The sequence below is a fragment of the Tachypleus tridentatus genome, chromosome 1 (genome assembly GCF_004210375.1).
Source record: "Tachypleus tridentatus isolate NWPU-2018 chromosome 1, ASM421037v1, whole genome shotgun sequence".
NCBI classification, from domain to species: domain Eukaryota; kingdom Metazoa; phylum Arthropoda; class Merostomata; order Xiphosura; family Limulidae; genus Tachypleus; species Tachypleus tridentatus.
Genome location: NC_134825.1, coordinates 140,014,460 through 140,302,817, shown reverse-complemented (window position 1 = coordinate 140,302,817; position 288,358 = coordinate 140,014,460). Strand labels below are relative to the sequence as shown.

The 288,358-nt window shown below is 32.5% G+C and overlaps 5 protein-coding genes and 1 pseudogene across 16 annotated transcripts; 3 read left to right on the top strand and 3 right to left on the bottom strand.

Annotated features, from left to right (window-relative positions):
* Positions 1-30,654: 30,654 nt before the first annotated feature.
* On the bottom strand, positions 30,655-52,687 carry LOC143225658 (AKT-interacting protein-like). Of its 6 annotated transcripts, XM_076455481.1 has the most exons (5): positions 52,605-52,687; positions 48,804-48,908; positions 43,413-43,501; positions 34,185-34,350; positions 31,569-32,467 (listed from the first exon to the last, which is right to left on the bottom strand). In XM_076455481.1, the coding sequence occupies exons 2-5, from the start codon at positions 48,819-48,821 to the stop codon at positions 32,375-32,377; spliced, it is 366 nt and encodes a 121-aa protein (XP_076311596.1). In that variant the 5' UTR covers positions 48,822-48,908; positions 52,605-52,687; the 3' UTR covers positions 31,569-32,374. The 6 variants fall into 6 exon arrangements, with proteins under 6 accessions (XP_076311605.1, XP_076311596.1, XP_076311587.1 ...); XM_076455490.1 differs by lacking the exons at positions 31,569-32,467; positions 48,804-48,908; positions 52,605-52,687 and adding exons at positions 30,655-30,966; positions 43,844-43,973; XM_076455472.1 differs by lacking the exons at positions 48,804-48,908; positions 52,605-52,687 and adding an exon at positions 43,953-44,275.
* A 10,677-nt stretch (positions 52,688-63,364) lies between these two features.
* Positions 63,365-198,354, top strand: LOC143225641 (mdm2-binding protein-like). Of its 2 annotated transcripts, none has more exons than XM_076455432.1 (20): positions 63,365-63,639; positions 77,637-77,788; positions 83,688-83,830; positions 90,130-90,188; positions 105,674-105,731; positions 108,539-108,743; positions 113,734-113,871; positions 115,336-115,436; positions 124,014-124,086; positions 125,732-125,849; positions 126,170-126,466; positions 129,997-130,146; positions 138,603-138,722; positions 147,649-147,707; positions 149,123-149,220; positions 157,405-157,956; positions 172,851-172,953; positions 174,672-174,785; positions 189,982-190,047; positions 196,996-198,354. In XM_076455432.1, exons 1-20 carry the CDS (start codon positions 63,609-63,611, stop codon positions 197,032-197,034), a joined length of 2,676 nt encoding a protein of 891 aa, XP_076311547.1. In that variant the 5' UTR covers positions 63,365-63,608; the 3' UTR covers positions 197,035-198,354. The 2 variants fall into 2 exon arrangements, with proteins under 2 accessions (XP_076311547.1, XP_076311554.1); XM_076455439.1 differs by having other exon boundaries at positions 124,017-124,086; positions 196,996-197,169.
* Positions 143,510-144,476, top strand: LOC143225651 (uncharacterized; annotated as a pseudogene).
* Positions 198,355-204,414: 6,060 nt separating the features above from the next.
* Positions 204,415-235,651, bottom strand: LOC143225617 (uncharacterized protein F13E9.13, mitochondrial). 6 transcript variants are annotated; one of them, XM_076455398.1, is made up of 6 exons: positions 235,388-235,650; positions 223,358-223,440; positions 220,373-220,559; positions 211,062-211,212; positions 206,351-206,478; positions 204,415-205,213 (listed from the first exon to the last, which is right to left on the bottom strand). In XM_076455398.1, the coding sequence occupies exons 1-6, from the start codon at positions 235,572-235,574 to the stop codon at positions 204,990-204,992; spliced, it is 960 nt and encodes a 319-aa protein (XP_076311513.1). In that variant the 5' UTR covers positions 235,575-235,650; the 3' UTR covers positions 204,415-204,989. The 6 variants fall into 6 exon arrangements, with proteins under 6 accessions (XP_076311513.1, XP_076311494.1, XP_076311524.1 ...); XM_076455379.1 differs by having other exon boundaries at positions 211,062-211,164; positions 235,388-235,645; XM_076455409.1 differs by lacking the exon at positions 235,388-235,650 and adding an exon at positions 235,123-235,270.
* A 1,281-nt stretch (positions 235,652-236,932) lies between these two features.
* Positions 236,933-260,202, top strand: Pop4 (ribonuclease P/MRP subunit POP4). The gene is made up of 6 exons (XM_076455367.1): positions 236,933-237,211; positions 241,626-241,681; positions 249,418-249,623; positions 251,733-251,798; positions 256,725-256,891; positions 259,962-260,202. The coding sequence occupies exons 1-6, from the start codon at positions 237,166-237,168 to the stop codon at positions 260,096-260,098; spliced, it is 678 nt and encodes a 225-aa protein (XP_076311482.1). The 5' UTR covers positions 236,933-237,165; the 3' UTR covers positions 260,099-260,202.
* A 2,646-nt stretch (positions 260,203-262,848) lies between these two features.
* LOC143225606 (uncharacterized) lies at positions 262,849-284,115 on the bottom strand. Its single transcript, XM_076455355.1, has 12 exons — positions 283,411-284,115; positions 281,400-281,463; positions 277,900-278,025; positions 275,331-275,479; positions 273,766-273,954; positions 272,595-272,676; positions 271,737-271,799; positions 270,734-270,805; positions 268,193-268,279; positions 267,671-267,794; positions 266,975-267,022; positions 262,849-263,185 (listed from the first exon to the last, which is right to left on the bottom strand). The coding sequence occupies exons 1-12, from the start codon at positions 283,923-283,925 to the stop codon at positions 263,034-263,036; spliced, it is 1,671 nt and encodes a 556-aa protein (XP_076311470.1). The 5' UTR covers positions 283,926-284,115; the 3' UTR covers positions 262,849-263,033.
* Between the last annotated feature and the right edge of the window lie 4,243 nt (positions 284,116-288,358).

The following is a 288,358-nucleotide window of genomic DNA, read 5'->3' as shown; positions in this document are numbered from 1 at the left end:
CTTCTTCGGTCATCGTCAGGTTCACAAAGAAAGAGGTAACTGACCGGAAGCTGACCACATGTTTGAAAGGGGGTTGTGTAACTGTGTGTCGAAATGTAGAGGGCGGTATTAGATGTTTGAATATATAATTTTATTTATTATATTAATATAGGTATAAATATAGGTATATACAAACAAACGGCCTAAGCATGGGCAACCCAGTATCACCAGTTCTAGCCAATATTTTTATGACACAAGTTGAAACACAAGCAATTAACACAGCATTACATCCACCACTATACTGGTATAGATATGTAGATGACACGGTTGCGGGATTCAAATCTACAGAACACATACTTAATTTTTTCAATCACATTAACTCTATACATCCCAACATCAACTTCACATGTGAACAGGAAGAAAGCAATCAAATATCATTTCTTAACCTCAAAATTACAAGAACTGATACACAATTTCAAACAGAAATCCACCGAAAAATCACCCATACTGGACTATACATTCCTTGGGACTCAGCACATGAAACAAAACAAAAACTCAACATACTAAGAAACCAAATAAACACAGCCATAAAACTATGCTCACCAGATAAAATTAACGATGAATTAGACAAAATAAAACAATACTTCACCAACATCAATAAGTTTCTTCCACAAACCGTAGAAAACATTATACGCACACACCTAGACAGAAAGCAAAATCAACCAACTAAAGTAAATACAGCTCACGAATCAAAAACCACGAAACCATATACTGCTGTATACCATATATTCCCGACATCAGCAAACAAATAACCAACATTTGGCAAAATTAGTAACAAAATATGACATTCCAATTAATACCAAATTTATTCAAAAACCCGGCACAAAACTGAGGTCTATACTATGTAAAAACTACACTGACAAACACCACACCAACAATATTTATAAAATACAATGTGATAACTGCCACGACTTCTATATTGAGAAACAAGTAGAAAATGGAAACCAGATTCAAAGAACATAAAAGTTACCTTCACACGTTTTCGAACACTGCAAGTCAAATAAACACAACATAACCATAGAAAACACTCAAATACTAAATAAAGAAACAAACATAAACAAACGTAAAATTAAAGAAGCCTTACTTATACAACAACTTAAACCCAAAATAAACCAATATAAAGGAACGCCTTTATACCTATATTAATATAATAAATAAAATTATATATTCAAACATCTAATACCGCCCTCTACATTTCGACACACAGTTACACAACCCCCTTTCAAACATGTGGTCAGCTTCCGGTCAGTTACCTCTTTCTTTGTGAACCTGACGATGACCGAAGAAGGTCGAAACGTTGTTCGCTCTTCTATGTAAAGTGTTTTCTCAGCCCAAACGAGCCGTTTTTGCATATAAATTTCTCAACAAGTGGGTTTCTCGTCATCACTGATTATTGTTTCATCGCGGCGACTGTACGAGAAGTGTAAGTTTTTGTGTTTTTCTCAGTGTATTTGTACTTACCTGTTACCTGTTACCATTATGTCTGAACTAGCATACCGTACACCACTATTAACAGTACACGTTCACACGATCGTTAAGAAACTAAGGAATTTAAACCAACGAATTATTAATAGAAGAAATGACATTTATTTTATTCAACAATGTAGAAAAGGACAACTAACCCCTAATTTTGTAAAGGTAAAACTTTCAAAAAATTTTAATACATACACAAACATTATCCAAAATTTACAGAAAAAACTACTGAAAGCCATGTTGAACACAAAATACAAAGAACTACATGACTTACAAAAACAAAAAATGAATCTAGACCATCAACTGGCATGCTGCATTAAACCAGAGATTTACGGACTTATACAACGAAACATAAACCAAATCAATACTAAAAACGACAGAGACAAAAAGATCTGCCACAACAAAAAACTAGAAAAACTAAGATGCAAACAACAGAAAAGACACCAAAACGACAAACCGTTGACTAACCTCATAATTAACAGATCCGACCGTCAATTAAACACAGACGAGATACATCTACTTAACAAAGGACTCAACTTCGCTATAGCACCTAGGTACATTCCAACCATAGAAATTCTAAAACGTATAAATAAGAATCATTACTGATTGGTATTCAAACTATTAACAAGAATTCTACAACGTATAAATAAGAATCATTAGTGATTGGTATTCTAACTGTTAACAAGAATTTTACAACGTATAAATACGAATCATTAGTGATTGGTATTCTAACTGTTAACAAGAATTCTACAACGTATAAATAAGAATCATTAGTGATTGGTATTCTATCTATTAACAAGAATTCTACAACGTAAAAATAAGAATCATTAGTGATTGTTATTCTAACTATTAACAAGAATTCTACAACGTATAAAAAAGAATCATTAGTGATTGGTATTCTAACTATTAACAAGAATTCTACAACGTATAAATAAGAATCATTAGTGATTTTTATTCTAACTATTAACAAGAATTCTACAACGTAAAAAAAAGAATCGTTAGTGATTGGTATTCTAACTATTAACAAGAATTCTACAACGTATAAATAAGAATCATTAGTGATTGGTATTCTAACTATTAACAAGAATTCTACAACATATAAATAAGAATCATTAGTGATTGGTATTCTAACTGTTAAAATAATTCTACAACGTATAAATACGAATAATTAGTGATTGGTATTCAATCTATTAACAAGAATTATTCAACGTATAAATAAGAATCATTAGTGATTGGTATTCTAACTATTAGCCAAGTATTCTACAACGTATAAATAAGAATCACTAGTGATTGGTATTCTAACTATTAACAAGAATTCTACAACGTATAAATAAGAATCCTTAGTGATTGGTATTCTAACTATTAACAAGAATTCTACGACGTATAAATAAGAATCATTAGTGATTGGTACTTTAACTATTAACAAGAATTCTACGACGTATAAATGTGAATCATTAGTGATTGGTATTCTAACTCTTAACAAGAATTCTACAACGTATAAATAAGAATCATTAGTGATTGGTATTCTAACTATTAACAAGAATTCTTTCTACAACCTATAAATAAAAATCATTAGTGATTGGTATTCTAATTATTAACAAGAATTCTACAACGTATAAATAAGAATCATTAGTGATTGTTATTCTATCTATTAACAAGAATTCTACAACGTATAAATAAGAATCATTAGTTATTGGTATTCTAACTATTAATTAGAATTCTACAACGTATAAATAAGAATCATTAGCGATTGGTATAGTACTCTAAGTATTAACAAGAATTCTACAACGTATAAATAAGAATCATTAGTGATTGGTATTCTAACTATTAACAAGAATTCTACAACGTATAAATAAGAATCATTAGCTATTGGTACAGTATTTTAACTATTAACAAGAATTCTTCAACGTATAAATAAGAATCATTAGTTATTGGTATAGTATTCTAACTATTAACAAGAATTCTACAACGTATAAATAAGAATCATTAGTGATTGGTATTCTAACTATTAACAAGAATTCTACAACGTATAATTAAGAATCATTAGTGATTGGTATTCTAACTATTAACAAGAATTCTACAACGTATAATTAAGAATCATTAGTGATTGGTATTCTAACTATCATCAAGGATTCCACAACGTATAAATAAGAATCATTAGTTATTGTTATTCTATCTATTAACAAGAATTCTACAACGTATAAATAAGAATCATTAGTTATTGTTATTCTATCTATTAACAAGAATTCTACAACGTATATATAAGAATCATTAGTGATTGGTATACTAACTATTAACAAAAATTCTACAACGTATAAATAAGAATCATTAGTGATTGGTATTCTAACTATTAACAAGAATTCTACAACGTATAAATAAGAATCATTAGTGATTGGTATTCTAACGATTAACAAGAATTCTACAACGTATAAATAAGAATCATTAGTGATTGGTATTCTAACTATTAACAAGAATTCTACAATGTATAAATAAGAATCATTAGTGATTGGTATTCTAACTATTAATAAGAATTCTACAACGTATAAATAAGCATCATTAGTGATTGGTATTCTAACGTTTAACAAGAATTCTACAACGTATAAATAAGAATCATTGGTGATTGGTTTTCTAACTATTACCAAGAATTCTCCAACGTATAAATAAGAATCATTAGTGATTGGTATTCTAACTATTAACAAGAATTCTAAAACATATAAATAAGAATCATTAGTGATTGGTATTCTAACTATTAACAAGTATTCTACAACGTATAAATAAGAATCATTAGTGATTGTTATTCTAACTATTAACAAGAATTCTACAACGTATAAATAAGAATCATTAGTGATTGGTATTCTAACTATAAACAAGAATACTACAACGTATAAATAAGAATCATTAGTGATTGGTATTCTAACTATTAACAAGAATTCTACAACGTATAAATAAGAATCATTAGTTATTGGTATTCTAATTATTAATTAGAATTCTACAACGTATAAATAAGAATCATTAGTGATTGGTATTCTAACTGTTAACAAGAATTCTACAACGTATAAATAAGAATCATTAGTTATTGGTATTCTAACTATTAACAAGAATTCTGCAACCTGTAAATAAGAATCATTAGTGATTGGTATAGTATTCTAACTATTATCAAGAATTCTACAACGTATAAATAAGAATCATTAGTGATTGGTATTCTAACTATTAACAAGATTTCTACAACTTATAAATAAGAATCATAAGTGATTGGTATTCTAACTATTAACAAGAATTCTACAACGTATAAATAAGAATCATTAGTGATTGGTATTCTAACTATTAACAAGAATTCTACCAAACCTTTCTTTTATTTGGACTTAGATGGGTGTGTAGTTTACTAATTATAACAATAATCCATACACCTCTTTTTTTCTTTGAACATGGACATATCAGTGCAGGCTGATTTATACTCAGTCTGAAAGTGAAACTGAAAGACTACAGTCGCTTAGGAAATTACAGTTAAAAACCAGGGTTCATATTTCAATTTTCTTTTCATGAGTTACCTTAATTTTTCTTGCTGTTAACAATTTGTAGATGTGAGCGATACGCTGAATCATTAAATAAAAACAAGCTAAAGTATTAGTAATACGGTCCGGAATAACCGGGTGGTTAGGGCATTTGGCTCGTAGTCAGAAGGTCGAATTGGCCTCCTACTAAACATGCTCGCCCGGAATAACCGGGCGGTTAGGGCACTTGATTCGTAGTCGGAAGGTCGAATTGGCCTCCTACTAAACATGCTTGCCCATTCAGCCATGGAGACATTGTAACGTACGGTCAAGTCCACTATTCATTGGTTAAAGAGTAGCTCAAGAATTAGCGTATGTAGTGATGACTAGCTCTCTTCCCTTCAACCTTTCACTTTCAAAATTAGGTAAGGCTAGCACAGAGAAGCCTCATGTAGCTTTACAAAAAATTCAACATAAACTAATAATAACACTAACAGGAGAGGGAAGAAATCAAAGTGTTTTTGTAAATGGTATTCAGTCTGACTGGAGTACTGTTACTGAATGGGTTACAACAAGTATCAGTTTTAGGATCTTAGTTTCCTCGATTTACAAGAATGGCATAGATTAAGGAATGGCCAGTGCATTATTTAAATTTGACAATAAAATTTTGGTTATTGCTAATCGCATGAAAAGGATGCAACTGCCTCATAAAAGGTGTTGAATTATTTAGTAAGTTTAGTGAATAAATGACAAATGGCTTCCAGTTATAATAAATGAAAAATATTGCATATGGAATATTATATTCACAGTATAATTTTAATTGGAATAACCTTGCAGTGCTATGGATGGAAAAATCTTCTTGTTGTGATTGATTTGTTCCAAGCCATCCAAACAATGTACTATGGTAGTGCTAATATGATTTTTTGTTTTCTCTAATTGAATATGAGTTTAAAGAGGTTGTAGTGTTTTTGTATAAGTCAGTGGTTAGGCCATATTTGAAGCATTATGTTAATTATGCCTTTGACTTCATACATCAGAAAGGGCATTTGATTTGTTTTTAAGATTCAGAAAAAAGCCAGTAGGATGATACCTAGGATGGAAAGGTTACCATATGAAGATGGTTCAAGATCTCTGAAACTGTTTCCTCTTGAATAAAATAAGAGTGAGAATAAATCTGAGATGTTTAAGATTTTGAAAGGAATGCATAGTATTGGATGCATAATAATTTTTTCATATTTAATGATGAGAATAGTGAGGCAAATATAAAATTTTAGCAGGTAAGGAATCATCTTCAGCTGAGTTAGCTTTATTTTTATAATAAGATAGTTAGCTGTTAGATTAGATTAGATAACATCTCAATAGTTCAAATAGAATAGTTCTATAAAACTCCTACAGTTGAAAAGTTTATCTTGAAGAGTTCTAAAAGTACATATTCATGGTTTAAATAGAGCATATTTAGGAAAGCACTACACCTCAACACTCGAAAAAGAACAGTTCTTTGAAAGTACAACAGTTTCAATAGAACAGTTTTATCAAAATATTACATCTCAAAATTTCAAATAGCAGATTTCTATAAAATATTACACCTTAACAGTTTAAACAAAACAATTTTAGGAAAGTAACACAACTCAATTATTTTAAAACAGTTTCACCATTTGAATAGAAATGTTCTATTCAAACAATACAGTCGGATAAAATAGTTACGCAGAGTTAAAATTTGGTTTTCACGTGGTGTTAAACTTATACAGTTTTTAACTTTTTCTTCGGCAATTGCACGGAATTATTTATTTATAGGATTAACTCAATGCAGAGATAAAATATAAATATAATTATTTATCGCCGATTTAAACATACAGCTTAACATGGATCAGCTGTAAGATATCAAATACTAATTCTGGTAAAAAAAACATAAAATCCGTTAAGGATAAATTTTAGTTTTATAAATGACGTGAATGTCACAATATTATTTGTTCTCAATTAAATATAAGTTATGTCTATTGAAGAAAAATCCAATTTAAAAAAAAAATTACCAAATAATAGTCTAAGTCGTAAAAGAAGGTCGTGAGAAATGTATGATATGAAACATGATTTTATTATTTTAAATGACTTTAACTGGGGACAAAATGTAACTTTTTACTCTGATATCGATATACTAAAACAATAGGGCTGATAACTATATATTTTAATATATTAAAGACAGACTTTTTTCTTTAAGCATTAAGAATTGACACTTTCACTGGTCAAGATTATTCGGTTTCTTCCATTTGTAACAATTATCAAAAATTGTTACTTGCTATACACTTCCATTTGATTGTTTGTTTGTTTGTTTTTGAATTTCACACAAAACTGATCGAGGGATATCTGTGCTAGCCGTCCCTAATTTAGCAGTGTAAGACTACAGGGAAGGCAGCTTCACCCGCCGCCAACTCTTGGGCTACTCTTTTACCAACGAATAGTGGGATTGACCGTCACATTATAACGCTCCCACGGCTGAAAGGGCGAGCATGTTTGACGCGATGGAGATGCGAACCCGCGATCCTCAGATTACGAGTCGCACGCCTTAACACGCTTGGCCATGCCGGGCTTCTATCATTTGAAGTTAGAGGTTCAGCTAACGGCTTAGTTCCACGTTTTTTAGGTTCTGTACACACTACTTGTTGTTGCATGGGAATTATATAATATTTTTTCTCATTACTTCCATTTTCTCATTTAATTGAAACATGCATCATTAGGTACAAAACTAAAGTGCTCTATTCTTTTCATAAAAATTATGTTTATTATTATTTAGGTATTTCCTTAAAACCCCGGTATGGCCAGATGGTTAAGGCACTCGACTCGTAATTCACGGGTTCGAATCTCAGTCAAACCAAACATGCTAATTCTTTCAGCCGTGAATACGTTATTACGTGACGATCAATCCCACTATTCGTTGGTAAAAGAGTAACTGAAGAGTCAGCTGTGGTGGTAATGACTAGTTGTTTTCCGTCTAGTCTTACACAGCTAAATCACGGATGGCTAGAATAAATTGCCTTTGAGAAGTTTTTGCGAAATTCAAACCAAACAAAATCTCTTTAAAGGAACAGTGTTATCTTCACTCTCTTTTTCTACTATTATGAGTGCCTTGTTGTATCTTAAAATTATAATATTCAATTCATGAACAGATCCTGAAGGAATTTGTTTTGGCAGAATATTGTACTCTTTCTTTACTGTTGCATCTTATAGTAATAAAGATTGATTACAAGTTTAGCTTCATGTTTTGATGGCATACATTTTATTACTTTTAATAAAAATTACTTAGGTACAGTTCTTTTTTTCATTTTAAGTTGTCATATTAAATCAAATAATAATTCAGGTATTAAATAATTTATAGTAAATTAAAGATTTTAAAATTTCATATCCGTTTTCATCAAGGGTAGCAAAGCTTTCCGAAGCTAATGTTCTTTTTCAGTACTTGTTGAATATGTAGTCATCAATTAATCAACATTTTAGTGTATAGATTTTTTCTTGAATGATTGTTTTTTTAACTTCTTTATCAAACAATATGAATTCTAATACGAGTAGAAACAACATACAGTTCGAAAAAGTAAATACACATTAGATTTGTGTATTGCATGCTAATATAATAAACTACTTCATGTAAATTTAAATTTGTTATTAGAACATCATATCACCACCTACTTTACGGAGAAAAATCCCAAATAATTACAAGGTTCTGAATTTGTCAATATGCATTTATTTTTATATTTTGTTTTTATAATTCACACTGTGAAATATCGTACGTGAAGATGTTATGATTGATAATGTTTGCTAAATGAATGTAAAAACCAGTGGATACTGACCAAGTATTGTGTATGGAAAAAATACCAGTATCTGTCATTATTTTTGTTTCAAAATTAAAACTAAATCTCTACTTTAAAGAATTTTATAGGTTTTACAATCTCTATTTAAGTTGAATAGTTTCCTCGAATGTACCCATGATTTATACTTATTTACTTGTTTTACTCTGGTACATTACATTGAATTATGTTGTATGTTAAGTGGTGGCAAAAGATATTATATTATTCTGGTAAGTAAAATAAATAATAAAATATATGTACATATAGTTAATTCATTGGTGATTTGACCTATACCACAGATCATTTTATTTTTCTTCTTCTTTTTAACCTATATAAATGTTTACGTTACTGGTAGACAATTCAAGTAGTAACTGCCATCTGTTGTCATGTTCATAATTTAAATATAATGACATATATATGTTTATTAGGATGTTTATTTGAACATTTATAGTTTATTTGTAAATACAGTATTACCCAAGAAAGCTAACACATTATTGCACATCTTCATTTTGTCAGTATTTCATAGGAATTCGGTGTTTTGAACGAAATATTATTAGAAGTTTTATTTCATTCTTAGAAGAAAAAATAACTTTTTCACTTTGAGATTAATATATGTGCAACCAAGCCTAACATTATTACTTGTTGTTGTGAAGAAATAACAAATATGAAAACACACATAACAGGTAAAGCTAAGTATTAACGGAATTCTGTTTAATAAATGTTTAAGATAGTACTTTCAGTGCTATATATCTAGGATGATATGTTTCACAAAATATCCAAAACTTTATCAGATGATATTAGTGCTGCTTTATTAGCTGATGAGACAAAGTGAAGCAAAAAAAAAAAAAGAATAAAGTAATTCATATAAGTTTACAAGCATAATTATACTGTAGCCAATGGACCCTTAAACCCTGTTCCATCCGTTATAAGAATCACCCTGATCATGTGGAATTCAAACGTTGATTCTTTTGTTTTTAATGAAGGATCTGCAATAATTCAGCTCAGCTGATTTCGAAACTATTCGTTTTTCCTAAGGAATTTTACAAATCTGATAAATATATCGGTATTATTTTGAACAAATTATTATTTCATTTACCATAATTATCATCTTTTATTAAAATTGAAGAGAAGAACATCGATACCAATGTGCATTCTGATTCATTCGGATTTTTGTTTATAAGTAATCTACGTTCTCATTATCTCAGATCTACTTGTTATAGACTTTTACGACGTGTTGCACGTGGAACATCTCATTTCTATAACTTCCAAGAATCAGTCATCATACTGATGTTCGAAATTACCTACTAACTGCTCGTATTTTGAGTCTTTCTTCTTTTCTAAAACAATTAAATAACATCATTAAAGGCAATCCAAGCTTTTTTTCAACTTTCCGCATTCTCCTATTATATATTTCATACGCTTTCAGTTTCCTTATATGAAACCAACTAAAATACATTCTTGAAGTTTTGCTTATGAAGTTGCCCATCTTTTTCTTAGACTTTTATAAACTGTTCCATCGACCCAGTTTTATATGGAGTGCAGGTTATAGGGTTTTCTTTGTGTCAACAAAAACATCATGTTCAAACTTTTTCGATCCTGACTGACTCTGTATCACCATTCTTTCTTTATCCAGTGCTGATTTCGTGCTCTACTGTCCTATTCAAATTAGAAAAAGGTGAAAATCTGTATAACCGCATTGTTCACCCAACAGCATGCAAAGGACTTTTAATTCTCTATAAAGTAACCGACCAAGGTACTTGTATTTGAATTTGTTATGAAGAAATTCATGATTTTCGTACATTTTCTTCAAATAACGAAATAAACAATAGGAACAAATGTATGTATGCTATCATTGTGATGGAAAGCACATGTAAAATTTCTTTTGCCGGAATCATTGAATAATCATTTGGTTCATAGACTGTAGATCCTGTCATTGGTATTAATTCGACAATACTTTGATGGTAAACCAGTTAATCTTCTTCCAATAATTTTGATATAAAATCCTTCTCACAGTTTCTGCACCAGCAAAATGATGTTCGAGAAGAAAGTAAGTTCTTAGTCGAAATTATGGAATCCAATTTTTTTAATAATACATTGAAATGGTCAGAATCTCTTATTAAGTTATTAGTATACCTTGGGTGGAATTTAGTACTTTACCAAACTCTTCAGGTTGAAACCAATCCCTGTAATCTGTAACGAATTTACCTTTATACGTTTATTCTAATGCCTTCTCTTGTTTCTGTATTTTGTTTTTGCATGTGACGAGTATTGTTGGTTATGTATTGTTATCAAAATTTGTAGAAGATACTTGAAAGTAAGAATGAACAATATTTTTGTTCAGAAGATTCTTAGCTCATTTTCGAAAATTGTTGTAACTTAGAGAAAAGCGCGTGAATCGTATAAAAACAGCTAGCGGAGAGATATTAGAAGAAGAGTATTATTAGACAGCTACATTCAGTATGCTGCAGTTCTCAGAAGCGTTTAACAGTATTTAATAGAAAACTGCAGAATTTAACCAGGAACGTCTATAACACTACAAGCATTAAATTTCAGTGAATTACTTCGGACACTACTATTTCTACAAGGATATTACGTATTGCCCCAAATGAAACTTGTGGATACTTGCTTCATGGATTATTGAAGCAATAATTACCATCAAAAAAGTGCACAGGTGTGTCAACAAATAATAAATGTGCTCTACATGAACATTGAATAAAGATTCAGTTCCAGACAAGATATTATACAGTATTTTTACTAAGTTTGTAAAACTCTAGTATATAATACATCATTTGTAATAACTATTAGCAGTCATCGTTATTATAAAGTGTATAGTTTTTGTATATTAAAATATATTTTGTTGAGAAATAAAATTGGGTGTATCAGACTTTTGACTAAATTTATAATTTTACTAGATATTAATACTTAAATAACTTCTATACTAAAATTTCCTTTCATATGAAATAGTAATACGTTACCTATATAAGATATAAGACACTATTTTTAACAGTAAGGTAAAAACCTGATCATGTATCTGATTCCGACTTCTGTGGCCCGGCATGGCCATGTGGGTTAAGGCGTACGACTAGTAATCTGAGTGTAGCGAGTTCGAACCCCGGGTGATACAAACATATTCGCCCTAGCAGCCGTGTAGGCGTTATAATGTGCGGTAAATCCCACTATTTGTTGATAAAAGAGTAGCCCAAGAGTTGGCGATGGGTGGTGGTGACTAGCTGCCTTCATTCTAGTCTTACACTGCTAAATTAGCAAAGGCTAGAACAGATAGCCCTAGAGTAGATTTGTGCGAAATTCAAAAACAAACAAACAAACTGGCTTCTGTATAATAGGATAATGAAATGTTATGTTTCGTGACCAAACATTACTCGTTTTTCATGTTAATACATTTCATCAAAACAAATAAAATCATTTGTCTATTTTTAGAAATAATTTGTTTTGATTTTGAAATCGAATCTTTAAAATAATAGAATTAAAAAGAGCGAAGAACGACATGTCTCGAAAAAATGGGATAACAATTTTCTATAATATTTCATAGCCTCATTAATGTTATATGAGTATAAATATAAACGTATTCTTTATTTAACATGAAGTTGAAGAGAAACTTATATCGTCAGTATGATAAACCATACACTTATATTTTCTTCTCTTACCGATGTAGCACAAATTCCGAAAGAAAGAGGGAAATTAATTTTATAAAAGATAATTATTTTCTAGAACTTTTGTTTCGTTTCCTTTAAAGAACATTTTTGTAATTATGAAAATACTATTAGCTAACGCACAACAGTAAATGAACAAAGACAGTAAAATATGTTCTATCACGTGTTTCAAAAAGGTATGACTATAAAATGTGAACGTGTGAACAGTTTAACGGGAACCTCATAGACTTATGTGACGTGTGGCATTCATTGTTACATAATAAAGTTGGACACTTTAATACATGATGAATTACCAGGAGCAAACAAGTGTATACCAAACTGCAATTGTTCACCTGCTATTCGTTATTAATAAAATGTCACTGTTTTCCAAGATAGTATAAAGCAAAGATACAATTCTACATATTTATGTGCCGTGGTATTAGATTACATGAGACAATTTTAAAGGACTTTGAATTAATTCAGAAGGTATATCAATTTAAATATATTACTTCACCGTTTAATATATACATATGTCTGAAAGCAATTTTTCGAGATAAGAAATCAGCTGGTCATAACGAAGAGGTAATTTAATTTTTAATTAACTAGTATCTCATTTTACCCTAGTTTCAAGGAATTTTAAATAGTAGTTTAAACTAAAGGAAAGGCTCTTTTGTAGCAAAGCGGTACGTGTGCAATCCTGTATGCTAGGAACCGGGTTTTGATATTCGTGGTATGAGCATCACAAATAGCCCATTGTAGAGCTATGGGCTTAGATAAAATCAAATTAATGGGAAGAGAAAACAGTGATGTTCGATATATCAAATTGATGTTCCGTAAATTAATATCCCAAATAAGTAATGGGTGAACTACCTATCTTATACAAGGCTATATATAATACTCTGGTGTTACATTACACCTTTCATCAAAATATTAGTGACACCAAATCACAAATGTCATTCTACCTGACCTGTTCATTATTGTAGCACCTGCTCGCTTCCTGCCAAACTCTTTTGAATGTTCCATCTGTGCGAACTTAGATTTGTGGATTATTTTTACTTTTTAGTCCTGATCTGTTTACGAGTAGCAGTTGATAAATATATACTGAGAACTTAAAAATTAGGGACTATTCTATGGAACAACATTTTTCAAAAGTTAGGTGCAAATGATCTGTTGTGAACACAATAAGATATAAAGTTAATAGTGCAATAATTAAAAGTCAAAGGATTTAATATGTTTCTATTAATGAAAACAAGTTATTGTAACAACACATATAGTGTCTTAATGTGTCATTCGAAAACCATATGGTACGTAATAAACCGATAAGTCAAAGTTACTTTTATCATTGAAAATGCTTAATTTATAAGTCTCGAAAATATAAGGTGACTTTCAACTACACTGTACTCTAATGAGTTGGGTGAGAATATAAAGTACTATATTTGGAAGAATTGTTTTAAATAGCACCTGGTGGCAAATAAATCGCTGCCAAGATGAAGCACAAAAATCAGTTTGAAATTAACGATAGAGGATCAGGTAAGTCTTTTATAGCCGACTGTACGAAAGAACTTGTATCACATTTCAGTGCAGTAAATATGAAGTTTTATAATATTATCGTAACAGTTTTGTAAATAAAATGTAAATGTGAGAAGGAGGCTTTCATAATTACATGCCCCCAGTGGCTCAGCGGTATGTCTGTGAATAATCAATGCAAAGACCAGGTTTCGATACTCGTGGTGGGTAGAGCACAGATAGTCCATTGTGTAGCTTTGTGCTTAATTCAAAACAACAACACAAATACATATTGTAGGAAAAACATTATAATACCTGTTACCAGATGTCTTGTTTATAATACTGGATTAAATAAAACAATACCGAAGAAATTTAAAATAGAAAAAGATCCTGCAGAACGTCGAAATACGATGTTTAATTTTAAGTAACAGGACTCAACTACGTAGAATGTTAAAACCTATGAAAGAATAAGGTTCTCTCTAATGTTAGTATTTATCTAATGAGTTTTACGGGTAATTTATCTAACTAAAATAATAAGTTTTGAAATCTGATACTGTAGTTTATTGTTGCTCGTTTACAAATGGCTATTCAATTTTCTATTTATAACTTGGCTTTATGACAACTGTACTTATAGAAAAGAAGATCATTGCTGCTCTGATTAACAGTGAAGTTAAAACATCACCATGTAAATGATTCTGACAATTCTCAATTTTGAATTTATTATACACGATAATAGTACAAAGTACAAAACACTAAGTACATACAAAAAATTGAATGAAGTAGAGAAGCAAGTAAATGTACAATATATAAAACTAAATAAATGAACATGAGAACTACAAAAGTAGAATTTGACAAAAATAAATTCGTACATAAAAGAATAATATATACAGGTATATACAAGTAATTAAATCAACAAACAATTAAACAAACAAACAGCAAAAAAGAAATTAGAAAATTACAAATGATTAAACAGAATTTCAAAACGAACTGAAATACAAAGGTTAAAGAAAAATTATAAAACAAATATGATCTGGAATTTAATTACCTCAAAACAACCGTACAAATGAACATTAGACGTTTTATAGAATATGTACGATAAAGGGATTAAATGGAACACCTTTATGAAAGTACAACATCTTAAAACATGTGTTTAAATAGCATAGCTATATCAAAAACTAAATTGAAAGAAATTCAATAAAACAGTTCAATGAAAGAACATATAACGACTTATAAAGGAGAGTTCTATCAAAAATTTACATCTCAAGAGTTTAAATAGAACAGTTCTGTGAGATCCTACAGTTCAAATTTTACCAACAACAGTTCTGTGAAAGTACGACACCTTAACGGTTTGAATAGAACATGAACAGTTCTATAAAAGTACCATATCTTAGCGGTTTAAATAGAACTGGCCAACCAAAAAATTACATCTCAACAGTCTAAACAGAACAGTTCTATAAAAGTAATAAACCAAAATTGTCTAAATTGAAAATTTCTATGAAACTAATGCATCTCGTCTATTTGTTTGAAACACTTTTAAAATTGTACTACACATGAATAGTTTAAAAAGAAAATTCTACAAAAGAACTACATCCTAAGTCTAAAGAAAACAGTTTTTAAAAAGTAATATACATAAAATGTTTAAGTAGAAAACTTCCATGAAAGCATAACACATCAGCTCTTTATTGGAAAGAATTCTAAAAATGTACTGCTTCTGGAAAGTTTAAAAAGAATAGTTCCAGAAAACTACTAACTATTAATAAATTAAATAGAACAGTTCTATAAAAGTAATGCACCTAAAATGTTTAAGTAGAAAATTTTCAGCTGTTTATTTGAAACACTTCTAAAAAAAGTACTACACATGAATAGTTTAAAAAATGACATCTACAAAAGTACTACATCTTAAAAATTAAATATAACAGTTCTATAAAAAACTTTTAAATAGTTTCAACAGTTTAAATAGAACAGTTCTATGAATCTTCTAAAGTTCAAAAGATTGTCGGAAACGGTTCTCGAGAAGTATAACATCTTAATCGTTTAAATAGAACATTTTTATGAAAGTACTACACCTCAATAGTCTAACAGGAACAGTTCTATGAATCTTCTAAAGTTCAAAAGATTGTCGGAAACGGTTCTCGAGAAGTATAACATCTTAATGGTTTAAATAGAACATTTTTATGAAAGTACTACACCTCAACAGTTTAACACGAACAGTTCTATGAATGTACCATACTTTACGGTTTAAATAGAACAGGTCTATGAAAAAATTGCATCACAAGAGTCTAAATAGAATAATTCTATAAAAGGAATACATCTATACGGTTTAAATAGGAAACTTCTATTTAGATACAAAACCTCACCTGCTTATTTGAAGTAGTTCTATGAAATTACTACACCTGAATAGTTTTAAAATATTGGTTTTATTAAACTACTACAAAAAAAGGTTTAAATACAAAGTTATTTATACATGGAATGAACTGAAAAAGTCATTATGTCAGAATCAAATGTGGCTGCAACCTACCACACTAAAACTGTCACGTATTACTTACAACTACAATTTAAACAAAGATGATTTGTTCAGGTCACTTCAAGTTTAAAATATGCCATGCAAGACAATATTACTATAACTGTACATTTATGTGTGTCAAGTTATTGCTATAACATAGTTGTAAATATCTGCTAAGGTTTTACACACAATTTATTTGTGCAGAGGTAAATGAAAATAAATAGATAACCATAATACAGTTGATTTTAAACTTTGACTACATACATGTCTGTCTTGGAATTTTAAAGTTATGTAGTCTGAACTATGTAATCACGTGCAAAATACTGTTTGCAGTAGTGTACGTAGTCATTACAAGTTATGAAAAGGTATATACATGGTTGTCATGTATACAGTAAATTTAGAATACCTACACATTGTGTATACAGTCAAATTAAAACAATTCACTTTGCACTCATCCATATATATTTTAACTGTGGAATATTACATACTGTTGGCTGCAACTAGGTAAGCTACATACTAATCAAATCTAACCGAATGTACACTATAAACTATGCATATCATAAAAATGATAACATCTGAGCTAACTCACTGTTATCAAATTTAATTTTCTTCACGACAAGGAAAATGAATAGAAAATATTGTACAGCTATCTTGCTGTTCCTGATTCAAATTTAGAAAAAGGTAAATTACTAATATACGACTTTTAATACTAGTACCACATTACTTAAGACACATGTGCCGGTACAAATTTATAATGATTTTTGGATGTTTTCCATTGTTCTTTAAATTTGACATTATTTCTCTTAGACACAAATTTATTCTAGCTCAACGTTGGCAAAATAGCTTAACTTTCATCAAAATTTAATTTATAAAAATACAACCAAACCGTACTCCAAGCATGTACAAGTTACATATGCCCTGCTGCTAGCTCTACCTAGCGGTTATTACAAACAGATCTTTTACCCCAAACAACATTTGCACTTCTAAATATTAATGCTATTTGACTTTTCTTATTTTCTTAAACTTAATACTGATTCACAGGAGTTTTGATAAGTTTAAATTAAAATCGGTTATTTTATCAAATGAATATTCAAATTTAGCATTATAAATTACAACTACACTTTTGATACCAACACTAGCCTATTGAAATACATTGTTACTTCAAGTAGGTTTCTCGTGATCACGAAGTATATTCTGTTGAAGACTCCTAAGGAAAAACCTTAACTTTTTTATATAACAGTCTGATGGCAGTAGTAGTAGCTTAGCTAAATTGTTGCTCTATGAAGTTTGTAGCGATTAGAGGAGCTGGATATCCAACAACCAAACTAACATTCGAAATGATGCTTCTTTCTTCAAACAGATAATTAAAGTAAAACAATACATAAGTTATGAGGACGTCACTCTACGAACCATGAACACATTTCAAAGACGAAGAGAAGTATCTATGATGATATTTATTAAATTAAACATTTATAGAAATATAAAAGAACGTTTCAAAAACTGAAATGTCACAGTAACAAAAAATACATTAACGAAAGCTTACATTACTTGTATTACTAGTTTGTTAAGTGATTTATGTTTAAGTTTTGGATGCTATTCTTCTCGGTTTATTGGTAGTTCAACGGAGAAATGGATATGTTAAGATGCTGGGCGCAAAAGTACCTTAACAGCAAAAAAAGAGATAGACAAGCGTAAAGTCGGAACACGCAGTTGGTTTGGGTTTGAATCTCCGTCACACCAAACATGCTAGCCCTTTCAGAGATGGTGGAGTTATAAAGTGGCGTGCAATACTACTATTCGTTAGCAAGTTGGCACTGGGAGGTGATGACTAACTACCCTCCCTCCACTCTTATATTGTTGAAGAAGGGACGGCTATCGCAGGTAGCCCTTGTGTAACTTTATGAAAAACTGAAAACAAAACAAACATATCACAATATACTTATCCAATGTAACAGTACTTTTTTATATAATTGTTTAATTATGCTGATGGTATGAGTAGCCTAGCCCTCAAAGAATGAGATGCTAAAGTCTTAGATATTTTTTTTATGTTCTGTATTGATGTTGAGATCCACAGACATGTAATAACTAGAGAGTAAATGCTAGAAATGTAACAATATAACGCATGACCGGACAAAAAGAATTAAGAAACTAAAATAACTACACGTTATTTTAAAAACAGATTTGGATTTTTTGTAATAAGTATTTAAAAATTTGAATAACTCTGGTAATTAATTAATTTTTTACAATTATTTTTATTTTGTAGTGTAGATTTCTGAATTAAGTACAATTCTATACAGTGGGCTATCTGCACTTTGACCTCGGCGAGAATTCAATTGAGAACAGCTCTTTTGGTAATGAAATCCAGCTATAATTACATAGTCTAAAGAGAACGTCTAAAACGTATTAACAATAAGTAGTATATGTAAAATTAAAACACTAGTGTGATTAACAGCAATAAGAACTTTTTTTATGTTAACGAAGTACATCAACTGTTATATACCAATAATAATGAGAGACAAAATATTTACCAAAACGCCATTTGTATGTCCAGCCTGATACTATATGTAGTTAATGTGATTTTTATTAAAGCAACAAAGTAAGCTGCTTTAGACTGATTGAGACAACAATATTTTTTCAGGTCCGGCATGGTCAGATAGTTAATACGTTCGATTTGTAATCGGAGGGTCACGGGATCGAATCCCCTTCCTTCAAACCATGCTCACCTTTTCGCCCTTGGGAGCGTTATAATGAGATGGTCAATCCCACTATTCTTTAGTAATAGTATAGCCCAACAGTTGGCGGCGGGTGGTGATGACTAGCTGCCTCCCCTCCACTCTTACACTGCTAAATTAGGGTCGACTAGCATAGATACCTCTCGTATAGCTTTGCATTAAATTAATAAAATCAATAAACAATACCTTTGCGACTATTGTTAATCAAGCTTTTCACTTAACAATGTTGCATCAGTTCATGACGTCATTCAAACAAGAATATTTTATGCGCATTGTAACAGCGAAACTTCACTTAGAAACGGAAAAGAAAGTTAAATATAAGGCGTACAGTGAAAACAAGAATAATTATCCATGGCTATTTCAAGTGAATTAATGTATATTTACGTTAGTTTACTGCTTGCTTCATGTTCTACAGTAGACCACGAAATTATACATGGTTCTACTGTTACAATAATCTGTTCGAAAGATATTCATAATAAAGAAAGAAAACTAATAAATTGGTACACACCTCTGAATGAAGTAGTGACAAGAAGGGAGAGAATGCAAAGGAAAGATGGCGGCGAATTATTGTTGACTGGTGTGCAATTTGAAGTCGCGGGAGTTTACACATGTGGAAATGGTGAAAGCGATTACAAGCATAATGTCATAGGTAAATTAAAAGTTTTTTGTTATTTTAGGTCTTATTTTCGTTATTAAATCATATTAATTTAACAGCCATAACATTTAAATCGAAATCACCCTTCTCGATTTTGAATGTACTTCAGCCGTTACCTTTGAATTTGATATTTCACCTACCATGTGTATTGATTAAAAATGAATTCCCTCCATATTTACTGTTCGGAAAGCATTTGACTTATAGTTTAACTGACAATATTGATTATTAATGTAACCACATGTTTGCGATATTTTTGTTTTAGCTCATTTGAATGCGTTGGTTAGAGTTATGCAAAATGTGATTATTCTGTTTTAGCAGCCAACAATGTTAAAAGTAAAGGTGATGCTTTTTGTCAAATCAATATCACGAATACAATGTTTTCTTTAAACTTTCTAAACCTAAAAATGTAAGGTATCAGGGTGGTGATGACTAGCTGCCTTACCTCTTGTCTTACACTGCAAAATTAGGGACGGCTAGCGCAGACAGCCCTCGAGTAGCTTTGCGAAAAATTCAAAAACAAAACAAAAACAAATAACAGTACGCAAAGCTACGTCAGAGAAATAGGGAGTAAAGCACTCACATAAACGAGCACAATCATCAACCTTGCGTTATTAAATATAAATGCGACTCTGGTCACAACATCCCCTTTCATTAATTTTACATTACATTTACATGAAGTAAATGGCACGCTTAAACTTTTATATATCAAATGCAGTTCTCAAACCCTCACTCGTACATTATAAATAATAATTTGTGGTTTTCTCTATTTTCTTTTCGTACAAATCCTTCAAAACATTCTTAAAAGTGAAATTTGCTTTGGCTCAGACTGGAGAATATTGCGTACATTTAACTACCACAAACACCAGAAGAATTAAATAATAATCTGCTTAACATTTCGTTTCTAACATTTTTTCAGGAGCGATTTGGTAACGTAAATATCACTTAATAGAATATTCAATAACAAGTGAAAGATACATTTATGTTAAAGCAATTCATTAATGACTGTTGTTTATGGTAAATCCTATTATTTTTGCTTGTATTATTAAGACAAGACTGATTTGGTAAGGATTACCATAATTCGTTATAATCCAAAGAAAGACTTCGAATCCCCATCACACAAACATGTTCGCCCATTCAGTCGTTGAGGCGTTGTAAAGTGACAGATAACCCCAGTATTCGTTGGTAAAAGAATAGCTAAAGAGTTGGCGGTGGGTGTTGATAACCAGCTGCCTTTCTTCTAGTCTTACACTGCTAAATTAATGAGAGCTAGCGCAGATAGCCTTCGTGAAATTTTGCGCGAAATTCAACAGAGAAATGTATGTAATATAAGTTCAATGTTTTTCAATAAGTGCAAAGTATATGAATTAATTTCAAAATATAAAAATTTCAAGATTCCAATTTTGGATCAAAAGTGTTGAAGTAATATACTTTATTAGGAATTTACAGATAGTAGAAAGTATTTCAGTAATAGTTTCTATCATCTCACAGAAATTAAAAACGTCATTCTAAAGAAAAGAAAATAGTTTTTATGGCTTGAACAGTAATGTCGATACCTATCAGGAAACGATACGTTTTGTTTTACATCATGTAATTTTAATAAGATATGAACTATCACATTTTGATATGTTAGGGTTTAACAACTTTAATAAAATTTCTTATTACAACTATCTGTCTATCTCTTAGTACTTTAATTCTCTGATTCGTTAAGGTTATTATTCCATCACTTTTATCTGGTTTTAGAATTTTCACTGGTCTATTTTATTAAATGATTATTCGAATGTTATTAATTCACCTAAAAATAGAATTTACAATATGAAATATTCAAGATATGGAATATTCTCGACAACTGTATTTGTCACATGAGTAAATAAATTTTCGTCTACAATAAACACCAGTTCTGCCTCATTGTCTTCATGTCCTAGCAAAATTATTATATTCTGTTTTAACGGATTCTCTCTGTCGGTATTTGAGTAAGAAAAGTTCATACCCTGGAGGATCAGGTTCTCTGTGACCTCTTCCTCCTCCCCGTACTTATGTTCTTGCCGGATTGGTATTGTAACTGTAAAACTGAATATTATTTTGATCCTTTTCAGGGCAATGTCCATGTATTGTGGCTCATATATAGTGATTATTTTATTCTATCAGCAGAATGTCAAGTTTGTTGGTGGCATTTTTATTATTGTTTAATACATGTATATATGTGTGTGTGTGTGTATATATTTTTTTATCATTATTATTTTTATATATTTTTATTTAGTTTTATATTTAAAATATAAATTAACTGGGGAGAGATATTTAGGACTAGCTTCATCATGTATGAGATACCCATCTAGTTCGCACAGTAACTCGTTTTTCATCCAATTCTGATTAAAGTACATTATTGTACTATGTAGGAGTCTATCTGGTAACGGATTCTGGTACACATATTTGTTTGTTTTTGAATTTCGCGCAAAGCTACACGATGGCTAGCTGTCCTTACTAATTTAGCAGTGTAAGAATAGAGAGAAGGCAGCTAGTCATCACCATCGACCTCAACTCTTGTTTGCAAGACACCTTCAAATCATATACTGACACATTTTACCAGCGTAATATTCCCAAAAGAGCCTGTATTTTCATAATATTTTAAAATAAATAGTAAAACCAGTTTTACACTAAACTTTGTCAAATACAAATTTTGCAAGGGAAATACCAAAGTAAATAAAACGTACCTCAAGATATAACATAATTGATAAAGAAACAAATTCTGTGTGCTTTCATAAAATTCCAAATTTCTGTGATTAGTTTAATGAGTTGACTCAGTCACTAATTATATCAAGAAATAAAAGATTGCTGTTAAGAAACCGTTTTGAAGAACGAGTTTATTTTTCTCACGAATCTCGCACTGTGTAAAACTTTCTATTCCTATCGGTGACAGTAAATGAGCTAAAAAAAGATTTAACTTTCTGTTATTTTCTCCAGTGTATGTTCCAGCAGAAAACCTCACTTGCACTCGAGGATACCGAAGAGATGCTGACAGGTGTTGTAAGTATATATTACACACAATAACGTTAATAGTTTCCATTAAACATAAAAACTTTTAATATAATGTAGTTTTGATACAATAAATTTGTTTTTTGACAATAAACTCATTGAAAGGACTATAAACATTAACACTGAGTAAATAAATGCTTAACTATGTACTTTTAACGGTTTTAGATCCATGTCCTCCTGGTCATTATGACAACGGATTACAAACTTACTGCCTACCGTGCCCAGGAGGGACTTACATGACATCTTATGCTGCTGACGCCTGTATGCCTTGTCCTGGAGATAAAATTACTGATGAAGAAGGAGCCGATACTAAAGATCTTTGTAGAAGTAATGGAGTAAAACGGTTTACGGTTTTCTTTTATCGTTTCTTTAAAAGTTAAAAAATGTTTATTTTTGTCAAAACACGTTGTTATAATAAGTCACTTCTTCATAACTTCTATGGTTTTTAGTGTATTAAACTAAACAGCTTTGCTTTTTTCGGAAAAGCTTTTCCAGGAAGTGGCAACAATTGTTGTAACGATTTAGTATGTTAATATTTCTTTGTCAAAATATTATATTTACATAAAAACATATATATGACAGAGTGGTATTGTTTTGGTAAAATAGTTAACAATTACATATATATAGATTTACTATTACGTATTTCTCCCTCTTCTTTGAATGATAACATCACGTAGACATTCTATGTACCTAATATTATAACTAAAGTAAAAGTTCTTATTGAAACATATAAACAGAGCTTGTTTGTTTTTGAATTTTGCGTAAAGCTACACGAGGGATATCTGCCCTAGCCATACATAATTCATCAGTGTAAGATTAGAGGTAGGACACCTACCGCCAACTCTTGGGCTACTCTTTTACCAACGAATAGTTGGATTGACCGTCACGTTATAACGCCCCCACAGCTGAAAGGGCGAGCGTGTTTGGCGTGATAGGGATGCGAACCCGCGACCCTCAGATTACGAGTCGCACGCTTTAACACGCTTGGCCATGCCGGACCACATCATTCATAGCAAACGTATGCGCGTTATGACCATAATGATAGGATTTGGCTATGCCGTAGCGTTTTGAAACGTTATTCTGTACTTATCAATAAAAGTGTTAATACCCATACCAGCCATTCTGAGATACATTTTTATTTCAAGTGAATTTCTCGTCGTGAAGAAATATCGTATTTATTGAATTAAAATTTTAAATATGTTAAATTAAGATTATTGTTGGGCTTAAATAATTATACACATTACTATTATTGTTAACTTATATTTGAAGTTTTTTTTTTTCTGTTTTACGAAATCGGTAGAGTAAGTAAACTGATTTTAAATACGACTCTGTCTTAAGATCCAACTGAAGTGGTTCCGAAAGCTACGCTCCCCTCGGTTTCAAAATCTACAATTACAAGATACGTTTGGTAGACAGCACTCATTTCGATATGTCTTATTGCTTTGTGGTAAGTTACATGTCATCTTCAATTTCTTTATAATTAAAGTATGTGGAACACAGGGAGTAATCATTTGAAGATATTGGTTTCTGTGCTCACACTGCTGTTAGAAACATATGCTTTCACGTGAGGTACTATATTCATGTATCTGCCTTCTTACGAGATACTATATTGATAGATCTGATTTCAAGCAAGGTATTAATTTGAGATCTCCACCTTCATATGACGTATCATGTTGGTACATGTGGCTTCATGTGAAGTACTACGTTCCATGGGTCGAAACATTATAACTGAATGCACTTGTCTAAAGAATCCATACAATTATTTGTTGGTTAAGCATGAAACACATTTATAGTTATAATTGTAACGCATTATCCATAGCTTATTTAATAATAATATGTATTTTAATGATCTTGAAACACGTGATTCTTATTTATTAACTTTCTGTAATGATCGTGCAGCGTTCTTTGTTGTTTCTACAACTGGAAAGAAAAAACTCGAAAAAAACGGAATGTTTTGAAAAAACCGTATCGAACACAAACAGCCTGGTGATGAAAAGATATCCACTTATGAATTGGATATATTGGAGGCTATGCCACTGATCACTGAATGTGGGAAGAAGGTCCCTACAAAGAATGTTAAGAAGACAAAAACTAATATATTAAGAAAGCAAAAAGTGACCAAACGAACAACCCTGGAGACGATATACGAAAACGACCTGGAAGAAATGAATACTTTGGTTCGAAATTCAATTAAGTTCTTATTCATCTAACGTTATAATTAATATTTGGAACAAGTAAATTTACATTTTTACAGTTAAAAACATTCCATTTTAATATAATGCACACTACGTCAAACTACGTGTACAATATCAAACAAATGTTGCATGTTTAAAATCAGTGTTGTTAATACCTTGGGTTATCCACAACTACTGAGAAAGATGCGTTCAGAGTAATCTTTAATGTTCAGAGTCGTTTGAATACATGAGATTTTTTTTCCAAAGTAGACCTACACGTGTTCGATACCATTGAGGTCTGATAAATCTGATTATCTTTACTAATGTTCATAGCATTAATAACATCCGGAAAACATAAAGATCAGAATGTCCTTTCGTAATTTTTCATTCACATACATACTACTACTACTGATAATGAATTATTGAATAATTTAAAGCACCATTAGGTGCGTGATTTACTCCAAAGTTGCAAAAAAATAAGACAGTTTGAAAACTATTTCTCTTTGTAACATAAAGTAAATAACCAGTTATTTGGAGTTCATATCACATAACTTTTCATGCTTAATTTATATAACAATAAATTGAGTGGAACACTTGACATTTAATTATAACTGTACTTTAATCTTGTCGAGGCAATAATATAAACAATCTAATTATCCTTTGTGAACGTGTAAAATATAAATGGAAAACAGTATTTAAGCTATTGTTTGCTGTATATTATTCTTTATTCACTACATGAAACAATGTTCGAGATAGTTTTCCTAGTTTCAAGAAAACATTTATGAGATAACTGAAACCAATTTCATAATTTATAGTTTTCATAGAAACATTTATTTGTTTTTATGCATGTTATAGTAAAATTATTACTCAAATTTTGAGTGTTGCGCCACTAAACATAACTATATTCTCCATCTTCAGAGAGGAACACCAGCGTCGAAACAAACAAAAGCTATTGAAGAATATATCCAGCGACCTCTGTCTGATAGACATGTGAAAAATTATGATGAACTTATTATCGTTAAACCTAACAGTAAACAAGGACATCTCAAGGAAAACGTTGTTATTTTTATTGAAAATTCTGACAGCCAAGATACGTTTATCATTGGAAAAGCTCGGAAACCAACCTGATTTTTCTTCAAAACTGCGAAATAGAATTAATCGAATTTAAAAAACCGCCATTGTTAATATGTTCTCTCTAGAGTAAAGAAAAATAAAGATGGCTTTTATCTCCACACTATACAGTTACACGGGTGTGATTGATACTTACAAAATTACACAAAATATTTAAATTCAGTATCATTGATATTATTGGGTTATCAGAAACTTACACAGTAATTTAACTATTTATGTTTATGTACAAGCAAATTAAATATAAACTTTGAAAACTTAAAGTTTAACATTTTATGGGAACATTCATAACTATTATTGAAATTTAAGAGACTGTGGCTTTAGTTCAATAATTCACAAGCGTTTTTTTCATGTTTTTTATTATTTCTTTTTATGCAGTATTTACTTATTACGACATATAATGTTAAACCTTGTGTGAAATATTAAACCAAAAGTAATGAAATGTTTGTTTACATATATTTCGCCCATTTAAATGTAACAGCTATTATACATTAAATGTTTATTTCAGTAATAATTCTGTTTGTTTATATTGTTTGTAATATAGCACTAAGTATATTAACTGTCACAATATACGTCCAGCGATTCACAGTTGTTACACTAAGATTTACATGCGACATTTTTTACTGAAACGCTGGATCAACATGAGCTTCTTCTATTACTACGTTTAATGTGTTTCACATCGTGTATTACTACGCTTAAGTCACGTATTTGTTCTTCAATTATTACATTGTTATCAGCTTGTGGCATTTATAGTTTTCTTGTGCTTTGTCTACATGTTGGATTACGTATTAATTACATAACATTATCAGTAGAATTGTTGTGATATGCCTACAGTTTATTTTTATCGTTTTCAAATGGTACTCAGTGATTAACGTGTAGCACTGTTAGGATATAATTTACATGCACCATTTTCGGTTATTAAAGTATCATTGGCATGTGTCATATTTCAGAGTGACGTGTAGCTATTAGAGGTTGTGTCACACTGACTGTTACAATTTATGCCCGAGTTCAATAAACTGAAAGTTGAAATACATTTATTACTTTGTATCCATCAGATGTGCTAGAACTCTGAATAATGATAGCTTAACTGACTATCAACCACGGTTAAATAGTTCACATGCACGTGCAGTGTGTCCTCTGCAAAAAGAATAAGACTCTTTCTATCATCTAATAACATGGAGACATGTTTTGTTTTCTAGAATAGGATGCCAGTGTTATATTATTATTGGGAGTTCGTATTTTCAGAATCAAGGTTTCCGTTAGATTATTGTAGATTGGGCGCATCTAGAAAGTCGATCAAAGTGCAAACAGGCAACTATGCTTTAAATCTGTTATAGTAGGACTACATACAACTTGATGCAACATTTTACGACTGGGCAAAATTCTTGGAGTGTAAGTTAATAATCAACTAGACCTTTCTTATCAACAGTTTTACCATAATCATATTCAATACACATGCTCTCTCTGTAACTTGGTTGTTGTTCTAGTGGCTGGAGTCGAAGATATTCTCTTTTTCGTGGTTGTTTGTTTTTAATTAATTTGTCCTGACCGAAAATGTAGGACAAAAACTTAATACAATTCATCATACGATAAAACGAATATTTTATTAGTTTAAGAAATAAATGTTAAAACTAAACCGTCCTTTCACTTTTAAATCCAATGCAAAATATCCACAATCACGAAAACTTCAGACTTTTACTCTCTCATGAACTACATTTTACAGGAAAACAATTTTCAACTCACAGCAGTACTGATGCATAGTGCAGAATAATTCTTATATTTTAACTACCAAAGATTGTCATCGTGCTATTAAAACAGAGAAGGATAGATTCAGAAAATCAAATGCATCATTATAAAGTGGTTATTTCTAATAATTTTTATATTTGATTAAATATTAAGTTCACTATTTTTAAAAAAATTGTTCGGAATATTGGACAAATCTAATAACTGTAAAAGAGGGAGCTTCTATTTTATTGATCAACTGCCTGATCAGAAAATGTCAGTTGATAAATAATTTTTGGTTGAATTTCGCGCTAAGCTTTACGAGGGCTATTTCCGCTAGCCTTCCTTAATGTAGCAGTTAAAGGTCGACCAACGATTGTAGGGCTACTATTTTAAGAATAAATAGTGGGATTTACCATGACTTTATAACACCCGTACCGACGAAAGGGCGAGTATGTGTGACGTTGATTCGACCATGCGATCCTCAGATTATGAAACGAGCGTCATAACCACATGGCCAATTAACGAATTACGAAAATTTTGAAAAATATCGTCCAATTTGATAATACAAAAATATATTATTGTATTTACAACAAAAAAATCATGTAATCCACTTTCTTAGAAACGTTTATCATTTAAACTTAAATCATTAGGTTGCTCCCTTACCTTCAGTCAAAACATAATCATATTCAAATAATGACGTATTCCACTTACTTTGAACAAAATTATCTTCCTATTATGCTTCAAAATTGAATTGTATTGTATTTTGTATTTTTGAGTTATACCGTTAACAAAATTAAATCCCATAAAGCTTCTTTATTTTGTGTTTCATACGATTATTTTGCTTTTAGATTTTATTTTGCACGTCCAGTTATATCAAAGACTATTAAATATCTGAAACTTATTAATATTATTCTTTGTTAAAGTACTAATTTATTTTAATACTCGAGTCATCATTCAAAAGTATCATCTATACTATTCAGTACATGCTATGCATATATCTAGGTATTTATGTAAATTATACAATATATTGTAAAAAAAAAATCATTTTTCAGAGTGAAAAAGCTAATCAAACAACAAGAACTTAGAAATGAAGTTTTCCATTTTATTTTTTTACCTTAGATACTTTTTATCATTTCTCCACAAATGTATAATTCACAGTAGACAAAAAATCAAGGCTAACAGAATGTTCTCGCGCTTTCGTGAAGTGCATTTTTTTAGTTCACTAATACAAAACCAGTGTTCGATTATTTAACTTATCGTTTCTTTAACATAAAGAAAAAATATACATTTTGCGTTAGACTCAACCACTTATTTGAGTAGAGCTTCGAAAGATGGAAATAAGAAAAGGGAAAAAAAAACATGTTTAGCATTTAATAGGGAAAATGTGAACACTATGATATTAACCTAAATACTAGCTGGTCACATGTTTAAGACCATACCAAAAAGAAGTCTTAAAAGAGGTCTCAGTAGTGAGTTGCACGGCTGTCATTGCAAATAACTTCACACATTCGGTTTGGCATGATCGATATAAGCGTTTGGCTGACTGGAATGTTATTCCAAGTGGTGAAGATGGCTTCATGAAGAACATGCACTGTTTGGAATTGACGTCCATTTCTATTGACTTCCCTTGCCATGGATGGTGCAAAAGAATCGCGTTATTCGCCATAAAAAGTCCTTTGTCTTGCAGGCATTGTGGATTTCAACGTTGTCCTGCTGAAAGATCCAGTCATTTCTACACAACCGAGGGCATTCAGTCAATAAGGATGCTCTCTCCAACATGCCAATGTGGCCAGCTGCTGTTTGACGCCCCTGTATAACCTGAAGATCCATTGTTCCATGGAAGGAGAAAGCACCCCAGATCATGATGGAACTTCCTTCATTGTGTCGTGTAAAAAATGTCCACAGTGGGATATCCTTATGGTACCAGTAACACTGGAAGCCATCTGGACCATCCACGTTAAATTTTTTCTCATCAGAGAACGAAACCTTTGTCCACTTTTCTGTCCCATGTTTGATACTTCTCAGCAAAGTTTCACCGAGCTGTTTTGTGGTGTGGAAGGAGGGGTGGCCTTTGAAGACGTTTACGGTTTTTAAAGCCTTTCTCTCGTCATTGCTGTCTTATTGTTTTTGAGCTGCATTAAGCGTCCGTAAGGGCGTTAATCTGGTTCAAGGATTGGGTGGTGTCTTGCCAGATAACCCGTCGAATCCTCCTGCTCAACGTTGGCAAAATTTTCTTTAGCCGACCACTTGAAATTCTCGTTCCGTATCCCTCAAGGTCATTTAGGAAATTTTCAACAGCAGTTTTACTACACTCAATCTCACTAGCAATGGCACGTTGAGAGAGACTTTACTTTTACAGCTTGACAATTTTGCTACTTTCAAACTATGTTAACTTTTTAGCCTTTGCCATGTTTTTTTCCCCAATGTAACACAGGAGATGTCTGTTTGTTTTGAATTTTGCGCAAAGCTACTCGAGGGCTATCTGCGCTAGCCGTCCTTAATTTAGCAACTTAAGACTAGAGAGAAGGCAGAGGTGTGCAAATTTGCCCATTTTTGCATAGATAATAGGTTAATTTTCTAAATTTCATTATCCATGTCACAAAAGCAAAGTTTGAAGGAAATAACAGCTATTTTCTGTACTTTTACAACATAAGCAATTAAGAAGTCACACAAACTCTCTGGGAACAAAGATTGTGTTACACAGTGTTATCGAAGTAAAAAATGTATACTCGTTTTATTTTGCTCTGATATACAACTAAAATCATGAAAATTATGAGTAAGTTGAAGTAATAGAAATTAAAGAAAGGACAATATTAATTTTCCCTAAAATAGGTCTGTTTCAGTAACATATATCTGAACATATTTATATTGCATATAACATCTGTACAAATAGGAATATTAATTCACTTCTTATTCTTATGATTACAAGACTTTATATGAAGGCTAAATTATAAAACACGTGTGAACCAGAAAACATTTGTCAAACTTCTTTGAGGCTTTTGTTGTTCTCTATTTCACTTCCATCTGCTAGCCAAAAAAAAGCATAATATTAACTTTTTAGTAACCATTTCACTCTTTAAAACAAGAGAGCTTTTAAAATATCACATAAACACAAGTTACACATCGGTGATTATACCAAGGTACAGAAAACATTAAACTAAAACAATAACTGCCTTAATTTAAATAAATACTTTTCACATTCAGACGAAGAATTTCCTTTCCATTTCTAGACAAGTTTATAACACGGAGTTTCATGGTCCCTTTGTGGTTTATCTTAATTTTTTATTTTTTTTTAAAATCAACACAGGTCTTGGTGAGTGTATCTTAAACTATATCTCATACAGTTTACATAGTCACTGACTAGTGAGAAGCTACCAGTAGTTACTCATGTATCCTTTTGAATCAATTATTCATGCTGAAACCAGTAGTATTTTGAGTACAGTTTTGTGTCTTTATTTCAATCTTATCTTGACTATAGTTGTAGTTGAGACTTGGTTTATATCTTTTGTTATATGAAGTTTTGTTGTTTTTTGTATGCGAGAACCTTGTAAGCAACATTAGGAAAACTAAGCACAAAAGCTCATAAAATTGTTACATTTCTTAAAATGATTTTACAATAATTTCGTGGTGTAAACAAAAAATATTTATTATCTTACAAATATTTATATGCATTACAATTTCAGTATTACTGAGCGTTAAGTTTTGATTACATTGAAAAATCAGCATCTTAAAATTACACAATTTTATTTCACTGTTATAGAATACAAATCACAAAACTGTTAGCACAAATCAGTTACACAGCAAGTAAATGTTTGAGTACAGTAGACTATAACAAAATTTACTCAAATTTCACAAAATACACTACCAACACTGCAAATATGTCTTATGTTTTGTTTTTTTCAAAATGTAGGAATTATATTTTCTAGGCTAAAATAACTGATAATTTGCAACAGTACATAAGTTTAAGTTTGGTGATGTTGATCATAGATTTTAGATAACAAAAGTAATTAATGTTCAGGCAATATACACAGGGGCTAACATAACTAGCAGAAGGCTGACTTGCCCCTATGCTTTATTTCATACACTGTTATTGACAACTACATGAGAATGAAAAACAAACATGGAATTCAAGTTTATTTTTATAAATTAGAGGCTTTATTGTTTAAAAAATTAAGCTGAACAGTATAACCAATTTAATTTTTATTTGTTATTCATTACTATGAAATACATACATACATTTCAAACTGAACTTTATAATCACTACCTTCAGAATCTGAATGTGTTGTGAAGGGTAAACATAGCACTGGAGAAAAACTATGTCTTAAAAATTAAATAAAATCATGTCAATGTTTATTTATGTGGTAAAAGGATATTTCAATCAAATATCATAAAATGCAATTATTCAAAAGGAACGTTAATCCCATTTGGGTATTTAAGATGCTGTTTTTGAGAATATCTTTAAAGTTCCTTTTTGTATCCAGGATAAGCCTGAAGGTGTGGAGACTTTAGTATCGTTATCTTCTTTCTAAAACAGAAAAGGTCGTATCTTAATATTTCTGTATAACTCTTAGATAAGATAGGTAACTTGTGTATAGATATACGTGCCAAAGTATGCATGTCACAATAATTTATACAGATTGTGTTCAAAATTGTTAATTAAACTACTTTAATATCAATGCATGTTACCACACTATATGTGCTTGGTCACTTTGACTGACCTTGTAACCAATAAAGTATACATAACTTTTAACTTAGTAATTGTATCTTCATGATATTTTGTAAGCTTTTATATATAAAGTACTTTGAATAGAAAAGAAATCAGATTTTTTAATGAGGTGTATTTCCTACACACACACACACACACACACTAAATATATCATAGGTGAACAAGGCTAAATTACAAAAACACATTATAGATACTGACAAGTCAGAATGTAAACCTCCAGTCTTTCTGCCTTTCTTACATAGAAAATGTCCAACCTACATGACACATCCCCTCTCACATTATTATTTAAAAAAAAAAGTCAATAATTTTTTTTGAAATTGTTGTTGGATTATTTCTAACCAACAGAAAAAGAAGAATTCCTTTGACAAGGAACTTTATGTTGGTTATTTCACAATTAGATAATTCAGATAAATGTCTAACTTATTTACAGTTTCATTAGAAAGATAAAATTACAGTAATTATAAGACCTCCTACTATAGTGAATGATAACTATTTGTATTGTAAAAAAACATGTATATTTGAAATAAGTACAAATTTTTGTGGATAAACATTGTCTCACTCAAAACAAAAATGGTTTAGAGTGCTTCACCTGTTGGCAGCAAAATGCCCAACTAAAGATACAAGTACTAACTTTCTTGTTTTCATATATATATATATATATATATATATATAATATTGTCTTATTCTTTAAGGCTGGTTGGAGTGTTGCATTCAGATTGACCCAGAAATATTTGGAAATTCATAAATAACTCTTCAGTGAAAATATCTCATTATAAAATAAGATTTTTGGTGTGCAAAATACTTGTAACTTTTAATTAATGCTTTCAAAATTGTGAAGGTATACCTAGTTTATTCAGAGTTATATATTTTGATGGTTACATGGTGACCACAATGTGTCAAAATGACCAAAACTGAATTTAGATCTAGCCCAAATCTTTTAGTCCATTTATTTTGCAAACCAGACTTGTAAAATCTGATAATTTATTCATTTAGAAAAATAACTTATTGTACTTCCTAAGATGTAGAGTACGAATTAGTGTTTATAAACTGTGATAAAACATGAGTTATTTGTAAAGTAATTAAGCTAGTAAACACCACTCAAACTACATTTCAAAACTCTTTCTAAACTATTTTCTAACTGTTTCTATTTTCACATAATAATGCACTTATGGCTGAAAAGGCAAAAATGTTTGGTGGGACAGGGAGTCAAACCTGTGACCCTCAGATTTTAAGTCACATGCCCCAATCACCTGGCCATGCTGGGCCCCATTTGTGGGAGAATATTAGAAGAAAAATAATTATTTAGTTGACTTATACATTTTAAAATTTATAAATGTATAAATATGAACTTTGAGGTACATAAGAATTTTTTGTTGGTGTTGTTTTTCTACATATTTTTGCATTTTCATTTATAACAACAATAATTAAATCATACATTAAAACTCTTATCCTGGCATGAGTAAGTTGAGCAATAACTGGGAGGAATAAGTTCAGTAAAATACAAAAAGTAACATACATTTCCAGATAATAATTTCTTCCTAACATTCTCATGTGTAGTCGGTTCCCACGGACTGAAGCGGAGAGCATGTGGATCTTGAGTTGAGGTTTCATACAGCTTTTCATGACAAAAGTTAATACTCTCAGCCACTTTGGCCTTGAACAATTCTAGGTCTCTCTCATATCTACAGTTAAAAATATTTTCTTATGATTATTGATAAGTCTTAAACTAATTTTGTTACATAAAATTCAAAGAAGTACCCAACAGTACTGCAAAATAACAAGTTCAAAAATAATGGAAAAAATCAATACTACTTACAAAAGGTATTAAAATAATTACTATTTGTATTAATCAAAATCTGGAAGAAGTTTACAATTTGAGGAATGCATAACCCATCTTCCATTTAGCAATCGTTAGTTGCTGCTTATCTTCAACTCCAGTTATCACAAAGTTATTAAAATATTACATTTTGTCAAACTAGTTTTATTTTATATGAATAGACAACTACCTAGTAGTGAAACTCACATATTCTTAACTATTAATTTATAAATTAAATACACATTTAACTTACACCTGTGTAAAATCATTACTATTAAGATAAAAGCTAACTTTAAACTTAAAACTTTAGAAATTCATAGTGAAGTAATTATTCATAAAAAAACAATTAAATTCATTCGGTTTCAAATAGTTTTTGATAAAAATTACTTTTTTTTTGTAAGAAGAAGTATAATAAACAAACTGTACTATTATGCTTATTCAATTTTGAAACCTATTCGTTAACAAACCTTCCTTTACTTACAGGTTAATTCTAATTAATGCAAAGATTTCAATGCTGAAAAATGAAACTGATTTAAACATGTTTGAAGTCATATCATAGTAAATAAATATAACCTATAGAAAATGTATATTCATTAATAAACAACAATTGTGGTGTGGAATATAGATATCAGATCTTTAAAATTTCAAGTTCCAAAACACATCAAGTAAAAAATAAGCTGCAGGAGCAGCACATTGACAGGGGTACAGTTTGAATGTATGATTTAACACTCCTTACTATAAATGATTGTTTAGTATGAGAAAATGTGATTTAGGCTCCAAATACAAATTACATAAAGCTGTTAGAACATATCAGTTATACAGAAAGTAAATGTTTGAGTATAGTAGACCATAACAAGTGTAACTCACAAAATTCATGAAATACACTACCAACACTGTAAATATGTCTCAAATATTTTTTTTCGAGACATAGAAATTATATTTTCTAGGCTAAAATAACCAATAATTTGCAACAGTATACAAGTTTAAGTTTCCTGATGTTGACCATAGATCTTAGACAACCAAAACAATTAATGTCCAAATGATAAACACAGGAGCTAACACAACTGACAAAAAGCTGACTTATTCCTATGCTTTATTTCATGTTGTTTATCCTTAGCAAGTACTAAAGTTGGACAATATACAAGAGGGTAAAATTGAAAGGCTTGTCTAATAAACAAAATATTTTCTTTTTTTAAGGTATCATTAGATAAAAGTGACAACATGATTTCCTTTATTATTTGTTTTGGTCCAACTGTTGTTATAATAAGTTGTTAATGGACAAATTATTGTAACAACTCGCTTGTTTGTCTCCAAAATATGTGCATCACTCAAGGAGTATGAAAACACTTTTATATAAAAGACAACATTTTATATTACTTTTGGGGGGATGATATTTAACTCTATGAGACATTATGAGGTCAGTTTATTTGACCAACCTTGTAACCATTATAAAATTAGAAAATAATTCTAAATTTCTCCAATTTTCTCTCTGAAATGACTGCAAATTAGAAGACAAAATAAGAAATGTTTATCCTAACTAAGCAGCTTAAATATATATACACACATGCTGGTATAGTTTGTTTACTGTGTTGTCAATTAGTGCCTTTATATCATACTGGGAGCTGGAATGCTAACTTCAAGAGGCAAGTTTTCAACTTATCCCAAATGGTAGTACCTTATTTTCCTTTTCTTGCATTACTTCAATTCATTTTCTTCTTTACTTGGGAGAGCAGTCACCTTTCCACATTTTGTTTGCAGGTAGTGAATGGTGATAAAGATGTGGGGCGTTGTGGGCTTGAGCACCCACATCTCGTTCTCATAATTTCTATATCTATTGCTACTCTTATTTCTTATGCAAGACTGGAGAATGAAGGTTAAGACTAATATACAGTGTATCCCCACCACAATGTGGGTCCTACTTCTACAGTCACCTCTAAAAACTAGGGTACATTTTATAATCCCACATTATAGCTTGTGCTCTGGGATCTTTTCAATTAGTGCAGCATTTTTGTTTATTTTTGTTTCAGCTTGTTTTCTAAGTTATAACAAACTAATATACACACAAAATTAAATTATTCTATTGCCCTTCAAACCTGTCTGACTAATACTTATGGCATATAAATTGCAATTCACATGGGGAATGTATATCCCACTTCACAGTACTGAATTACATAACACAGAACTATTGAAGAGCATACCTCATAAACAATTATTATTATTATTACTATGTATTTTAATTTATCAATACTTATATTTTAGTTACTTTTATAATAATAATTAAAAATTATACAGGAAAAAAACAAAAACAAGGTCTGATAGAGGAAAAGCTAGAACAAATTAGAATGCCAGTCTTAGAACAAAGCTTACTAGAAGTATTAGAAACGTGTTGTTGAAATAGAGAATGTTCATACCATAGAAACAATTGTGATGTGGCTAGATTTAAGTGGTTTTAATCACATAACATTATTCAAAATACATGGCTCAAGGTTTAACTCTCTGTATACAGACTGTCCCTTTTGATTGAACTTATAAACACCATGTAACTATGAAACTGTAAGTCTTATAAGTGAATGTACCAGGTTACCTTCATGAAATTTCATAAATTTCTTAGTGAACATTACTAGTCTTTTATATACACACAGAGTCAAAATTTACAAAACTTTTACCGAGATATTCCATGTAATAGGTGATTTTCATGGTAAAAATAAAATTACTATTAATATTAATAATATTTCTTTCACATAATATCTAGAACTTCCCAAACAAACAAACAAACGGGTTTCATTCAAACTCTCTCTCTCTCTCTCTTATTTTCTTTACTTTACTATTAACTGTATAATAATAAACCATATCAAAAGTTAAAATTTAAGTAATATAATCAAAAATACTATATTTATTTTAAAAGAGAATTACTTAGTTGATTCTGGTCTATAACAATTATTAATCTTAAAAGCTGTAGGCTTGTTAACTTTTTATAACTTCTCTCATTTTATTTTGTGTTATTTCTCTTTAAACCATGAAACTTTCAGAGTTTTACATTCAGAAATTAATACAATGCAAACCAGTAACGATGAGCATACAATTGGTAAACAAAAAGCAACTGTATGTTACAATAAATTTACCAGTTTATAATTAAACTTGTCATAAAACATTAGAGTTAGGTCTATTACATTTTTAAACACTGCATTCTTTAACTAATCCCCCAGGAATTTAAGAAGTAAGACTAAATAACTAATCATTTGCATTTCATATTAGATTACGTTCTTTAGAATTTTGTATAACAGGAATTTTACCTTATAATAACTAAACTATTACGAATTTCAGTCCTTTTTCAGATATTTATTTGGGTACATATGAAAAGTTCACACACTTATCATAAGTTATGGCATAAGTTAGAAAAGGTCACTTGGGTATAACAAAGTTGAATTAGTTATAATGACTAATAACCACTTGAAGTCAAAATAAGCAAAAATTAACTGATAAATGTTTATCACAACATGTACAATACAGTTATTAGCTTGTAACTTTTTGGTGAAAGTGCACAATTGTTTAAACAAGAGTTTCTATTTCTATTAAAAGGACATACATGTATTTACAAAACTGTCGCTTCTGGATTCAGTGGATTTTGATTTTCTATTTTACAGAAATTCAGCAAGTGTACAAAATTACTTGCCAAATATGACTGACATTTCTTCTATAAAATAGATGAAAGATTAAAGTATTAGTTTTTTAGAACAACTAATTACGTTTATAAATACACCAGTAATGTGTATCAGTTATCATAAATGTTCCACAAATCTATCTACCTTTTAACAGTTAAAAATTACACTTTTACTCAAAACAGTATTAATTAATAAGCTTAATATAACAAATCTGAATTTCTTGTTTTGAAATTAGAGGAGCCTATGAAAAACAAAATTCCTTACAAGGAATAAAACCTATAAAACATACAATGAACAACTTCTAATGTTTTAATTATTTCATAAATTCTTCATGAAAAATCTAAACTCAGAATTCAGTAATTTTGTTTTCAACAGTTCAACAAAAATGTCATCTTTTAGAAAACTTCATTATTCGAATGTTTTCTTTCTTGATATATGTGTGTGAAATTCACACACACACGTTAAATATATATACAAACATACATACATATACAACTTTAACTAAGCTGCAAAATCTTTGAAAAATATTACATCAAAAGGGAAGAAAACATGATTTTTAAAAAATCATATGTCCATACCTTAGGTGAAATATACTTTTATTTTAATGTGGGCACTGGTGGTGTGAGGTTGCCTGGGCAGAAAAGAAACACTTCTGCTATTGTGGATTGTTCTACAATTTGGAAAATAAATGTATCCTTTGAGGGTACACCAGCCACCTGGCAGGTTCATGTATGAAGAAAGGAGAAACAAATTTACACATTTCTACTGGTGGATTGACTGAAGTACAGCAACTAGTAGAAGTCAATTTCTCATGGAAAACAAAATAACTAGATAGTCAGGAGAAGAAGAGATGTCTGTATAGAAAGTCATCTACATGTCCATCTGAAGAATCCTATGCTATGGTCAACAACACTGTGAAAGAAAATGAGAAAAATGATGAATAAAAAAAAAAAAATAACCTGTGAGCACTCTCCATCAAGAGGAAAATATACTAGCCAGAACAGTTGAATGACTCATTCATTAAGAGTAGGAGAGAGGTCCCTGGAAAATGAGAGGTATCAAGATAGGAACAGAAGATGGCAAGGACCCAAAAAGGCAGAAATGTGTGATAAGTAACACCTCACATCCTGAACAGGACAAAGGAGGTGACATGAATCTGAATAATCATATAGGTGAGAGAAACAAAGGAAGAGAAGTAGGAGAAAAGGAAAGGTTATTATTTATTACAAGTGGCAGAAGATTGAAGAAGGAAATATTAGTCCAAGTACAGGAGTGAATAAATATCTTGAAAAAGGATGCAAGAGCCATCAATAGCACAAGTATCTAAACAATAGTGACCACAATTAAGAAGGACGAACTAAGATACAAAAGTGATACAGAAAGTGAAAATCCAATGGAATGAATGAGGCATGCAAAACCACATTATGGATACAGTCCAGTATAGAAGTTTGTTTGTTCGTTTTCTGAATTTTGCACAAAACTACACTAGGGCTATCTGTACTAGCTGTCCCTAATTTAGCAGTGTAAGACTAGAGGGAAGGCAGCTAGTCATCACCACCCACAGCCAACTCTTGGGCTATTCTTTTACTAACGAATAGTGGGATTGACCGTTGCATTATAATGCCCCAACAGCTGAAAGGGCAAGCATGTTTGGTGCGACTGGGATTCGAATTCAGGACCCTCAGATTATGAGTCGAACGCCTTAACTCACCTGGCCATACTGAGCCCGTATGGAAGTTAAGCAAGGAAAATGGTGAAGAGGGAAAGAGCAGAACCAAGTGAAAAGGAGAAGAAAAAGTAAAATGCACCAGAAAGTGCTGCCCAATAATCAGCAATGGTGGAAACTGACAAACCATGGTTAAACATTCAATTAATAAAAGACAGAAAGTTGGGGCATAATAAAACAGTCAGGAGGAGAGGAATGGTGGATGGCTCAACAACAAAATATCACCACAGTCAAACTAAGATGGACAAAATTGGAAGGAAATAGGAACTTGACAAGAAAAGATTACATGATATGAAAATCTGTCTCGATGAAAAATACAAATTTCACACATAATGGAGAGATACTCTTTTATGAAAAAGGGATGCATGATACTGAAACAAAGGTGAATGGATATTTGGTATACAAAAGGGGTGTTGATACCAAATGATGAAGCAGAGAAAACCAAGATTAAGTTGGTCACAGTAGGATTTTAGAAGGACTTTCAGGTATCAAGTTAAAGACCCAAGGGTTTAGTGGAAGAGAATTGTAGGCAAAAGGTATATTTTCCAATAGGAGACACTAATCCTGGCTGAGAACTTTAACAGACAGAGCCACAGGATGAAGAACAGAAGAATAAAAGAGATGAAGACTGGAGTAGAGAGGACTGGCAAAAGTGTCATGAGGGGCATACCCAAGCATGAACAAACTCGAAAAGACCATGGGAGAGAAGAGATCACACCATGGGTAGAAACATAACCTGACTGAGACAGGCTGTCTCTCACAAGATACACAGTTCCAGGCACATAATAAGGAACAAAAGTTAACCCTACAAGAATAAGCCCAGAAGAATACAGTCCAATGCCCAAAAGCAAAGGGACTGCAATATATACTCCCTTAATAGTAGGTGTAAAAATAACTGTTGATGCATCTGTATGATCAGCCAGAAAAGGAAAGATATGGAAATGTTCCAAAGAAGAGTGAGTTAAGGTGATCAGTCATGCTGCATCCTAATGCCAGAGATCATGTCATACAGAGATGCACCTCAATCCAAGAAGAAAGCATTGGTGAAGAGACAGATGTGGTTTAGAAGTTGGTAAGGAAGGGCCATAAGTATGGAAATGGTCCATTCAAAATGACAATTCCTTGTGAATGTAAGAGAGGAAGTTCACAAAAAAGAACAATGGAACCTCAGAAAAATATTCCCTAGATTTGTACGATCCATTGGATGAGATTAACATGTGCAAATCTCTATGAAATTAGGGGTTTCAAGGAAGTCAAAATCCCAAAAAGCAAAAGAACCCCTCATGCAAAATGGCAATGAGAAGTGTAAGTCCTAGTGTCCAGACACCCCAAAACCCACAAGCAAAAAGAATGAAATGAAAAACACACCAACAATACCATATATTTAGTGGGCATGAAAAAGGACTTGGATATCCTGACTAGTCACCCAAACTAAGTGGTTTCCTGGAAAGAAACTGAAGTGTGAGAAGAGGATATTACCCAAAAGTGGGCCAACAAAAGTCAATCATCTAGAAAATAAAATAACAGTCCTAGGCCAAATTAATACAAAAATAGCTAATGCTGTGCCATGGAGAACAGCAAGGAATTGAGAGATGCAAATCTGATAGACAGAAAATAGAAAATACAGGGAGGATGAATTAACAGCAATGTGTGAAATGGTATCTGACATGATAACCAAAGAAACTACAGACCAGGTAAAAAGACCATACAGAGAGTCATAGAAAAAAGTGGGAAAAGGAGCAAAGAAAGATAGGGAAAGAGAGGCTATTGAAAATGAGTTCAGCTAGAGGTAAGGTGGAAGAATTGGGTGCCTAGAGTACCATACATGACAATAAAATCACACTGTCAAGATAAGCAATGCACCAGCTGTTAGGTAATGGAAGGAGAAAAAAAAAGCCCTAGAACTTGAAATGAGAAGGTTTTTGATAAATTGATCATACATGGAATAGGAATCAAAGAACAAAATTAAGAGAAAAAAAAAACATGGGAATGTAATAAGGATATAAATAATATAACTTCAAATCAGGTCTCCAGTGAGAAATGAACACCATCAACAATGGCTACCTAAAGAAAGTAATCCAGACAAAGAGAAAGGTACAGTAAAATGGAATGCAAGTTAACTCAACAAGTCCTAACAAAGGGAAACAAAGTAAGGATGGATAGAACAGAAATAGAATAGGTTAAAATGGCAAAGAGAAAAAGAATAAATTTCTGCACAAAACTTCTCTAAAGCATGGTGAAATGCCTAAGACAATATATGGAGGAAAGACAGGGGTGATGAGAAAAGGATGAAAATGCAAAAATGGGGAACCAGAAAATCAAATATAAAGCAAGTGGCTTGATCCCAAAGCAGCCCAAATAGATAAAAAAAAACAGAGAATCTAGAAAGGATAAACTTCTGGAAGTCAAGACAAAGTATCGCAAATAAAAGCAGGATGAAACATCTGGGTGCGATAGGAAAAAAAAAATTTATAAGGAAGGAAGGAGGAAAAACAAACTAAACTTCAAAAACTGGGTTCACAAAGTGAAAAATAATATTACAGGATACAGGTGAAAAATTAGGAAATGAACACACATGAGAATGAAATCCAAAGAGAACTGGACATTCTACAAATGGTAAGACACTACTCAAAGCAAATCAGGTTGCATTTGAAGTACAATAAGCCATACCTGACTGGGAGAAAGAACATCAGGTGAAGGGACTGGGGTAAAGAAACCAGTAAACCTGTGGTAATCCATAGCATGTTGAAAAAAGGCTGCAACATTCTCAAAAGTAAACAAGCCTCCAGAAGCCAGAGTATAAAATAAGGGCTGAGTGTAACATCATCAATAAGTATCAGTTACATTCAGTTGAGAATTCAAGACAATAATCAACACTTTTGTTACAAAACTACAGAAAACAAAAACCAAAGTTTCATTAACCAATGTAAATCTCATCAAACTGAACACAAATTTGAAACTTCAATGCCAAGGAAAAGAATGAAGTTATCACAAATGCAAGTGCACAGAGGGAGTTTGTACAAATGGAGATCACGTTACCCTGCTACTGGTAGAGGGCTACTATTGCATGATTATGTCATCATGCACCAGCACAGTTCATGTTAAATATGAGAATTTAAGTGGGAATTAGCACAAGGCTAATTCATGCAAATCTCACAAGTGGACATGTAAAGGAAATGGCATTCTTGTGAAAGTAGGTGAATTATTATTTTGGAATTATATAAATATGTTCTATACTTATTATACAACAATTTAAAATATTCAATTACTGTTTTATTATTAAAAACCACTGAATATCAATTTTTGTACAAACTCGTTCGTACTAAATGTTAAGGATGGAATATTACTGATATTAAAATATCAAAGAAGTTACGAGTGTATAGCATTATTTGGTGAAGGAAGCCTATATATTTGAAATCATTCTTTTTATCAAATATATTAATTCCCTTAACAACCAGATCTAAATAATGTAGTTCAGTGTCTGATATGGAAATACTTTCAATTTGTAAAACAATAATAATGGCTGTATCTTAAACTTACCTCCATTTCTGGAATCCTCTCTTTACAACTAGTTCTCCAGTTTCAGTATTTATTAAAGGATGAAAAACTGATGGTTCAAAAACTATTAGCTGTAAGAAAATAACATCAAATTTTAATACAAAATATATTTCAATTTCAATTTATAAGTACGGATTAGGTTGGAAAGAAAATAACGTTTTTTTGTGTTGTTCTTTTTTCCAGAAAGTTGTGATTGAGTTTTGAGGAAAACAACTTGCAAATGTTTGCCTTTTTCTCAAAGAAAATGTATTAATAAGACATACTTCTTACTTTAAGTTAATTGCTAAACATTTAGAACAAAATTTTAACCTATAAAAACCTAATAAATAGTTTCAAAAGAAATGCTGTATGTTACATGAACTAAAAAAGGTTTGAAAGCTTCAGAGACTACAAGAAACACATGCACAGTTTACAGATTGTTCAGGCAGAATATTCATGATGAAACTTTGTAGAATGGATGGCAACTGCCTGTTGTGAAGACAAGTGTACATTCTTGGAATGTAGGTTAATTATCAACTAGACCTTTCTTATCATCAGTTTTACTCTCATCACATTCATTACACGTGCTCTGCCTGTAACTTAGCTGTTGTTCTAGTGGCTGGAGTCGAAGATATTCTCTTTGTCGTGGTTGTTTGTTTTTAATTAATTCGTCCTGATAGAAAATGTAGGACAAAAACTTAATACAATTCTTCATACGATAAAACGAATATTTTATTAGTTTAAGAAATAAATGTTAAAACTAAACCGTCCTTTCACTTTTAAATCCAATGCAAAATATCCACAATCACGAAAACTTCAGATTTTTACTATCTCATGAACTACATTTTTCAGGAAAACAATTTTCAACTCACAGCAGTACTGATGCATAGTGCAGAATAATTCTTATATTTTAACTACCAAAGATTGTCATCGTGCTATTAAAACAGAGAAGGATAGATTCAGAAAATCAAATGCATCATTATAAAGTGGTTATTTCTAATAATTTTTATATTTGATTAAATATTAAGTTCACTATTTTTAAAAAAATTGTTCGGAATATTGGACAAATCTAATAACTGTAAAAGAGGGAGCTTCTATTTTATTGATCAACTGCCTGATCAGAAAATGTCAGTTGATAAATAATTTTTGGTTGAATTTCGCGCTAAGCTTTACGAGGGCTATTTCCGCTAGCCTTCCTTAATGTAGCAGTTAAAGGTCGACCAACGATTGTAGGGCTACTATTTTAAGAATAAATAGTGGGATTTACCATGACTTTATAACACCCGTACCGACGAAAGGGCGAGTATGTGTGACGTTGATTCGACCATGCGATCCTCAGATTATGAAACGAGCGTCATAACCACCTGGCCAATTAAAGAATTATGAAAATTTTGAAAAATATTGTCCAATTTGATAATACAAAAATATATTACTGTATTTAAAACAAAAAATCATGTGTTGCATTATCAATGTTTATGATTGGAGAAGAGACTTGCTGTAGATTCAACCAATGGCAGCCACAGGTTACTCACCTCTAACCTGAAATCTCTGTTTAGTAAAGGTTTAATACTGTTAAAATAAAATGATTATTTGATTTTTCTTGTCTTACAGAATTTGTCTGTGTTGATGATTCTAGTTTTCTCCCAGGTTGTTCTGTGTCCATTTGATGTGGTGTGCTCTGCAATGGCTGAAATTTGTTTTCATGAGTGTTGTACTATCTTTATGTTCTTTTATACTTCTCCCGAGTTTCTCCAATTTATGTATCATTGTAGGAACATGAAATTTCATAGATAACATTTTTGAGATTCTCTTTGGTAGGTTGCTGTTTGTTTTTTTTTATCAGAATGGACCTAAAGGTACTGTAGGATTTCCACTGGACTTCTATACTGAATATCTTGGACATGCATTTAAGTTTTTCACTAAAATGTTGTTGGTATGGTAGGTAAATGGTGGTAGTGGTTCTGACTTTCTGATCTTTTCTTTCTGTCGTGGTCTTCTTCAAAGAGTTTTTGATGAATGAGGAAGTGCAACCATTCTGTTTAAAACTCTATATGATCTTTTGGCATTCTACTCTCTTATTTAGGCATTGAATTATACCACGTTTTATCAAGGTTGGATGATAGGACTGGAAGTGTAAATATCTGTCTGTGTGGGTGGGTTTTCTGTACACAGTTGTCGTTACTTGTCTTGTTTGTTTGCTGATGAGTATGTCAAGAAATGATAAACTCTTTTATATTAATATTATTAAACCTTCACTTAACAGAGATTCTGGATTAGAGGTGAGTAACCTGTGGCTGTCATTGGTTGAATCTACAGGAAATCTCTCCTCCAGTCAAAAACAGTGATTATCCAACCAATCATAACACACTCTCCACAATCCACCAGAAAACTATAAAAGACCAACAACACCTACACACACACACTGCTTTCGGCGCCTGTCGTGTGAAAGTGGGTTTTCTCGGGGCAATCCCCGTTTCCCCCCCCCACATCAAAATCTTCAGGCATTGGATTTCTAGATCCCAGCCCAGGCAACTTTTTTGCCAGACCCTGAATCGGGCCGTTTGATTTGATCTGGATTTGAATGAATTGCATTCATGTTCACATCTGCCCAACTTTTTCCTTTCGGGACAGGTCCCGGCCTTTCTTTCCACTGCTGCCTTTGCCTCCACCCAAAACAACATTTAGAGAGACATTCTCCACCCAAAAAGTCAAGAATAATAACAATAATTAATTTATTAAAATAATAATAATAAAAAAAAAACCACCACTTAATCTTAATAACAATCCACGAAAGGGGACAAAGAGGAATTACAAAGTTCCTGAACACCCCAGTTGGAGAGAGAACTCTTCTGATTTCTCTCTCTCTAAACTGAACCCCTGCCACGTTAGTTTAGTTTAGTTCACACACACACTGACGTGAAGACGAAAGTCTGAAGACTTTCAAAGCATCGTCCTCTACACTTGTGTCTCCACAACAGGCAGTTGTTGTCCATTCTACAAAGTTTCATCAAGAAACAGATGTACAATTTATGGAGAAAATGTGTTGAATATCAGGAATTATCAAACAATGGTTCACAATGCTTCAATCAAGAGAATTTGATCTCGCTAATTCCATACATTCTAGACGGCCAAGATGAATCAATAAAGATACCCTGTAAGTCATACTTGAAGCAAATTCAAAACTGACCATGCAAGAAATGGCTCAACAGCTCCATTCAATAATCATTACCCACATACACAAGCTTGGAAAAGTTTTGAAACTTGGACAATGGGTTCCATATTATTTGATAAATAATCAAAGTGTTCAGAGGGTCACCATTTGTTCATCTCTGAAAACAAGAGATGATAGTGAACCATTAATAGAAAGAATTATTAGTGGTAAGGAAAGCGGATTTTTTATGAGCACAATCAACATAAGAGACAATGGTTGAACTTCTGTCAGACACCTGTTCTAACACTGAAAAGTGATTTACACCCAAAAAAGGTTTTGCTTTGTATTTGGTGTAACTGGGAGGTGTAATCTATTATGAAGTTTTGGATCCAAATCAAACAATCATGGCTGAAAGATAGTGTCGTCAGTCGGAGAGCTTACACCAAGTACCGATAAGAAAAAAAAGAGCTGCATTATTCAATCAAAAAGGTGTAATGACTTTTCATGAAAATGCAACATCATACACTGAAAAAATGATACAAAAAAACTTCAGGCCTTGAAATGGGAAGTTGTGCCTCATCCATCCTATTTGCCAAATCTTGCTCCATCTGATTACCATCTTTTCAGATCCTTACAATATTACCTAGGTGGAAAAAAGTATGCAAATAAGGAGGAACTCAAACTGGACTTAAGATTGTTTTTTTTAATCAAAACCAAAATAATTTTATTCACAAGGAATCCATAATTTACTCAAAAGATGGAGTTATGTCATAGATAGTGAGGGCAAACATTATCGTGATTAAATTTGTAATTGAAAACTAATTTGTGTTCAGTTTATTAAAGTATTAAAAAAAACTACAATACTTCCTTTCCAGTCTGATATTTACAGGATAACTAATGTTCATTATTTATGTTTTTCTCTAAAATCACAAAGAAAACGTAATTTTAAGAGCTGTGAGAGTTATGTCTGACACACAACTTTTTGTTACAAATGTTCAGTGATTTCAAATTAGGCTTAACAGTTAAATTTTTTCTATGATCATTAATGCAGTGTTGTAATTTTGTAGCTAATGCCTACAGAAGTCTTTAATTAACTTGTAAGAGGTTTTAAAGAAAATACTGTAGCTCAAAATGTAAAGTTGAAATTGAAGTATTAGTGAGATGGAGCTACAGACTTTGATAACACTGAGATCAAAAGACTTAATAATATATGTATTTCTAAAGATGTGATGTAACAGTTTGCATAATATTCAAAAATATATCATATATACAAGGCAGTTAAGAGAGTAGATAGTTTCTCAAAAAAGAATGTGAACCGGCCAGTGATTTAGCTTTATCAGTAATTTTTTACAAGTTGATTAATGTTAATTAACATCACTTGCAACATTAGCTTATACAAAACTTTTGGCAACACAAGTGCTTCAGTTTGTTGTAGTTTTAAACGAGGAAATAATGTAAGGAAGGTATAAAAGAATTATGTAATAACAAGATATTTTCACTGAAACCAAAGATGTTAACCTCTAAATACATTCTAATTTATTTATCATTCATCATTCTCATCATTACACTTCAACTCTCTTCTTTGCAAGTTATGAAAATGCTCCTTTTAGAGAATAAATTATGTAATTAATATAAAAGGAAACAATGCTAATAGGTAAAATAGCACAAGGATTAAATGCAGTAGAAAAAGCTAGAATAAACCATTTTCCTTAGAATTTTTAAAATTCATAAAAGTATAAATTTTGTGCTAATTTTAATGATTAAAGTTGATGCTAAAATTCAGTTAAGTTGTATAAGCTGTATAATTACTTTACACATTAAGACCAAGTATTTAAAAACATTATCTTTTAATAATTAATAAATTTATACTTTAAAAAAGTACTTTTTGGTAGGGATCTAAAACCCAATGCAATTATCAAAGTTCTCATATGTAGGGTATTGGACATTTTTCTTTTTTAAATGTACTTAGTTCATTTTTCTTAATAATGTCAAATCATGAACAATAACTTTGAAAACTTTTAGTAAGGATATATCAGCCTTGGAATGAATGTACAAACTATTACTCTAACTTCTGATTGATAAGGTTCTAGTATACAATGAGCAATAACACAAAAAAAATGATGCACAAAATTATGATCTTTCTGAAATCATAGTGATAAATTTCACAAGAATGTCTTAAAAACATTTTTGTATACCTTTATAATGCTAATAATTTCAAAAAATAAACAATTAAGGTTGATCACCTTCTGGGCAATCCCCATCAGGATAATTGTTTGGCATGTACAAAGTGAAACGAAATACTCCTCCTTGGTAAAGCCCTTGCCAGATGAACAGCACTCCAAACCATTCTATTAACACGTAAATATGGCTTAAAATATATACACAGACAATGAAAATAAACTGAGAACAAAACAATCTGGAAAATACATTTTCATTTAACAAAAGAGAGTATCAATCTAATACATAACTCACTATATACATTTAGAAGTTTTGAGGTCAAATTTTTTACAGCGCCTTAATTTTGTTTCACTGATCTGTTATCTTTATCTTTTTTGTAAACATTACTTGTTATTTGGACTTGTTTACTACAGTTTTGGAAAAAACCTTTTGATAATGTGCTATGAAATAAGATTAACTTAGAAAATCTCATCAGTATGGATTGGGAAGAATAATTAATCAAATGGAAGAAAGCATATGGTTAGTACTAAAGTTCCATCAAACTGGATTCTTGTTACTAGTGGAAAGCCTCAGTGCCCAGCATTTGGGCCTCTGTTTTTAAATATTTGTATTAAAGGTTATTAACAGTGTTACTACTGGTATATTAATAAAGTTTGCTGCTTACATTAAATTCTTTGGTATTTCTAGCCATATTAAGAATGTTGAGGTAGGTACAGTACCACAGAATGACAAAGTTCTGTACTTGCTTTCTCTTGGAGAATAAAAGAGAGGGAGAGAGATAAAGGGAATCTGGATAGAGTTTAACCTTTTCATAATGACACTTTTTAAACTCCTATCTGCATATCACAAGGTTACATTCAAAATTTAAGCAACTTCGCAATCATATTGTAAAGAAATTATTATCAAGTGTGTTAGTGTTTGATGTTTTACATAATTTTAGTTTTGTTTCTTTATTTCAAAAGAAATATTTAAAGCAATAATGAAATCTCTTACTTTTGTATTATGTGACAAACTATAAGCAATGCTAAATTTGGCAAAGTAGAGTTTGAAGCATAAATAGGTGGTCATGTGTCTACAAGTCTAGACAGTAATTTAGTTTATGTACTCTTTTGAAAAGTATGTTTCAAAGATAAAATACAGACTAAATTTTGTCAACCTCTCACAGGTGCAAGCCCCATCTTCCACAGTTAACCTGTTTAGTTGATGTGCTCTTTTGAAAAGTATGTTTCAAAGATGAAACACAGACTAAATTTTGTCAACCCCTGACAGGTGCAACTCCCACCTTACACAGTTAATCTTTAGAAATTAAACATACTTTTAACATGTACATGTTTACAACTGTTAGAAACAATTAATCTCAAACTATAATTCAACAACAGCTATTTGAAATTAGCACCAAACTATTGTCCTCAAGTAAATGTAACTGTTTATACTAGTATTGGCTACTTTGTTCACAGTAGCACTTCATTTGTTTCGTGCATAAATGTTATAGAGAGACACTTAAGTTGTATGTACATTTTTATATTTTAGTTAATTATGTATTCTGTTTTAAAATTCACATTTGAAAGTTTAATAACTGCTACAAAATAACCAAACTTTGCCCTTGCTCTATACGTCTTACAGTACAAAATAGTGTATTAAATTATTTTTGTCAAAAATAAAGGTATCTCTGCTGTTCATACCATTCTACTGCCTGCTGGTTCCTGTTGACATGTGATGTATATAATCAACAGTAAGGAACAGAAAAGGAAAATGAAACATTTAAATTGAATTATAATTGAAAACAGATGTGAAATTACGTATATGATCCAAGGAAGATATTTTAAGATGAATTATTCAACAGAGTTAAAATGAGAAAACACATTTCTATTTCTTAATTTTAAGCATTTCATTGAACTATAAATGAATTATAATTTAAAACTTAAAATATTCTTAAATCAAAAAAGTATTTCCAATAGTACTTACCCTCTACTTACATTTACAACTATTACTCAACTGCCAGGATTTCTTCCTTTGTCCATCTAAGAATTGGTCTGATTTTTCTCACTTGCTCCAGTCTTTTATACACCACTCAATTACTCTTGCCAATATTTGTATCATGATACTCTCCACCTGTGTCTCTATCCTGGTGCTGTTAGAAACACCTTATTCTGAAAATGTTATCACATTTTTATGGCTGATACCATCCCAGTCTCTAACACTGGCTCTGAATGGAGAGGGAGGAGTGTATGAGAGGGGTAAGTATTAGTGGAAATACATTCCTAACTTAACAAAATGTTAATTTCAAAAAATACTCACCCCCTCTTACACTTATAGTTAAAATCCCACATTGATAAGGTGAAGGGACTGATGAAAGCATTATCTGTATATATCATAACTGAGTCAATGGATAATTCACACCCCAGTGCACTACATCCAAAACAGGTATGTTCTTCATATATGCGTGGAAATGTTACCTAATTTATCAACACTACAAGCCAGACCCAAAGAAAGTAGCCAAGATTTCACTACTCTAAATTGGAATTAAAAAGCCATGTTCCTTATACCTCACACTGTTGGTTAGGACAAGCAGACTGTAAACTACATATATAGATATGCTCCCTCCCTTTACCATCTCATAGAGATATGCTATGATATCATCAACATTGGACTACAGAAGGAATTTCATCATCTTTGTTGACATATCAAAATCTATGATGAAGCCACTAGAAACAAAACAGTGTACACAAGGCACATGGAAGATTTAAATATGTTGTTAAATGGAGATTTGAAGAATCTTTCCCTAACTTTCTCATCATATTGAGGACATTCCTTTTCACTAAATGTGTGAGCAATACAACATATAAGAACTTTTCCAAACTGAAATTAAAACCAACTTGAGATCCACAATAAGCCAATTAATGCTCAATAACCTAGCAATCCTCTCCATCAAGCATGAACTAACTGATTCAATTAACTCCAAAGCTATGATAAAGAAGTCTGGCTCATTAAAGGCTAGGAAGATGTGATCCATCTCATCAGAACAACAACTGGATGCTTGGCTGAACAAGTGTGACTGTTTAACTGCAAATATCTTATACCAGATTTGTAATAAAGTTATTTCATTAGGCTTTGTGTTTAAATTTAGCACACAAGTCCTCAGGAACAGTACTCTGAAATCTTGCTCAGACTGATATTTTCCCTCACTTCCACTCGGTAGGAATATCTTTAGCAAAAGCAGTTTTATTTTTCTGATACAGCAACTGGCCTTTGGAATGGATTGTTTGCAGATGTAATACATGTAGTAAATTTAATGGAGTTTAAGAAAAGACTTGGCAAGTATTTTAAAAACTTGTAGTTTCACCTAAAATTACTTTAATGGATGGGATAAGCCTGAAAGAGCTGACAGGTCCCTTGCTGTCCTTAAATTTTATGTTAATGTAACAAATTAAATGTTCTTTGTTTTGAATACAATAATGCAGAATTCTATTCATTTTCATGGTAATAAATACATGTACAATTTTATAATTAAAATGTAAGATAAGCCCTAAAGATACTTTCATTATTAGTTTTCTTTTTGTGAACAACTAAGTATGCAAACTAACATTGTACAACTGTAGCTCTGCTACAAATACTCACCGATTCTCACAAAACTAACCATGGGTAAAGCAATGACATATTTTATAAAGCTTTTCTATTTCTGTAACAGCTTTGAACTAGTATTTCATTTTTGTAGTAACTTCTGAAATAAATAGTGATAATTTTATCACAATAAACTCAAACAAATCTGCTCCAGCACCACAGTTTCCTATGTTAAAAATGATAAAATGATACACTACAATTGTATTAAAGTAAAAGTGATGTTTAAAATACAGAGGTTAACTTACTCAGTGGCGAACCAGCTGATGCAACAACATATACCCCAGGTAACCTTCGTCTCTGAAGCATCACACTGTAAGAAAAGGGAAAAGTTACATTAATATTATTGCATTACCACTTGAATAATATTATTAATATAATTTGGTTGAATTATTGTGAAATGCACATAATCTCTTGAAATTCAGCCACTTTATGTCTTTCAAGTGTGCATACGTATATAGCCACTGTACCTGTTCATTAAATGAATGAAACAAAAACTCGTATCTACCAAAAGATTGAAAATTGTGCCTTATTTTTCTTTTTTAAACATAATATTAAAAATGCAATAAAAATATACAAAGGTACCAATACTGAAAAGAAAGACACCATTTATAAAAATTATATCAGCAGTGACAGTCATTCTAATGGGGAAGGATACTCAACATTGATAGTTTTTCCAAATTTAGAAAAGGGGACTAACCCTCTCCCATGACCTTCCTCAAGTCATCCTTTACCACTGTGCTAAGTTTGGTGCTGATTGATCAAGAAATGTGGAAATCTAAAAGGAATAGATACACATGAATATTGACATTTACTGATATATGTTATATAGAACATTCTTTATAGGACATACAGAAGTTCTTTACTTAGTAAATAAAATTAATGAGTAAGTAGTTTGAAAGATGACATTTTCCTAAGCTGAAAATGTATTTCTAACAATAACTCCTCTGATAATATCCATATTTCTCAGTCTCCAGCATTTCCACTGTTTGCCCATCTTAGCTTAATATTAAAAAAATTTGCTCTAGCCTTTTATAGCCCACTCAAATGCTTTAGGTGAATTCCAATTTTCAAACTTCTTCTACTTAGGTACAATATATGAACACCTTATTCAAGACATAAAATGGCTTTTAGTGGGGAGGTAGGATGGGACAGTGTCAGCAGAGGAAAGTGTTATTAAAAATATATTTTCAGTGTAGGAAAATGTTAGCTTCCAAAATATACTAAGCACCCACTGAAAGTATGGCTAAAATTCTACATTGAGGCTGGTGTAGGCATTATCCATACAGAAAACATCTGTACAGAACAAGAGTGTACCTCAATAAAAATTGGTATAAGAGTGGGAGAACTGCACTACATCCAGAACAGATATGTTCTTCACCTGTAACTTTGCTCTGACATCAAAGGTGGAATAGAACACGAGTAAGTGTCAGTGGAGATCAGACCTGACCAGACTGCTGAAATTCCACAACTTGGGGTTGGAACTAAAAGAGTTGTGGCACCTATGTACCATGTTAGTGGCATATATATAGATATATATATACACACACATACACACACACACACTTAGTTTTGATTGTATCCCAACCTGTAGCCAGAGTATGATACACTTCACCACACTGGAATCACTATGATGAAAATGTAAACAGTACCTAAATAGACAAACTTTCTCCTCCACTTGAAAAAGTCCAAAAGGCAACACACTAGGCATAGAATGATGGGATTGTGTACACCATACTCAACCAAAGGAACAGAACTCATCCAGTCTGGAATTATGAACACTCATCCTTACTCCTCAACCATATGGAGAAGGAGTATTTCACTTGACCCAGAATTATGGAGAAGACGTAGAACCTGCACTCAACTAATGACCTAGGATGAAACCATTTTGCATTTGGAATTTTGAGGAGATAGCTGACCTCCTTTCGTGAACATTGTACAAAACCAACACTGATCAAAAAGAAGAGCCACACAATCCTCAACTGGATAACATCATGTCAAACTTCAGCTGAAATTACAAGTAGGCTCAAAAGCAAAAAGGTGTCACTCCTACTAACATCTGGGAAAAACATCCAGGGACCCAAAAAGGAGGGCCCCAACTTCACCCTCTTCTCCAAGACTGGAGGAACACATTCAAACACCCTGGATGAAAAAAAAAACCTATGTCCATCACCCCAGTGACTGGAAACTAGGGGTTGTGAGGGTTCTCAAGCTCCTTTAGTAGTCTGGTGAGTAATACATGTCGGGAAGTCCTGAGAAACAGTGTTCTGGAAACAGTGCAATAGGCAAACCAATTATAAACCATGGAGCTGAGCCTTGAATACAGGACCATAGTCCATGTATAGAAAAGGCACAGGAGTGATAGTGCCAGAGCAAACAGATTTAGCTGCAGTGTCTGCAAGCTCATTCCCACAAATAGCAACGTGGCCTGGTATCTAGATAAACTGGATCAAATCAGTTTTGAATATCGGCGAGAACAGGGCATAAACTAATGTGAAATGGTTCCAGGGCCAGTAGAGAACTAAGCAAGTGAGTATAAACAGTGCAATTTGAGTACTGCTTATCTTCTATGTGATCCAGGGCAAGAGAAATGGCATACATTTCAGCAGTGAACATAGAAGCTGTAGAGGGGATTCTGTGCACAACCACTGAACCACAGCAAACTATGGCAGAGCCCACAGAGTCACCTAATTTTGAACCATGTGTATAAATAGGAAGGGAAGGATGGTTTGAAAGAAGTTCAGCAAATAACAGACAGTATTTCGAATAGGGAGTATCTGCATTTCTCAGATGACTTACAGATAGGTCACATTTGTGGACTGTAATAAGACATGGTGTGATGGGCTGACTGGTGGATACAGTAATGCTATCCAAGGACAAACCCAATTCACTCAACTGCTCTTGGATAAGAAGGCCAAAAGGAGTAATGACAGATTGCCTGTTTTGAAAAAGCATGGCCCTTCAACGAAAAAAAAACAACAACCTCAGGTGGGATGCATTGGTAAGGAATGAAGTTTCAAAGCACACAGTAGACAGTTGCAAATGGCAGAGGTGCAAAGGACGTTCATGAGACTTTGTGTATAAGTTCTGAACTGGGAAGTGCAGAAAGCCCCAATACAAAGCCAAAGTCCCTGATGATGAACGGGGTCCAGCATTTTTAAGGCCAAGGTCCTGGCACAGCCACAGATCAGTGATCCATAGTCTAGTTTCATTCGAATAAGAGAACAATATATCTTTAGCATAAAACATCAATCCCCTCCCAAAATGGTGGAAAAAATGACAAGGAGGATGTTCAGTGCTCTTGTACATTCGACCCATGGTTGCTTGATGTGTGGTATAAACGTCAGCTTACAGACAAAGATAAATTCCAAGAGCTTTGTTTCAGGGACCACAGGTAGCACAACTTCACCGATACGGAGTTTAGGATCAGGGTGAATATCTCGTTGTTGATAAAAGTGCAAGTAAACTATTGTAGAGACAGAAAAGGTAAAACTGTTTGCTGTGATCTACTTCAATATATGATTGAAGGCAGTCTGTAGCTGCTGCTCAATATATCACATGTTCAATGACTGACATGGGATGTGAAAGTTGTTGACATAGGGCCAGTTTACAACAGTAAGAGGGAGTTATTCTGTGATGGCATTAACCTTTATAATGAAAAGTGTGACACTCAAAACACAGCCTTGAGAGACTCCAAGTTCCTGTAGAAAAGAACAGGAAAGTGCTGAACCCACACAAACTTGGAATCGCCTGCTCATCAAACATATTTAACTAAATGTGGGCAAATGGTCACGTAACCCATATAAATGGAGGTCTTGCAAAATACCATTCCTCCATGTTGTATCATAAGTCTTCTCAAGGTCAAAGAATATTGATACAAGATGTCGTTTGAGAAAGGCTTCTCTGGTTGAGGGTTGAAGCGAATCAGATGATCCACGGTGGAGCATTGTCATCAAAACCCATGCTGGGTGGGCGAGAAGAGGCTGTTTACTTTGAGGAAACAAACAAGATGAGAATTAACAATCCTCTCTAAGATTTTGTATAGACAGCTTGTTAAAGCAACTGGATGGTAATTTGAAGGATTCTTAAGATCCTTCTAAGGTTTAGAGTAAGGTAGGAAAATAGCCTGGTGCCAGGCATCAGGAAAAACATTCTTCTGCCAGATCTAGTTAAAAACAATCAGAAGAATAGCAAGAGATGCAGGAAATGGATGGCACAGCATTTAACAGTGTATATCATTAGGTCCGACCAACAAAGGGCCAGTTTGAGTTCCACAAGTGTAAAGGAACGATTACAGTCATAGAGACAATCAGCTTGAGAGAAAAGAGATAATCACTCTGCCCGAGTCTATTACCTCAACGAGTTAGTACAAGCCACATAACACTTGAAGGTTCTTACAGAACATACCAACAGATCAGGATTGGGGATGTCATAAAGGTGAGAAATGGCTGGCAAATGGATTGGTAAGAAGGCTTCTTCTTTCCTGATTGCATGAGTCTTGGGAAGAAACGACCTGTCAGGGTAAAGCAGGACAAATGAGCAATGATAAATTGTCCAATGCACATGAATTGCAAACAATACTAACCAACAACAAAAACAGTATTCAAGAGAACGGTGAAGCAAAGAACAAGGAACTAAGGCCTCAAAAGGAGGATGAGACATGAAAAACAACTGTAAAATCCCAATTTGGTAACTTGAAAAGTTTGCTTTAGCCAAAGAATACAAAAGGATTCTAGCAGACCTTATAGAACTGGGGATTCAAAATCCTTCCAATATTTGGAATGCCTAAAAGTAGTGGATAAAGATGCCTTATATAAAGCCATTGTAGACAAACCAAGACCCTTCTCAAATACCCATGTCATAAAACATGATATGGTAAATACTTTGGAATGAAGAGGGTTTAAATACCTCTCAATATACAACTGACAATAAATATTTCACTTTTGTTGATAAATGATCATGGCTGGCCTACAGAGAGATTTAATTAAATACAAAGGAACAGGAACACAATTTCCAAGTTTGAAGTGGAGTTTTCATATATCTGGGTGGAGAATGTCTGATCAAGGTTGTCTCAGCAGAGACTGAGAATATGAAAGAAATAAAGGTGGACACTCCTGCAGGTAGTGAAGAAGCAGAAACTATGCTTGAGTTGGCCAATATGGTGTAACCAAGAGAACTCAACAGGGAATAGAACAAACCATAGTTAGGAACCTGGGTAAACAGCCAAACTGGGAGAAAAGGCATACAGATATGAATCTGTCCAGTGCTAAATGAACACATCTACTGCAATGCTTGAGAATAAGATATTGAAGATCAAAACAACTGCAGTGTAGGATTCCAATAAGTCACAAAGGCATTGATCATTGGAGATCTGAAATGTGAGCAAATCCACTTATAAACCTCATGATGTGGCATCAGTTATGCTGGAAAATTCAGTTGGGTTAAGACAAGTGATCTGAAATTAAATTTAACCCCTTTGGAACATGACATACTCAAAGACTCGTAGGATAAGAATATGCACAGTACAGAAGGTCCAAGGTAATAAAACAAAGGTCTTGAGAATGTGTACTTGCTCGAAGAGAAATCTGAGATACCATTATGGAATTGTCAGAATGTATCATATCAATTTTTCCCTTCAAGGAAAACATGCTTTGAACCATTGCCCAGTGTACTGCATGAAGTTTAAGAACACTGATGTGAAGGATAGACTTGTCTTCCATCCAAGTACCCTGGAGCTCCTAACCTTGAAGATAAGCACACCATACCTGAAAAGATGTCTGAACAGATGGATCTTGGGATGGGGTGGTGGAATAAAAGTGTTGTTCCGATCCAATCACTATTTCACAAATGACAATGTTGCTCCTATGTAAGGAGACAGCTCATCCAAAGGATCAGGATGCATGATCTATTGATTCCACAGTGATCAGTTAAGGGACATCACATGTATTCATCCCAAAGGAAAGATAGGCTCAATGGATGCCCACATCCAAAAAAAAAAAAAAGATAACCAAGATAAGTAAAATCCTGACAGCTCTTTCCATGGCTTAAAGCCTTATGTATGGTGGTTGAACACATCTTAAGAGAGTATTGAAAAATACACACAGATGAATGAGATATTGTACTGGTGACAAAATATATTTCTTCAGTGTGATAACGAAGCCCAATTTTGTGGCTTTTGAAAGGAGAATCTGAGAGTGTTGTTCTACTAATTGATAAGAAGGAGCAAGTTTTCCATATAATGATGTATACACAGATCCATGTAATTTAGGTGATGAGAAAAACTTCAAACATTCTGCAGAAGACATAAAATGCTGATACAAAACAAAGTTAAAGCTCTGAGCTGCAACGCTCCCCAAAACCTCACAAAAATACAAGAAACCAACTGAAGAAAAGAGGCTGGAGGTGGCTCATCAAAATGTTTCTCTGTTTAGGTAAATTTAGTGAAAGGAACAGCCAGAAAAGCAAGTCTAAATTCTCCTCAATGATTTGCAAAAGCCACCTCAGAATCCTCCGAAGAGATACCCTTAGTTCGCATAACAACAGATGGTATCATGGACATGTTTGAATGAGACCGACCCATCCCATCAGGTGACAAACACTAGATATGAGAGGCAGAAGAGGAGAGGTTTGCTTGAGCTCTGCAATAGAAACAGTAACTTGAGAATTTAAACTTATCAGTAAGATTTTTTCATTTTTATGTAATTTATAAATATAAACAAAAAGATTGAGATTTTGCCTAAGGTACTTGAATGGAGTACAAAAGACTGAAGCAAGCATTCTAAATGCTTAGATAGACAAAGAATCAAAGTCTTAGAGAAATTTATATGCAAAAACGGCTCGTTTGGGCTGAGAAAACACTTTTACATAGAAGAGCGAACAACGAAGAACATAAAGAGTCACCTTTACACGTTTTCGAACACTGCAAGTCAAATAAACACAGCATAACCATAGAAAACACTCAAATACTAAATAAAGAAACAAACATAAACAAACGCAAAATTAAAGAAGCCTTACTTATACAACAACTTAAACCCAAAATAAATCAATATAAAGGAACGTCTTTATACCTATATTAATATAATAAAATGAATAAAATTATATATTCAAACATCTAATACCGCCCTCTTCATTCCGACACTCAGTTACACAACCTCTTTCAAACATGTGGTCAGCTTCCGGTCAGTTACCTCTTTCTTTGTGAACCTGACGATGACCGAAGAAGGTCGAAACGTTGTTCGCTCTTCTATGTAAAATAATTTCTCAACCCAAACGAGCCGTTTTTTGCATATAAATTTCGTCAGATTTTGTTTCTCAGATTTGTACAGAAATAAATTTAATGTGTCCTTCTCAGTTCCTTTTTCTTTTAAAGTTGCTTGCCGCTAAGACTTTCCTCATAAACGTGTTTCACCAGTGTCCGGGTTGTTTGCTTTGTCATAACCCACAAGTGCCACGTAACTCGATATCCCAGAAAAGGGTAAATCATTGATTGTGACAGTGTAACTATTGTGTTATGTTTTGAAGAGAGAAGAGAACTTCGAAGATAATCAACGATTCTTTTGTTGTTGTTGCTTGTTTGACAGAAACATTATAAATATTCAAATAGCGCCTACTTTCGACTTACGTGTGGTAATAAAAATAACAGCTCATCATATAAAGTGTATTTTCTGTCTTTCTTTACGGGTGTTCCTGAAATGTTTTCCTTTAGAGATTTCACTGACCTCCTGAAAGTGTTTGTAGCCCATTCACTTCTTCTTAAGTATTCTTCCCAACGTAGAAAAGTAGAAGAACATATTTATTGCAATAATGTTTTCTGTAAAAATACACTAGACCACCGAATGTACTTCAGCACGTTTTTGTTTTCCTAATATCGTGCAATTGGTAATGTATTTGAGTTTTTTGTATTTTGATTTTCACACTGAAGAAGAAACAATTAATATTATCATGATGGACACTTTTTCTGTGAAAACGTGTGAAAGACAGTGATAAGGTGGAACTTACCACAGAAATTGGTTACAAATACCAAACGATTTTTTATAAGTATATCAATTTTCTGTACTGCACAGAAACTGCCGCCGGAAAGAATATAAAAATAAAAATACTTGCTCGTAATGGATCTCTATTTTGGAATTACAAGAATTTTTTTCTCGATTTTTCTTCATTATTCTCATGTCTTTATGCGTGAGTTTAACATGTAACCAAGGCTCATTGTTCATTCTGTGCGCAAGCAAGTTACACTTTTCATGTGTTGCTCACAATCTGCGTCCAGTTACGTAAAAAATTAGCTGCGAGAAAACACACAGCCTCATCTAATTTAATATAACTATTAAACTGAAATGTAGTTGGACGAATTCTTTTCGATTGAAAATCACCAAGAAAAATTTGTTCATTATTCTCATTGCCTGTAACTTTCACTTTTTTTGTACCTGGGTAGAAAGCGTTATTTCCCAATCGCTTATGCCTAAAGTAGATGGAAAAGACCTATTTTTCTCTTCAAACTTTGCTTTTGTGGCTTGGGTAATGAAATTTTCCAATTTACCCATTTTCCAGAACAATCCAAGTAGATTCAGTGCTGAGTAGCTGATAGATAATTTTCACGAACTTACAAGAATTTTCAAGTACTTTCTAGAATGTTGTAGAAGCCTCAAAGCTGTGCTGCTCCATAACGGGAATAATAATCTTTCTCTTTCCCTGGCTTATTCGGTGCACCTCAAAGAGGAATACAACAGCGTCAAGACCTTGCTAGAAGCTTTGAAGTATGATGAGTATGGATGGGAGGTTATCGGAGACTTCAAAATGGTGGCATTCCTGATTGGTCTCCAAGGAGGCTTTACCAAGTATTCCTGTTATCTTTGCCTCTGGGACAGCAAGGACATTGCAGCACACTACAACAGGAAGCACTGGCCACAACAGACCGAATTCTCTGTGGGGAGGTGCAATATCAAGTGTGAGCCACTAGTGAACCTCCAGAAGGTTTTGTTTCCACCATTGCACATAAAATTGGATCTTATGAAACAATTTGTCACAGCTCTTGATAATGAGTCTGTAGCCTTCAAGTACCTTCGAGACTTCTTCCCTAAGCTGTCTCAGGCAAAGGTCAAAGCTGGTGTTTTCGTTGGACCACAAATAAAGATCCTGGAGTGCGCAGAATTCCTCAAGAAGCCCAGTAGGAAGGAAATAAAGCTTGGAGCAGATCTGTCGCAGTGATTCAAGGTTTCTTGGGCAATCACAAGGTTCAAAATCATGTAGAACTGGTTGAGACTCTGGTGAAGAATTACGGCAAAATGAGCTGCAGGATGTCCCTGAAAGTCCATATCCTTAACGCTCACCGTGATAAATTCAAGGAAAACATGGGAGCATACTTAGAGGAGAAAGGCGAGCGCTTCCACCAAGATATACTGGACTTTGAACGCCGCTACCAAGAAGCGTATAACGAAAACATGATGGAAGACTATATTTGGAGGCTGATACGTGAAAGTGATTTACATTACAGTTGCAAATCTCGAAAAACTATTCACTTCTAAACATTTTTGTATAACTTTAGTATAAATACATGGAAATATTGATTCATATGTTATTTTATTCAGACCTTGTGTAAATGAACACGTGCAAATTTGCCTGTTTTTGCATAGGAAATAGGTTAATTTCTAAATTTCATTATCCAGGTCACAAAAGCAAAGTTTGAAGGGAATAATGGCCATTTTCTATACTTTTACAACATAAGCAATTAAAAAATAACACTCATTATCCAGGAACAAAATTTATGTTACACAGTGTAATTGTTTTGAAAAACCATCAGGACATATGGACTTTAAACCTATAAAAATATTAAACAATAAAGTGTAAGTGATTTTTGTTTGATTGTAATTAAACACAAAGCTACACAACGGGCTACTTATACTCTACCCACCACAGGTATTGAAATCCGGATTGTAACGTTATAAGTCCTCTGTGCCACGGGGGGAGGCTTGTAAGTAAGTGAGAATTTCTTATACAGAATACCTGGAAAACATTTTGTAAAGAAAATCAATGATAATTAAGAAATTTTAACATAAAACTTACCCAAAGTCATTTTTAATCTAGGAATTTTCCATTTGACAGAATTGTTTTTCATAAAATGATGGATATATTAATATATGAAAACAGTCTTTTGAATGTGAAGTGAAATGCATTCTAATTTAATATCAACATTAGGAGATTACACAGCGAGCATTTAAAACCTTTACACTGTGTTATATTCGTTATAACTTTTTGAAACATTATCTGGATTTGTTGACCTCGAACGTGATTTTTTGAATCAAGGTTTTCTAAAACGTAAATAGACTATTCATGTTTAGCCATAAATAAAAAATCAAGGGTAAATGCGAAAGCTTAAGAAATTCAAATTGGCAGATAAACCGGGAGTTTTGCAAAGCTATAGAAAAGCGGAATATTTAGTTAAAATAAAATTAGAAAACCCACAAGGGGTTATGGGTGACATATGGCTGATAATGTTAAAACTCAGGCTTTCCAACGTTAATAATCTTGCAACAGCACCAAAATTTCACTTTACTTACTTCTCTGTTGCATTTTCTGACTCACAGATTTCACTTAAAGCAAACAGTATGGGTCCACTTTCTGGGGTAAGACAGATACGAAGTTGTGAAGTATGTGTCTGTTTATCTCTCTGCTCTCTTGCTGATTCGTCTGAAATAAAAGTCGAATTATGGAAGGAACACGAGAGCTATTTTCACCCACAAGCTAAGCGGTGGGTGTCTTAGTGCTTTTACTGTTAAAAATCAGGTTTTGATACCCAAGGTGGGCAGATAATGCATTATGTATCTTTGTATTTAACAAAAAAACAAACAAGATTATTTTTACTTTAAAATGTCAGCAAAAATACAGTCCCAAACAAAACAATCAAGAGAGTGTTTTAGCTGAAGCATTGTTTTGTCATTTTTTTTTCTTTTCGAGTGTGTCGGTTTTTAAAGGACAGATGGCGAAGTATACAAATAGCGCGAATTACAGTGTTACTATTAGAAGCTGATATTAGGATGTTAATATACCTTAGTTTGATTAAGTAGGACTTGATTTATTATTAATCTTTTAATAATTTACATTTCAAAAACAAAAGTATGCTGTGTTGCTAATAACGATACTTTTGCTTCTGTTTGTTATGAAGCTCTAAGATATATCTACTAGTAGCAGAACTGATTAAATCTAATATAAATTTACTGGAAGCAAACCTAACGTTCTGTACAACTACAAATGCTACAATGGATACACATATTTTGATGCTGTGTAAAGGTAAGAAAGTAAAAGTTATTTATCTTATTATTTAATTATATGAGATGAATTAAATAGATTCGAAGACGTAAGAGGAAAAAGCTGAAACTTAAAAGTACAGAACTGTATTTTAATTAAAGTTTTACTACCCATACCAGCCGTCTTGAGAATACATTTTCACTTCAGGTGGATTTCTCGTCATCATGAAAAGCTGAGAAAGATAATTCCTATAAGAAAATAAGTTCATTAAACTCGAAGTACAAGTTAAACAGCGATTAAGCCTAACGTAATGTTTTCAATATACCAAGGTTATGTTTCTAGTGTTTAGTATTAGTACTGTCATTGACAGTGTCAGCAGCAAGCATACTAATTATAAGGTGTATTTAATTATAATAGCGCATTATAGCCGACATGGTTCTGCAAATAGAAAACACGGCCTTAATACCCCTTCTGACAGCACTGCTGTTTGTACTAGTAATAGCATTACTAATGTTATTCATTTATTGTTGCTGTAGAAATTAAATTTGGTAGTGAAATATTCTAGAAATATGTAACTACCTGTAAAGGTTAAATGGTTCATATTGCTTACTGTATTATTACTATTGTCTGCATGTTTTCTATTTAAGTTGATACATAGTGTTCTTTTAGTTAGTTTAAAATTTCATACAAAGCCACACAAGGCCACTTGTAATAATCGTCCATAATTTTTAAGTAATAGACTAGAGAGAATGTAGTTTGTCGACACTACCAACTCTTTAGCTACTGTTTACAAATGAGTAGTGGGATTAAGTGTTGCATATAATGTTCCATGGTTGTAAGAGTGAGCATGTTGAAGGATGAGAAATGGCACCTCAACTCTCAGTTGCAAACTGAGTGACCTAATTACTGGACCAATTATTGTAGAAATGACCATACTGTAATACAGGTATAGCAGTAGCTCCCATTGTTTGCTAAGATGAAGTTCATACTATGGAGCATTTATTAGTTCATAATTGGAAAAAACAAAACAAAGTCTTTAAAATTACACTATAGTAAATATATAATCAATTTGCAAGTTTCTATTATATGTGTGTTATTTGATTTATGTATTTTAATGAAGAAATAGTATTGTTTTGGGTAAATATTTTTATAGCACATAATTTGATTTAGATTTTTCCTCCTCTAAATTTTAGCATTGTCGATGAGCACTACTTTTAACAAATAGTAATAGACTATAAAAATAATAGCACCATCAATAACCTTCAGACATTTTCAGATCAACTGATACCGATATTTTGACAAGATATTTAAGTTACCAAACACTAAGTGTAAGTAATAAAATCATGGTGTACCATCAGATGGTGCATTCTTTATAAACATTCTTCATAGCCATCTTTACACTGACTATTGATTGATAAAATGTGCTAATCTTTGACCAATGACTTAACGTCACTGGGTAGTAAATCAACCAATTACAAATTATCCTCATAATTGTGAATACTTTATAAGGTGATAATAGACATAACATTCTAAACAAATAATCAAATCAAAACAAATACTGTTGAGAATGTTTCTTTGAGAAATAACCAGAGAAATAAATTAATTTGTTATTGAAATAAAAATTTTATTTTCTACAGTACAGTTGGTATCAACAGAAAATAGTGTTGATTCACACAACAGTCTCTTTACAGCGATTACAGTTTACACATTTTTTGGTGTTATTTTTATTATGTGTGAAAAACATAATGATTAATGTCTATTGCTTGTCTTTTGCAAAATTAATTATAACTTGCTTTCAAAATTATTTTAAATTTATCATTTATGCTTTAACAACAATTTCATTATTTGCTTTGAATAGTTTACAAAATACAGCTTTTTTGATGAATAAAATATTTTATTAAACAAGTTACATGTTTCATATTTCTTGCTCAAAAAAGATCTCAGTTTAAGTTGTTTTCAGAGTGTATTTCATAAGCGTTTAACTAAAAAAAATCCTCATTGAAATATGTTGACTTCAAACACTTAATGAGTTCAGCTTTTTAATATTGTGCATTTTTTCTTCATAATTCTTGACTTAATAGGATTCCATTCTTAAGATATTATTTAATGTACTTGTAATATATAACAATAGTATGACAACAGAGGACTATTTGGTTGGTTTGATAAAGCTCTCCTTACATATCCACTTGTGAGAAAGTAAGACTGTAAACCCATCAATAAACTCTTGTAAAGTGCCAACTTTCACTATTGCCAGTAGTAACACACTCCCTGAGTCAGTCATCCTGTTATGTAAATAAAAATGTATTAACTGAAGCCAAGTCTATTTTTCCAAATCCTAAACTTGTGTTCTCTATTTGTATTGTCTTCAGATGCTGTTATCCCATCGATCCACCGGATCAGGTATTTCCAACAGGTGGCACGCAGGCTGCATGGTTTTATGTGGCCTGCAAAAGTTTATTGAAAGATAACCTACTTTTATAAATTTTTTTTTTTTTTTGTAATGAAGAAATGAAAAATTCTGACTTGCGAGGGAAAAATGCATGAAAGCTCCAACTGGTATTCACTAATGAATTTTAAAATTTATTTTGTCTGCACCTGTATGTTTATTAATTATGCCTCTATAATTTTACAGTAATAACTTGATAGTAAGAGCTTTTAAATTATGTCACATACACCTCGGCATAGTATACCATCATTCCCCCTGCTAGACAAAGTGGATTCACTGAGTTATATACTCCCTCCCTTCTGCTAGACAAAGTGAACTTGCCCAGCTGGTGGCTGTTGCCAGTCTCTCTGTTTGCTGTTGTGGTGGTTGATATGTTGTAAATTATCACTGTTCAATTCCATGTTAAATATAAAAATGAACAAAATTTTTAAGAAACATAAGATTAACAGTGAAAATTGAGTGTACCAGGAATGTTGGGAACTTTATTATTTAATTACAAACAATAATGGCAAGTTGTAGTGTTTGATTTGTATGCAAATTATATCAGTGCCCAAAGAATTTAATGTGAAATTTTTCTGCACTGGTACTCTGTGTCACACCTTAAAAAAGCTTTCTGATTATTATGTTAAAACTAAATCTTTTCTTTCATTCTCACTTAGATAATAAATTGTCAATCAACAGGTTAGTAAGGTAGGGGCTCTTTCTTTTTAAACCTGTTTTGTCATGTTTTGATTTTACTTTATTTAATAAGAGGGAATATGGTTGTCTTGATTAAAAGGAATAATTAAATTGATGGTCAGTAGTGTTTTCTTGAAGTTCTAAGGCAGGGATAGCATATTAAAAGCATTTACATCTTAAGTTTAAAATGTCTTCTGTAATGAATATGATAGATGCCAATAATCTTAAGATCCAGGACAATTTCTCATTTTCATGATCACTGACTTTGCTCTAAAACAAAATAACTTATGATGTTACATTCCTGTTCATAAGTAAAGTATTGCAAAAATTTGGGATTACTTTAATAAAATATAAGATGCATACTTTATGAACAATTATAACAAGACTTGAATGCAGTAATCAAATGAAGTTGACCACCAAAATTTCTTCAGTTTTTATAAATATTTAAGAAATGTTTTTGAACAATATTTCAGTTGTGGGTGGTTGCTCTATGTTTTTCTTTACATGAAGTAAACCATCATTTTTTGTTTTATGTTCAGACAAAAATTTTTTCATATAAATGTCTTGCATTTTGCAATAATAAACTTTTTAGTCTTTTGTATTCAACTGAAAAATGTGTTTGTCAAATGTTTTATTGCAATAGAACTATTTCTTTCTAATGAGATTCTAATTTTATGCAACAATGTTTAATTTCTTATCCTGAAAAATACAAATTATAATTACCAAATTACCTACCTAAATTCTCATTTGGAAATAAAATTCTTTTGAAGTAATTTTCCTCACATAGTCAAATTCTTGCTTTAAAACAAGCAAACAAACTTTCAAAATGCTTCAAAAAAGTAATAAAAAACAGATAAAAACATAGATCATATAAAAATATTTGGGTGAGACATTGTCCTTTATTTTCAAAACCTGGTGAGACATTACCAGTATTCCCACAATCTCAAGTTCTTTGAAAGAGAGGCACAAATAGTTAAATGTAATACATGATTATTGTACGACTTTCAGTTGGGTAAAGACTGGTTAGGGTAGCTATGATAGGTCAAGAGTTTAGGTTTCAAAATAAGGTGTAAGCTAGTAAAATTTATAGACAACTACACACTAACTCTTTTTCAGAATTGTGAAGCTCATTGTTGTGCTGTTCTTGATAATGGACTTCAGTAAAACATCATTAACCATTGCTTTAATCATTCATTTTAATTTATACTGCCATATTTTGACTTAATAATAAAAGTAAAACCTGACAAAATTGTTTCACAAAGGAAAAATTTTGCCTGTCAAGTTTTGTTGAAGACTTTATTTCTTATCTGAATAATGATGAAAATTGGTTTAAGTTGACTATTCAGAAAGCTATTGAAAGGAGCTGCATATAATATTAATGAAGTTAAATGTGATTTAGAAAACCAAAAAATGATTGCCATGACAACTCTTTTTCATCTAGCAACTTGTTACTCTCTCTAGCAAAAATTGAAATTATGTACATCAATCATACCTTTATTACGAAAAAATTTCTGAACTTATGTTATGGTGCTTGTCCTACTAGAGAAGTTTAAGGAGATGCCACATACCATTTTGTAAAATATTTCTTGTGATAGTTACTGCCATATTTCTTTCTAACAAAGCAAAACTTACCAGAATTGTTTTGCTTGTTTTTAATATTTTTTTAGTTGGTGACTTCATTTCTTATCTGAATGAGGATAAAAAAGTGGATTTATTTTGTAGGACTCGTGGTCATGTTTATTACAAATTCTGCTATCATAACTCCGTAAATACAATAATAGAGATTAAAGATTGGTAACTGACATCAAATGTGCCTGATACAAAGGGGGAAGGTTTTGTCTGAAAAACAGTTATAGGTAACTTGGATCATTATCCTACAGTAGCAAAAAGTTCTGTTGCAGCACAATAATGACACTCACCACTTGTAAAACTTTGCACTAGTTTTTGAAGTAATTTGCAACAGTATTTCCATTGGATTATCTCCAAAAGTTAGTATGAACATTTTTGGTGAAAGAAGTATTATAAACATGGTAAATCAAGTAGTGCTAGAATTTTTGAAGTATATATAGATACCAACTTTGTACTCTCAACAGGTTAAAACTTTAAAATATTCATAGTCTGTATGTTTGGGACAAATATATAGCCAATAGCCCAGTTTTATAGATAATGGAATGCTCATGGGATAAGCTCCAGAGGTAGGTCTCGTACAAAACAACCATTCTGAAACATTGGGCTGCTTATCTCTGCAACAGTGGAACAGGAGGTCTTTTGTTATCTCACCCACAAACGTTTTGTGATTTGCATTAAGAGGATGGGGTTGTACAACACTTAACTTGGTCATGTTATTGGTAAGATGGAGTTGTACATCACTCAGTTTGATCATGTGCTTACAAGACATTGATGATCCATGCAGGCATGAAGAAGCTAATGTGAATGTTGTTGCATTTGCGAGGTCGAAGTTGCACAACCTACACGTTTTGGAACTCTGGCTAACATTTAGTGTTGGTAGACACTACTATTTTATTACTGCTTGCATCATTGCCTCAAATGTGTACCCATAAAAGGTTGTGATATTACCTCAGCTTCTGTTGGAAAAGGAGAAGAGAACAAGATGTCTGAACAGTATTTTTTGACATATCTGCATTTGAATTTATTTCAACATGTCTTCCATGTGCAGCATGTTAGGTGAGCCACAATCCAGGCTTGCTATGTCTAGAGCCAAATTTTGTGTCCACAGCCAGACTTTCATTTTCCTGGTGACTGGAGTTGGAAACAAACTGAAGATGGATGAAGGCCCAAAGTGGATACTCTTTTCTAAATCCTACAATTTTTGTCAGTAAGTCAACAATATGTATGCACAATAATGTACAGAAAACAGTGTAAGTGCTTTTGGATCAATATGAGCTGCACAACTGGATAATGCAGCACATAATAGAACAAGTATTTTGAATACATTTGAGATGTCTTGATAATTGAACAATGTTAATGATGTAAATTGAGTTAAAATCTGTTGTCTCACTAAAAGTTTTAGAAGAATATATATATATATTCTTACCTCATTACACTAACCTTGAAGCCATTTCAGCAATTATTTCATAAACATGCTATTTACTTTTCCCCCATCTATACTGCCCTCAGGTCATCAATTTTTCATGGCTCATATTCCTAAATGAACTGCCATTCCTCACCTCTATAATTGATTGGATTCTGATCATTTGTTATATCCAGTGAGGCCTTTGAAGTGTTATGTTGCCTCTCAGAATGCTTTTAAATGTGCTATGACTTTTTATTCTTTGTGATCCTTCAGTTCCCATGATTAATCCATGGCTACTTTGTTGAGGTGAGTACAAAAATTGATTCATATCACTTATTCTGGGCTCTCTTTAGAGTTGAGGAAACTTCTGTAAGTCATGCTTCACCAGATTTATCATATCTTTATCTCCTTTACAGCTTGAATTGAATTGCTATGGCTCTAAACCTTAAAACAGATCACCTTTCTTGACCAGACTGGATTCTACCTACAGAGTGGTCACTCCACTCTCATTTTCTCATTGGGCATGCTCCTAATACCTTTGCCACTGCTATCAACACCAAACTTCCATTTATCTGATTTTCAGTTCCTTCTTAATCTCTGATGGTTGATGCTTTCAGCCAAGACTTTTCTCACCTTTTTTTGAATGTCTATTCCATTCTTCATCTTGTTCTTTTTGTCACGACCTTTATATATAACACTCCTCATTGGGTCCTGTTGCTGGTTCCTCTTTGGTTTCAGTGATGTCGAGAAACCCACTTGTTGAGAAATTTATATGCAAAAACGGCTCGTTTGGGTTGAGAAAATATTTTAAAATATTTTTTTGTAAAATATTTTCTGAACCCAAACGAGCCGTTTTTGCATATAAATTCCTCTTTGGTTTCCTCTTCTCTTCATTTGCCTTTGAAATCCCCTTATCCTCTGCCCTTTCCCCCTTTCTTGCTCCAACCTTACGTGGTGTCACCCTTTCTTCTTGTGTGGAATTTGTTTACTCCACTTCCTGGTGGGCTGGACTTTTGAATTGTTTAGCCTTCTTCTTATCCCGTTCCTGTCATCTTTGAACTTTGTCAATGGAAGTTGCAAGTTCTTTATAGTTGTTCCATCTGCCATTTGCAACTCCCAGGTTGTCTTGATATTGTCCATATTTTGGCCTTTTTCACATAATTGTTCAAGTATGGACAGTTAGTTAGATTAGTGGACAAATTTGTCAACTACACATATCCTTTCTTGTTACCATCAGATGTTTCTTTCCTCTGTTTTTTCCACTTTGTTTGGTCCTTCCTTCTTCACTAATCTCTTTGCCTGACTGAGACTTTCATGTAGTTTTACATGCTCTCACACATGTCCTATTTGAAACATTGGCTTCTTGATATCTGTACCATCTTTTTCTAAAGACATTTTTTTTTCTCCTTTTCAACTGTGGTATCTTTCATTTGGATGTATATGTTGTCAATTCTTTCCACACTCCTTTTTACCATGCTTATTTATTTCTCCTCCCAGATCAAAGTTTTCTTTTCAATAGTTCAGCTTATCAGGAAAGTGATCATTCTTTATCTCCTATCTCCTTCCCTTCTATCTTTCACCTCTATTCTTATTTGGATCTGGACAATCTGCTGTATCTGGTTTATGCATTATCAGATGGCACGAATGTCTTTTTTTTTTGTGGTTTCCATCACTATTTTTGTTCTTTATCTGGAGACCTATTGCTTCCTACACTTACTAGATAGGTCTGCCAGCTCCTTATGTTGATGCATTCTTACCTGGATATTGATGCTTGCAGACTTTATCTCAAATTTGTCATCTATCTTACTTTCTTGTGTCCCTTTTGCACCTTCAAGTTGACTTATGAATTAATCTAAACACATTCATCTTCATGAACAGTCTTCATGATTTGATAGTTTCATCTCCTTCTACTTGATATTCTTCAAGTTTTTGAGAAAAATAAGCACACTGTTTTTTCATTATATTCTTTCACCAGCTGTTGATTTTGCCTCCCATGGTATGATTATTTCCTAAGATTCACACTAGGCTGTAGGTTAAGGAAAATGCCCACATCCCATTTGTCCTGGTTCAAACAGTACCTACTCTTGAGGAAGGGAGTTCTGGAAGACCACCTTAATTATCTTCATGGTATTAAACTTACTCATTTGCTCAATCAAGCCAGTACCATTTATGACTTATCCACCAAGGTTGTTGGAACTATGTGATTTAGCCTACCACTGCTACGTGAAAGCTCATCCCAACTCTTAAATAATGCATCTGTTTCTCAAACTTAGGGGTTCTAAGGTGGAGTTTGTAGTTAACCTGAATAGGTCAATGGCCTCTGGTGAGATAGTGGAAAATTTATGGACTTACAACTCTTAAAATCCAATGTGTTTTTTTCCTGACAACAAACTGCTGGAAGTTTCTCAGGATCAGCAACTTCACTGAAGGCAAGTTTAAATCATTGTAAGCATGCACACATGCTGTTACATTCATCTTTGTCATTGTTGATGTATCATGTTTCATTGCACTTGCAAAAGATTATAGATCTGTGCCTATTCAAGGGTCCTGACCACCTGGCATTAGCCTCTTCATACATTGGTACCAAAATAGATTCTTTTCATATCCAAGGCTTCTGCTGCTTGGTCTGAATGCTGCCAGCAGCATCAGTGATCATTTTCTACCTTCAAGGTCTGTGGCAACTTAGCCCTAAGAATTTTTGGACATGTAATAACCTTAACCAAGGATCTGTTGGAACTACATATCCTTAAATCAGGGTTAGTCACTTACTTTACACCTTCCTTGTCATTATCAATCAAACCTGTAGCATATCCATTACCTGCAGATCTTCAGACTTTAGAACTTATGGCTATCAGAGTTTGGTTGGTGTTGAGGTAAGAAGAGTACTAGTTCTTTTAGGGCTTTATTTCCATCAGTTATTGGTCCTAAGAAGACAAGAAATTAGTGTCCAATTGTTAATCTTTCTCATCAATATCAATGCTTAGATTTTTTAAGGTACACAAGTTGCTCATTCCTCATTCTGAGTTTCCATTTATTTTACTGGGATTGTGGATGTCCAAGTTTTTTGTAGTTGGTTCCCTTTTGCACATTACCACAGTGGTGGTACTCCAACACTATCAGCATTTTTTGTGCACAAGGGACAGGTGCTGCAGTTTGAGGTTTTTACCATCAGACTAGCATCAGTATCACATTGGTTCTATTGAATCATATAAGCTTTTTTCATCATCTTCATTGCCTAGCACTGTGCACCATTGGATCAAAAGTGAAACAATTTGTAAGTAGGTCAAATGCATGTATGGTGCTGACATCTAGTGTTGAAGCTCAGTATTATTGAGAACAAATTAACTTGTCCATGGCACTGTGTTACTGATTGGCTTGGACGAGTTATCTCGTCTATGGCACTGAACAGGTTAAACCAAGACGGATTGTTCTAACAAAATAGTTGATGGGTTGTGCCTGATTTTCGCAAGGGATGCATTCCATTAGGATATGACAGATTTACAATTCTTGGCATTCTCTTCAATTGTCATGTTACCCAAGGTATTTAGCTATGATTTGTTCCATTCCATTATTGGGTTTTGTTGATAACATTAGATTCGCATCCTGTTCCTGTTTCTGCAGTACATTCATAAGTGGCTACTTCTATTTCATTTTTAGTCACCTCTGTGGAGGCAGCATGATTTGATGTGGCACACCCAGCTATCCAGAAGTTAAGCTACAGGTATGGAGGTTATGCAGTTCTTTGCATAGTACAAGCATTTAATTTTTAAGGTTACTATGTGTCTTTCTCAGTTTTTGCTTTGTTCTGTGATGGATATTTATCTATAAAAATGACACACATTGATAATGGTGGATTGAGAAGAGGTTGAATCCACTTCAGTCTTAAGTGCCAACCATAACATGTATTTCAATCTGGCTATTTGGGAAATATTTTTGCATCTTCCCTGTAAAAGATGGCCATGTTGACTACCATCTGATACAACAAAATATCTTTTCAGTTCCTTTACTTTCCAGATTCATCAAGTTGATTTGGGGTCTTTGGGTACTGGTATGTTAAGGTTGCATAACATGCCATTTTTCGACACTTGTTTGTGATCTGAGTCTCGTATATGATGTCTCGCCTTTACCTGAAAGTTTATTTTTTGTTGCTGCTGACCTACAGGCATTGCTAGTTAGAATAGTTTGTGCTGACTGTCCACAGGATGTTGTATCATTTAACCTACATTCTTGGACTGGTCTTTTTTACACAAGACACAGTCAGGATTGGGGATAAATTATTTTTCCTGTTTTATGCCATTACTATTTTTCACTTCTGTGACTGATAAGACTTTGGTTATTACATTCAGAGAGGGTCTTGAAAATTTTGTTGCCTGCATTAATGCTGTTAGAGATGCTAGGTAATAGCTTTTTATTCATTGGGATCATTCAGTTCCCAGGATTTACCTTCAGTTATGTTGATGAGGTGAATTTTAAATTTATCTGCATCTCTTATTTTGGTTTCTCTTTGAAGGTGAGTAACATCCAGTCAGACTTATGTTCTATGTCCTTAGTATACTTGTTGAATATCTGACTAGAGGAGATTGTATGGACGTCACTGATATTTTTATTTCTCATTACTTGCATGTATTAGCAGTATCTTTATCTGAGTGTTTTCAAGCACCTCCTGTAGCTATCTTGACTACTTCTGTTAGATGATATAGTGGAGTGAGTATTTATATTACTACCTTTCAAGCCCCCTTACCTTGTTTTTGCAGGATCCCAATCTGTGGTGAGTTTAGCTGATATAGGTGTGTTTTTATCAAACCAATTCTGCACTTGTAACTACAAATTCAGTATATTTTATCTATATTTCAACAGTCTGTACATTGATGAGTTGTTTCATAAAACCACCTGTAGGCTGACCTGACAGTATTAATGTACTGTGATATACCATCAGTCATATACTATAATGAGTAAAGCATTAGGGGATCCTACCAATCCCTGTTGATCATTGAATTGAATAAGTAGGTGTTAGTTTGATTTTAAAAATTTTGGGAGCTTGGTTTACTTAGTACACTGTTTCTGGAGCACTGTTGCTTAGTGCTCCATGTCATGTATTATCACCCATACTTTACTAGTGGAACTAGGAAGTCCTTACCACACCCAGTTTCCAGTCACTGAGGTGGACAAAACCTTTTCCTCCAGAGTATTAAAGTGAATTTCTCTGCTCTTGGAAAAGCTGGTCTTCCTTTGTGGGAACTTGGATTTTGTTTGCAGATATCAGTTGGAGAGGCACCAGCCTTTGTGGAAGCCTACATTTATAACTGGTTTAGATTTAAAACATGGCAAACCAGTTGGGTTGAACATGGCCCTTTTTGATAAATATCAATTAAGTACATTGGTCATGGAAGAGGGTCTTCTCACAATACTGAATGCAGAATGGACTTATCCTGAGTCTTTGGTTGACCACACTTTGTTCAATGTCCTCCCCATAATTCAAAGGTTTTGCCCATATGGTTGGAGAGAAAGGATGTGCATTCATGATTCCAGACTGGATGAGTTCTGTATCCTCAGGTTGAGCATGACATATAGGATTCAATCTTTCTGATCCTGAAGTGTTGCCTTTTTCAACTTCTTTAGGTTGAGGAGAAGGTTTGTCCACTTTGTGATGTTGCTTATCTTGTGATATCGATGGCTCTGAACACATTACTCTGTGGCTATAGGTTACAATCAACTCATAATTATCTGTTATCTGTAAATATTATGTATATATATAAAATGGTCCATTTGTCCCAGCCACTTTGTGGCTCTCTGGTTGGGGTCTGGCCAGTAATTATGATAAGTCATGAACATTTCCATCCACTTACATGAATTAATTTATGGGTGAAGAGCATACCTATTCTGAATGCAGTATGGTTTCTCCACTAGGGTTTTAATTTTTTGTTGACACACCCATGATTTATGCAAATACTTTCGGTATGGATAATGTCCTCACCAGTCCCTGCACCTTATCAATGTGGGATTCTAGATTTAGTGTGTGTTTTGGAAAGGTAACACTTTCTTAAATTGAAAATGTATTTCTGATAATACTTCTTGCCACACTCCCTTTCCTTTTCTTTGCACTGAAAGTGAGTGTTAAGAGACTACAGGTTCAGTCAGTCTTTAAAAATGAATTATCTGAATGAAGCACTTGTATACAGCACCTGGATACAGGGTGCACTGATATAGGTGGAGTGTGTCACAAGACAAACATTGCCAAGGGCCATTAAGTGGAGTATGAAAGACTGGAGCAAATAAGAAAGTTCTGTCCAATGCTTAGAAAGACAAAGAAAGAAACCCTGGAGGTTGAATAATAGCTGTAGTGTGAGAAAAGGTAAGTATTATTGGAGATATGTTTTTGATTTGAGAAAATATTAACTTTATGTACAGAAAAATTGTCCATTTTCCTTCCAGTTCAAGTTTTATTTACATGGAAAATACACAACTGAACATAGCTGAATTTTTATTGGTTCTTATCACATATTTAGAGAAATTGTGGTAGTTATAATTGAGTATTACCTACTTTTACATGGTATTATTTTGTAATCATAGGTACAATAATTAAGTTAATATGTATTTAGTATACTAAAAATAATTAAAAAATAATTATTCATGAGGTATGTTCACCAGCAACTCTTTTCATATATTAATAGGGCTAATATAAATTGCACATTCACTTAGTGAGTTACAGTGGTTAGAAATAATTTAAATGTCTGTAAAATAAGTATAAATTGATGTGGTAGTTTTTATAGACTTCAATCTTATTTGTGTACAGGGTTATAAATTATAATCAGACTTGCTTGTTATCCAGATCAGCCACGTCCTCTCTTTCTCATTTAATAATACAGGGTGGCCCATAAGTCCATACTCATCAATATATCTTATGTATCCAGTGTCTCATTCTTGCTACATGATATTATGCGACGCTATGTCTGTGAGATATTTTCCTCAACATAAAAGGGGTTATTGTTCCAAATGCCACTGTAACAGCTGCCTTCAACTCATCATTAGTATTATAACGTTGTTTAGACACAATGTGGATGGGTAGGGACTTACGGGCCACCCTGTACATTATTTATAACCAACAGAAAACCAAATTTTAAATCTAACAAATAACATATATTAGACTGTTTTCTGTACAGAGAAGTTTTATTTTGTTGCCAGTTTCAACTTTATTCCCATGAAAAATAATTGTGGTTTTTTGCAGTCACTCTAGAAGGAAAAGTGGTAATTTAGATTTCTTAATCTTTAAGGTATTTATTAGGTCATTCAAATTAAGAGAATGTGTATAGATCTAGGGTAGAAAAAAATAAAAGATGAAATGTATGAGTTTTCTTACAAAAAAGTTTAACACTCATTTAGAAGATTTTATGGATTACATAAATGAAATTAGACAGTTTTCAGACAAAAAGTATTTTTAACATAAAACATGAAAATCAATTTACACTCTGAATAATTTCTACTTTCTATATCCATGGAGAAATCTTTACTAAAAATACTTAATTTAGAAATTTGGTTTTTCATTAAAACAAGACTTGTAATGTTGACTGATAGTCTGCCAAAAGTTTTTGATGGTACATGTACATTGTCAAAACTTATAGTTTGATTACTCTTAGAACTACTCATGTTTACTTTGATGGTTAAAAATAGTCCATATGGAAATCATTAAAAGATATTGGTAGTTCTTGGCTGCAGGAAGAGTGCTTTTTTTTTCATGTTCCCTTTTGCACTTTGCTTTTATCTTGTTTTATGTGAACACAAAAATAAATTTAACGTAATATGGTAATTTAGTGATGATTTATTGCTAATGAGCATCTTTGGATTTTGTTTAAGAGCTTTTATAACATACATTCTCCATTTTAGGTCTGGAATTTCTTGATACTGTTGTTATTCATTTGAGAGAATTGGTTGAGAAGCTCAGAACAATTACCAAGCTTGAATGTCAAGCACCTCATTTGACTCCTCTTTTAAAAAAAGATCACATCTATGTTTCCTGCTTGCATTATGGATCAGAGGTATTTACTTTGTACATTTTTTATTGACTGTATTTCTTTTATTAGGTTGAGGAATAATTCGTGAGCGTTTTTAAATAATTTCATTCAAGCATTACATGCAAGACTATACAATACTTCAATGCATGAACACATTACACCCAAAACATTTATTATGATACTTTATTTCATGTAATACCTTGGTATATAGTATGCATTGTTTTAAACGAAATTGCAAGAAAATAAATGCGAAAAGCAGATGGTGTCGAAAATGCTCGATTTTGTCCACTTGACATTCCATTTAATGAGCTGAAAATGAAAGCAAAAATTAAAGACATATGAAAATCAAACACACCATCTATTAGAGCAAAAAATTATCTACCAAATGACATGAAATATTTTGCAAAAGCGTTTCATTTATGAATATATTTTTTTAACTTGAGAAAACGCTCACAAATTATTCCTCAACCCATTATGTCAAACATAAGAATTTATTGAATTATAAATAAATTTATGTTTTTACTTTGATAGTTTTATATTATTATAAATGTTTTATGAAAGGGTTATATTTAAGTTATACCAAAGAAAGCAGTAAATGCATTTACTTAATGAGAATATGTAAAAACATAGGTTATCATTCTTTAACTTTCAGAGATATCTTATGGCAAGATTTGCATACAAAAGTTCAATAGTGTCATTGATAGTTATTTTATAATGATGTGTGTTTTACTTATTTGATGCTGATTTATTTTACTTTCGAAATTCAGACTCATTTGCATCTTCTTTTTAAACTCTTTTTAGTTTATATGTACAAATTTACTCTTAACTACGTTATTCTGTAAAGTTTTTCCATACTTGGTATACAGTCACTTTTGTGATAAGAAGTGATAATAAACTTACTTCATGGGAATTAATACAAGAACGAATAAGACAATGTAAATTATGTTTTATTTAAGTACACGTTATTTTATAGCTAGGATAATGAAGTGCAACAAAACAGTGTAAGAATACATAACAGTATCAAGACGTAAGGTGATAAATTTATTTTTGTTCAAGAAACTTTGTTATATTGATTGAAAAGGCTTGTATAATGTATTATATATACATATATATATAAATTTGTTTTAAAAAATCTGAGTTTGGTTGGGTTTTAGCTTTTTTTTTTCTTTGCTTTACTTATTTTACCTACATTTTATATCAAATACAAGTTTTAGGTCATAACATTTTCTGTATATTGTTATTTTGATTATGACTTCAGCATGGATAAATCAATAATTTTTCAAATGTGTAACATTGGACACATGTGTTATTTTTTTCCTAAGACACTTGCAGAAGTACATGTGTATCTCTTCAATTTTCCTATGAATCATTCTCGCCCTGTGTATGTAGCTATTGTTTGCTATCTTTTGTACTGATGCTTTTTTCACTTTGTCTTGAGTCAGTCATCACTACTGTATATTTTTTGAGCTATTGAAATTGTGTTTCCTATCTGCAAGACATCTGTAGTATATTTCAGATTTGATATGTAAGAGTCCATATCTCAATACCCAGTTCTATTTTATTAAGTTCTTCACTCATTTGAGAAGTGTGCATAGATTTATGTATAACTGTGTAGATTTGTGTATCAGTATACATTAAACAGTTGTAACCACCACCCTCCTGTATGGATATGTGACTGAGACCACATACAAACATTGCTTTAAATAACTCAATTAGTTTCACAACTGCTGTCTACACAAAATTTTTAACATCAAATAGCAAGACCAGGGTTCTAGTTAACCCAAACTACCATGTCCTTTATGCATGAAGCTTTTGACCCCCCAGGTTACTGAGTATCCACCACAGAACACCCCACATGCAAAATATGCACACATACGAGGGCTGTTCAAAAAATACGTGGACTGACATCATAAAACAAAATGTACTTTATTTAGAAGTTACAGGTCTGGGACCCCTTCAAAGTACTCTCCTCCCCAATGCACACACTTATCCCAATAGTGTTTCCACTTGTTGAAACAGTCCTGGTACGCTTCTTTTGTAATGTCCTCCAGCTCCTTCGTCGCATTTGCCTTAATCTCGGGAATCGTCTCAAATCTTCTTCCTTTCAAGGGTCTTTTGAGTTTGGGGAACAAGAAAAAATCGCAAAGAACAAGGTCAGGTGAGTAGGGGAGGTGGGGAAGAACAGTGATCGAGTGTTTGGCCAAAAACTCGCGAGTTCTGAGGCACAAATTTTGCAGCAACGCGGTGCATCTTCAATTTTTCGGTCAAAATCTCGTAACAAGATCCAACTGATATCCCACACTCTTCAGCAAGCTCCTTGACAGTCAGGCATCGATTTGCCCGCACCAAGGTGTTGATTTTGTCGACGTGTGGGTCGTCAGTTGACGTGGAAGGACGTCCAGGACGCTCATCATCTTCAATGGACTGTCGACCATCCTTAAAACATTCATGCCACTTGAAACATGCCATACACTTCATAGCAACATCACTGTAAGCCGTGTTAAGCATAGCAGAAGTTTCAGTCGCAGATTTTTCAAGTTTAACACAAAATTTCACAGCAAGTCGTTGCTCCTTTAGGTCATTCATTCTGAAATCCGCCAAACAAAAAAATCGCACTTCACTTAAAACTGCGTAGGTAATACACAATTGAAGATATCTGCAATTGGGAAATGGCGTCGTAATCAGCTGATCTGTGCGAACCTAGCGACACCAAGCGGATTCCCCTGGAACCAACTGGAGCCGCGCAATTCAAACAGTCCGCGTATTTTTTTAACAGACCTTGTACTAATTAATGACAATAAACTGCATGATAGCCCATTCATCTCAAGTAGGTCAAAATGTGCATGTTACCACCTTTCTTGGTGTTAATTTAAAATTTAATCAAACTAATTTATAATCAATGTATATTAATAAACTCAGCATTAGAATGTAGATAATAAATGATTTAAGTTTTAAATTCTTAATTTTATAAGGAAATGTTTAAAAAATTCTCAATATTCCCTTTTTCAATATTTAATTTTTTTACTACCTCTCCTAGAAGTATGAAACTTAATGTAAATTACTTGTTCTTTCAATTTTATTTAGTTACAGAGCAATAAAATAGAAAATCAGACCACTTGCTATACCCCTCAGTCACATTTGTCAATCATTTTCTCTGACATTCAATACTGCACTATTTATAACAATAGAAAGCTAGCGTTTTTCTGTATAAAATGATATATTATGTATATTGTTTTCATACGGAGAATTGTCTGTTTTCCTTCCAGTTGCAACTTGATTCCCATGGGAACATATTGATTAGTTTAGCTGAATGTTTAATGCTTTTGTGGCACAGCTAGAAAACCAGAAAAATTGTGATTGCTATAAAACATTGTTTCATTTTTGCATGTTGTTATTCTATATCCTTTGGTGCATTGTTATTTAACGTAGTAGTACCATTATATAAAAAAGTAGGATTATATTTCATTGATAGACGATAGCAAAAAAAAGACAGAGGTAAGGACATTATTTCTTGTTTTTGATGTGCATTATTATTATAAAAGTAACTAAGATGCAAAAATTAATTTTTTTGGGGATAGATAACACTATGCAACACAAATTTTGTTCCTGGATAGTATGTGTTATTTCTTAATTGCTTATGTTGTAAAAGTACAGAAAATGGTCATTATTCTCTTCAAACTTTGCTTTTGTGACCTGGATAATGAAATTTAGAAATTAACCATTTTCTATGTAAAACTGGGCAAATTTGCACATTTTCATTTACATAAGGTCTGAATAAAACAACATAGGAATCAAGATTTACATGTATTTATACTAAAGTTATACAAAAATGAACAAGTTTAGAAGTGAGTAGTTTTTTGAGATTTGCAACTGTAACGTAAATCACTTTCACGTATCAGCCCCCAAATATAGTCTCCCATTATGTTTTCATTATATGCTTCTAGGTCACAAAAGTGAAGTTTGAAGAGAAAAATAGGTCTTTTCCATTTATTTAGGCACAAGAAATTGGGAAATAACACTTTCTGTCCAAGAACAAGAAAAAGTAAAAATATTGTTACATATTGTAATGTGAGATAATAACTAATAATAATTTTTATGCAGTATGTTTATGAGTAGTTTGTACACTATATATAATTCAATACTGTAGTGTGAGGTGCACATTCCTCACATGATTTGTAATTTATATGGTGCAAATATTACTTAGATATGGTTCAATTGACAATGAAACAATAAAATTTAGGTATATAAAAGATTTATACTATTACACGTTTTAAGCAACTTAGGATAAACAGTTGTTTTCTGTTAAAAGATTTAGTTGTTTGAGAAAAAAAAAGGAAAGTTTTGGAATAATTTCATTTTTTATGGTGATTTAGGGATTTACATTAAATCAACCAATCTCATATAAAGTTCAAAAGCAGTATAAAATATTTTTCTATTATATGAAAGTGTTTTCAAATGACAACCAACAGTTTTAAAATGTAAAAGTTTATTTTCTGCTTTAAAATAATTTGTAAGATATCAGAGTTTAGTAGTTTGTACATAACTAGGTTCTTACAGTAATAATGGGTTGAAGCTTTTCAACTGTAATTACTTTCAATTCAGTTAAAGTTTCACTTTTTTAATGACAGCTATTTGAAATTTACTGTACACTTTTATATAGAACTTAGTATGATTTCCATACAAGTAACTAGTTGGTTGTTCAGATCCTTAGTAGTAGTACATTGTTGTACAACCATTATTCATGTTGAACTATGTGAACGTGTTATTAAATATTAGATCTAAAGCTTCAGTACTTACCTCATGTGAATATAAATGAATTTTTTTATACAAGTTACGACCTCCATTTTTCTAGACTAATAGAAGCATGCAATTCAATACATAAATTTCACTAAATTATATAGAACTACTGAATTATATTAATCAGGAAACTAATGTGAGGATATTTGTTAGAAAGCTTTTATATTTTGGCCAACTCTATTGAATTAGACAATTTAAAGAACACTGTTCCTTGTCACTTGACCACCTAATCACGTCTTAACACTGCAGCAATAATATTGAAATTAATTAGTTTTCTCTGAAATATGAAAAACCTTTTCTTGTCGAGTTCTTTCATGCTGTAAACAACTTTGTGACCTCATATTCCATAATGGAGATCATATTAATATTTAGTTGGAAACAAATTGCACTTGGATTTGAATTCAAAGAATGTCTGACAACATAATTAGAATTTATAAGAAATTAGATGTTTAGAGAAAAGTCACCTTCAAAAATTACTATCATTGTTTTGAAAGAATATTCTTCAATTAAAATATTATTATTTTATCTCTTTTGTATTTTAACATATATACATACTTACCAGAATAGGGCTTTACATTAAAATATAATTCTTTTTCGTACTATCTAAACAAGAGTGCCAAACTGTCTTTCTTTCTATGCTAGCATGACTGATTGGTAGAACTGGGATAATTAGTTGTATTTAATAAGTGATTTATTATTGGGTTTATTGATCAGTTACATTCCACTAATTCATTATCCTTACAAGACTTGGATAGTTGGAATAATTGCAAATAGTTGGAAACACTAATTTTTATTAGCTGATTATTTTGATGAGCCAAGACATCAGTTGATTAAGATGAACAGCTCTGAGTTAATCTAAAATAATATTATAAATCAAAATTAAATATTCCAACTACTTTGATATTAGGAATAATTTACAATGATACTAATTGGAAACACTAAAAGTTTGATTATTCAACTGTTTTTGTGACATTAGTTGATTCAGTTGTAATTTGAATTGAGTGTTTTAAATGACACTAATCTATGACTGATCCTCCTAGGTAATAGATTAATCAATATTACCCAGTTCTACTTGTAGGTAAAATATAAGTGACATTCATCAGTTATTTTACTTGGTTCTCATTAGATTTTTGAAGACTCAGTAAGTTGGAAACAAATTGCACTTGGATCTGTATTTGAAGAATGTCTGACTACATTATTAGGAGAATTTAAGGAAAAGACTGTTCATTGTGATGTTTTATCACAACATGATGACAGCAGGAAATTCAGGTGAAAATTATTGTTATAATAATCAGGTTGGACTGCATGCACTTTATTCCTACTCTGACATTTCAAGTTGTTACAATGCTTATTGAAAGTGTTTTATTCTGTTATTCATTTTCTTTGAGTAAATGTTACAAAATAAGTCATTCCAAGTTTTTTTCAGTATTTGGAAACAACTTTTAAATTTATGAAAGTTCTTTCACAATACTCTGTGAAATATAGAACAAAATAAAGGTATTCTGTGTAATAGTGTGTATTAGCAATATTAAACATTACATCTATCCTTAAACAAAGCTACCTTCACAACAATAGTTACAATTTTCAATGTTGAAGTTTATAAAAGTATAGATAAAGCTTTACAGAAAGAGCATGCTTATTGTGTTGCAGAAGCCATTTCAGGTTTTCACATTTGTAAACAGACTATTTAATGTTGTACTGAAATGTTAAATAGTAACAGTGTGTTTTGTTTAATTCATTCCTTATGGGTATCCTTTTCTGTGCATGTTACAAAGTTTAACTGTTTTGTACTTAAAATTTGATTAAACTACTTTATTATCATGGTATACGAATAAAATTGGAATTAATTTGTAGTTATTACCTTATAATTGAATATTATATAAGTTTAAGCACTTGATTTTATAAAACAATATTAGAAGAAAATCCTCAGTTCCCTCAGTATTAGAATTCTGGCATTTGTTCTCTAGGTGTATCGTTTTTTTTTGTATATTTAATACCACTCAAAGAAGTACAAAATTTAACGTGAGTTACTTACAATATTTTTATTTCTAAGCAAAGCATAATTTTTATAGCTTTCAATCTTCCTTGATTCCAGTGCCTTAAACTAGGAAATCAGACCACTCCTGTTACGTCTTTCTGTTACATCCTGTCTTTCACAAACTGCCAGTAGTTTTCTGATGTTTGATACTACATTCTTTATATGCAGTAGAAAGCTAAATTTTTAATGTATCTAACGATGTGTTATATTCCATTGTTTTCTTTACAAATGTCTATTTTGTTCCCAGTTCAAACTTTATTCACATGGGAAACACATTGATGAAATCAGCTGATATTATGTAGTTAGAAGGTTAGAAAAATAATGATATTTGTAGGACTTTGCTTTTTTAAGTGTTATTATTCTGTGTTCTTATGTACAATATTTAAATAAATAAAAAAATATGAGTGTATTAGTACCAGTAATATAAAAAAAGTAGGATTGAGTTTCATCATCACTTAACAACAAAAGAAAATAATACCCAGGTTTGTACAATATTTCTTGTTGTCATGTTTATTCTTTATTTTTTATTATAAAACTATTTAAAGTATAAAAAATAGAATTATTTTTAGGTTAGATTAGGTGAAATAAAGAAAAAATAATATTTCATGAAGCATGCTCAAGGGCAGCTCACAAATAGCCTGTGCATTATGACATTCCACAAGGTAGTGTGAGCTAAATGTTCACCAAGTGATTTACAATTTGTGTGATAGGATTATTAGTTAGACATGGTTCAAAGGGCAATAAAGCCATAACATTTTAGTAGAAACAGAGATATTCTGGTGGGAATTTCAAGCTATTTAGGATAAACAAATATAGTTTCATGTTAGAATTTGAAATCATTTAAGAAAGGAAAAAAAAAGTAATTTAAATTAGTTTCATATTTGTTTATGGTGGTTACACTGTTGGTCAAATTGACTGACCTTTTATAAAGTTAGGTAGAGAAAATAACAGAAAAAATATAAATTTTTACAGAAAAATATTTGAAATTTAGGAAGGAGGTTTTAAAAGTTACAGAAACTTTCAAATGAATAAAAGTGTTTTTGATCTTAACATGAAAGTCACTTTGCATTCTGAACAGTCAACACTTTGACTCCATATATTCATAGAGAAATATTTAGTGAAAATACTTTAAAATAATTCTAATTTCATTCTATAAAAGGCTCTTAATGCTCACCAAAACCTTGTGGAATTTTGTGAAGGTACAAAAAACATTAGAAGGTACAGTATAGAAACATTTAGTCAATTTAACTGAGACTGTATTGTTAACTCGTGTATATGATCTAATTAAAATCAAATGTAGAATGCGTGTTAGTAAAAAGAATAAACAGTTTAAACCACAGTTATTTACTTATACAAAATCAAGAATAATTTCCTATATTTCTTGGCCAAGTTTGTTTAGGGCATCATCAGGTAAAGTGTAAACAGATGAGATCAGAATGTATATATTATACTTAAAAAAACTTTTTCCAACAACACATGTTACATGTCAGTTTTAAGTCAACTTCTGTGGTGATATTTTAGAAATTAGTTGCAAGACTGTCAGATAAACCTGACAGGATAGGGATTACTGTACACATGTCACAACCTTTTATAGTGTGTCATTCAGCATGGTATTATGAATTCTTTATTTTACCCTCCACTGTTGATTTAACAACACTTTGTTTTAAAGGAGAGTAAATGCCAGATTTATTAAAAAGAAATGTTGAAAAACTGTAGATATACATTTTGAAGGTTCTTGAGGTTATACAAGTGCAATATAGTAAACTGTATGGTGGAGGAAAGTATTTTTATTCTTTATACGAATATCACCTTTCATTCCAGCTTGTCAAGAGTGAGTCATAGATGTGTTGGCTACAAATACTTTAGTAACTCATCTGATTTTTTGTACACGGCATACTTGTACATTTCATTAAAGGCTTGTCACATTTTATATAGATAAACGTAGTAAATTCAAGATTATAGTCAACATTCCTTCTTCAGTACAAATTGACCCTTTGTACATTTGTTTAACGACAAACTGCTGCAAGACATTCTGAAAAGAATGCAGAACACAAAATAGAAACTTAATTTAAACAATATGGTAACTACAATAACTGTAGAAAATAGTGATGAGTTATTGATTAAAGATAAGGAAATAAAATATTATTAAGAAAGATATAAAAACCAGTTAAAATCAACAAATTAAAAAAGAAATAATTTGAATAAGTTTAATACAATACAAGAAATAAAACTTTAAACTTTATGAAAAGCTTAACCATTCCTTAATACTAAAAGAATTTATATAACTTAATTTAATTTTACTTTACTGTGATTTCTTGATTGGTTTATGACAAGTATTTTAAATACTCAATAAATTGACCAACTTTATTAAAGTGTTGAGTTACAGACTTACTTTTATCTTCAACTGAAATGCTACACAAGTGTTTTTATGTATATTCAGTGAGCATGTGACTGGTTTCAACCATATGCACTTTTGTTTGCAGTTATAACAGATAATTTAGTAAATACTAGTAAAATTCATTTATTAAGTATGTGGCCTTTTTGTTGTTCAGCTATAGTAGTATGATACTTTTTAAAGAACAGCATTTGAGTTTTTTACTCTATCCATATTTTTTGACTGATAAAGGTATAAACATACATGTAATGTCAAAAATATTTTATACATGCACCAAGTCTTCAAACAAAACACCTTCCACTGCACATAATAATGTGATCACAATCAGGCTATGATGCAGTTCATATTACTCTATTTCCCCTTACCAGTAGGAAGGCAACACGTCCTACATATACAGTACTTCTCTTGAACACTTTTTTTGTGTATATCAAAACCTTATTCTTTTCTTTAGCCACAATTTACAGTAATGTTATTATTTATTTATTATTAATTTTAGGGTTTTTTGCTTATTATTTTTAATATTCATGTAACATTAAAATTGTTTTGCTTAACTTCATCTTTGGATCTTGAGAAAGAATGTTACAACTGCATTTCATTTAAAAATTTTTAAATTATTTTCTTCTGTTATTTTGATTTGCCTTCTTAGGTTTTAGAACTTACATTCTGGAATCTGTGATATGGTTTCTTTGAAAAGAATATTCCCCTTTGTTAACTCCTCTTTGTGGTAGGGTTTCATCAAAAGCTGATAACTAATGGTTTCATCAATACAGAAATGATGGTGTACAACAGAGAAAACAGAAATAAAGAAGAATAGAAAACAATAATACTTTCAGCTAATGTATCACAATGGCTAAATAGCACAGAGGTACCAGACCGACAAACAAAAAAGTAAAAATAATAATATTAATATTATTATCAATTGCATTTCAATTTTATGAGAGCAAGATTCTCCTCCACACAAGTTGCTCATTATATTAAAGTTGCAACTAGAAGTACTTTGATGGTGAGCAGTGTAACCATGGTTGTACATATCATAGTTGGTTCTATCTTAAATTATTTGTCTGAGACACAGGAGTCAGTGTTTTACTTATGTAGTTTCTGCTAAGCTTGCCTTGTCTTTAGATGACTTTGACCAGTTTTTCCTACATCCTTTCTTTGCTTCTGGCTCTTCTGTCCTTGCCGAAGATTAGGTAACATCCACCTTTGTCCTCTGCTGCTTTGATAATTCAGGTGTGATGTTGTTTTTCTCTTATCAGAATTATTTTTTTCTGGTTGGGTGTATGTCTTGCATATGCCTCAACACTATAAGATTTCTTTTATTCTCTTTCCTCCTTTACCTCATTTTTGCATTATTGCAGATTTTTGTCAACTTTGTTCTGCACACTCTTCAAGTTTGAGACTTTTCTTGGCTTATAGTAGTATTTATTCTTCTGTTTCTAGAACTCCAATCTTTTGAATCTTTTTTGAATCTTTTCTTCTAGCTTGAGGATAATATTTTTTTCTCCAGCTTTGACTCTCTTTGATCCTTAATCTGCTTATATTTATGTTTTGCTTGCTGTTTTTTTTGTTTTCTTCCCTTTTTACCTCTTCCTTCTAAGGTTTTGCACTGCAACCCTTTCTGGGGAAAGTTGTACAGACTTATTATTTGGTTCCTCACTAGTACAGCAGTAAGTCTAGACTTACAATGTTAAAATCAGGTGTTAGATTCCCCTTGGTGGACTCAGCAGATAGCCCAATGTGGTTTTGCTATAAGAAAACACTTATTCATCATACTACTGTTATCCATTCTTTATCAGTTGCCCAGTACACTTAGTTTCTTTGTTTCTAGGTTTTGCTTTTGTAGAATCTCTTATTTCTTAAAGTTACAGTCTTTCAGTTTTATTTTGGTGCCCCTCTTTTATGAAGAAACCTTATGGGAGATTTCCTGATTGTGGGCTCTTTTCTAGTGTCTCCTTTTTCAACAGGCTAGATTTCAGAAGGCTCAGTAATCAGTTGTTTTCTGGAACCACCCTTTAACATTGGTCCTGTGGGAGCTTGTGTCTTGCACTCTGTTTTTCAGGACCCAAATCTGTCTGTTTTCAATAAAGTCCTAAAAACTTTGAAATGGAAGATGCATTTTTTTGTTTTCCTTTCAGACACTTTTGAACATTTGCCATCTTCAGTTCCTCTTCTGAGAGGCATCATCTTTTGTTTCAAGAATGCCTTAAACTAGAATCTTTTTTAGTTCTCAAGGCCCTTGAAAATTCTCTGACTGAGTCTTTGCCTTTCTGCTACCTTTACATATTTTTTCCTTTTGTTTTGAAGATACACCACTTTTATATATTTATTTTAGATTTTTTCTTCACCTTTTTTTCACAACAGCAGGTTAATATTTTTTTACTAATCCTTCCTTCCTAAAACTTGGGTCCCCTACTGGAACAGCAGTAAGTGTACGTATTCACAACACTAAAATCAGGGGTTCAATTCCCCTTGATGGACACAGCAGATAGCCTGATGTGGCTTTGCTAAAAGAAAACACGAACAAACACAAACCTAAAATGTGGGTTGACTGAGAAAGTTATCTGATGTTCTTAACTTTCTTTCAGTTTCTTTTCATTACAGTTCAAACCCAGATCATCTCGTCTGGTTGTGTTGCATAATTCTTCTGACCTCCCATCAAATGTCATCTCATGGCTTCTCTTGCCCCTGGCTATTTGTATTCCTAAGTCTTTTTAAACAGTTCTGTTAGATTTATTAATATCTTGGGCATGACAACTCTTTTTTTTTCACAAGCTTTATGAATATTTTGCAGGTATTTTGTAATTTGTCATATTGTCAATTTTTAAGTGTTTTATAGCTCAAAGGTGATGTATCAGAAGATATTTATTTATTGTTCTTTAGAAGTTCTTTACATACTAGTTCTATAATATTGAATTTATAAAATCTACTGTCAAGTGTCTTTGCACGTGTAACGTGTCAATTAAGCAAAAATAGTGTTGTGTAATCCTTCCAACATCGAGTTATCATATGATCTCCTGTGTGCTATGTAGGTTATAACCTCACTTGTGGAGTATTATTAATATTAATAATTCTCTGTTTTTTGCTGTATCTTTTAAGTCATTATTTTACACTTGAATTTATACCTCAATATTTTAGAACCATTTCAATCATTGCTGAAGAGATTCATTCCCTTGGAGACCAGCTGAAACCACCTGGTGAGTTAAATGTTGTGCTTTAAAAGTAATTTAATCTTTGGATACATCATGAATATTTTTGAAAAAAAGAACTATATTTTTTATAATGAGTGAAAACGTAGTTCTTTTTTTAATCTGTTATTGTTTTATATGACTTGTTTGATTTTAAAAATTACAAACTAACAGATTATTTCCTGTCAGGATCTTTTATAGGGTCGATATTGAGACCCATTTCCAGTGCAAAAGGTTCTTAAACCTTTTTAAACATTAATTAGAGATATGAATCAATAAGATAATGCTTATTTCAAGGATATTTTAAATGTTTTTTATAAAAATAAACTTTACTGGGTTAGATTCAAAATTTAATTAAGCAATTTACAACAAATGACATTATCATTATAATTTGTTATACTTCAATGTTTTATATTATTTATGTTTTAATTCAATTTACTACCAATTACATTATCATTATAATGTGTTATACTTCAATGTTTTATATTAGTTATGTTTTAATTCCTATATTTCAAATTAAACTTTTACCAAAGAACTTAATCTGTGGCTTTGTTGTTCTGTGATTCACAAACATTTACAAGCCCTTAGCATTCAGACTTTGTATAAACACAAATTAGATTAATTGCTTTGTTTACACATCTGCTTGTTAAATTCCATAAGGCAAGTTCTAAGAAAGGAAAATATAAATCTTGGGAATTTTGACAGAAGCCATGCTCACTTTCTACACATAGTCATGTGATTTTGCACACAACATTATTTCTGTAAATGTGTATAACCAACAGAAAGAGCTGTTTTTACACTACATGCAATTTTCCATTGAATATTTTTAAAATGGCAATGAAAATTCCACACAAGTTCTTGAATCTCCTTTATATCCTTTTTAGCTCTTATGTTAAGTTATATGGAGAATTAAGATGTATTTAAGTTTTAGTTTTATATGCTAGTTATGGTTTAAAATGCATATTAGAAAGATTAATAATTTTTTAAAATATAAGCCAAACTACCTTGGCATACGAGGCTTAGTGTAACAGGCAGGTTTTCGAACATTCTGATAATACTGTATGTAATATTGCCCAAGGATACCTGTTGATACTTGTTGCAACAAGTAATGGTAAAGGATGGGAAACGAAAATAAAACCTTATAAATAACGTATGTGTGAGAATGTAAAAGCTTCGTTTGATTAAGAATATAGCTAAAAGAGGATATGTAAGATTATTTGATGAAAAATTAAAAGTTATGTACAATATTTCTATTTCTTAATTTTAAACATTTCATTGCAGTATACACTGATAACAACACAAAATATAAAACACTTGTAATCTTTAACAAACTCTTACCAGTTGCTGTGAAAATACATTAAGCTTGGAGTTATTGTAAGTATTGTTAAACTGTGCATTGTTCTCCACATGAGTAATAAGTCAAACTGATCAAACTGAAACCACATGGTTAACCAACTCACTATTATCCTCAAAATTACATATAATTTATTTTGAAATAGAAGATTTTTGTTTCATATTACAGTTTTTGTTTCTTTGTTACCAACCAGAGACTAAATTGTGAAGTGCTTGGCATCATTTTGAAGGTTATTCAGGTTATTCCTCTGAGACCTTTCCAATAATTCTATGCCCTTTCTAAGGTAAAAAAGCCCAAGCCTGCACACAACATTCCAAATGTGGTCTAACCAGTGACCTACACAATTAACTTATAACCACTTTAGACTTGTATTCAATATTTCCATAGATACAACCTAAAATCATGGTTACCCTACCACTCGCAACATCACACTACTTGGATGGCTTTAGAGGATGACCAACTATTACACCAAAAATCCCTTTCCTTCATAGTATTATTAAGGTTATTCACATCCAAGTTACATTTATAATTCAAATGATGATACCCTACATGCATTATCTTGCATTTATTATAATTAAAACCCATCTGTTATTTATTTGCCCAACTCAATAAATTCTTTTATAAAGCAGCAGCATCCTCCTGACAATCAGTAACACCTAAGACCTTAGAATCATAGATAGAGATAAGTATTTTTATTGATCATTCCTTCATCTACATCCTTGATGTAAATAAAAAAAATTGGAGGTCTTAAGACTGAATCCTGAGATACACCATTTGTAACATTAATAAATTTGTCTGAATTCCACTGACAACAACTGTCCACTTTCTTCCACCAAGCCACTCTTCTATACAATTAACTAATTCACCTCCAGACATATAATTTGTTTCACAAGACTTGGATGGTGTACTGAGTAAACTACTTTCTGAAAATCTAGATATGCCAAATCTGCACAATTATTCTAATTTACATAAGCAGTAATCTTTACAAGGAATGTCAAAAGATTTGTAAGGCAAGATTTTCTCTTAGTGAAACCATGTTGACTATCCAATAAAATTCTAAACTTTGATAAATGACTTTACCTAGCATCTTTTATCTGACTTTCCAAAACTTTTCCACAACTAATCTAAGACTAATGGGTCTATAATTACTGGGACCATTTTTATTACCTCTCTTTAAACGTTAACCAACTTCCAATACTTTGGTATCTATCTGCTTTTCAGGTAGTTACAACAAACAGTAGTAAGTAGTTCATGTATCCATTTCAAAACTCTTGGGTAAACATATCTGGTCCAGGAGCCTTATTCTTCTTTGAACTTCTCAATTTTACTTTAACAAGCTCAGAATTAATGTGATTGTCTTGTTTCCATCTATCAACTGTTCAAAATTAGGAATATTACTTAAATCTTCTTTAGCAGAAACTGAAGAAAGGCAGAATTAATAACCCAGCCATCTCATAATCATCAGATATGAACCTTTCTTTATCATCCCTCAAAGGTGCTAGCCCCATCCTAACATTTTATTTCCCCTAAATGCATTTTAAAAAATCCTTACTGTTAAGTTTTAAATCTTAAGCCAACCTTTTTTTTTATCAACATTTTCAGTGTTCTAATTTTCTCTTTGACCTACTCTCTATAATATTCTAAATCTCCTGTCATATTAGTCAGTATTTCATGGTATAGCTGCATTGTAGTATGCAAATGAGCATGTAACAACATTCCACCAATAGAAATATGACACCTTCCCAGCACAGCTGACTCTATTTATACTGTCGAGCATTTTCGTTACTTTGAGACTAGGCACAAAAGACTCACAGTAAGTGAGGAGGAAGTGTGGAAAGTAGGAGAGGAAATGAATAAAATACATGTTTTGTATAGGAATATGTTTTCTTCTGATACGATACCTCACCTTTCCTCACATAATAACTAAAATCTCACATTCAAATGATGAATGTGTAAATGTGTAGGGTCACATCCAGGTGAAATCACTCTTCATCTTTATCATATATACTCTTTGCCCACTTTATAAAGATGTGACCCAAAAATTGGCAGAAAATATGCATATCTAATCTGTAGAGTGGATAGGGTGCTTCACACCATATCTGCTGGGAGAAACTCCATTCCGAAAGCAGGCAGCATCAGATGTTTGTCTTCTTGTTTGCAATAGAAGAAGGGTCTCAACCATCTTCACATCAATACCAAGAAGTGGAATGTGTATGAGGACTTAGGTTTTCTTCTCTTTTTTGTTTCAAATTCACAGCCTTTCTGAGGTGCTATATTAGCCATTTAGCTTATTAGAAATCCACCTATCTAAGGTTAATTATAATGCATAAATTCCAGTCATCTTATGTGATATAAAATAATCAGTCATTATTGTGACTCTCAAAATGTATCACACCAGTTGCATAGCTCTTAATATCTTTCACTCCCTAGTTGTACTAAAATCTTAATTTTGCATATCGGGGTAAATAGTAACAACTGTTTTTGAGCAGTCCTGGTTATTTGGAGCTTGTCTGATTTAAAACCTTAATTACTGTCAAGTTTAGATAGAGGTGTTAGTCAGTCTTGTGCTGATTCAATGCTAGACAGCCTGGGAACCAGAATGTGTGCGTGTTTTCTTATAGCAAAGCCACATCGAGCTATCTGCTGAGCCCACCCAGGGGAATCGAAATCCTGATTTTAGTGTTGTAAATCCTTAGCTTACCGCTGTATTAGCGGGGGGCACCAAGAAAGTTTTAAATAAATAAGAATCGTAATAATAGGTTTGTTTTGTTTTGAATGCTACACGAGGGCTAAAGTCAGCCACCAGAGGGGTGAACTACACATCGTGGATTCACCCAGTCCAAAACAAGGTGGTAGTGAGATTTTTTTTTTGTTCCATGGTAGGAGAAGAACATTCATCATTTATACCAATAGAATTTCACCATCCTATTACTAACTGTGGGGAATCAGTAACATTTGGGAGGAATCCTCCATGATCCACAACCCTAGAAGCTAGGAACTAGTAAGTGGCAAATATTTCTGTATTCCACTGGAAAAGAGAGGGGATAAATACAGCGGAGAATGTAGAGGAATGCAACACTATAAGAAAAGGAATTGGGTGACCATAAAACAGTAACTTTAAAAGCATACTGGTAAAGGTATATTCAACTAGAACTGGAGGGATATTTATGAAACAAGATACCTGGACTATAAATTTGTAAGGCATAATCCATATGCATGATTTCTTCTTGCAGAATTAGACAGTCAGAGAAAGCTGAGGTAATGTCTGTGGGGAAAGGAAACTTGAACAAATGGGAGAAAAATCTTTGGATAATGGTGCATAAACAAGACTCATAAACTGATGAATTCATCCAGTAAGGGTGGCAGGTGGAAGATCATGGGTAGAGGAAGTATTCCATGATATAAAAAGATAGAAATAGGATCCATGAAAGGAATCAGTGTAGATGACATAACAAAGCAGAGCATGTAACGAGGCAAAGGAGATGATTGGGATCAGAATGAGAATACAAATGAGAGATGGATGGGAGGAATAGAGGAGTGAAGGTGGTATTCCCTTAACATACCTCTGGTGTCTTGATGAACAGAACTACTACCCAGATAAATGAGAGCATATAGATGATGGTAAAGGATGTCTGAAGTAAAGATAGCTGACTGATTGCAACCACATGAAAAGAGGAGTAAGAAGTACATGCCAAGGGAGAGGAGATACAATGAGCAAGTGGTCAAAGGGTATGAAGGGCCACACTAAGATTCCATTAGAGGAATTGGAGAGAGCAGACAAAACAGGCAAAAGGAGTGAAACAGCAAAGAAAAATAATGGTGGTCAAAAACACCAAAGGGAGAAGAAGAAACAAAAGGAATTAGACAAGACTGCCTTGTAACCCACAATGATGGAAACTGATAAACTATTGTCAAAGAACTAAGTAAAGAAATTGGAAAGGTAGAGAACACTAGGTTCAAAAGATGAGAAATCATAGCACAGAGATCATCTTTGGAAAATGCACTATTTTCTGTGGTAATATTTAAAAAAAAGAAAAATACAGTGAGTGAGAGAAAAAGGGAGACTACCCATATGGAGTATGGAAAGTGCTATAAAGAACCAGATGAAATCCAAGCATGAAGCCAGCGAGACAAAATATGGTGGACTGAGGTTGACGTAGAAGGAATTGGGAAAGCAGAAGAGGTATTGGGCGTGTTTGTATGTGTTTTCTTGTAGCAAAGTCACATCAGGTTATCTGCTGTGTTCATTGAGGGGAATCAAACCCTTGATTTTATCATTGTAATTCAGAAGATATACTTCTGTCCCACCAGGGAACAAAAGGTGTTGGAGAGGGATTATTGAAGGAAGTTCAACACTGAACACCACAGTTGAGCAAGAGAAAATGGGGCAAGTAGAAGGACTGAACATGGAGTGGCTTTGATAAGGGAAATAATATGAGGAAAAAGGTAGATAGAGAATAAGCATAAAGGTAAAGAATGAATCAAGGAATCTATCCTCAAAGGAAAAGAATTCTGAATAGAGACCAGAAGAGAAGCAGTTTGGCATTGAGATTGGTGACAAGTGCATCCAGAAGAGGAATACCAAACAGTGAGCATAACTAAAACACTTAAGTAGCAAGAGACAACTATGTGGGTAGAATGTTTTTGGAACAAGATAACCAACCTGCCACAAGATTCAAAGCACCTGAGATGTTACAAGCAGGAAGACAAGCTTGCTGAGACTAGACCTAGATAAGAGATCCAACATTTGAAAGTATAGTAAATGGGAATGGGTGCCTCTTGTCAACTTATGTAAGAGATAACAGACACATTGACTGAATGAATCATGACCAAATGGCCCCACATTTCAGGTAGGAAAAAATCCAAGGCATGACAAACTGCAAGAAGTTACAGAAAGTTGATGTTAAGGGAATTTCTGACCATCATCCAATGACTAGAGATCTTATAAAAATCCAGATACCCTCCCCTCCCTACACTGTAAAAGAAGCATCTGTAAAAAGGTGAAAATTGAGATGGAGAAGAGGCAGAGGAATGCCAGCCAAGGTGTTGTTTCTGACATGCTACAGACAAAGTTAGCTTGTAGGGAAGAAAAGAGGAGGAGGATATAGTTCAAGGGACCCCAAATGAGATTTCACTGATTGTGCAACAGCCAACAAAGACAATGCAGGGCATGAGAGTTTCCATGGAAGCCCAGATTTCCAAAACAGATAGAATCATACTCGCATCTACAGAAGAAAAAGACTTGACTTTGGAAACCAAGAGCTCCATTAACCTCAGACAGAAAAGAAGGATGGGCCATGATGAAGCAGGTGTTGAAAAAAACTTCCTTAAATGGATAAGATATTGCTTTGGGGTGAGATAGGACTTCTCCAGTTTGACAAACCATCCCACACAAGCTGGAGTAAATGAAGATGTTCATGAGAAGTCAGTCACCTATATAATTATTAAACTGCAAACCCTGACTGCGAAGAGTGTGGGCAAAGGTTGTGACCACACAACTGACATATGGGGCTGATGCCACACCAAAAAGTTGAATCCAGAACTGAAACATTTAACCCCAGTGAATAAACTAAGGGTAAAGCCTGAAAGTAAGATAGATTGAGATATGAAGGTTAGCATCAAAGAACTGGATGAGTGACAATTGAAGAGTAAGGAAAGATTCCATGATGAATAATGAGAGGATGGTGAAGTGTTTGAGGTTGGAGATATTGATGACAGAATGCCAATACCCAGTTTTCCTGGAAAATCACAAACAAGAAGTGTGAAATACTTGTTTAAGAGTGTCTTTAGGCAAAACATCTTGAATTGCCTTCAAGAAATATTGGCATGAAATAAGATCCAAAGGAGGTGGAAGGAAATGGGTCAAGAAGATAAAGGGGGACAAAAATTGAAGGAATAGTTTTTTCTGTTAGAACATGACAAATGCAGGGTTTAAAGTGAACAGGTGCTACAGGGGCATAAATCTGGCTAATTGTACTCCAACAGTGCCAGAACCCACAGAATAATCACAGACAAACTGGCATCACAAAACATAACAATAAGCAATTTGGAAACTCATCATATAAACTTGGGAAAGTGGTGCTAGTAGTTGGAAGGATTCATGGGAAGGTGAGACAAGGGAATAGAAGTATGATGGGTTTGGGAAAGACAAGAAAGAAGGAAAGAAAATTTTTATGTGCAGCCTCCACTCAAGACTCCAAGGAATCAGGATGATCCACAAAAATACTGTTACAAAAAAGGGCCAGATGCATGTGAGACAAGAGGGGTATCCCTGCCAAGGAAATTCAAAGTACAATGAGCCATGTATGAATAGATAAAGCTAAGGAATAAAAGTAAACCAATGTAAAAAGGAGAAGGGTACATGCATTCTCTAAAAAAAACCCTTAGGGGAGTGGTGGATAGTCTTGGAAAGGAGGTGGATGGAAGAGATATAACATATCTGGGAAATTATGTCCAAAAAAGCCAAAGGAGGATAAGTGAAACCTAGAGGGGAAGCACAGGATGGTGTAACAAAGACCATCTAAATCCTCATCATGAGAAACGAAATGGGAGATCTGGCCAAAATTACAGAGACATGGCAGATCACAAGATAGTTAACATATGCGATGCATATTACCATGGAGACAAAAGCTACTGAAGTAGTAAAAGGGGGTGGATCAATTATGGCTGGATCCATAACGGAAGACATTGTAATAGCATTAAAGTTCATTATGTGAAAATGAAAAATATAAATGTTAAGTAGTCACAGATAAATGGTATTAAACTAACTGTTGTCAAAGTGCACACAAGAACTGTAAGTACAGGGCAAATACTGAGCATGACTGCACACTGGAATGAAAAATTGAGGAGTGATGAGAAGCTCTAGACTAAAAGGAGTCAAGGAGGGTGTGTCATGTTATAGTTGTATGAGTAAAAGATTGTTACATACTACAACATCAACTATACCACAAGAAATTTTATTAGGATAGATGCAAGGATCAAGGCAATTGTCAAGCAGAAATTGAGTACCTAGAGAGTAACAAAAGTCGGGAAAAGCTATTACATGAGCGAAGATAAAGTAGTGTAACAGAAATATAATTAATCATGATTTCTGGTGTTAATGGCAATTTACCTTCACATAAGTTCTGACTATGTAAAATCCTTGGTATGTCATAACCCATCATTTTGATAAACTTCTGAAATTGCATAGAATTAAAATTAATATTATTTTTATACACAGGTTTTCATATGAGAATTACATTAGATAAATCATCAAATTATTCACTAAAATTAGAATAATTACCTAAAACTACAGAAAATTTATTTGCACATCTACAATGGTTTTATCTTATAATAATATAAATATTATACATTCCACTTGCCCTGTAATAGTCTTGTGCAGAATAAGTCGACCTGGCATGACCAAGCGCATAAGGCGTGAGACTCGTAATCCGAGGGTCGCGGGTTCGCACCTGCGTCGAGCTAAACATGCTCGCCCTCCCAGCCGTGGGGGCATATAATGTGACGGTCAATCCCACTATTCGTTGGTAAAAGAGTAGCCCAAGAGTTGGCGGTGGGTGGTGATGACTAGCTGCCTTCCCTCTAGTCTTACACTGCTAAATTAGGGACAGCTAGCACAGATAGCCCTCGAGTAGCTTTGTGCAAAATTCCAAAACAAACAAACAAACAAGCAGACTAAATCAAGGTAAAAAAAAAAGCTTTACTAAAATGACTATAGGTAACAACATATCCCTCCCTAATATGTGCAGAATTTAGTTGCTCTAAAGAAAATTTCTATATAAACTTGGTTTGAAAATTATCCCAAACAACTTCTGTTGCTCATGTTAATTAAATGCACAAATATAGTGAATGTATTATAACACTAATGTCAACATAGAAAAAAAAATCTTCTATCTAAAGTGAAAGTTTGATTTGATATGATCCACATAAAATATGTGTGTATGTGTGTGTATATATATATATATATTGTTATTCTTTTCTGACCATTCAGTGTATTTTTATTAAAAATAAGAACACAGTTTTACCACAATAACTTGACAGTGATTGGGTAATATCACCTCTTGGTTTGCAATTATTACATATCATTAAACATCAGTAGTTTTTTTATTTTAATTATTAAAAATCAATGAAATGTAAACAGTTGTATAAGATCTTTTGATTGCTAATTATCAAACACTAGTAAGATGCCAGCAATTGTATAATAACTCTTATTTAGTAATTATTACACATCTATAAAATGTCAGTAAATGTGTAGTATGTTTTAATTACTAATTTTTACACACCAGAAAAATCATAGGTGAGCTAAAACTCCAGACAGTAAGATAAAAGGATTAAATTAAATTAAAATACGAAAGAAAAGAAAAAAAAACAGAAGAAGAGAATTTATAGAGTAAACTTTTGTAGAGTGGGGCACTGTTAAAAATAAATGTAGAATAGCCTTTAGGGTAGTGACAAGCACTTCACACTTTTGTCTGGTTGGTAAAAAAGGAAACATAAACAGAAGCCGTAATATGAAACAAGAATATTCTATTTCAAAATAAATTATAAATAATTATATATATATATATTATCTTGGAAAATAAAAAAAGAATAGTTGTAGGGAGCCTAATTGAGGTACAAAGAATAATAAGGAAATTGATAATGCTGGTGCATCATCCTTTTCATACTTAATAGTTTAAATGGTTAGACTAGGGGACACAAATATAATTTTTGGCCAGGTATGAGTCATCTCCAGTTAAGATGATAGTTTTATTTTTCTAACAGGGTAGTTGGCTTGTTGATATGGGCTGACTTTAGATGTAGTGGAGGTTATACATTTAAGTGGGTGTAAGAGAAAGTGTGATATATTTATGAATGTTAATGGCTGACTTTGATTTTTTTTTTTTTCTTTTCTCCTAATAGTTCAGTGTAAGAGATGGGACAACCTAGATTAGTGATAGCAAACCATTTCAACTCTGGGTGTCAAATACGAAACATTTTCGTGGTAATATTCAAGTGGTGTATCGATTTCACACACGATCACTGTTATCAAAGGAACGTAGCAGTTATAATAATAAAGCTATCTATTCTAGCTCATTTGAACAATACAGGAAAAATAAAAATAAACGACAAAATGTTTTAAACTAAAAACTACCATTTAACCTGTTATTTAGTGACTTATTTGTTACTGTATTTCTGTACTCTTTTTATAGCAGGAGTGTAATTTCTGCATTTTAATGCTACACAAGCAGCACTGACATCATTAATCAGTCTGTTTCTCTTGTCCGTTTTGATGTTATTCAAAGTTGAGAACAAAGTTTTGCAGGAGAAAGTTGATGAAAAAAATTGTCACTAGCTTTGGCAAGTCTTTAAGAGTGTCAAAAGTTTCTGGGTTGTAGATCCACATTTTGATAATTTTCTTGTCAGAATTATTATTCATAGATCCATGCAAGTGATCTTGTTCAAGTGTTTCAAACTCAAATCTAAGATCAATAAACATTTGCTTCCAAATAGCTGAATTGAAACTCTGCTAACTGCATTTCAAAGTCATTTAAATCTAACATTCAAACAAATCCTACTTAAGATTTGTAATAACAGCTTTATCAAGATATTTTATAAATATATTGCTCCTTCTAACAGTGAACTGCACAAATCTTTTTGAAAACTGTTCAATTATAGCATTTAAAATTTCAACAAATTGTTCTTGAGCTTGTTCCAAGTCATCTGTCTGGACACTTCATCAAAATGTTTTGTCAACCTATGAAAGTACTTCTAACTTATACTTTCCAAGCCACATTTAAAAATGTTGATGTTGCTTTCAAAGCCTTTGATCAAGCTAAACATTACATAATTAGTTTCAAAAACATTGTAATTTAATTTTGAGTTCATTCAGATGTAATGACAGATCAGTGAAAAACAAGTCTACTAAGCAAAGCCACATCAGTTAAGTGAGGAAACTTCTATATTTTTCATGTCTAAAAATAACCTGATTCCATTTAAGCATTCCATAAAACATTCAAGTACTTTACCATGACTTAACCATCACACATTATTATTATACAGTAGTGATCCATTATAAACTGAATCATCTTCATTTAACAGTGGCACAAATTCTTGTTTGTGCAAAGCCTGCAAAGCTATCAAATTGACTATTTATCACAACTGCTGTTACGTCATTAACTTCTTTTAAACCTACATTTGCACTCAATACCTCTTGATGTATGATATAATGAACACATACAGGCAGATGACAACAGTTTCTGTAAAATGCTTCACAAATCCAATATTTCATCCAATCATATTTTGGGAAACATCTGCCGTAAATGACATTATTTTTGACATATCTATCTGTTTATCATGAATCATTCTAATAAGAACCTTACGTATATCTGCTCCTGTTGTATTCAGGGGCAAATTTTCTAACTTAATTAATTCATCATATATTGCATTACCATTGGGATATCTAGCAATAATAGCTAATTGAGCTGATGACAAATAGAAATCACATGCATTTAAGTCTTTTTTTTTTTTTTTTTTCACTTGATTTTCTGTATCAGATTTCATCTTCATCGCTGTACTTACAGTATTTCTACCAATTGGTAAAGTAGTAATTCACTGAATAATAGCTGCTTTATTTTGAGAGTCATCCAATAAAAATGGTGCACATTTCACAAAAGCTTTTTTAACGAAGTCTCCATCACTTAGTGAGTTTTCATGCTGGACAGTAGTATGTTAAATACTGAAGCTCGCAGACATTAAATTTGAAGGCCTACATACAAATTTAAGGAAGTTGTTTGACTGAGACTGTTTATCTTTTAACATTAATAATTTATATTTATGTTCTTGCTTACTTTTTTCTGGAAGCCACAGGTGGTTAGTTTCAAAATGTTTTTTTTACATTCCAAGTTCTGCTCACAACTGTGTCAGTACACAGGATGCACAGAGCTATGCTGTTCGTATCAATAATGCCATGTTTTTCAGTCCACCAATCTCAGAAACTCTTTTTAATTCCTTTCTTTGACAATTTTATTTTTTTGTTTATTGATTCCACTATTATGATAAGGCTGAATATTAAAAAACAATAGCTATTCAGAATCATTAACACAAATATTTAATGTGACAAATGAACATTAAAACATGTATAAATATGAATTAGCATTAGTCCTAATTAGTTTCAACAATACCACAGTTAATAATGTTAATGGAGATAAATTTTCATTTTTCAACACAATAATACCAATAACACTTAATGCTAATAATTAACACTAACAAACACTTAACAATTAATAATTAGACATAACACTACACAACAATGATTAATAATGACTTAGACTCATTAAGTCAAATCTATGTTATGAATCGACTAAAGACGAAGAAGAAATCAAGGTTGCAACACCTGAATTATGAATATACTTGTATAATTGAGAATTGCTAGCTAAAATTAATGCTTAATTTTAAACTATTTATAATGGTAATTTATTTCAATTCAAATCCAACCACAATAATATGTAATTCAATAGCTATCAAATATAAATAATTGAATGTTTATTTACAAAAAATATATATAATAACTTCCTGTTTAATTAGATGAAATTAAAAATGTCTCTTGATTTGATCAGTTTTCATGCTTTATAGTTTTTGTTTAACTTTTGGATGATAGAAATGTCAGTTTAGGTGTGTGAACAAAAAACAGCAGCACATCAACTTTGACATGTGTCTTAGGTTCACCATTACAGACTTAGATGGACCAGAAGGTCTTTTGTTGTCCAGAAACATTATTTTATGTTATAACTTCCATGAAAGGTTTTTCAGTCACTGTAATTGGTTTAAATGTACAGGTGGAGATGGTAAAGAATCAACCACTTTCTTTTTAAGTAGTAAATGTTGGTTTTTGAAAACTTGTATTCATTATATACACAACCAGTTATAGAGATTGGCAGTTAGTGGAATTTGATAATCCTTTAATCATCATCCTCAAGTAATTGATTATGTTCAGTTAATTTATTGTTCTTACATGAGACTTGGATAGATGGAATAATCAAATATTGTAAAAATCACAAACACTAATCTTGATTAGTATATTATTAGTGTTGTGCTTCTCACAATATTAGTATTTATTCAGCAGAATAGCTAAATAGGCTGGAAACAAAATGGTTATCGAACATCCATTCCCACGATAATGTTGAGAACAAATGAAATAATGTTATTAAAAATTGTAGTTTGTTTTGATTGCCATAGATGAGAATAGCAGTGATAATTATTATCTTAAAAACTTGTGTTAACTTTGTTAGTTTTCAGTGAATTATAATTATACGAGGTCTGTTAAAAAAATACGCGAACTGTTTGAATTGCGAGGCTCCAGTTGGTTCCAGGGGAATCTGCTTGGTGTCGCTAGGTTTGCACAGATCAGCTGATTACGACGCCATTTCCCGATTGCAGATATCTTCATTTGTGTATTAGCTACGCGGTTTTAAGTGAAGTGCGATTTTTTCGTTTGGCGGATTTCAGAATGAATGACCTGAAGGAGCAATGACTTGCTGTGAAATTTTGTGTTAAACTTGGAAAATCTGCGACTGAAACTTCTGCCATGCTTAACACAACTTACGGTGATGTTGCTATGAAGCGTACAGCATGTTTCAAGTGGCATGAACGTTTTAAGGATGGTCGACAGTCCATTGAAGATGATGAGCATCCTGGACCCATACGTCGACAAAATCAACACCCTGGTGCTGGCAAATCGACGTCTGACTGTCAGGGAGCTTGCTGAAGAGTGTGGGATATCAGTTAGCTCTTGTTACGAGATTTTGACCGAAAAATTGAAGATGCACCGCGTTGCTGCAAAATTTGTGCCTCAGAACTCTTGCGTTTTTGGCCAAACACTCGATCACTGTTCTTCCCCACCCCTCCTACTCACCTGACCTTGCTCCTTGCAATTTTTTCTTGTTCCCCAAACTCAAAAGACCCTTGAAAGGAAGAAGATTTGAGACGATTCCCGAGATTTAGGCAAATGCGACAAAGGAGCTGGAGGACATTACAAAAGAAGCGTACCAGGACTGTTTCAACAAGTGGAAACACCGTTGGGATAAGTGTGTGCATTGGGGAGGAGAGTACTTTGAAGGGGTCCCAGACCTGTAACTTCTAAATAAAGTACATTTTGTTTTATGACATCAGTCTGCGTATTTGTTGAACAGCCCTCGTATATGTAGAAACGGCTCGTTTGGGTTAAGAAAATGTTTTACGTAAAGGAGTGAACAAGGTTTCGACCATCTTAAGTCATCGTCAGATTCACAAAGAAAGAAAGAAAGGTAACTGATCGGAAGCTGACCACATATAATTATTATTATATATTCAAACGTCAAAGCACGCCCTCTACATTCCGATACTCAGTTACACAACCCCTTTAAAACGTGGTCAGCTTCCGGTCAATTACCTCTTTCTTTGTGAACCTGACGATGACTGAAGAAGGTCGAAACGTTGTTTGGTCCTTTTCGTAAAAAAATTTTCTCAACCCAAACGAGCTGTTTCTACATATATTCTTCTCTACAGGTGGGTTTTCTCGACATCACTGAGCACTTATAATTGTTTAATGTACATGTATTTAATGCTATTTCCAGAATGAATGCTAGAAATTCTTTATACGATCAAATAAATTTTTTTGATAGTGTTAATTTCTGGCTCTCTTATGGTTTAATGTGAGTGTAGAATATTTTTTACTTTTGGTTGTGCTGGACAAATTACTTGCTAAAGAGATGTGAAACTTCAGACCTTTGTTATATTTAACAAGATATACAAGTTTTTTTAAATTTAGGATGTGATTTGTGAGCTTCATAACATTCAGGAAGTGTGATTTATAAGTTTTATATGATAGCTAGATAACACTATACCCATCAAATCAGATTTTAATAATGTTTAAGGTATTTATGAATTTTAAACTTTTTGTTTTATTTGATCTGTGTTTTCATGTCTCTGGCACGCTACTTATATTTTTGCTTTCTTACGCTAGGAAAAATTCATAGGCCATTTACTATTATAAAAAAATAAATCTATGAGACTGTCTTGTATTTTGTAGTATTGAAGAATTTTTTTGGATTAAACACCACCATTACATTTTTTGTTAGTTATTTCATCCTAATATTCTTCGTTTTTTTGTGTGTTTTTTAAGGTAATTCACTGGTGAATGTGCTTTTGGATGGACAGCTTATGGCTACTCTGGATCCCATGTAAGGTGTTTGATAGTTGATAAGTTCTTAATTTTGTTTCTATTAATACTCCCTTATCTCACAACAGTGTAGTTTATTATTAGGTTTTCTTAGTTATTTATTACAAATTGAAAAGTACTTTCTCTAAAAATGTAGTTATACAACGTGTTTTTTATTAATAATGTCAAACTTGCTGTTCTTTGGGTATAGTGTTTACAAAACCCTAGCATTGCTGCAGTGTCCTTGTTTGTCTTTGTAGTGTGTCCTCTCATAGAACTCCATGGTAGGTGGTATTTGTGGACACTGAATCTTACTCCCCTTCCTTATGGATTCATCAGATCACCCAAAAAAATAAAACCATAAAAGGTAGCTAATTGGTAAGTGATTATGTCTTGAAAACTCAACTGGATTCTCCACCCCATTCTGCACCTGTACCTCATTTTATCATTCTTTGTCAGAAAATCCTTTAGAACAAATATCTCTCTTTTTTCTTTTTATTCAGAAGGGGTTAGAGGGGTTTGCTGACTGTCCAATGTCAGCAAAGAAGCTATGTTCTGTAGACATCTTGGGGGAAACATCTACTTAGAAACATAGTGAAACTCCTCTCTTTAATTCGAAGGACATTGGGGATATACCCATTAAGGTTACTTGCCATGCTACTTTGAATTCCTCACAAGGCATTATCATTGAGAGGGACTTAAGGAGCATCCCCATGTCAAAGATTCTCACTAGTTTCTCCAAACAAATTTATACAGTGTGACATATTTTTGCTTGTAAAGAAGGAATTATGTTGCTAACAATGTACTTTTTTTTAGGTTTGAATCACCACATTTACTTGCCACTGTCAAGGCAGGTTATCTAAACAATAAGATACAACCATATATTTGCAACCTTCTCCAATGTTTCCATTATCAGCAGTTTGGTCATTTGAAGACATCTTGCCATGGTTTTATGATGTGCTCTCATTGGCATAGACTATGACACGTATGAGTGTCAACTGGACCTTTACTGCATCAGTTGTAATGGTTTCTGTCTCTCTTACTTTCATTCATGCTGTAGGTGGGTTTAGAAGAAAGAGGTGCAGCATTTAAAAACCTTTGATAATGAACTTTTCTTGTCTGGAGACTTGAAAGTTGTCCCCTACTTCATCTCGGACTTATGCTGCTGCACTATGTTTCAATCCTTCAGTGGTTGTGCAGAAAGCACATTCTGTACCTATGCTACAGTTTTCTTCCCATCATATGAAGAGTCTTTTGACATCAGTGGATAATTGAGTTCACAAGTCAATGTCTACTCCTGTTTTTGTCCCTGCCATTCCTTCCAGTCTCCTCGGCTCCGAGATGTAGAATGATTCTTTATTCATGTCCTCAATCTATGGAATTTATGCTTACCAACATAGACCTGCCCACTTGAACAAGGGCAGGATCCATGGACATCAACAAGACCTCGTTCTAATAAAAAGCAAATGGCGTGGTCATAAATTAAAGGGTTCTCCACTGAGTTCTCTTCTACCTAAGTAAAAATGGCCACTTCTGATACAGTGGAACTATCAAAATTTTCATTATAACTATCCAAGTTTCCATTCTAATTTGGATGGCATTAAGGCTTTGATTAATTTGTCATCCTACATGTTTTTCCCTAAAGGAAACATTCTTGACACCTGCCAATATGATTACCGTTCAGTAGTTTTCTCTATACTGGAATGACAGGTTGTGTAATGGAAGAGAACATGGTAGGGTGGCACTACTGGTTGGTCAAAATGAGCTCACATTGTCTGGACTTTGATGGATTTTATTTTTGCACAAGATTTTTCTTTTTAAACTGTTACAAAACTCATCAGCTATTTATATACCACAATATAAAATATGAATAAGATTTAGCATGTCTAAGTGATGCTTAATAAAAATTGCCTGATGAGACAGCAGTAAATCTAAATTTACAATGCTAAAATACAAAATATGGTATTTTATTTCATACTGTGGACACAGCAGATGGCCCCAAATGGCCTGGTTCTTAAAAAAAAAAGCTTTATAAAAATATTTGTATGTGTTCTTATTCTCAAATTATATGTAATAATTTACAAGTGTAAAGAAATCATTTTATGCAACATGTACATAAAAAATATTGTTTAGAAATGTATTTGTTTAGTAAATTGTTGAGGATGATTTTGAATTCATGATTATATGTATTTGAGTCTCTGCAAATTGAAACATCAATTTTAAATAATAACAAAAATCGACGAATAATGACATTTTGGACATAAATATATGAGAATTTCTTTGGAACAGCACAGTTCAGTGTTTAATGTTTGGATCTGTGGAGCTGAGGTTCCAGGCTTGTATCCTGTTCATACAAAAATAAATTTTGAGGCCTTATAAGAGTAAAAACCAAATTCTATTATTCAGTTTGCCGAGAACTGACAGTGGGTACTATTGACAAGCTGCTCTTCTTCTATCACTTCAAAACTAGTTACAACTGGTGCAGATATTCCTTGTGTAGCTTTGTAGAAACTTAACAAACTAAACAGGATTTTTAAAAAAATATGCAGCATATTTTGTTTCATGTTAATGTCTTTTGTTTATGGCTTAAAACGTATGGTTATAATATAATTAATCAGAGGTTGGGATTTACTGTTTTTAATGCAGTCCTTAATGATTTTTTTTATTAATTTAGCTTCATTTCTATGTAATTATTTAATTTCAATATATATATATACACACATACACACACACACATACATACATGCACATGTACACATTAAGTGATATTGAAAATCAATATACATTAAGGCATTTGCTCAAATAATTTACTCTTACTGTTCTTCATAGGAATCACTTGGACCTATATGGTGCACTGTATCGCTTCTTTGTTTGGCATAATGCTTACACTGTTTGCTACGAGTCTCATGGTTGTGACAAGCAGGTTTTAAATAATTGGGTGCATTTACTAAACGGAGAAATAATGAGTATCCATGAAAAATCCTTTCTTTGTCCTGACCTCTGGAGAGGTAGTCTTAGATTTACTACAAACAATGTAAGTGAAACAAAATTAGTTAGGTTTTGTAGTGATAAACAAGAATTAGCTGTTGTTCATACAGGATAGTATACCTACTCATATGTTGTCAAGGGAAGAGAGTAAGTGTAAAATCTATGAATTAATGATGGATATAAGTGGGACAGTATGTGATGTTTCAAAGCACTGGAATGTAAATTGAAATTTTGATGATCTATGATACATCATTTCTCAATTGTGTGTTTTATTTAAGAAAAGTGAGGTTCTAATTAGCTTACTTTTTAGATTTAAAAATTCAGAAAATATCTGAAATGGAATAGAAAAAATGTATCACTTTATTTATTACAGGCTTGTATTCCTTTATTATTATTATTTTATTTCATGTGTATTGATATTAATATGAGAAAACCCACTTGCAGAGAAACATATATATGCAAAAACAGCTGGTTTGGGTTGAGAAAATTCTTATGTAGAGTAGCGAACATATACTGCTGCATACCATATATTCCCGACATCAGCAGAAAAATAACCAACATTTGGCAAAAACTAGTAACAAAATATGACATTCCAGTTAATACCAAATTTATTCAAAAACTAGGCACAAAACTAAGGTCTATACTATATGAAAACTACACTGACAAACACCACACCAACATTATTTATAAAATACAATGTGATAACTGTCACAACTTCTTTATTGGAGAAACAAGTAGAAAAATGGAATCCAGATTCAAAGAACATAAAAAATCACCTTTACACATTTTCAAACACTGCAAATCAAATAAACACAACATAACCATAGAAAACACCCAAATACTAAATAAAGAAACAAACATAAACAAATGCAAAATTAAAGAAGCCTTACTTATAAAACAACTCAAGCCCAAAATAAACCAATACAAAGGAACACCTTTTTCCTATATTGAAAAATATATTCAAACATCTGAGCACACCCTCTACATTTCTACACTCAGTTACACAACTGCCTTCAAACATGTGGTCAGCTATCGGTCAATTACCTCTTTCTTTCTTTGTGAACCTGACAATGGCTGAAGAAGGTCGAAACGTTGTTCGTTCCTCTACATAAAAATTTTCTCAACCCAAACCAGCCGTTTTTGCATGTGTATTAATATTAGTTTCTTGACAAATTATTTTAACAATTTTGTTTTTTCACACTTTAAAATGTTGGTAGATGCATGTCCATGTTCTGTTATTCATGCATTTAAATTACTATTTTTTAATTAGGAAAAAAAATTGAAAGTAATCTTAAACATAGAATTAACCCAATTAAAATTTATAAAGAAGTGGTTCACAGTGTAGAATATATGTACTGTAATAAGGGGGAATTTTAGACTATACCAATGTTAATTACACGCTATAGCAATATTAAAAAAAAAAAAAAAATCTAGACATACCATTTATAATGTGCCACGGATGTATAACAGAAATATACAGTAGGTGTTCGTGACTTGTTGGTGATAAGGCTCAACAATAAAAAAAAAAGCACACAATCCACTTATTTTAAAATAATGTATCAAAAACATGCCAAACATTTGTACTGTTGGTTATTACAGTTACATAGAGCTTTAACTAATTGTCTCTTTTACATCATAGTTTACACAGGTGGGTTCAATTACTTTAGAATGTCCTTTGACAAGACTAGTTTCTCTTCTCTGTTATTACAAAACAAGAATGTGATACTTATTTTAAAATCACCATTATAATTGTTGGTTATCACATTTGTATCCAGAGCTCTAAATTGATTGTCTTGTTTTTGTCAAAATCCATACAGGTGGATTCAATCACTTCAGAACACCTTTTGAGGGGACAAGTTATTTCTTTCTGCTCAGTTATCACAATACAAACTGTGATATTCACTTTAGAAAGTGCCCATTATGACCAAACTCACACAGTGTAACTTCACTTTCAATAATTTACCTCTTCAGAACTTGGTCAATTGTATATGCATATGCATATATGTGTGTAGTGCCCCAACTGACACTTGTAACTTTCTACATACTACAAAATGTTTTGATGTGACAATATTCAATAAAAACTAAGAAGGTTCTAGTAGCATAACAATCACTGACTAGTAAACTGCACAACATATGATTTGTGCATAGTTATGAAAGGAAACCTGCAACAAGTTATCATTTCTTGAAATACTAAATTTAACATTCATGCTTTTTAATTACCGAAATCATGACTCTTATATTGAAGTTACAGTTGTCTACATCTATTATTGAAAAAGATAATAATATAAGTACACTGTAACATGAGCTCATCAAAATGTTGTACATTTGTTATAAAAGTTCATTTGCTACCTACTCAAAAAGTGGGTCCCTTGTCATCAAATACTGTGGCATAGTTGATTGTTAGTTAGTAAAAACTTCTAACAGAAGTAACTTTGCAGTAAATGTTATTAATTTAATGCATTATTTTATTTGTTATTTTGCACAAATGATTAACTGTTGAAAAGAATAAAAGTTGTATGTCACCTTCGTTGGATGCACTTGTTTAAAGTGAGTTCTTGCTGTTCAAAGTTTGAAATGATATTAAGAGATAAAAGTCAAGCCAATCTTCTCAGTGTGCTGATCAGATCTTTGAATTTTTTTTAGTATTTTAAACAGCTTTTGAGCTGAATAATTAACAATATTAAATTAGTGTCATGAGTAATGTTTATTCTTTAAGTTTTACACAAGTGAGATAATCACTGTGATTTATTAAAACACCATACATTTAAAAGTATGTCTGAAAAATAGCCATCAGAAGATCACTCCTGATTTCAGTGTAACTCTATTCCATTGATTACACATTTAATACTTTGGCTTCTACCTCCAGCCATTATTACTCAAACATGCAAAAAGCATGCAATTTATTTCAAGGACACAGCAGAAAGCTCTTGCACTGATTCTGCCAGTTTTTGTTGATAGTTGTTATATTTTAGTTCAACATAGAGAGGCATTATAGTAAGAAACCAAAACATTTTAGTTCTAAGAAAGATCATATGATAGAAGAAAGAGTATTAAATGAAGTTTACAAATATTTGAGTAGCAACTCAAAGTCAAAATTATAAAATATATGTTTGAAGTTATGGCTGTGCTAATAATGTTACAGATGATGAGCTTGAAGACAGAGATGGTACTCATGGTAGCATAAGAGATTAGTTGTAAGTCAGAGACTATGCTAATGGTAGTATAAGATATGAGCTTGAAATAAAATAAATTACTAATTGTATAAATTATGAGCTTGAAATTGGAGACTATACTAATGGTATAAGTTATGAGCTTGAAATTGGAGACTATACTAATGGTATAAGTTATGACTTTGAAATCAGAGACCACTAATGGTACAGAGATGACGATGAAGTCAGAGACAGTGCTGATGAGATGTAGACATCTAATATTAACAAATTAGCTAGAAACTAAACAAGAAATCAAGAATGTAGCTCATTCACAAAATAGTTCCGAGAGTTGTAAGATGTTTTTTTTATAGTCTACTATAATGTAGGAAGAAATATCCTTTAGATTTAAGCACTGATAATTAATAAAGTTATAAATTTTGCTATAGTTCAAGAGGTTTGAACGTTTTGGTGTCATCAGTTTTCTGTAAAACTAAAATTGAGCTTCATTCAGTAATTGTGTAAAGTGATAAATTAATCTTTAAAAGATCGTTATCACGTAAGTGTTTTAGAGAAAATTTCATTTTTCAAGTAGGGTATGTTATGTCATATTGTGATGAGTAGTGAATTTGTAAATTACTTCAGGACAATATTAAAATACACAGAACATGATTTTAAGTGTTTTAAATAATTTTGTATGAGGGAGAAAAATTTACACATACAGAATATTTTACATAAAATAATAAAGCCAAAAGCACTTGTAAAACATCTGAGATTAACTTCAGAGCATTTATTAATGTTTAGAAGTACAGCTTAATTATGCATTACAAACTGTTTTCAGGTTATATGTATGTTAAGAAAGAAAGCTCCTACATATGCAGCAATCAGTGTCTTATGTTAGCATGCTGCATTGAATTTCAGTTTGTTTGGTTAGTGTTATTAATAGGTTTTCACTTTTAAATATATAGGAAGGTAAAGGCTTTTACTAAATCATTAAAATTGTTTATTTAAAAATCATTAGAGAAATTTTAAAAAATTGGCTCAGAAAACAAACAGAAGGCCTATGCATTGCTACTTGAGCATTGGGATGATGTTAAATTCCATTACAAGTGACTCTAAAAGGTTGTATCTTGTTTCTGTGGGAACTTTTGCATTCAGTCACTATTTAGAAAAAAAAAAATTAAACTATAGTACACATTTGTTAGCTTGGTAACCATTTTATAGAATTAGAGAAACATTATGAGTTTAAAAAGTGATGGTGAAACTTTCAAGAATAATCTGAACACTGTCAAAGGAATATGTTTTATACAAACTTGAGAGAAAAAATTTAATGGTTGCAAGTGTAACATAATTTTGATATGTAACATATCCTCTTTTGTGAAAGTAAATAATGTGCATAACAAATAAAGGTAACTGTCATTTTTGTTTGTAACTGTGTACCCAGGGTAGTATGAAACATTTGTCTAACTTTGCACTTTTTTCTAGTATCATTTTTTAGTAAATGAATGTTAATATTTGAAATATGTTTTGATGTTTTTACATTTGGTTGCAAAATTAAAAATTGTTGTCTATGAATATCTAGTTAGGCAAATACTATACAGAAACAGAAACCACTGAAGATAAAAACCACTTGTGTAACATTCTGTTTTGGGGAACAAAATTGTAAAGTTAAAGGAATAATTGTAAAAATTTACTGAAGTTGTAGAAGGAAAATATTAAACAAATTTGATAAAACTGTAAATAATCAGTAATTTAGTATTATTTTTACAAGGGAAAACACTTATGCAAATATTTTCAAATTGTTAGAACTGAGGGACTAAAAAAATTTATAAAATATTCACATCTCTTTTAACCCTGGATTGTTATTATATATTTTTCATTTTATAATAGAAAAATACCTCATTAGACATCCCAGGATTTTCACTGTTTCCATCACCTGAATTAGAAAGAAGCACAAACCACGAAATGGAGAACATGAATATTAAAACTATTCAGAATAAAGAGAAATGTCCAGAACATAAAGAAAAGGTAATTATTTTCTGTTTGAGATTGTTGTGTTTGTCTGTGCCTTGCAGCTAAATTTATTCCAAAAATTGTGTAATTTGCCACATCTCATCATATGATAAGCCACAAGAGTCCGCTCATTTCATCAATAAAACCAAATATGTGATGCAGTTGTAACAAGTTATCTCATTCTCACTATGGTAAGACTATTCTGAACCAGTCAGAGAATTTTGTTTCCACATGGAAAAAAGAAATGCTACTAGTACATGCACAAAGTAGGCAGCATTGAGCAGTTAAGACTGTATATATTTTATAATGTCTATGATTCATAAGATTTCTGTACAAATCAAAGTAATTTAAATTTATCTCATTTAAAAATTTGTATATAATATTTTTGAAGAAAATATCAAGTTGTATGCCACATTAATTGGTATAACATGAATAAAAAGTAGTTTAATAAAACTATGAATGTAAACCACTTCAACCTCATTACATGCACAGTAAATGATTAATAGGATTAATGGCTGAATAGATTTTACTCAACATATTTCAAACTTTCTGAAGAATTTAATGATTCAGGTATTTAACCAGAAACATCAGTGGAAAGATTGATTTCATTCCATGTTTTACAGCAATTAAAATACAATTTTATAGTGTTTGAAGTAAAATAATAATAATGACCTTGAGGTTTGAATTTGTGAAAATTTTGAAATTCTGGCACTGTATTAATATTTAATTCTGGCCATCTTCATAAACTAGAACAATGCAGCAACGTGAGAATATTAGCCTACTACTTTAGACTTAGCATGACAGGCACTTCTATACTTCTACATATATATATAAAACTAACCAGAAACTATCTAAACAAAGGACCAAACAGACACATGTATACAGAATAACACATTTCCATACAAAACTAATATACAAGAAATGTATAAATGCTCTGAATTACAATAACATAGGTACATCTGGCTGATTCCTCTCATCTAAGCAGAGGATCAAACAGGCACATGTAAATACAAAAACAGAATCTTAGAGAGAACTAACCAGAAACTATCTGAACAAAGTTTCAAACAGACATGTAAATACAGAAACAAAATCAAGGATAGAACCAACCGGAGACCACAGTCTCAAGCCACATTTGTAATGACAGTCAGTAGCAGCAGAGATTTGGTGACAACCTTGTCGAGAAACGTTAAAAAATAGTTTATAAAAGTGAAAGCAATTATTGAATTAGATCTGATAGTACAGATTCTATGACAGCATTGTTCATGGTTGTTTTCAATAAGATTCTTAAATAATAAGACTGTCATATTATTTTGTGCAGTAACTTTTCAGAAAGATAAAGTACTCTGTATATTTTTCCAGGGAAAATGCTGCCACATTTCTGGTAAAAGGGACTTCTTTTTTCTCTCTCATTCTTATTGTTTACCTAAACAAAGGAGTACTTAAGTTTTGAAGGTAGTTTTCCTTTTTTTTTTTTTTCAGGTTCCTGTACCTTTTGAAGTCTCATCATGTTTGGAAGTAGTACACATTTGTTCAGTTGATACCATTCCCCTTCATTTAATTTGTCATGCCAGGTTTTGTCTGTATCCTTTTATATAGTGAATTAATGTTTGTCAAATAATAAATCTAACAAGTCTACTAGTAAATTTGGGATGTATTTTCTGAGTTAAGATATTTTAATGAAATAATGTCTTATGAATTTCTTTCATAAAGATTTTCAATTTTTATTTATGCTGATAATGTTACAAGGCGGTGTTTAAAAAACATTAAGGTTACATGGATGATAACTGAGAGTTGTTACTTCTGTGATAGAAATGGCTTTCATATTTAACTTACAGATGAAAATATAATAAATAATATAAATTTCAAGTCTTCCAGTTGTCAAAATCAACACTTTGTCTGACATTCTAGTTTCTGTTTTAAAAATTAAACTTTTATAAATATTTTATTTAGCCTTTGTTAAAAATTGTAGTTTGGTAAAGTTAGCACATTTAGTTTGAGTGAAGCACATCACATCAAACAGTGTCTTGTCCTGGCCTTGGGATCAATAAGCTAAGGCAGAGGTGTTTACTGATGTGCAATTTACATAAATTCATCTGTCAAAAAGATTAAAGAAAACAAACATTTTTATAGATGTTTCCAAGTTTGAATTACTTCTTAAATTTTTAATGTGTTAACACGTAAACTATTTCTTTAATAAATAATGCTAGTGTTAGACACTTCTTTAGTATAAAGTACAAACACCTTTAATAAAAAATATTTTCTGTACACAAAGATTTCTGCAGAAATCCTTTTTTGTCCATTTTTGAGCAGTTACAACAAAAATAAATATTCTAAGCCATAACAGTTAATGTTCAGTGGAAGAAGTATAGTAAACAGTACCAAGTTTAGCTGTTCATTCCACAATAAAGCAGTTTCTTATTAAACTTTCACAATTTCATTTGTATTTGCAAGTAGATTCAGTAAGTTTTTACAGCTGAACAAATATAGATTGCTGCTAATCTACTCATAACTATCACATTATGTCGTAGGTGTAGTCCTTCTGACAGAACTTCCATGCCTCACAATTTGTCTCTCATATAACCTAAATCTCACAAAACAACTACTGAATTCATGCTGAACTTTTTCTCACTTTAGTTTTCTTCAGGTATTATAAATATCAATATAAGCATTGATCACTTATGTATTTAATCTACTTTCTATTCACATAGTTTAACCATTAGCCCTTTAATTAAAGCAGTCAACACTATTGTCTTAAATACCTGTATCTTTCAATATACATTTATTAATCTCATTTATTAGTGTTTCCTGAGACTTAGTACCTAGGCATTTATATATAAATTCCAAAATGATACTACCTCACCTTACCAAAGGCTATTTTGATATTAGTTTTCCTTTAAGCATTGCTATATAAATGTTTGCTGACATCTCATTTCTCTTTTATAACTCTTCATTTTCTCTCAATTCAACATGAGCTGATCATGTGACTACCCTCTATCAATCATGTTGTACAGACTGATAGATAATGTATCCTCGCCACAATATGTGTGTTCTACTTCTTCTTTCACTTCCAGAACCTAGAATACAGTTTATATCTCACATTATAACCTGTACCCTGGAGGTCCTTTTGATTGGTGCAACACTTTTTAATTTTGTTTAGGCTTTTTTTGATTTATAACATATACACTGCTGGCCAAAATCTTAAGGCCAATGAACATTAAGAAAAAATATGCACTTTGCATTGTTAGACTCAACCACTTATTTGAGTAGAGCTTTGAAAGAGGAAAATAACAAAGTGGGGAAAAAAAAACTTTTTTAGCATTTAATAGGGAAAATGTAAACACTATGAAATTAGCCTAAATACTAGCTGGTCAAAAGTTTAAGACCGTACTGAAACGAAGAGTTAATCAATAAACACATAACGAAATTTAGTCATTTGTGTTTAAGCATGAGTGTTGTTAACACCTCCTACTGACAAATCCTGTGTTACATTGGGTAAAAACATGGCAAAGGCTAAAAACTTGAAAGATTTTGAACGTGGCAGAATTATCAAGCTGCAAAAGCAAAGTTTCTCTCAACATGCTATCGCTGGCGAGATTGGGCATAGTAAAACTGCTGTTGCAAATTTCTTAAAAGATCCTGAGGGATACGGAACGAGAATTTCAAGTGGTTGGCCCAAGAAACTTTTGCCAGCATTGAGCTGGAAGATTTGACGGGTTGTCCGGCAATACACCATCCGATTGTCAAACCAGTTTAAGGCCCTCACAGATGCAGAATGCAGCTCAAGAACAATAAGATGGCATCTACGAGAGAAAGGCTTTAAAAACTGTAAACGTCTTCAAAGGTCACACATCCTTCCACACCACGAAACAGCTTGGTTAAACTTTGCTGAGAAGCACCAAACATGAGACATAGAAAGGTGGAAGAAGGTTTTGTTCTCTGATGAGAAATAATTAACCTGGATGGGCCAGATGGCATCTAACATTACTGGCACAATAAGGATATCCCACCAGAGACATTTTCTACACGACACAGTGGAAGAGGTTTCATCATGATCTGGGGTGCTTTCTCTTTCCATGAAACAATGGAGCTCCAGGTTATACAGCGGCATCAAACAGCAGCTGGCTACATTGGCACTTTGATGAGAGCATCCTTATTGACTGAAGGCCCTCGCTTGTGTGAAATTGACTGGATCTTTCAGCAAGACAATGTTGCAATCCACAATGCCTGCAGGACAAAGGACTTTTTCATGGCGAATAACGTGATTCTTTTGGAACATTCAGCATGTTCGCCCAAACTGAACCCCATTGAAAATGTTTTGGGTGGATGGCAAGGGAAGTTTATAGAAATTAACGTCAATTCCAAACAGTGCATGATCCTCGTGAAGCCATCTTCACCACCTGGAATAACATTCCAGCCAGCCTTCTGCATACGCTTACATCAACCATGCCAAAGTGAATGTTTGAAGTTATTCCCAATGACGGCCATGCAACTTACCACTGAGACCTCTTGTTGGGCTTTTCATACCCTGTTTAGGACTTCTTTTTGGTATGATCTTAAACTTTTGACCAGCTAGTATTTAGGCTAATTTCATAGTGTTCACATTTTTCCTATTAAATGCTAAAAAAGTTTTATATTTTTATTTTCCCTTTTCTTATTTTCATCTTTTGAAGCTTTACTGAAATAAGTGGTTGAGTCTAACAATGGAAAATGCATATTTTTTCTTTATGTTCATTGGCCTTAAGATTTTGGCCAGCAGTGTATATATATGTGAATTTTGAGCAAACTCTTTATTGACTTTCATATCTTGTGAAGAAATAAAACTTGATAGTTTATTATTGAAATAAAACCTGTTAAAAATAGATCCACTTTGGCAGCAGTTTTTAATAGTAACTGCTATTTACTGAAATATAACTTTTTCTCTTGGCATGTACAATGGGATTCTTCTATGCAGCTAACGTACTAAAGGAACTGCTGTTTAAGAAAAAGTTCTAGAGGTTTCCAAAACTACAGTAGAAATGCTATTTACACTGATTCGAACTGCATATCTTTTGATTAAGGCTTTACTGCATGATTTCAAAAATATTCAAGCATTTTCACAAACAAATGTGTGTGTATGTAATCTAATAAGCTACTGGTCTGATTACACTGGGCAACAAAAAACATTGTTTCTCTGCTACTAAACAAACTGTAACTGTTTTTGAGTAGTTTGATGATGCTGATTCTAAACATCATACTGGAAATTACTGATTCTTTTAGTTTTCAAGTTATGACAGATTTATTCAAATTTATTTTTAACTGAGAACATTTAAGAATGTTCAAAAAACAATACATAATAGTAATACTGGTTTGCAAAAGCAATGAATATAATAACACTGTATACTTAAATATATTCAGGTCTTGTTTCAAAACTTTCACCATAGTATTATTTTTGTTACAAAATATCTGCTTGATTTGTGGTTTTTGTTTATCTTCATGTTTCATGCTGTAAAATCCAACAATAATCTCCAGTCATCACAGGATTCCAGTGTACTTCATGTTACTGATCCATTGTAGAAATACCTTAATGGAAGTGCTTACCATGCTCATTGTTCACTGCACCTGGATCATTTGAAAAGAAGTCTGAATACAAGTGTAAGAAGTTCATCTTTAGAAACATTATAAACCACATTTTCATGTAGTTCTCTGACATCATCTATAATCACATCACAGTTTATGTCTTCAAGATTTTTAAAGAAATTTTTGCCAACCATTTTGAATACTTTCTGATTAATTACTGTTTAAAAATCATTGCCACTTCCCTGATCTGTGGCCCAACAAAGACACTTTCTTTCATTTTGGCTTCACTGATTTTTGGAGACTTGTCAGACAGATATCTGAAACCATTACCATCTATGTTCATTCCCTTTACAAAATTCATCATGAGTCCCAGTTTAATATGAAGTGAGGGTAAAAACACATTTTGAGGATTTGCCAAAGGTTGAATCTTAATATTCTGTTTTTCTAGTATATGATGCTCTCTCTCTCAGTGACCATTCCCTTTTTTTTAAATGATGTTTATCATCACAACAATCCCAGAGACACATATAGCAACAGTGTTTGGTGTATGCACTCTGCAAGCTGAGCAGAGTGCAATAACTTTTAGATCACAATATGTGTTCCACCTGTGGTGATCATATTTGATGGCCTCTGTATGCTTTAATAAGTTTTAATAAGTTTCTTTTAAGTTCAATAGCTTAGTTTTCTCATTGTGCAAAAGTACAATTTCCAGACTGACTCTAGATCAGTCAGAAAGTCTCCATGCTTGAGAACGATGTTCAGGAACCTAATTCTTCCATTAATGCATCAACATGTGTACAGGAACACAAAGTATCTTGCATGCTGTAATGACAAACAAGGCTTTGATGGTAACTTTAGTAAACTTAAATTGTTCCTGAATATAATAAATTCCATTGCTTCAACTGACAGTTTATGTTGAGGTTCTACAGGAATAGAATTACTAGATGAAGAGAGTGAAGATGATTCATTGTGTTTTTCATAGGATAACTCTTCTGTTTCCCAGCTTGCCAGTGGATGTGGCATTGGTAGACCATTTTCACAAGGTATTTATTGGTTTCATTGCAGATGCAATATTTGGATATTTAATGAATCATTTATTTTGTCTGAATATCCATGTAGAAGTAACAATCAATTGATGATCTTTGGGCTCGCACTGTGTCAAGTCAGATGTGCAGCTTAATGTTTTTATGGTCATCAATTTTACTGAATGTAGTGGTAGTAAGCTACCTTTACCCTAGGTGTAATGTGTTTTTCTTCATTACATTTTAATGCATTTTCCACAAATATAGCGGAAACTGTTTAGGTGATTTTTGTGCTTTTGAACTTTACTTGAATTGATAGCAGCCAGCCTTTCAAATGAATTTTTAAAAAATATTAAAGAATCTATGATCACTAATCTAGATTTTAAAAGATCTAAAAAAGAAAGTTTTGCATAATGCGATTATATCACAGGTATGAGAAGGAAAGGATTGGATTTTGTTTCGATTGTGTGTAGAGTGAGATGAAGTGACGAGCTGAGCGGGTGAGAAGTTCTGACTCCGTCCCTTCTATGCTCAGTCAAGATTGTTCTTGAATTGAGCACTTAAGGGTTTTCATGATTCCTGGGTGGAGTAGGCAAGCATGGAATTGAAACAAAAGTGCTACAATTTATAACAAATAATATATGAAAAATATCTTTGTAACTTTACAGCAATACAGTACAATTAACATTTGTAGTTATCAAAAAATGTATGTCTTTTACACATTAACCTGCCCAAGTACACTTAAATTCACAGCATAAATCTATTGTACTGAGTTGATTGCATGGTATTTCACATAGTGCTAATAAAAATATTAAAGTATCACAATAATTTTAAAATCTAGAGCCCAATGGACAAAATCTGTCTGCATTTTTGAAATCATCAACATCAAATTATCCAGACTTGTTTTACTTTTCTCCAGCAACAGATTTGTTGTTGCAATACAGTACAATTAACATTTGTAGTTATCAAAAAATGTATGTCTTTTACACATTAACCTGCCCAAGTACACTTAAATTCACAGCATAAATCTATTGTACTGAGTTGATTGCATGGTATTTCACATAGTGCTAATAAAAATATTAAAGTATCACAATAATTTTAAAATCTAGAGCCCAATGGACAAAATCTGTCTGCATTTTTGAAATCATCAACATCAAATTATCCAGACTTGTTTTACTTTTCTCCAGCAACAGATTTGTTGTTGCCTAGTTTTGGAATTTCCTCTTCAGTAAAGAAGGATGAAGCAAATTTAATTAATGTTAATCAAACTATTATTTTGTTGGTATAAAGTCATATTTTGTTTTTTTATATGTTCTTGACACTGATGTTTTGATGCAAAGGAAAGGTGCCAAGCAGTTTGTTCCTGTTTGCTACATAATGTTTAAAAATATATTTTGACAATTTTATTCATCATTTTCAGTTCACTAAAAAAGTTATGATGTAGGTAATTATTTTGGCTTATTAAAAAAAAGATTTTGATCTCATTAAATATTTTTCTTTAAAAAACTGGTGTAACCCCCCACACACAAAAAAAGGGTCAAAATAAAACAAATAAAACCTTTTAATGCATCTCTCGTGTTAATTAGAGAACCGGTAGTTTTTTCATACTTTAACTTGCTATACACAGTAATACTTCCTATCTTTTGAGTCTACCTTATAATAGAGAACAAGTGATGTTTAAAAAAGTAACAAAATATATTAGTTATTTAAATGTCCTATGTAATAAAGTCCTTCATTCAATATGAGGTGTTCTAAGTAAAAAAATTCTTAGTTTATGTGAGGTGTTCTAAGTAATAAAGTCCTCCTTTTAATATGAGGTGTTCTAAGTAGTAAAACTTTTCATTTAATATGAGTTATTCTAAGTAATAAAATTCTTTTATTATAAATATGAAAGCTCTTCCTTTAATATTAGGTATTCTAAATATGAAAGTCCTTGTTTTAATATTTGGTATTTCAAGTACAAACATTCTTATCTTAACATTAAATGTTAGGAGAGACCTGCAATCATTTGCAGTCAAATTAATACTTTAGATACAGGATTTCAGGAATAATACAAAAGAATTCATATTGCAGATACTGAAATCTGCAAGTCCACTCATCTTAGTCCTAAATTAGTTAAACATTTATTAAGTATGGTGTATATTTGATAAAACTGATGCATTAATACAATAACTTGTATATGTTTTTTACTTAATTTTAGTTAGCGCTAGACTTTACCCTACTTAACATCAGTGAATTAATTTATCATTTTATTGCAGAACAAAACATTAGACCTTTATAAAAACATCCAATAAGCTTTTCACATGTACAAAATATTTACTGAAGTATAGTAAGATCACCCTTTTGTTTACATCCATTGAAATGAAATGTGTGCACATGAGTGTTAAGATAGTAAGATATGAATGAATTCTCAGGACAGACAAAAATTTAATATTATTATATTAGATTCTTAGTATGAAAGCCCTTCTTTTAATATTATTTATTCTAAATATGAAAGCCCTTTCTATAATATTAAGTATTTTAAATTCTGATTTTGATATTAGGTATTCTGTGTATGAAAGTTCTTGTTTTAATATTATGTGTTCTGAGTATAATGAGAGTTCTTGTTTAGCTATTAGGTATTCCATTTATGAAAGTTTTTGTTTTGATATTAGACATCCTGTGTATGAAAGTTTTTGTTTTCATATTAGATATTTTAAGAAGTTTCTTGTTTTGATATTAGGTATTCCAGTTATGAGAGTTTTTGTTTTCATATTAGGTATTCTGTGTTTGAAGGTTTTTATTTTGATATTAGGTATTCTGAATATGAAAGTTTTTTTTTTGATATTATGTATTCTGAATATGAAAGTTTTTGTTTTGATGTTAAGTATTCTGTGTTTGAAAGTTTTTGTATTGATATTAGGTATTCTGTGTATGAAAGTTTTTGTATTGATATTAGGTATTCTGTGTATGAAAGTTTTTGTATTGATATTAGGTATTCTGTGTATGAAAGTTTTTGTATTGATATTATTCTTAGTACGAAGGTTCTTGTTTTGATATTAGGTATTCCGAGTATGAAAGCACTTATTTTGATATTAGGTATTCTGAGTATGAAAGCACTTGTTTTGATATCAGGTATTTCGCATATGAAAGTTCTTGTTTTGATGTCATGTATTCTGAGTATGACAGGTTTTGTTTTGACATTAGGTATTCTATGTATGAAAGTTTTTGTTTTGAATTGAGGTAGCTTTAGGAAAAGAGAATGTGCTTAATGTTGTAGTTTCTATGAAAATTTTCATGTATTGTTAGATTTATATGGTAGTTCTGGGGATTGTCTGTTTAAATATCAGTTACTTAGAGTTGAAAAGCAGGTGCAGTGTGTTGGCATTATTTATCTGAAATATCTATGTATCTAAAGACAAACCAGACTTGTATGATGGTATATCTGAATTTTTCCCTTTTTCTCTAACATACACCAGTAATACATGTATTCTGTTTATATATTAGTATTTCGTTTTTTTTCCCTTTGTTTCTAACATACACCAGTAATCCATGTGTTCTGTTTATATATTAGTGTTTCCTTTAATTTTCTTGTGCCAGTAGATGTGTTAAATCCTTCTCAAGGTTCCTGCAAGCTTCTCAATTTCTACATCATGTTAACAGCAAGAAAAAGGTAAATATGAAAACTATGTGCAGATTTCTTTATTGTGTAATTAGTTGTTGAGTGCCAAGTAGTTTGTTGAAAATAACAGTGAAATGTTGAAATTGTTGTTTATCATTTGTAAACAGAAGAAATTGGGAGGTGTAATGGATTTGTTCTCTGCTTTTCAGTTAAATGGAGAAAGCAGAATATTATAGTTTTCTTATTGTTGGAACACACATCTAAACCAGTTTTTTTGTTTATATGAATGTCTTGGGTAAATGACTTTGTGAGACTTGAGTGCTTTACTGTAGTGTAAGGCTATCAAGTCTGATTCAGTTTAAAAAACAAAAACAAGTTTTAATTTAAATGTGTTTTGTAGCAGTATTAAAATATTGAAACTTTAAACATTTATTTTAGTGTTAAAATATCAAAGTTTAAATCTAAATATGTATTCCAGTGTTACAACAGAAGTCTTAATTTAAACTTTAATTTTAGTGGTGATATAACCATTTTTTAAAATTTAAATGTGTATTCTAGTTTTGTGTGAATATGATTTTATATCACTAATAAGGACCAAAAAATTTCTAAGTTCAAGTTTTAAATTGGTGGTTAAAAGAAGGAATTTTAAGATATACTTGTTAATATATTACTTTAGATTGTCATCAGAACATTTAGGGAGAAACAAAGATTTGATTATGTTATTTTATTTATACATTTCTTGTAAGTAAGTAAGTAGTGAGTGTTCTGGGTGTTTACTTCATGTAGACATTAAGAATAATTTGTGAAATTGAATAAATCATTCTGTTGCATATTACTCATTAATGCTGAGACATTATGTGAATAGTATAAAAACATTTTATATGAGTCAAGCAGGCTGCTGTATATTGCTCATTACTGTGGATATTCTAGTTAGATAGAATAATTGAAGATATTTAGTGAAAATGAGTAAAGCAGGCTGTTGCATATTTTGCATCAGCTAACAAGCAGAATAATTAATAACTTTGTTATAAAACATTGGTCATTATCAATTAATTAATAGATGTTCAGATCAATGAGTTTTTGCAGAAAAAAACCAAGCAGCATTTGTACATATCATTTTGTTATGATGGGAATTCATGTGAACCATTCTTTGCCATATCTAACTAATATAAAGATATTAATATTCATTAAGTATTACTTAAGAAATGTAAAATTCACTAGTGATACAAATTTAAAATATTTAGATTCATTTACTGAAAAATTTTATGCTTCTTTTATTATTTTTAATGTTTCTGTTTTATGGTTTTTCATAAACTTAACTATAGGTTATTTTTAGCTTTTTCTTTAGTTTGACATTCTAAGGTTGTTGTTTTTTTTCTGTTGGTGATCTGATAACCAACTGTTGCTTATATTTAACAGTTTCTTTTTTTCTTTGTATGCTTAACTTACTATCTCATGTATATCATTTCCACACTTTACTAATTATATTGTGTAGCTAGTCATTTGGTACATGTTTAGTATATGTCTTTTTCATAAGTTAAGGAGAATGAAATAGAAACGCTTGACCTAAAGATGTTGGAAGTACTTTTTGAAGATACGTGACCTCAGACAGCTTAAATGGCTGTACAAAGAGGTAGAAGAAGTAATTATTATTATTTTACATATTTAGCTTACAAAAGTATGTTCTGTTATTTAGGTTGCAGTAATTCTTCGACTAAAACTTGCTGACAAAACTTTGTTGCCGAAGCATGACATTAGTGATTCATTTACATCAAAAGCTTGGAAGAAAGCTGTATTGTGTGGCAGTGTACAAAGTATGTGAAAAAGACTTTTATAGTAATACAATTTTATTCATAATAAACTGTTAAGTATCTTGTTCATTTGTTGAAGACTGTTTTATTAAAATAGTATAGTCAGCATTGAATTCTTTATCAGAGTTATACGTAAATCTTGTTTGATGATAACATTTTTATATAATCATCAGATTGTTTTTTGTGTGTATGCGAGGAAATACACCAAACTATGTATATGAAATGTAGGATTTTAAATCAGTGCTGTTGTACTCTTAATCAGTTGATATAAGTTCAAAGACATAAGCATGTTAGTTTTTATTGGTTTTTTTTATTTGATTCAGCACCCGTCTTGGAAATAAAAGGTCACACAAAATATTTGAACTTCCTTCTTGTGAGTGACTATCCAGTTTCCTCATCATCAGTTTCTGTATATCCATTGTATGATCATTCTACTCAAGATGCCAGTTTTTATCATGACCTTATCACCAATTGTAAACCTTCAACTTACAACATAGAACATGCTAGACAGGATATAAAAACTCATCTAAAGTGTATACCCGAGATGTCTGATACATCTTTTCAATGTTTTGTTCAGCTGCTTGAAAGTGTTCAGAAAATTGTAAAGAATCAGTGCACAGGTAAGTTTTAAATGAGCATGTATTTGTTTAATCCTTCCTATAAACATTAATGATAGGGATGGTTGGAGAATCATACATAGCAGAAAAGGAGTTAGAAATTTAAAAGATGATAATAAAAGGATAATGCATCATATGGTAAAACCACAAGCATGAGCAGTATTGATTAATTTTTAGGCTCTGCAGATCATATGAATGCTGTAGGTACATGTATGAACCACCTCAGTAAACATTTGTAGTTATAGAGCTTTACTTCCTGATTTTAGTTATTCAACATAATAAATGGATTAATCATCAAAAATGTACCTTCTACACTAACCACGAGGAGAGAGATTAACATAAACTACTATCAAGTGCTCATGTTGTGAAAAACTGAAGTAGCATTTAATCCTTTCACCCTGGGCATCCAAGACAAACTTTGAGCATCTTATATTCAAACTTTTATCAACCGTTTCATGATGGGCCAAGGGTCAAAGGCCACATCATCACATTTGTTGACTTCTATTCAAAATTTTATTGAACTACTATTTTATGAATTTATGTGAATAAGTCTGATGTCAAACTGTAAATTATAATTCAAACTTTGATATTTTATGAGTAAACTTATTAGCTTAAAATAAATATTAAAAGAACATGTCTAAATATTGATATTTATGAGTCATGATATGTTGGATGCAACATTGTTTAACACTCCTACGAAAAGACGTTTCTAGTCCTGATTTCTCCAAGCCCGTTCCCCTGGCTGTGGTTTCGCTAGATAGTAGATAGGGACAGTGGGAATCTCGTTAATCCATTCATTAATGGATTTAAATGGCAATTTCATTTAAATACAAAATTATTAGCCTAATACTAATAACCTTTCAAGCTGCTCTGGGGCCTATTAGGCCCCACTTTTCGTAGGAGTGTTAAAATTGAATGTAGGTGATGTAAAAATACTAAGTCAATAGTTTTGTATAAATTAGGAACTCAAATTACCAATATTTGTATATAATTTATGATTTTTTGGTTATTCATCTGTATATATTAAACCTAAAAAGAGTATTTTGTTTCATATTCTCTATGTGCAAAATTTTAAAAGGCCTAGCAACAATCAACTTCATAGCTACAAGAGATAATTGTTGCTTTATTCTTATTTCTAGATAATAATAATCCATGTACATATTTAAAGTATAATAATTCATATGTGACAATATATTACAAAATACTAGTTCACTAAACAACAGCCAAAATAGGGTCACTTTGTAAAGACTAAAGGTCAGTTTTATATTATTGGATATGGTAACATGAGTAAATATGCACCACATCACTGCAAGTTATGTAATGATAGCCAGGCACAATTGGATGGTCAATATAATAAAAAAATAAGAAATATATAGTATCATGAGACTTAAACTACTTAGACTAAACAATTGTATTTTTATGTTGTAATTTGTAGTTATTCTAGCATAGAAAAAGCATAATTTAAATTTATTTCAAATTACAAACTTAATAATATTTAGCATAAGTAAATGCAGTTTTGTGTTAGTGTTTGAAGTCATTTTTGAAAGGCAAATGTGGATTAATTTTGATATCTTTTTTCTGGGTGTGGTTACAAAGTCATTTGAATTACCAGGTTCATTTTGCCAAATTAAAGAAAATAAAATATAAAGTTTTACTGAACAATCATATGAAATGTGTTTAGAAGGTTTTAGGAGTTATTTAAAGGAAATTTGAAATTTTTAGATAGAGAGAAAGTATTTCTAATCTTAAAATGAAAATTACTTTGCACATGGACTGTTATAAATAAATACTCAATATATTCATGGGCAAATGTTTAGTTTATTGAAAATGCTCCAGTAAAAATTATGTATGTAAAAGACTTATAATGGTAACTGAAAGACTGATAAATTTTGTGAAGATAAACATACTATATTGAAAGTTAGAAGTATTAAATCTAGAAAGGATTGAAATAGTTACAGATACGTCACATGATCAGCCAAATTGAATGAACCTATATTGAGAGAGTTAATGAAAAGTCTTGTATAAATTATATCTAAATAATAAATTATATAAAAAAAATTTCACAGCAAATTTAGTCCATTAACAAATGGCTGTCTGCTTTTCAGCTGGATTTGTACCTATACTCTTTGTAAAGTTTCTTAGACTTTCTTCATTAGCATGTTTAACCCACAACTAGATCCAGTTTGGCTACAGTTAGGTTTAGCTTGCTATGATTAGGTCTTGTATGTGAAGTTTATTTAAATTTTTTTTACCTTTCCATTATTGACTACAACTAGATAGTGCTTGGTCATGGCTCGATCCAGTTTGGTCAGAGCTAGGCTTAGCTTGATAAGATCCTCTATTTACAATGTTTGTAAAGTTTGCATATCTAGATCCCACTTGTCCATTGCTGAATGCTCTACCTATACTTTCTGTAATGTTTCTTAGCTTTCCTTAGTTTCATGTTTGTCTTCAGCCAGATGTTTCACCTACTCTCTTTGTGAAGTTTATCTCCACTTAGATTGTATGTGTGGCCATGATGTGACTACTCACACTGTGCCATTTGAAATTATTAAAAGTATCAGCATTTACAGATATCATACCATGCTCTTTCTGTTTAGCAAAAGATAAAAAGTGTAGACATATTTTCTTTTCCTGAGGCAGGTTTGTATTCATTGACCCTAAGGAAAGGCTTGTTATGTATAGATAGAAAAACCTATCACTTTCAATTATTGTTTGTAAGACAGAGTGATGTAAATTTTTCTATTTTCACCACATTATACATTACTGAGGGTAGATCGAATTACATAAGAACAGCATTCCAACTCCTATGCTGTCCACTAGATACTTGTTTCATCATTGATTATTTCCTGTTGACTGATGCTATAGTTCCATTGAAGTGTCAACAGACGTCCATGATTATGCACTGTTTAAATTAACACTGTAGTTTTACTGACACATGCATCTGCAAAGGTTCATAAGTATAATTTTAGATCATGGATCTAGGCAGGATTTTCAAACATTTTCCACAATATGAAGTTTATCTTCCAAGACTAAATTTCAGTCAATCAAATGTGTAGACTTGGCAGATACGTGGCCAAATAAAGTTTCTGTGATTCCAGTTTCTTCAGCATCTTTCTTATAAAATAGGTTTTGATTTTGAGGTATGGCTAGAAGATTCTAAATATTTAGATTCTGAACCTTCATCAGTTTTAAATCCTTATTTATTATTTTATTAGCAGTACTAGAACATATGCCCAATTTCTTTACAGTGGCTTTCAGGAGAGAGTTTTTCTTTTGGTAACATCATCTTGCTTGTCATGACATTGCTTCATACAGGTTTGAGGTGTGATTCATTATCCTGTTAGTGTCTTAAGAGCTCAAATTAGTAATGATATGAAGTCTAAAAATCCCATTAAATTACATTTTTAGAGTTTTTTGTTTTTTAATATTTTCATAAGTAATGTATTAGTATTGAAAATAGGAAGAAATTAAAGAATTTCTTTCGAACTTAAAACTTAAAATTCTGTTGAATTTGATTTTTATAATTTCAGATAATGAGAAGGAAGTTTGTCAAACAGAAAATCCACCAGATAATGACCTTAATACCATTCACTCTGTAGTGCTTCAAAATTGGGAGCAAACTAGATTATTCAATTCAGCATCTTTACCCAGAAAAATGAAAAGAGTATTTGCATCTTTTGGTAAGATTGTTGCTCATGTTTTTCTGCATGCACAGTTAATTAAATTCACCTTCTGCTATGGAAGTTTAGTAACTGTACTGATTAATATAAGATATCAACTACAGTTTGTAATATTTTTAGTAACCCTGTAGTGTTGTAATAAAGAATTTTGTAAGTACTAACAAAACCATCTGATAACCATTAATAATAACAATCTCCATGCTAATTACGTTATTTGAGCTAACAAAGCCTACTCTTGTTTTGAAGATTGTAAGCTTACTCTATTTTATCTGATGGCTACCAGTAATAGCAATCTCCATGCTGACTTTGATTTTATTACAGCTAATTAAATCTCCTTTAGTTTTGAAGATTGTAAGTTTACTTTATTTTATCTGATGACCATCTTTATCAACATCCTCCACCCACACTTTGATTTTATTTGAGCTAATTAAGTCGCTTTCCAAAATAGACTTACCATCTGCTGAGACTATAGTAATTTTTTGTCATTGGCTTTGCTTATGTAAGCATTGGTCATGCATGCTCCATCTAGTCTTTTATACCCCACTTAAATCCTTGTGGCAGTATTGAATTTGCAAATATTTCCACCTATGACAATGTGTTCCCTCTATCTTGGTACTATACATAAGCACCTTATATCTTGTTTTCACCAGATCCCACTCTCTGGCAAGTGGTGGTTCAGCTTAGCTGTTGGATCTTTGACTAATACTACCTTTACACTTATTTATTTTAAGTGAGGATGCAATGGGTTAATGGAGCACACAGGCACTAACTTGAGGCTTTACAGTTAAAGCAAACAAGTCTGAGACTGAAATTCCATGAATACTTGTTTTATTAAGTTTTTCATATACTTAAAGCTAACATTCAACATACATTTTTTCAAATAGATTAAATTATTTTACTTCAATTAACACTTACTAAACAGTTACTTAACTCTATAGTACTTTAATATGATAACTGACATTTAGGGATAATGGCATTAAAATACTTACAAGAAGTTCAGGCAAGAAACAGTCGATTATCTCAGGATTGCAGTAGTCATGTTGAAGTAGAAGAATTGATCGATACCTAGTCTGGAAACAACTTATTTTATATAAGAGAGAACTGACTTTTTGGATGGTTACATGAGGTTTTATTCAATTTTTCCTTAGTATCCTCGCGATCTGTCAAATAGCATGCACAACTACTTGCAAGTAGTTTTGATACTTAATTGGTTAATTCTTTTATGATCATGTGCAGTTAGCTAACAACAAAAACCAATCTGCTTATCCATTGGTCACAGATGGAGATGGTAAATCATCAGCCTCTTTTTTTGTATCTATACTCATATTCTTGTTATTGATAGTTTATCAAAGTGCTGGCTAGCTTCCTTTTTAGGAAGTTCTAAGCTCAATAATTATCAATCAACAGCTGCTTTAGCCCATAGTATTAACTTTTGTTTTGAAGACTGTAAACTTATTTTATTTAGATAGCCATCAGTTGAGGCTGTTAGAATAAATAAATGTAATTCTCTGTTGCAAACTGCAGAGATGCCAACTATTTCAAATGACTGAGCGTAATGATTGTAGACAGATTTATATGCAAAAACGGCTCGTTTGGGTTGAGAAAATATTTTACATAGAAGAGCGAACAATGTTTTGACCTTCTTCGGTCATCGTCGTTGTTCGCTCTTCTATGTAAAATATTTTCTCAACCCAAACGAGCCGTTTTTGCATATAAATTTCTCAACAAGTGGGTTTCTCGACATCACTGATTGTAGACAGAGCCCTTTATCATTTGTGGCTACTACTTCTGATCAATGTCTCTAAGCTGTTTATTATTATAACTATTATTATTTATTACTGCTATAAATTGCTCATTTATGACTGTTTTGTGTATTGAATAAATAAATTTAAAAAAAATTATTTTGAAATTATGTCTTTTATTTAGTTCAGAGTAACAAACATACTGGTAAAACAACATTGAACATGCACCAACAGTAAGCAGAAAAAACCTTTGTGTAAGGACTAGTTTATATCATGTTTATAACACTTATTGTAATAGTTTTGCAGCTGTTGCAGCCTTTGCTTTCATGAGAATGTATCTGGATCGTTGGGAGTTATAACAACATTGTCCATTTGACTGCATACACATTTTGTGTGTTATAGTACTGCTCAAAACTGAGGTGCTGAAGTTTGGTCTGAACTTGCTTTTGTTTTTAGTCACTAAACTAAATATCCTTTCATCCTTTCACTCTTAGTATTATAATGGAAGATTGTAAGAATTCCAAGCATAACCCTACACAGAATGTCATACTTCTGGTTGCCATTTCCATCCTTAACTGTAGAAAGCTGAACCCAAAACTTGTCAACATTCAACTGAAGGACAGTTTCTGAGAAAGTTTTAATTTACTAGTTCAAATATTGCCCTTCCAACTTGCCAATAGTGTCATGCTCATGTGTATTGACAAGGACAGGATACCTGTCTGTGAAGAAGCATAGAAAAGAGAAATCTTTGCTAACTTTCAGTTTTGGATCAGCAACCACTGTGTGAATCAGAAGTTCATCATTTGGAGTGAAATGTTTCATCATTTAATTTGTAGCTGCAAAATTATATTTCTTGACACTGGTGTAGAAGCTGATCAGGTCCAGGTTCTTTTCATATTTAACAATGTAATCCTTGGCAGCATTTCCAATAGAAACTGCCTCATCAGATTTGTGTAAGGATTCATTGTTGTAGTCAAATTCAGTGATGTTGCCTTCAAGATATTCTGACTTGATGTATCTGACAAGTATATTTTAAACTTGTGTAATCAGAGTTCTATGCATAATGTGTATGCAAGGTTTTCTCTTTGCAATATAAAATTGTCTTGCTCAGATAGAGGAATTGCAGACTGAAGAAAAAGACAAAATAACAAGTTTATTTTGTTGTCCATGAAACCTGTTAACTTATCTAACTTTCTGTGTGCATAACTTTTCTTGGTTACTTCCTTGCTAGCTTTTGTTTTCTTCTCTTTTTTCAATGATTGTCTCTTCTTTAGTTCAAGGTCAGACTGCCTAAACATATATTGAGCTATATCAAATGTTTCTTTGTCTGCTTTTGGAGACTGTTGTCTTGTGTCCCTGTGTGGCTAAGAGGATATCTTGAGTGTGTTCATGTGTGGCTAGGAGGGTGTCTTGACTGTGTCCCTGAGTAGCTGAGAGGATATCCTGACTGTTAAAGTCTTGCTGCCTGACTGAGCTGCACGTTTAGATCCTTTTGAATCTAGTTTTTCCTCTTCACAGTGAAAATACTTCTTCAATGGCTTCCACATGTCCAATATTTTGTTGAGGCACACCCCAAATGATAGCCATCTTGTGTTAACAAGTTGTGGAATTTTTCTTGTTTCTTTGTCATACAATCCTTGAAACTCTTTGAAATGTTGTTTTCTGCTAGCATTTGTATCCAGAAAATAGTAGAGTTCTCTGGAAGCTTTCTGGGCAGCAACATTCATGAGGTGACAGGCACAGTCCATGAAGTAAATGCTAGGCTATTGTCTTGAGATGTGTCCCATCACACCGTTACCTATACCAGACGTAACTGAGGCATTGTCTGAAATAAAACTAAGACAGTTTTCCCATGGAATTTTCCTCTTTGTCAGTTTGTGGTCCAAAAGTTTGAAAATATTCTCTCCCGTTGAAGCTTCTTTCCATTCCACCATTGTCAAAAGAGAACAAACAATTTTTTCAAGCAAAGGGTCAAGATATCGTACAGCCACTAGATACAGTTTTGAGTCATCCATGTCTATGGATCCATCTGTGGCTAAACTGTAAACACTGTTAGTAAGTATGCTTGAAATCATTTTGACATCTTTGCAACCCAACATTTGTACAATGGCTGTAGTTTTGGTTCTAGCACAGCCATATTTTTTTGCTATATCAGAGTCTGGGAACATTTTTCTGAATATATGTCCTGCATCATTGGCTACAGCTTGGAGTAAATTGCGATCAATGACAAATTGTGTGAACATCACTTCTGCATTTATGGTTTCATATTCTAAGTTCTTACCCATAAATGTCGTTATCTGCATCATTTTTGTCTTTGCCTCAGCCTTTTGTTGGTGAAATGCTGATTTTGTATGTCTGAAACAATCGTTTATCCCATCATGCGCCACAGAAAAATCGATGTGACAAACTGTACAAAACACATGACTGTCACTGACTTTTGATGCAATGACCAGATATTTTGCACTATACTCTTTCCTAAATTTTTGATTCACAGTTTTAGTCATTTTAGATTTGCCAGAAACAAGACAATCTGGTGAACGAGGCCTCTTTTTTTTCCATCTTGTGAATGATCACATTGGTGTTTCTATGCTGCTTAGAAAACGAGAAACACCCATCTACGTGAGCACTGATTGTCTGACAAGCAGTGATGACATAACTATGGATTACCCCATGTAGACAGTATGGAGAAGCACCGCACTCAAGCTATTGGTAGACGTCGGAGATACAAATAGTTTTTATTATTTCAAGCACAAACATGATTATTGCAAGTAGCCATTTGGACTATATCTATTTATTATCAAAATTTATTTGTATCTCACTAGAAATTTTCTTTTCACCTCTTTCAAACCCTGGGGGAACAATTTATTACTTTATTGTATAGACCTATATAATATATAATAATTTGGGAATTGCAACAAGTCGTAATATTTGTCTGTATGAGCATATAGTCGTGATGTATACACTAATATCGTAATGGCTGGCATCTCTGAAACTGTGTTATTGTTAGAAAAAAGATATTCTCAATTTTATTTCTAATTTTTCAGTTTTTTTTCCTTCCATATATTTTTGATTTCACTATAGTTAGTGTTATATAACATATAAAACAAATTTTACCAAACAAAATGTTGATATTCACTTAGGAAGTTCTAGTGATTATGCTAGTGAAATATAAAATACATAAGATGTAAAGAAATATTTTAATCATGAAAATTACCTTTACCTCAGATTAACTTAGTAAAGGGTTTTGAAATCACAGAAAATCATTGATGGAAATACTTTATTAAAAAAATTGTATTTTTATAATACAACAGATAAGCCAAGTAATGTAGTCAGAGCTAACATATGATTTTATCATAAGCTCAGTAATGTGTACAGAAAGGTAACATATATTTTCATAACAAGCCCTATGATGTGTACAGAGTCAACGTACATTTTATAATAAGCCCAATGATGTACACAGAGAATTAACATAAGTTTTTTCTAATAAGTCCAGTGATGTACACAGAGTTAATGTAAGTTTTTCTAATAAGCCCAGTGATGTACACAGAGTTAATGTAAGTTTTTCTAATAAGCCCAGTGATGTATACAGAGTTAATGTAAGTTTTTCTAATAAGCCCGGTGATGTATAAAGAGTTAATGTAAGTTTTTCTAATAACCTCAGTGATGTATACAGAGTTAATATAAGTTTATCTAATAAGCCCAGTAATGTATACATAGTTAACATAAGTTTTTCTAATAAGCTCAATGGATGTATACAGAGTTGAAATAAGTTTTTCTAATAAGCCTAGTGATGTATAATATATTTAATAATAAGTCCAGTGACTGTCAGAATGGGATAGTCAAATCAACATTTTATTTAAAAACTCGTATGATTCTGGTGGGTTGTATGACTCATTAACTAATTTTTCTGGTCAGGCAGGTAGATTTCATTTTCTCTGTTTTAATGTTTACTTGCATTATATTGTCATAGCAACTTAAAGGTTGTGAAATTAGTAGTTCTGTAGTCATCTTGAACAAATAGTTTTAAAACTCTCACAGATGATATTTTCCTTTTGTTTTTATTTATCTATTTTTCCAGTAATTGCCATATTTTCTAGTTCTTCCTTTCTCATCATATGTTCTAGTAAACTCAGTTGTCTTACTCTGATGGCTATAATCAGGTTTCTCTATGTGTCTGCCATTTTCAGTGCTTTGTCATTGGTTATAAGGTATCTCTACAGAATGTATAGCATTGCTCTATAAAACCACATTTCTGTGATGTTGCTTGAGACCCAATTTATGCTCTTTACTGATCATTTATTCCTGTGTTGTGCCATGATTATTATGGGCAAGAACTGCAGTGGTTTTCCATTGCCTCTTGCAGATTACAGTGCTCAACTAACAAGAACAAAATCCTTTTACATTAACAAAAAGGCACATTATGTTTTAGTAGAAGAAAAAGATTATAGTTATCCAAAAATTTGTTTAAAAATAAAACATTTTTATGTTAAGTAAGGTGACTAAAATATAAATTAATAGAAATGTAACAAACTATACCTGACTTTATAGTTGGTATTAAAACTATATTATTTTGTTTTAAAATCATTTTTGAATAACAAAAGTTCTTAGTACCAACTGTTTGCTGTCTTGGTGGGAGATATTAGACTTACAGCTGTTTCTGCTTATTAACTGTCCTGTTTTTAAAAAGTATGCTTTAACATTTTACCATGAACCATGACTGTTTCTTTTTATATTCAGTAGGCTTTAATATTTTACCGTGAACCATGCCTGCTTCTTTTTCTAGTCAGCAGGATTTAACAGTTTATCATGAATTATGGCTGCTTCTCTTTCTAGTCAGCAGGCTTTAACATTTTACTATGAAACATGACTGCTTCTCTTTCTAGTCAGAAGGCTTTAATATTTTACCATGAACCTTGCCTACTTCTCTTTCTCGTCAGAAGGCTTTAACAGTTTCCTTGGGACTCACAACTGGCAATCTTAACTGCATTATGTAAGAAAATTTTTACTTTATCTTGTTCCTGGGCAGAAAGTGTTATTTCCCAGTTGCTTATGCCTATAGTAAATGGAAAAGACCTATTTTTCCATTCAAACTTTGCTTTTGTGAACTGGGAGCATATAACAAAAACGTGATGGGAGACTATATTTGGGGACAGATATGTGAAAGTAATTTACATTACAGTTGCAAATCTCGAAAAACTACTCACTTCTAAACATTTTTGTAAAACTTTAATATAAATACATGTAAATCTTGATTCATATGTTGTTTTATTCAGACCTTATGTAAATGAAAATGTGCAAATTTGCCAGTTTTTATATAGAAAATAGGTTAATTTCTAAATTTCATTATCCAGGTCACAAAAGCAAAGTTTGAAGGGAATAATGGTCATTTTCTGTACTTTTACAACATAAGCAATTAAGAAATAACACATACTATCCAGAACAAAATTTGTGTTGCATAGTGTTGTCATCATGCCTTAAGGTGTTACCAGGGGTTAATTTTTAGGTACTGAAATTGGCCTACTGAAAAAGAAGCAGAAATGTCTAAGTGAGTAGAATTGTGATGATTGAGAAATTGCAGATAATTACAGTTATAATAATGCTGTTTTATCTGAATGATTTGTCTTGGAATTTTGTCAAAATTTTCAATTTTATAGAAATATTTTATACTTTTTTTTTGGCATTCTGTAAATAAATACTTTCATGTTAGTTAAAAAAATTTAATGTAAATTGGGTCACAAAATAGGAAGTCCATTAAACCTAGCATTTTAACAAAAGTAAGCTTTCCTCTAATTCTGAGGAAAGAAGATGGTCTTCTGAAAATGTGTGCATTATTGCTTCATTACTTTATGAAAGATTAGAATAATTGTGTGTGATTTCTTTCTTAATGTAGAATATAAAGTTAGTAGGAGGCTGTATTGAAATTCTAGTAAAAGTTTAATCTTCCACTTGTAGGAGAGTTTTGGTGTTGTCTCTTTACCAACTTTGTTCATAATTTGTGGTGGTTTTTATAACTGTCACTTTTTTTTCTGTTAAGTAGTGAGAACTTTTTTGAGTTCCCAAAGCTATACAGAGTCCAATTTCAAGGATTGTGACAGTTTTCAGTTTTTTTAGGAAATAACATGTAATTTTATTTTTTCAAATATATTTAATTTGACACCTGATATTGGTGTCATGATGTTTATTGGTATTAAATCTATTCGAAAATTTCACTTTGTATGGATCTGACATAACCTGGTAGTTAGAGCTCTTAACTCACAACCTGTGGAATCTCAGGCTTAAATCCCTCTTACACTGAATCTGCCCATAATTTTAGCTGTTGATGTGGTTAATCCCACTATTCAGTGATAAAACAGTAGTCCAAGAGTTGGTGGTGAGTGATGTTGACTAGTTGCCTCCCTTATAGTCTGTATCTTCAAAATTATGGACAGCTAACATAGATAGCCTTTGTATATAGTGAGTGAAATTCAAAACAAACTAAAGTACTCTGTGTGTAAATCATATTTCTTACCTATCTATGGATAAGTTAAAATTATTGGCTAGAATCTTTCTGGTAATGTTGGTATTATTTTCTATGATATTTTTCTGGAGTCAGTAAAACATTAGCAACACTTGAATACCTTAGTTATTTACAATTCCTTTTACAGTAAACAATTGGCAAAACCTTGGTATTATACGACCTGTTATTTTTTCATTTTTTGATATTTTTATTTTAAGATGAGCTTGTGGAACCCTCAAGTTGGCCAGAAATGAGATCACTTTATCAAAAGGAATCACAGAACAAACTTTCCTTACCAGGTGCAAAAGGAATCACAGAAGCTTCACTTCCTGATGCAAGTAATGTGTTTCTTTCTTTCATTAATCAAGCATTCTGAAGTAGTTTAGTAATTTTCTCTCCAATATTGAACACAGGTAAGTCAATTGATGTGGCTGAAGATAAATATTTGTTGTATTCAAGTAAAATGAATGTTTTTATCTTTTTCTAATTAACTTAAAAGTTATTAACAAAAACTATACAAACTTTATGGCCTTACGTGTGATAAATAAATAAATGTATAAATAATACAATATTACAGTGGTCGGTACATGGATATTAGATATAGGATTTTATTATTACTGTAAGATAATGAATAAGTAAATAGTATGGAAAAGCTGAAAAATTTGACACTGTGTGTTTTTTAGTGTCAGTTGTTTTGGATACATGATAAGGAAAATAAAAATAATAAAAGGATCCCTATGATGGGTTAAGAGTTAGTATAAGATAAACCTTATTCTTTCAATAAGGTATTAAAAATTGAAAACAGAGTATTATTTTTGGAATAATAATATGTTGGTTTCCTTAGCCAGTGTTTAGTAGTTGCATGTTCTTATATTATAAATAAACAGCAATGTGAGAGAATGTGTATACATCTCTTATAATAAGGCTATTTTCATGAGCTAGTGTTAAGTGTTATATTTATATATAATATCTGGTTGTATCCCAATATTTTGGTTTCCAAGTTCACAAGTGTGTATAAATTGTTGCAGTTTTAAGAATACCTAACATTTTCATACCTTTAAAAATAAAATCCTCAAATCTGCTACATTGGGTAGGAATTTAGTTTATTCAGAGGCCTTCCCTATGAAAAGAATACTCCTGTCCACTTTATTCAAAGAAGTACAATGAATACAGTTCATCATTTTATTCCATAAGGAAATTAGATACATCTCTATTAATTGTAAATGTTTTACCTAATCATTTCATAAAGTGAATAGTATTAAAGAATCATTGCACTTAACATATAAAGGTCTCTTGAAAAGAGGTAATCAAACCAATCATGAGCAATATGGGGGCATTTAAATCAGTTCATGCATTGTAAATTTGTGTTTACATGCAAATGATCAAAATAGCACACTTGTGCTTGATTTAACACTTTAAAACAGTCAATTAAAAGTAATGATAAATGCAAGAATAGAAATAACTAGTGCATTAATAGAGAAACTTTTTCACATTTGTAATTGCAGTAAACATTATAAAAATATTGGTAAAAAAATTTCTGTAAATATCAAAATACTGTAAACAAAGTTTTAAGTAAGCATAACTGAATAACTTCTACAAAGACATTCAGATTTACAGTGTTGAACATCAACTGATAAATGCATATATTAGCAAGTGGGCATTTGATTGCTGAGTTGGCTGGTACTGAAAGTATCCATTTGTCCTTCATAGTTCCACATTATCCTCAAAGTATCGTAAATATGAAGTTCTAAGAAGAAGCAATCTCTGTGTTTTATTTTTGTCTAAAATGCATAACTTGCACTAGATTGGAAATTCTGAAATTGTGAGAAATATATTGACCTGTCAGTTGTATAGTCTGTATTGTAATACAGGCCTGTACTTGCAAATATTTTATCAATTCTGATATGTGTGCTGTATTGGCTCATTCATTGTTGTCCTCTATGTGCAGTTTTTCGGTTTCATGTTACCTATTTGGGGGGATTTCCCAAATTGCATATCTCTCTTTGTTTTACATATGTGGTTTCTTTGTTGTTGGGGCATCTAAGGTTATGGTGCTCTATTGGCTTGGGTTTATTTACCCTTGATTTACCTTAGGGTTTTAAGTAGGTCCCTCTTTTGATGTTTTTGTCTTTGATACTGTCCCACAAATTATCAGGCCTCAGGTGTCACCAACATTCCACCCTTACAAATATTGTAGGTGTATGTCTCCATCAGAGCCCCATTTGCTTTTTTTTCCCCCCCCCTCTATTTTTTTTATTTTCCTATTTCCTTGTCTCCTCTTCAAGCCCCTGTAACCTACCAATATTTGTTGACAGGGATTTAGTAATTCCTCTGGCATTGGGCAATCGAACATATGTCTCATTCTTCCTGGGTTTTAATTCCTGCCTATTTGTTTCCTCAAGACAGCCAGGGATTGGCATCTGGTAATCAGTTGTTCTTACCTCAACCTCTTCATATCAGTATTCACGTTCACCTCAGAATCCTTCTTTCCCTGAGATGAGCATTTTCTCCTGTGTTGTGGTTATCATCTGTGGACATCTCCTATGCTTACTTTGTATGGTTTATCATTCATGATTTCTCCCTTTTGACAAAATCAGCCTTAGATTCCAATATTATATCAACTGCTTTTCTCCCCCCTCATCATTTTCTTACTCCCTTTTAAATTGACCGTGATCACATGTTCTACATCCCAACTTTCATGTTATGTGTCTACACACCTACCTTTTGCAAGGCCCTTGGCAGTATGATTCAGTTTTACAGGTTGAGTCACTTCCTTGTTAGCATATAACAAAAACATGATGGGAAACTGTATTTGGGGTCTGAAATGTGAAAGTGATTTACATTACAGTTGCAAATCTCAAAAACTACTCACTTCTAAATAATTTTGTTCACTTTTGTATAACTTTACTATAAATACATGTAAATCTTGATTCATATGTTGTTTTATTAAGACTTTATGTAAGTGAAAATTTGCCAGTTTTTTTACATAGAAAATAAGTTAATTTCTAAATTTCATTATCTGGGTCACAAAAGCAAAGTTTGAAGGGAATAATGGCCATTTTCTGTACTTTTACAACATAAGCAATAGAACCAGGCGCGTATATTCCGGGTGTGCTAGTTGTGCGCCGCACAGCCAACAAAATTAAATACGTAGCGAAAGAGTACATCAAAAGGTAAGTATACTTTCTTGAATTTTTTTAGAAAATCAAGTATAACATTACAGTCTTATGTTTTATTATAGCCCTCATATCGGACTTTCTCTTCTAAATAAAGATTACTCTGCTAATTTTGAGAAAAAATATACATCGCAAGTCGTGCTGTAGGAACGCTGAACACCTTGATGGGCAGAGTCTTGCAGCTGCGCTGTGCCTCTCCCCGTAGCTGACTACAAAGAATGAAGGGAGATGATTGGTCGAAAAACGGATCAGAGTGTGCTACTCGTCGAGCGTACCGTCTGTTGTTCTCTGTCCTATTTCTTGGATTCTCTTCAGCCTTCGTCCTTTATTCTCACTGTCTCGCTGATAACGGAAAGAAGTCTGGAAGGAAGGTTCCTTCCTTTTTTCTGCCGATTGTGGAACGTTATAAACTTTTTAAAAATTAACCGTTATCAATATGGAAAATGATATTAATGAGTTGTTACGTTCTCCATTTTCCACAAAAAATTATGCGGACAAATTAAGAATTGTTCAAGCAGGCAAGCCTAGGCCGTCTCTTCCAAGTCTGGTATCTACGCATAAAGATAAGAAAAATGAATATGTTCGACACTTTTCAGAGTCTCAATATGATACCATTGAATGGCTAACAGGATGTAAAATTCGATCCAAGCTCTTTTGTTGGCCGTGTTTGTTATTTTCAACGGAGAAGCGGGTGTGGAATCAGCAGGGTTATACCGACTTAAATCATTTAACTGCAGCACTTCAGAAACATGAAAAGTCTCGTGCACATGTCCAGTCTTCCTTATCGCTTAAAATGTTTGGCAAGCAACGCATAGAGACATTAGTTGACACTCAGCAGAAGGCTGAGATATCTCGTCACAATGAGCAAGTGAAAAAGAATAGGGAAATATTGAAAAGATTAATTGATGCAGTGTGCTATCTTGCCAAACAAGAGCTTCCTTTTCGAGGTCATGATGAATTGAGTACTTCAGATGATAAGGGAAACTATAAGGAGTTTCTCAATACCCTTAGAGATTATGGCACGTGCTTGGACAGTCATTTGAATACTGCTACAGTTTTTCAAGGAACATCGCCAACTGTTCAAAATGACTTAATTCAGGCTTTGTCTAATGTTTTAAAAAAGCATATCAAAAAGGAAATTGACAGTGCAAGATTTGTTGCAATCATTCTCGATGAGACTTCAGATGTGATGTCCAAGTCACAATTATCAACAGTGTTGCGGTTTGTTTGTAATGGAAAAGTTTTCGAAAGGTTCTTTGGTTTCTCTGATGTCAGCGAGGATAGAACTACTGATGGTCTTTTTAGTCATGTTGTTGATATCACCAAGGAATTTTAGAAAGAAAATAAATTGGTCGGGCAGACGTATGATGGCGCAAGTGTAATGAGTGGTCACATGAATGGATTGCAGAAAAAAGTGTTGGATAAGTATCCCTTGGCGATTTTTACTCATTGCTATGCACATGTTTTGAACCTCGTCTTGCAGCAAGGTCTTTTCAGCATTAAGGAATGCAGAATTTTTTCCAAACCTTGAGTGGATTATTGGCATTTTTTTCCAAGTCTTCTAAAAGATTACAGGCTCTGCATGAATATGTAGGCAGAAAATTGCCTTCTGTTGCACCCACGAGATGGAACTTTACCTCTCGTTTGACAAATACTGTACAACAAAATAGAGTTCATTTAACTGAATTATTTACAAACATTATTGAAAATCCTGAAAATTGGGATACTGATGCTACTCTCAAATTGCGCAGGTTTCTGAATTTTTTGGAAGAATTTCAAACAAAGCTACTTCTTGAGATATTTTCAAATGATACTCTCTACAACAGTGGTTCTTAACCTTTTTCAGTGTTTGCACCCCTTTCAAATCAGTAATCATTTCTCGCACCCCCTGGAAACTTAAATATAAAAAAAGCTAAAAATATAAAGCATACTCTTATGTAAAAATATAGATTTGCTTTAATTATTCATGGGCATCCTCGCACCCCTTGGGAATCATCTTCGCACCCCCTAGGGGTGCGGGCACCCCTGGTTAAGAACCCCTGCTCTACAACATTCTGCAGAACAAGTTCTATGACGTAATGTATTATTGCGGTAAAGTCCAAGAGGTCTCAAGGCAAATGCAGTATGACAGAAATAACAAATTTGATGATTTTTGGAAGGCAGCTTCGTCTAATGAAACCAGAAGCACGGAACCTGCATGCAAAAGATCGAAAGGATGCATGTCTGAGAAAGATTATTATCTTCAGCTATACCACAAAATTGCTGATAACACTGTATCGCAAATAGAGTCAAGATTTTCTTCCCTTTCGAAGTTTGACTTTCTTAACCTTCTTTGGCACAAAAACTACGAACAATATAAAATCGTATTCCCAGATAACTTGCTTGAGGCATTACAGCACCGGTATGGGTTAATGTTTGATTACGTCCACCTCAAAAATGAGCTCGCCGTTCTATACTCCAGCCCTGAGTTCTCAAAGCTGCAACTTTTTGAATTGGTTGAATTCATTGTCTAAAATGATCTTGCAAATCCCTTCAAAGAGGTTTTCAAAATGGCAGAGCTGGTATTAACTATACCAAGCAACACGGCTTCAGCTGAACGTTCTTTCTCTTCTTTGAAAAGAATCCACACTTGCTATCGCACCACACAGGGCCAGGAAAGGATGTCAAGCCTAAGCTTGTTGTCAATCGAAAAAAATCTCTTAGCAGAATTGAGACAAGAGAGAAGCTTCTACGATGATGTCATTGATCAATTTGTTTTGCAGACAAGAAGAATTGAGCTGATTTATAAATGAATTAAAGTTTTCTTTCCTTTTATGCTTTGCATTACCTTAGTGCATTGTGAGGTTTATAATGGCACTGAGTTTTTTTTGCTACACTTTTCCAAATGTCTATAGAATTAAGTTAATTTTAAATGAGCTAGAAAAAATTTACGTTTTTTGCTTATATTTGTATGGATGCATATTTTCATGTTCAATGTGAAACTTTAGCTTAGTACAATGTACCTTAGGTAGCAGCCCACCCAACTACAAAACTCACGGTACGCCACTGAATAGAACATACTATCCAGGAACAAAATTTGTCACATAGTGTTATTGATATATGTTTGTATTGAAGTAACGAGTCCATTTTGCAACATCCTTGTTAAAAAACATGTAACTAAGTAATATGGAGTGAGTTATCACTGTTGAAAAAGTGAAAATCAATTAGGCAGAAAATGATATTTTGTAACTGCCCATATTTTCAATATCACATTATTTATATGTTAATGCCATGAAAATGTCTTTTCATTGGTACAGTGTAAATTCAAAGCAGTGTACTTTGACTAATTCTGGGCAACAACTGATTAGAGGTGCATGAATATTTTTTTGTTGGTACAGTGAGTGTGTGTAAACATCATCCAAAGCATTTTACTGTTACAAGGTCTGGAAATTGTGTCACTGATCAGAGCTGTGTGAAAAATGTCCTTTTATTAGTAAATACTGTTGCAACCTATGGGCATTACATTTTTGATTGCAGGTGTATCAAAATGTTTTTTCATTGTTATGCTATTACTAACTGTAAGCATTAAATCACTGGTCAAAGCTGTGTCAAAATGATGTTCCTCCATTAGTACAACCTGTAGACATTAAATCACTGATTGGAGCTCTGTGAAAATATCCTTCCATTAGTACACACTGTTGCTACTTGTAAGCATTAAATCACTCATCAGAGCTGTGTGCAAATGTTTCTTTATTAGCACACATTTGTTACAATCTGTGGGCATCAACCTTTTTTTTTCCTACAGGCTCAGTTGTTTCAACATAAATATTAACCCCAAATTGACGTTTAGTATTTCTGTACTCTAAATTTAACATGTTTTATGTATCTTCATAAAATTTTACAAGCTTTTAATAAGTATTAAGAGTAATTCATATACAGAAAATTAGGACTTTTTAGTAAAGTATTTTCATCAAAAATTTATCTATGAATTTATGGACCCAAAGTGTTGACTATTCCAAATCCAAAGTGATTGTCATGTTAAGATTAAAAATACCTTTTGTATTTGAAAAATTCCAAATTTTATTTGCATAATTTCTAAAGCCTTCAGTAAAACTTTATATGTTATCTGTAGTATTCTCCACCTTTGTCATATGTTTGATCAACCTTGTAATCACCAACACAAAATTGAAATAAATACAACTTACCTTTTTTTCCCTTCTACAATGACTTCAGGTTGTAACATGAAACTGCATTGTTTGTTTTAAAGAAATAGCTTTAAGCTTGTAACATGTTTAATTTTATTGTTTTACAGCTGTTTGAACTGTGTCCAACTGATATATGAATCTGCAGCTCAGGTTACTCTGCCAAATTATGTAATGCTTGAGCTACTCGTGAGCTATTTACCAGCAACCTCATTTTTTTTTCTTTATTTCACCTAATCTGAAGAGTTTTTAATTTTTACATTTTAGTTACGTTGATGTGTTTTCTGTGGGAAAAAAGTTTGAAATAAAAGCAAAATAAACAATTTTTTTTACATCAAGCAATATATTTTTATACATCAGAGAGAACTATTGGCAAGAGAGAATGTAACAAATGAGATCTGATTTTCTAGTTGAAGTCTGTAAAATTATTCTTTGTCTAAACAATTTATACATTATATTGTGTAATATACTTTAAATTTCATACTTCTCAGAGGGGTGGTAAATAAATGAGAGGAGAAGGGATACTTAACAAATGTCACAATTCTTATACTAAGGGAAATTCAGGATTTTATTTTAATATTATCTTATGAGATTAAGAACTGATAGCATGTGATGTTACAATTTGAATGTAACTCAATGAAACCTCATGATCTTGGCAGTGAAGGATGCCTGTAGAAAGAGGGTTAAACCACTGATCAGAACTGTGTGAAATGTATGTTCATCAGTTTACACTTACAATCTGTGAATATTAAATCACTCATTTGAGTTATGTCAGAATGTCCTTAAGTTCCTATAATCTGGGTTGTGAAATCACTGATCAAAGCTGTGTGAAGCTGTTCTTTCGTCAGTCTGCACTGTTATAACCTGTGGGTATTAAATCACTCATTGGAGTTATGTCAGAATGTCCTTAACTTAGTACGATCTGGGATGTTAAATCACTGATCAGAGCTGTATGAAACTGTTCTTCCATTTGTACATTGAATGTTTGTAAACACAGATTCAAAGCATTGTGCTGTTCCAAAATGTATACAATATATCATTGATTAAAGTTGTTTGTGTTCTGGAATATAGGTTGCCCCTCACACTGTTGTTTTTAATTACTTGCTCAGAGGTGGTTTGCATTTATCTCAGCCTGCTCATGCAAACCTGTAATGAAACCAGTCACAGTTTTCTATATTTAATGAGATATGCAATGTATCCATATAAGTATAATAGTACTGTCTTTTAGCTGTATGTAAGTATGTCCATCTAACTATTTTGCAGAGTTTTGTAGACCTTTGCCAAAATTGATATCGAGGTTCATTAGGCCAGTGCGTGGATATGTACACCTTTTTGTAAAAAACGTGAAAGGTTTTGTGGAACTTAAGGTCATTTTTGTGTGTTTTTACAACTATTTCACCTCATGTGGATGTGTCTTCACCATATTTGATATGGGGGTTTATTGGGTCCACAGTGAAATGCATGCAAACTTGCAGTTTCACATTTTGTTTTTGTAGTTTTTGTATTTTTTTTTACAATTACATATAAGGAAAGCTATCATTCACTTACATAACTTCTATCCAAGGGATGGATACTACAACAAGTAGTTGCATATTTGTAGAAATGTTTCATAACTGAACCAGTCAGTTTAAAATTAAAAGGTTTGTTTTGTCATGTTTCTTTTATTGTGATCCACATTGATACTGTTGTCTTAAAATACTCTACAGTGTTATTCACAATCATGACTTTAGCCATATTTATTATCATAGGATGGTCTTAATGGCAAAACATATAAAAGGAGTCTAGTTATGTTTGTGTATACTGAAACCATATATATTTAAAGATGTTAAATTAAACAGTCTTCAAGTCTGTTTCTTTCTTATTTATTTTACTTTAATTTATCTCGTCAATGGTTCTAATAATTGCAGAAGATTTCTCCAAGTACTTTCAGTCTGATGGAAGACCTGTCTCTGGAAGATTGGAAGTAGTAAGTTTAAAAACTGTATTACTTGTTTTATCCAAATTAATGTTGATATTAGAGTGTGTGTTCTGTTTTAACCAGTTGAGAGCTGTATACAGTAAGCCATGGACATTAACTGTTTTAGTAAAGACTTTTATTTAATGTAAACTTCTGTATCTGACTTCTTCAATGAGAAATACTAGTTGTGTGTTTCTCTATGTACATAAATCAGCTCTCTAAGTGCACATAAAATATTTTAACACTACTGTTATATCTATGCCATGGTGAGTCTAATTAAAAATTATATCATATTTTATCCAGTATTTTGGTTGTGAACCTGCTACCATCTTTGTGGAAGACCCAGGAAGGACTGTTTCTGTGTTATTAGTAGGGTGGCCAAAATCCAATCCTGGATCTCCTCAGTAAAAGACTGGTATCCACTGTTCCTTCCCTTCCCCATGGAACTTTAATAAACTATTTGAGTGGTTTAAAAAGGGGTATTCAGGTTTTGTTGACTTTCATGCAAGATTGATTGAATTTGGTGGATGTAGAAGGCTTCTTTTTCTCATGCTGTTATTTTAGCATTTGTCCAATTTATTGTGTGATTTTCTATTATGGTGTGATGAGCTGTTATAAATAGATTAGTATTTAATTATATATGTGTGAGGAAAGGACTAAACTACACTAAGACATAACAAAACATCCATATTAGATATATATAAAGAATATGAAATTAGTGTAACATCAACAGTTTTCAGAAGCTATGCCAACATGTGATCACAGTTAGTGTATATCAAATCACCTAAAAACACAATGCAGAGAAAAAACAGTATATATATATAGGCAACAAGAGTTTGATTTCAGAAGCATAATAGAAATACAAGACTTGATAATAATGATCTATCTACAATAGACCATCTTGCCAGAGAAGATCATAGGATAAATTGGAACGATACTAAAATAATAGGAAGTGAACCATACATGAGAAAAATAATGATCGAAAAAGCCTTCTACATCTGACCTTACTGATAACACAATCAATCTCTCACAAAAGTTGCCAAAGACCCAGTCAAATGGATAATGTACCTGATTTTTATATAAAAAGACCCAGAATAGAATTCCAGCTACTATCAACAGAGAAATTGTCCTTCTCTGAATTTTCTTAAACACTGCAATAAATTAGCAGCAGAAACTTATGATAAAATTATTTATTGTTTTGTATATAATAAAATAGTTTGTAAAATATAACTAATTAATCATTAAATATAGGTTATTTAAGAAATTAAAGTATTTATATAAATATAAATAGAAAATGTAAGAAATGTAGTGTTTTCTGTTTTTATTTTGTTTTTTAACTCACATAATAATTGCTTGCATTTGCTTATCATTAAAAAAACTTTTTGTCTTTTTTCTAATTATAATGATATTTTACTTTTAAAAAGGGAAACCACAAATGTTCTTCAAAGTCACATATATCTTTTGAAGAGTTACAGAAAATGAAATGGCCAAATTTAAAACACTGTCGATATCATGATGTATAGTAAGTAAAAACTTTCTCTTTTAAAGAGTTATAAAAAATAAACTGACCAGTATTAGAAAACAAACAATATTATGATGTACAATAAGTAAAAACCTTCTCGTTCTGAAGCATTACATAAAATGAACTGGCTAGATTTAAAGCACTCGATATCATGATGTATAACAAGTAAACACTTTTCTCATACTGAAGCATTAAATAAAATGAACTGGTCAGATTTAAAAGAGTGTTGATATCATGATGTATAGCATGTAAAAACTTTCTTGTTTGGAAGCATTACATAAAATGATCTGGCCAGATTTAGAACAGTGTTGATATCATGATGTGTACGGCAAGTAAAAACCTTTTTACATGTAAGTCTGATATTTTTTACTTACTGTTTGTAATGAAGATATTTGACACTACTGAAGAGATGAAAAGCATTGTCTTTAAAAACGTCTATTTTTAATTATGTATGAAACATCTTGGATAAAGTACGAATTTCCCTAAATCAAAGATTTTATATTATCTGTTATGTCGATAATGTTGAATTTATGCTCAAATGAAAATATACATATTTTTGTTCTAACATGCTGCTAACTGCTTGGTGAGACATCAAACAAGTATCAAGCTATGTAAGATTAAAATAGTATGTTATTCAGGGAAGTTATTTCTGAGTAAATGGTTTTCCTTTACAACTTCTAGTTAAACACAATGACTGAATTTTTCCTTGTTCAGTTATTCTGTAATAACTAGCTGCATTAAATAAAAAGTTAACATTGTTGATGGTATAATACAGGTGAAAAGAACTTTATAAATAACTCTGCTTGTCAAGAAGTTAGTGTCTGTTAAATCTACTACTTAACATTTCAAGAATAATTAAAACCTGTAATGTTATATTCATAACTACTATTATAATAAAGTTGTAATCAGTTAATTTATATATATATATATATAAGGCAGGAATTTGTTAACCATATAATCTAAAATTCAAATGATTGGTAACTTAATCTATGCTTGTAAATGAATATTTTGTGCAATGTATTTTTCATTTTTGTAGCGTGTATTAATTCAGTATAGAGTAGAAAAAGCATGGAACCAATGTTTTGTACTTGAAATAAGAATGTTAATAAGGTCCTAAGTTATCTTTGATCATTTCTCACAGAGAACTGTGTTAGGTTAACTTAACTAGTCTGAAGTTTTTTAACAAAATGAGATATATATTCCAAGAGCATCCCATAACTGCACTGTGGGTTTAGAGTTGAGTGAGCATAAAGGCCACTTCATTTGGTTTATGTCTTCTTCTTAGATTGGACTGTTCATACTAACAACATATAAATATGTCAGGGTGAGGTCAGTGGAATGTACTATTAAGTGCTGGTACAAAGAGTCAAATGATGTGAACATTATTACTAGCACCATTAAAGATATGACTCTGCAGGATGTATAGGTCTGTATGTCCATCTTATTTCTGCTCATACCATTCTTCTGTTCCTGCTATATAAATTAAATTTTTATAAGAAAATTAAATGAATCTAGTTGCATGATCCTTTCAAATAAGTTTATTTGGTTACAGCTTGTAATAGTGTCCAAATAAAATGATGGGCATGACTACTGTTAGTGGGTGACAGAATTTATTTTTTGTGATATCTGAATTGATCTTATGGAAGTTGAACTAACAACATGACTAGATTGTACTAGGTGTATTGCACTCCTCTTGGTGGATTGTTATTATATTATGATTTACAGGCAAGGCACAGTTGAGCCACAACGATCATAGGGTACATGGAAGGGCAAGGATTGTGGCACATGAAAAAATTTTTCATATAAAAGGTGGCACTGAACAAAAATAATTATATATGAGGAAAGAAATAAGTACATTTTGGAAATACATTTTCAGTAGATAAAAATTAAAACTTTCTTAGGTCCAGGATTCTAACATCACTGGACCCACCTAAATCTATATGTCTTAAGATGCTAACATCATTGCACATACAAAAATCCCTGTGTCCAGGGTGCTAACATGATTGGACCCATAAAATTCTCTGTGGCCAAGGTTGCAAACTTCATTGCACATGTCTAAGTCCCTGTGACCCAGAGTGATGGCTTACAGGATATGTTTGCTGAATTATCCTCATTGGTAAAATTTAGTGAACACTATTTTATATACACTTTTGGAACAGCTTTACTGTCAAAGCACTGATTTCTTCCTATTACCCTGTATGTCTTTGCTAATAGGAAACATTTCTGAAACCTCCCGATACAGTCACCATTCAGCAGTTTTCTTTGTACAGAAATGACAGGCTGTGTGATGGACGAGTGCATGAAGGGGTGGCAATGTTGATTGATCAGCATGTGCCCACCCTGTCTTTACCATTTGACATACTCTTGGAGGCTGTAGCCATCTATGATTCCTTGGGTCATACCATCACTGTTTGTTTTCCTTACCTGTTGTCTGAAGAGACCTAGGATCAATCAGCCCTTGATGCTCTCATTGAATAGTTGCCATCTCCATTTTTAATCCTGGGGGACTTTAATGGACATCATCCCCTCTGTGGAAGTGCTGATATTGATGGGAGGGGTTGCTCCGTAGAGCTTATGCTCTCTAATCACAAACTTTCTGTTTTCAGTAGTGGTTCTTATACTTATTTTCATGCACCTAGTCTGTCCTTTACTGCTGTTGATCTCTCAATTTGCTCCCATTTTCTATTCTCTCACTTTTCATGGAGGGTTGATGAAGCAGTAATCATTTTCCTATAATTTTGAGAGAGCCTGGTCGTGTTTGATGCTACCCAACCCTCGTGTCCCCGTGGAAGCTGGATCGAGCAAATTGGCCCTCTTTCACTGCTCTTGCAGAACTTCATCCTGTCTTCATCTGTAAGCTGTCAATAGACAAGTGTTTGGCAACAGTAACTGACTGTATTATACAGGTAGCTGCTCAATGTATTCCAAAAACCTTGACACAATAACCTCATCCATGGTGGAATCCTGCCACCTACATGGCACAGAAGGCTCAAAAACGGGCCTAGGGTACGTTTCGTAGGCATCCTACACTCTTGCACTGCATCCCTTTCCGCAGACCCAGGCACATGCTTGGTGGGTAAGACTTTAAAGCCAGAAGGACTCTTGGATTAAGTTCAAAATCAACATATTTTCTACCACTAGTTTCAAAGTCATATTGGACAAGATTTGAAAGGTCAGTGGGCAATATAATTCTGTCCCCATCTCTGATGGCCAGACAGAAGCTTATACCCAGAGCATTGCCAATAATCTAGGTGAAAGCTTTTTGCTAAGTATCTAGCACTTCTGCTTCTTCTGCCTTCTTAGCCATCAAGACTTGGGCAGAGCGATCACATCTTTCCTTTCAACCTAATGATGTACACTATGAAGTGCTGTGCCATCTATCTCCTGCTTCTCTTGCTATTCTTCTCATTGTTTTTAACTGGATATGGCAGAGGAATGTTTTTTTCTGATGCCTGGTGCCAGGCTATTGTCCTAACTTTCTCTAAGCCAGGGAATGATCCCAAGTTTCCTTCAAACTAACATCCAATTGCTTTGATGAGCTGTCTCTGTAAGACCTCAGAGAGGATGGTTAATGCTTATTTCATTTGGTTCCTGAAATCAAACAACCTCTTCTCGCCCACCCAGTGTGTGCTCCGATGACAATGCTCTTCCATGGATTCAACTTGAAATTCGAATCAGAGAAGTTTTTCTCAAATGACAATATCTTGTATCAGTATTCTTTGACATTGAGAAGCTTTATGATACAACATGGAAGTATGGCATTTTGCAAGACCTCCATTTATATGGGTTACGTGGCCATTTGCCCATTTCTATTAAAAAATTTTTAATGACAGGCAATTCCAATCAAGTTTGTGTGGGTTCAACACTTTTCTGTTCTTTTCTACAGGAACTTGGAAACTCTCAGGGCTATGGTTTGAGTGTCACACTTTTCAGTGTAAAGATTAATGCCATCACTTAACAACTCCCTCTTATTGTTGCAAACAGGCTCTATGTGGACAACTTTCACATCTCACGTGAGTCATCAAACATGCAGTATATTGAGCAGCAGCTACAGACTGCCCTCAATCATTTACTGAAGTGGACCACAGCAAACAATTTTAACATCTCCCCTCTCTAAAACTGTTTTTATGCACTTTTGCTGCCAGTGGGGTATTGACCCTGATCCTGAACTCCATATCAGTGAAGTTGTGCTGCCTGTGGTCCCTGAAACAAAGTTCTTGGGGTTTATCTTTGACCATAAGCTAACATTTATACCTCACATTAAGCAGTTGCAGTTCAAATATATCATGCACTTATTCGATTGAAACTAAACTATGGATCACTGGTCTATGGCTCTGCCAGAACCCCATTCATCATCAGGGACTTATGCTCTGCATCAGAGCTTTCCGCACTTTCCCAGGTTCGTAGTTTATACACAGAGTCTCATGAACCTCTTTTGCACCTCCACTGTTTGCAACTGTCTTTATGCTTCGAAACTTCGTTCCTTACCAAAGCACCCCACCTGGGGGTTATGTTTCTCTTCTTCAAAGAGCCATGCTTTTTCAGAACAGAGCCATTGCTCCTTTTCGTCTTCTTATCCAGGAGCAGTTGGATAAATTGGGTCTTTCCTTGGATAACATTGCTGTATTCACTGGTCAGCCCATCCCACCATGGCTTATTACAGTCCCCAAATTTGACCTATCTTTAAGTCATCCGAGAAAAGCAGACATTCCCAATTGGAAATACTGTGTGTTATTTGCTGAACGTCTTTCAAACCATCTTTCCATTCTTTTTTATATGGATGTTTCAAAATCAGGTGACTCTGTGGGCTCTGCCATGGTTCGTTGTGGTTCAGTGGTTGTGTGCAGAATCTCATCTACAGCTTCTGTGTTCACTACTGAACTGTACACCATTTCTCTTGCCCTGGATCACATAGAAGCTAAGCACTACTCCAGTTGGACTATTTATGCTGGAATCGTTTCATGTTAGTTCTCACCCTCTTTTCGCCAATATCCAAAACCAACTGGCCCATTTCTTTTTAACATCTACTTCTATCCAGTTTTCCTGGATACCAGGCCACGTTTGTATTTGTGGGAACTGGCTTGTCAATACTGCAGCTAAATCTGTCTGCTCTGGCACAATCACTCCTATGCCTGTTGCATACGTGGACTATGGTCCTGTATTCAAAGCTTGGCTCCATACCAGTTGGTAGTCAACTTGGAGTATGCAACATGAAAACAAGCTTTTCAAAATAAAATCCTCCATTGGACTTTGGCCGTCTTGCTTCCATAAGGATTGGAAAGAGGAACTTTTTCTAATTAGACTATGCATTGGTTACAGTTTTTTAACTCATCATTTTCTTTTATCTGGGACTGATGCACAGATGTGTTGTCTTTGTAACACTCATGTCACAATAAGCCACATTTTACTCTCTTGCCTTCATTATGACTCTCAACAACAGCACCATTTTAAACTTGTTCTGTCCTGAGGTTCATCTGTAACATTAGATAGTGTTATTGGTGATGGCGACACTGTACACTTTACAAATGTTTTTTAGTGTTTAAAAGCCATTAATCTTTTTAATGTTATTTAAGTTTTTTAATTTATACATTAGACCTTTTTTAATGTGATTCCCCTTTTAAGATTCAAAGTACGTATAGTTTGATTTGGAATTAGAAAATGGTCATTGCATCAAGTAACTCGAAACCAGGACTGGAAAGGTCAACTTCAGGTGACTAACGCTGATGTTTAAACTAATAATTCGTCATCCTCTCGAATTATGGTAATTAAAATTTTGCTACAAGTCTTTTAAAACTTGTATTACTTTACTTTTTGAAAATGGCCATAAAGTCAAATGACTCGAAACCAGGACTGAAAAGGCCAACTTCAGGTGACTAGCAGTGGTTTTTGAACTTACCCGTTAGTCATCCTGGCAAGTTATGATAATTTCAGTTAAACTACAGAAAGTCCTTTACAACTTCTATGACTGTATTTTTTTTCTTACTGTTGTAGACTCGATGTAAAAATTGGATTTAACTTGTCCAGTGCCGTAGACGAGATAACTTGCCCAAGCTGATCGGTAACACAGTGCCACGAACGAGTTATTGTTTCATTTTTTGTACATATTTCTTCATTTTGTGTACAACTGTAAGTTTGGCTTAGAGAAAAATACTATTTGTTGCTTATTTCCTTTGTTTTAAAAATTACTCAATTTTGCTGAAAAACCCAGCATAGGAGTTGATGTAGCAGCTGAAATACTTGGAAGTCAACAGGTTAATGTTATTTATGTTTTTAATTCAAAAATTAAACTTTGTTTTGTTTTACCTTAATTTCCTTTTATGAATTTTAATAATTTTACTTTAATTTTAATGTTTTACCGGGTGTTTTATGGCACAAAGCAACTTGGCTATATGTGCCAAACATCTGGTAAAACGCTAAAATTAAAGTAAAATTATTAAAATTCATAAAAGGAAATTGAGGTAAAACCAAACAAAGTTTAATTTTTGAATTAAAAACATAAATACCATTAAATCCAATCTTTACATCTAGTCTACAGCAGTAAGAGAAGAACTTACAATAAATTTTATTTTGTACCTTATTTAGTTTATCCATTTAAATAGTTGAACTCTTTTGTTCATTTCACATTTTTTCAAGTTAGATACCTTGCAGCAGCACAATCAGTCACTTTCTTTCTGTTGCTAAAGTAATAAACTTTCATATTAATGTAGCTTTACACAATGTCTTTCCTCTTTTATTTCATTTTTCAGAAATCACTTCATTTGTCCTTCTGTCTATTAGATCCACGAATCTCTTGTTTTTGCAAAATTCAGGGGACTGTACAAAGATATGGTCTTGAATTATCCCATGCATAGAGAGTATTGAATGGTATCATGGAGCATCTGATTCCCGGCTCACTAAGTTATGTCCACCTACTATATAACAGAACTGCGATTTTAATTGGCAACACATCTGACTGTTGTCAGAAAATAATTATTACTCATAAATATGTATATTTCATTATTTGTGACTGCAAGTTTCTAATATGGCATTTCAGTAAATATTTTCCCTACTAGCATTTATGATCAGCTAGTTTTTGTTTACATAACACACAGTCCTTTGTTAGTTTGTAAGTCCAGCAACTTCTTGAAGTGGAGCAGATGTTGTAAGCTATCTGAGATAATAACATCTAAATGGCTTACTTATGCTAACATAAATGTGTACCTCTTGAAATAAAGTAGTATATTAAAGTTTAAATAATCAGTATTGTTATAGGTATAGTATGTTTCTGTTATGTTGATGGTAATGTGTTATAGATTTTGAAACTATCTTGTAAACTTTATTTTTGTTTGTTTAATGTTGTACTTCTGCAAACATCAATGACATGTTAGAACACCTGCATTTTCACTTGTTTGTTTTACATTTAGTTTCTATAAGTTACTCTGTTAGACCTTATACATACTGAAGTTACAATATGTAAAAATTCATGGTTTGAAATTCAGGTGTTTGTAGTAAGTTTTGATCATTACTAGAAAATGTATGCAAGTTTTTATTAGAATCATCATGAAAACTTTTTAAACTTGTATTAATTTTATATATTATTAATGAACTTCCAACTTTAACTAATAATGCAGCTTTTGCATATAAAAAAAGCTTTTTTGCCAGTGTGTGCTGAGTGTTAGTAATAAGGCCAATCAGTATGTATGTATGCATTTACATACATACATATATATAGATATGCATTTTATTTTGGGAACAGATGGAAATATTATATATATTTCTATATATATTAATTGGATAATATGGGGTTTTGAGTCATAAGGTATAAAAACAAGTAAAGGGTGTTTAAGTTGGTTGTATTTGTATTTTAAACATTTGTGTGTGTGTGTGTGTATATCACATTTAACACAAAGATACACTGTGCTCTGTAATCTGAAAATTTTCAAAAAGTAGGCCTTTTTTCTTCAGGGTTAAATGGTTTGTCCCTCAAGAAGAAAGGTCAATCAACATTTTGAAAGTCCTTGGGTTATAGGCTATCAAAACTTTGTGTTGTGTTAAGCTGATTTTTTAAACCTTCTTGTTTTTTTTTAGTATCAAAAATAGATTTAATTTATTACTACATAAGTGTAGTTCTACTTGGATTGCTGTTTGTAATACTATAGATAAGTATATGTTTCCTTAATCTGTGTACATTTTTTTAAATTTTAGCTATAACATTGACTCAACTTCCGATGAAACCCAAATGGAACTGAACAAATTTAAGGATCACTACATTTTACAAGAAACTGCTTGCAATTGTAATTCTCACCAGGTGGCACAGGTTACTGTAATGGGTCAAAATGAGAATGAAACAAAAAGGAAAATGAACTTTAAATTAGAAAAACATGTAAAGGGAAACAGTTACAATAAATCTGCTTCCTCTAATACCCCAGAATCAGAAGAACAGAATGGAAGCAGCGAGATCCTTGAGTTGCAAAAAAGATTGAGAAAACATGGAAAATTTGTTGCTTCTAAAATTAATAAACAACTAAATTCATCAGCTAAATTGTCAGCCAAAGTAAAGCCTAGTTGTTCAAACACTCTGAAGACAAATGTAAGAAGCCCACGGAAGCAGATGAATAGCAAACCAAATGTAACTAAAAGTGACTTTGTTAAGCAAAATATTTCTTCAGACTTAGAAAGCAGATGTGTTGCAGATGGGTTTAATTCATATTCAAGAAAAGATGAAAAAACATATTCTTCACATTGTCTTCATTGTAGGTAAGAAGGTCATATTTATAAATATTTGATGGTATTAAGTTAATCATGCAAACCTGAAAAAGGGTGTTTTTTAGTATAGGATAGCATCTTAAATAATAATCTATATTTTAATAACATAAAAGTTTTAACTTGTTAATTGTACTAGACAATATTTTTAAAAATCCTGGATTTCTCCTAGTGTGACACACATCTCATTTTTTCTGTGCATTTTAGTCTTCTCTGTTTTATCAACCTCCCTTTTAAAAAGTACAAAATTAAATATAAATTGTTTACTATAAATTGTCATTACTCAGACAAAACACAATTTTTATAATGTTCAATTTTGTTTAGTTACTTAGTTACAAAGATATGGAATAGAAAATCAGACCCCTTCTGCCACGTCCTGTTTTTCAAGATATGTTAATAGTTCTGTCTTGCATTTAATCACATATTACCTATAACAAGTAGAAAGTTAAGATTTTCATTTATTATATACTTTGTTGTATTGTGAATAGATAACCATCAGTTTCACTTACAGCTACTGTTCCCACTGGAATCACAACAGCTAGCTTGGATGAGCTTGTAACAGATCTTGTCACATAGAAAAATTGGGATATTTATAGGAAGTTATGTTTTTTGCATGATTTTATCATGTATTCTTTAGTGCATTGTTTAATTAAATAGGCTTAAGTTTCACCAATTACTGACAGCAATGTTATGTAATTCAATAGAGTAATGTGAGTTGCATGTGCCCTGAGAGATTTACAACATATGTTGGTATGGATAGTAATTAAACACAGCTCAAAAGGCAGTAAAACATTAAAATTTAATTATAAATAGATGTTATGAGCTTAAAGCTACTTTGGGTAAATGAATGTAGTTTGAAAAGATTAGAGAAAAAATAATTCATCTTGTCAGTTGGATTCTAAAGTAAGTGAGTTAGCCTGTGTGGATTGTTTACAAGAAAAGATAATTATACAGAGTTTCAAATAAAACTGATATCCTATAGTATAAAGAATTTTTCTACCTGTATTCAATTGTTTTGAAAATATTTTAAAACAAGTAGAATATGTGCTGTTTATTGTTGACATTTGTTGAAACAAGTGAGAGACACGTATTGGGAAAAATCCTCTTTCCACATATACATAAAACTCCAACATTTGGTGAGCCAGTCAGGATTATATAATGGTAAACAGCAGTGAAAGATGACAGTAGTAATATGTAGCCTGTAAAGGTACAACTGTAGTAGTGGTGAAAACAGTGTAGTGATTGCAATTTTGCTGTATAACCATGTCAGCTGATTTTGATAAAAGGATAGAATGAATTGAATGTCTTAGTTTAAAAGATAGCAAACCATGAGAGTTTGTTAAATAACAACAAGAAATAGAAAGAAATGAGCATCGACAGAGAAGAAAAACCACAAGAAGAAAGAGAAGAAAATTGGAGAAAGGAAGCACTAAAAATAGAGAAAGAAGAGAATGGGACAAAGGAGAGACTGGAAATAAAAGGGAGAAAGAATAAGATCACAAATTATGGAAGAAGAAAAGGAGAGAGAAGAGAAGTAGATTAAGAGTACAAATTCAGATTGCAAAGCTCACCCAACCAAAGGAAGAAAGAGAACAGAGTCAGGGCCAGCTGACACAATCTGACAAAATCTAAATAACAGAAAGATGACACAGATCTTTTCCTGGAGAGATATGAAAGATTTGTCCAAAGTCAGAACTGGGAATTGTACAGAGTTGTAGTGCCCACTGACCTTTCCCATATGACCTTGGAACTGGTGGTAGAAGATATGCTAGTTGTGAACTTTATCCAAGATTCCTTCAGGCTTTGATGTCTTACCTACCTAGCATGTGCACGGGCCTGCTGGAAAGCGATGCAGTTTGAAAGTGTGGGATATCTACAGGAAGTGTCCCAGGCCTGTTTTTGAGCCTTCCGTGCCATGTGGCAGGCAGGATTCCACCACAGATGAGGATATAATGGAAAACGTGTCGAGGTTTTAGGAATACATTGAGCAGCTGCTTGTATAATACAGTCAGTTACTGCTGCCACACAGTCGTCTGTTGATGGCTGACAGATGATGGCAGGATCAAGTTCTGCAAGAACAGTGAAAGTGGACCAGTCTGCCTGATCCAGATTCCAGTGGGGCATGTGGGTAGGGTGGTATCGACCATGGCCAGTCTCTCTAAAACGCATAGGAAAATGATCACTGCCTTGTGGATTATTGGCAACCCTCCATGAAAAGTGGGAGAATAGTGAAGGGGAGCAAACTGAGAGATCAATAGCAGTAAAGGACTGATTATATGCATGAAAATAAGTATAAGAACCACTTCTGAAAAAAGAAAGGTTTTGATCAGAGAGCATTCTCTCTGCAGAGCGACACCTCCTATCAATAACAGCACTTCCTCAGATAGGATAAATGTCCATTAAAGTCCCCCAGGATTAGAAAGGGAGATGGCAACTGTTCAACGAAAGCATCAAGGTCTAATTGATCATAGGTCTCTTCAGGTGACAGGAAGAGAGAACAAACAGTGATGGAATGACCCAAGGAAACACGGATGGCTACGGCCTCCAAGGGTGGGTTGAGTGGTAAAGACAGGGTGAGCACAAGCTGATCAATCAACAGTGCCACCCCTCATGTACTCGTCTATCACACAGCCTGTCATTTCTGTACAGAGAAAACTGCCGTAAGGTGACTGTATCGTCAGGTTTCAGAAATGTTTCCTGCAGGGAAAGACAAACAGGATGGTAGGAAGCAATCAGTGTTTTGATGTCATCCACATTAGAATGTAAACCTCGACAGTTACATTGTATCAAGGTGACCATTTTTAATGATGCGTAGGCAAAGTGATTGGAGAACCCTTCTGTTTACGACCACATCTTTTTTCCTTACTGTCCTTATTTGGGGGAGGTCTGTCGACTTCCATGAATCCTGCCCTGGATCGATTGGGCAGGTCTTTGTTGTTGGAAGGGGATTCCAGTAACTGAGGATGCAAACGAATGATTATTTTGCATTTTGGGGTGGGAGAAAAAAGATGTATCTGAAGAAATGCCTGTATCTGGAACTAAAGAATTTAGATCTTGGAGTTTGTTGAAATGTATGGGAGGAACAGAGGTGGATGTAGAATTTGATTCATCAACTTTTTTAACCATGGAGGTCAAAAAATTTTTCATTTGTTTTGAGAACGATTTTCTTGAAGACACAGAGAGATCTGTCTTCACTCCCACTGTTGTTGTGGAATGAAGTGCAGCAGCATATGCCCGAGATGAAGTGGTGGACAGCAATTTCCAAGCCTCAGGATAAGTAATGTTGTAAGTCGTTTTCAAAATGCTGCACCTCTTTTTCCTCCAACCATTTTGGGCAAGAACAAAAGTAGGAAGGGTGAGAATCATTGCAGTTTACACAATGTGGGTCCATTTCACACACATATTGTGTCAGTCGTCGAACATGAGATATATTGAGCAGCAACTACAAACTGCCCTCGATCGTGTACTGAAGTGGACCACAGTGAACAGCTTTAATTTCTCTCTCTCTAAAACCATTTGCATACACTTTTGCCACCAATGGGGTATTCACCCTGATCCTGAAATTCGTATTGGTGAAGTTTTGCTGCCTGTGGTCCCTGAGATCAAGTTCTAGGGACTTATCTTTGACCATAAGCTGACCTTTATACCACACTTAAAGCAGCTATGGATCAAATGCACAAGAGCACTAAACATTTTCCGTGTCCTCTCTACCACCAGTTGGAGAGTGGATCGATGTTCTGTGTTAAAGATATATTGTGCTCTTATTCGATCGAAACTCAACTATGGATCAGTGGTCTATGGCTCTGCCAGACCCTCGGCCTTAAAGGTGCTAGACCCCATTCATCATCAAGGACTTCGACTCAGAGCTTATACGTAGAATCTCACGAACCTTCTTTGCACCTTCACCGTTTGCAACTGTCTTTACTATATTCTTCAAAACTTTATTCCTTACCAAAGCATTCGACCTGGGGTTGTGTTTTCCTTCCTCGGTGGGCCATACTTTTTCAGAACAAACGATCTTCCATTGCTCCTTTTTATCTTCGCGTCCAGGCGCAATTGGATGAATTGGGTCTGTCCTTCGATAACATTGCAGAATCCACTGGTCAGCCCATCCTACCATGGCTTATTACCCCAAATGTGACCTTTCTTTAAGTCATCTGAGAAAAGCAGATCCTCCTGATTAGAAGTACCGTCTTTTATTTACTGAACATCTTTTGAACAATCTTTTCATTCCAATTTATATGAATGGTTTCAAATCAGGTGACTCTGTGGGCTCTGCCATGTTTTGTTGCAGTTTGGTGGTTGCTCATAGAATCCCCTCTACAACTTCTATGTTCACTGCTGAACTGTACACTATATCTCTTGCCATGGATCATATTGAAGCTAAGCAGTACTCCAACTGTATTATTTATACTGACTCTCTTAGTTCTCTATTGGCCCTGGAATCGCTTCGTGTTGGTTCAAATCCTGTTCTCACTGATATTCAAAACCAACTAGCCCATTTCTCATTAACATCTACTTCTATCCAGTTTTTCTGGATACCAGGCCACGTTGGTATTTGCAGGAACAAGCTTGCAGACACGGCAGCTAAATCTATCTGCTCTGGCACTATCACCACTGTGCCTATTCCATATATGGACTATGGTCCTGTATTCGAGGCTCAGCTCCGTGCCAGCTGGCAGTCGACTTGGAGTGAGCAACGCGAAAACAAACTTTTCCAAATAAAACCCTATATTGGACTTTGGCCATCTTGCTTCCGTAAGGATTAGAAGGAGGAAGTTGTTCTAACTAGACGATGCATTGGTCACAGTTTTTTAACTCATTGTTTTCTTTTATCTGGAACTGATGCACCAATGTGTAGTTGTGTGACACTCAGATCACTATAAGCCACTTTTTACTTTCTTGCCATCGTTACGACTCTCAATGATGGCACTATTTTAAACATGTTCTGTCCCAGGGTTTGTCTGTAACATTGGACAGTGTTATTGGTGACAGTGACACTGTCCACCTTGATAAAGTTTTTAGTTTTTTAATGGCCAATAATCTTTTTAATGTCATTTAAGTGTTTTATATTTCTTCATTAAACCTTTTTTGTTGTGGTTCCCTTTTAAGAGTCACAATCTCTCTAGTTCAATTTGAAATTAGAAAATGTCTGTAACATTAAATAACTTGACACCAGGACTGGAAAGGCCAACTTCAGGTGACTAACGCTGCTATTTAAACTACCCGTTAGTCGTTCTGGCAAGTTATTATTACAATTTTGCTGCATGTCTTTTAACACTTTTATTACTTTACGTTTTGATAATGGCTGTAATGACACATAACTCGGAACCAGGACTGGAAGGGTGACTGACGGTGGTTCTTGTACTTACCTGTTAGTCTTCCTGGCGAGTTATGATAATTACCATTATGCTACAGAAAGTCCTTTCTAACTTTTCTTTCTGTAGTTTCTCTCTTAACATTGTAGACAATGTCTCTTAACAATGTCAACATTGGTTTTATGCTATTCATATTTTTAAATGCTGTTTTGTTTTACCTTCAGTTTCATTTATGAATTTTACTACATTTACTTTTACCTTTTTACTGGATGTTTGGCAAGTTCTTATTACAATCTTGCTGCATGTCTTTTTACACCTTTTATTACTTCACTTTTTGAAAATGACCATAATGACACCTAACCCAGAACCAGGACTGGAAAGGCTAACTTCAGGTGACTGACGGTGGTTCTTGTACTTACCTGTTAGTATTCCTGGCGGGTTATAATAATTACCATTATGTTACAGAAAGTCTTTTCCAACTCCTTTAACATTGTACACTAGATGTCAACATTGGTTTTGTGGTATTTATGTTTTTCAATGCTGTTTTGTTTTACCTTCATTTCCTTTTATGAATTTTACTACATTTACTTTATTTTTACCTTTTTACTTGATGTTTGGTACAGATAGCCTCGCTGCTTTGTGCCATAAAACACTAAATCAATCAACCTATAGTCTGTAAACAACCATTGTCATTAACACTAATCTTGTTACACTATTAAGAGCTGACATGGCTGTGTCAGTGGAATTCTCCATCATTGACCTTACAGTTCTAATGAGATTTAACATAGCTCAAGGCTCCAGTTCTCAATAGGCTCATGTTTAACCATATTTCATATCTGAGCCTACAGTATATAAAGATCTAATGGCATTCTCCAACAAAATGCAGTGATCTAATGGGTCTAATGAGAGCTAACACAACTTAAGGTCATTAGGTCCTGGATTAGGGTTTGTTATATAAAGTGAACTTGAATATTTTTCACATCACTGTTCAGCAAACAAAGAGTTAAGTGTAGTTGGAATATATTTTTAAATAAATTTTTCTAGTAAATATGTGTTGTGCACTCTCTAAACATTCAGCATTAAAGATTGTAACTTCCAGTAGATGTGGTTGGTTCTTTTCTCTTAATCCACTAAGCATTTTATCCAGTGTTCAACTCTTCAGTCATGGAAAATATTTCAGCATTTAGTTTTTTTGACATTGCCTGAAGGAGCACTCCTGTTGTTAACTGTCAGTTGCAGTTCTGCACACTGTGGAAGACTCAACTTCAAAGTGTTACTACAAATCCTTATCTTCACTTCTCTATTTAGTTTATATTATATGCTGAACATTTACTGATTGTAAGTTTGTTCACCTCAGTGTGGATTCCCGTACGTGGTGAGGGGACCTCCCAGGGAAGGTTCTGTTCTATCTGGTTACCTTCTCTGGGATCTAAACATTCACCCACGTGTTTGCCGTGCGTGGCGACCCATGAAGGGGAGGAGAGGATCCTGGTGGTTGAGGGGTTTAACCCTAACACACCACTTTGGCCTCGAATTCCTGTAGACGGGCAGCCTTTGAGTGGCCCCCCTTGGGTCAATTGGCTGGTCCACTTGGGCTAGAGTCAACCAAGTACCAGTGTTGGAAGTTCTCAACAGGTGTTGTGGACATTGTGCCTGATGCTGGTGTTTGGGTATAGTGCTCACGAAACCCTGACGTTGCTGCATTGTCCTTGCGTGACTTTGTAGTGCGTCCCCTTGTAGGGCTCCATGGTGGGTGGGGTCAGTGGGTACCGAAATTTTTTCCTTTTCCTATGGATCCTCTAAAAAATTTAAATAAAATTGTAAAAAAACAGTCAATGGGTAAGTGACCACGTCTTGAATACTCAGAACAGCAATCTTCAACATCAGTAACACACATACCTCATTTTTTTATATTACATTCTCTTCGAAAAACCTTTAGGGCAAATGTCCCCTTTTTTATTCAAAAGGGACTAGAGGGACTTGCTGGCTCTCCAAAGTCAGTAAAGAAACTTCGATCTGGTGACATATTGGTTGAAACATCCACATCCCAACACAGTGAACTCCTCTTGAATTCAAAGGCAATTGGGGATATACCTATTGAGGTTACACCCCATGCTACCTTGAATTCTTCACGAGGAGTTATTGTTGAAAGGGATTTGAAAACGTTCCCGAGTCAGAGATTCTCGCTGGTCTCTCCACTCAAGGAGTTTCTGCAGTGAGGCGATCTCCACTCGCAAAGATGGAGTTACACTGCCAGCAAATACCCTCGCTTTAACATTTACTTCACCACGCACCTGCCACCATCAAGGCAGGTTATCTCATTTGCAGGGTTCGCCATACATACCAAACCCTCTTCTATGCTTCCAATGTCAGAGATTCGCCACTCAAAGACATCTTGTCGTGGTTCCCTGACATGTGCTCGTAGGGAGACAAGGACCACAATGCCTATGACTGTGACATGAACCCACATTGCGTAAACTGCAATGGTTCTCACCCTCTTACTTTCATTCTTGCCCAAAATGGTTGGAGGAAAAGAGGTGCAGCGTTTGAAAACGACACATAACATTAGTTATCCTGAGGCTTGGAAATTGCTGTCCACAACTCCATCTCGGACATATGCTGTTGCACTTCATTCCACAACTACAGTGTGAGTGCAGACAGATCTCTCTGTGCCTCCAAGAGAATCGTTTTCAAAACAAATGAAAAGCCTTTTGACCTTGGTGGTTAAAAAGGTTGATGAATCGACTTCCACACCCATCTCTGTTCCTCCCATACCTTCCAATAAACCTTAAGATCCATGTCCTTCAGTTTCAAATACAGGCATTTCTTCTGATACATCTTTTTCTCCCACCACAAGAGACAAAACAATTATTCGATCACGTCCTCAGTCACTGGATTCCCCTTCCAATAACAAAAACCTGCCTACCCGACCCAGAGCAGGATCCGTGGAGGTTGATAGAGCTCCTCCGACTAAAGACAGTAAAGAAAAAAGACGTGGTCGTAAACCGAAGGGTTCTCCAGCCACTTCACCTACCTGTTCTTAAAAATGGCCACCTTGATACAATGGAACTGTCGAGGTTTACGTTCTAATCTGGATGATATCAAAACGCTGATTGCTTCCTACCATCCTGTTTGCCTTTCTTTACAAGAAACATTTCTCAAAACTGCTAATACTGTCTCCATTCGGCAGTTTTCTCTGTACAGAAATGACAGGTTATGTGATGGTCGAGTACATGGAGGGGTGGCACTGTTGGTTGATCAACACGTGCCCACCCTGTCTTTGTCACTCAACACACCCTTGGAGGCTGTAGCCATCCGTGTTTCCTTGGGTCATACCATCACTGTTTGTCCCCTGGAGAGACATATGATCAATCAGATATTGATGCTCTCGTTGAACAATTGCCATCGCCATTTCTAATCCTAGGGGATTTTAATGGACATCATCCCCTCTGGGGAAGTACTATTATTGATGGGAGGGGCCGATCTGTAGAGCGTATGCTCTCTGATCACAATCTTTCTCTTTTCAATACTGGTTCTTCCACTTACTTTCATGCACCTAGTCAGTCCTTTACCACTATTGATCTCTCAGTTTGCTCCCATTCATTATTCTCCCATTTTTCATGGAGGGTTGACAGTAATCCACAAGGCAGTGATCATTTTCCGATCCTTTTGAGAGAGACTGGCCGTGGTTGATGCCACCCTACCCGCGTGCCCCGGTGGAAGCTGGATCAGGCAGACTGGTCCACTTTCACTACTCTCGCAGGACTTGATCCTCCCATCGTAAATCAGCCATCAATAGACGACTGTGTAGCAGCGGTAACTGACTGTATTACACATGCAGCTGCTCAGTGTATTCCTAAAACCTCGACACGTTTTCCACGATATCCTCGTCCGTGGTGGAATCCTGCTTGCCACTTAGCACGGAAGGCTCAAAAGCGAGCCTGGGATACTTTTCGTAGATATCCCACACTTTCAAACCAGGTTGCTTTCCAACGGGCCCGTGCACATGCTAGGTGGGTAAGACGTCAAAGCCAGAAGGAATCTGGGATTAAGTTCACAACCAGCATATCTTCTACCACCAGTTCCAAGATCATATGGGACAGGATTCGAAAGATTAATGGACACTACAATTCTGTCCCCCTCTCGATCTTACTCTCTGATGGTCAGGAGGTGACTGATGTTCGGAACATCGCTAACACTCTAGGTGAAAGCTTTTGCCGGGTATCTAGCACTTCTGCTTGTTCCTCCACCTTCCTGGCCATCAAGACTCGGGCAGAGCGATCACCTCTTTCCTTTCGAACTGACTGTTTCTTTGACTATAATTGTCCCTTTACCCTGGTGGAACTAAAAATGGCTCTTCATCAGTCTGCCAGTACATCTGTTGGACCTGATGATATTCATTATGACATGCTGCACCATCTATCTCCTGCTTCTCTTGATGTCCTTCTGATTGTTTTCAACTGGATCTGGCAGGAGAATGTTTTTCCTGATGCCTGGCGCCAGGCTATTATTTTACCTTTCTCTAAGCCAGGGAAAGATTCCTTCAAACTACCGTCCAATTGCTTTGACGAGCTGTCTCTGTAAGACATTAGAAAGGATAGTTAATGCTCGTCTTGTTTGGTTCCTTGAATCAAACAACCTTCTCTCGCCCACCCAGTGTGGGTTCCGTAGACAGCACTCCACCACAGACCACCTAATTCGTCTTGAAACATCTATCAGAGAAGCCTTTCTCAACCGCCAACATCTTGTATCAATATTCTTTGGCATAAAGAAGGCTTACAACACAACATGGAGGTATGGCGTTTCGCGAGACCTCCATACATATGGGTTACGTGGCCATCTACCCATGTTTATTACAAAATTTTTAATGGACAGGAGATTCCAAGTTCGTGTGGGTTCGACACTTTCCCGTTCTTTTGTACAGGAACTTGGAGTCCCTCAAGGCTGTGTATTGAGTGTTACACTCTTCAGTATAAAGATAAATGCCATCACTGAACAACTCCCTCTCACTGTTGCGAATGGGCTGTATGTCGACAACTTTCACATCTCATGTCAGTCGTCAAACATGAGATATATTGAGCGGCAACTACAAACCGCCCTCAATTGTGTACGGAAGTGGACTCTGGCGAACGGCTTTAATTTCTCTCTCTTCAAAACTGTATGCATGCACTTTTGCCGTCGACGGGGTATTCACCCTGATCCTGAACTTCATATCGGTGAAGTTTTGCTGCCAGTGGTTCCGGAGACCAAGTTCTTGGGGCTTATCTTTGATCGTAAACTGACCTTTATACCACACTTAAAGCAGCTTCGAGTCAAATGCACAAGAGCACTGAACATCCTCCGTGTTCTATCTTCTACCAGTTGGGGGGCAGATCACTGTTCAATGTTAAAGGTATATCGTGCTCTTATTAGATCGAAACTCGATTATGGATCAATGGTCTATGGCTCTGCCAGACCCTCAGCCTTAAAGGTGCTGGACCCCATTCATCACCAAGGACTTCGACTCTGCACTGGGGCTTTCCGTACCTCTCCAGTTCAAAGTATATACATTGAATCTCATGAACCTTCTCTACACCTTTGCCGTTTGCAACTATCTTTACAATATACTTCGAAACTTCATTCCTTACCAAAGCATCCCACCTGGGAATGTGTTTTCTTTCCTTAGTGGGCAGTACTTTTTCAGAACAAACGATCTTCCATTGCTCCTTTTTATCTTCGCGTCCAGGCGCAATTGGATGAATTGGGTCTGTCCTTCGATAACATTGCAGAATCCACTGGTCAGCCCATCCTACCATGGCTTATTACCCCAAATGTGACCTTTCTTTAAGTCATCTGAGAAAAGCAGATCCTCCTGATTAGAAGTACCGTCTTTTATTTACTGAACATCTTTTGAACAATCTTTTCATTCCAATTTATATGAATGGTTTCAAATCAGGTGACTCTGTGGGCTCTGCCATGTTTTGTTGCAGTTTGGTGGTTGCTCATAGAATCCCCTCTACAACTTCTATGTTCACTGCTGAACTGTACACTATATCTTTTGCCATGGATCATATTGCAGCTGAGCAGTACTCCAACTGCACTATTTATACTGATTCGCTTAGTTCTATACTTGCCTTGGAATCGCTACACGTTAGCTCACATCCTATTCTCGCTGATATTCGAAACCGACTGGCCCATTTCTCATTAGCAGCTACTTCAATCCAGTTTTTCCGGATACCAGTCCAAGTTGGTATTCGCGGGAACGAGCTTGCAGACATGGCAGCTAAATGTGTCTGCTTCAGCACCATCACTCCTATGCCTATTCCGTACATGGACTATGGTGTTGTCTTCAAGACTCAGCTCCATGCCAGTTGGCAGTCCACTTGGAGTGAGCAACGTGACAACAAACTTTTTCAAATCAAACCCAAAATTGGACTTTGGCCATCTAGCTTCCGTAAAGTTCGGAAGGAGGAAGTTGTTCTCACTAGGCTACGCATTGGTCACAGTTTTTTAACTCATCGTTTTCTTTTATCTGGAACTGATGCACCAATGTGTAGTTTGTGTAACACTCAAATCACTATCAGCCACGTTTTACTTTCTTGCCATCGTTACAATTCTCAACGATGGCAATATTTCAAACACATTTTTCCCAGGGTCAGTCTGTAACATTGGACAGAGTTATTGGTGATGGTGACTCTGTCCACCTTCATAATGTTTTTAATTTTTTAATGGCCATTAATCATTTTAATCTCATTTAAGTGTTGCATATTTATTCATTACACCTTTTTAATTGTGGTTCCTTTTTTACAGTTTTAATCTCTCTTCTTCAATTTGACATTGGACAATGGCCAGAACATTAAATAACTCGACACCAGGACTGGAAAGGCCAACTTCAGGTGACTAACGCTACTGTTTGAACTATCCGTTTGAACTACTCGTTAGTCGTCCTGGCGAGTTGTTATTATAATTTTGCTGCATATCATTTCACACTTTTACTACTTAACTTTTTAGTACTGGCCATATTGACTCATAACCCGGAACCAGGACTGGAAAGACCAACTTCAGGTGACTGACGGTACTGTTTGAACTATCCGTTTGAACTACTCGTTAGTCGTCCTGGCGAGTTGTTATTATAATTTTGCTGCATATCATTTCACACTTTTACTACTTAACTTTTTAGTACTGGCCATATTGACTCATAACCCGGAACCAGGACTGGAAAGACCAACTTCAGGTGACTGACGGTGGTTTTTATACTTACCTGTTAGTCTTCCTGGCGCATTATGATCATTACCATTCTGCTCCAGGTAGTTCTTTACAACTTTGTTGACTGGATGTCAACATTGGTTTTTTATGCCATTTTCTGTTTTAATTGCCGTTTTGCTTTTATCTTCAATTACTTTTACAAATTTTACTCCATTTACTTGACTTTTATCCTTTTACTGGACATTTGGCTACTCATTATTACGATTTTGCGGAGTGTGTTTTAAAACTTTTATTCTTTTACATTTTGATAATAGCTGCTATGACACATAACCAGGAACCAGGACTGGAAAGGCCAACTTCAGGTGATTGACGGTGATTCTTGAACTTACCTGTTAGTCTTCCTGGCAGGTTATGATCATTACCATTTTGCTAGAGTAAATATTTTACAACTTTGAAGACTGGATGTCACCATTGGTTTTTACACAATTTTCTGTTTTAATTGCTGTTTTGTTTTTACCTTCATTTACTTTTACAAATTTTACTCCATTTACTTGACTTTTATCTTTTTACTGGACATTTGACTACTCATTGTTACAATTTTGCTATGTATCTTTTAAAACTTCTATTCTTTTACATTTTGATACTGGTTGCTATGACACATAACCCGGAACCAGGACTGGAAAGACCAACTTCAGGTGACTGATGGTGGTTCTTGAACTTACCTGTTAGTCTTCCTGGCGGGTTATGATCATTACCTTTTTGCTAGAGTAAATACCTTACAACTTCTTATACTCTGCCTTCTATCTTAACATTGTAGACTAGGTGTCAACATTGGTTTTATACTTTTTTGTTTTACCTTCATTTCCATTTATGTCTATTACTACATTTATTTATTTATTTTATTTATTTTTTTACATTTTTACCGAATGTCTGGTGCAGATAGCCTCGCTGCTTTGTGCCATAAAACACTAAATCAATCAATCAATCAATCAATTTAAGTTTGTTATTGTACTGCATTAAAAGATTCTAACATTAATGATTATGTGGAACTCTTTAAGCATGTAAATTCATTTCAAAACAGTATATCACAACATTTTTATGTTTTATAGTCAATCTCATGTAAGTTATTAACTTTACCGTTTTTAAAATATATTATCTGTCAATAATACACCTTAAGGTACTGTTGATGAACATATAATAAGTTTTATTAAACTAGTTCAGTCATAGAACTAGATGTATTAAACATATTAATAAGTTATCTGTAAAGTAATTTTAAACATTGTTTGTCAATTTAATATGTAAACAAATAAAAAGATTTTTTCAAACATATACAATTTGATTTATAACAGAAACTGTGTTTTTTGCCTGCAGTGATGTGTAGTAATAACCTTGTAAGTTATACATCAGCTCTCAAAAACTTTATCTTTCATTTTCTGTCTGTCAGTACTTTATGAAGAGAAGATAAAACTGCTATGTTAATTTGCTGTTATTAAGTATAAATGTTTTTATATTCACTAAAGATCAAATCATTCAATATGCAGAGAGAATACATATCTCTTATTCCAGTTTATTCCATTGAAACAGCATGAAACTTTCACTCATAGTTGATAACTTTGTATCAAGTATTCGATACTTTTCAATTCTCTGTATATCACAAGGTACTTCCATGTTTTTGTTATTTCTGTTAAACTATAGTGTAATTTAATAATTACAGCTGTTTATTTATTAAACAGTATTATTTAAAAGGCAAGAAAAAATATTTTATAATTTTAAACATCCAAGGTTGCTACAAATAATAAACTCTTGTTTTTGTTGCTGATAAAACAGTACCAGTTTCTAGTATCATGTATTATTCTCGGTAAAGCATGTTTTGCACAATAAAAGTGCTTGGCTATATCTTTTACTGTTGATGTAATTGTAATTAACTGCATTTTTGCTAAATGGAAGTGAAACTACACCATACATGTTTAGTCTTCCTGGATTTAAATCTGTTCCAGATATTGTAATTTGTTGTGTTGTGTGTAGTTTATTTGGATCAGAAGGGCACATTATTAATCTAGTTGTTTTGTTAACAGGCAAATGTAAACAGTCTTTCAACATCTAAGTTTTATTCATTTCTGTTGAATTTGATTTTAATTTATTTATTAGAGAAGTTAAGTGTTTTGGGTATGATAGTCTATATGAAATCCGTCTCATGATAATGTCCAGCATTTAATATAGCATTTAGGTTTTCCTATTGTAAGTAAATGTTAAAATTGTTTGATAACTTATGTGGTTTAGCATTTCTGTTTGGAATTAATCTCAGAGTAGCCTTGATGTATTCATTTTCATAGTAATAGATTTAATGCCATCAGTCTGAAAATTGTCATTTGAATCAATAAACAGGAAGATTTCTTCAAATGCTACTTCATTGCATCAATACACATTGAACTCCAGTTCCAGAACAAGTCTGAAAACGGACAGTGAACTCCCAGACAAACATAAAAGGGTACTTTTCATTTCAAATTTACTTTTCTTTGTATCTGTTCCTTTCAGAGTCACTAGGACACATTTGTAAGAAATAATTAGATTTACATTAGCTGTATAACTAATATGTGCCTGATTAATAATAATACTTTCACACTTTAATATAGCAGATTTGTATACAACATAATAAAAAATCCACATTTAAAATGTAATTGCAGTTTTAACATTTCTAATGTTTCTGCTTAAAGAATATCAGAATTAGATGATATATCATTACATTGTTAAGAAACCCTATGATCTGGATACTTTTAAAATGTAACTCTTTATTCATTAGGAGCAGACTGGAAATGACCAAATTAACCTAATGTGCATGGAACAGTGCATTGGAGAAGGAATGTTGACTTTACTTCCTCATGTACTGTGTGTATCTTCACAAAATGTGCCAGGCTTTTAGTCAAATGTACATGTCTGAACTGAAAATTCAAAGTACAATGTTCATCCTACAAAATGCATATTTACATTTTCTTTTGATATATGGTATCTGGTATTTACTCTCTTCTATAACAAACTGTCAATCAAGAAGATAGAATGAAATGAATAGCTGATACTTTTGAAATGAAAATACACACAAAATACCATGTTGAATGGCACTCTGCTAAATGCATGGCATGAAAACGTTTATCCTCACTCTTCATATTTAGGGTTAAAGTATGACAAAATATGGAGTGGCTTCATGGTTATGTAAAGCAGTCCGTCATAACAACATAAAAGTCTTGTGTTTAACTTTTAAATGAATGTTGCAGAAGTGACTAAATTACATTGTGTAATACAAAAGAAATAAATTGCATGATTCTCATAGGTTTCACTACTGAATGTAGTAGAGAAAGGATGGAAGCATGTTAGATAACTACTTTAAATATTGGTCATCCTTGTAGAATAAATCAATCTAGATCTTGGAATCTGTGACCTTTAATTAGCAGAATGCCTAACATATTAAAAAACTTGATTATGATGTATGTCATTTTAACTCCTGACCTTTCTCAGTATTTATTATTCATTAAAGATATTTTTAAATGTTTCATTTTAATCTGTTTAGTTCTTTCTACATTATATTTTATTATGAATTGATTTTCTTATATATAATTACATTATCAATGTCCATTATAGTTTCCTTTTATTCCTGTTGGAACGCTTAACATAAAGTAGTCACTCATGCAACATTTAGTTGATTTCTAATGAAAACACTTCTAATTTGGCATAACAGTTTACTTTGCATAACCATTATATCACTCCATCATATGTAATACTTAGCTTAGTTATTCCCAGTTTGATCCTGATGAAGAATGGTCTGCTTCAGTTACATGACTTCTTGGTTTTCTCTTTCACTGTTTTTTTAATTTTGTTTTCGTTTATTAGGCTTTGGTATGTAATAAATATGATGCATATTGGTATGTATTTGATGATTTTTAAATGTGTTATTTTGTCAAATAATGATAGTTTAGGGTTTGAAGTTCCTATGAACTGAATCTATCAGTTATGTGTAAGTGGATGAAACTAGACTGTGTAGAGTTTTATTGCACTTAGTATGTTTTCTAACCTGTATTTAAAACTTAGTCCCTCGTTTGCTGTTTATTAAAACTTGACAGGAAAATTTCTATTGGTTGCTCAAGTTGTTTCTTCTTTGTTTATTTTTCATACTTCAATCTTTCTAAATAACAGTATTTTTTATCTTTTCTGTAGAAACTTCGTGAAGCAGTTACTTGTGCTTTGGAAGCTAATGGTATCCCTATGACTCATCCTTCCTTTCGAGCATGTGGAAAGAAATTATTTGCTGTTTGCAAGACATTTGCTAAGGTATATTTTAACAACAGATAGAAGTTTCCAATAATAATTATATCTCTACAGGTTACACACTTCCATTTGTGTGTCCAGATCTTTTCTTGTAAACTTCTCAATCAAATGCTACAAATATCATATGGTTAGAAGGCTCTTTGTCTGAAAAGTCTGGCTTTTCAGTTCAGTGCAACAAATACGGTATACAATGGCATAATTGCATCATCATCTCTAGTGAATGGCTTTGATTTTAACTTATTTTTTGTGGTTTATGTGAAAAAAATTTGTTTCCAATTTTTCTCTTAAACAACATTTAAACTATGTAATTTTTAAAAAATGAATTTTACAATAAATACAATTTGTATGAGCTTCCTTGACTTATTTAGGTCTGAAATACATAGGCAGTTTGTTCAAAATTGTAAGCTTATCACTCTGTGAACAGACATTTTTGCATGTTCAGTCAGTTTTGCCTACATTGCAATTTTACACTTACTGTACTTTGCAGTAATTTATCTTTGGTTTGTTTCTTAGATTGCTGTAGATACCTTTTAATATCTTTTCTTTTATTAATACAGGCTTTATTCTTCATTTTTGTGAGTTTCTTTGTTTCAGCTCTTAAAACAAAATCATACACTAAACAGTCATAACTGTTTCATACTCTGTATGCTATTATAAATGCCATTACAATACTCTGTTGCTAACTATGTAGTTTTATTAAATAAAGTTATATCTACTGTGTTTATTTTACAGCATAAAAGTTTTTCAAATATAACATAATTTATCAATCTAATACTTAATGCCTACAAGAAACCATAGCTTAAATGGTACGCATGAAACAATACAATAGGAAAACTTCAAGGAAAGGGTGTGAAATATGTGGCTAATATTTTGCAGGTTTTGGCTATTATATATGTCCATTAAAATATAATAAATGGATGTGTATAATAACTAATTCATACAAATTAAAACATTAAATACAATGTCCTTAAAAATTAAGAAATTACAATAAAACATATTCCTTCTCCTCATGATAGCAACTATCACAATAAAAACTAAATAAAGAACAGAGATTTAAAAATGAAAATCCTATTGTCCAGGTGTTCTTTATTAGAAACTTCACTGGACCAGATTCTTCTTATTTGAAACATTATCAGTGTATAATAACTATTGTCTAGATGTTCCTCATGAAAAATATCAGTGTGTAACCCTATTGTCCTGATGTTCCATATGAAATATATCAGAGTATGTAACACTATTGTCTTGATGTTTGTTACGACAAGTATCATCATTCCTTATGAGAAATATTATCAGAGTCTAACTGCATTGTCGAAGTGTTATTTATGAGAAATGTTATTAGTGTGTGTAATCTTATTGTCTGGGTGTTCCTTATAAGAAATATTATCAATGTTTGCCCCTCAGTGTAGAAAAGATTCTGTCTTTTCAGCTTACTTTTGGTATCTGAAGGTCCACCCACATGTTTGCTGTGCATGACTACTTGAATTCCTGGAGATGGGTGTCCTTCTCAAGGTCAGTTAGCTGGTCTTCAGGGACTGAGGTTAACTTATTACCCACATTGGATGTTCTCAACAGGTGTTGTGGACTTTGTGTCTGATGCTGGTATTTGGGTATAGTGTCCACATAACCCTGACATTCCTGCCTATCCTTTTGATTTTGGCTCTGTATTACATCCTTTCATAGGGTTTCGTGGTGGGTGGGGTCAGATGACACCAAGCTTTTTCCAATAGCTGACACCTCTCACCTGTTTACTGCTAAGGTTAAACAACTCTTGAGCAGTAAGCAACCATCCTTGGAGGGCTCTAATACTCAGTCCCAGAATATAGTTGATAATATACCTTAATTCCTCATTTTACACTCAGTATCTGAAAAGTACTTTGAACAAATGTTGTTGTTGTTTTTTATTTAAAAGAAATTGGAAAGGTTTTTTGCCTCTCCAAAGTTCATTCAAAAATTAATATCTAAAAACATTCTAGTGAAAACATCAAAAGACCAAGACTTTGGGACATTTGTCTATTTAGGTTACTCCCCATGCGACATATTTACACTTGCAAAGATGGAATACTTCACCTACAGCCTTCTCATTTTGACATTTACTTCTCCACATTCACCTACATCTGTGAAGGCATGTTACACACATGATAAGGTTCAACTCTATATTACTAACCTACTCCAGTATTTCGAGTGCCATTGGTTTTGTCACTCTAAGGCCTCTTGCAATAGCTCTTTGTACTGCATCCTTTATGGTGACAAAAACCTTGAGGCAGATTTATGTGACCAGGAGCCTGACTGTATCAAGTGTGATGCTCCAACCCTTCCTATTCCTGTTCTTGTCCTTTGTGGGTCAAGGAAAAAGAGATACAGTAGTTGAGGACTGCAAACAAAATATCCTATTCTGAGAGATGGAAATGTTTAGCTTCCACACCATCAAAGATATACACTGATGCCTCAGTGGAGTTACAGTCTGACCTTTCTATGCCTCCTGAAAAGACTTTTTCATCTTCAGAGTTTATTGCCTTCTGTGAAAAAGGGAGTTGACAGGTTCATATTAACTCCTGTCTGTATCCCTACCTCTGTTCCTAGTGGCTCAAGGTGCAAAACCATTATATGGTCATGTGGCATTGTTAGTTGCCCAGCACATGCCCTCCACATCTGTGCCACTAACCACTTCACTTGAGGCTCTGGCAATTTGTCTCTCTTTGGGCCATACCATCACTATTTGTTCCATCTACCTGTTTCCAGGAGAGACTTACAATCAGTTGGACTTTGATGTTCTTTTAGATTAGTTTCCATCTTCCATTCTTCTCTTGGGGGATTTTAATGGACATGGCTCCCTCTGTAGCGATGCCAACATTGATGAAAGTGGTTGTTCTGTGCATTGTATGCTCTCAGGTCATAACCTTTCTATTCAGTGATTGTTCTTTTACATACATTCATACACCTAGTCAGTCTTTTACTGCAATAGATCTCTCTGCTCACATTCACTTTATATATATATATATATATATAGAGAGAGAGAGAGTGACCCATATGCCAGTGATCATTTTCCTATCACATTGCAGCAAACCTTGCAGATCAATGCCACTCCAACTCAACTCACATGTTACAGTATAAGTTGTACCAGACCATCTGGCCTACTTTCACTACATTCTTGGAAATTGTTCCTACTGTCATCTGTCTGTTATCTTTTAACGACTGTGTAGGAACAGTGACTGACTGTATATTCCAGGCAGCTGCTTCTGTATTTGTGACCTCTATACATTTTTTGGAGTGGAGTCTTGTCTGCCAGGAGACACAGAAACTTAAGAATATGTTTGGAAGACCTTCCAACAGTATCTCTCTATTTCTAATTGCATTATTTATCAGTGGTCAGGCATCAAAACCAGAAGGAATCTTGGATTAAGTTTCAGACTGGAATTATGCCTTCTCTTTTCCTAACATCTCTCAAACCATTCTGCTGTAGTTGGTCATGGTTCAATGGTTGCACATAGACTTCCCTTTGCAGTTTCTGTGTTTACTACTAAGATGTATGTCATCTCTCTTGCCCTGGATTGTATTGCAGCTAACTAGTACTTCGACTTTACTCTTCACATATACTCTTTTAACTGTCCACAGGCCCTGGAATTACTTTACGTGTGTTCTCGTAAAGTTAACCTTGACATTTTGAACTGCTTGATTCAATGTTCTTTATCATAAGTTAATATTCAGTTTTTCCAGATATTGGACCACATCAGCATTCAGGAAAATTACCTTGCCAACACCAAAGCAAAGTCTGCCTGCCCTGATTTGTTCCATATATGGATTTACAGTCCTGTGATCAAGGCTTATCTTTGCACCAATGGGCTTGGAGTGAAAAATGTTCCAATAAAATTTTCCAGATCAAACACACTATTGCTGTTTGGATGTGTAGTTTCAGCAGGGACTATAAGGAGGTAGTTGTGTTGACAAGGCTCCACATTAGTCACAGCTTTTTAATTCATCATTTTCTTTTTTTCTGGCACTGGTGCACCAATATGGTGCTTTTTTGACACTCATATCCCCATATCCCACATTTTATTGTTATGCTGTCATTATGACCTTGAGAAATGGTATACCATTTTAGACATGTTTACACTCACAATTTATCATTAACTTTGGACAGTGTCATTGTTTGTCTTCACTGCGTTTTAGAGTTTTACGGGCTATTGACCTTTTTAATTCTATTTATATTTTACTTTGTTTACATCTAACTATTGTATATCTTTTGCTGTTTTTATTGTCTTTTTTATGTTTTTCTCCCAAAAAGAAATGAAACAATTCTTTTTTCTTTACAAAGGGTGGTGCACTATTTAACATCTGTTTGGTACAGATAGCCTCGTTTCTTTGTGCATTAAATGCTAAACAACCAACCAGCTTTATCAGTGAGTGTGATCCTATTATCTATTTTTTTTCTATGAGAAACATCTTCAGAATGTGTATCCCTATTTCCCAGGTGTTCCTCGTGAGAAACATTATCTGTGTGTAACTTTATTGTTCAGATGTTTTTAATGAGAAATATTATCAGTGTGTGCAAGCTTATTTTCCAAGAGTTACTTATGAGTTTCAGAAAACTTATTTTTTGAGTAAGTAAATATATGTATGTGTTGGACTAAGAATTCTTCTAAGATGGGAGTCTGTGATTTGTAGGTGATAAATTAAAAAATAAATAAACAGCATACACTTCACTTGTTGTGAAAATTATATATATATATTTAGAACAAGTTAATTGTGTGTAGAAAAATTCCTTATACTATGTAGGACATAGTTATGTAGTCTTCTTATTTGTGTCAAAAGTCTACTAAGTCCTATTCAGTTGAAAAGCCAAATTATTTTTCTCCTTTTCTGCCACCAGATTATCTGTATATAATTCAATTACATTGGCACTGAGTTACTGTGGTTGTATTTTATCAAAAGTCTACTCATGCTTGTTCAATTATCAAGAGAGACCTTTTGGCAAGATAACTTATTTTCCTTATGTCTTACATAATTGTTAATCTCACTCTAATGTATCAACCATTAGGTCTTTAACTCCCATGGTAATTAACTTTGCATTTAACTGAACTTCTTCCCATGAGTTTACTCTTGTCTGCAAATTTCTGTCTCCTTGCTGCTATATATACTTCTATCACTTAGGCCTCTATCCTTAACATCAATGTGTTGTCAACACAACATACAATTCTTACAGATTATGTAACAAAACTTGTCTTAAATATCACCTTAAAATAATTGCTTTTCACTTTCTTGTTATGAAAAATTAAGCAATCATGAAAGTTTCACTCGCAAGATAAATTTATTTATACCAAACAGTCTTCTATATTTGACATAAGCCCCCCTCCTCAAGAGAAACATTTACAATATTTTTTTTTGCTGTACACAGAGACTGTTTTCAGCTCATATCTATTCATATGGTCTGCACCAACATTTACTGTTCCTTGTCTGTCTCTTCTTGTGTAGGTTTTCCGATAGGGCTTCACCTTGACAGGATATCTTGTTTTCTTCTTGATCTTGTGTTGCTTATCTTCTGTGATCTATCTGTATGCTACACAGTAGATCTTGATCCTCTTTCTTCTACTTAGCAATCATTTCTTCACTTAGGTTGACATCCAAGTGCTCTTAGGTCCAGCAGGTCCTTTTCTTATGTAACAAAGTCATTTTCATCAGTTTCTGCTTTTATGACAGCCACACTCACCATGTCCATTGTTGTTCCATCATCTTTCACTTTATAATATATTCTTCTTGAATATTGTTGTTCCATCATCTTTCACTTTATAATATATTCTTCTTGACCATTCCTGTACAGTGAAATGTCCTTTCTACTGTTTGGTGAGTTTGTTGTTGTTTTTAGGTAACATGATTAAAATCTTTTGTCCAACCTTGAAATGTTGACACTTGGCCTTCTCATTATCTAGCTGTTTCTGACTGTCCTTGAGTTTAGTTTCCTCATTATAACTGCTTTGATAGGTATAGTTCAGTATTCTTTTCCAGTCCTACGTTGTGTAAATTTCTTTCCATTTTGTATTGTGCTTGACTTTCTCATAAACAATGTACTAACGTTGCAATGGTGAAAGATCTCTCTTCTGCATTTCTTTCAAATGTTTACTACCTGATATTTCCTATCATTATTAAATCATATACTGGTACATATGGCCTCAAGGTCTCCTATGTAGTATAGAGTACCCAATCTTATTTTTACTATAAGAAACTTCCTAACTGTCCCATCAGTTAGCACACACAAGCAATCCTTGCTTGTCATCAGATCATGAGAAACTAGACTGGTTCTCACTGCTGCATCCAGTGTTTATTGGATCCTTCACTCTGTCTTCTTTGACACTTTCAGATATTGTAATATTATGATTTGTTGGCACTTTTGATACCTGTAACATACTTCTATAAATATTAGCACTCTTGATTTATTTGCTAACCTCAGCTGACTATTTGTCATGCACTAATCAATCATGGAATTGGTACTACCTTCTTGTTTGAATCTCATGTCTGTTTCTTATGGCAGCAGCATGTCAGTCACTCTTCTCTTGTTTCTTATTATCACTATTCCTGTAAAGTGCTCCAGCTGTTTTATGATAAGATTTCTACTGTTGTTTGCTGGTAATTGACTTGAACTCCTTTGCAATATTCTCATTTTATAACAAACATAGCATCTCTTCTGTTAATCTCCTGTCATTATTGAGAGACTTCTGCTTCTAGTCAGACACCACACTTTTGACTTTTACTAGATATTCCTAGACTTTCCAGTTATACACCCTCTACATTTTCTCCATGTACTATTCTGCCAGTGTGATCATCTTCTCCACCATTTTGGTGTTTTTTTCCTTTAGGGACAATGACATTTCAGTTGAGCATGTTATTATGAACTGTTCCTGTATTATTAGTTCAGCCAGTCCCTCAAAACTGTTTTCATCTTTGGCCATATGAGTCCATGTAGGGGAAGAGTGTTACTGTAGATATGCCACAAACTGAAATACAGTTTATTCAGTTTTAGATTCAACTTCTCTGAACTTCAAGAAAAACCCTTCTTCAGTAAGTTTATGTTGTTTCAGCAAAGCCACTTTTAATTTCTCATAGTCTGTGGCATCTTCAGACAGCATACTTGTATATACTTGTGGGTCTTTTCCAATGAGAAGTGGGATGAGACCGACTGCTGAATTCTGACTTTTAGCACAACATTTCAGGTTTTTCCATAAAAGCATCCATGTCATTTTTCTGATCATCAAATTTGAGCAGCTTGGGTTGGCTGGCCTTGCTTCCATTGTCATTCTCGGGTCCACCTTCTTACTAACTGATGAACTTGGCAATCTCAGTTTGTGCTCTTATTCTCTGTTTCTAATACCTTCTCCTTTTGTTCATTCTCATTTTATTTTATTATTTTAGTCTATTAGTGTATTGGGCTAAGAATTCTTCTACAGTAGCTGTCTGTGACTAGTTGGCAATGAATTCAACAAAATAAAGGAACAGCACACATTCAACTTGTTTTAAAAATAACATGTATATCCAGAGAAGTTAAACATATATACAAAATCCCTTAAACTGTGAATATCATATTTATATCTTGAACACTATATAGTTCTTTTCTTGTTAAAAGTACACTTAGGCCTATTCTATTGCTTTAGAATTCAGTTGATGAACCAAACTATTTTTTTCCATTTCTGTCATTAGACTTTCCTTGTTAACTTACATAATTTTTGAGTTACTGTGGTCGTATCCAGAACTTCAAAAATCATCTGTTCCTTTTTTGTATTTCCAAGAATTGTCTGCCTGTTGTCACATTTCACTCATGTTTATTCATTTACTATAGAACATCCATTGACAAAACAACTTATTCTCTTTTTCTCTTGTAAAACCCCTCTATGTGGATTCCTGTATGTGGTGAGGGGACCTCCCAGAGAAGGTTCTGTTCTTACAGTTTACCTCCTCTGGGATCTAAACATCCAACTGCGTGTTTGCCGTGCATGGTAACCTGTTTAAGGAGATTTTAAGGAGAATCCTGGTGGTTGAGGTGTTCAACTCCAACACACCACTTTGGCCTTGAATTCCTGTAAACGAGCAGTCTTGGGGTGGCCCCCCCAGAATCAATTGGCTAGTCCATTTGGGCCAGGGTCAACTGAGTACCAGCATAGGACGTCCACAATGGGTGTTGTGGACATTATGTCTCACACTGGTGTTCGGGTATAGTGCTCACGAAACCCTGGCGTCACTGCAGTGCCCTTAAGGCACTATAGTGCATCCCCTTGTAGGGCTCCATGGTGGGTGGGATCAGTTGGCACCAAAAAATTTTCTATTTATTATGAATACTCTTAAAACAAAAAAAATAACTTGAAACCATCAAGAAAAACCCGACTACTCAAAAATGACTACGCATTGATGAATCCGTACAGCCTAACTCACCACTTGAATCTGTCCTGCGATTTCTAATTTTACATTCCCTAAGTGACAAACCTCTAGGGCAGATGTTCCCATTTTTTATTCAGAAAGGTTTGCTGGCTCCCCTAAATCTGTAAAAAACTACATTTGGGAGACATCTTCATGGAAACATCTTCATCACAGCATTCCAAACTCCTGACATCAAAGGCCTTGGGAGACATACCCATTGAAGTTACTCCTAATTCCACTTTGAATACTTCCAGAGGAGTCACAGTTGAAAGAGATTTAAGGACTGTCCCTGAATCGGAGATCCTCGCAGGTCTCACCAGTCAAGGTGTAACAGCAGTATGCTGAATCTTCACTCAAAAAGATGGAATTCTGGAATCAACAAATGTTCTAATACTAACATTTACTGTACCACGTCCTCCCACCACAATAAAAGCAGGATATCTGAATTGTAAGGTGCGACCTTATATTTCAAATCCTGTACGATGTTTCCACTGTCAACAATTTGGTCATTCAAAACAATCTTGCCGTGGTTCATTGACCTGTGCCTGTGGTGATAAAGACCATAATACAACCGAATGCCAACTCGAACCACATTGTATAAACTGTAATGGTACACATCCTTCTTATTTTACCTCTTGGCCTAGATGGGTAGAAAAAAATAAGTACAACGTCTCAAGACAGTTAACAATCTCACTTACACAGAGGCTCGAAAATTATTATTACCTATTCCGTCCAGAACTTATGCTGCTGTAACCCTGTCTACTGCTACAGTAGGAGTCCAAATAGACCTTACCCTATCCCCTACACTATCTTCACCAGCAAATTTTAATGAAACACTTCCCAAAATCAACACAATTTACAAATTAGTGTCTCCTTCCATCTCTGTCCTGACCACATCTTCCAGTCATTGCTGAACTTCACCTTCTTCAAGTCAAGATGTTTCCATGGAGTCTCCCTCTCTTGACACCCCAAAAATTAAACAAACCACTTGTCCGCACCCTCAATCATTAGTACGTGTACCGATAAACTCAGATGTGACCATTCGAGCGAGAGCAGGATCCATCGAGGGCGATAGACCCACGTCCAATAAAGAAAAAAATGCAGTCGTAAGCAGAAGGACTCTTTACCGTCTTCTCCTCTGAAATAATTACACATGGCCACACTAATCCAATGAAACTGTTGAGGTTTCCAATCAAATGTGACTGACATCAAAGATCTGATTGACTTTTATCATCCCATATGTCTTTCTTTGCAGGAAACATTTCTACAGCCTCCAAATACAGTTACTATTTGACACTATTCATTATACCGGAACAACAGGCTATGTGTAGGATGGGGACATGGGGGAGTTGCATTGCTGGTTGATCAGCATGTGCCCACCCAGTCCCTGTCATTGACCACACCCTTGGAGGCTGTAGCCATCCCTGTCTCCATGGGTTGTACCATCACTATTTGCTCTCTATACCTTACACCTGAAACATATTATAATCAATCAGATCTTGATACCCTCATTGAGCAACTGCCAACCCCCATTTTAATCTTGGGAGATTTCAACAGGCATAATCCCCTCTGGGGTGGCTCCCGTATTAATATGAGAGTGCATGCCATAGAACATATGATTTTGAACCACAACCTGACTCTATTCAATACTGGCTGTTACACATATTTTCATGCACCTATTCAGTCATTTACAGCTATAGATCTTTCTGTCTGTTCCCCTTTGCTACTCACTCACTTTTCCTGGGAGGTTGACATCAATCCACGAGGTAGTGATAATTTTCCCATTATCTTACGAGATTGGCCCGTGATCAATTGAATCCGACCCATGTACCTCAGTGGAAGTTGGTCCAGGCTAACTGGCTTTCTTTCACTACTCTCTCGGAACTTGATCCTGCCATTTTATGTAAATCATCCATAGATGATTGTATAGCAGCAGTAACCAAAAGTATTATACTAGCTGATACTCAATGCATCTCTAAAATTTCGACATGTCCCTCACAGCATCCCTGCCCTTGGTGGAATTTTGCCTGTTCTATAACACAAAGAACTCAGAAGATACCCCATGCTTTCAAACCACATTGCATTTCACAAAACCTGTGCACACGCTCGGCAAATTAGATGTCAAAGCCAGAAGGAATCTTGGATTAAATACACCTCCAGCATTTCTTCAACCACCAGCACAAAAATTATATGGGATAAGTTCCGGAGGGTGAGTGAAGGATATACTTCTGCCCCCTCTCTATCTTAATATCTGATGGCCATGAAGTTGCAGATGCACAGAGCATTGCCAATACTCTTGGGGACGTCTTCTCTCATGTATCTAGCTCTTCGAACTTATCCCCTTCATTTTTGACCATTAAAACACAGGCTGAGCATCTGCCTCTTTCCTTTTCAACTAACCATTCCTATGACTACAATCGCCCTCTTACACTGATCGAACTAAAACTTGCAATTCATCGGTTTGGCAATACATCAATTGGATCTGATTATGTGCATTATAAGATGTTATGCCACCTTTCCCAGAACTCTCTTACTATTCTTCTAGCTATCTTTAATAGTATATTGCAGGAAAATGTCTATCCGGATGCTTGGCGACAAGCTATCATACTCACTATTCTAAAACCTGGAAAGGATCCATTGTTTCTTTCGAATTACTGTCCCATTGCTTTGACAAGTTGTCTCAGTAAGATCTTAGAGAGGATACTCATTGCCCACCTCGTTTGGTTTATTGAACCAAGCAACCTCTTCTCACCTACTCAGTGTGGGTTCAGAAGACAACGCTCTACGAAAGACACTTAATTCGCCTTGAAACATCAATCAGAGAAGACCTTTTAAGGTGCCAACATCTTGTTACTGTTTTTTTTTATTTAGAAAAAGCTTAGATACAACATGGAGATAGGCATCTTACGTGACTTTCACTCACATGGATTGCGTGGCAACTTACCCCTTTTCATCCAGCAATTCTAATGAACTGCTGATCCCAAGTCCATTTGGGCTCTACACTTTCTCATTTTTCCCACAAGAACTTGGAGTCCCTCAGGGATGTGTTCTGAGTGTCACACATTTCATTATAAAGATTAATGCCATCATTGAACAGCTACCCCCTACAGTTGCAAATGGTCTTTTTGTTGATGACTTTCACATCTCATGTCAGTCATCAAACATGAGGTTTATTGATTGGCAGCTACAAACTGCAATCAATCAGATACTGAAGTGGACCACGGCAAATGGTTTTAAACTTTCACTCTCTAAAACCATTTGTATACATTTCTGTTGTATACGGGTAATCCACCCAGATCCAGAACGCCATCTTGATTATGTTGTACTTCCTGTCGTTCCTGAGGCAAAGTTCTTAGTTTTTATATTTGATTGTAAATTAAATTTTATATTGCACATCAAGCAACTTTGTATCAAATGTCTAAAAGCATTGAACATTCTCCATGTCCTCTCTTCTAGTTTTTGGGGAGCAGATCGATACTCCATGTTGTGGGTCTGTGGTTTATGATTCTTCCAGAATCTCAGCACTGAAAATGTTGGATCCTGCTCATCACCAGGGGCTTTGGCTTTGCATTGGAGTTTTTCGTACTTCTTCCGTGCAAAGTCTGTATGTGGAATCTCATGAACCCCCTCTATATATTCGCCGTTTGCAACTCTCTCTAATGTATGTTTCCAAACTTCGATCCTTACCACAGCATCCTACCTGGAGTTGTGTTTTTGAACCACAATGGACTACACTTTATAATAACAGAAAATCTGCCACTGTTCCTCTTAGTCTCCATATCCAGACACAATTAGAAGAATTGGATATATCCTTGAATAACATTGCAGTTTCCTAAAATCAGCTTATTCCACCATGGCAAATTACTGTCCCCAATTGTAACCTATTTTTGAGTCATCTGAGGAAAGCAGATACACCCAATTGGAAATATCACTCTTTCTTTGCTGAACATCTTTCATATGATCCATCCATTCCTATATATACAGTTAGTTCCAAATCGGGTGACTCAGTGGGCTCTGCCTTGGTTTGTGACAGTTCGATTGTGAACCACAGAGTCCACCTCTACAGTTTCTATTTTCACTGCCAAATTGTATGCCATCTCTCTTGCCCTAAATCATATTGAACTGATGCAATATACAAATTGTACAATGTATGCAGACTCACTCAGCTGTCTATTGGCCATGGAATCATTCCATGATAGTCGCTACCCTCTTCTCATCAATATAGAAAACAAACTGGCCCATTTTTCTCTCTCATCTGTCTCTGTCCAATTCTTTTGGATACCAGGTCATGTTGGTATTTGTGGGAATGAGCTGGCCAACAGAGCAGTAAAGTCTGTCTGTTCTGGATCTATCATCCCAATACCCATTCCATACATGGACTATGGCCCAGTTATCAAATATAGACTGTACACCAGATGGCAGACAACCTGGAATGAGCAACACATTAACAAGCTTTTTCAAATCAAACCTTCTCTAGGTCTTTGGCCCTCTTGCTTCTGTAAGGATCGAAGAGAGGAAGTTGTTTTGGCAAGGTTATGCATTTGTTACAGTTTTTTAACCCACCACTTCCTTTTATCTGGTACTGCTGCACCAGTGTGTGGTCTATGTGGCACTCAGATCACAATCATCCACATTTTATTATCATGCCGTCATTATAACCTGGATCGACGACACCATTTTAAAGATATTTGTAGGGCAGGTTTGCCATTGACTTTTGGCCCATGTTATAGGTGATTCTGTTCATCTCACTCATGTTTTTACATTTTTAAGATCCATTGGTCTTTTACACTTAATTTAAGATTTTTTATCGGACTATATAGTGTTTTAACATGATTTCTTTTATGTATTTTAATGTTTTAACACGATTTCTTTACACACTTTAATTTTTATTTTAACTTGAACCCAGGACTGGAAAGGCCAACTTCAGGTGACTGACTGCAAATTCAATCTTCATGCTTCAGTCTTCCTGGCAGGTCTTAATTTTACTCATTTTAGTTTTTATTTTTCTTTTGAAGTGAACCCACGACTGGAAAGACCAGCTTCAGGTGACTATCAGTAATAGCGTACGTCTTGCTTCAGTCTTCCTGGCAGTTCTTAATTTTACATATTTTACCTTAATTGCCCTATACCTATACTGTACCACATCTTGTCTGGCACAAATAACCTTGTAGCTTTTTGCCAATGAACATTGAATACTCACTTACTTACCTCTTGTAAAATTGTTAATCTCTCTCAAACATATCAACCATTAGGCCTTTAGCTCCCACAATGATTAACTTTGTATTTAATTGTATTATTAATTCCTGTGACTTGAGTTTCTTCTGCTGTTTTATGTGTGCTTGTCATATCTGTCACTCTCTATATCCTCAACATCAGTGTGCTGCACACAATATTTGATAGCCTCAACATCAAATGAATTATGAACATAACATACGATTCTTACCAAGTTATGTAACCAAACTCGTCATAAATGTGGCCTCTACAATAATTGCTTTTAACTGTCTTGTTATGAAGAAAGCTGAACAATTATGAAATATTCTCTCACAAAATAAATAAATTAATAATACCAACACAAACCAGTCTTTTATATCTGACAATGAGAAGTGTCTTCATAATATGTAATCCTATTGTTCAGGTATTCTTTATAAGAAACATCTTCATAATATGTAATCCTATTGTTCAGGTATTCTTTATAAGAAACATCTTCGTAATATGTAATCCTATTGTTCAAGTGTTTATTATGAGAAACATCTTCAGAATGTGTAATTCTACTGTTCAAGTATTCCTTGTGAGAAACATCTTCAGAATGTGTAATTCTACTGTTCAAGTATTCCTTGTGAGAAACATCTTCAGAATGTGTAATCTTATTGTTCAAGTATTCCTTATGAGAAACATCTTCAGAATGTGTAACCTTATTGTTCAAGTATTCCTTATGAGAAACATCTTCAGAATGTGTAATCTTATTGTTCAAGTATTCCTTATGAGAAACATCTTCAGAATGTGTAACCCCATTATTCAGGCGCTCTGTATAAAAACATTATTAATGTGTTCTTTATGAGAAACATCTTCAGAGTACGTTTCACACTAAACATTAAAACCATGGGTTACATTTATGTCTTTCCTTTGGATGATTTCTCATAATAAAAATGATATTTGAATGTAACTTAAAACAATTACTGCACTTTATCACTGGTTTGTGGTTTATCAGTTGTTTTTTTAAATTATAGTAAACTTCATGACATTTAAGTAGACTAGAAAATGCTTGAGAAGTAAGTATGAGAGCTTTAGAAAATGTTTTCAAAATACTTTGTCCTAACTTAATATATAGTACATCTTTGTGATTTATTCTAAATGTACCAGATAAGTGGCATATCTTCCTAAAACTAAAGTCAGTAAATTGTTTATATAAATTAAATTACAGTCTTTATGTGGTTGTTTTAATCTTGTACTCTGCTTTCTAGAAATGACAAAAAACAACTTTGATTATATGAAATGTTTTTTTCTAACTTAACTTGGTATATGTCTTGTATGCAATACAAGGAATATAAGTCTAATTATTTTCCAGTTTTTAGCATGCAAACTATAGCTGTAATATTACTACATTATTTATGTAAAGATTAATTTTTTGTTAATATTATTCTGAAATTCATGATGAACATGATTAAATTAAATTATCTTTATAAAAACATTATAGGTAAATAAGTTGTTTAGCATTTCTTTAAGTTTACACTTATTTTCATATCAAGAGTTTGATGAATGTTTTAATATTAATTACTAGTGGATATATTGCCTATTTTAGGATGTGATTGGTCATGGCAGAACCTCTACAATGTTGAAAAAGATTTCAAATGCCCATGTAAAACAGGTAAGCTTTTGTTTTAGTCAGTAAGAAAAATTGAAACATTTTTTTCAGTGTCTGTTTGACGTTGTACTAGTTTTCAAATCAAAGCAATCATTTCATATCCATACATGGATTGTTTCTTTGCTGATATAGATACTAAAATGACATAAAGGTAAATAGAAATGCCCTAAATGCTTATACAAAATTCATAAAAGCTACTAATTCCAGAGATGCCAACTATTTCAAATGACTGAGCATAATGATTGTAGACAGAGCCCTTTATCATTTGCAGCTACTAGGCCTGACCAATGTCTATAAGCTGTTTATTATTATATTATTATTATAACTATTATTATTTATTACTGCTATAGATTGCTCATTTATGACTGTGTGTTGTGTATTTAATAAATAAACTAAAAAAAAATTCTTTTGAAATTCTTTTTCATATTCTGAATTCTTACTCATAAATGTTGTTATCTGCATCGTTTTTGTCTTCATCTCAGCCTTTTGTTGGTGATATGTTGATTTTGTATGTCTGGAACAATCGTTTATCCCATCGTGCACCACAGAAAAATCGATGTGACAAACTGTACAAAACGCATGACTGTCAATGGCTTTTGATGCAATGACTGGATATTTTGCACTATACTCTTTCCTAAATTTTTGATTCACAGTTTTAGTCCTTTCAGATTTGCTAGAAATAAGACAATCTGGTGAACGAGGCCTCTTTTTTTCCATTTGTGAACAATCGCATTGGTGTTTCTATGCTGCTTAGAAAACAAGAAATACCCATCTACGTGAGCGCTGATTGGCTGACAAGCACTGATGACATAACTATGGGTTCCCCCACGTACCAAGTAGGAGAAGCACTGCACTTAAACTATTGGTAGACGTCGAGATACAAATATTTTTTTATTATTTCAAGCACAAACATGATTATCACAAGTAGCCATTAGGACTATGTCTTTTATTTGTATACTACTAGAAATTTTCTTTTCACCCTTTTAACCCCGGGGGGAACAATCTATCACTTTATAGTGTAGGCCTATATAATATATAATAATTTGGGAGTTGCAACAAGTCGTAATATTTGTCTGTATGAGTGTATAGTCGTAACGTATACACCAAAATCGTAATGGTTGGCATCTCTGTAATTCTGTTTTAACTTTTTTCTTCCAAAACGTTCTGCAAAAAAGAAATATTACAATTTTTCTATATTTAAAATTCATGTTATGTTCCTATAATTCATGTTATGTTCTTGTAGATGACATTGATTAATGTAGATTTTTATATTGGTTGTGAATAAAACTTGCTTGTAGCTCATAAAGTGGAGAAAAGTTGTTGAAACTGTAAAATGTTGTAAAGTCATCAGTAAACTGAAAGAAAGGGAGTTGCACTGAAGAGAGAGAAGGTTTAAGAACCCATTAAGTTGTAGAACCACAACAAACATGTAAAGTATTTCTCTCCTGTCAATACCGTGATCTTCACTTTCAAAAGTATCAACATCCAATGAAAAAACAGAAATTGTATCATTCTGTAAGTCCTTCAATAAATATCATGGAATATATTGCAACAGGTTATGGAAGAAAACCACATAACAAAGAGATAAACATTCAGGACTAATATAATCTGTACAAAGCATAAATACTCATTTTAAGTATCAGGGTCCTTATTCAGAGTTACAGTTCAGATTTTTAACAATACATGGGAAATGGTTTCAGACAATATTTTCATGGATTTTGTGAAAATTATTTAAGCTAGTATTTTAAGAGTGAACTTTATATTGATAGTAACATGTCAAACTGTACATGTTCTCACTTGTGAAAAATCGTAGTTTAAAACAAACACTGTGCTGTGCTACAACTAGCATTAATGAAATCTAAATGTGTAGGTTGATAAACATTAATGGTCTGCTGTACACAGAAGAATTTTTAATAAAGATATTAAAGTAAACATTTCTCTGATTTGTTTTTACTGAGTCAATTTGAGTAAAAAGTGATTTTCATGTTGGGAATAAAAATAATTTTCATTTCACACTTTAATTTTTTTGCACAACATCTAGAACCTCCTAAATGAATATGAAAAGTTTTTCTACAAAGCTTTGTACTGTACCACTCTGTTTTCTCTATCCCAAACCTAACTGCAGCAAAAGTATAAAATGTTAAATAAAATTGAATACTTCTATCCCCCTAGAATTATTGCATCTTGTAATAGACATCTACAATTATTCATCCTAAAGCTTAACTCTTTTTAAATTTTACAGCTGTTTTAATATAGTTTAGTTACTCTTTCAACCATATCCTGACTATCAGGACAAGCACACAAGTAATAAATTACCAGGTGGAAGCACAGAAATGTTAGGATAAACACAGGTTACACTGTGTGACGTTTGCCTACATATGTTCCTTATGCAGTTTTAGTGGTGTGATCATGAGAAAGTGATTTATTTTAAATTTTCTTGTATGACCTAATGCGTTTTATTTTTTGCATTTGATTTTTTTAAAAAATAATAATTAAGTAAAATGAAAAGCAACACGTGTAGAACTTAGCTCTAGATGAGTTTTCACTCGAGTACTGTTTTCATAACTCAGTTTTCTTCCTGTTAAGTTTGTAGTCCAATGACTAATTTGTGTAGTTTTACAATACGAATTTTAGAAAACCAAAAACATATTACTCACTAAAATACATTATATCAAGATACTGTAATTTATTTGTTTTCCTAACTAACCTATAATTAGATTTTCAAAAATTTCATTTTTTCTCGGATCAGTGTCTTTGGTCCAACTCTGTTGAACTTGGACAAAAAAATTATTGACTTTGGCAACTCAGCTAAATCAAATGATCATGTGATTTATGTAGTTTACTATTTACTCTCTTTTATTAGTTATAAGATAACTAATAGCCATGTCAAAAAGAATTACAGACATTTTTTAAGAGACAGGATGTGATAAGAGAGGCGTGGCATGTAAGTAAAGCAAGAAGATTGAATGCTATAAATTTACTTTATGGCTTGACAGTATCAGTACTGTAAGAGTGTAACTTGTACCAATCTCAGAAAGTCATATAGGGGTAGAAAAAAAAAGTTAAATGGGCATTTCAGAGAGAAGAAGTTTTATGTGGTACAGAGAAGTGATAATTAATAATTTTTTTTAACATTTCATTTTCAATTAAAAATTGAAACATGTGTTAAAGTTTGAATTATATGCTATATTGTATTAAATTTTTTTTAATATACATTGGTAATAAAGTTATGTAATAAAATTTTCATTGTAGCTGTAATAATGTTGTGATGTGCACATTGAGGAACTTGTTTGCATATGGTTAAAGAAATGATTACCTAACTTGTGTTATTTAAAAATATTTCACTTTATGGATGAAGGTCACTATTGAAAATAGTTTACTTTAAGAAGACAAAACTAACATAGAAATAGCATGATATCAATGTGTCTAAGTGAGAAACATTACGTAGATTTATTTATAACTAAAAGGAATACCATGTTGTATTACATTACATAATAAATGGTTATTAAAATCAGGAACTTGCCCTAAAAAATACTACATATGTTTTGGTGTCCTGTGATACCATCTTCAGGATTTATGGTAAAAGCATGGTTGAGAGTTATATACCGATATAGTCAGTTACATTCCAGTTATGTCAACTAGGCTTAGCTATTTCTTGGGTAAGAATTTCATTTTTGTGCTCATTCGTTAAGGTTTTTGACCTATTATACTCTGCTCTTAGATGTTTATGTCTCATTAGTCTTTAGGAGTAGCAGTTTTCATTTGTTTTCTTCTCTCTATGGTCTGAATCTTACTTAATGTTGAATGTCACATGAACAGGACCAATTATTTTTATTTGATGATTCTTTAATTAGCTTTCTCTCATTAGCATCCTCTTGTGCTCATGTCATGTGGTTTTAGTGAGTTACCTTCAAACTTTAGTTAAACCACATTTTTATCATAATATATTAATAAATATAGCATAAAAATGTATCCAATTATCCATATATTAATAGCTTATAAATTTTAAGTTCTTAATTTTATAAGACATTATTTTAAAAAAATATATTCAAATTTTCTCTAGTATGAGAATTTTACCCTTTTCTCTCTAAACATCTCCTTTTCTATAATTTATTTATAACCCCTTTAAGTAATACAATATTTAATGCAAACTACTCATTATAATGTTGTTATTACTCAGGTAAAGTATAATCTTTATAACCTTCAATTTTACTTGTTCATAGAGCCATAAATGAGAAAATTAGACCCATTTGCCATCCTCTCTTTCAGAAATTGCCAGTAGTTCTTTCTGATTTTCAATACTCCATTATTTATAACTAATACAAAGCCAATGTCTTCATCTGTTGAATGACATAACATAATAGTTTGTTTTTTGTACAGAAAGTTGCATATTTTCTTCCAGTTTAGAAGACTTTATTCCCATGGGAAACACACTGATGAGCTTAGGTGAAATTTTAACAGCGTTTTTCATGTAGTAACAGAAAGTCAGAAGAAGTGATATAGTTATAAGACATAGTCTACTTTTTTCATGTTGTTATTCTGTATTCTTTAGTACATTATTTAATTAAATAAAAAATTAGTGTAGTAGTACTATTAGTATAAGAAAGTAGGCTTAAGTGTTATCAACAGTTGACAGCAAAATAAAAAAAGACAATGACAGGTATTTCTTGTTTTTCATATGTATTATTATAATAGGAACTTTAACTTCAAAAAATGCAGCTTGTGAGTAGCTCATGCATTGTGTAATTCAACAGGATAATATGAGCTACTCATTTGCCAAGTGATTTACAATTTATATAGTGCAAATATTAGTTAGACACAGTTCAAAGAGCAAAAAAAACAATACATTTTAGACATAAAAATATGTATACTGTTACTAGTTTAAAGCTGTTTAGAATAAGCATATGTAGTTTCATATTACAATTTGAAAGTCTTCTAGATATAAAAAAAAAAAGTAATTTACATTTATTTTCCATTTTATTTTGGTTGTTAAGAGATTGATCAAATTGACCAAACTTTTAAACAGTAGAGAAAATAACAGATCAAGTATGAAGTTTTTATTTGATAGATTTTTTAGGCAGAATATTTATTTGACAATATAGTAACATCAGTCATCTGGTAGCTTTAGAATAGATTGAATATTATTGTACCTGATTTGAGCATTTTATTAGGTTGAGGAATAATTCGTGAGCGTTTTTAAATAATTTCATTCAAGCATTACATGCAAGACTATACAATACTTCAATGCATGAACACATTACACCCAAAACATTTATTATGATACTTTATTTCATGTAATACCTAGGTATATAGTATGCATTGTTTTAAACGAAATTGCAAGAAATTAAATGCGAAAAGCAGATGGTGTCGAAAATGCTCGATTTTGTCCACTTGACATTCCATTTAATGAGCTGAAAATGAAAGCAAAAATTAAAGACATATGAAAATCAAACACACCATCTAATTAGAGCAAAAAATTATCTACCAAATGACATGAAATATCTTGCGAAAGCGTTTCATTTATGAATATATTTTTTAACTTGAAAAAATGCTCATGAATTATTCCTCAACCCAAAAATGTATTTGTTTGAATCATTTAACTTTCTCACTGTTTAGTAAGCATTCTCTTACTGTAGACTGAAGCTATGACTGTAACCAGACTTTAGATATTTATATTACTTAGACACCATCTGTAATTCTATTTGAGTGTTTCTGTGATCATTGAGTTTTCTTTGCCATTATACAACCTGGATTCTGGGATACAAAACCATCTAATGGATATAATTGGATTAAATGTTAACCTCTCCCACACTGGAAGTCACTGACATCTTCTACATTGGTATGCAAAGAGCCTCTTGCATGTGGTATAATCTGATCTTCTTGAACTTAGCAGTTACCTTATCAACCATTAGGTATATGAAAATACTTTCTTATTATAGATGGCACTAAAGTCACTCACTTTCACCTTTTGTCATAGTAGATTCTTAGTCTCAGGAGTTATGCAATCTTTTATTGATGTTGAAAGTAAGTAATACAGATTTCTGTGTAATGAAGAGATTTGTTTTAAAAAAGTCTTAACAATGATACATACTTCTTTGAAACAGTTAACTTTGTTTGGTTTGAAAAGAATGGCTGTAGGGTTAATACTTGTAAGGAACAGCTAACTTGGACATTTTTTCTATATATGTTTGGCATATTTCAGCAATTCTGTTTCATATCCTAATACATTTTTGAATGAAAATTGTTAGATGGGTTCTGCTTAGCACAACAAAAATATCCATATTTTGTAAATTAGACATTCAAGTGTGTTTATCATTCTGTAACAGGGCTCCATAGTTAAAGAGAACCTGTGATATAAAACTTCCAACATATATCTATAACCACAATAATAGACATTCAAGTGTGTTTATCATACTGTAACAGGGGTCTATAGTTAAAGAGAACCCTATAACCTGAGTGCTTTCAAAAGGTGGACCTTTCTTCTTCAGGGGCAAACTGGGAATCTGTGACTGTACTACTGTAACAGTAGTATTATGTTTATTACTTTTGAAGTTTAGATTCTTATAAAACTATGAGAAACACCAGTTAAAAACAAAATATATCAAACTGGTATAAAACCTACCAGTAATTATAATTTGTATATGTACATACGTACCTACAAGTAGAAAGAGAAGAGTTATGTATTATTAAACTTGTTTTTATTATTTTAGCATATTTTTTGTAAAAATTAAAATGGAGTAACTGAAGAAGAATTATACAGTTTTCTATCAAATAATAACCAGTGTATGATGAGTTAATTTGGTAGAACCTTGTTTCATTTTCTTTATGCTGTTTTGTTTTTGCATGCAAACAGTTAATTTTGCAGAGTTCCTGTGTTTTTATTTTTAAAGAAATGTTTTTACTTTATTTTTAAAAAAGATATTTATAGATGTCTTGTTTAATCTTTTACAGGTCATAGAGTTTGAAAGGATGAAAATTTCTAAGACATAAAAATATTAAATTATGGGATCAACATCTATTGTATCTTTACACGTCATGATCAACATCATTCACGCCATAATCATGCATTTATTTTTTATTAATTTCATAGTAAGTCAAAGATCAAAAGGTTTTAATTTTGTAATCATGTAACTCTTGATTCATAATACGTTTTTTCTAATGTTTAACGTTAGAACACTGAAAAATTGTTTAAATTTCATTCAGAATAAGACAACAAAAGATCTGTCGCAAGCTCATTTAATTTGTGAATGCATCAGATGTCCTGCTTCTTCAAAATCATTTAGTTTAACTCACAATGTTAATTTGGAGCTTATATGTAAAGTGGGAAACAAAGTATTTCAAATGAAATTCATTCATTTTATTTCACTATATGACTTCTTCATAAACAAGAGAATTTCAGAATGTATTTGGTGTATTTATTAATTATTTTAATGCATTTCTTGGTCATACAATAATAATATTATTTTAGCAAAAATTGAGAAAGCAAAAATTTAGAATCAGATGCAATAGGAGCACATAAATGTAAGCTTATTTTCATGAGATCATCTCTTTTTGGTAATCCATTCAAGAAAGTGTACTGTATTAGGTGCAATGTAGTTTCTCAACATGCTTTAAAGAAGTCCTAACAAAATGTCATTACTGAAAATAAAGGTCTTCTTGACTTATCATAATACATTTAACTGTAGTAATATTTAGTTTTAATACATTCTCTAAAGATTAAATTGTTATTCATTCTCTTTTAAAGTATTTCTTAATATCTGACAAATTTATCAATCATTTGAAATTTACCATTATTATACAGAAACATCAGTTATTGTTGTTTGATACCTGTAAACTTTATGAAATTAGAATATTGATTGGAACATAATCTGTTTCCATTTACTATCATAAAAAGCAAAATATATTTGAACTTTCTTCCTGCATTTTCATTGCAAATTTTTACACTAGTTTAACAATACTTACTTTAAATATTCAACCAAAAAACGCACATTGAATTTAGTATATGAGTAATTACACTTGAATGTTTGAGTAAGTAGCATGTTTTAAATTAAATTTTATCATAGACATTTCTTTGTCCATCTAAGAACAAAGAATGTTTGAAAGATATGTATTATAAAATGTCATTGATTTAATACTTTATAACATTGTGAAATGTATTCAATATTACAGTTTTTTTATCAAAATTTGATACTTCCTTTCTAACTTGTTTTAAATGTTATTTTTGAAACCTTAGATGTTTTTAAATTATGTATTGATCCAATTCAGACATTGTAAATAATCTTTTTCAATAAAGAAAACGTTGAAAGTTAAGTATTTTTGTTTAAATATATTATTAATACATTGAATTAATATTAATCTGTAAAGCTTTACACATCAGGGTTACAACTGTTACTTGAGTACAGCATGCATTTGATACAGCTTGTAAAGTGAAAGGTGATAATTGATTTTCAAGTTTAAAGGGAAATTTATTTGCATCAAATATATGTACAGTATCACATTACAAGTAAATGAGAAAGGCAAACAAAGTTGTATTATACATCATTGTTTGCTTTTAACCTGTTTGGAAACTTGATTGAGGATATTCATTATTAATGAATGTGGTGTCATACCATGGTTAAATGATGCAAATGGCCACTTAGTAATTTTAAGCCATTTGTCCATTTGCAACATATTTAAGAATTTAGTATTATCTTATACTTTATAAAAATCATCTCAAATCTATAACTGCTGAAATATACAAGTAAAATATCTTATTTTTATGTATGAACTTTAAACTCAGTATTTTTTTACACTGTGAAACATTTTAATGACTTACAAAACTGAATGTATCCAAAGTGGTTCAAGTTATGGAATAAACATCTTACATGCAAATACAGTTTTTTTTAAAGCTTCCACTGTTGTAGAGATAGTGCTCACCCAATATACTTAACACAATATATCACATTGCACAAACTGTTGTGAGAGAATTGTACTTATTCTTCCAGTATATTTTTCCATATTGTTTCTAGTTGTTCTTTGTTATAGTATCAAAACTTCTCTTGGTTTATTAGGACTTATTTCACATAACACAACAACACTAGCGAGGCTGTAACTTTATAATGAGTATTGATAAAAAAGATGCATGTGTGATATTTATCTGTCGAGCATTACACACAGCAATAAATTAGTAGAGATTTAAAACACACAAGTCAACACTGTCCAGTAATAAGCTAGTGAAATCAGGAACAGTAAACTACTAAACCCACTCATATAGAACAGTTAAACTTTAACAAGTCTAAAAGAATGGTGTGGCACCTATGTGGGGATACCAAATGCTTCAAGGAGGTTGTCATCTGTGATTAATTTTATTTTTTCTTATTTTTGTTTTTTTATAATAACTATTGTTTTATTTTCTGATCAGATGTTGGTTTTATTTTTACAAAAGCTACTTGCATGATGCTGAACAGGATATTTAGCACATTAAAGGCAAGCATTTTAACACTGATCCATGTTTCGCAGAATTAATAGAATGATTATTTTTAACAGTGGAAATAATATTGTTTTGGAATCTGTGTTTGTAAAGCTGGAGACTTTTGAAATAACGGAAGAACAGCCATGGATAATGTTGATGTCAAATTTTATTTCACAAACAGGATATTCTGCATTAAGTTGTAAGAAAGTAATCACACTATCATTCACATTTCAGAATATAATGTAGCGTAAATAATAAAAATGTAGATTTACTGTATGTTATTGTTGAGTAGCACTTAGCATGAATGAAGTGCTCAATTACTTTTTGTGGTGGTTGATAGAAGTATCTCAGATCTTTGGCTCCAAGTTAAACCAAGACTGCAACATAGTTAACCCTTCTAAGATTTGTGAAATAATTTAAATTGATAGATGAACTTATAGCTTTCCTTTACTGAGGATAAGTATTGTATCATATGAATTGAAATGACAGGTTTGTAATGTATGCAAGAGAATCACTTAGCCTAAGGCCAACCATGGTACACTCGATAGTTATAAAAACACTAATAATGACAGAAGTGGTATTGCTTAATTTTTTTGTACTAAAATAGTCCAAGTGAGGCTAGACTGTGATTATAATAGGTCTTTATCCTCAGCTTCACTAACTATCACAGTGTTGGTTTTTCTCGCAGCAACATTACATACGGGGAGACAACTTTATCTGTAGTCAGAACAAGAAAACCTGCAGTCAATAATTAACTGCTAATTCTCAGAAAAAATTATATTTATAATAGATTTAAAGACCTATCTGATGTGTATAAGCTAACATTGTTTTTTATTTATTGTGATTGGCATATTATTTAATGTAACACTTTCTATTAATTTCTTAACAACATCACACTTTAAGACCTAAGAGTGGATGGTTTTTGTCAACAATCCACTGATATCACCATCAGCAAAATTGTTTCAACAATTATTTTTTCTGTAAGTAACAAGAAATAGCTATTTAAAACCCTGGAAACTTGGATTTAAATGATTAGTTAAAACATATGTATCAGAAAGAATATATCCTGAAAGGCTTTTATGACTTACACAAATTTTTAAACCAAATTACTGATGAATTATGAAAACGTCAAGAAATATTAAACTGGACTTGTGTTGGTCTTTATATTTGATTGATTTACAGTATAGATATATCAGAAATTCATTAGTATTGTAAATGATATCCACTTCCTTATGTAAATGTTTCAAAATTCGTTGTTTTATAACTATATATATCTTACATTATGTGGCTATCTTTCCATAACAATTTACAACATTTGAAGATAGACAAAAATCAGAATTAATGGGGTATAACAGAGTATTTGGTTTACAGATTTTTATAGACCATAAATATTAGGGTTATGAGAAACTTAAAAACCATGAAGCCTTTAAACAACTGATTTTAAAACTGGATAATTTGTTCAACTGTAACAAATAAGTTTTTAATTTATGTTCTTGTGAATAAATTGTATTAGGTCTAATTTAATAAACCAAAGTGAATCATTTAAAATAATGTCTATACTAGTGAGAAAGTTAAAATGATTCATTATGACAACAAAATTACCCTTACTTAATTTAAATAAAATTGTCTTTGTTGTCTCCTAAAGTTCACAAAGAATTTCATTTTTCAAAACTTGAGATTTATTAACAAGTTTAGTGACCTTTGAAGTAAAATCATTAAACATTTTTTACGATGTGATTATTAAGGTGAGATAAAAAAAATTCTAATAATTTGAAGTTGGAAAAAAATTATCAGAAGATTTCGTATTTAATGAATTATGAGACTTAGAAGTTATGTTAAGTTCTCTATTGTTTTTGAATGGCTACACGTTCTGATTCTGTTTTTGGTACTATAATTAGAAGCACCTATAAAGTTAACTTTTTTTGCCCAAAGCTTAATTTCATTTGAAAATAACTGTTAGCTAGGTAATTTAAAATGTACTTTGTTTACCAATGAAATCCAATTTCTTGTCAGTTACTAAATTTATTTTGTCTTTATCATTAAGGATTTTTTATCTACAAATTTTGTTCGAATGGCTTTGATTTTTTTTTCCTGTGCTAAAATTTTGTCAGTCAAAGTATAAGTGACAGTATCATTCAAACTAGGATATGTCCACAATTTTCACGTAAATGCTTTCAAAGAATGTATTGCATAGTACTGATAATTTCCAACAAATGATAGCTAAACACAACTAATTGACAATTTAAAAGTTTGAGTATGTAATTATGGTGATAATGTTTATAAATAAAACAATTATCTAAATTTACTTTGGATGGAGAATAATATTTTGAAAGTCTTCTTGAGTGATAGATTGTACATGTCAATGACATCCTCTGAGGATATTTTAAATAAATTAGCATTTTCTCTTGAAATTGGACATTCATACAAAAGAAAAGTCATTGATTTGATTTTACTGTACTTGCCAATTATGGTTACACGATTTTGGCATTCTCTCCTTCACAATTATTATTTAAGATGGTAAAACATTATTGCATTCTTCAACATCCACTCAGTAGCTCATACTCAATATTCCAAATGATATAAAATAGTTTGTATGGTGATTGCTTTACTTGTTAAGTATCAGCTGTGTCTATGACATCACATGTTGATTTTTCCTGTCCCAAAGGATATCTAGTCACAGAAAACAGAATGAGAAACACCCCAGATTGACAGCACAATCTTCAACCAGCAACATCAGATGGTTGAGACACATGCACTTGCTTTTAGATACAGAAAACTATAATGATGCCAGCTGCATAACTGGTCTGCTTCACTTCTATTTCCATTGGCATGATTAAGAAAGCCATTAACTTGATTTATTCTCAGCTACTTTATTTCCTTAGATGTTAGACAGTAACATCTGTCACCAAACATGTGAGGATAGTGGTTAATGTGACAAAATGTGTGCAGATGTCAATAGCAGTGTCCTTTGATAATTGTTTAGGTGGTATCTATAGGTTGCAACCATACTTATATTTTACCAAGAATGACCAGTCATGTGGGGAGTGCAATGTTTCTTACATAATATGAAACAAATTCTCTTCAAGTTGTTATATATCTACACATGAATACAGTGGATACAGCACATTACTTTGATTGATAAAACCATTTTATGCCACTTTTTCATGACTTTTAACATACAGATATTAACAACCTTTCACAAACACCAGTTCACTAAACAGTTTCAGATGTGTTATTTATTATAACAACTTCATTCTCTTGTGCATAATTAGTGCTGGTTGATCAAGTATCAAAACCTTTTTATATATTTACTTTTTAAATGAACTTTCAGCAAACTATAATCCTCCACTCTCGAATTTACATTTTGGAATTTTACCCACAGTTTTTCTCTACCTATCTGGTATCCATCTGTATAGGTAGTCACTGAACTGTCTTGCACAGAATGGCAGGTTGGCTATGTCATGTGGTCAACATATTTTAGGATAATTAAGGCCCAAAACTGTATACTTCTGTGTTTATTTCAAATACTCTTTTATGACAAAAGCTATGGTCATGAGACTACAAGTTTACAATTCAAAGATCACACCATCTACGTACTTTCTGAATTTCTAACCATTCTTATTTAAGATCAAGTTGTTTTTGCTGAATTTTATTATTTCTATGCTTTCTCGCAGTCGCATTATTCATTTGAGCCAAAATAAACATTTTTTTCCCACTGGATGGCCTGATCAATATGATGTATATGTTCAGGTAAAGCAGTTGTGTTTTTTAGTATTTCTATTATGTTCATTTATTCTAAATAAATAAGGTTTCTTCTAGTTTGACCAATGTATAAATGACCACATTTACACTGAACTTTATATATGTGTGTGTTCTCCATTATGTTCATTTCATCTTTAATTTTATTCAATATTTGACTAATTTTAGTTAATAGTTTTTAAATGTTTTGTTTCTTGAATTTATGAAACTACTGGCATGTATGGTAAAACATTTTTAATATATTTTTATCAAATATTGATTTTAGTTTACTTTTTTTTCTACATTTATTATTTCTTCTTGGTTCTATCAACAATATGAAGTAATAAACCTCTATTTAATGCTACATGTTTAATAAATAGCAGTTTATTTTTTAAAATCTACCAAATTAGAGTATAATGTTAAAGACTTGTAAACATAAGAGTAAAATCTGACATTTTTTGTTTTTAGTGTGGCAGCATGATAACCGAAAAAAGTTTACAATAGGCTATGATTTCTAGATTATTTTTATTAATGTCAAATTTAAACTGGAAATATGGATTAGGTATGCTGATGGCATGTTCATGGTGTGTTTGAGACAACTTGCTAGAATTCATTAATTACTTTAACAGCCTCAAATCCTCTGTTGAATTTACTCGTGAATTAACATCTTACCATTTTTGGCCATACTTGTTAATGAATACAACTAAAGATTAAATAAATCTAAGAGAGAAAACAGGTGTATATATATAAAATTCAAAGTGGTCATGCATACACTGGTCAAAATAGAAAATTATAATTTACAGTAAATGAACATAACTGAAATACCATAAACAAAATTAAAAACTATATTAGCTGAACATGTACATTATACTGACCATGTCATCTGGTGTGGGGGGAAAAAAAAGTTATTTTAACACAATCAAATCATATGACTGCTAGAAATATAGATACCATTGAAATAATGAATCATAATAAAAACTACTTGATCTTCAATAAAGACGAAGGTTTAGAAAATGATGAAGTGTGTAGATGGTGTGATCTTTTCTTTTTTTTTAATTGTAAACTATTAGTCACATGTCTATGGCTTTCGTACTTATGTAGCCCACAATAACTATATGTGCTCCTGAATGTAACGTGAAACCGCTTTGAAACATGTAAAGTAATTGGTACAACCACTGATTGGTTTAAATAAAGATTTTATTACAAAATGTTATTTATTTGTGTAGTTTAATATTTTTCATTGTTTAAAGAAAAACAAAAGATGCCTACACAAAAAAGTTAAATGATTTGATCGACTAAGAACATACAAAAACTTTCTTCAGAGATAATTCTAGATATAATAAAATACAGAACTGAAACCTTGTAGAACTGATTGATGCAGTACAATATAACTAACATTACATAAGCAACAAATCCAGGTCTAATATACATTAATCTGATTTACAAAAATCTTCAAAGGGAAAAACATTTTAATTAACAACTTTAATATAATCTGGGTGTGTTGTAAACTATTGTTATTTATCCACAAATGGAAACAAAGTTAGCAGCAGAAAATAATAATTTACTTGTTGTTTAAAGATTTAATTTTTTAATTGTATGTAATAACACAATAAAAAGTATAAAACTGATCATCCTGTGTAACTAAATGTTAAAAATTATCAGAATCTATCAAAAAAAGGAAAGAAATATTAAGAGATATATGTTGATATAGAGATACAGAGTATTCATTAAAAGTTTTTAATTAAAATTAGATAATTTAACATTTTTCTCCTACTGGTTGTGAGACTACCGCTGAACGAAGCTCATGAATATTATCCATAAACTTATGGATACGTTGTCTATCAATATCAGCTTTCCAATGCCCATCAACTTTGAAGTGAGAACCAACAATAAAACCATTTGCTCCAGTGTACTGCTGAACATTACTTGCTGTTACTCCAGATCCAATAAGAATTGGTAATGACACAGACTGTTTCACGCCTAATCACATACAAAATAATGTCAACATTAGCAACTTCACATCTGTTATTATAAAAATTGTTTTTTTGGGTACAGAACTTTTATATAAATAAATATTTTAATAGTGAACATGAGAACTACCAATAAATATCTATTTCACACAACCGTGGGATGTCTAATTAAATAAGGAGAGCTCTCTCTTTCTCCTTTATGTAACTGTCATAGAGGATTTTGAATTTATTATTGTGATCAAGAAGAACAAGTACTGGTTAAGGACTCTAACCAGTTTAAGCTACATCAAAGAGATCCTTCCATAAAAATTGTCTCATACATAGATATATATACCACATTACTACATGTGGTAAAAACTCATTAAGGCTTAAAAGCAGGAAGAACGAGATTCAGAAACCACCATTGATTGCCTACACACTGAAAGTTCCTCATAACAGAAATTATGTTATCTGGGATTTCTTGTATTAGATGTGAAAGGACCTGTTTCATTTAAAGATTTGATGACTTAGTGGAAGAATTGTCTTTTATTATAAAAGAAATAAAAAGAGAATTAATTCCTCTTGAAGATCAAGCAGATATTTTAAGGAAGCTACAATTTAAGATGCAATACAAAATGAAATAAATTTAACTTGTGTATGTTTTCTGTAATCTATAAAATTCAAGAAAAGTTACAGACAAATTTAAAAATGATTTTATCAAAAACCTTATTTACAGTCATGAATTAATCATTTCCAAAACTATATACTTAATTAATGTTAAAAACATAATGATGCAACATGGTTAAAAAATGGAGTAGAACTACATGATTCCATTTCTACACAGAAAGGTTACATTTAATAAAGCAAATGCAAAGCAATTATTTTGGAAGAAGAATATTAGAATAACCTGACTAAAGAACAATTAGTTATATGTATTATAAACAGAGAGAATTATTTGAAGACGATTTTTATACGTGGACAAAGAGGAATAAGGAAAATAAACTTTTACAAGTACTGAAACAAAAGTATTGTATTCTTGAAAGTTTTGGCCAAATTTAATGAATAGTTACTAAACAAACAAGATGATCCTGGTCCTTCAGCATATTATTTTTTGCCTTTTGAAAAACAAAAACAATAATAAATCCAAACAAAAAATGAGAGAACTGACTATGAAATTCCTTAACTGAAGGAGGATCTGCTGTTGCTTGACCAGTAATGATGATTCCATCACTTAGAAAATATTCTGCAGCTCTTGCAGTTACAACAACATCCACATCTGCTGTAATTGCATGGGCACTGAAATACAATTAAATATGTAACACTCAGAAATAAAAAAATAGTCTTCAAATGTAAATTAATATAGCAGTAAAGTATATCTATGTGAGCTTTGACTAGAGGTGGTGACACCTACATAGACGAGAGAATATTTAGTACAAAACTATAGTCATTTCTTGATTTATGGGATTTTGTGATTTCACTTAAATAGTAGTTAGATTGTAGGATATTTGTAGTCTGTAAAACTCAATATCAAAGTTGTTTGTTGTTGTTTATTATAAGGTCCCACACATGTCAAAAACAATTTTATTTGTCCTTGATTTCACTGTTGTCATCATCTATATGGTTTGATAAGTTTAAACTATAATTTGGTTATCATAATCAGTCCCTTGTAATTTCATTGTGTAACCCATACCACAATAACTGAAATATTTTTTTCCTTAATTCACTTGTTTCTAATAAAAAATGAGACTGGGACACTATTATAAAATAAACCCGTCAAAGAATGTCCAGATGTCACACATTTCTCCCTGATGTTAAATCTAGGAAAAGCTGTATTACATAACCAATCTATTCTTTTATGTTGTTTTTAAAGAAGAATTGTTTCAGATACAATGCAATGGCCAGACATAGATAAATATGAACTGTAGTTCCCAAACTTATGCATTTAATTTGTTATATCTCTTATAGTTATTGGAGATGTGTAATCTCTTTTTTTTTTTAAGTGTAAACTTCCATGCTTACATCATTTTACATTTTTGTTGTCATTTTTTTAAAGACAAAGTTATATTTTGTTAACAGTCATTATTACCTTGCTACAAACTGGGAACAATATTTTGCTTATTTCTTTGTAAACATTTTCAATTGTTTAAATAATGCAGACAAAAAGTTGCAAAAGGTTTAATCTATAGACTTTTCTCAATGTGAAACTATCCACTAAAAATGTAATATATACTTTGAACATATTGTCAAAAGATGGTACACATATCATACTTTTGAAAAATCAAAATTGATTTAATTATTAGAGATATAACACTTTTCAAATAATTTGCACCCACTTGCACATGATTTATTAACTTGTATGAAACTGTAGCATTTCAAGCACTGCTATATTTTACTTTTCTTTAAAGAATATGTGCCTATTCATGTATTTTAAATACTTTTTTAAATATGTGTGTTCTAATGTTTGCCAACATTCTTGTGAATAGGACTGAATAGCTGTACACTTTAATTAACATAACATAATATTTAGGGACAAAAAAGAACTGTTAGTCTATCTAGACTATTCCATCCTCTAAACTAAACTATTAAATAAAAAACACTTCCCAGATAGCCCTTACCACACCCATAGTTATCAAGCTTTCTCTTAACTCTGTGAAATTTACTGCTTGCAAAATCTGAAAGCAATCTATTTCAAAAGCTAACCATCCTGTCAGAAAAATAAACTCTTAGCTGAAAATGACTCTTACCCTGCCAAAATTTATTTTTGTAGCCCCTGGTCCTACCATTCTTACTGTTATATGTGAAAAATTATATTGCACCAATACTATCATTTCCATTGGCAATTTTAAACATTTCAATAAGATTCACTCTAACTCTTCTTTTTTTAAGAAGAAAACAATTTCAGAAATGTTAACCTCTTCTCATATGACAACTCACCATCCCAGGCACCATTCTGGTAACTCTTTCCAACAGTTTAACATCTTTCCTAAAGTAAGGAGCTCAAGACTGAACACAATACTACAAATGCAGCTTAACCAGTGACCTATACAATAATATTATATCCTGTTTAGGCTTGTATTCAGTATGTCTGTAAATACAACCTTTGCCCTACCACTAACACTGCTTGGATAGCTTTAGACACTCACAAAACTGTTAAGGTTATTACTATTCAAATTATACTTATAATTATAATAATCCATATTATTATAATTAACATTCATCTGCCATTTATTTATTTAATACCACTCCCTTATATTAAACCTAGGGAGGAAAAAAATTAAAGGACTTAAAAAAATATTTTGAGGTTTATATAACCCACATGTACTGTTATGGTAACCCAATTTTTGCATTTCTTGGGATCATTATCAAACCCAAGACCTTTTGTATACAAACAACCACTTCCCCTCTCACTAACAAGGCTTAGGCCTTAGACCTTATCTCAGGTTTGTGGCATGAACACAAGTTTGGCACCTGTTATATGTTGTTGTTTTTGTAATGGTTACATTTACCTTTTTTCTTCTGGGTGTGAATTGAACCAAGGCCTCAAATACCAGATGAATGTTCTGTCAATTGAAATAATGGTTAATACCTGATAGCAATTGTTTAAGTAAAGCACTTTTTTAAAAAAACTCAAACTACCACACTATTTGTGCAATACTTATCTTTATTTAAGCCACAAACAATGTTTTCCCCTTTTTGCAAGTAAAAGCAACAGATTCAACAAGTCAAGGCATTCCATAACCACCCACCTATACAGGTACACTGCTGGCCAAAATCTTAAGGCCAATGAACAAAAAGAAAAAATGTGCATTTTGTATTGTTAGATTCAACCACTTATTTGAGTAGAGCTTCAAAAGATGAAAATAAGAAAAGGGAAAATAAAAATAAAAAACTTTTTAGCATTTAATAGGGAAAATGTGAACACTATGAAATTAGTCTAAATACTAGCTGGTCAAAAGTTTTAGACCATACTGAAACGAAGGGTTAATCAGTAAACATGTAACGAAACTTAGTTATTTGTATTCAAGCATTAGCTTCGTCAACATCTCCCACTAACATCTCCTGTGTTACATTGGGTAAAAACATGGCAAAGGCTAAAAAGCTGACAGAGTTTGAACATGGCAGAATTGTCGAGCTGCAAAAGCATGGTCTCTCTCAATGTGCCATCACTGGTGAGATTGGGCAGAGTAAAACTGCTGTTGCAAATTTCTTAAAAGACCCTCAGGGATACAGAATGAGAATTTCAAGTGGTCAGTCCAATAAAATTTTGCTGGCATTGAGCAGGAGGATTTGACGGGTTGTCCGGCAAGACACCAGCCGATTATTGAACCAAATTAAGGCCCTTACGAACACAGAATGCAGCTCAAAAACAATAATACGGCATCTATGAGAGAAAGGCTTTAAAAATCGTAAATGTCTTCAAATGCACCAAACATGAGACATAGAAAAGTGGAAGAAGGTTTTGTTCTCTGATGAGAAAAAATTTAACCTGAATGGTCCAGATGGTTTCCAACGTTACTGGCACGATAAAGATATCCCACCAGAGACATTATCTACACAACACAGTGGAGGAGGTTCCATCATTATCTGGGGTGCTTTCTCCTTCCACAATGGAACTCAGGTTATAAAGAGGCATCAAACAGCAGCTGAAGGCCCTCGCTTGTGTGGGAATGGCTGGATCTTTCAGCAGGACAATGCTGCAATCCACAATGCCTGCAGGACAAACGAATTTTTCATGGCAAATAACGTGATTCTTTTGGACCATCCTGTGGGTTCGCCTGAACTGAACCCCATTGAAAATGTTTGAGGGTGGACGGCAAGGGAAGTCTATAGAAATGGGCATCAATTCCAAATAGTGCATGATCTTCTTGAAGCCATCTTTACCACATGGAATAACATTCCAGCCAGCCTTCTGCAAACGCTTATATCAGCCATGCCAAAGCAAATGTCTGAATAACAGCCATGCAACTCACTACTGACACCTCTTGTTGGGCATTTCCTAACCTGTTTAAGACTTCTTTTTGGTATGGTCTTAAACTTTTGACCAACTAGTATTTAGGCTAATTTCATAGAGTTCACATTTTCCCTATTAAATGCTAAAAAAGTTTTTATTTTTATTTTCCCTTTTTTATTTTAATCTTTCAAAGCTCTACTCAAATAAGTGGCTGAGTCTAACAACGCAAAATGCATATTTTTTCTTCATATTCATTGGCTTTAAAATTATGACCAGCAGTGTATATATTTCTGTAAACAATGGAATGTGACAAAATCTGCCAAATGAAACGTGTAACAAATACATGTACTGTTTCAGTAAAATGATTTCAATATGAGTAAACACTTTGTACTAGAAACTTCTGGCACAGACATAAAATAGTTATTTCACAAAATGGTATAGTTAGTTTCAGATATTCAATAACTAAACCTAATTTTGAACTGAGTAACTAGAAGGTAATTAGCGAAAAGCACCCAACCTCCAACACTTGAGATATTATGATCAAGTAATGATATCTTACCATCACTCATATAATGGATTTATAGATCCAAAGTGTGAAGTATGTTTTTTTGTGGTTAAAGAATATGTGCCATTACCTTTGAATCCATAGTCTAGCAAGCTATAAAAATCAGTACATGCTTGGCCTTTCACTAGAAATCCCCAACAGGTTAATCAAAAGAAGTGTAGTGAAAACATCTAGAGTGAAACACTCTTACCATAATATTGTTAAGCATACTATCAAATAATAAAATAACTGAACAAAAGACTAAAAATATTTAAAAAGAAAAGAAAGAAATCAATTACATGTTCATAAAAAAGGGATGTGTTTACAAATGGCCTACTGCAACCTTCTTACAACCTTAAAAATAAAAGCTTTTATTTATTTTACCAGTGCTTTTTCTTGATATCGGTAAAAACAAAAACATGTTCAGCTCCTATTGCACGTCTGTAGCGAAGCAATGGTCCTGCACAAGCTTCAATAATACCTTCATCTGCAACATGACCAAATACAAAACCTTCAGCCCGGATAAACTGAAATCCTAGATATGAAATGTATATATATATATATAAATTTACAGTATGGTGCACAATTTTATTCTTAAATGTTTCTAAAAAGTCTTTAATTTTAATTAGCAACAAAGTTCTATGTTATTGAAGTTTTTATAAGTGTTTAAAATACAGTTGTGGTTTTCTGACAAAGTTATTTTGTGCAGAGAATAACTCAAAACAAGACAGCAAACATAAAAAAACAACAAAATTCTGATTCATAAGAATATGTCTTTTATTAAAACTAAACTGATTGGTTCATATATTCATTGTACAACAACTGAATGCTGAGGTAAGAAAACAATGTTTTGAGTGCACAGTAGGACAAACCACAATAATACTTATAACATATTTTCAATTCAGGCAAAATCCTTGGTTCATTATCCCACACTTTCAAATTACTTGCATCAATTATAAATTCAAGGGATTGCAAAAGTGTAACTCTCTGAAATAACCGCATCTCACTCTAAAGGATGACATGGTCAAATAAATATAAGCCCTAGCCCTATCATACAATCATTCTAAAATTTAACCTTTATCTATGTTGAAGGTTTAAAACACATTTACAACCAGTCATGAGGATTTCACTGACTACATGCAAAACACCTGTATAAAAATTTAGAAAAATGAACCAAAATATGGCTTATGTGAAGATTTTTTCCTAGTTATATAATGGAGGAAAATGATAGTTTTTTCTAAATGCAACAGAGCAATATATAAAAATAAAGACTCAAACTAGCTTTCATATAGCAGGTAATTACTGAATACTCTCTTATATCGAGCTTTTACTTATAACAGCATTAACACCTTAAGCTTGGACACACAGAGGAATTCAGAGCAACTTGTAATATTGTTAATTACTATTAAAATAAGATACCACTGTGATTAGTGCATCTCCTGGTGGTGTTATATTTATGTGTCATAAGTTTCTCATTTGTATAAATTTTAATTATAGAAAATATGGAAGTTAATTATCATCCAAAATTATAAATAGTAAAATTTGGATTATACAGTAGTATTTTTATATTTCAAAAAATATATCTTAAAATACAGTATCCAAATACAAAGAGCCAACACTGGACCTTCACAATACCACCATCAAAAGAGGAAACCATCAGTTGACAAATCATCAACAGGAGAACCATCAGCTGACAGACATTCAAAACCACCATAAATGGGAACAACATCAGTTAATAACTTTAAAAACCATCATCAGTGGACAAAAAGAATAAAAAAATAACAAACCTTCACAACCACAATCAATGAGAAAACCAGCAACTGATAAATATTCTAAACTACCACCTGTAGGGGAACCATCAGTTGGTATACTTTCAAAACCACCATCAACTGATAGACTTTCACATCCACCATTAACAAGAAAACCACTACTTGCTGACACTTTTTCTTTAATGAATCCACAATCAACAAAAGCTGAAGAGCCACTTCTCAGTGGATCAACAGTCAACAACAACTGAAGAGCCACTTCTCAATGGATCCACAGTCAACAATAACTGAAGAGCCACTTCTCAATGGATCCACAGTCAACAACAACTGAATTGTCACAGACCTTCTCAGACTCTTAACAGATACTGTAGTACGTATGAATTATGTATCAGGAGAAAAATAGACAATATTTAAGAGCAACAACGAAGTAAGTGTAACAATGAAAATAATCCATTCTGATTGACACACACATATTAGAAGACTTCCAACCTGAGGGACAAATATATATGAGCAAAATTAAGAAAAACAGGATAAATTTCACTCTGTTTGTTAAAAAATGGGCAGAAAAAAATTAAACACCTGAGAATAAGCAAGTCATACTTGTTCCTCAGACCATGAATCTGAAGTAGAAATGTCCCCTTAATTCAAAGTTGACTCTTCCATAAGTTAATATTTATAATAAAATAGAATTTTCAGGCACTAAGGTTGAGAATAATATTCTCTTGAATTTTGAAATAACTTCTGAAACATAAGAAAATTATGTTGGAATAATGTTTAACATTGATCATAAAATTAAACAAATGAAAATGAAATTTACAACATGATACAAAACAATCCAGAAATTTTGTAAAGACCTAAATATATGTCTCCAGAAGAAGATAATGACACATTCTTTCCAGATGTTGTACCAAATGAGTTTATTTTCCAAGTGATCTGACTAAGTACAATTTAAGCTAATGCATTATATTAAATGCGAACAACTGCAAACTATATTATTTTTAGCTAGAGTTGATAATAGTAAAGTAATTAAATGTTCAGTTTCTTACAAATCCTTGAACATATCAAACAATTGTAAACATTTACTTTGACAATGTGCTAGATATTCTTTTTGCTCCAACTTAATAATAACAAATAATTCATTATGATATAAATAAAAATAATTCAAAATACTTTATATAAGTACATTTGTCCAAAACTTTCTTTTTTATATTTGCAAGTAGTACTTTCACATAATAAACATATTCAGCAAATTGGTGACTCATGTGGAAACTGCTGCAGAAAATTAGTGGTACATTAGAAAGTTGTAAATGAAAATTCATGTAAAAACTGTATTTAGAAAAGTAGTGATAAATTAGAAATTGTTAATAATTATATGTGACTGAATACAATCTATATCAATTATTTATGTGGAACTAACTGAAAATCCAAAGTTAAGAGTGATAACTGTGTAATATTTTATGATGACCTGTTATGAAACTGTTTTATTTGTGAAATAGGAAAAACTGTTGCAAGACTTGAAGGTTTAGTAAATGGTTAACAGTGATGACTAGCATCAATTATTTGTGAAAGATATGACATAAAAATATAAATGTTGGATTGAACCATTGCTGTTCACATGGCATAAAGAAAAAGAAGATTTCCAAAAATTACAATTAAGTACTGAGCACACAAATGATTGAACTCTTGTGAGGCATTTAAAGGTATTTCCTTTCTATTAATTACACAGACTTACAACACCAAGTCATGTAGCCCACATATCATTCAACAACAGACACAGTGGAGAACAAAACAGGAAATGTTTCAAAAATTTATCTTCAGTGCAGTTGTCTCAATGCTAAACTGGAACACCTTGTGAATTGTAACTAGAATTTTTTTTAATTAGAATTGAAAATTGGATGCAACCAGAACAAACCTAAGAGAGAAATAAATGCTGTTGCATCTATATTTATAGAAAAGGCATTCCATTTTGTAAAGTAGTTAGCTAAATTCTTTGTCATTTCAAATTTTTAACATTTTATATTAAAATTTTCAACAAATTTTAACATAAAAGTAGTATCAGACTTAGTTTTGATGACTGTAAATGTAAAAACCAACAGTAAAGATTTATTTAAGTACATTAAGGGTAAACGAAATATTAGAATTGGAGTAGGACATTTGAGGCATGATACAGAAAGACTAATATCTTATTATTATGGGATGGCCAGGTTATTAAATTCTATATTTTCTTCAGTTTATAGAAATGAAGGTTTAAGAAATATTCCTCATCCTAAACAGTTTATAGATGAAAACTTAACTAAACAAGATGAGTAGTTTTACAACAGTGTTAGGAAAAGTTACTGGAAGTCTGATAGAAGACACAAGGTCATTTAACAACATTTAAAATTTTGTTGGATTTCCAACCCAGTTTCACTAAGGGAAAGTCTGAAGAGATTACTGCTTATGTAAATAAGATTAACGATGTGGATTTGGTGTATATGAGTTTTCAGAAAACTTTTGAGAAGGCACTACATAAAAGACTGGTGAAGAAAAAAAGTCATCTTTTTAGGAGATAGGTTGGCTAATTAGATAGAAAATGTGCTGAGTGGAAGAAAGCAGAGTTTGTTATAAATGGAGTTCAGTCATACATGATTAATGACACACTGAGCACCTCAGGGCTCAGTGTTAGGACCTTTGCTCATTTTTATTTACATAAATGACACAGATGAAGAACAGTCAATAAATTACTTCAATTTTCTGATGATATTAGGGTCTTGAGTATTGCTACTTTATAAGAGGTTTTGAATTATTTGGTAAGTTGGGTAAATAAATGGCAGATGACTTTTAGTTCTAATAAATGTAAGGTATTGTATGTGGATATCAAAATTCAAATTATGACTTTGATGTGAATAATTTTAACAATGCTAAGGAAAAACAAGGTCTTGGTGTTGTGGTAGAACAGTTTCTTAAGTTATCCAAGTGACAAAGTAAATAGATTTTAGGTTGTATATGCAGAAATATCATATACAAGTATAAAAAGTGATAATGTCTTTGGTTAAGCCACATTTGGTGTATTATATTCATTTTTGGCATCTTACCTTAAAAAAGAAATGGAACTGTGGAAATGGTGCTAATGAGATAACTAGAGTGGATAAATCATTATATAAGGATAGGTTAAGATCTATGAAATTGTTTTTTCTTGAAACAAGAACAGTTAGAATGGATCTGACTTAGTTGTTTAAGATTAAATAAAACTGTATTAATGCATCATCTTTTCTATATTTAATGGTGATAATGATAAAACAAGAGGACACAAATATAAACTCTAGCAGGGTAGGTCATCTTCAACTGAGATTTATTTTTCTAATAGGTTGGTTGTCCTTAAATTATATGTATGCTATTATGCCTTTTTGTCCTTTAGAGCCTTTATTAACTTAAACAGATGCTCACCTTTTCACACAGAATAGCTTGATTTCTTCATACATTTGCCTATGAGATTTACAAGTCTGTGAACATCAGTATCTGGGGAAGAATACACCAATCAGAGGAGTTGATGGACCCAATCAGTAAAGGTAAAAAGCCAAAAGTCCCTGAACAAAGAGGGATCCAAAAGTGGAGACAAACAGTGACATAGAACTTAAACAAAACTACATGACAAGTGACAGCAAACAGCCCACATCACAATTTGGATCCATATTGTCTTCATATGAGCATAGGGGCAAGAAATTGAACATAGCAGGATTAGAAAGAATGTTCATCTTCCCAAGCAGCAGAAGTCTTATAATGAAAGGCATGGTTATAGTAGAAAAGTAAGTATGGCAAAAGAGAGTGGAGAAACATATACATCAGAATGACAAGAAAGAAATTAAAATATGTATTCAGAGAAAGATGGTAAAAACAATACAAAGCTAACAGCTGAAACAGAGTGACAGTAAAAACCACATTAAAGTCCCATTCTGGTATTAGCATAGAACAAAGTGGTCAGAAAGGATCTGAACAAAATAGAAAAGACAGGGGAAGAAAAAAACATTCAATAACAGGAAGGGCAAAATGTAGTTGATAAAGCTGCTTGATAACCAGCAACTGTGCAAACCAAAAATCCACAGATGAACAACCATGTAAAAAAAGTCAAAAGATAGACCACAAAATGACTGCCTACAAGAAGAGAGTGGTGGATGGATCAATCCCATAAACATCACCTCTGCTGATAGAAAGGCAGATTTGAAGGACAAAATGAATGGGATAAGAAAAAAGACTACATGATTAGAAAGGCCAGTCCTGTGAACAATAGAGTGAACAAATCCCAAACATGAAGATAAAGGGATGACATTCCTAGGTGAAAAACAGATGTAAAAAAACAAGAACAGGACAGAGAAAGATGAGGACTTAGATACCAATTAACCTTTTCACATCAGGTTGGTCAAAGTGTGCATATCACAACATTTCACAGAATTACATTCAAAATTTAATTAAACTACTTTTTTTAAAAACCGTAATATTTTGAATTTAGAATGCAACTTTTTTCACATTTTTCCAAACTGAAAATTAGGGTGCATCTTAAATTTGAGGTATTATTTTTAACTATTCAAGAGTCTTGTAAATATCATTTATCTCAAACACAAAAGATTTTTGGAAACATCCTGCATTAATAAATAGACTGAACTATATTTTAAAAAGAACTTAGTTCAAAAAGTCTGAAAAAACATGTACAAAATGTGAAATTTGCCAATGTCTCCAGTGGTCTAGTTAGATATCACCATCCTCAGATTTTGACTGACTTTCTTCTTATTGAGATTCTATTTTATCGTTTTTTTATTTTTATTCCATTTTTTACCCATGGAAAAGTGTTTTATGTACAATGCCAAATTTAAAAGAAAAGTTAATTTGTGCACCAAACAGATTGGGAATTGTACTACCAGGACAACAGTGAATCAAGCAATAAAGATGCTTCAACATTAGAATATAACAGTGAGTCAGAAGAAACATTGGAGTAGCATTCTGAAGAATAAAGAAATCAGAAAAAAACATTACTGTAATGAAAATTTTAGATTTCCTGTATATTTTATACATTTTTTATTATATTTCATTTTAAATACATTATTAACATTTTTGATTTGTTAATAAACTTTTTAAAGACATGTTTACTCCTTTCTAATTACCAGCCAATTTTTTTTCCTGAAAATCCCTTTTCAAAAGTACGGCACATCTTAACTTAGAAGTAATACCGTATATAGGAATCAACTTGGCATCAAAATGTAGCTAATAAACCAAATCTGAATATTAAATAAGTTCTTAATTTTATAAGACAATGTTAAAAATCAAATATTGAATTTCTCCTGGTATGAGAAATGTGACTTTTTCTTCTCTCTCTAGACATCCCTTCTTCTCTAACATAGAGAAAAAGTATGATATTTAATAGAAAGTACTCATTATAATGTAATCTCTCAGACAAAGCATAATGTTCATGGATTTCAATCTTTTTTTTTTTATTACAAAGCCATCAACTAGAAAATAAGACACCTCTTTCCAAACTCACCTGTCACATCCTCTCTTTCAGGATATGTGAATAATTATCTCTTACATTTAATACTATATTATTTATAACAAATAGAAAGCCAAGGTTTTCATCTATTAAACGAGATATTATATTACATTGTTTTTTATACAAAGATATGTTAATTTCTCTTTCAGTACAAGCTTCATTCCTGTGGGAAACATATCTACTAGCTTGGATGAATTTGTAATAGCTCATGTTGCACAGTTTGAAAGCCACAAAAATTGTGATAGTTAAGGGGCATTGTCTGCTTCTTGCATGTTGTTATTCTGTGTTGTTCTTTGGAGCACTATTTAATTAAGTAAAAACTATTTATCACTATTAGTATAAAAAAATGCAAAATCAAGTGTCTTCAACAGCTGACAACAAAAAGATGACAACCCAGGTAAATACTTTATTTGTTGTTTTTCATGTGTATTATTTATTTATTATTATAAAAATATCTAAAATGTAAAAAATAGAAACTTTTATGTTATATTAGGTAAAGTGAAAAATAATAAACTTTTCTCACTGGGTAGCCCAGGTGTTATGTAATTTGTTGAACAGCATAAGCAACACATTCACCAAATAATTTCAAGTTTTATGATTGGAATATTAAAAATGGTTAACAGGCAGTAAAACAATACAATTTAAGTATAAACAAAGGTATACTGTTTGATATTTTTAGGATAAATGAATCAAGTTTCATGTTACAATTTGAAGTCATTATAAAAAGAAAAAAAATGGTAATTTATATTTTTATTTTGGATGTTGCAAGGTTGGACAAAACTCTCTTAAGATAGCCAAGAGATTTCCACTGTCCCTATCTACAATCTGGTGAAACCACATCTGAGAGAACTTGCTTCTAGAAATTATGACAGTTATGGGATATATTCTGCTTTTCTGTATGTTATTATTCTGTATTTTTGGAGTGTTATTTGATAATAAATAAAATATTTAATGTAGTAGTAGTACCATTAGTATAAAAATGCAGGGTTAAGTATCATTGATAGTTCACAGCAAAAAGAAGACGACCCAACTAAGTTCTTTATTTCTTGTTTTTCCATGTGCCAACTGTATTTATTATTAGAAAAATAACTAAAATGTAAAAACTAGAAACTTATTACTTTAGAATAGATAAAAGAATAAATAGTGGTTTCTAATTTGGTATATTATATTGCATTGTTTTTGTACAGAGAAATGTTAATTTCATTTTCAGTACAAATTATGCTTTTCATGGGAAACACTGACTAGCTTGAATGAATTTGTAACGACTCTTGTTGCAAAGTTTGCAATCTACACAAACTTTGATAGTTATGAGATACTGTCTGCTTTTTTACATATTATTATTCAGTGATCTTTAGAGCATTATTTACTTAAATAAAATATTATTTATTGTCATTGTACTATTGGTTTTAAAGAGCAGGTAAAAGAGATTTCAAAAAATTGTAACCCTGCTGTAAGTCAAAACGAAAGAGTTAAGTAGATAAAAAAGACAAAGCACGTTAGTACAAGTTTGTAATTGTTCAATAAACAAATCAGCATGGACTCCAACATCAAGCAAAGGAGGGAAGACAGAGTCATCAGTATTATTGTTTTTTTATAATAAAGCATAGGAATCAAAAGGCACGGGGGAAAGAGACAGAAAGAACATACCTACAAAATCACATCAAGAAGAAGATTAGAAGGAAGAGGAATATCCTTCACAGACAAAGTTTTGCTTAGAGCAAATCCTGATTAGGAAAATAGCCAGTCAAAATCATCATCAAAATGTGGAGAAGAAAGCATTACTCGCATGGACAAGAGGAGGAAGCCCAGTGTACAAGAAGAAATCCACAACAAGTTGAACAATGGCTGATCATCCTTTACAAACAATGAGTGTCCAGTAGCTATGATGTATTAGTAGACACAGATTTCATGTCAGAAACATCACCACTATCATAAGACAAAGTTACTATCACTTGAGAAGTCATAATGGTAGGTAATCATCTTTTTTTTTTAATGTAAATAGAATAAAATAAAGTAATTTTACTTACCTGAAATACAAACAATGAACTAAAAAAAATTGAACAAAAATTTTACACAGTTATAAACACTTCCAAATCTCAAGTAACTGATTAACAATTTTGGAACATGGCCATTTAATAAAATGTTGAGAAATAGAATAAAGTTAATTTCAGTGCAAGTGCTTAGGGGTAGTTACTATGCAAAGATACTGTATCATCCTTATATTGATGGACGGCTATCATCGCATAATGATGGCATCGTACACTAGTGCAATTCCTGTTAAACTAGTTTTTCATTGGGATGTTGCTCAAAGCTAATAGCATGCAAACCTCATGGGTAAATGCATGAAGAAATCAAGCTATTCTGTGTGGTGAGATGAGGTATCATTTCAAAATATACATCTTTCAACTGACCTGATGATAGTGCAACTGCCAAAGCACTTTCATTATTGCCAGCAAGAACCTGAACACCACAAAGTAGTGAGGGAGCTATCTGACGAACTTCAGAACAGACACGAGTCATGACTGCAGTCACTTCAGGCCCACAATTTTTTGCTGTTACATAAGGTACATCATGCATATTCTCCACAAGAAGACCATCCTATATTTGAAAATTAAAATATTTAATTACATATACAAAAATATTTTTTAAAAAACCAATGTTATGATTAAATACATTTTATCTAATAAAAAAGGATGGAATATTCATGGCAAAAAAGTATTTTAAAAAACTGTAGTCTTTATATTTACTTTTACTATAAAACTGACAAGTATATATGTATATATATATACACTCTTCAAAAAAAGAAACGCAAAAGGCAAAATTTGAGACATTTTGTTAACAAGTTTATTCCGAGTAGTTCTGTATGACATGTGTGAAACTTTGCACTTTCACTGCTGAACATCCAAAGTCTGCAAAGGCAAAGTCCACGCTCACTAGTTGAAGTTTAACGTCAATAACGAGTATGCCCCCCGTGAGCATCAATAACTGCTTGGCATCTCCTGCCCATGGAAGCGATGATATGACGAATCACATCCTGTGGAATGGCTGTCCACTCAGCCTGCAAAGCTGCTGCAAGCTGAGGTAGAGTCTGTGACCGAGGTTGTCGCCGTCGCAGACATCGGTCCAACTCGTCCCAAAGATGTTCGATGGGGTTTAAATCTGGTGATCTGGAGGGCCAGGGAAGGACGTTGATGTTGTGGTGTCTCAAGAAGACAGTGACTGTGTGAGGACGGGTGTTGTCATGTTGAAAAACGTCGTTGACGTTCACCATGATGGGTTGCACATGGGGCCTAAGAATCTTGTCGACAGTTGCGTACAGTCTGATCGGAAATCCTACGCAACCCTGGTATGGTTGAGGCAGTAGACGTCGCAGTGGTGGTCCTATCCCGAAGGTGACGTAACCGGATGTAGCGATCTTGTGCGGGCGTGGTCACACAAGGTTTGCCAGATCGTGGATGGTCACAAGTTGATCCATGTTGTTGGTGACGATTCCATAGCCTTGTGCTGGTGCTTGGGTGGACATTCACAGCTCTGGCAACATCTGATCGAGATTTGCCTGCTTCCAAGCGACCAATGGCTTTGTTGCATTGTGCTTCAGTCAGTCTTGGCGTAACTGTATTGCATGTCGGTGGCTTAACACTGAGCTATGGAAACCGAGAACCCGTCACTTTTATAGGGATTTTGCACATGTTGCACTTGCAGAACATGCAGATCTCTCAAACAAATTTATTGGACACGAATGCGATTTGGCGAAAAATCCGTTGTTTTACTCCGTTTTCAAAGTGCACAACTTTTATTGTCATTTTGGTCTGACAATCAGTGCCTTAACACGTGTAACATCACACACTCTGAGCTTGTAACGTTATTACATATATTTCTCTTTAAAATAACAAAAATATCCCTTTTGCATTTCTTTTTTTGAAGAGTGTATATAAAACAGCAACTACAATTGGATGATAAGTATTAAAGTTATAATTTTGAATGAAACCTCCAAGGCTCTCTTGACATAACCAAGGAAACCTGTTTCCTTATCTTGAACATACATGAGAAAATTACATACAATTCTCATGTAATGGGGTTTATTTGCATGTCATATTTATGTGAGAAGGCCAAACTTCTTCAATGGCAATTACCTAAACAGAAATTTCTAGGACATACAGCACTAGATGTGTAACAGCATCAACATGTAACATAAGAAACTGTAATGCTATGAGCAGTAACTTTTATAATGTGCAGATACAGTAAATCCAACAGAAGTTAATTTAAACACTATCAGCCATGTCCCAGCAATCAGACCACAGTACATCCAACATACACACTAGTCATTGGACTAGCATATACAGAAGTTAAGCTGAACACCAGCCCTTTCAAAATGTATTCTACATTACTTGCTATGCCCCAGTTGAATTAGATAATAAAATATCCAACAAAATCAGATCAAAGTACATCCAGCAGACACACTAGTCAGATATGTGTGGATGCAGTAAAGTTTATACAGGTGAAACTGGTAAAGATCTGACAACCAGAATAAATTAGCATAAAGCAGACTCCATAAGAAACAATAAAACCATTGCAATAGTAGAACATGCAGAGGAAGCAGGACACCTGCCTAAATTGAAGGAAACTAAAATTATCAGCAAATGGATGGAAAAGTAATAAAAAAAAGTTATCTACATTGTACTTGAAAAGAATATAAACACCACATTGAGAGACTACAAGTAGGAAAAAACAGCAGTGAGCCTCGTGAGACAAGAGTAGAATGCTGATTGATTGGATGGAAATTGTCAGTGATCCAATTATGGATTGGCATGGTCCAGAGACCAGGAACCTAATCAGGAAAATTTATATATATACCCTTGTGAGACACTACAGTATCACACACTCTTGAAGAAAGCTTTTCATGAAAACATTGAGAAAATAAAGATCCTGTTATAGCACTCTTAGTCTCATTACAACTTTAGTATCTTTTCCTATGCATACAGTGCCATCACCTGCCTAATATCATCATTAACACTGAGAATAATAATAAAAAAATTATAATTGAGACATATTTAAATTCCTAAACCATTTGAGAAACCACAAACACATTAGCTTTACTGACTTAATAATTCCAAAAATTATCCCATCTGTGGCTATTCTTCACTGCTATCTGTGGAAAAATAACAAGAGCTACCTTGTGCTGGGAACAATGAAGAGAGAAGAGTTTGAAATTAGATTCACTAAAATACAAAGCAAGTAAAGTATTAGAGAAAAAAACTTTATTAATGAAAATATGCCATTTGTTTACCAGATTTCAAAATTTCTTAAGATATCAATATAATTTTCATGATATTATTCATAAATAAAAGTAATTTTTTACAGAACTTTAAAATAATTTCAGATAATTATGTACTTACCAAGCCAAGATGTTGATATAGTTCTGCCTCACTACAAGCATGGTCGACTAGATACTGAATATTATTACTATACTTAGGAGTCCCTGTAAGCAATAAAAAGTACATTGGATTATCTTGTATAAAGTGATACAACATTTTGTGTAAACTGTACTTAACGTATCCCTGTGACACTCAAGTCATTCATTAGATCATACAGCAAAAGATTGAGTTAAAAAGAAAGTCTGTGGATTTCCAAAGTTTTATTACATTAACACCTTTTAGTATTCTGTTTTGTTTTTCAGAAATGAGCTACAAAAAGTGATGTTTATCACTTCACTTTTTGTATAATTTTATATTAAAGAATCAAAAGTTCTTTTATGATCTATTACACTTCTGCATTAAATACACTTGATAAATAAATGTTACATATATATTATATAAAACATTTATACAACAGTAAAGAATAAAAATAATTTTCTCCAGTGTTTATGATAGATAATTCAAAATAAATCCAACATAACTCAGCACAAATAATATTTTCAATGCCAGATAGCTAGCAAGAACTGATGGTAATACATGATAACATGTCAATAAATTTAGGCAAATAATTAATTACAAATACAATAGCATACATATTTACTCAAACTGACTTCAATAAACATTTTTAAAACATTGTTTCTAAAACCTCAAGCTTCAAATTCAACAACTGGTAACAGCTAATTGCTAGTAATGTCAACCTATATTGCTATGCTACAAAATTAAACTTTACCTAACATTTATTGGTCAAAACAACTGTACAATTGATAATGAAATATTTATTTTTGACTAAAATTTTCAAGTACAGTCAGTTTTTAGGATTATTTTTAGAATAGTTTTTTTCAACATTGTGCTGTGTATCTTTATAAGTTGCAGAAAATAATTTTAGCTTTGAAATATTATTGGATATTCAGAAAATTTGTCAATTGACTTTGATACGTTGTTACATTTTGTTTTCATATGTTGTAAAATAAATTTTTATTTATTACACAAATTATATTTTTCAATTCACTTCAACCTGTAACATTTTTTCTAACTTGTCTTGTTAAAAATGTTTCATTTAACTAAATCAAAGGTATTCAATATAAGCCAATGACATCACCTCACTTTTTACTGTTTAAGTAACACTTAATCACAACAAACTTTGTTGAATAACACCTTAAAATAACATACAAACTACTCTCTTACAATACAGAAACTTAAGTCATTTGAATATTGGAAGAAAAAAACTGTATAGTTTTAAAAATAAAACTCCAAATATTATCTTCACACAATTGGAAACATCTGGTGATTAATCCACCTTACAATTTGTTACCGATATTCTTTGCAATTTCAGGTTGTATTAATTTGTTAAGTTTCCACCTCATTTCTTTACCTAAGTGGTTCCTAATTGGTTTTAAATGTTGATGGATATTTAAGCATTATTATCTTTAAGTTTCTTGATTATTTTTTCCAAAATGCATTTTACAGTACTTATGAATATATAAAAATTTCGAATGTGAACTATAATTCTATTTGTGTAAAGTTCTACACTTAGAATATGGAAATTTCACGAGTTTAGTGGTCTGTTCTTGTATGAGGAAAAAACAGGTTTTGTGGGAAACATGTCAGATATTTATGTATATAAATATATATATATATATATATATGCGTTTGTTGCTAAAATCTTTAAGCAATCTGCTGTGACCTTTAGCATGGCAAAAAAAATGTTTAAAATTAATTCTTAGTTATAGCATAGAAAATATTTAATCTCCAGTATTTGTAACAGAATGAAATGGTCCAATGTTGTCACTATGTTATTATATTATTAAAATAATTTAAAAGTTTGTTACGTGTTTATAAAATTAGTAATAAACAACTCCCATTGTGTCATACATATATACACAGGTGATCAACTTTAATGCTAGTCACGAAATCTGAAGCACAAAACCGTATTGCATGATAGGTTTACACATAGGCTCTCCACTCTTGTTTACATGAAAATTAATTATTTACCGTTATTTCCAATGAAACAAAATATCGGGTCTTAAGGGGACAAATGTATTATATTCTTAAAAAGATGCAAATTAAACACTCAGCCTTGCACGTTTATTACTAATAAGTGACAATACAGCATCAATTCAACAGAAATATTTAACATCACGTGCCACTACCGTGAGATTACCGTTTGAAGTAGAGTTTACAAATACAGCCAGTGTCAATGCATTCCGTGAATAATAGTTTTGTAACCGAAACACTGAGAATGATGGTCGTTAAAACAATAATTTTGAATGAAGTAGGTTAAAGTGATAACTAATAACAGCAACAATACTGATAATACAATAAAAATGGAAATAAAAAACGCAGGCATAACCTTTTACCAGTTATTATAAGTGGAATTAATTTCTCTAGTTGTTAGTAAACCAAATAATATTAAATACCATTTGTTTAAGTATAATAATTAGTTTAATACTAATAATAATGTACACACCAGGAAGTGGTTTAACATGTATCATTCCAATAACAGCGTACAAGTCTCTGTTAAATAACTTCTTAAAACACTTCATTTTCCTATACCATAACTTTACTCTATGTTGAGTATAAAGTACGTAATTTATTTTAAAAAACTAAATTTTCTATATTCTATCACCTACGAATAAAGATATCAAAATATCAAATTATTAAAATTCTCTAACACTGGATCTATACTCCAACATTATTTTTTGTTTTAAAAATTTACCTGATATATATATATTTCAATATAACAATGTCACAATAATAAATACTGTTTGTTTTGAATTTCGTGCAAAGCTACTCGAGGGCTATCTGCGCTAGCCGTCCCTAATTTAGCAGTGTAAGACTAAAGGGAAGGCAGCTAGCTAGTCACCACTACCCACCCCTCAAAGGGCGAGCATGTTTGGTGCCACTGGGATTCGAACCCACGACCCTAGGATTACGAGTCGAACGCCTTAACACGCTTGGCCATAATACGTACAAACAATATGAATTAGGTGTTTTATTGTTAACACTTCTGTAGTGTTGTAAATCTTGTATCCTTTATATTTGATATTATACAACAATAATGTGTCGTATGATAAATAACTTGCAGTTTCATAAATAGTATAGGTTACAGAAATTTTTATTGGGCAATACAAATATATACAGCAATAATAATATTTCAGTCTTTTTCCTGGGTCATTTTCAGATAAGAATTAATATCTATTTCGTTGATGTCTTATTAATAATATTTTAAGTTCCTTGAGCACTATTCCTCTGTCAAGACTGACTTGCTAGCGTAACTGCACACCCTCCGCTGATCTCCGATAAAAAGTAATGAAGCGACCTACATATTCTTTGAGGTTCATAAAACGAATAGATAATTCATAAATGTTCTATAAACAGGAAACTTTTCTTTCTAAATAAAGATTTAAATTTTCCCTTTAGTTTATTGTTGATGAAATTATCGATTTCCCTGCCAAATTCTTATCAACGGTAAATTTCCGATGTACTGCGAAATTTCATTCTTTCACAAATGATATCCAGGTAGAAAACATACAAATGCAAGCGCCTAAGCGGAAACTGTTGTTTTGTTTGTTTGTTTTTGAATTTCGCACAAAGCTACTCGAGGGCTATCTGTGCTAGCCGTCCCTAATTTTGCAGTGTAAGACTAGAGGGAAGGCAGCTAGTCATCACCAACCACCGCCAACTCTTGGGCTACTCTTTTACCAACGAATAGTGGGATTGACCGTCACATTATAACGCCCCCACGACTGGGAGGGCGAGCATGTTTGGCGCAACGCGGGCGCAAGCGGAAATAACCTTTTAAATTCTATTGGTATTGTCTTATTCTGGTTGTAAATTTAGTGGCTTAAACAACATATTTCAGGTACTATTGAGGCTATTTTTTTCTCGTTGCTATAGAGAAATTAAAACTGCTTATTTCATTTTGCGAAGGTAACTTTGTTTGAGTATTTGTTTTAATTTATAATTACTATTGATTCTGTCGTTCAGACCCCCATTAGTACACTGGTACTTCTGCGGACTTACACTGCTAGAAACCGGGTTTCGATACCTGTGGTGAGCCCTTTGTGTAGCTTTGTGCATAATAACAAACAAACAAACAAGCTATCATTTAGTATCAACGACCGCACACAAAGCTATGTCGGTCTTTATTTGCCTTCTCAATAGTACTAGAATTTTCAACAGTGCACCAAACCTTTATACCATGTATGTTTCGGCCCCATTGCCCATCATAAGACTACTTTCTACCACTTGCACTGTTCGCTCTACTACTGTAGCACAATTCTCATTTTCTTGATTGGAATTCTAGCGCATAAATATGTTTTAACTTGTTCTTCACAGTTTTGTTTGTATTTAATTACCACTTAATATCAGTTTGAACTTACTGTGTTTGAATTCCATCGTTTCTCTCGTTTGTTATTAACATGTTGCTGTTTCCTAAATTATACTTTGTTCTTATTAATTCGAGATTTAATATGACGGTTGATAATTTTCCACTGTAATTAGGTAATGATACTAACACTTGCCCCAAATCAGAATCGACGATGTCTGCTGGGAAAGCAGAGCCCTATTTCTGAGGGAGTTAATGTCTTACGTTCGACGGACGATTTTTGTTCTTTTTAAGTTAGGTGTTCTTTTTCTCAAGATATCTGTGGTAAGTTTTCTCAGTGTATATTTCTCACTCCCGTTGTTATATCCATGTTCAGTTAATTTTAGTGAGCTCATGTGGATGCATCTAACTTCCGCATTCAATAATTTATTTCATTCAAGTCTTCTCTGCTTAGTGTTGGGAAAGTTCGAATTTTGTACTTCTTTGAATATCTAAGTTACTTTAGTTTAAACTTACATTTGGAATTTTATTTATTTTTTCACTGTTGAGGTTATTTAGAAGCAAACACTTTTTAACTGGGTGCTTTATACAATATACTTCTTGTAAAATTTAAAATCCGGAACCTTATACAGTAAACCTTGTCTAAAGCGGAATCGCACGGGACCGAGTAAAAGTTTTGGCTTGGACAGTGAACATGCATTTCCTTAATTATATATAAGTTTGAGCGGAACGTTATACTTGCTTGACTCAAGGGAAGTAAGACGTTTGTGAATAAAGTTATTATACTGTTTACATTATATTTATTAGAAGAAAAACAAAAATAGACATTCAAAATATACATAATTACACACAATCTTAATCAAATTTATTTGAAGAAAGTGTCCAATTTCAACTGTTTCGTTTTTTTAATGGGCTTTTTCATGCGGTTAAAAGAGAACGACAATTCTACGGCCTTTTCATGAAGTTCATTTTCCACTTCATTTTCTCATACAATTTGATAGCGTTAATATAACTTAACACTTGTGATGAAGTAGGAATTTCTATTTCCTCACTATCTTTTCCATTTTGTTCACCTTCTGAATCTCTCGCACTGTTATCATCTTGCGATTCTATTATAGATTTTAAATCAATCTCATCAGTTTCTGTTAAAATATTCTTGTCAACGGTCACAAAACTTTCCACGTTAATAGAATCATCTGCGTCACTCTTCTCAATCATAGTTTGGATTTCACTAGAATCGTCATAACAAACAACTTCTCCACCGTTATCAAGAATAAATCCACAGTTTCGAAAGCACTTTATTACCAATCCATCTTTCACACATTTGATTAAATGACTTAAAAATACAATTTCATCTAACACGTCAATTTTCATGGTCATTTCAGATGCTCTCATACAGTCGTCCATGTTTGCAATAATATGTTGAAGCATCAATTTTCTGTATTTCAGTTTTGTACACTGTATAATTCCATTATCTCGTGGTTGCAGAACTGATGTTGTACATGGAGGTAGAAAGACTAAACGAACATTTGAAAGTTGAACTTTTGGGTGACAAGTTGTATTATCTAGGAAATATAGAATATTCCTATTTTCTCGTTCTGTTTTTTTGTTTAATTTGTTCAAAAATTCCTCAAATATAACACTTGTCATCCACGCTTTATTATTCGCTTTCCATTTCACAAAAGTTGATTCTTTCTTAAATTTTTGAAACAGCGCGGATTTTCACTTTTACCTATTACCCATGGTTTCTCCAGTTTTCCATCAGCAAACGCGACCAAAAGTACAGTTAATCATTCTTTGGAATAGCGACCTCTGGAATAATGACGGCAGAAAAAATAACAGAATATATTTAACTAATACTTAGTTAGTTAGTTATCACCATTAGATTCCATCAAGGAACATAAGGCCGCAATCGCTTGCGGATTCTTCAACAGGTATTTAAGTGAGTAGGTTGTTAGCCCACTGCACCGAGCCGTCCCTAATTTAGTAGTGTAAGACTAGAGGGAAGGCAGCTAGTCATCAACACCCGCCGCCAACTCTTGGGCTACTCTTTTAACAACTAATAGTGGGATTTACCGTCACATTATAACGCTCCCACGGTTCAAAGGACAAGCATGTTTAGTATGACGGGAATTCGAACCCGCGACTCTCGGATTACGAGTCGAATGCTTTAACCACCTGGCCATACAGGACCAAATTATAACGAAAACTCCCCTATTAATTCAGAATGTCCAGACATATTACAACACTAACTATGATGAGCAAGTTTTACAGGAAACAGAAGGAAGTGGTTGGGTAATGAACAGATAGAGTAGTAAGTAAAACAACAGACTGACGAAAGATATTGAACAAGTTTGACAAGGAAACGGTGAAAGTGGTTAAAACAAGAACAGGGAGCTAAATAAAACAGATTAGATAAAGATATTGAACAAGTTTGACAAGGAAACGGTGGAAGTGGTTAAAACAAGAACAGGGCGCTAAATAAAACAGATTAGATAAAGATACTGAACAAGTTTGACAAGTTTAGCTAATTTAATATGCTTTTCTAACATTTCAACTTATGAAAATTAGAATGCATTCCTTCATCACTTGGACGCCACTGTTGTTAACAATATTTTCAGAGGTAAACCCAAGTATATCTAACGATATCTTAAAATGTTTAGTTTAGTCCTAACTACAGTTCCCAAGCTGGTTTTTGAATAAATTTGGTATTAACTGGCACAAAACTAAGGTCTATACTGTATAAAAAACTACACCGACAAACACCACACCAACATTATTTATAAAATACAATGTGATAACTGCCACGACTTCTATATTGGAGAAACAAATAGAAAAATGGAAACCAGATTCAAAGAACACAAAAAGTTACCTTCACACGTTTTCGAACACTGCAAGTCAAATAAACACAACATAACCACAGAAAACACTCAAATACTAAAAAAGAAACAAACATAAAGAAGCCTTACTTACACAACAACTCAAGCCCAAAATAAACCAATACAAAGAAACACCTTTATACCCATATTAATAAATATAAGAAAACATCTAAGCACGCCCTCTACATTCCTACACTCAGTTACACAGCCCCCTTCAAACATGTGGTCAGCTATCGGTCAGTTACCTCTTTCAGTGATGTCGAGAAAACCCACTTGTAGAGAAATATATATGTAAAAACGGCTCGTTTGTAAAAAAAAAAAAAAAAAAAAAAAATCAACCCAAACGAACCGTTTTTACATATATAGTTACCTCTTTCTCTCTTTGTGAACCTGACGATGACCGAAGAAGGTCGAAACGTTGTTCGCTTCTCTGCATAAAAAATTTTCTCAACTCAAACCAGCCGTTTTTCAGGACACTTTACAAACCAAACAACAGTTTGTCATTGGATAAAGACATGATTCCATGGAAAGGACATCTAAGATTCTGAATATACATCTTAAATGGATGTCTAAGAGTGGCATGGCACAAGTTATATTTTTACAACATAAAGATTGTTACGTACTATAATTTGTTTCGGACGAGTCTCCGATTTTTTATATCATGTATGTTAACGTATGTTACTTTTTCAAGTAACCGGGAATTTGAATTTAGTAATTAATTAACTAAGTATCAAATTTCTGTTATTTTCCAACAAGACTGATACATACAATTTCCTATTTTAACACAAATATATTATAATAGAAAAACATAGAAACAAAATTTATAATAACGGTTATTACTGATAGTTATTAAAAATATAGGTTTATGTAAAATAGTTTTAAAAACTGAGTCTTTCATTTGGTCCAGAACTAAATATTTTATCGATGGTCCAGGTCCACGATGAGCAAATTAATTTTATGTTTATGCAAAGATATACTTCACTTGACGTGAATACTAGCTAACTCTATTCTTGTTTGGCATAACACTGCTTGTATGCTGACTTTTTACCGAAAGAGATATTTTATGTTCTCGTAGAAAATTCAACATCCAAAATTGACTCACCGAAATTGAACAGTTTGTAATGTTCGAAATCTATAAACGTTCCTGATCCAGTTCTGTAGTTTTCCGATTAATAAGCATTAATCACAACTACAGCTAGCTTTAGAGACTTATAGTATACAGACTATAGTTTACTAAAAATGATAACTTTCTTGCGGCTAGCTGTTTTTATATGAATTACGCGAATTTCCGCACGATAAACACCTTGAATGTTTCATGTAGTTTCTGCTGCACTCTTGCCATCTTTAATCTCATAAAGCATGTGTTCCTCAAATACATCTTCATAAAGGTTTATTTGATTAATGATCTGAAAAAGTGGAGCTGGATTAGTTTCTTTTATTTGTCTGAACATTTTTATACACGTCCTACTACATATTTTAGTTGTTAAAGTTTTCTACAAAGAAATGATGATGCACTTTTTGTATTAAATTTTCAGACATTACTTATGAGATGACCTGATACATAATGGAGAAGAACAGACTATTGTCTGCTATAATAGTGCAATGAATACCACAGAAAATAAATATTGCAGAACATGGAAGGAGCTACTGATTGTTGTTTGAGATCTAAATCATTTACATCATTACATATATAAGCAAATGTCGAGACAAATCCAGAGGATTAACAAGGGCTTCTTCAACAGCAGAACAGATAGTGATTATGCAAGAAAAGAGGTTTTCTCGTGCATACATCATGGGCCTTGGAAGAAAAAACAAAAATCTTTGGTGAATAGGTAGAATTGTGTTTTATTTTTGAACTGGAAAGGGGCGATGTCATAAACTACATGTTAAATGTTTAAATTAAATGTTAGTTATAAGGCACATGATTTCATTTTATTTTCTTTGTGTAAGTCTCTTTCCTTGCTTAGAAGTCAAATAATTTAGAATTAGCCCATGATACATTTTCTGCCGAACATTTTACTATTTGTTAGAGTCTACTAAATTACTTTCGAGGAAAATCAGTGCAACCAAGAATAACATGTATGTCTGTGTAATTATCTGTCTATACTGTTGTACCATTTTTATGTCATCATTTTTTTATGTTTAAGGCTAATAAATTATTTTATTTTCTCCTTCAACATTTTTACAGAACTAAACACTTTTAAGTTGTCATAGATGTTGTAAGTCTACCTTATAAATGGCTTTCAAACCTTTCTAATAATCTAGGACTAACGTAAAATAAACTTACTTGTAAAGTTAACTGGTAAAGCCAGTGCACTGAATGATTCATTCTACTACCTTTATGAAAAACTTAATTTGAAACATATATTCAGTACAAATAATCTAGCCTTTAATGTACTAGAGCATTATACACTACATCTTTAGAATTTTATATGGTTATTTTAAACTTCATCATTTATGATTCAAAGATTCTTCCAGATAACAAATAAATTACGATATTACAAATATAGAAATCACTTGCTTAGTCTCACTTGGAACAGTGTATAATCCTGTTCTTATAAAACTTACTGTTATCCTATTGGGGGAACCTGTTGTTATCTAAGGGATATTGACTTATTAGAAAAGGCTCATAGGATAACAACTAAGACGTTTTTCTAGATGGGTTACAAATTATGGGAATAAATTAAGACTTTTTATTTTATTTTGGCATGATGTAATTACATTGAAATTTACAATATTATCTGGGAAAGTGTTAGGATAAACGCCTCTAGTTTCTAAATTACGTACTCTTAAGATAATAAAATGAAAAATGGATGTTTAGAATTTGGAAAATAGAAGTTAGGTTTCCATTTACGAAAGTTTTAATTTTCTTAATGAGCTATTTTGTAATGAAGTGAGTTGAAACTAGTAGTAGTAGAAACTGATATTTTAGAAAAATCTAAAAAGGACAATTGATAAATTCATGGCAAATAAAGTGAGTTTATTTTTATCTTAAAGATTCGTGTGCAGAAATAAAAAGTTGCAAAATTGAATCTAACTGAAATAACGCGAAACTAAAGATTATTTCCTTAAATTAATTTTTTGTCAGACTGCAAATTAACACACTAATCTAACCTTAGTATTTGATATAGAGCCGAGTGTGGCCAATTAAAGTGTTCGATTGTGAAATTGCGGTTTCATGGTTTAAATCTTGTTATTGTGAAAAAAGAAAGAAAAAAAGAAATTATACTCGGCCCTTCAGTGTTCTGAAGTCATGGTCAGATATAACTATTCGGTCTGATGGTAAATGGTGTTAACTTGCTGCCCAAATTAGAGATAGCTAACATACATAGTCTTCTGGTAGTTTTGCGTTAAACACAACTAATAAAAAAAGTATGATATAGATATTTTGTTTCGGAAAAAAAAACACAAAGAAACTGAAATAAGCATTATAGTTTGGGGAGCAATGCAACTGTTTGTTTACGAAGTACAACTATAACCATAGTTTTATCAAAATTTTGAAAACTCACTAGGCGCATTTTGCATTAACTTGTGTAAAAAAAAAAAGGCTATGTAACTAAAATATAGTATTGGAAGTCTTTTTATACACATTACACAAAAGTTACTTTGCGCGAAATTTAAAACAGACAGATAAAAGTTAACAATGCAGTTAAAGGATGGGAGTTTGTTGGCGAAAGTGAATGAAGAAAGACGTATTCTTTATCTTCGCACATTTATAACGGAAAATTGATTGTAGAGTAAGTTTGTCGAGAACCTATCACTTCATATAATTTTATCTGGGCTACTCACCATTTGAAGTTACGAGCCATACCGGCCGAAATACCAAAAAAAGACAGGCAAGTCGAACGATGCAATGACGTCGAAAATTGAAGACCAAGGTCAGTGTTCAACAAAAAGTAAGTCTAATGTAGGTGGCCAAATTGTAAATGAAAATATAAATTTATAAACGTTTGTTTGTTTGTTTGTTTGTTTTTGAATTTCGCACAAAGCTACTCGAGGGCTATCCGTGCTAGCCGTCCCTAATTTAGCAGTGTAAGACTAGAGGGAAGGCAGCTAGTCATCACCACCCACCGCCAACTCTTGGGCTACTCTTTTACCAACGAATAGTGGGATTGACCGTAACATTATAACGCCCCCACGGCTGGGAGGGCGAGCATGTTTGGCGCGACTCGGGCGCGAACCCGCGACCCTCGGATTACAAAGTTATAAACATTAATAGAACTTGCTAAAGAAAAACTTAAAACTATAGCCTCCCCAGTAAATGCTACTCAAATTAAAGCTAGGAAAAAAAATAACTGAAGAAAATATAAACTCAACTGTTGTCGACAATGAAGCTGAGGCTACATTGTTAGACAATGAAAAACTAGCAACTAGTAGCATAAAAGTTAAAAACCCCTCTCTGGATATTGAAACAAACACAAATTCGGAACCAGACGAAACAAATTCTGACGACGAAGACTTCACACTAGTGAAGACTAGAAGTCAGAAAAAAACAAGAAAAACAAACACAGAAACATACACAAAAAATGTATCTAAATTACCAAAAAACGCCATTATCATACAAGGCATACGATGAAATTACAATCAACCACAGTTGATATGTGACACCACATATCACAACTCTGCTACCCTTGTAGCAGACAAGGGAAATATTTAGGTGTAAACCTAAAACTAACATTACTAACATTAAGCGTCTGTCTCGCGGCGGGGTCCTCGTTCAAGGATAGGAACCCGATGACTTAAATAGATTACTGAAAGAATGGCTCTCAGACGCTTTTAAAACAGGAAACATAACTATACACTTACCTGGAGCTAGGCGAACACCCAAATCTTTCGTAATCAGGGGGTTGCACCACTCTATCGAAATTGACGACATTAATGACGCATTAAGTGAACTAAACATAAAACACGTTTCAGTGGAACGAATAATTTCTAATATAACTAAAAAACCAACTAACCTAATTAAAGTAGTTACAGAAAATACCCAAGACATAACCCAGCTAATAAATAATGGTATCACAATGTGGTATCACAAATACACAGTAGAACAAACTAAAACACTATCAGTGGTTGTAACACAGTGTTACCAATGCCAAAGGCTTGGACTTGTAGCAGCAGCATGCCAAGCAACTGCGCGCTGTGTTGGCTGTGGAGAAAATCACCACATATCACAATGTACCAAACTAAACCCCAAACCTAAATGCTGCAATTTGGGGAAGAACACACGGCAAATTATAAAAGATGCCAAAAATACAAATCTATTAAGACACACTTATACGAACTTAAAAATCCAAACATGAACAAGCCACAAACAAACAAAATCCAAGAACAATCAAAATCAACTAGTATTCAAACACCACAAAACACAAACAAACTCATATGCTTCAGTAGTCAAGAAAACATCATTCATGCAGGAAAACCCATCAACAAGTAATGGAGCCTTACCTAAAACAACTGAAGACACACACAAAACAACACTTATGATATTGAAAACACACTAACCAATGCCATTACTTCTACCTTCTCTGAAATATTGACAGAATACACAAGTCCAAATAACGAAATCAGTCTGACAGACATAATCATTAAAATAGTTATGAAAAGCATCGAAAAATACCTACCACAAATATTAACATACATCATGAACTCTGTTAAACATGGATAAATTCACACTATTACACATCAATATTCAGGGTGCTATTGCTTTCAACACCTCTCCCCGTTAAATTTATACATCTGATCTTTAGATAAAATCAAATTTAAATAATAATTATTAATAAAATAGTGCTAAAATAAATAAAAAATAAAACAGCCACCTACATACTAGACTTAAAAAAATGAAAGAAAAATATAAATGGACACTGCCCTGAAAAGGACCAGTTTAAAGTTGATATTATTACATATTAATCAGTCCATTCCAACAATGTAATGGAAGGAGGAAGAGGTCTGGTGTACCTGACCCTCCTGGGTATACAAAATATATATACCCAAACACCAGAGAGAGAGATGGAGAGAGAATGCAGTTAAACAACAATTTTACGAAACTTTAAAATTATTTTAAAATACCAATAAAAGAGACGTGTATTTAAAAATCTACACGCCCCTAAATGGGTTAACGGTAACTTTAGATACATCCAACCCTAAAATTCGAGGCTCGATTTTCAATGATAAACAAAAGTTTAGTTATCTCATTTAATAGCTTGAACTATGTGAAAAATAAAGAAAAACAAAAGTTCATGTGTAAAATTAGCTTGCTAAATTAGCAACAGATTTATCGTCGAATAAGTAATAAATTTCTTCCTGAATATTAATATTAAATATAGTTGTTGTTTTTGTTGTTTTGAATTAAGCACAAAGCTACACAATGGACTATCTGTGCTCTGCCCACCACGGTTATCGAAACCCGTTTTTTAGCGTTGAAATTCCGCAGACATACCGCAAAGCCACGGGGGGGGGGCGTTAAATATAGTAAACAAGTGCAATTGATATATCGAAAATGTAACTAGAAAAGGTAAACAACTTCGCGTAGTTAATATTGTACGGCTTTAGGTTCAACGCGTGTTTACTGTTAACATTATACCAAAATGAGCGATTCTCCTTTTTTAAAACCCGATGATGAAAGTGTAACAGGTTAGTATATATTATAAGTGGCTTTTTAACTTAGTTTAATAAATTGTTATTACTTTCAATATTTCAATTCGTATTCGTAGCGATACTCTTCAAAGTTCCTTAACAATTTGTAGTTTATACTTACTATAATTTGTGCATGTTATAAATACTGATGTAGGGCTCGACTGTAGTCAGGTTAGAAAAAGTTCAAATTTAAAGAGTGGTAATGAGTGGATACGATAATACACGATTAAGTGAAAATATTTTATTCTTGGTGACATTTTGGGCATACGCCCTTGGACAGGTAGTCTATAAAATTTCTTTGTACCATGTTTACTGCCTAAAGAAGGGTATCTGTTCAAAGTAGTTTTGAGACATTTATCAACTTATCCATTATAATAATTAATTATAGTTCTTATCTTAATCATTTATGCCCAGTGTTGTAGAACAACAGTAACTGCAGACAGTTTAATGATTTAAAACTAGAAATTATAGATTTCTGAAAATCATTAGTCTATAATTTAACTTTTATTTAAGGCACCATTAAGTAATTTATCTGTAATAGAAAAAAAATTATGAGTATAATGAAATATTTATTGATGAAAAAACAAGTTATGTAGCTTAGAGAATAACTTATACAAATAGTTGATTTTTATTGTCAGCAAATATTATTTTATGCAAGTAAACGTAGTTTCTGTATTAGAAATTAATCAAAGATACATAGAAATGTTTTAAGAAATATTCAGTGTGTACATATTCTATGCCTTGTTCTGTATCTGACATATCACAATCATCTGATAATTCTGAGTCATAAATCAAGAGTACCCAAACATTAATTTTTTAGTGCTATAAAGAGGGTCGAGATCAGATAGAAGGACCTCTATTATTTTTGAAATGTCAGTAAATGGTACACAGGTATTTGAGAATAACAGATAATGCCACTCCTGTTTTTAACAAGGGGGATAAGAGTTGCCCAGAAAATTGTATTTATAAATCAGGTAGTCTAATAACTATGGTGGGAAAAATTATTGTGTGAGAAAAGAAGCTTTGCAAAATAATTTATAAATCATTGAAGTGTGATATAAATGAGAGAGCCAATAAGGATTTACCAAAAGGATTATTATCTTATAATCTATTAATCTTTTTTTAAATAATAATACTGGTGATCTTTATGATGAAAAGGGTATGAATTTGATGTACTTAAATTTTGTGGTTTCAAGGTAATTGCAGTTTGGAGAACTTTCTTAGACCTGTCTCATTTATCTTTTCTTGGAAACACTTCATTTTGAAATGAAATATGTGATGCTGTTATGAAACTTTTTTAGTCATTATCATTGGATGATGTTTGTGGAGGTAGAGAATGCTTATTTTTATGTTCCTGTTAATCCATCATTCTGTCAGTTCCTGTTTTTGGTGTTATGGAGTAGTTTACTGGATGCAGGACACTGTCTTACCTCCATGATCACTGACTCTTGCTTTAAAACAAACCAACTTTTGATGTTACATTTCTATTCATAAATACAAAATTTTGCAAAAATTTGATATTACTTTGATAACACGTAAGATTCATACTTTATGAAACATTATAACTATAATGGTGATTTTTTTTATTTTTAATGATATTTCAGTTGTGGGCAATTGCTCTAAGTTTTTCATTACATGAATTTTTATTTGTGTTCAGATATAATTTTTCTTTTTGCATTAGTAAATCTTAATCTCTTGTATTCAACTGAAAAATGTGTTAACAATTGTTTTATTGAAATAGAATTTCTTTCTAATGAGATCCTAATTTTTATGCAACAAAGTGCTAATTTTTTTTTGCAACAATATGTACTTTCTCATCTTGACAAATACAAGCTGTAATTACCAAATTATCTGCCTAATTAGATTCTCACTTGGAAACAAACATTCTTTTGAAATAATTTTCCTGACATAATTAAGTTCTCACTTTGAAACAAATAAGCCTAAAATTGCAAACAAACTTTCAAGATGTCTTTAAAAAGAGTAATAAAAAAATTAAAGGTAGATTATATAAAAATAAATATTTGGGTGAGATATAATCCTTTTTTTTTTTTTTTTTCCAAAATCTGGCAAGACCTTGTCCATATTCCTAGTTTACCAGTTCTTTCTTCTTCCCTTAGGTTTGGTTTTAGCTTCATATGTTTTCTTTCAACATTTCTTCACTTACTCAACATCAACTTTAACCTTGTCACTTGTTCTTCTCTTCAGTCTCATACACTCAGTTGACTACCCAGTTGGATAATTCATAGCTTTACACCTTGTTTAATACCATCATATTATTTGGTACATCTGGGATTTTGGATCAACACGATTCAGGGATATTTTTATCCTATGATGTTGCAAAGTTTGGAGTCTTATATTTGTACTCTTCTCTTTTCCCCACCTACTTCTAAAGACACTCTTGGGGTGTGCTGACATATGACATGTCTAATAGGATCTTGCTTTTCAGTGGCATTTGTCTTCAGACTCACTGTTTTAGGGCTTTTCTTCTATTCTGGTACTCTCAATCTTATTTAGTTTTGGCTCAGTTGAGAGTTTGTGTTCCACCTTATCTGCATTCTTCACAAATATTTAGGGTGTTGTGTTGGGAGAACATCATAGTTTGGATGCTTGGTATCTTCTGGAACCTGAATCTCATATTAATCTTTAAAATCTTTGTGCAGTTCAGTAGGTTTAAAGAAAGCTTCTAACTTTTCTAAACCAAAATTGTTTTTTTATTTCACACAACTCTTCTATGCTCTGGCATGTTTCAACAGTCAGGAGAAACTCAATCTCATCACCTCTGTTTTGATGTGGTTTTTTTTTCATTTTTGGCTCCATTCACATTCTTTGAACGTGTCTTGTGCCATGTGCTAGGAACATTTTGTGGATTATTTTTACCACAGATAAGTGACACCATCTTACAGGGAGGGCCCTTCTGTTTGTTGTACTAAAGATGTGGTTGTCCTCTGATTGATACCTTTGCAGCTATGGTGAACTATCCTTTTCTGTGTTACTGGTATTCAATTCCAAACCCTTCTTGTTTAGCAGTGGATGCTCTGAGCCAAACATGGGAGAATTGTTTTTTTCTATGCCTACTATATGTTTCATTCTCCTTTTCAAGTATTGGCTAAAGTTTATGATTGAAAGGTTAAATTCTCTTATGAGTCCATACTGGTTAACTTAAGTATGGATTCCCTTGTCTGCATCTTCTGTTTAGAGGGAATTCTATGTAGCTACTTCTTTGGAGACTCCCCTGTACAAGCCCTGAAGCTTCAACTGACATTGTTATGTAAAATAAAGTAGTAGATAGCCAGGGATGAGCCTCAGCAAAAAATGGATAATTCTGAGCTACTCAAGAAATTCTGTTTCTTGTCTTTCATCAACTCCTCGACAGATTGTCTTATTCTTAATGTCTGTTTTTTTTTCAGCTTCCGGTCAATTACCTCTTTCTTTGTGAACCTGACGATGACCGAAGAAGGTCGAAACGTTGTTCGCTCTTCTATGTAAAATATTTTCTCAACCCAAACGAGCCGTTTTTGCATATAAATTTCTCTGAACTCTGTCTTATGATTCAACATCCTTTCTTGAATATGGTGACCTACAATGGAATTCTATATTTTAAATCTTAGCTGCAACCTTAGAGAGTGAATTGGTAGTATCCTATGCCATGTACACCATGTTTATAACCAAGATTTCCACCATTGGTTGATCTCAACATCTACAATGTTCATCATTGTGCTTCAATGCTTAAGGTTTTTACCTGAATATTTGCAACTTTTACTTTCCTTAGTTTTTATTATGTACAATATTTTAACTTCTCTATTCTTCTCTTCTGTCTAACTATAATTCTTTGTTATTATAATATTTGTTGACATTTATTAATCTGTTATTATTTATAAACTTTTCTTTCTTTTCTTTTATATCTTTGTTCAATCCCACCACCTATTGGTTTCCAAAAATCAGGAATTTTTTGGACTTCATTCTGATTCCTGTGTTTCAATACTTTTGCACTTTCTCATTTCTCCATTGGTCCTACATAATGAGGAAGTGGTCCATTATTTCATTATCTTTGTATATCTTTGTACATTTCTTTAGGCCTCACTAAAGCTTGTTTGACCAAAACCAGAATAATGACTGCCTTACTTATTTCAGAAACATGTAGCATGCTAAGAATGTGGAAAACGTTTACTGCCTTTTTGGACAACCTGCTTAGTCAGCTAGTTCTTTGACTGTTTCTTCATTTGTAAGCAGTCAGCATATGTGAAGGACATACTGTAGCACTCTCAGTGGCTTTTCCATATTTATCCACTTCTGACTGTATAATAATTTTTATATTATAATGCTTTCAAATCATCTTCTTGTGTTTTATTATTTAATACTGTTCTGTGGCATATATGGTGGTGACTAAACTTATACATAACTTTTATTTTAGGCTCTGTTTTTAAAGATCTTCCATTATCAATATTCAACCAAGATGGAACACTGAAGGTATGTGAATTGATATATTGATGTTAGTATAGTATTTGTATGATTTATCATTCTGCTTAGTTACTGTGAAATGTTTCATAAGTGTTATAAAAACAAAATATAACATATATAACAGTTACTAGTTGGGTACTATAAGTTGAGTAAATTTAAAATTTAGTTTGAGTTTTTATAAAAAGAAATATGAAACCTCAGTTACTTTGAATTAGAATAAATACTGTATCTTTGAATGTTATGCTTACTAATTTATGGGGTTATTTAGTTTTTGAATATAATGTTTCATACACATTTTAAATCACTGTTCAACAGTTTGACTTCCATATTTTTCTATATGAACTACAGCCTCACTACAGCCTAATGAAACTTCTGGTAAATCAGTTTAAGATTTAGATCTTACCTAAAATGTATTTACAAGATATTAGTACTGGTTCTTTGTTTTTTAAAGCAGTAGTGGTGTGGGGTGTCAAATGTATTTTTATGCATTTAACATTTGGTATTGACTATACAGTATATATTTGTACCTACATATTTTTCAGAACTTATTTTCTGATAAGGTACTTAACTTCTGCTCACAGCTATTCTCATTCAGTGCTGCCCTCTATTTGCAAGTTGTAGTTGTTTTTTGCATGCCACAAGCTTTTCACTCCTATACACTCCTTAATTCACATGGTTTAACTGATTCTTGCATGCAAATTGTCATTTCATAAATGTCCATCAATAATACTGCCACACACTCACATGAGTTATGCTCTACTCTACCTACCACTTCTCGTTTGGCAGTATTCATGTTCAGATGTGTATTTAGTGCTCTGTTCAAGTGTTTTTTTCATATCTTTGTATCAGTTTCTTTCACTAAGTTTACTATTCATTATACAGTAGTGATATTTGTAACTTACCCCAAAGTGGAATTATTTTATAATTCTATTCAGTTATGGAACTGAACACTTCTTTATAAATAATTTTCAAAGGGTGATGTGGGATTCCAGCTTTATATGTGAGGTAATGTACTGTACTGAATGTTATAATTTTCCTGTACTTCTCTCACACTTCCTTTGCACTGAAAATCAGTTCTTTTTCTCCCTAAACTTAAAATAATAGTTTGGTAGAATTGAATAGAGAGAGTTGTGTGCATTAGAAGTGTGTGTCACACTCCCACTGGTGGAGTGTTGTCAAATGATGATTTATAAGTGAGATGCAGTTGAACCACAGTGATTATGTGAAATATGGGAGTACAAGGTTTATGGTATGCAAAAATGTTTTTTACATGTGCAAAGAGCAACAATAATTGAGAATTGGTGTATATGTAAGAGGAAGTGAGAACCTACGAGGAATACAATTTTAGTTTCGAGTGTGTGTGAGCATCATTTTAATGGGGGCAATCTACTGACAAAAAAGAAAAGTGGTTCCATATATAAAAATTATGATATATTCAAAAGCCAGTGCATTTTGGTAACAATGGTTTTTATCATGTTGCTTAGCATTAAAAGTATAACTTAATATTGTTGTTTTGAGGCTATGTGTTGAAAGTGTAAATGAAATGTATAAACTACAAATATGAGAAAAAAAAATTTGTTAAAAAAAGATGTTTGTTTTTATTATTTAAGATTAAAGTCAGAAGAAAGGTTATATTTATAAACAGGCTGAATCCTGTAAAGATACAACAAAAGTATATATTTTATTGTAAAATGTGTTCAGAATACACACACCTGCATAGTCATCTAGAATAAATCAACCTAATAACCGAAGCAAAAGTGAATACTTTCACTGGTAGTAAAATATAACTAAGTCTTCGTGGGCAGGATTAAAATTATCAAGTGAGTTTTAATTTAAGTAGAATTTTATGAAGAACAATACTGGACGGAGTCTTATTTTTACATTGTAGCTCAAAATGTAATTAAAAAATTAGACTAAGTTAGCTCTGTTCTGTTGTGTTTTTTTTAATAAAAGGAAAATAAAGTCAGTTTAAGCTTATTATGTTATTTTGACTTTGTTTATGGGTACTTATCAAATTCACTCTTTGAAGGCCTAGCAGACTTTAATCTGAGAAAGCTGACTGAAATTATTCATCATTTGTATGAATGTCATGAGAAGGAAATTGGAGCAAAGAGAAACATTGTAAAGAAGATATATGGTATCTATTATATTCAAAATCTTTCCACTGCATTCTAAGAAAGGCACAAAGGAGAAAAACAACAACCTATGAATAGAATATTGGACTCAAAGATTCTGTGGTATATATTTATTCTTTGAATCACTTATTAGTTTAAATGTACAGAGATCTGTTGCATTTATTTAACAAATGAGGTGGTAGGCCCTTGGACCAATTGTAATTACTCCAATAATGAATTAAATGTTTTTCTGTGAATTCACCAATCATGTTATTTTATTAACTGTCATAATCACCATCATCAGGCTACCTACCAGTTGAATTAGTTTCTCTATTCAGTTATTATATTGTGAAATGGCTCTGAGTTCTGGTGATGTATCATAAGTCTTCTTAAATCTATATCACCAGGAGTGTGAAAGAACGATGGACGAGAAAAAAAAGAATTCTGCACATGGCACTCTAAAGGTAGAGCCTGTTGAAAAGGAAAATTTAAATAATGTGAAGAAAAAATATGCAGGAATTCTTTAAGAGAAGGATATATTAGTAACAGAGGTACATATAATAATGAAACTATAATTAGAAAACAATTTCAAGTGTTCTGTGGTTTACTTATTAGTAATGTTGTTTTTTTACAAGTTTCAAATATTCATGTGGATACTTTTCATACATTAGTTGTGAAGATATCATCTGCTTTCATTAACCTTCAATCTAAAGGTCTGTTGGTGTAGACAAGCTTCAAGGAATAGATGTGAAGATATGGTCTGTAACTTGTGTTGGAACATTCTGAAGATTCTGGATATCAAATTACAAAGAGAACTTTGAAAGCAGCACTACAAGTGTGATGTGGTTTTCAGATTCTTACCACGTGTTTAACTTAGCATAGTATACACCATGAGACAATTACATAGAATCTACAGATGAGCTCTTTAAATGAGAGTATATTCCTCAATTTATAAGGTACCAAAAAAATTTTTAAAGTTTTCAAACAGATTGTCTGGTATTCAGATAAGGAATGGCAGACATGTTTGAATTTTTATGTGAAATAAAGCATTAATCATTTTAAGGATGTAAAGAAACAATAGAAGTTTATCAGAATTGTTGTGTGGCATTTTGACGTATTAAACTCTGGGGTTTCTAAAGCACACCTAACATATCAAAGAAGAACCATTAAGATAGATTTTTTTATCTTGAAAATGGCTGTTACTTGAAAAGCTTCATGTTGGAACAGATTTAATTACTGCAGTATTCAAGAAAAATAACTTTGTTTCCTATGTTCATTTCAACTGATCAGTATGTTTTTTTTCTTCATAAGAGCCATAGCAGAATTGAATAACAGTTCCAACTTATTTTAGTTCAAATAGGCTCTGCAGAAATTGTTTGTTTATAGCAGTGCTGTGCAGTGGCAATTTTGCAAACATTGATAGAACTACTGTAAATTCTATGGTAGAATTCTGTTCTCCACAAAAACTTTTAATTGAAATAATTCCTTAGAATGTGAAATACATTTAGTTTCCAGTTACACAGAGATATTGAGTACAAAGAATCTAAGGGAGTAGCAGTGCAACATTTCGTTCACAAGAATATCAAAAAACAACTTTTTCTGACTGTAAAGTTATGTTACTTAATAAATAATGAAATCACTGTCAATTTGTATTGAAATGTTAAGAAGTCTGTTTATCCTTCTGATGCTGTTTGTAAAATTGTTGACTGAAAAATGCTTGGTTTGCAAACAGTAGCCCTATGCACGTCAAAAATAACTTTCAATGGTGTTAAAAAGTATTTTTTATTAATTACATATATTTAAATCAATTATCAGATTTGAATTTGTATGTAAAGATTTGCATGAGTCATAGATGTCCAAAACTGCTTATAGTTTCACACATATGTGGAAGAGTATACTTTGAAAGCAACAACTGCAAATTCTTTTTTTCTGACTTATAAATTGAATAAAGTAAATTTCAAAAATAATTTTTAGTTACAGGGTTTTTCAAGTGAAAACATATGGTTAACAGGTTTAAAATATTGAAAACAAACAAACATATTCATGTTGCACTTCCTTTTCAAAGTAGTATTTTGTTTTTTGCCAGTAACTGAAAGAGTGTGTTATTTGATGTTTCTGTTACTAATAGGCTTATGCACATAAAATAACAAGATAGTTCTTGATATAGTATTTAGTATAAGTGTTGAATAACTGTTGCAATGCCTTGAAACAAATGTTTGTTTTATAAATTTACGAATCAATACAAATATGAAGTTATCCCTGATGTATTATTATTATAAATCATCAAAATTATAAAAAAAATTAACTTGTACCAGTTTGTTTTACATTTCTCTTACTTTCCAATAAATTTGAAAACCCAATCAAAGTGTAAGCCTTTTTTGTCATCATCAGTCTTCATTATGCTCTTATGGTGATAACAATAATAATTGAATTTAAAAACTAAATATATTTTAATGAAAACATATATTAATAAATATTAAAGTTATTATAAAAATTTTCCTTAGAAATGTATAGCAGAGCTAAGCTAATAAACTGGCTTTAATATTTTAAAAATGTTAGAGACAAATATGATCAGTATACGTGTGAACTGGAAACCCTGTAACCATATATGTCGTATTTCTGTGAAAAGTCTTGCATACTTTGATATATAATAAAATATTATGTATGCAGTCTTCAGAAATGATAAAAATAGTAGCCCTATTTTTTAAAAAATAAATGTGAAATTTCTGTGATAATTATCACTTTGTAGACAATTGAAATTATTAGTTTTCACCTTGTTCATTATAGCAAAAAAAGTAAAATTGTATATGTGGAGTCCAGGCAAAAGTACATAAAGTTTAGTTATCTGGCCATACTTTATCTTACATAAGTTATCTCTTCAGTAGAATGTATAGTTCAATGGTAAAAGCACTTTGGGGGAAAAAGGGATAAAAAATTCAATATAAAATAAAAATAAATAATAATTATTTATAAGTGTTTTCTTATAGCAAAGCCACATCGAACTATCTGCTGAGCCCACCGAGGGGAATCAAACCCCTGATTTTAGCGTTATTTATAAGAAACAGATATATATATATATATATATACATACATACCTGTTGTTTTAAACTTTTTAGAGTACAGTAATACCCGTTTAGAGTTCAGGAAGAGTTCCTGAGAATAGAGCTATAACAAATCACCTCTTAAACAGGATCATTTTAACATTACATGCATGGAGATATCTAACTGAAGGTATTGTTTCTTACCTTTCAATGGTGTACAGGTTTGTTGTTTAGGTATTGGTAAATTACTTACTGTAATATCATCATTGCTAGAAGAAAAAAAAAAGCAAATTTTTATTACCCTTTAATATTTCTTGGTTACAGAGCCATCAAATAGAAATCAGCACCTTTCCACCAAGCCTACATATTACATCCTCTCTTGCAGGATTTGTCAGCACATGTAGTTCTCTTATGTTTATTAGTTTTAACCAACAGACAGGCAAGGTTTATATCTGGCAATTGAGATATTATATTATGTTGTTTTCTGTACCGAGATTAATAAATCACTTTCTAAGAAAATGTTTTTTTTTGTCCCACAAAAGTAATGAATGACTTTTTAATGGTTCATATTGTGCAACTAGAAATACCAGAAATGGTTTATGGTTATGGAACATTGTTTGCTTTTTGCATATTATTATTCTGTGTTGTTTTTCATATTATTTTATTAAATAAAAATTATTTAGGACACTACAATCATCAGTATGATAGTGTTCAGAGAGTTATGGATTTTCAGCATTTCATTTTCTTTCTCATGGAAAAAGTATTTTCTCAAAGAGACAAGATCTATATAACAAATAAGGTTAAAGCTGGGTCTTACTGTATATGTAAATATTTGTTTTTTGTTTTTATTTTGAGTGCATAGTATAACTACATAGAGAATTTGGTTTTTGGAAAAATTACACTTCTAGAAGCATTTTGAGTATAAAGTTGGCAGACACTTCTGTGTATGTAATTTGATTCTACTGAATATGAATTTGCAGTCTGCCAAATTATATTTTGATTCCACAACTTTCAAAATGCTGAAACATAAAATAAAATGACTACCATTATGGAAGTTTAGGAGAGGTCAGAGCTGCTCTTTTTATATGAATTGATATTATTATTATGAATATGTGTGTTTTGAAGCTTAAAATGTATAATTCAAAAGTCATTAAAGAAAGAATCAAGTCATTTTACTCATATTATTTTCATAATTCCAAAGGCACTGAAGTGATAGGCAGTTTTTAGAGTAGTGGTCATATTATCAGAATGCCCAACCACCATCTCTTCAGGAAGAACTTTCATGGAAAGCTGAGACAAAGAAAGTGGAACCAGGATCATCCGAGAATGAAGTTGAAAGACTTTGTCAAATAAAGACAACAATGATACAGGATTACACCCTGTGTTTAAGGGCAGTCAACACACATTGACCTTTGATTACAACAGCTGGTAAACTCTTCAAGAAGAAAAGACGAAACCGCCTTCAAGTCATATGAGATTGTCAGTATAACAGAGTTATGATAAGTGCTACAATACTTTCTGTATCTCTTTTGCATATGCCTTTTTGCATCAAGAATGAGTCTCACCAGCCACTTGCACAGCCAAAAGATGACCAGAAAAGGAATGCATCATGTTATCATCACAAGCAATGGACAAACAAAGAGAATGGAATTGATTCATTGCATAGCTTGGTTTTTAAACTCCAATAAACATATTTGAAGTTTACTCATTAAATGAAAATGCAGCTTGAAGGTATGTTTTATAAGAAGAAAAAAAAGTTGAGTATAATCAATTTACAGATCAAATATTTTGTCTTTTATTCAGTCACATTTCTCAGATTTTCAACCTGTTTAAAAAGATGTAGATATGGTGATTTGTGTGTTTAGTTGTGGGTGTATTCCCAATATTACTAGGTTTTCTTTGTGTTCATAGGCTGGTTGATTGTGGTTAAGCACATGATGTAAAACATTCAGCAGATCGAAACATATATATAAATATATGATATGATTCATATAGATATGAATAACTGCTGAATTAAAAATAGACAATTTGAAGATAATTATTTGCTAATGTGTCATAAGCACTTGTAACTGCATAATGTGTCTTAGAATTAAACATAATTGTATACAAGCTAACTACAGAGGTATTTTGTCAAGGAGGTTATGATGTTTTTGCACTGTCTTAGGTTTTGTTTTCTTATTAGTTACGTGGGCTACCTGTGATGTTTTAAGGTTATAGGTCAGTACACTTCAGCTTACTTGTTTCAGTAGTGGGGGACATTGATGAGGATATTCCATCACAAAAAAAGCTTTCTAAAAATGAAAAAATGAGAAGGGGCATTTGAACTTCTTCCCTTACACAAATTATGGGTATGGTTAGAGCAACATGGCATTTGTAACATAATAAACTGGGTATTGATTGGTCTCACAACATAGTGTGTCTGATCCTGGAACTTGGTGAAAGAGCAGCACCAAAATCACCAAGTATCCACTAATACACATTAACTTCAGTGTTATAGTTTTTGTCAGTAACTTATAAATCTGGCTTTTATGGAAAACTGAAAAAGTATAGTTGAGGCTCACTAAGAGTTATTTTTTTCTTATGTGTGTAGAACGTTTCAAACAAGTTTGTTTCTACATTTTTAAAAAATCGTGTGGATCCAAATCTTCTCAACCTAGAAGAACTTTCCAAATATACCTTTCCATTAGAACAAATCAGAGTGAAAAAAAAGAAATGTTCCAAGAAAAGGCAGCAACTCTTAAGTGTTTCAGAGAAGAAACAACTTGGATTATTCAAAATTAATACAAAGAAATTAAAGTAAGTTTTAAGGTTTTGCTGTAAAAACCATTTAAATATAATAACCTACTCACTAAGGGATAGGAAACTAAACTACTCCCATTAATGTTAAGTTAGGTATCTTCTCATACTTAATGTAGCAAATGTACTTCAAGTAATATTTACCTATATAAACAGTAGTGTCCATTGTGTCATGTTTTATTTGTTTTTGTGTTGATGTATTAAGTTTTTCAATATAGTGTTTTATTCCATTTATGCAATCATTTAATTAAAGCAGCATTTCCCAACCTTTTTGATACCAGAGACCAGCTTGCTGCCTCCATAAATTATTGCAGTCTACTAAAATGTGTACCCAATAAAAAAACCATTGTTATTTACAGATGAATATTCTGTCAGGTTTTGTTTATTTGTTTCTGTGAAATCCCACAGATGGGTAAGATGGTTGTAACATACCAGTGATGACCATGGATGGTGTGTTGGGAAGTACTGCTTTGATCTTATGGTCATGGGGTTCACCCATTTGGCTACTTCCTGTATGGGGAACCATACACAGTTCAACAATACTTACAATAACTCTGATCTTTCTTAACATATCTTCACAACAATTGGTAATATTTTGTAAAAGATTACAAGTATTTTTACATAAAGCATGAGAACGTTTTAATTAAGTGTTTTAGTTACACTCAGCCTCTGAATATTTCAAATATTACCATCAATGTACTGTGCAGTGTAATGTGTAAAAATATAAAAAATGTAAGTACCTTTAAAATTGTTATTGTATTATCTGTGAAACTCTTCATCATTTATATTCCTAATTGCAAGTTTTTACTTTTTTAGAAGAGGTTTATTTTTTATTTCTGTAATTTAGCATTATTAATTATTGTGGCACATCAGTGAGCATTCTCAGGGTTTCCTCTCCATTGATACTAGCTGTCATTAGAATGTTTGGACATTTGCCTACTACATGACACCTGATGAAGCAAGGCAGTTTGGCTTATATTTTTAAAAAAATTATTAAACCTTTTTAATATGCATTTTAGAACATAACTAACACATGGTTAACTAATATATAAAACGTAAGTAAAATTTAGTAGTCTATCTAATTAAGATACTTATAGGTGAGAAATAGTGCTAAAACACTAGTAAGCAGCAGCAATGCTGAGAACTTCTATGTGGAATTCTTCACACAGTTGGAATAATAGCTGTTGGGAAATAATATTTCAAAGTGTGGTTTTGTTATTGGTAACAAACATCTAGCTCAACCAAGTATAATTGTCTGAAAAATTGAGTGGGTGTGGCATCTCTCAAAAGTTCCAAGAAATTTATTTCTCTTTCTTCTCATTGTCCCATAAGAGTCTTCAAAGAAGAATGTGTAAAGAGGGCAATTAACATAGTTTCTGTCTTCTGTACATTGAAGTGTAGTGTACAGAAAGAAGTAATGTGTATCTGTTGTTACACAAACCCCCATGCTACCAATAAACATCACTATATATGCAGTTCACCCATAGCATACAAAAAAATTTCCAAACATTTATATTGCTGTATAGGATGTTGTAGAAGGTAAAGTACTACAGTTTTATCTCATTTGTCAGACACAAGGTGACCCACTATGTACATTTTCAGAGTTTTATATATATATATAGTCAAATTTTGCAGTATTATGGTAATCTCATTTATATATTGGTGAATAATGAATATAGGAGTGTGATAAAACATGTTTTTTGATAAACTGTTTTTATAAGGAGTGTGTATGGAAAAACATTGTAATTTCTTGATATCTCAACATATCTTCTCTGGAATACATTTTTTTTGTGTGTTGTTCACACTGTTTGCTAACCCTAATAAAAGCTGTAATAAATTGTTTTTTCAAATTTCAATGCAGAGCTTATAATTTTAATTTTGTGCTGGGATCAAGTTGTAACCCTAGTTGTTCTGCAATATAACTTTTCAAAGGTGTGCTGTTGGGGGTTAAAAGTATTCAAAATTTTAGGAAATATGATTTCTTATGTCTGCCAGTTTCACTTGGTGATGCAAGTCTCACAGTCTCACTCGTATCTTATAAAAGATATTTAGTCAGCTTTAATGTTAGTAAATAGAATTCTTTAATTGATTATGGGATTTTTTTTGTAGATTTGATGACTTTGTGCCCATTCATAATCTCTGGGTCCAGTACATGGATGAAGTTATACAGAAAAGGTTTTTTTTCTTTTTTATCAGTAATTATGGTTTAAGTAGTTATTAATGTTTTGTATAAGTAAACAAAAGCAAGGTAAATAAGAGATTGTACAGAATTATATATAAATGTTTTTACTCTTAATGAAGGATATATTCTTGTGTAACATAAGTAGAAGTTAATAAAAGTCTGGAATGTGTTGTGTTTTTTTTGTTTTGTTTTTACTTCTATACTCTTATAAATTGTCAATGTTAGCCTAATGGCATGATAGTAAGTTCCATATATTGGGTAAAACTGGAAATCCTTCCCCCTTAATGCAACTACTTTAAAAAATAAGGTTAAAATATTTGTAATTGATTTAAGAATTTACCTTGTAATTTAAAAAGAATGAATAATTTGATCATTAATGATTTACTCCAAACATTGTTATGTAGCTGAGCTTCACTATTTCAACAGAATTTTCAGTTTGTCTTCAAATACAACTACATGTTTGAAATGTTGCATTATTGCAGTGGAGAATACTAATGTATTAAACATAAACAATTTTTTTTGGCAACTGAAAATAAAGTGCGTTTTAGGTATTTCATCTCAATGTTTCTGGTAACCATTATCATGATAAGTGACTATAGTGTTAGCTAGACCTGTACTAAACTCCAGCTGCTAATGGGAAAGCTCACTTTTAAGACAAAGTCAGGAGACAAGAGGTGGAAGTTTAGTAAACGTAAGACAAATGGTTATTCCAGTAAGACATGGTGATTAAACCATTTTATATATATATATATATTGTTTTTTATTATACAGATTTTTTCTCTTAAGTTCCTTCCTTTGTTTGTTTGTGCAGTTCTTCAGGTTTTTTTTGTTGTTTTTTTTCAGTCATAACTACCATCACAGTTACAGAGATGTTCAGCTATGGTTGAGGACCTTGTTATTGTATCTTATATCACTGCTACAATTCATAGTTTGGCAGCTTAAATGTTTAGTTCATTTGGCTGAAGATGGTCTTCAGAAGAATGGTATGCAATAACTGAATATGACTTTGCGCTGTTGATGTGAAAAATGAAAAATTGTTTGTGAGTGTCACAGTAAGTGCATATCTAACCATTGCTGTGATTGTTGTTGTTTTTCAATATGGTGCTTCCCTCTTCTTGCAAGATCAGTTATTCCCATTCAGTGCTGCCCTCTATATGGAAACTTTTATTACACGTACCACAAGCCTTTTTGCAACACCCTGTTGGAATCATCATGCATCACCTATACATCAGTAGGAGTATAGAACATTCGTGTTACTCTTGTAATTCTCTTTAATTTAATATACTTCATTTTTTTTGCAAGAGTTTCAGCTCACTTACCTTTATTCTGGTTGCATTTATTATTTACTTAACATGCTTTTGCTAACTACTACAACATGAGCTCCAAAGTTAATATCACCACTTCAAGTGTCTCATGTTTGACAGGTACTTTAACACAAGCTTCAGGTGCTGGTGACCCAACAGGTGATTTGACTACATTTCTTGGATGTGAGATTGAACATTCTGTGGGTCAGCTTCCATTTCCAGAATTGCCCTGCTTCTTCCTGAATGTGTGGAACATGAGGAGGCTGATAAGGACTTTGCTTGCCTGTTTCCACCTTCTGATTTTGCCGTGCCTTCCCATATTCTACCTGAGTGATCTTTTTGGTTTTCCTAGGTTTTTTCTTATGACCCATGTCCTTTCTTACTGCATGAATATATTTCCCAACCCTTTTTGGGTTTTCAGGGCTTCAGAGCCCTTGGAGTCTTAGGTGGCATTTGTCCAGCAACAATATATCTTTTCCAATTTGGACCTGGGATTTCCTGTTGCTGGTATCTCAGAGTTTCTCATGAGGTCCATTGACTGGGGATCTCCAGTCTGCTTGCTATTAAATGAAATGCTTATATTATTTACTTGTTGTGTAATAACCATTGATATCATTTTAGAATCATCAGGGAATAGGTTAAGAAATGCTTCTTATCTCTCTACATAACTGATAGCTATTACCTTACACCTCTACTAAACAGAAAGGTTTGGTGCAAAATTCCCTACATGTAATACATGTACTGCACCAGTCTGTAGCTCTTCACCAATAGGTGTTGACACATCCTTCATGTGCAGTACTCCCCTTGAGCATATTGATTTAAAACTAATTCTTTCCTTGACAGAATTATTGATTTACCTTTTCATTTCCTTTATGACAACTGAGGTATGTGGCAGTTGTATAATACTATTTCTCAAATGAGCTTTTTCCACATATTTTACTCTTATGATGCTGTTCCCTTTTTATCCCTTACTTGTTTGTTTTATTATTACAGGTTCTTTCAGCTTGTGTTTCATGCTGACTCTTGGTTGCTGTGGCTAGGAGATGATCTGATGATCTGGATTGTTACCCTGAAAGCCTTACTGAGGTTATGTCACACTAACCTATTAGTTACATTACCCATTTTCTTCCTCAGCTATTGCTGAGTTCACTTTTTTCAATTCTGGGATTTGCTTCCTGGAGTTACACTCCCTTTTCTCCACTTGAGATCATTCTTTTATTCATACCTTTTAGGTAATTCTTCATCCTATGGCTCTTTTCTGGTGTTTCACCCTTCCTAAGCTGCCAGCAATCTTAAGGCTTTGTTGTTTCTTGAATTGCCACTCAGCTTTAGCCCTGTGGATTATTAGCTCTTACACTTTGTCCTTCTGTGAATTCATTTTGCAGGAGTTTCTTAGATCTCGCCAGATTCTTCTCTTAGGAGTCCTCTGTCGTGCATAGCCCACATCTGTATTTTTTTTCCCCTATAAATCGTGTTGGCATTCACATGGAGACTGCATTGATTGCATCAACATTTCCATAACTGCCCGGACACTTGACAGTTTCTAGTTCTCTCTTAGAAGGTATCATCTATTATGATCTCCCTTCTCCTTTGGGTTAACTGGTCAGGCTGCTGAGCCAGTAGTGATTCACACTCAATATCTGTTTTATTTGGCAGTCTTTATCACCTCATTTGCTGGATGGTCTCAACTTTCATTTCCAAAATGTAGAGATCTAGTTTCCAGAGCTCTCACAGCCTGCAGTTGTGTATGCTTTGGGGAAATTTCACTTTTCTGCTTTTTGCAATAGATTCTAGCAGATCAGTAAAATATATCTGGTGACCCAGTGTCATCTTTCACTTTTGTACTTCTGTTTTCTTCTTTATCACTCTTATGGTTGCTCCAAAGGTTCCACACAACTCTGAGCATCCATCTTCCTCCTCTTTCTCCATACTCCCACCTCTTAGAGATATCCCTCTAGCCAAGTAGGATACAGTTTTGGATACCTTTGCCCTTTAGCCATTTGGTTTCTTGCATGGCAGTTTCTACACATCAAATGTCCTTGAGATGTTGGCATTTCACTGTACTTGCCACTGTAATTTATTATGACTATTTGGACATCCTAATTTGGTCAGGTTCAACAATCCTGATATTTTTTACAACCATTAATCTTTTCACTATTTTATGAATTTATGTCAGTAAGTTTGGAATCAAGTTGTAAATTATAATCCAAACTTTATATATGAGTTAATTTCTTAATTTAAAAGTAAATTACACACCTAAATATAGATTTTAATCAGTCACATGGTATGTTGAATGGAGCATTGGTTAAAAGTAGATGTTTTTGATGTCAAAATACCAAGTCTTTAGTTTTCTAGAAATTAGGAACTTAAGTTATCAATATTGGCAAGCTAGGATGTAAATTAAAAACCTTATGTCCTTTTATTTTGCTGAGATATGGCTTGTGTACTGAATCAAACACAGGAGCCCTGTTCTCCTCTTTCAATTTTTGGAAATGGCCTCTGATATACACTTATTTCAATATATTACATGTAAATAACCAACTGACAGCTTAGAATCTCCCCTACTGATTTTCTCAGCCATGTAAAGGCTACCAGGCTCTTTCAAAACCAAAATTTCAAGAAGGTAGGCTGTGTCTTTAGCCTGTTCCAAATCATATATATATATATATATTATTTTTTTAGACCTAAGTACAACTTCATTACTCAGAATGATAAATTATAGTGAAATTCTGTGGTATTGGTATAGTAATTTATGATTTTTTTTGGTTATTTGTTAAACCTAAAACAAATATTTTTTTCATATCCTCCACATGTGAAATTTTAAAAGACTTAGGAACCTATGTCCAGCAGCAACCAAGCTCAAAGGTTGTAGCTAGAAGAGATAATTGTTTGCTTTAATGTTTTATTTATTGCTCTATATTTTAAGATATGATATGAGACTTATGCTACTTAAACTAAACATTTGTATTGTTGTTTTATAATATGTAGTCATTCAACCAAAAGAAAAAACAATAAATGATATAATTTATATTTATTTCCTAATTTTTTTATGATGGTTACAAGGTTGGTCAATTTAGTGAAATATTTTATTAAAAAATCTAATTTTTGGTGTACAACAAACTTATAATATTTACTAAAAGTTTGTCAGATTTTGTGAAGGTACGTATATTGTATCGAAAGTTACAGGGTAAATACTTAATGTATGCAAATAAATATATGAACTTGTGTATATTGTACTGAGACCACTGTGAAAGGGTATATACTTGTTCTTGGTATCTCTTATTCATGTTCTTGAGCTACACTTTTAGGCTGATGACAGTGACATTTGTTTATTGATTTTTCACTTTCTGGGAACTTTAAAATTGTGTCTGTACCTTTTCCAGAATGAACTTTTGATATACAAAATGTTGCCTTGCCATTGGATAAAGGCTAGTTGTATGATAGACTGGCACAAGGTTATAGTTCTAAGTTCTGTGGAGGTGTAAATACCTCTCTGAAACACACATTCAAGTAAGGAAAATGTTGATATTCAGGGTTACAACATTATTTTCTACTCCTTTTTTTAATCTAAAACATAACAGATTTACATGTAAACAGTTCTTATTTTTATTATAGCAGTGACCCCAGTCAACTACATCAAAAACTAATGAAAGCAGACTACCATGGCTGTTTTCTAGTAGTGTGTGCAGCTCGTTGTTCCTCATATGTAGGAGTTAGTGGCATTGTTATACAAGAAACAAGAAACACGTTCAAGCTCATTACAAACAAGAATAAAGTAACAAGTAGGAATTTTATTTGATATATCTCATCAGTCTTTCACTTTTTTAACAGATACAGCATAATTTGATAACTTTAATGTACAAAATAAGAGAGAATTTTTATGAAGGTTAGTCTAAATCAAAACCAACTTTTGTTTTAATAAAAGTTTTAATACACATATCAGCTCTCTTGAGATACAAATCAATAAAGAATGTTTAGCAAGGATTAAGTAGTTAAGTTTTAGTAGGTTTATTAAGAAGTTAATTTTTAGTATGTTTAACAAGGTTTAAGTAGTTAATTTTTAGTAGGTTTTTTTAAAATGTTAATTTTTAGTATGTTTAACAAGGATTAAGTAGTTAATTTTTAGTAGGTTTTTTTTAAAATGTTGATTTTTAGAAAAAAAACAGAGTAGAACTTTTTACCCTGACACAGATTGTGGTTGTGGGCTAATGACACATAGCCATTTAGTCTGTTTTATAGTTTTTCACATATTTTTTTCATAGTCAGGATTTTTTTATGCCTGAGTTACATGACCTTTGATTGGAGCTGGGGGATTTATCTATGTTACAGATTATTTATGGGTATTGATTATATTGATTAGAATTATGAAAACAATCAATTAATTAAAATTAATGTTTTCGTTATTACTTTTGTTTATTTTTCCAACTATTCAAGTAATCAAAATATTTTCATTATTATTTTCAATTAATTTAAGGCTGTTCAGTTTATAATTTCTCTATAGGCACATTGTGCTATTATATGTTACGGGTATAGAATAAAACATTTTTCACATAATGAAAGATGAAATCAATATCAGTCGTTCCAGCCAACTAGTTTTGATAACATAGTTACCATCAAAAGGGCTGTTATTTTTTCTTTTTTTATAGTTGTTTAAGAGCTCATGGTTAATTCTTGTTAGTGACTTGTCAGGAATTTTGTAAGTTAGTGTTTTGTAGTATTCATATTTAAAAATAAGGTCAGGAGTCAAGTGGTGATAGGTTGGTAAGTAGTAACTGAGGGAATACTTAAAAATGGTGTTTTTTAAAAGACACATTTATTGGTCCATTGTCTCTGTTTATACTCATAGATATGTTTTTTGTCAGTTTCTAAGAGATTTACATTTTTCCAATAATAATTACCATCACAGTTCCAGAAACTTCCAGTTATAGTTGAGAATATTGTATTACCATATTTTGTGTTCTTTCAGTCTAGTTTATAATTTCCTTCATGTTTGCCCTCTGTATATTTTATCTCAACTACAACTCATGTAATAATATTGCATCTTTGTCTTCACTGTTTTTAGTATTTTTAAGTATTTGATACAGGTTCACAGATTTATTTTGGGCAGTGAAATTTACTTTATAACCTTTTAATTGGAATGCTTAAAAACCAGTGTAATGGTATTTTGATTGGCTAGATAATTTGTATAATGAAAAATAGCGATAATGTAAATATTGATTTTGATTATTTTGTCAGTCATGTGATTAATTGATTAAGGTGAATAAACTTGATTAAAAATAATGTTGTAAAATCATCATAATAAAATTTTGATTACAGAAGAGTTGAACTAACCAGTAACACTAATTTGAGTTCAATTATTCTTTTACTTTAATTGTAATTTTAATTACTGTGTAGTTAGAGTAATCTAAAACAGTCATGATCAAAAGCACTAGTGTATATTTTTATGACATTAATTGTAATTTTCATTACTCTGTAGTCGTAATAATTAAAAACAGGACTAGTTTGAAACATTTGTTGATTACATTTGGAAAATTAGTCAAGATCATTATAATTTTTAATAATTATTTTACATGAAACAAATGGATATAAGTAATGCTCATAGACAAATCAGTTTTATTGCCCAGCTCTGTTTCAGAGAAAGATATAGCAGTTTTTTTCTGCACCATATTGATTTCATTATCTGTTTGTTGCTGTGAATTAGTTCTCATTTGATTCACTTATTTATTAGAGACTTCACACTAATTTTTATGAATTTGACTTGTTTTTGGTCTAAACCTATAAAAGAAGTTTACTTGGTGCATTTGGTTTTTGATTAAAGTGTCTTAAACTTTTTATTAATTTAGAAATATTTTTTAAACTCTGTGTGTTTTTTGCTTACCTAAATTGTAAGTTATTTTTTTGTTAAGTCCTACAAGGTACATTATTTTAAATTAAGAGTTGGGAAACCATTAACAAATAATATTTTTTTTTGTTAGGATGTTGTAAACAAACTGAAAAAATGTACATACACATGTTTGATTTACTGCCTTTATAACCACCTACTTTCTTATTTATACAGAAACTACCTAGTTATAGAGAAACAAAAATTTGACATGGTAATTATAAAGCTAATTAGATATACTTATGTTATTTTATATAAGAGTTAGAATGTCTTGTTTCATCAGTTCTTAAAAATATGTTCACAATATTTTTGGCTATAAACCCAATAATATCTTGGGATGTTCAGCCAGCTTAGAATATTTAAGTTAGAACTATATCCTTATACTAAGCTAATATACTACAATATTTATAATGAAAGTATAATGATAAGTATTAAAACTGAAAATAGCAAAACAAGATGTATATTAAACACCAACCAATACTTATAATTAATCACAATAAAGAAGTAATAGGTTATATAAATGTTACATTATATAATTTTTGTACATTTTTTGAAAAGTATGTACTTTAGTAAATCATGGAAACTTTTTACAACATAAATGAATCTTTTCTAGTGGAATTATTAAGTTATTTGAGATTACAGATGAATCATGCTGAAATCCAAGTGTTCTATAGAAATAATTAAATAATAATCATATAAATTGACTTTAAACATTTTCTTAAATAGTCAAAGTTTATTAATATTATAAAAAGCATTCTACTGAATTAGATAAAATTCAGTATTAATTTCATATAATTTTATTTGGTGAATTTCAAGAATGTATGAAGTATTACTCATGTAAAAAATCAATATGGACTTTGATATGATATTAAAGTGATGAAAGTTTAACAGATTAGAAATTTATAAAACTTGCATAATTTCTTTTATAAAGACATTACACAGTAATTATATGTTACTATGTATTTTTACAGTCATCCCAAAAAGGAATACCAACTTTGCCTTTCAGCACAATGGTAAATTTTACAAAATTGTTGGGAACAACTTTCAGTCACTCACTTATGAAAGAGCCAAGGGTAAACAGAAGCAAGCTAAATGTATGGATGTGTGAATTCCAGTTAGATTACATATCAGAAAGTGTAATAAAGTGATTTTTATAGTGTGTGTACATACATTTGTATATTTTGGAAAATAAAATGTAAATTTTCCTTAGAAGCAAAGTACGTGGTGAGATTTCCTCGTTCTAGTCATAGTTGTTCTGGCAGCATTTAAATATTTGTTGTATTTCATTTTTGTTGAACTATGAAACTAGGAATGAAATTAATTGTATCAATTGTTTTAAGTTTTAGTATGAAAGTTTTAATTTGAATTATTTTTTTCAACAAAATCTAAACCTTCATAACCATTAACCAAATAAATAAGAAAAACTAGCTGTGTTATCTGCTACTGCTACGGTTGAATATTTAGTGGAAATTGTAATTCTAAGCTTCATGTAGAAAACACAAATGCATGTATCTATGTCTAACAGGTTAACTAGATCTAAGTTTAGCCACTAGATTATGTTCTATGTGATAACGTAATAAAAATTGTTAAATTGGTGCAGCTGTTGGTGTATAATTAAATCTGTGCTGATAGATATAAGTAATGTGTGTTGTGTACCAAACAAATTGAATAACAGATCTAATTGAACTTAGATGTAAGCATAGATCAAATGTTCAATTAGTTTTCTGAAGATTGAACAAATAATGTTAGATCTAGAAGACTATAAGTGTCACTCCAAGAAGTAGTCACCATATTGGAGTGGCACTTATAGTTTTCTAGATCTAACATTATTTGTTCAAGAAGTAATCACCATATTGGATACCTGGTCTTCAGTATCTAATTTGGTCCTCTACTCAGGATTTACCAGTTCTGGCCCACCACCAAAAGCACTTAGTTGAAGTAGACCCAGGTAGCAAGGTGGTCAGTGGCTTGGGTCCTGAGTTCTCAGGTAGGTAATAAGTGCACTCATTGAGGTGATATAAATCCAGTCCAAAGCAAGCCTAGAACTTGGTTAGAGTTGAACAGAGCTATCCAAGGACCAGCCAAATGTTAGAGATTTTTTGTAGGACCACATCAACAAGTAAAGTGTCTACAGCAACCCTGCAAAGCTTATTTTTTGAATATGCCTTGCTTTGGGAGAACTTTATTATTATTATGATACAGAACTAATATTTATTTTCTCATATATATCAAAATTGTAATTATGTAAAACTGTTTTACTAAATTTAAAAAAAGATCATGTATACTGTGCAAAACTTAAATTGTTTTGCTCACACTAACCAAGAGATTAATGTGTATATTTACCAGTATTGTACAGTGGAACCCCTCTAAAGCAGCCACCTTCAGGACTGAGACAAACTGGTCTGATTAGAGGGGTTCCACTGTACATAATTAGGGATTATGTAAACAAAAAGAGGGACTGTGATCGAGTGACCGAATCTGAGGGGTGGCCACTTAGAGGGATTCCACTGTATATACTTATGATATGCAACAGATTGCCCAATGACCCATGTGTCCAAAGCAAACTAAGCCACCATTATCTTCAGGTATTTCTGGATAGCTGTCTTCTTTTATGACTTGGTAAATTTGGTGCACAGATACAGTTGAATTGAACTAAGAATTTCAAGCTAGCAATCATCCAATTTGATATTCTCCATAGAAAACATCAGTTCATACACTGTAGAGAGGTTGATAATTTTATGCAGGTATTTTACGAAGTGAAGTTTGGGAGTTTTGGGTCTAATCTAATTGCTCTGTTTTGTTTTGTTGCAGTTTTTGATTATATTTTTTTGACATGTTAAATGTTATTTGATGGTGTATTCTATAAGAGGCATATAAATGTTTTACTTGTTGATAATTAGTCCGATACATTTATTTAGACCTGTATATTTTGGATGTGTTTGTTTCATGTTAGACATGTGTCAAGGATAATACCAAGAATTTTAATGTTACCATTCATTTTTTATTTGTGTTTCTCCTAATTTTAATTTGTTTTTAATTTTTACGTGTTTTAGTAGGTTTTTTGAAAAATGCAATTGCTTACATTTTGGTTTGGTGAAACATACTTTGTTGTATCATTCTAGAATTAGGCTTAGTAATTTTTGGACTTTTGCCATAGCAGTTAGTAGGTTTTTAGATATGCTCCATATGGGGAGTGATATGTACATATTAAATTGAGAAATGGGATGTCATTTACAAATATTATGTACACAAGTGGTGGAAGGACTGATACTTGTGGGAAAATAAATATTTTAGAATGATTGTTATTTACTTTGTTTCAGACTTTTCTATGAGACAGGATGTTCGAAATCTGTCCGATTATGGTGTCACTAATATTAAGTTATTTCAGTTTGTATGTGATAATACAGTCAAGGTCTAAGAATACTCCTACGGTCACTTCATTATTAAAGAAGCTTAACAAACTAGTGGATCAGAATTAGATCTTTTGGTTTGTTTTATTTTGGGTATTATGGTAGTTATTGCTTTTCTACGTGACTGGGTAGTAAACAGTTAAAAGTGATAAGTTGATTACGCTTTCATGAAGTGATTTAAAGTAGGTCTGAAGCTTTTTTACTAAACAATATTTTGTTCCTTATCTATCCCTACTATTAAATGTTGTTAGAACAAAGTTCCAAAAATTTTGACATGTAGGGAAACTGGATAAAAGTCACTTTTATGGAATATCATAAAGTTATTTTAATAGATTAAATAACCTTTGGAAATGTTTTTTTTTTCTAGTACAGTTAATGTTGTTTCTTCACCATATATTTTTTTTTTCCAAAAGTTGAAAGTTACTTGTCAGTTAAGACATCCATTGGCTAAAGGAAACCACGTTTTTATTAGGAAGACACTGAATTAAGATATGCATCTACGAACAACATAAAGGATTTTTTTTTCAGGAAAAACAGATATTTTTCTCATCAAAAATGTTTATTTGAAAACAATAGTTTGATAACTAACAACTCAGCTAAATTCAGTAAACTGTGAGCTACAGAGTATTTATTTCACAGCTCATCTTTTTGTACTTTTACATGTTGCTGTGTTTCTGTTTCATCAACATTTTCAACCATTATCTCTTCTTCCAAGTCATCCAAATGGTTTTTGCTTTTCAAAAGTGGAGGTTCGGATACTTCCTCTGTCTTAAACTCAGTTTTGTCTACAATAAAGAGACCGACAATATATGATATAAATAGTAAAAATGTTTGATATGTTCAGTTCACAATGGAAGCCAACTTTGTACATATTACACACAGACTTCAATTCAAACATTTATATTAATAAATAACAAAACGTTATAGCATGATTTAACATTTTTGTGCTTATGTATTACATGATTATATATTCACATGAAAATTTTGATTTTATTTATTTATTTTGACAGTCTGAGGATTACGTTTCGACTTATTAGCAGAAGTATTGATCAGATTTATAAGGTAAAGGATAGGATTTAACTTTTTAACCATCATGCTTTAAAATGTCTGAATTTAACTTTTATCAATAGCTCAGCAGCAAGTATGAGGGCTTATAATGATACTAATGAGTTTAGATACCAGTGGTGGCCACAGAAAAGATAGCCCATTGGCTAGCTTTGAACTTAACAACAAAACCAACAATGATTTGCTTATAAAAAGCTACACAGTGAGCTATCTGTGCTGTTCCTACAATGGGTTATAAGTCTTCAGTCCTATCACCGTACCACTAGGACACATCTGATAAGTAAGAATAAGTTAATATGTATAGCTGTGGCTTTTGTATATCAATCATTGTTATGGTAAGTATCTCATATCAACTAAGTCTAATTATTAATCAATAAGTAATTTTATTATTTTTGTTGTCAGTAAGTCTGAAGAATTACAATGCTAAATGTCGGGTTTCAAAACCAGCGGTATTCACTGCACTTTATATTTCTTTTCAAAGTTTCATTAATCAATTAATTATTGAATGGTAATTATGCCAGTTACTCTGCTGCCATCTATAGGAAAGTCTTGAGAAAGAAAAATATCTGTATTAGCCTCTCTGCAATATTTTATACTAGACAAAATGGATGAAAATGAAATAATAAAATACAAATCACACATGAAAAGTAGGTTGTGTTTGTCAAAAAGTTGTGTGAAGCTGCTTGAAGACTATCTAAACCAGTAGTTCCTAATTTTTAAGAGACAGATTAAACAGAAGGCAGATAGTCAAAAAAATCTATCACTCACTGTTGTGTTACTCATCTCTAATGGAATGGTGATATCTGACTGTCACCCTTATAATGCACTCAATGTCTCAAACTGCAAAGCACAACTTTCTATTTTCTACATAATGGGACCTGAACTTTGGATCTACAAATACATATTCCAGCACACTAACTACTGGACCATATCAGCTTTAAGACAAACAAAAGGGTCTTCTACATCTGTACTCATAACATGCTCAGTTAACATTGCATAAAGTCAGCAAAACCTTGACAACTACTCAGCAGATAGCCTGATGTGGCTTTGCTATAAGAAAACTACTAACGAAAGAGATTCCTTTTGAGTGAATAACGCATCAAAAACAAATACAGGATTGAATCCAGAAATTGTCAAAAGAACTTTCCTGAACACTGCTAAAGCATATGATGCAAAACATAGGCTAAAAATAATTTATTTGTTGTTAAGCACAAAGCTACACAATGGACTATCTGTAGTCTGTCCATAGGAGGTAATGAAACCTTATTTTTAACGTTATAAGCCCTCATACTTATCACTGAGCTAGCAGAAAGCAACCAATCAGTAAGTTGTGTCAGGTTATCAAACATGTTAACAGTAAAAATATTAATTATCAGTTAATACGTGGCCTTAACTGGTCATATGTGCTACAGCCATCACTTTAGCATGTTTATAAATTGCTTCGTTGAGCCATAAAAGTACTGTTTGAATGTGAAAGACTGATATGTTATCAGAGATAAAAGAATTACTTTCACAGTTAATGTATGCAGTTGGTCAGCGTGTATTTCTTAAATTTTCTTATTCTTATCATTTGAATATAATTGTTATTCTGAATTTTGGAAGCGGTTAGGTTTCTTCAGAGTACAAGAAGACAAAAGTGTACAAGGTGGATAGAGTACCAAGAAAATACATCTTACTTATACATGTTTCTAGCTGATGCAATGAGTTTCAATATGCAGTTAATCAGGAAATAAGATATGTGACCTCTCAGTCTTACAGTAAAAGAAAACATCTACTTAGCTTGTTACCTGGAGATTAAAATAATTTAAAGAAAGCCAGCTTTCTTGAACAAAAATCAACAATGTATTGGGAAATCAGAATCACCAAGAGCAGAAGTTATATTTTCAAGACGAAAATGACTGCCTGTATTGTTCACAAAATGATATCCAGTTCTTTAAGTTTAACAAGAAAAATATCCCAAAGCGAGTTTTAAACAGTGGTCAAGAAAAGTAGTGATATCTTATAATCTCCTTATGAGAATAAATGTACATGGAATCTACTTTTATGAAGATCGAATAAATAAAAGCTGTGTTCATCCAGTTCTATATAGTAAAAAGACGAATGTGAAAAATTAGTGAGTACAGATGGAGAAGGAAAGTGTTATGTTGGAATGATGTGTTAATTGGTAATATTGGAGAAGGGAAAGTGTTGTGCTGGAATGATGTATTAATTGGTAATATTGGAGAAGGGAAAGTGTTGTGTTGGAATGATGTGTTAATTGGTAATATTGGAGAAGGGAAAGTGTTGTGTTAGAATCATATGTTAATTGGCTGGGTGGAAGGAAGAAAGTCCTGTGTTGGAATGATATGTTAATTGGTAGTGTTGGAGGACTAATGTTCTGTTTTGGAGGAGGACAGATATACTAAGATGAGTTGTTTTAGTGTCTTGATATATGTTGAGTATTGGTTAGTAAACATGCAAAAGTAAAGTACACTCCATCACAAAATGGTTGTCAGCCATGTAATAAAGGTTGTTGTCCAATATGCAAGTTCATAAAAATTACTACTGACTTCTTGTTTTCTACAGTCACTGAAGAAAGTACTTGAATATTACACATAACATCATTTACCTCCTATCGTGTTTGACATGTAATCATCACTAAGTAGTACAGACCCAAAGAACTCTCAGCGTCTTAACAATGATAAATATTCTGTCAAAAAAAATATCCCTGTTACCTAATACTTCAACCAACCCAGTCATTCTGTCAATGATATAATTTTCATCGGCATTGAAACAAGTCAGAAAACTAAAGATGATAGATAAATAAAGCTTATCAGGTTAACTTTTCAAATACCGTTCGACCTTGTATAATATGCCCAGATCCTGTAGACAGTTATCTACGATTGTTAATTAGTTCTCTGTCAGAAAAGTAAGTTGTTGTTTTCACACGTGGCGTGAAGTTTTTACATCACAATACTTATTATTTGTTTATAATTGTTTTTATCTTTTAGTTCTATGTACTTAACAATTTGATTTTAATTAGTTTTCAGTGTATGTTTTTATTACTACTCAGTATATGTTTCCTCTATCTGGGTTCCTATCATATCGTACAATGAAAATAAGCTACGTTAGCGACAATATAGTGAAAGGTGTTTAAAATACTCCTGGGTGTGATAGTCATCATGCCACCTCAAAGGGTGAGCATGTTTGGTGTGACGGGGATTCGAACCCGCGAGCTTTAGATTACGAGTCGAATGCCTTAACCATCTGGCCATGCCGGGCCTGTTAAGGAAAGAACAACGTCACATCAATATTAAATCAACTTAGTCAACGTTAACATGTAGGATTGTAATTTACGAAATGCGTAATATATGTGTTACACAAGGGAACGAACTATTAATGAAATATCCGAAAACTATGGAGCAACTATATCTGGTAATTTAGTGGTCTTACACAAGAATTGTTTTCAGTTACGTATACCAGATAAACATATTTAACTGTATGTGTGAGAGTTTTCTAAAGCTACTTACCACCAAGTTTTTCTTTATTTATTATTACTTTAGGTCTTCCTTTGCTATCTAAAACCACAAGAAAATTTTCATAAGATGATCAAAAAAGTAAAACCCGAAAAATAAATGATTTCACAAAATACAGCACGAAATGATAAAGATATCTATTCTCATTAGCTTGTTAGTTTGTAATCAAATAAAGGACAATAATAATAAAACTGGTTACAGTGTAAAATAATGTAAGTAGTGTGCATAAAAAATAATAAACCTCGAGAGAAAATTCATAAAACACGAAGCAATACTATTATATATATAGGTTTTACATAAAAGCCTTGAAAATAGAAAAAAAAAATAATCTCACTGACTGCATAAAGTACACTACTTTATTTCAATCGAATTAATTAATTAAGATAATACGCCTGACGTCCCTAAACTAGGAATGTTAATCTAGATATTAGTACGAGACTGCTTAAGCAGAATAGGCTTAAAATTGGTTTGGTGAATAAGTTCATGGTCCAACAAGAAACTCTTTGAATACTAGAATTAACCTTTGGCTCTGTAGATTAAAATGATTCTGTTGAAGCAGAAATTGTGCTCATATCATATTACAGATTCAATGTTGATATATTGCTTCTTTATACAATAAGCTATATTACGTAAATGACTTGTGTTATTCGTGAAAACATTAATATGTATTATATATACCATGATACATACCAAATTTTAAAGACCCGTCAACCTTTGCATCTTTTAAAATGTCATCGAATCCTTCTTCCAAAATCTTATGAAGTTCTTTCTCGTAATTTTGGGTTAATGATTTAGCAATATCTCCTATAGAAGACTAGAAATAAAAAAAGACCATTTCAGCAATACAATAAAACGGAGATTACAAAATATAATACGTAACACAGAAAGGATTTGTGAAATATTTCATATTTTATGGTTTTTGAACATTCAACTTTTTCAACAGCAATGAAGATTTTGGTCAATTAACAAATATAAAAAGGAGAAAGCGTTAAATAAATGTGTTTGAACAAATAACAAATGAATTACTTGTAAAGATAATTTATAAATGCTTGAAAATAATATATTTGCCTTCGGAACGTGTCCGTTTTTATAAAAAATATCCGATATTCAAAATAAGTATATTAATTTTAACAATATCCATAACAAAGACACTGGTGTGATATTTTGTTCTAATTTGCATACTCTTATCTAGGGGTGAGGGTCTAACTTTACCGATTTACTTGTGCTTTGTTGATCGTCCATGATATCTTTGAAATCTGCTTGTCTGTTGACAACTATCCCAGTGAGATAGTCCAGATCCTACAGAGATAAACATAATTCAGTAACGTTTCATTTAGAATAAATGTTCATTACTTTATAAACGTCGACTTACTAACACTGAAGTCTTATATTTCTATATGAAGCATTTTCTATATATCAAAAGATGTTTAACACATTTTTCTACAACTAGGGTATTTAGTGAATATTATTTTATTTTGATCACAATATTCGAAATATAGTAAAATAAATTAACCACAAAACGTATGTCTGAAATATAAATTTTGTCAAACTCTTAAAATAAGATTAAGATAAACGTCAGCATTTCAGGTAAATTATTATCCACCTGAGCCTTTCAGTAGTTTGATTTCTGAGTTAGGTTTCTCACTGCAATATTTATCTTATGATTCTACGAGTTTTTAATTTTATGGAGATTTCTGATTATCAAGATAGTATTGTTTTCATTACTAGCGTTGACTTGAAGCAGCCCTGTCTCATTATTTCCTACAAGATGCCACTTGAAGCAGCCCTGTCTCATTATTACCTACAAGGTGCCACTTGAAGCAGCCCTGTCTCATTATTACCTACAAGGTGCCACTTGAAGTAGCCCTATCTGATTATTTCCTACAAGATGCCACTTGAAGCAGCCCTGTCTCATTATTTCCTACAAGATGCCACTTGAAGCAGCCCTGTTTCATTATTTCCTACAAGATGCTACTTGAAGCAGCCCTGTCTCATTATTTCCTACAAGATGCCCTTGTTTTTATTCCTAATATTCTGTTAAGTGTCATGCGGAAACGGTAGAAATTTCCACCTGAAAATATAACCTCTACTTTACTGACTACTGTTTTTACACAAGTGTTTTTACATATGTTTATCATGAAAAAACGAACCTGTTAACACGAAAAACTCATCGAATAGTTTGGTTTGTTCTGAATTTCGTGCAAAACTGCACGAGAGCTATCTGTGATAGCCTTTCCTAATTTAGCAATAAAAACTAATCGAAAGGGAGCTATTTATCGCCACTCACCACCAATTCTTGGGCTACACTTTGATCAATGAATAGTGGGATTGACCATAACATTATAACTCCTCCACGGCTGAAAGGGCGAGCATATTTGGTGGGATGGACGATACACACGAAAAAAAACATCTAGAACCACCTCGATAAACTGTGCCCTGTCTTTTCATGAACGTGAATTAGTTTAGTAATTGAACTTGTTACAGTTAATGAAATCTAGATATTTATGTACAAGAGTTATCAACACCGTACGTTGTAGAGTAAGTAACTCGGGTTTAAAAAATATAGGTGGAAATGATGGTATAATTTATCTTACAACTGACATTTTAAAATCGTTAAATTATAGAGACTTTTCTCAGTTGCATTGACTCCTATGAGTTTGACAGAGTGTGTACTTAGTTATCTTATTAACTGTTAGCTAGCTTTCTTACATGAATGTATTAACATGTTTCAAGGATGTTATTCGACGTAAGGCATGGGTCTGTGAGAACAAGGTTGTAATGAGCAGTGTAACGCTTACCAATAGGCTTGTTCTGTATACAAGAACCATCAAGCAGGCATGTTCTGTATATAAGAACCATCAAGCAGGCATGTTCTGTGTACAAAACATCAAGCAGGCATGTTTTGTACACAAGAACCATCAAGCAAACATGTTTTATATACAAGAACATCAAACGGCTGTGTTCTATATACAAAAACCATCAAAAGGCTGTGCTCTATATATAAGAACCATCAAACAGTTGTGTTCCGTATATACAAGAACCATCGAACAGCTGTGTTATATATACAAGAACCATCGAATATATATATATATATATATAAGAGCCATCGAAAGCCTGTGTTCTATATACAAAAACCATAAAACGTCTGTTTTCTACATACAACAAACATGTGTTTTATATATACAAGAACCATCAAACATATGTTTTCTATAAACAAGAAACATCTCCTGTGTTTTCTCTGTATTTGTCTGAGATACATGAGCACTAAACAAGCAGCTTTTTTCTCATGTGTATACGTTTCATGTCTGTTTATGCTTAAAACGCATCATACCAATGTTATGCCCTTTGTTTTCAATCGATAAACATCTGTTGCATTAACACTTAGTCTGTTACCAAGAAGCTGTTGCTGCTAAACATTGTATGTTTCTTCATTATTTTCAATTTCTTATACAACGTGTCTAATGTTTTTATGTCATACTTCTTATATGAAATTGTGCTATTTTAAAAATAAGAAATAAAAAAATAAGTTGTGTTATAAAATTCATCACCTCAGGGATCGGAAAAGAACTAGTTTGTTAAGTTTTGATAACACTTTATTCAACTGTACAATGTCATTGTCACATTATGTATACTTGAAAATAAACAATACAAACTTAAAATAAAAAATTTAAAGGAGGAAAAAATAAAGGTGAACAATATATTTTCTGAGTTCAACACCTGTACATTATGTATAAATACTTTTGTTGTTTTTACCTTTTCTGTCAAGCCATCCAAATCTTCAGGAGAAATCATTTGGTCAGCATTTGTGTCCATCTGATTGAAGAACTGCAAAAATGTTAACAGAAAACGTTTCAATACAGATGTTATGCATATTATATATCTTTTAAAACTCTTATTTGTCATAAAGATTTATACAAAACAAAACTCTCACCCTTTATATTACTGATATAATAGTTGTAAACTAGTATCCAATTTCATTTTTTTTCTTACCAAAAATACTAATACAGCTTAATGTACATATACCAAAAAAAGGTGAGGAAAATTTTAAGTTCAAGATATAAACTACTATTAAACCAACTATTTTATATTAATTACATAGGCCTGCGACGGTTTTATTGCCTTGAACAGTTCACATGTTTTACACTAATGTCCGTATACTAAATCCGAAAATGATATCCATATTTCTCCATCACAAATAGGTTCTTCAAAAAACGTCTACGTAGTGTTACATAAGTGAATCATTTTTATTGAAAGCGAGTCACATTTTATTAAGTTTAAAATGTTGACAATCACTGGCTATAGTTCTTTGTACGCCAATCGCAATCTGAGGATCTTATCAATCGTTCTAGAACCCACGAGAAACACACCGCTTCTATATAAGCAATTAACAGCTGCATTACGAGTCATTCATAGATAGTATTTGTTTGTGCGTGTCATTTGATATTATTTTTTTCTTTTCAACACTATTTATTCGTTACTACGGCTACAACAGGTTATGTAAGCATTCTCTATTATATTTGTCGTAAATTTTTTTGTAAGTTTTATCGAAGTAAGTTTTTTTTTCTTTCCGACTTGTAAATAATCCTTACGTAATAGGGAAAATAAATATTATTTTCAAAATTTGCGAAGCTTAATCATTAAAAAATCGTTATTAAAACCACACCTATTTTTATCAAGTTTAAATTCGCAGGCCTGTGTTATCATTGATCAAAATATAATATCGTTTTTTCCCTCAGATTATTTAATTTTAACCCACCTCTTTGGCTGTTTGCGAACATTCTTCATCCCAGGTTACTAGATCTTTAAATCTCTTTTCATCCTTAAACAGAAGTGGACAATATTTCGTTTAATTATGGTTGAGAGCAGTTCATACATTATGAACATTCTATGCCTACTAAGTTAAAGAAGAACTTTCAATTTCAGTTTGAACCAAACTGCTGTTTCGATCATCCTATTCGTATGTGGAGTGTTCACAGATATTGTCCCATTACTTACTACAGCGTTACAAAAAATGTATAGTAAAGCATTAAACATCAAACATTATTACCTTTGTATGCATGTAAATAAATAATTAAACCACAATTGTAACGTAATGCATAGTCACACAAACCTTTGAGTCGTAAAGATAAAATCTAGTAGTGAATGAACTTTTAAATAATAAGAATGTAATCAGCTTATCTTATCAATATAACTTTCTAGAGATATTCTATATGTTGTTAGCTTCATTTTCATAATGGCGGTAGAAATAACTTGGTGAATATTGTTCATTTTGTGACGTATTTTGTTATTTAAAAGGAAGATTAAGCTATGCGTAATGTGATTACTATTTGTTTTCTTAGATCCAAACCATAAAACTGTTTTTGATCGTTTATTTAAAAGAAAGGCTTTAAAAATGTCTCAGTATAGAATAGTAAATACAGTAATATCAACACTACATTCTAAACCTTTATAATGAATCCACTAGTGAGTCAGAAGTAAGTTTATAGACTTACTGCTCCCCTGAGGGCTACAGTGCATATATTCTAGTGTGTTTGTTTGTGCTAAAACAAATAAATAAATATACACATTCGATGACTTTGTTTTAAAATCAGAATTGTTTTGGCTCGTATCTTACCTTTTTTAGCCTGTCTTCAAATTCACTGAATGTCAATTTTTGTAACTTTCCTTCATCAAAGAAGAACTGAATGAACTCGTGACTGAAACAAAATCAAGCAGTATGAATCCCAAAAATACGATCCCTAAATCAGACTTTTTATACTGTGATTTGTGTAATTCACAAAATATCTCATTAATAAGTGTTTCACTAACAGTGCCAGCGTAAGCCTAGTAGTTGAACTGATATTGTTTGTTAAAACGTAAAAACAGTAGTTAAACTGACTATAACTTGTTTGTAACAATCTAAAAACACTTGTTAAATAGACCATCTCATTTTATGTAATTGATTTAAGCATAAGAGGCACATAAGTCTTATATTTGTGTGTGTGTGTGTGTATTTGAGGGGTGTCACTGCCGGGAGGAGTCACTTTCAGCTGCTATATGAATAAACTCTCCTCAGTGAAACACATACACCATCTTTTACTCCCTCTGTCGTCATATATGTAACGATATGTATAATATCTTTAACTTGGTAAGAATAATGCTCTGTGAGAAACTGTTTGTGGAGACAAAGTCTCCTATAAGTAACGCCTCTAGATTTATGTTGACTGATTATCACCATTGTATTTAGTTTGTTGTTCTTATGGTGTTGTAATTATCCATGCTTGTGCTTTAAGACACACTGATTACTGTTGTCTTTAATCCTATTATAAGTATTACTTGCTTCATTAGATTCAAATCATAAAAGTGCTTTTTGATCGTTTATTAAAAACTGTCCCCAAAAGGTTTTAGTATAGAATAGAAAGACATAAAGGATAGTACCATCAATACGTTCTACACTGATACAACCTGAAATATAGTGTCACGAGTTAACTATGATTGGATACAAAAATTAAAATGAAGAGATCTCCACATCCACAAATATAAAAACATTAAAAAATATCCAGACTTCTAGAGAGTCTATGAAATATCATTTTATGAATACGAATAGATTTAAAATGTTTTTCATAATCTTACAAATTCTGTTGTAATTCTTTAAGTCTTTAAAAACTAAAATTAGTCGTTTTAAAATAATAAACGTTTAATTTCGATTTATTCCATTAAGTAAACATTATTGATTTTATCAAAGTTTTGTATATTGAGAACAGGTCTTTCCCTAGAGTTGAATATTTATAAACATTTTGACCTACAGTGCAATGTTTTTGAAAATACCAAACACGTCGTCCTTTGGGTCTCCAGCAAACTCTCCCTGAGATAACTTTGTGTCATCAGATACGTCACCACACGTCTTCTTGGAAGGAACAATAATTTTACGGTTCCAGTAAATTGATAAAGATATACTTCGAGCATCTTTTGACAGAGATGTAATTTGGTACAGCCTAAAGTACAAGGTTACAAGTTAATTATGATTAGCTGAAAACTTAAATATCGAATCAAATCTCCAAGTAACAAATGTAAAAACATAAGAAAATGGTCCAAGAGTGGATAGTTTTTGTATTAAAACAACAAAACAACCATTTAGTTATAGTCCGTGTACAAAATATAAATGTCATTTCTGTCTAATCGTACATCACTTTCAAAATTACTGGTTTTAATATCTTTGTTGTTAAATATGTGATTTGTTATTTTGAAGACAAGTTACATTTCAGTTAAATGTTAACTTATATAAAGGAATAGTAAACTAATTTGCTTTCATGTCGTAATAAAGGTGTCCCGGTAGGATAGCGGTAAGTTTGCGAACTTCCAACGTTAAAATTCGAGGTTCGATTTCTCGCGGTAGATAGAGCATATAACCTAATGTGTTTTTGCTCTGCAACAAACAAACAAACGTCAACGAACACATGTCGCGATATCTGTTAGAGTTGTATGCCATTAAAATATTGAGCATGGCATATACTATAATGATATTAATGTAGAATCGAATATTGAAATCTTGTAATTTATCAGCGTTTGGAAGACCGACTGCCCTAAATTAAATAATAGGACAGTTTTGATTTTTAGTGATCGTGTCGTGGAAACCAGTCGTGAGACTTTTGAAAGAATAGTGGATTTTTTTTGTGTGTGATGTAGAAACGTTGTACTTTTGTTGTTTTGTTGCAAAACTGTACAGTTGGCTTTATTTCCTCTGTCCATAACGGGAAATCGAACCCCGAAGTGAAGCGTTTCAAGTCAGAAAACTCGTCGCTGATTCATGGGAAACGTATACTGAATTTACTTTTCCAACATTTCTGTGTTCACCAGAATAAACAAACGGGCCATGTTCATTTGTTCGCTTTTATTTAATGCGTTATTCGTAACTGAAACATGGAGTTAGGGACACAAAGAGAGATACGATTTCTTTAAAGCTTTAAATATAGAAAGATCTTATCTTACTATAAATCATACAATCACTGAAATGTAAATATCGTTACACTCAATCCCAAGCCATATTACAACTATAGCGGATAGTCCATTTATCATATATAAAATTACGATTGTATTAAATTCCAGTTCATACTGCAGCTAAAACAGAGATCCAAGTGATCGGATATCCATGATTGCCACACGACCAAGGAACTCTTAATCTGAAACAGTTGCACCAGTTCGTCATAAAAATGTTCAGTAAACAAATTTAAATAAAATGTTTCCATACTTAAAACGTCACTATATTATTATATAATTATTGGAAGCTTTTCCTCCGTGTTCAGTTTGCCTTTTACTTTGAAAGACTGCACCATTTAAACTTAAGTGATAAGAGCTAATGATCATGACTTACCAATGTGCTGGAATGAACATGCATTTTCCAGGTGCAAGAGTAGCTTGATGGTAGACAGGAACTTCTCCAAGAGCAGGATATTTCTGGAAGTCAACATTCTCCACATTGACTCCTGATTCTGACCCATTCTTTTTGTCTAGTACTTGGGACTAAAAAGTAAAGATTTTTCTCTCTTAAATTACTATAGTTTTTACACATATTTTCACTCATTTTCCTTTAACTGTTTTGCTTACTAAAATATCCCTCTCTGGGACAGTAGTAAGTCTTTAGACATACAACGGGGATCCGATTCCCCCATCGTAGACTCAATGGATAACCCAACGTGGCTTTGGTCTAAAACAACAAACAAGTACTAAAAATATTTACAATTAAATAAAATAACTACGCTTTTCAGTAATATCGTAACTGAATCCAACTCAGATGAGACAAAATTCTATGGAAGCTTCTCACCCTCTATTCCCGTAATAACCATATGAACTAAGTATTGGGATTGAAAATGTTTTGTATTATTTTATTAAATTATTAAGATATTTTAATTGCAGGTCATATGTTTGGATTATGAAGCTTATATTTCAGTCTTTTCTAATGTCATAGCATTTAATATACCGTCAATTCATGATGTTAGGAAAATAGAAATGTTAAAAATAAATTAAAGACAACAATAACAACTTATAACTAAGTATTTCGAAAGGTAAACATTTCTTCTGCCGGGACCGACTGGGAACGTAGTTTTAAATAGCTCTTATGCTAATACCACGAACACTATTCTACATTTACTGGCCATTTTATTAGGAGTCCATTAATTTCTGGTTGGACCACTTTTTGCCACGACTAGAGATTAGACATGTTGTGGCATAGACTTCATAAGATTTTGGAAAATGTTTTGCTTTAAAGTAATCGATCCATCCAATGATCTAAAATTAACATGGAAATTTCAGTCAAGGATTATAGTAGTCTATGTCCATATCAAAGATTCTCAGTCGGATTGAGATCCGTGATTACCTAACTAAGGACGATGGCTGATATCACTTTTATGAATTTAAAACCACTCTAACTAATACAAGTGCATTGTATTGCATCGTCTTGAAAAAGTCTTGTCTATTCTAAATGTCATTCATCCTTTTAAGGACTCAAATCTCTACATCAGTACTCCAAGTATTTTGCAGTGTAAAACAACACAAATAGCATCAGATGCTATCGTATGGTTTTCTTTATATTTTCATAATAAAAACCTTATAAAACACAACCAGATGTTTTCAGTACTTCAGTGTCCACAATATGCACTTTAATGATAACTGGTCCCAAGCTTTCCTATTTGACATAAATGTTTATAAAATACCAACAGTTCATTCATCAATGATTGGCGATGACAGTTTTCATAGTATCATAATTATATCCTGTTTGAATTAACTCTACTGATAGATCTAATGTGATAAAATTTGTCTTTGAAGAGCCGATCAATGAAAAGATCTTAGCTAACGATGATTTCTTTAAATAGGAAAGCATCACTTTGTCTCCACTGAAAGTTTACCCCATTGTCTTGCAAACATACCATGATATGACAATAACTCTGCAATTTCAAGGCTCAAGTAATCAGCATAAACATCATATGATGAAGTAGTGTACTCCTGTACCAATATGTATTCTCAATACACTTCAAGAGCATCTTTGTGCTAAGTACTTAGGTTTATCTATGATAAAACTTTACGGACCTAATGTTTATTTAATACAAATAGTTGTCGAAATATCTACTTCTACTATATGTAACACTGTACTTCTGCTATCAATGTCAATACTATATGTAACACTGTATTTCTACTATCAATGACAATACAGTTTATTAACACTTTCCGTAGACTGTCAATATGAAGACAGATTATGGACACTATCCTTCGACTTTATATCAATATCAAGAAAGTTTATTAACACTATTATTCGACTAGTTTTTAATGCATATTTATTGAAAAGTTACATATAACAGCTACTAGTGTCGTAAGTTTCAAATAAACACAGAATTTAACTTATACTTTTAATTCAATTACTTTGAAAAGTGAGAAAGAAAAATGGTTACGACACTCAATTCGCAATCTGCGAAACCTCTTAATGAACATGTACGCTCACTTTTCTTTGATAAAGTGTAGCCAAAAGAGTTTACAGTGGGTGTTTTTTGACTTATCTTCCTTCTCTGTACTCTATGATTGCTAAAGTAATTTGAAGAGGTCGGAACTTACATATTAGTTTGTTAGTTTTAATAAGTTCTCTTCAGCATCATAAACGTTAGCACTCAGTTCTCTCTCTTTGTTCTTTTCATGCAACAGAAACGATAGTAAAGTGATTGGTCTAAATACATATTTATATGGTGTTCAATTTAACAAGGGTGAAAACTGTGGTCAAATTATAATCACGAAATGAAAGAAGCAAAGAGACAAATAATTGTAGAACCTATCTTAATCACCTGTGTTGTGCAACTTCACAAACACTTAGAGATATAGCAATTAAAATCAAAATTAAAAAAACAACTCTTCATACACACACATATATAAAGAGAGTCAATGAAGAATATACATACTCGTTTAGGAAACTCTGCAAAGTTAATCAGAAGGATGACAGCTTCGCCATCAAACTGACAATGAAGTTGTTCCTGGTCCTCAACACGAAGAGGATGATGCCAAATCCCATGGTGATACAGAAAACGCTAAAGTCAAATTAAAAACATACACTAAATTTATTAGGCTTATGAATTTATGAAGTTTGACATCGAAACAGTCATCTAATAACACTGCACAACAATTTTTTTAAAAGTTTTTGTTGATTGTGACAGGTACCTGGTGGGTATGCACAAATATAGTTTTGGTTTTGCTTCATCGCGAAGGAACTCTGAGAAATAGGCACTTAACTGTTTACCGGTAATAACGGATTTAATTGTGTTTATGTTTATAATACGCTATTAAGTTCAACATAATTAAAAGTGTTTTGCTCCTGATTTTCGTTTGTATTCAATGTCCAGTGCATCACGTTGCAGTGTCCAACAGTAGTCAGCAAGCATTGACGGATTCCAGTTACCCTGATATCGTTTTTCCATTGTAGCAAAACTGAAGATTTCGATGAAACGGTACGTGATTGGCAAATTTGGATGTGATTTTCGTTATCAGCACCCAAAAAGCTATAAGGAACACCCAACAGTGTTCAAGAAGCAAAAACTTTGTTGTGCAGTGTAAGTAGTTATTGAAAACTCATAAAACTTTGTTTAGTATTGTCTACAAAAGGATATGTTACTTAAAGGTTCACTCTAGGAGTAAGAACGCCATTTAATAGTTTAAATTCCCCTCCCTCCATACTAAATGAATAATTTATAAATAATAAGTATATATCGATAACACTATGTTGAAAACATTTTAAACTTGTTTACAATAAGCCCTGAAAGTTTAAAGTATTGGTAAACGAGTTTTGGTGTGTTCTTTAACACCATAGGTGAAAGCTTCTAGCAGAAAACACGGGGTGTGAAGCAAGAATATAAGCAGTTTGTTTCGAAATTTAAACGTAAACCTAACAAACAGGTGACTAAACAAAGTTGAAATGGGCGGCAATTATCTAGTTCAGAGTGACACTTAAGGAAAAGTCCTGGAAGAATAACCTACTAAAGAAGCTCAGGTTGAATGGACGACGTTTCAAAATACTTTCGTCTTCAAATCATTTTATATCAAACTCAAATCCAAAACACATAAATGAATAAAGTACATTTATATAAAATACATGGCAGTCATTTAGTTTTAAGAAGTTTGTCAGATTTCTAAGGAATTACTTAATGTTTTCCCACTGTGGTCTCAGGGATATTTTATACCTTTTCAACTTCTACTGAATATAATTCCCTGACTTTTAACTGGGTTAACCCAACAGTAATTGTATTTAATGAATTCTAAACGCGATCTGGTGGGCAGAGCACAGATAACCCATTGTGTAGCTTTGTGCATAATTCAACAACAACAACTTACGCATTTATATTTCGAATCTTCGAAAAAGGTAAGTTGTGCTATGCAGTTTCCAAAATCGTAACGTACTTGACATCATTGGTCATGTGTTTGTAATGTCATAAATATAAATTGAGCTCTATTCGTTCACTTTCGCGAACAAAAGAATAAAATAACCGTAACGAAAATAATGCGATTGGTTTGTTTGTTTGTTTTGAGTTTCGCGCTAAGCTACATATTATAATGTTCTCACGGCTGAAAGAGCGAGGATATTTGGTGTGATGGGGAATCGAAGCTGCTACCCTCAGATTATGAGTTGAGTGTCTTAACTACCTAGCCATGCCGCGCCCAAAAATAGTTCGAAGTTTCAAGTAAAGAGCACGAGCGTTTTGCTTATAATTTCTTAGTCTAACTCTTTAAAGCATGCTTTGATTGGTTTGTTTGTTTATTAATTTCGCGTAAAGCTAATTTTTCTCAAGTTTATTTACATCTGATTTCTCTACTATATTGATCCAAACTCTCATCTTCTAAATGCCATTTTATTATTTGTTCTCAATTCATATTCTCTGTTATAACACCATTTAAAATTAATAATTATTTGTATTATTTATTTAATGATTTATTTCTTCAATAACGTGAAATTGTTTCAGAGTTTTCTCTAATCATGTTAGCTATCTGGCTACTTTGGATCGGTCTTTCTACTGTTAAAGGTGTATTTTGAAAACTCGTTACAAGGCAAAACCGAGAGTGGATTACCATCCGCTACCCTTGCAACTGTCTATTTCACCTTAAAAAATTTTGACATTTCAATATTATTCAAGTAATAATACAGTATATCATGTTTCTCTTACTGCAGTGCTAAACCCAATTAAAAATAACGTATTACAAATGAGTTGATTATATTTTACTAACGCTTTCCTCGCCAGTTTTCCAACTACTAGTATTCTTTAATGAATTTAAGAGTTGCCCATCTATCATCACCTCTTCAAAATATTTATTTGAGATTTTTTAGTTCTTTAAATATAACACATTATATCTCGTTTCTTTTCGCAGTTTTCTTACTCCACTTACAGAATTTACCCTTATTTCCAACATGATCACGTTTCAAACGTTATAGCAGACGATGCAATATCATTATAAATAAAATCACTGTGCAACAAGGTTCGTCTTACAATTATCACGGAATGGTGATCCATTTTTGCGCATTTATCTTATGTAATTCTACTACCCCTATTTTCACCTACTATGTTTCCATTTCGCTACATGTATGGTTGCTAGCTTCCTATAATTTAACCATATTATCATAGGCGGTCTTACCTTTTTGGACATAATAGGAAACTGCCGAGGCCCCACACATTAAAGAGCCCCCTTTTAATCTGCATGTGAGTTTTATTATTACGGACTCCATTTACCGAATTCTGCCAGGGGCTTCAGAACGACTAAGACGTAGTACAGAACTATTTATGTTACTTACTAAATTTTGGTAAATTTATCAAAATGTGCTCTTGCAACATCAAATCTAAAAAACGTTAGCGTCACCAGTATAGCTACACTTTTAATACTTGATATTGCTGTACTGAAGTCATTTTCTGACTTTACATCTAAAAGTAACAATCTATGTTTGCTGCCGAGGCCTGGCATGGCCAGGTAGGTTAAGGCGTGCTATTTGTAATCTGAGGGTCGCGGGTTCGCATCCCCATCGCGCCAAACATGCTCGCCCTTTCAGCCGTGGGGGCGTTATAATGTTACAGTCAATCCCACTATTCGTTGGTAAAAGAGTAGCCCAAGAGTTGGCGGTGGGTGGTGACGACTAGCTGCCTTCCCTCTAGTCTTACACTGCTAAATTAGGAACGGCTAGCGCAGATAGGCCTCGAGTAGCTTTGTGCGAAATTCAAAACAAACAAATCTTTGCTGCATGATGGGTTTGTTTACTTTTTACTGAGTTGATAACTAGATCTATGTTATTTTACCATTCAAAATAACATGTTTTCGCAGTTCATTTTTACTACATAAAAGAAAGCCTGTACTAAACTATAACTAACAGTATAATTTCAACAACTTAATATTACACGAGGTTTTAGATAAATAAAAGTTTCCCTACCGTTTTGTGAAGTTCCTTAATTACGTCATTACATCTAAGACAACGAGGTAGAGGCAAAAGCATCCTGGAAAATAAACCAATAACACATTAAAATCCAATTTACTGTATATTTATTGCATAAATGTAAAAATTTCTTACCTTTGCATAAAGGACCTTTACAAAACAAACTATTCAATATATTAGTGTATAATTTCACATATTTTTCCATAAATGATAAAGACTGCAATGGCGAAATATTAAAAGCCAGACGCTTGTGGTAAAAAAACTCAGAATTTTTTTTATCCAAGTTCTCTTTAATTTATTCATTTTGAACTGTAAATCAGAGGTGAGAAAATAGTATTTTAAGTCTATCTTTTGACCCCAAAACACCCTGCTCAATAAGATTTTGGTTTGTTCTTTTTTAATTTCGCACAAAGCTACATGAGGGTTATCTGCGCTAGCCGTTCCTAATTTAACAATGTAAAACTAGAGGGAAGGAAGCTAGTCATCACCACCCACCGCCAACTCTTAGGCTACTCTTTTACCAACGAATAGTATGATTGACCGTAACACGCCTGAAATGGCGAGCATGTTTGATGCGACGGGGATTCGAACCCGCGATTACAAGTCGAGTGCCTTAATCACCTGGACATGGAAGTCTTTTGTGTAATACCAGATATAATCAATTGGGTTGAACGATGAAAGATCTGAAATGCTATATTTACACACTTAAGATTTAAAATAATAAAATTACAAAATAAAATACAGGAACATCTTGTTTGTTTTTGAACTTCGCACAAAGCTACTCGAGGGCTATCTGCGCTAGCCGTCCCTAATTTAGCAGATTAAAACTACAGGAAAGGCAGCTAGTCATCACTGCCAACTCTTGGGCTACTCTTTTACCAACGAATAGTGGGATTGATTGTAACATTATAACGCCCCCACGGCTGAAAGGGCGAGCATGTTTGGCGCGATGGGGATGCGAACCCGCGACCCTCAGATTACGAGTCGCACGCCTTAACACACTTGGCCATGCCGGGCCCGCAGGAAAATCATTTGAAGTTTACGTATTTTTTTCAAAATAAAGTTTTTGTTTGCGTGTTCGTTGTTAAAGTTTATTTATAGAACCTTTATAAAATATCTGTTGAAACTTATTTCTATTTTTACGGCTACAAGGTTCTTAACAAATGGCTCATAAAATTTAACTTATTTACCCTTAAGAAGGAAGTTTGTTACGTTTATAGAGGTTACGAAAGTTTATCAAATATAAGATAAGAAACATTCTCAATATGTTTTACACACAGCCAGGGATATCTCATCTTGGTATCTATGAAACATGGTTCTCTATTTTGAGAGATATTAATTCAAGAAATTCATTATTATTTTTGCTAATGGCAAAAAGTAAATGATTTTTAACAATAGAATGTATAAATTTATTAGCGATTAGTACCAATAATTCCTCTCAATGGCACTTCCCCTCGGTGGACAGAGCAGATAGCCAGATGTGGCTTTGCTATAAGAAACACATTCAGTGGTAGAACGGTATATCTGCCAAATTATAATACTAGAAACCAGTTGTCGATACGCGTGAGGGCAGAGCACGGATAGCCCATTGTGCTGTTTTGTGCTGAACTTCAAACAAACGTGTAGTACAAGCATGACAGACGTTGATAGCGCTACCTATACGCATTTTTCTGAAAATAAATAGTTAAACTTGTAACATAACCGAAAAATGATCAAAGACAACAATTCCATTTTTATATGAATGCAAGTAGTTCATCAACTCTTCGCGTAATGCTGTAAAAAAAAGTATAAAAGCATAAACACGTAATGTTAATTAATTTTACACTAAAAACAATCGAATAATTGTAAAATATAACATCTGTAGTAAGGATATTTAACAACAACTATTGTTTTTGTTATTGCTAAATTACGTTTGAGATTATATAAATTAATGAGAAAACAGTGAAATATATATAAATTTAGTTTACACTTTACATTTCCAGAAATAAAGCGTGGAAAGCAAACTCACTTTATGGAGTCTGGAAGTGGAGAGTCTAAGTAAAGATTTTCTTCTCTATAACGTTGAATGAATTGACGAATCGTCATTTTACCGACAATATGTCCATCTTTACGTGACCGAACCTTCATAAATACTGTGTAAGCTTGTGAAAGTGAAGCAATGCTGGCATCAGATAATCCGTATATATTGACAAACTGGTCAAGTGCAGAAGAAATAACCACAGGGGAACTGGGTATAACGAACTCATTGTAGAATTTGGTGACAGAAGGATAGCCTTTGTGAACATCAATCTTTTTCTGTGGAAACTTCAATCCTAAAGGCTCCATGTAACCAGGCCATCGACTGGGTTCATCGTCTAGATTAACGACTAATCGTGTCCGTTCTTGTTTTTCTGTCGAAGGTAAGTTTTCTTCAATATCCTTTTTGTCAGCATTTTCTCTATCTGTACACCAAACTGCTGGATTTATTGTGGACAGAAGTACAGTAAAACAGACCAGTACAGTTAGTGGACAAGCACGTGTCATAACTGCTAGAGATAATTAGAGTGTTTAATTTAACTTTACTTTACTTAACTTTAAAGAAACGATAGATGCAGTGTTCGTCAAGTTTCATGAATAGAATTACTTACACGTCACTTCTCCCCCTCCCCACACCGTATGCTGTGCTACATTTTAACCGTGAGAGAACACACATGTTCGTTTGATAAACGGTGGTGAGACGGATACATAAAATACTATGCTGATAAAAAGTACACTAGGCACTTGATGAGAACTTCCATCGTTTGAAGGAGTTGTGTTAGCAGTCTCAAGCTTATGGTATCAAATTATCTACGCGTCTTTGTTGAATGCGATAGCGTTAAGAGTCGTTGTTTATAAAGAACTGTTGCAAAGTACAGAAACAAGGAGGTACGCAATGAAAACTCGTGAAATAAAGCAAAGGGAAATATACTAAGTTTAAATGTTAAAAATAACTACAATTCTGATATGAAATTTAAAACATCAAAAGATACGTTTGTAAGAATAACTGTTAAAATATCATTACATTTACAATTTCTTCATATTATCAGCAATCCTTGTTTTGATAGGAAGGCCGTGAAATAAGTTTCATAAACACACTGTGTTGGATCAAGATATAACTTTTATATATTTTTTAAAGTCGTTTCAAAACGTATACATTGTTCTAGTATAAAGAAAAAGTGGTTAAAACATCGATATCGTAATTGTTTGAATTTACCATAAGGGAAGAATATGAAATAATAAGTTGTGATTAATTTTGGGCGTGATCAATTTTATTTGTCACTTTATTAAATCATTTTGTCGTTCGTAAGCTGATCTAAAAGCCATAAACTTACTAATAATTATATGTTTATTGGTGTTAAAAGCATTATGATGTGGCTAAAGAGAAGTAAGCTTCTTGTAAAACCTAATTTATAAACTTTGTGAGGCGAGATATCAGTTTTATGTAGCCTTTCAGTGGCACAGCGGCATGCCTGAGAACTTAAAACGTTAGAAAACGGATTTCGATACCCGTGGTGGCAGAGCACAGATAGCCCATTATGTAGATTTGTGCTTAACTATAAACAAATGAATCAGCTTCACGTAAAGCTGATATGATATAACCGACAAAAAGAATAATATAGATTTTCTTGAGGAGCCCATTACGGTGTCCCTCGCTACTAGCTATGTTTTTTATTCTTATAATTCGAACGAAAAAAATAAGATATAATCTTGAGCGGGTATTTGCAAACAAGAGTGGTCAATGAAACAGCATCTGGCTTTTCATTCTTTTCTTAAAAAGAATTGCGAAAACGTGGAATTAATAAAAAGTAAAATGAGATGTGGATGAGGAAATTGTTTAGTTTCATAAATCAATTAACGAAAAATAAGCAAACTAAGAGAGTTTATCATTTTTGCCTTTAAATGAAATATGGAGGTAGTCTTGAGAGAACAACATGGTAGCTTGCGTTGCCACGACAATCAACACAGAAATATAAAACTTGAAGATATATGAAATACTTCATCAGCTGTGTCGTGTTATTTTTTTGTACAAAACGGAGCTTCTATGTTGTTTTTTAACTATTTTGCCTAATTTATTAAGGCTTTCCTTGAACATAAGTACCTTATAACAAGACTACTACTATAGTTTAAATTGAAAGTTTGAATATCACAAGATGTTTAGTTACAGTCCATTGAATATAAATGACATTGATATAACAATTATAGACAGATAGATAAGTGTGCTGCATTCAAAAAATTGTGAATAATAAAATAAATAAGTCACGCGACAACCACAACCAATAAAAAGTCGAGGTAAAAAGTCAAATACACAACTTCGTTTCTACATTACTTAATGTTACGTCGGTCTTGTAATTCCACCAAAAAGTGATCCATACATTCAAGATTTAAAGATGTGTCTCCATAACCGACACCACTGGTACAGCGATATGTCTACGAACATACAATGTTACAAACCAGGTTTTGATACCCGTTGTAAGCAGAGTACAGATAGCTTATTGTGTAGCATTTTGCTTAATTAGAAACAAGCAAACAAAGTTATAAATGTGCAAAATCAGAGATCTAGAATTTTAAAAATAGGAGTATCCCTTGTACTTAAGACACGGACTGTGTAGTCGTGGTGAGGCTCCAAAATCGTTAATAAAGTCTTCAACATCTGTGCAGCCTTATTAAACAAGTGTCAATAAAAATTTTCAAAATAAAGTTAGCTGAAGATCCTTTTGTGATTTTTTAAAAAATATATTACATTTTCTTATGAATACTGTGTAATTAGTTGTGAATGAGAGAGATCATGGTTCGACTCCAATTATTACAAAAAGTAGTAATAATAAAAAAATTAAACTCCGCATTTTGGGGCCGTAGGCATATTATAAGAGTGAGAGCCAAATACCTCAATTCGATTAGATTATCCCAAGAGTTAACGGTGAGTGGTGTTAACTTGCTTCCTTCCCTATGGTCCAGCCCCCCAGTGGCTCAGCAGTATGTGTGCACTCTTCCAACGCTAAAAACCGGGTTTCGATACCCATTAAGTAGCTTTGTACTTAATTCAAAACAACAACCCTATAGTTCATAATACTGACATAATCGTCATTTACTTTTGATAATTTTTAAAACAATAGTCTAAGAATACCAGATTATAAAACTGATTAACCATGTCTAAAGCCTTCATCAGCAAATCAAATGTTAAGAAATTCCAATAACGTTGATAAAAAATATCATCTTAGATACATAAACGACTTTTTCTTCCCCTATGACTTTGTAAAAAGTGAAGGAATTTATAATGCTGAAAGTCATATTTTGATACCCGTGGTAGTCAGAGCACAGACAGCATGTATTGTAACTTTGTGGTTAACAATGCCTAGTGGTTAGGGCAATCGGCTCATAATTTTTGTTATCACAGTTTCGAATTCAATCACCGAACGTACTCTCCTTTTCAGCCGTGAGGATGCTGTAACGTTACACACAATCCCACTATTCGTTGATAAAAGAGAATCCCAAGAATTGGCGGCTGTTGGTGTTGGCTAACTGCTCTTCCTTCAGCCTGTTACTTCAAAATTTGATACATCTTGCCCACATAACCCTCATGTAGCTTTGCGCAATATTCAACAAAACATCAACAACAAAAACGAACTAAGGTCCAGAAAAGGGATCATATTCGTGTATTATGATACTATAGATATGAATCTGTATTTTATTTCTATTTCCTCTACAAATGTGAAGCCTTGCGCTCTTGCGTAGTGAATTAATTAGTGGCTTGAACAAATACGTTGTCGTAGTTGGACATGGGTTTCAAATATCCATGGCTTTATAGATAACATTTACAACTAAGTTACAGAAGTCATCCAGTTTTGGATAAGATAAAACTTGATATTAGCTTAGTTATTAAGTAAGATGAAACTTGGTCTGTAATTGATAGAAGGTATTATTTTAGTTCTTAATAATATAAAACTTGTTCTGTAATTGGTAGTTGATATTAGCCCAGTTTTTAATAAGATGAAATTCGGTCAGGGTAACTGGTAGAGGACATAAGCTCAGTTCTTTGTAAGATGGAGCTTAGTGTGTAACTAGTAATAGATATGAGCCTGGTTATTAGTAAGATAAAACCTGGTCTGTAATTGGTAGCAACTGTTAGTTTAATTGTTAAACTTAAAACTTGGTCTGTAACTGTAGGAGATATTAGCCTAGTTCTTGATAAGATAAAACCTGGTATATAACTGCTAAGAGAGATTAGGTTAGTTCCCAATAAGATGAAATCTGGTCTGTCACTGGTACGAGATATTGGCCTAGTTATTAGTAAGATGAAACTTAGTCTACAGCTAGTGGTAGCTATTAATCTAATATTTAGCATGATAAAATTTGGTCTACAGATATTGGTAGTAGTAGATATTTGCCAAATTCTTGAAAAAGCAAATTTTGTGTAATAGCGAAAAAAATATTGTATTACAAGGAAAAGGTGTATGGGTCTACATTTAATAAATAACTAAAACGGAACACACTCCCACCGCTAGAAACCGGGTTTCGATACCCGTGATGGGCAAAGCACAAATAGTTCATTGTATAGCTTTGTGCTTAATTTTAAAACAAACAATCAAGAGATAATATATTTAATAATTTTAATTATAAATGTAAGTAAGCGCTGTGTTGCTATGTATCCGCACAAATTGCACATCGTCCAAAAAACTTTCTAATTTCTCGTAAGCATAAGTGAAACAAATTGCATGAAATAATTTAGTACTTAAATTTTAAACATGATTAAAAGCAAGAATCTAAACTGAGTTTTCCGATGATGAAATGTACAGTTAATATTCTTTAGCAGTTCTTTATACACTATAACCTCTATTGCAAATAATATACACCAAGTTAAAGAGATCTAATGATTGTCAGATGTCATTATGTATGTTTAAAAGTATCTTCACACAACAAAAGGCATGGACATAGAACAG

Bases quoted from the DNA above. Each gene is read 5' to 3' on its own strand.
- LOC143225641 (XM_076455432.1), top strand. From the start codon at position 63,609: ATGGATACACATATTTTGATGCTGTGTAAAG. The intron at 90,189-105,673 runs GTGAGTTAAATG...GTGTTTTTTAAG, and splicing joins AGACCAGCTGAAACCACCTG to GTAATTCACTGGTGAATGTG. The intron at 172,954-174,671 runs GTACTTTTCATT...TCTTTTCTGTAG, and splicing joins TCCCAGACAAACATAAAAGG to AAACTTCGTGAAGCAGTTAC.
- LOC143225617 (XM_076455398.1), bottom strand. From the start codon at position 235,574: ATGTCTTGGGTATTTTCTGTAACTACTTTAATTAGGTTAGTTGGTTTT. The intron at 223,441-235,387 runs GTAAGTGTATAG...TATTGCTTACAG, and splicing joins GGGTGTTCGCCTAGCTCCAG to GGACTCCTAAGTATAGTAAT. The intron at 206,479-211,061 runs GTAAAATAAATA...ATTGTATTTCAG, and splicing joins GATATCAAGAAAAAGCACTG to TGCCCATGCAATTACAGCAG.
- LOC143225658 (XM_076455463.1), bottom strand. From the start codon at position 43,921: ATGTACACTTGTCTTCACAACAGGCAGTTGCCATCCATTCTACAAAGT. The intron at 34,351-43,412 runs GTAAGTTTAAGA...TTTTAACTGTAG, and splicing joins AGAGGATTCCAGAAATGGAG to ATATGAGAGAGACCTAGAAT. The intron at 32,468-34,184 runs GTATGTTACTTT...TTTCTGTTTTAG, and splicing joins AGAAATTATTATCTGGAAAT to AAAGAAGATAACGATACTAA.
- Pop4 (XM_076455367.1), top strand. From the start codon at position 237,166: ATGAGCGATTCTCCTTTTTTAAAACCCGATGATGAAAGTGTAACAG. The intron at 237,212-241,625 runs GTTAGTATATAT...CTTTTATTTTAG, and splicing joins CGATGATGAAAGTGTAACAG to GCTCTGTTTTTAAAGATCTT. The intron at 256,892-259,961 runs GTAGGAATTTTA...GTATTTTTACAG, and splicing joins AAACAAGAATAAAGTAACAA to TCATCCCAAAAAGGAATACC.
- LOC143225606 (XM_076455355.1), bottom strand. From the start codon at position 283,925: ATGACACGTGCTTGTCCACTAACTGTACTGGTCTGTTTTACTGTACTT. The intron at 273,955-275,330 runs GTAAGTCATGAT...CTTGTACTTTAG, and splicing joins ATGTTCATTCCAGCACATTG to GCTGTACCAAATTACATCTC. The intron at 267,795-268,192 runs GTAAAGTTAGAC...TTTTATTTCTAG, and splicing joins AACAAAGCACAAGTAAATCG to TCTTCTATAGGAGATATTGC.